The sequence below is a fragment of the Eublepharis macularius genome, chromosome 2 (genome assembly GCF_028583425.1).
Source record: "Eublepharis macularius isolate TG4126 chromosome 2, MPM_Emac_v1.0, whole genome shotgun sequence".
NCBI classification, from domain to species: domain Eukaryota; kingdom Metazoa; phylum Chordata; class Lepidosauria; order Squamata; family Eublepharidae; genus Eublepharis; species Eublepharis macularius.
In genome coordinates this window covers 30,636,782-30,925,139 of record NC_072791.1, presented here as the reverse complement: position 1 = coordinate 30,925,139, position 288,358 = coordinate 30,636,782, and the positions used below count along the sequence as shown (strand labels likewise).

The 288,358-nt window shown below is 42.7% G+C and overlaps 4 protein-coding genes and 1 pseudogene across 6 annotated transcripts in view; 1 reads left to right on the top strand and 4 right to left on the bottom strand.

Annotated features, from left to right (window-relative positions):
- DDX24 (DEAD-box helicase 24) overlaps nucleotides 1-11,814 on the bottom strand; it is a 21,734-nt gene extending 9,920 nt beyond the window's left edge. Inside the window, exons 1-4 of the mRNA XM_054972316.1 lie at nucleotides 11,730-11,814; nucleotides 7,912-8,597; nucleotides 5,437-5,817; nucleotides 3,252-3,405 (exon numbers count right to left, since the gene is read on the bottom strand). Coding sequence (XP_054828291.1) covers nucleotides 3,252-3,405; nucleotides 5,437-5,817; nucleotides 7,912-8,590 — 1,214 coding nt within the window. The 5' untranslated portion in view covers nucleotides 8,591-8,597; nucleotides 11,730-11,814. The remainder of the gene's footprint in view (nucleotides 1-3,251; nucleotides 3,406-5,436; nucleotides 5,818-7,911; nucleotides 8,598-11,729) is intronic.
- A 47,295-nt stretch (nucleotides 11,815-59,109) lies between these two features.
- PPP4R4 (protein phosphatase 4 regulatory subunit 4) lies at nucleotides 59,110-205,082 on the top strand. Of its 2 annotated transcripts, none has more exons than XM_054972491.1 (25): nucleotides 59,110-59,359; nucleotides 60,329-60,402; nucleotides 125,160-125,262; nucleotides 140,788-140,935; nucleotides 141,776-141,849; nucleotides 148,226-148,332; nucleotides 157,904-158,011; nucleotides 161,762-161,883; nucleotides 162,044-162,166; nucleotides 164,169-164,338; nucleotides 166,573-166,692; nucleotides 172,207-172,284; nucleotides 173,901-173,984; nucleotides 175,517-175,699; nucleotides 178,448-178,553; nucleotides 181,078-181,225; nucleotides 183,703-183,847; nucleotides 185,992-186,033; nucleotides 186,121-186,195; nucleotides 189,043-189,118; nucleotides 191,995-192,075; nucleotides 193,069-193,162; nucleotides 195,616-195,683; nucleotides 198,557-198,699; nucleotides 203,925-205,082. In XM_054972491.1, the coding sequence occupies exons 1-25, from the start codon at nucleotides 59,240-59,242 to the stop codon at nucleotides 204,000-204,002; spliced, it is 2,670 nt and encodes an 889-aa protein (XP_054828466.1). In that variant the 5' UTR covers nucleotides 59,110-59,239; the 3' UTR covers nucleotides 204,003-205,082. The 2 variants fall into 2 exon arrangements, with proteins under 2 accessions (XP_054828466.1, XP_054828467.1); XM_054972492.1 differs by having other exon boundaries at nucleotides 198,557-198,707.
- A 2,697-nt stretch (nucleotides 205,083-207,779) lies between these two features.
- On the bottom strand, nucleotides 207,780-222,577 carry SERPINA10 (serpin family A member 10). Its single transcript, XM_054972493.1, is given in 6 exon segments — nucleotides 207,780-210,410; nucleotides 212,584-212,731; nucleotides 214,585-214,697; nucleotides 214,700-214,857; nucleotides 219,086-219,814; nucleotides 222,520-222,577. Coding segments are annotated over 5 exon segments (1,314 nt in total). The 5' UTR covers nucleotides 219,789-219,814; nucleotides 222,520-222,577; the 3' UTR covers nucleotides 207,780-210,218.
- A 19,698-nt stretch (nucleotides 222,578-242,275) lies between these two features.
- LOC129324498 (alpha-1-antitrypsin-like) lies at nucleotides 242,276-251,053 on the bottom strand (annotated as a pseudogene).
- A 23,706-nt stretch (nucleotides 251,054-274,759) lies between these two features.
- LOC129324497 (alpha-1-antitrypsin-like) lies at nucleotides 274,760-285,670 on the bottom strand. 2 transcript variants are annotated; one of them, XM_054971783.1, is made up of 5 exons: nucleotides 285,595-285,670; nucleotides 283,948-284,631; nucleotides 282,183-282,453; nucleotides 278,221-278,368; nucleotides 274,760-275,302 (listed from the first exon to the last, which is right to left on the bottom strand). In XM_054971783.1, exons 2-5 carry the CDS (start codon nucleotides 284,612-284,614, stop codon nucleotides 275,105-275,107), a joined length of 1,284 nt encoding a protein of 427 aa, XP_054827758.1. In that variant the 5' UTR covers nucleotides 284,615-284,631; nucleotides 285,595-285,670; the 3' UTR covers nucleotides 274,760-275,104. The 2 variants fall into 2 exon arrangements, with proteins under 2 accessions (XP_054827758.1, XP_054827759.1); XM_054971784.1 differs by having other exon boundaries at nucleotides 285,591-285,655.
- Between the last annotated feature and the right edge of the window lie 2,688 nt (nucleotides 285,671-288,358).

Sequence of the window (288,358 nt, the reverse complement as noted above, 5' to 3'; positions counted from 1 at the left end):
AGAAATACACGTGCTGTTCAAGTGCCATTCGTCATGTGTAGCTTGGCCCTGAGACTCAAGGCGTATTACATAGTGCGAGATTAGTACAGTCAATATCAAAGGCACTTCAATAAACAATGCTATAGGATACCCAAAATAAATATGCTCTAGATCACATTTGATGCACATGTCCCTCTAAGACGCTCTGAAGTGCCACAATGCTTTTGATTTGAGATGTGTAACTTTTCTATTCAAGTATCCATACCCAAGGACAAAACATTGCAAGTGAGAATTGCCCTATTGGCTGATTCATACATTCAGCTGGAAGGTGAAGGACAACTTTTTTGGCATGACTGTGAACGAGGCAAGGAATAGGACTGCAGGTCACCTCTCCCTTGAACTTCCTTTTAAACAAGAGCCGAGCCAGGAGGTGGCAGGCACTGAAATGGCACTGCTTGTTCATGACAACTCAAAGCAATTATGCCAAGAGTCACTATACCAAAAACAAACTGCCCTGTGGTCACTTTGCTACCTCAATTGTTCAGCGGAATGAGACAGGAGAGAGTATGGATAACTACAGGGGACCTATTTGGTGCTACCTAAAACTGCAAAAGCTGACACCCAGCATGATTTCACAGTCCTTGCCATTTCCCCGTGTTCCACAAACAAAAAGATTTAACAGGGAAAAGTATAACATTTAAGCAAACACAACCCTTTCCTACAAAGTAGCCCAGTATGTTTTATTCTGAGCTAGATTTGCTGATTTTTTTGCACAAAATGTCTTCTAATGCTGAGCTATAAAACAGCAAGCTATGTGGTTGTCCTAAAGAAATGACCTCCAACTGACCAGGCAGGGAAGTTCTACATAATTATGTTCTGTTGTGCTATGAATGGCTAAACTACAGGCATGTAAAACATTTCTGAGAGAGTCACGTCTGTATTGACTGACAAGACAGGTAAGAGTTCCAGCTCTGGCCTGGTTAATGGGGGTTCAGCTTTCACCACAAGCCGTGAAAGTAGAGTATCCTCAGGCAAGCCACTTTCTCCCAGCCTCTAGTCCTCATGAAGAAAACAGGAAAGTGGATGAAGAGACCCAACACTGTATCCCATTAATACTAAATCTCAGTGCAATTGATGACAATGGGGTCAGGACAGACATTAGGAAGTTGTGCTCCCAGGATGGCAACATGCAAGGCAGGTAAAATGTAGCATACCAGTCCTGCCAGGCCATGACTCTGCTTACCTACAATGAGCCCTGCTGGATCAAAGCAATGGCGCATCTAGTCCAACATCCCGTCTCACACAATGGCCAACCATTATTCTGGGGGCCAACAACAAGGCATAGGCCGAGGCCTTCCCCCCATGTCGCCTCCTTGCACTGGTATTCAGAGGTTTACTGCCTCTGAATGTAGACGTTCCCTTTAGCCACCCTGGCTAGTAGCCACGTATCCTCCGTGAATCTGTCTAATCCCCTTTTAAAGCCATTTATGCCTGTGGCCAGTCACTACATCCTCTGATAGTGAATGTCACATCTTAATCACTCATTGTGTAAAGAAGTATTTCCTTTTGTCTGTTCCGATTCTACGGGCCATCAATGTCATTAGACATCTCTGAGTTCCAGGATCTTCAAAGAAAAGGTTCTCTATTCACTCTCTCTACCCTGAGCATGATCTTATAAATCTCTATCATCTCTTATTATTCATTTTTAATTGTTTTGATATGATGTTTTAATGTTTTTATAATGTTTTTACTGTTTTAAGCTGTTGTTAAACCGCCCTGAGCCCGTCTGACAGGGAGGGCGGTCTAGAAATGTGATTAAATATATAAATAAATAAATTTCATTTCTGAACCGAAAAGTCCCAGACTCTTCAGCCTTTCCTCACAGGACACCTTGGTTGCCCTCTTCTGTACTTTTTCCAGCTCTGCAATGTCCTTTTTGAGATACAGTGACCAGAACGGCACAAAGTATTCCATCCAAAGGAGGCTGCATCATAGAACTATACAGGGATCTGTGGTGTGACCTCATACGGAATACTGTGTACAGTTCTGGCTGCTGTATCTCAAAAAGGCCATTTCAGAGCTGGAAAAGGTACAGAAGAGGGCATCAAAGACGCTTGAACTAGCAGAGTGACACATCCCCTGTGAGGTTTGCAAGTCTTGGGAACGCAGCATCCGTGCACCCGAAATGGGGTAGAGTTCTGAAGGGAAACCTGGGTTCAAATTCTCACTCTGTGATGAAGTTCTCTGGATGGTCTTGGACCAGTCACCGTGTCTTAGCTTAACCTACCTCACAGATTTCTGGGAGGATAAAATGGGGGAAAGGAAAGCCACGTATGCCATCCTTGGAATGACCTGGAGGACTAAGGTGTTGCATGAAGACCTGTCCTATTTTATCTCACTCCTTACTGCTTGCCCATTCTTTCTTTATTCTGCTATAAGTAGGCCCAATCTGTAAGTGTGCCAGTGCGGGAAAGGGCTGTGCTGGAATCTCAGAGACTCAGGTTCCAATCCCTACTGTGTTATGAAGCTTGCTTTGTTACCTTGGACTAGCCATTCCTCCTACCTTACAGGGTTGCCAGTAGGATAAAATGGGGGAAGGGAGATGGATGCATGCCGCTCTGAACTCCATGGAGGAAGGGCAGGATGAAACTGTACAAAATGAAATCTATAAGACAGGGAACCCAACAGGAGGTGAGAAGCAACAGGCAGGTCACCTTACAGTTAGGAAATGGGAAGCACATTTTAAAAGAATAAATTATACACACACCCAATTCCTGAAGCCCTCGAATGTGCTACTGGATCATTTTCACACCTTCACAATCAAAATGAGGAAGAAATGAAGGTTTGTCTGTAGCAGACAACTAGATTCCAAACTCAGTGTGCAGAAAGTTGCAGAAGAGGAACTTGGCCAATGAGATCCGCCATGATGAAGTGGCTCATGTTGGACTAGGAGCTGGGGCACTCGTATTTGAATCTTTGCTCTGCCAGGGAGCTCTCAGAACAATTACTCTTAACCTACCTCATAGGGTTGTTGTGAAAATAAAATGTCCTGGCACATGTAATCTAAGTACCACGATCAACTTTTTTGTTATGATGTTCATTGCTAGACCAGATCCTCAACGCAGATGAACTTTGAGCAAAGATGCCAATAGCCCTGCTCCATCCAGTACCTCCTACAGTGAGCACCACAGCACAAGCGAGGTTCTGCAGTACGAAAACACAGCACTGGCTTTGTTAGAGAAGTCTACCATTTTTGAAAAGCCTCTGAATACCTGAGCTGCCGGAGGCTGGACAGATGCGGATGCCTCTCCTGAACCAACTCCCACAGGCGCCCTGGGGTCGCGACAATTATTTCTGGCTTCCTTTTCAAGACTCGCTGCTGTTTCTGAGAAGCCATTCCACCGACAAGAAGAGCTGTCTTAACACCTGGAACGCACAGTTTGGCGCAACATTAAAATCCCAAAGCATTGTCTTAAGGTACACTACATCCTAAAATGTGTAATATTTCTCAGCATAAAAGCAAACCAATGACATGCTTCACCACCCCAGAGAGAAATCAATGAACCAGTTCCTCAGGGAACGTGCCTGCAAGCTCCATCGTGCCGTGAAGCATTCCTCTAATTCAAAGAAAGCCTTAAAGCAAGATGATTCTCGGAATTATGAACGCAGAAAGTGATCTGTTTTGTTCTACGTTCACCAGAAGGAACAGTACAACTACAAATAATTCTGGAATGGAGAGTCATTCTTCACCCAGAAATGCTCAGGGAGCCTGACAACTGCTGCTCCAGAGCCGCCAATAACTCTAAAGAGCCTCACGTTGAAACTGGAAGTTCTAGAATCTCTTCCAAATAGGCGTCAAGCATCAGTTTGACACTGAAATTGAAGCCAGAATTCACAGAACACACTATTCTATAAAAATCTACTCAGGAGGTGAACTCTATGGGAGCTTTCTAAGGAAATGTACATGGGATCAGGTTGCATGCTGACACAATTCAGACTACAGAAGAGACATTCATTGGACAGCATTAATTTAAAAGCTTTTTCTCTTGTATGGTAGGTATTTATAGACTGGGGCCCCCCATCTGGTTGAGCCTGTGGACCCTTTTGGAATTTTGAGAGCAAGGAATGGGTGCCACCAGAAAAAGGCTGCCATGGAGGGTTGGGGAGCGTCAGAAAATGGCTGCTATGGGGTACTGAGGCTGGTCACGAAATATTGCGAAGTTTCAAGCCAAGCGTCCTACTACTAGAGACGCAGTTGTTTCTGGGTTCACCTGCTGCAAAGAAGTGGAGGAAAGCCAGGACTGGATCTATATTTGGGGGAAACATGCTTTCGAAAGAAGCAAATGAGAAACCCCTTGGCTGGCACCGTGGTACCCATAGTCACCACATTGGGGAACACCGTTCTAAGTCAACAAAAAGCTTCCAAAAAATGAAGCCCACACCTGGTCCTCCACTTTGTTCCCCTTCTATTTGCTTATTTGCCTACCCTGTTTCTTCTGCTACTGAAGAACAACTCTTGTGGATTAGGTGAAGGTGACCGAGTTGGAAAATGTTGGTGATTCTTTCCCTCCCATGAGACAGAGGATATTCTTTATGTTAAACTATCCCCAAGCCCAATTTTAAAAAGCTACAATGTTATAAAACGGTGACAAAAACACCATTTTTACAGTATGTTTGTAGCCTGAAAACAGTTGTTCAATTTAAGCTGATTAATGACATGTTTTGCTGGGATTTTACTTAACAACTTTTTAATGTTTTTTGTTTTTATGATGTTTTATTTTGTAAGCCTCTGGCTTCTCGTCTGGAAAGCTTCTGTTCACCAAGCAGAATATTCTCCAGATGCATTAATGCTCAAATCTACCCAAAATAAAAACAAAATGAAACAAAAATTACCCACCACCAACACCGCCCCCAGGAAGGTGGCATACATAAATAACAGAAATTTAAACCTCCTTTAAATGGACACAAAAATATGCCACACCAACATTTATCCCATATTCAGCGCTCAAAAAATTCTGTTCCCAAGCATTCCTGCAGATAGCCCAGCAGAACTTTGAGACCTGCATAAATTATGCAAACGTACAGCATTGCTCTCACTTTGCATAATTTATTCTGACTCGGCTGGCCCTGGGAAGTGGCAAGGAACTACACTGCACAGTCCCAACTACTAAAAATGTTATGTACTTTGGCTTCTGAGAGTTCAATATGCTTCATGGGTGCACCTTTAAGCATATCTTCACTGCTGTATCACATAGAAAACTCTTTTTTCTAAAACGAAAACCCAGATTCTGAGGAAGCTAAATCAGTGACCACACTCGGCCCTTTCTCCGTGGCAACCCACAGCTCTGCCCATGCTATGCTATAAAAACTGAAGCCTGCACTGAAACAGAGCCAAAGTTAACAATTTCATATGCAGCTTGCAAATTAGGCAAAATGCAATGCCAAGAATAGACATACCTGTGTACTTGGCTACTGCATCAATATGATGTTTCACTTGGACTGCCAATTCCCTTGTAGGAGTGAGGACCAATCCCAGAAGAGGATTGCTTTCCTTTGCATCATGTTTCTTGGCATCCAAATCCAATTCTACGTCCTCCAACACCTTCACGCAGCCTGTTGCCGGAGATTCGTCATCCTCAGCAACAGGGCCACTAGCTTTCTTCCCATCAGGGTTCAGGCCTTCTGCTTCCTCAGTCACTTCCCAGCTTGGCACAGCATCCTCTCTACCTGCTGCTTCTTCAAGGGTACCATCACTTCCACTTGGCAAATTTTTCGATACTCGCCACTGAAGAATGGAGTGGATCATTGGAATTGCAAAAGCGAGAGTCTTTCCACTTCCTAAAACACACACACACACGTCAGCATCACGAGAGGCATGCTTTACCAGACTATTTGCAGAAAAACAAAAAGATACAAAAAAAAAAAGACGCACAACCACAGAGGGTGTCAAAAGGAAAGCATCCCACTGCACGCTCTCTCTCAGGATGCTGGGTCCTCAGGACCACCAAGCAGGTCTGGGAACTATATCTGATTCTCAGGACCTACTTCCAGTTTTTTCCCCAAAAAGAGCAGCCATTTCAATCTGCTGAACACAGCAGTCATCTTCTAGCATCTTTGATAGTTTTTTTTAAAAAAAAATAGCATCAAATTTTTAAAAGCCCAGGTACATGCAATTTTTTTCTTTTATTCCTCCCCATAAGATACAAAGAAAACTTATAAATTACAGCAGTCAGGAATATCATTTTTTTCCTGTTTTTAAAGGAGGTCATCTACTATCTTACGAGAAAAACTGTATCTTAACTTTCTCCTTTGTATAAAGATACTGCAAACCAGGCCAAGGAGATACTGCATTCTATTCATCTCACCTCTTGTGAAGCAATTTCTCTTCTTGTCCTTAACACTCATTCCACATATTTAACTCCTTGACTTGAGCACAGAATTAGATGTTAAAAGAAAATGGGATTTCTCCACCCCCCACCCCCCCAGGGTTGCCAGCTCTGGGTTGGGAAATCCCTGGAGATTTGGGGGGTGCTGCCAAGGGAGGGACAGTGTTTGGGATGGGGAGTGGGCTAATGGCATCAATCCTCATTTCCACCTATTTGTTGATCCTTCTACTTCAAATCCCTGTTATCTTGCCAATTAAAATTGAGAAAACAGGGTGTGGTGGTGGTAGAAGATTCTGATCAGCAAGTCCCAAGTCTCCAAACAGAACACATTGTCCGCTAGAAAACATCAAGACAACTAGGCATACAGCATTATTCTCTACAAAATTACAAGATTAACATAATGATGATGATATAGCTTAGAGCCAATCAGACTTTTAGTTCTTCAGGTTTTGTATTGACTGGAAGAACTCCTCAGGGTTTCAAGCAGTAGCTACTTTCCGTATCTCCTGCCACCTGGAAGACGCCAGGGACCGAACAGGGAACCTTCAACACACAAAGCTCTAGCAGCCAAGTCCTGTTCTGTTTTTACTACCCAAGGCAGAGGGAGAAAGCTATGCAGAATACCTGAGCCCTTGCCACTGAGGGCCTACTCAGTTGATTTCACCAGGCCCTGATTAAACATTTATAATAATATTCTATTTATATACCACCCTTCAGGACAACTTAACGCCTACTCAAAGTGGTTTACAAAGTATGTCATTATTATTCCCACAACAAAACACCCTGTGAGGTGGTTGGGGCTGAAAGAGCTCTGCAGAGCTGTGACTGACCCAAGGTCACCCAGCTGGCTTCAAGTGGAGGAGTGGGGAATCAAACCCGGCTCTCCAGATTAGAGTCTTGCCACTCTCAACCACTACACCAAACTGGCTCTCAAACTTATTTCCACACTCACTTCATTACAAACAACCCTGACCTTCTCAGTGTGGTCCAATTCTGTACCTGTTGGAGCCCACTTTTTAGGGTGTGCTTGTAAAAGGTAGGAATAATTTTGTAAGTAAGTTACCAATCTCCAGGTGGGGCCTGGAGGTCGCCCAGAATTACAACTGATCTCCAGGCAACACAGCTCAGTTCCCTGGAGAACACGGTTACTTTGGAACGTGGGCTTTATGGCATTATACCCTGCTGAAGTCCCTCCCCTTCTCAAACCCTGCCCTCCCCAGTTTCCATCTGCCAAATCCCCAGGAATTTCCCAAGCCACAAAACTTACAGCAAGCCTAGTTGTAAGTTTTGTGTTGTATTGCTCAGATGCGACTGTCTCTTTAAGGTATAAACAAGTGGCACTCTGGGAAAAGAGAGGGAAGAGGCAGATGCCATTACTGAAGTTCTGAAGATGTTGCCATTTGTGTTTGGTGTGTTTTTACGAAATAAAAGTTGATATATACTACATTGTCATGCCTTCCCCCTAGTTGGAGTGTAACATGCATATGGATGGGTGGAATAGATGTGTGCAGTTTGTAAGAGACAGGGTAACATCATGAGGTTGTACCTGTTTCTGCAGCACCAAGGACATCCATGCTATCTCGAATGGCAGAAGGCAGAGCCAGAGCCTGAATAGGAGTTGGAGCACTGAACCCTAATTCACCCAGTGCCTGAAGAACGGGCTCAGGAACAAAGAGTTCTTTCCATGCCGACATGTCTACCTGGAGGTCTGACGAGGCAGACAGAACTTCTGCTGTCCAGTTTTTTGCTTTTTTAGACGATGTGGTGGGTGCATCTTGGGCAGCACATGCTTTCTTCTTCCGTTTTCTCTTTTTCTGTTTTCTTTTCAAGCTCGTTGCAACTCCTGCATTGCTCTCAACTTGGCTAAGAACAGTGCCTTCCCACTCGGTTGCCTGATCGTCTGTTTTCAGTTCATCATGTCCGTGGGCTTCCTGTCCTACATTTTTCTCTTTCTTCCTCTTCTTTTTGGGAACGGTGCTCTCTGTCTCCACAGGCGCTTCCTCCTGCTGGCTATCGGCTTTTCTCTTCTTGGCTTCTTCTCCCGCTTTAGATGAAGTCACCAGTTTATAATCTGTAAGTTCTTCAAAACATACTAACCCTCCAAGTTGCTCATCAGCAAAGAGATTTGGGTCAATCTCAATAGGTTTCCATTTCCCTGTTACCTGGATGCCTTTCTGCTTCAATTTCGATGGGATCTTAAACTTGTTTCCTCTTTTCAGCTTCATGGTTGACCTTTCAAAAAAAAAGAACCAAAGATACTGGTGTAAATATGGTATTAATCAGATGCCTGCAGGCTAGGAATCAACAACCTTTTATAATCAGAAAGACAAACAAGATCCAAATTCAGAGCAAGAGGCCAAACAAAAACTCAGTCTAAGAAAGCCCATTTGCATAGCTAAAAATATGTAATTTAACATTACTGATAATCAACATATTGATAAACAATCCATAAAGTTTCTGCAGCCCAAACACTAGTGGTTGTGAGTCCTTTATTAGGAAGAGACACGCAAGAAGTCTCAAAATAAGTACAAATGGATGCACCCATGCAATTGTTTTAGGCATTAAAGTTTTGAACAGTGCAGCCAAAGCTTTGCGTGGCTATTTCAGATCAAAACAGAATCCTCATTGCATTTCCCTGCCTCATATACCTGCCCAATCCCATTCTGCTTCCCTTTCTCCTTTTATTCCATGTCCAGACATCCCAACAATGTGGGATTTGTTTAAAAACACAATTTATACATCACACTCTGCCTAACCTACCAAAGTAACAAATCCTGGTTTGTGTCTAAACTCCTGGTTGTCTACTGCTTGCCTCTCTCCTAACTTTCCAGGAAGAGGCCCAAAACCTCACACTACTATTAGGCAGCACTCAACAAGGCGCAGCTCATGAATTCAGAAGCCATTCAGGACACAATGTGGTCAATAAATCAGTTCCAAGCCCCACCTGGAAATGCAACTTTGGTATCAATCGACAAATCCTATTCTACTGGATGGTCTGAATCTGGATATCATAATCAGTCAGGGTTTGAGGAAACTGTGATTTATAAATGGTGGTTTGTTGTGACATCTGAATGCACTACTACAGTTCAATCCTAACCAGAGTTACACCTTTCTAAGTCCACTGAAGTCCTCGTGCAGTAGAAAAGAGCAAGAGTCCAATAGCACCTATAAGACTAACAAAATTTGTGGTAGGGTATGAGCTTTCATGAGCTACAGCTCACTACTTCTTTTGCTATTCTTTTCCCTTCCTCTGGAACTGAATGATGGTGCAGACAGACCTATCAGCAAAGCAATTCTAATGAGAAACAATAAAGCACCATGCTCTTAACGGACAGGAGGGGGGAGTGAGTGAGTAAGATCTCCAACCGCAGCTGAATTCCATCTGGGTTGTGTCTGATGCCTTCTTTTTGCAGGTGCCAGAAAGCTTAGGCATGGCACCTCACCAAGAGTACTTGGGGCAGAACCAGTGATTGACTGCTGATCCGGTATTCACATTTTCCTAATATTTTGTTTGTGGTTCATCTACATTGTCTTTGTCTGTTGCTGTAGTGACTTGTACTTGAAAATGTGCTGCTGTTCAAATTCTTCCAGGGTCTGCTGGGAGAATTACATTTGTGATCTCAGTGGTACACAAGTCCAGAAGGAAGTGCCTGTCAACTGCGAATTTATTTTCTCTTGGGTAGTCTTTTTCAGCCTGCTCAATCCTTCTTTATTTTTGAAGGTGATAATAGCTGCTAGGACATTGCCTAGGCCAAACCACTTTTTTCCTGAATAAAAAAAATCACTCCTGTGAGCAACTCCCACTTCAAGTTGCCGCAATATGGCCTTCATATCCTTGTGTTCTCTTACTAGCTCTGAACATTTGGTTCCACACAATTTGTTCCGAACAGCCATCCTCTCAAATTTGCTATTAATTGTAATATTTTCCCTCTTTCAGCAAGCCTGTACAACTTATGTTACAATTGGCAACCGCTCTGTATGAATCTACGGTTTCCAAAGTTGCTGTTCAACCCTGAATGATTTTTAAATTGGTGAAACCATTAAAGAAAAATAATTTCAGAGTTTAATTGTGAAATTTGTGAGCAGAAGAAGATAGGGAAAATTTTACTGTTACTTGCACTTTTCAAAGGGATCCTCCTAAACTGGAGAACCTGCTACTATATACAGAAAAAAATCCTCTCCAGTTTTAAACAGACAAGGGTGTAAATAAAATTTGCTTTTGTCTTAAGCATAAAGGACAAAAGAGCTGCTTCCACACACGTTGGATAATCCACTTTCAATATGCTTTAGTGAACATTTATAACTGATTTTCCATGTGTGGAACAAAATACCCACTTCTAAAGGATAACTAAAGTGCACTGAAAGTGCATTATTCAACGTGTGTGGAAACGGTCTAGCTGAACAAATGCATCTCCTCTGCCAAATGGGTACAGCCATGGGGATTTAGCAACTGCTGAATCTGTCTGTTGAGCATGTGTGTGTGTGTGTGTTACGTGCCGTCAAGTTGCCTCCGACCTATGGCGACCCAATGATTGAAAGACTCCAAAACGTCCACTCATTAACTGACTTGCTCAGAACTTGCAAACTGGAGGATGTCGCTTCTTTTATTGAGACAAGCCATCTCGTTTTAGCACTTGGCAAGGGTAAATGAACTCTGTGGGGTGTGGGCTCAGCTCCCGTTCAATGACTCCCAACGTGCAGGAAGATTAGAGGCTAGCAAACACAGGAAAGAAGTGCAAAGACATCTTTAACAAAAAATAGTGGTGGGGAGGGAAGGGCTGCATCTCAAATGTAACACGCTGCAGACTAAAAACAAAAGGTAGGCTTAGTGCCACCTTAAAGATAACAAATTTATCGCCGCGAAAACTTTCGTGAACTGTTTGCCCGTTTCATCCGAAGTTTCCTGCTCGTTTGTGCAGCTTGACAAACCAACGCTCCCCTAATATGTGAGCAACTCAGCAAACCTGCACCACACTCAAATAGAGAAGTACCAGTATCAACATCGAATCGGGTGTTCCACTAGGCGTCCGACGACACGAGTAAGCCGTTCGTTCCATCGCCTAATAACTCGACCAGCTCAGACGGAGGCGTGATTGGTTTCAATGGGGGGGGGGGCTCCTATCAAGTCAGTAACTTAAGACTGCAACCTTAGAAGTGACTGGAGGGAAAAAATATTAAGAGAGGGAAGTACCTAGTAAGATTGGGGGGGGGGGGGGTGTCTGCCGACTCCTTCCTCTTCCCAGCCACCCCACTGCAGCTTAACGGCCGCTCGAACCACCGCCCCATGGCTCCCTTTCCCCAGATCGGAGGCTACTTTTGCCTACTTCAGAATCAAACAAGCGAGCAAGCCTCGCCGTCACCCACCTAGATCCCACTGCGAAGACGCCAGCCAACCTCGTCTCTTCCCCGACACTTCCTGGAGAACCCAACCACGTGGCAGCATCACGGGAGCAGCCATGACAGGTCGACGTCACTCTTCTGCGCCCAAACAAAACTTTAGGCCGAGTTGCTGTCTGTAAACGAATCAGCCAGAGCTGCGCCTGTGGGCTTCGCTTTTTAGTGGCGGCTGAAAACGGGCAGGGGGGAAGTCGGGAGGGGGCGGCGGCGTAGTTGCGGTAAAAATATAAAAGGAGTCTTGTAGTATTTTAATAATAATCACTGTAGCAAATAAGTTTTTGTAGGAAGTGTACAGGAGAGAACTGAACTGATCGACTCGCGCGCACAAATGTGCTTATTATATTCGCTGTCTTTATCTGTCATATATATACACACATGCATATACACACACATATACATACATGTACATATATACATATGGATATACCTATACACATACAGACAAATATGTACACGTATATATATATATATATATATGCACACACATACATGATGCATATAACATACATATGTGTATACAGTCATATACATGTATATAACACACACACATATATTGCTGTGGGAATAATCAAGAGTTGAGTAGCATTTTAAAGACTTAGCAAAATTTTATTGTTAAGTTTTTTGTGGATTAGAGGCCAGTTCTTCAGATGCCCTGGGTGTGAATATTATGCAGACGTTTTCTGTGAATCTCATTTTACTCGCTAGGGCTAATGACTAGTGTTACCAGGTGGTCTCCAAAACAAATTTGAAGGGGGTCCTGGCAGTAAGCACACGCATTCCCGAGTTCAGCATGATGGCATTACTTCTGCGAGTGACATTGCTGGCGCTTCTTGGCACATGGACTACTGGGAGAGGGGGCCAGAAACATGGGAGGAAGTGGAGGCAGCACAGAAATGCCTGCTGCCGCTGCCACCAGCTCCTGCATGCCAGCAGCCAGATTCATGCACAAAAACTGGACATTTAGATATCCGGTATTTTAAATGTGTTTCCCCAGGACAGTCCACTAAAAAAACATACTGTCTGGAGGAAGATTTGGCAGCTGGCAACTTATGCTCAAGTAAGTCTTTTGGCACTATAGCCTCAATATAGAAATGAGGTATAGAAAGAAAACAAACAGCAGGGTCAGATGAACCATGAAATGCAGGAAGTATGGCATGAAATTATGTACTACTCTGTTCTAAACAAGAAAAATACACAGATCATGGCCTTGGTCCCTCATTTCTGCAGGACTGCCTCTTCCACTATGCGCCACCATGACAGCTTCATTCATCTTAGCAGGGTCTTCTGCAGGCGCAACTTGCAAATGGGCAAGTCGATAAGTGCCTGTACACATGCCTTCTCTGGTTTGGCCCTCGCTGTATGGAAGGGCCTGCCTGATGAGGTCAGGAAGGCTCCAATGGGGGTTTTACTATCAAGTCAGTAACTTAAGGTTACAACCTTAGAAGTGGCATTCTGTAACCATGCAGAATTATTACATTGTTAATAGGGCTATATTATAACGGAATGATTCAGAAAGATGCATTAATGATGGGAAACGGACTGTGGACTATACTATTGTGTAGTATGTACTACCTGCTGCTGTATCCTACTATGTAATTTCTGCATTGTTTAGCATGTCATCTCAATACATGCTTTGTTTCAACTTTGTCTCAGATTTCTGCAATCCAAATCTTACTGTCTTATTTATTGGGTGCCCCGTCCTGTTAATAGCATTGACTTATGCTGTGTCGACTCCTTGAGTCTCAGTGAGAAACACAGGCTATAAATGTAAATAATGAATAAAAACTGACCATAACCCTTCTTAGAAAAAAGTTTAGAGGACCAGCTTATGCATGTTTACTCAGAAATAAATCTCACTGAGTTCAATATAAGTCTGCATTGGATTGTAGCCTTAAATCTTGCAGCTTATAAAACAGCTTCAAGGTCAAATCAGTTCAACAACATTTTCTAATTGGATGGTGATGCTGGAGTCTGCTTTCAAGTCATAGCTGATTTATGGTGATCCCTGGTGGGATTTTCATGGCTAGAGACTAACTGAGGTGGTTTGCCATTGCCTGCCTCTGCAACCCCGGTCTTCATTGGAGATCTCCCAATCAATTACTAACCAAGGCCAAACCTGCTTAAGCTTCTAAGATCTGACAAGATCGGGCTCCCCCAGGCTATCCAGATCAGGGTAATGGGTGGTGAGGAACAGAGAAAACATGTTGTCATTTTGGATCTGGGAGTAGATATTTGCATGTCTGCACTGGATTCTGTTCCCATTTAGACATTAACATGTAGAGATTAAGGGAGTGGGGATCTCTGAAACCTGAGGAACTCTTGTGCACCCATTTAAAAGGCACCCATAATATCTTCCCAAAAGGTAAAAGAGGGGCAATACTTCCCCCAGACCAGTGCTAGAGACAAGGGTCTGACCCTGGAAAACAGAGATACTTGCAGAGTGTGAAGATAACATTTTTTAACCAATCTTGGCTCTCATTGGCATATGCATGTTGAAAGAGAGCATTTAAAACTGCTTGTTAATGTTTCTTTTAACAATGAACAACAAATAGATGTGCTTATTCAAGTTTAAAAACAAGTATCCAGAAAAGCATTTTTCTGTCTTTAAAAGGTTCCTGCAATTGGTGACTGGGCATTTCTTCCTGGCCTCCATCTCACACCTTCATTATCTTTCATTTTTGCTTTTTGTGTGCATCTATAACTTTTTCACTCTCAGTTTACTGTTTTCTGCTAATCTTCTGACAACTGAATCATAGTCCCACATCAAGCCCCCTTTCTCTGGGATGTATATGTACAAGGTTAACTTTTATTAATGAGAAATAAATAACCAATAAAAGCTCAACTGCCACGATTGCCTGTGCCGAGGTAGGACTACCTGTTGAATTTCTGTCTCTCTTGCAGCAGAGGCAAAGAGGCCCTTTCCAGGAAAAAAATTGGGGGGCGGGAAGGGGGGAATCTAACCACCAAACTCAACTGATGGCTTCCTAAGTTATCTTCTGTCAACTACGGGATGAATGGGAGGTTGGGTAATGTTTTGGAAAACGTGGGCTGCTCTTGAGACAGATGGAACAGACTGGTAAGTGGGGGAAATCTTATAGTAAGCAAAATGACAAAAACTGATTGAACAGTTGTAAATTCCCCTGAGGATACACAGCAATTAGTTGTTTGTGGGTGATGATAAACTGATTAGAATGTACATATTCTTGAGAGCTGGTGTGGCGTAGTAGTTAGAGTGTCAGATTAGGATCTGGGGAAAGCCAGGTTTGAATCCCATTCTGCATAGAAGTTTGGTGGCCTTGGGCCACTCACAGCCTAACCTACCTCACAGGGTTGCTGTGAGGATAAAGTGGAGGAGAGGAGAATGATGTAAGTCAGTTTGGATTCCTCTTGGGGAAACAAATGAGTTATAAATGAAGTAAATAAGGATATATTTATTATTATTTAAATAATAAATATATCCTTATATAGTTTTAGGTGGGTAGCCATATAGTAGAAAAGCAAAGTTTGGGTCCAGTAGCACCTTAAAGACCAACTGGATTTCTAGGGTTGTGAGCTTTCCGGAGTCAAAGCTCTCATCTGGGAATTGTCTAGCATTAGGGCATCCAAATGTAATGAAGGACAGGGAAGTTGTACTGTGAATAAAGAAAACCTTCACTGAAAAACAGTGTATAAATCTACAGAAGGGAGAAATCTGGCAGTGCAGCGTTCTTCATCTCTGCAGTCCAGTCACAGGACAAGCTGCACTTTTTGACATTTTCTGCAGAGCTAGGATAAAGAATCCCACCTTCCATTGCATCCGGTTACTCTGGAATACATCCTGTGGTTGAGAATGTCACACTGTCAGAGTTAATAAATAAGGATCCGAAGTTGCTCCTTTTTGCACAATGTGAGCTCAAGACCATTTCTTCATAAGTGTCTACTTTTCTGACCCAGTAAGGCTGTTAATGTTCTTGGTACAATAGCAGTGGGGATTTAAATGTCATTTCACACTTCACCTCCATACAAACCATGTTATTTCCTCTTACTTTCCGCTTGTTCTGCTCCTCTCGCCCCCTCTCCCTTGTGTTGTGTGTGCCCCCCTCCCCCCCCTCATTGAGAGAAGTAGCATGTGCAGAGTAACTTGATTACGGGAAAGAAAGTTCCAAGAAGCTGTAGGTGGAAAATGCACCACGAGAAGACGCAGCATGCTATTTTTCTCCCGTGTGATCAAGAGCTCTTTGCAGGTTGATCTTGGCAAAGGAAAAGTGCTGTTTAAATTATACGTTAGGATAACGGAGGATTTTTAGAGTTATGCATTAAGACGGACAGATGGCCAGAACAGCTTCTCTTACAATGGGACACATGGGCAGAGACAGCAAACTGGAGGTTCTGGAAGAAAGAGGTTGAGGGCCAGACAGTGAAATGCAATTATTGCAATAACGAGTGTGATTTCATCTTTATATGGTCTGCAATTGTTTCTCAGCCATGTTGAATAGACATGGGTGCCAGGGAACAGTTTCTTCTTTTGCAAAGAGACCAAAACCCAGCATTTAGAAGCTGTTCTGAGCCATAGCAAATCAGTATTGTATGTCACTAAAGATCCAGAGGTATCATTTATCAGTGTCCAGACTTTCTCCAGATGTGGTGGTGGCAGCTGAGGGGTATAGCCACATTATTCTGTTGCAGTAAAGACGGTTAAAAACTTTGTGGCACCTTTAAAAACCAACACATTCATTGTGGCTCAGGCTTTCAAAGGGCTAGAACCTACTTCTTCTGGTGGTATTCCTCCCACAACTCTGATATACTGTAATGTTGTACATGTCTCCCTGTAGCTGTGGCTTGAATAGCTACGTGGTCAGCAGAGATGTAGCAGGTACATCTCTCCCTGCTACATTCTCTCTGTACTAATTCCTGCAGATTAAAACTTGGTTAAGGGCACATTTGTAGATCTGAGTTGAAAACTGGCAAAGAGGTCTAAAGAACTAAACCACTGAAGGTTCGGATGTATTATTTGTTTTGAAACCTGACACTCTGCCAGGGCAATCATGCAAGGCAGTTTGCAGTGAGTGCAATTTTTTTAAGAATCAAAAACATAGTTAAAACAAATACTCTAAAAACAACAGTAAAAAGAATAGCAGCCACAATAACAATCCATGTGCCTTTTATTTTTTTTTGCTGCTGCTGCTGCCGCCAGTTACAGGCAACTGTAGCTTTATAGATCCAGAGGAGTTAGCCGCGTTAGTCTGTAGTAGCAAAATAGTAAAGAGTCCAGTAGCACCTTTAAGACTAACCAACTTTACTTTAGCGTAAACTTTCGAGAACCACAGCTCTCTTCGTCAGATGCATCTGACGAAGAGAACTGTAGCTTATAGTCCACTTAACCTAATAAAAGGATGTATTTCTTTCAGGAAAGCATTCAGTGACCATGTAGAAATGACAGAAGCGAGTCTTGCCCGCACTCCTGAAGAGGCTACATTTCAGATCTGACTGGTGCAGAGAAACAAAACATTGTTGGATACTGTGAGTGTCAGATTAAGATCTGAGACCTCTGGGTTCAAGTCCTCTGCTCAGCCACAAATGTCATAAGAACATAAGAACATAAGCAAAGCCATGTTGGATCAGGCCAGTGGCCCATCCAGTCCAACATTCTGTCACACACAGTGGCTAGAAATCCAGTGCCATCTAAAGGACTGTCAGTGAGGCCAGGACACCAGAAGCCCTCCCACTGCCTTCCTTCCAGCACCAAGACAACAGAGCACCACCTCCCCACAAAGAGAATACCATCTATCTCCTGTGGCTAATAGCCACTGATGGACCTCTGCTCCATATATTTGTCCAGTCCCCTCTTGAAGCTGGCAATGCTTGTAGCTGCCACCACCTCCTGTGGCAACGAATTCCATGTGTTTATCACCCTTTGTGTAAAGTAGTATTTTCTTCTATCTGTTCTAACCCGACTGCTCAATAATTTCATAGAGTGCCCACGAGTTCTTGTATTGTGAGAAAGGGAGAAAAACACATCTTTCTCGACCTTCTCTAACCCGTGCATTATCTTGTAAACCTCTATCATGTCTCCCCTCAGTCGTCTTTTCTCCAGGCTAAAGAGCCCCAAGCGCCTCAATCTTTCCTCATAGGGAAAGTGTTCCAACCCTTTAATCATTTTAGTTGCCCTTCTCTGTACTTTTTCCAGTGCTATGATATCTTTTTTAAGGTGTGGCGACCAGAACTGTACACAGTACTCCAAATGAGGCCTCACCATCGATTTATACAGAGGCATGTCATGGAATTTTGGGCAAGTCTCTCTCTCTCTCTCTCTGGCCAACCTATCTCACAGATCACTGATAGATAGACTATCCAGTAGGTGAAGAATCACAACAGTGCAATATCTAATGATGTGTCAAAACAACCTAAGAGACCTAAAGGGCTTGAAGGTGGTGGGGAGGCTCTAACAAAGAACACCACATGTTTCTCCTTGTCCCCTTAGAGTGGGAAATGCTGCATCCTTAGGAAGAAACACACACAGCAGAACCTTTTCTGTGGTGGTACTCATTCTACGGAAGACCCTGCCTAGGGAGATAATCTGCTGTTAATCCAGAGAGATCTCAGGGATTAGTATTAGACCCTCTACTCTTTGTATTCTCAGTTCCAATATCATTTATTCTTCAATTCCACATTTCTTCTTATCCAGCAAATGTCTGTTGCTTTCTCTGTTATCTCTTACTGAATGAACACCCATTTTCTTAAGCTTAGTTCTGCCAAAGCGGAGCTGCTGCTGTTTTTCTCCTACTTCTTGGCCTTTTTTCAGCATCACTTTCTCCAGTTCTGGATAATATTGCAGTTTCTTCTTCTCTGCAGGTTCAAAATCCTGGAGTGAGTCTGATTCTTTTCTTTCTTTGTCTCCTTGCCCTGTCTTATTATTTTTCAGTTGATCAATATGCTTAGAATCCTCTTTGCACTTCCTACAAAATTATAGTCATTTTTCTTATCGGGGTTAGATCCAGCAATGCCTGAGAGGAAAGGACAATGTATTGGGTGCCGTTCCCCATGTTCAAGGAAGGTATGATCAATGGCTGCAGCAGCAGAGAGAGCTTTAATATAATTTTTAACAAAATAACAATGTGCATATGGAGCAATATAGAACAGATGGGTTCACATGATTTCATTTCACTTACTTTGAAATTATATCAGGAAAAAAACACCTTGGCTTGGATCCAACAATTTGTGTGAGCAAGAACATAAGCAGACTTAGCACTTGTGTAACACTTTGCTTTTTTTAATGGCAAGGATCTGTATACACCCCAAGCCTTGTGTGTACCCAATGGAATGATTACCTTTTCCCTTTGTACGGCAGCCTCCCATCTCATATCACAAACTGCTTATAAAACTCTCCACCATTATAAAAGAAACTTACCACATGGCATAGGGAACACAGATCAAAGCTATGATGGAGGCGGGGCAGCCTTTTGGCTTTGAGGCTAAGCATTCTCTACCAAGTTATCTGTTCTTATCAGTTCAATAGGGTGGCATGTCTCCCCTTGGCTGGTGGTTCAGGTCTCACATATGATCTTGTTGTATATACTTTCTCACATTTGTGCTAACTGCTGAGAAGAGGCGATGCTAAACATTAGCTATCCAAGTTTATCTGTTCTGTGTTTCATAGTCCTTTCATAGCTACTGGGAATGCAGGGGCATGCACATTGGCATAAAGCTTCTACATGTGATTTCTATGTGCATTTTCCTCTGTCAGCCCCTCGTGGTCACCATTTTCCCTGAATTTTTCTCCATCACACTACTGGAGGACTTTTGAAGGGCTTTTAAGAAAATGGAGATTGTCAAAGGCTTTCACGGCTGGAGAACAATGGTTGTTGTGGGTTTTCCGGGCTGTATTGCCGTGGTCTTGGCATTGTAGTTCCTGACGTTTCGCCAGCAGCTGTGGCTGGCATCTTCAGAGGTGTAGCACCAAAAGACAGAGATCTCTCAGTGTCACAGTGTGGGAAAGATGTTGGCAGGTCATTTGTATCTACTCAGGAGGGGTGGGGTTGAGCTGAGTCATCCTGTAAGAGTTTCCCAGGGTGTGGAACGCTAATGGCGGGAGGCTTCACTGTATCCTGAGGAGGTTCTTTTGCATATGGATTGGTGCTTGATGTGCTAATCTTCTCTGCAGGGCTATTGTCGAGTATAGAGTGTTTTGTTAGCCTGGTGTTTTTCAGAACTGGGCACAGTATCTTATTCCAGGACACCAAAATACTGGACAACACTTCCAACTACTTTGTCAGACTGCACAGGGAAGCCATTGAAATTCACAAGCATAAGCAAAACTTCAACAGGAAAGAAGAAACCTTAAGAATGAACAGAGCATGGTTTCCAGTTCTGAAAAACACCAGGCTAACAAAACACTCTATACTCGACAATAGCCCTGCAGAGAAGATTAGCACATCAAGTAGATACAAATGACCTGCCAACATCTTTTCCACACTGTGACACTGAGAGATCTCTGTCTTTTGGTGCTACATCTCTGAAGATGCCAGCCACAGCTGCTGGCGAAACGTCAGGAACTACAATGCCAAGACCACGGCAATACAGCCCGGAAAACCCACAACAACCAAAATGGAGATTGTTGTAATATTGCCATTTGAAAGCTTCAGCTGGTACAGAATACTGAGGCTAGAACACTGATTGGAGTTGGTTATAGGCACCACATCTCCACTCTTGTTCTTACTGGTTCCCACTTAGCTTCCAGGCCCAATGCAAGATGTTGTTATTGATCTTCAAAGCCTTATATGGCTTGAGGTTAGTATATCATAAGGACTGCCTCCTCCTGTATGAACTTACCCAACCACTGCAGTCATCTTCAAGGGTCCTACTTTGTGTGCTCTTGCCATCTGATGCTAAAAGGGTGGCAAACTTAAAAAGGGCCTTATCGGTTGTGGCACCAAACTATGGAATTCTCCTCCTGGGCAGATCCATCTGTCTTCCTCTATTGTTGTTTTCTATCAGCAAGTGAAGACTTGTTTCATCTTCAAGGTTGCCAGGCCCCTGTCAGGCATGGAGATCCCTGGCTTCCGTAAGCAGCAGTGGGAGAAAAATTTACAAATGGCTATCAGGTGGATGGCATGATGTCACTTCCATGAAAACCTGGAAGTGACATCAGTCCTCTCTAGGAATTACTCCAAACTATAATTTTACCATAGAGTTTCTGGCAATTCCTAGAGAGGAGTGATATCACTCCCAGGTTTTCCCATAAATGGCATCACACCATCGCTGATGGCCACCTCAGATTTCCCTGCTAGTTGCCAGGCCAAGCAACCCTATTCTGGTGTTTCCTGACAGGTTTTTTTCTTGTGTATGTGTTTTAATTATGTATTTTAAAGCTTATTTTTGTTCTTGATTGTTCTCCACTCTGAGGACCCTAAGCTGGCTGAAAATGTGGCACAAAAATGTTTTAAACAAATAAATAGTGTTTTACAATTATAGCAATTAAAGATTTTTTTTAAAAGGTGGCTCAGTGGAAAAGATGACGGCTGTGAGGAGCATTGGCAGGTAAATGGTGCAATGTGGGTGGCAAGAAAATGTACACCCTTCCATCCTGATGATGTGATAATGCTCATGAACTGTGCTCTGAAAAGACTGGAACAAAGCAGGCTTGGAACATTAAGGATATGGAAAGGATTATTAGAGCATGATCTTGTGTGGATGCTTCATAAAAAAAGAGTGCTCCAGTTTCAAAGCCAAAGAAGAGAAAAGCTTCCGTGTGGATGCAGCCTGAGATGAGGAGCGTGTTCCTGTGATGAGTGCACAGTTACTTCCTTGGCACTGCTGTTTTTCTATTTTGGGGGAAGTTTTTATCCCAGGGGAGCATTTCAAAACATGCAGTTCCATGTGGCACAGTCTGTTCTGCCAGGTCAGCTTTCAGCCCCCTGATTCCCACCTCATTCTCCTGCATGTGTCAGTCAGGCCACAGACTCCATTCCCCCCAGCTTGGTTCTGTTTTCGGAAGAGCAGCAGACTGTGGGGAGATGGGGTGAGGCTTTAGTTCCCCTCAGTGACGTGCCCTTTTGGATATTAAATCAGAGAACTCCAACCTCTGTTTTACATTGGATTCAGGTAGACAAAAAAAGTTTGTTGCCATCACATCTATTTGACCCACAGACAGCAATTGTTGACAAGACTCTACATACACATGCATTTTAGGTGTCTTGGAGATAACCTTTTGGAATGTGAAAGGGATTGCAAGAAATGGCAAGGTCTTTCAGCAATTAACATATTTAAATGCAGATGTTTGTATTCAGATCATTTTAAAGATAACTACATCTTTCTAAATCTACAGATCATTCAAACAAAGCTAACACACAGCCATTTTGTTTGTGGGGATCCTTCCGGATCTCCACAAATGAAGTGAATGGGCCACACTGTAGAAAATGAAGTTCAGTATAGGCAAGTATAAGGTGATATACAGTTTGGTGTAGTGGTTAAGAGTGGTGTGACTCTTAATTTGGAAAACAGGGTTTGATTCCCCACTCCTCTGCTTGAAGCCAGCTGGGTGACCTTGAGTCAGTCACAGCTTCTAGCTCTCTCAGCCCCGCCCCCTCACAGGGTGATTGTTGTGGGGATAATAATAGTGGGTGGGTGTTAAATTGTTCTGAAGGGCAATATATAAATTGAATATTATTATAATGATAATTATCATCATTATTACATTGAAACAAAAAATCCCAATTTCATGTTTATGCTCATGGGGGTATCAACTTGCTAAGGCTGAGAGGGAAAGAGACCTTGGGGTTGTAGTGGATAGCTCAGTTAAAGTGTCAGCTCAGTGTGCCGCAGCAGTGAAAAAAGGCAAACTCTATGCTGGGAATTATTGCGAAAGGGATTGAAAATAAAACAAACAATATTATAATGCCCTTGTATAGGTCTATGGTGTGACCTCATTTGGGTTTTCAGCATGGGGTTTTTTTTGCATCAGCTTTGGCTCCATACTGCTTTGATTTATCTCCTGATTTCCACAACACATTTTTTTTTGGCCTACAGGTTTTGCTTTGGGTTGTTGTTTTTTTCCTGGTGCTTTTGAGACCACTTTTACTCTCATCTTTTTCTGGAAGCTGATTTTGAGTCGAATTTTTCCCTTGTGCATAATGTTTCTTACAGCTTTGTTTGTCCTGTCTACTCCTACCCACCACCAACCCCTTTTTTGATGATTGGGTGTTCATCATCATTGAACTACTTCTCCCGGCCACCTTCCTTCCTCCCCTTGCTGATTTTGTTTTCTTCTTTTAATCATCATTTTCATAGCATTATATCCACCTACTGTGGTAACAATACATACAGCAAATTCTCTGAATTCCCAGTTTTTATTTTAAATAAATAAAGTAAGTCTCAAGCCTGTTCCATTGAAGAGATATACCTTTTCCTTTATATCTCTGCAACGGAAAGGGCTAGAGACATACTTTTGTAAAAAATGAAAGCTAGGAATTCAGACAATTTGCTGCATGTATTGTTACAATGGTAGGTTGATATAACACCATGAAAATCATGATTTTTTAAAAAAAAAAATAGCAAAAGCCCTGGGAGTTCACGGAGGGGAGGTGGCCACTTCTGTTGCCAGAAAAAAGCAGCATGATTTGAAAATCACATAGCGAGTACTGCTCCTGGCTCCATCCCAACAAAGGTCAGTTTGCACTGCTGGTGCCAGCCTCTGCCTCTCAGTCTGGGTCAGCCCAGACTGGACTGCAGAGGCAGGGGGAGGCAGGGCCGGATCGATGGGGGGGGTAAGGGGGGTAGTCTGCCCCTGGTGCTGCCAAAGAGGGGGTGCTGGGCGCAGCTGCCAACCGCCGAGAGCCCACTGGTGGCAGCGCGGGCAGCTGAGCGGAGGGGGAGAGGCCACCCGACCATTCGCCTGCCCCGCAGGACAGGAAGCGCGTGGCAAGCCGGCCGCCCCCTCAGCAGGGCAGGCAAATGGCATGGGCGGCCTCCCAGCCACCCACACTACTGCTGCCAGCTCCGCAGTGCACCGTGTGCTGGGGCAGCTGGCTTGCTGCGCTGGCGGCATGCTCCGCCCTGTGTGATGATGTCACAGAAATGATGTCATCGCGCAGCACCGGGAGCGCACGCGCTGTGCACACACAGGGGAAGCCAGACTTGGGTTGCCCTGGGCGCTGGCAATCCTAGATCCGGCCCTGGGGGGAGGGCTTAGGTATAGGCGCCAGAGCTGCTCCTCTTTAGGCTTCCCTGTGCAAAGACTTCCTCATGTTCCTTTTCAATCATTGCCAAAGGAACTAGTGCTGGCCACAGGCACAGATAGCTTTAAAAGGGGATTAGATGGAGTAAGGGAGGCTAGGTCTATTAGTGGCCAGCAGCCAGGGTGAATAAAAGGAACCTCCACATTCAGTGGCAATAAGCCTTGGAAGACCAGTGCCAGGAAGTAACTTCAAAGGAAGGCCTTGGCCTCTATGCCCTGTTGTTGGCCCTCTAGAGTAACTTGTTGGCCACTGTGTGAGAGAGAATGCGGGACTAGAAGGACTACTAGTCCAATCCAGCCAAGCTCCTCTTATGTTCATTAAAAGGAATACGGATAAAATTTTCATGAACTTCATCCTACGCTACCGTCAATTCAAATCCTTAACGGAGGAGACAAAATCCATGCCAGTTCTTTTCTTTGCAAGTCATGCTGAAAGCAACTTATCGGATTGAGGACGCTTTATGATGAGGAACGGCCTTTTAACAGAAACCTAGCCCTGTCAATTAGTTTTGAACTTCCTGAAACAAGCCAGGCATCATCTTTACTAAAAGCAATAACCTGGCCGGCTCCTTTGAATGCATGATTTTAATTTATGGATAATGGATATTTTGTTTGTCCATCGTTTCAAGTTTTGCAGGCTTCCTTGATACCAGTCTTTAGAGAGAAGTGTGGTTGAAAATAGAGATGTAAAATTTCCAGAAGTTTTGAAATCTTTTAAAGCTATCTGTGCTTGGATTGACATTCAGTTTAATATCCAAAGTGCTTTGGGGCTCTGATAGCTGCCTTTAACAGAAAAGCAGGATTTTGGTTTCTCTTTAATTTCCCTTTTCCATTTTGAACTCAGGCTTTGTTTCCAACCCCTTAAGACTTCTGAAACCAAACCAAAACATAAATGGTATAAAGAACATTTATCCTTAAGAGCAATTTTTTTAAAAAGTGAGGTGAGTGGTGGCTGTTGTGGGTTTTCCGGGCTGTATTGCCGTGGTCTTGGCATTGTAGTTCCTGACGTTTCGCCAGCAGCTGTGGCTGGCATCTTCAGAGGTGTAGCACCAAAAGACAGAGATCTCTCAGTGTGGTGAGGTGAGTGGGTTACCAACATTGAACTACATAACTTTTTGTGTGTGTTATATCTGCACTCTGTATAATGTATAATATGGAGCACTCATTCAGATTGCTGTAATCCCAGTCCTAACACATTGCTAATTGGATGTCTCTTTGTATTGTGCCAATTTACACTGTTTGATAAGTGTCTAAATGGAAAAGGTGGACTATAAATGTTTTAAATCGATTGAAATAAAAGGCTCTGTCGCTCAGTATGTGGCAGGCATAACTTCTTAGAAAACAAAGCCAGGGGCCTGACTGCTGGCCACTAGCTTCAGGGTGATTGTGGAAGCTTCAGTGTCAAAAACCAATGGAACGGGAACATCCTGACCTACACAATCAGCAGAAATCTCCATCCAACCTGCTTTTTGCCTTTGGAAGTCATTATTGCCTGTGAAAGGCACAACTCATCATAAAATAAAGCTATGCTATACCCTGTGAGGTAGTTTAGGTTGTAGGTATGTGACTGGCCCAAGGTCACCCAGCAACATTCAATGACAAATTGGGAATTGAAACCTTGACCTATTAGGTCCTACTCAGAGCCAAACTACAAGTGATGCCTGATACTAGTTGGACACTAGTCAGCTTCCCTCAAGTTTTGATGGGAAATGTAGGCGTCCTGGTCTTGCAGCTTGGCTCTCCGACGGCTGTCCAATGGACTTTTCAACTGTCACTTGTCCAACATTCCGCCAGGCTGCCTACATTTCCCATCCAAACTTGAGGGAAGCTGACAAGTGTCCAACCTGTGTCAGGCGTAGTTTGGCTCTCAGGCACTGTATTATACTGGTTCTGCTAGTTCAGGGAGGTTCTTAAACCCTCTTGTGTTTTTTCAGAAGGGATATCTTTCACCCTTGCTTTCTATTCTGCGGGCACTCTCCTTGCTTCTCATGATTAAACATTTGTTTGTGTTGCAAATCGCAGAAGGATGCTTTGGATCTAATCTGAGCCAGGATGTTCCAATTCTCTTCATTTTTGGCACTGCAAGTTTCACCATCATCTTGAAGCTGGTGGCCAATTTTGAAGGCTTATGCTTGCCACAGATGGCCAGTATCAGAAGGGGGAGGGGCAAAGTCCTAATTTGCCTACCATGCCAACATGCTTGGGCCAGGATAGTAAAGGAGAGGGAGGCGTGGCTCAGTGGCTGAATATATGGATTGCACTCAGAAGAGCTTAGGTTGACTCTGGCTTCCTCTGAGGATTGTATGGAAGGAGATGCCGGGTAGGACCTTTCACAGCCTAAGACATGTTTCCTCCTGCAGAACCACGGTCAATCAGAGCAGACCATGCATCACTGGAGGGACCAGCGGCCTGATGTCTGTAAATCTAGCTCCGATTTGGCACCAGTGAGCCATGCAGAACCAGTAAGGAATACAGACAAAATCATTTAACTGAAAACAATGACAGTTTATTGAATCTCAATGCTCAGTTCTCCTTAGCACCATGAACGCTACTACACAAGCAGCAGGAGCAGCAAAAAAGAAAAAAAGGTTAATAAAATGGAGCTTTCAAGGCTTTTGCTTTCAAGGCTAAAAAACAATAGAGAGTAAAGGAGAAAACACATTGTAAATAATGGGCAATAAGGAATAGCTCCATACGGTTCTCCTTATAGCATTCTACCCACCTCATCCATAGCCTGCTAACCCATTTAGTTATAAACTAGGCCCCCTATGCTTTACCATAGAGTCTAAGAGACATGGGAATCCTAGAGTGGCAAGAGGGTGGATGTTCTAAGACTTTAGTTTATCCTCTGGCAGTAACATCCCTGCTGATCTCCCTCCCAGGCACTGTCCCCAAATTTCCAGGGATATCGAGTCCAGTAGCACCTTTAAGACTAACCAACTTTATTGTAGCATCCAGAGTTAGCATTGCAACCCTGTCAGTCATCTGCAGTAGACTGTGTTGGTCAATCACATCGTTGAATCAGTCTTATCTGCCCCTTACTGAAGCCAAGCCAGCGACCCACAACTGCTGTTCTGCTGTGTTATGAACCAAGATCCCGAAGGCCTTGTAGCCCATCAAGAACTGGTTCTAGTTACAATACTGTTTGATAATAGAAATTTTGGCCTTCTCATTTTAAGTCAACACTTAAATCAAAGCTGACCAGATTTATGTTACTATGATGCCGTCACATGTACAGCAGCTCACCAGGGAACATGTCAGGTGCAGAGAGCTACATACGGTTCTCTCTGAAATTCATAATGTTTATCTTTCCCTGGGCTACTTATTCTACATTTAATAATTCTTACATCTCATTTTGATTCATTTTTCTTTTAGTTTAACATCAATAGTATTCTATGATACTATCTTTGTTCCCTGTTTCTATATTTTATTGTTGTTATTAACTTAATTTATACCTCCTCTTGCTCACTGAGAATCAAGGAAGTTTTCAAAACATGAAAAACGATGCAAAGACTTTCAATAAATGATGCAATAGGACTAGACTACAGAACTGGAAATGCAATGCAAACCCAAAACTGACTAAAGCAACAGAAAACTGTCCAGAGCACATCACAACACAACAAAGAAAAGGAGTTACAAAGGCAGAGGTCGTTCCAGTAAATAAGAGGAGTGATATGGACTGTAAGCACTGCAGTAGGCTCTATCCTGTTCCCACATGGAAGGGATGCCCTGAGCTGTTCCTTTATACAACAGTTCTAATCCCTTTATTAAAATGTCCTCCTGAACATTTCTGTTTTGCACATTTTGTGAAAAGGTAGAAATTTGGGGGTCTTCTTGATCTCCTTGGGCAGAACATTCCACAAGGCAGGAGTCACCACAAATACACATGAACAGGCAGCTGCCAATCTTACTCATCTGCAGGATGGCATCTTTACAGTGTTTTGCTTGAGTGAGTGAAGCAGGCACAGTGGAGCTTAGCAGCACTGTGAGTCCAAGGCCATTCAAGGCTTTGTATATGAAAAGCAGTACCTTAAATTGAACCTGGTAACTGATCAGAAACCAATGGACTGTTTACAGAATGGGTGTGACCTGCTTGTTTTCAGAAAACACCATGGCAGATAACACAAACACTGATTCCATCCAAACAATTTTTTATAGCTTCCCCCAAATGACTTGCTTTGCATGGAATACAGTTGCAACTCAAATTTATAGCACGGACTGGAAACACTTAAAAAATTAAAATCAGATAAAACTTTGAAGTGTCAGCTACTGTGCAGTTTACCCTACATAATATAATGGTTTTAGGATTAACTAAAAAACCCAGTTCAAATATACAATTTTGTATTTTTACACTGTTCCTTTTGAATGCTAAGTAATGAAAGGTGCATACTCGAACTATCATATTTTTCTATGTTGAATGTGGGGGAGGGCAAAATTAGAGTTAATCCCTTTAATTTGGGGGTCTGTTTTTGGCTCATGGGCCATGCTGAACCAGTAAGCAACTCTGACTCAGTAACTGAACTGAAACTAAGTATACAGTTTATTGAAGTGCAGCACTCAGTTCTCCTTGTAATATAGTGAACAAAAGAGACAAGAATACTCAGATTAGAATCAATACACACAATGAAAGCTGAATCCACAGTAACCAGGCAGCTGGACAACTGTAATGCACTTGAAGTCAGAATCTCCAGTTGGGACAAAATGCTGAAATTTGATTACTATTCAGAGTGTGACTGAGAATGCATATGACACATGTCTGAGTCACTCTTTCATGGACTGCTTAGTTTTCAGGTTCATTTCAAGATGCTGGCTAATACCAATTTAGTTTTCCAAGGCATATGTCCTACAGATCTCCAGAACTACCTCTCTCAATATCAATTGCTTTGTTCATCTTAGCAAAGATAAAGCATGAGATCAACAGCAGCACGTAGACAAGTATTCTCTTGTGTGGCTCCCACTTGTAGAATGGCCTATCCTACGAGGTCATGAAGGATCCTACAATGAGAGTATTTTTATGAAGGGAATAAGATTGCAGAGTTAATTATGGAAATTTACTACATTGTGTTGTATGTATTATGATGTTTTATTGCATTGCTTTCTAATTTCCTAATCCAATTTACTTTGATGTAATATCTTTTCACATTCTAGACAATTCTACAGCTTCTTCCCTGTGTGAATTTTTTCATGGTAAATTAGTTTATCCTTCCATCCAAACGGTTTTCCACACTCCATGGTTTATATTTTTTCTGCCCTGTGTGTATTCTTTGATGGGCAGCAAGGTTTCCACTGCATTTGAAGCTCTTTCCACACTCAAGGCATTTATACGGTTTCTCTCCTATGTGAATTCTTTGATGGGAAGTAAGTTGTCCACTGTTAATGAAGTTTTTCTCACACTCCAGGCATTTATATGGTTTCTCCTCTATATGATACGTTTTTGATGGACATAAAGATTTCCAGTGTAGGCAAAACGCTTTCCACACTCAAGGCATTTATACGGTTTCTCTCCTATGTGAATTCTTTGATGGGCTATAAGGCTTCCTCTCTGACTGAAGCTTTTTCCACACTCCAAGCATTTATTCGGTTTGTCCCTTAGTGAATTCTTTGATGAGAAAGTAGTTTTCCACTCTCACTGAAGCTCTTCCCACACTTCAGGCATTTGTATGGGTTCTCCCCTGTGCACATTCTTTTATGGGAAGTTAGCTTATCTTTCCTTGTAGCTTTTCCCACACACTAGGCATTTATATGGTTTCTCCTCTGTGTAAATTCTTTCATGGTAACTTAGGTGTTCCTTATAAATAACTGAAGCTTTCCCCACACACTAGGCATTTATATGGCTTTTCCCCTTTGTGAATTTTTTCATGGTAAGTCAGGTGATTTCTCCATCTGAAGATCTTTCCACATTCCAAGCATTTATATGACTTCTCCCCATTCTTTGATGGGAAGTTAGGTGCCCACTATAACTGAAACTTTTTCCACACTAAAGGCATTTATATAGTTTTTCTGTTGTAGGAATTCTTTGATGGGAAGTTAGGGGTTCACTATAATTGAAGTCTTTTCCACATTTCAGGCATTTATATTTCTTCTCCCCGCATGAATACTTCAATGGTAACTTAGGCTTCCACTGTGACTGAAGCGTTCTCCACACTCCAGGCATTTATATGGTTTCTCTCCTGTATGGACAGTTTCTACCCTTTGATGGACAGTAAGGCTTCCACTGCACTTGAAGCTCTTCCCATACTCCAGGTATTTATATTTTTTGTCCTCTCTGTGAATTCTTTGCATGCCTCCTGCTGAAAGATAAACAAACCTGGCACAAACATTGTGAAAGAATGGAGCACAACATTACGGGAGGAACTAAATTAACTCCTGTAGAAAGCTGGTGTCTGGACATGCTTTCAAAAGTCTTCGTTAGAGAACCTGGTCCTGTGAAACCCTATATTGTATAGAAAGATCAGTAGTTTGGAGTAAGTAAACAGAAAGAGCATTTCACTGGGATAGTTATTGGCAGAGAGTTGCTTCCCTGACACAAATTGCATGTCAGAGAAGCTGCCCACAAAGGAAGCCACAAACCAGTGAAGTTCTCCTCAGGCAGTGATGCAGGTCATGGATTACTTGATTATTTTATCTTCCTGGGTGAATCAGAAATGACAGAATGGGGGCAATGTTCAAAAGGCAGAGCTGATGTTTTGTCTGTGGTGTTTGACCCATAAAGTCCCCACATGTGGAACAACCTCTCTTGCTATGCTCAGAAAGTCACCTAGCAACGTGAGAACGTAACAGACATTCTCATTCCACCCTCCCAGTAGGATAAAAGTGGAGTAGTCCCCCCAATGGATTCAGCTCCAGTATCTTGGATATGCTACATCTGCTTCTGCTCCAGCCAGACTGGCTGTCCCTCCAAGTTGACCAGGGATTGCTGTGTGTGCTAATCTCCTGGTATGCTGCGATATCTGCTATGCAGCCCACCCCCATTGCTTTTAGTACCACAAGAAACATCCGCTTCTGGATGTTTCTTGGGGTACTAAATCAGATTCCTGAGTGGCTGCTCCAGACGTGAGATCAGCTGTTAATGGAAGGACATGAATCCTCATTAAAGGTTATTTATGTCAGGAAAGCAGGGATTGCCTCTGGGAGATGCTGAATTTTAAATTGGCATGCTCTACTGTTGCAAATATTTATCAGGCAGGTCCTTCAGAATTACTGGGCAACCCCCACCCGAAGAAAAATTCCAGGCCGGACCACTGTACTTCTTTTTTTTGCTCCATCTTTGAGTTGGCTGTCTGCTCCTGCATTCAGGACTGTTGACAACCTTGCTCTGTGCTGGGGGCAGGAAGATAAAATGTCTTCATTTGAGAACTATCTGGAACTGCTTTCGGTCTTCTCTTCTCATGCACAAGGGCCCCGGTTCAGTGCATCGCGTCTCCAATGCCTGGAAACATGGGAGGGAAATGTCCTTGCTAGCGAGCCCCTGATGCTCAGAGTGGACAATACTTGGCTGGACTTAGAAAAAGGGATACACACATGGACTCATGAAGCTGCCTTATACTTAATCAGACCATCGGTTCTTCAAAGTCAGTATTCTCTACTCAGACTAGCAAGGGCTCTCCAGAGTCACAGTAACAGGATTTTCACATCACCTGCTACTTGATCCTTTTAACAGGAGATTGAACCTGGGACGTCCTGCATGCCAAGCACAGGTTCTACCACTATGCTATGGTTCCTCCCCTAATGGGACTGAATAGAAGGAGGTTTCTCATTTTCGAAATTGACAGGCACCATTTCTGCATTCACAGCTCATCCCAGCTCTTTCGGGGAGAAGCTCAACCTGTGAGGATAAAGAAGGCCACAGAAACCCAGCAGCCCTTGAGAGGAAATACAAACAGCCCATGGTCCCACGACAGACCTGCCAATCCCTCCTTTTCCTCAGAAAACAGGAGAAACCGCTCTTCTTCTTCTTCTTCCAGCCACGTATGAGGTCAGGTTTGGCATTCAGAGGTCCTTTTATAGTCACACCCTGGAGAAAAATCCACCCTGGAGAAAAAGTGGGGCTGCAGGCTTCTTTTTCGGATGGGATGATGTTCTGAACAGAGGGAACAGATGGGCCATGGGAGAATGAAGAGGGGAACAACATTTGCTTCTCTTTGTGCATCTGCCTCTCTACTGGTACTCAGTTCTGTTGAATTTCAGGTTGGCCCTGGAAGACAACAACCAGCCAAGAGCCCAATCCCTCCTTAGCAGTTTTTCTGAAGAGATGGTGGACTAATCAAACCAATCAATCAAGATAACTCGGCATTAATACCAGACCTGCTTAGTGGTGCTTTGGGGCAGCATTTCTTGGACTGAAGGTACTGGATGAAGCCTTTGCTTTCTTTTGATGAGGCCCTGCTGAAGTCTCCAGCATGCTTGGGAGCCACACTGACCTCCAGCCACTCTAGAGCCTTCATGGTGGCTGCCCCAATGGACCCTACATTCCCAACAAAGCGCATGTTTGACATTGTAGCTCATAGTACTGACGCTTTGGGGAGGAGGGGCAAATGTGGAGGGTTGTTGCTTTTCTCCAGAAAAACAGAACCCCCAAACTGTGCCTGCATGAAAACTGCGAATAGGGGGTCATACTCGGAATGAGTACCTGGAGATTGGTAACCACTTTTGTTTTATTGTCCCTGCTGGGGCTTCTCTGCACAGGTAATCCAAGACAGGCTGTGACCAGAACCAAGAGCAAGGAGCCCGATCTTCTGAGCCTTGCAACAGAGAAGGAACAATTATTGCCCTCTGCTATGCCCCAGTGATGCCCCACTTTACCTGAGCTGGCTTCATGGTGGATCTTTTCACTCCAACACATGAAGGAGAAGGTGGAGAAGGCACCAAGGGAGTTTTTCCATTATTGCCTGGGATGGTGAGAAAGAGAAATGGTGGGAAATCCTATTTGCTACATACACGTTGCTAAGCCAGCACAATTTCTTTGGCCCCATTTATCTCCTCCCTCTCAGTCATTCTTTATGGGGGAAGGCCCCACCTCCTCTTCCGGCCATGTTTCCTCCCAGCCTTGCCAAATCCACTTCTGGGTGGTGAGAGTCCCTGATGCTGCCAGAATCCTCCCCGCTGAGGGATGCCAAGATCCACTAGGCTGTTCCACCCACTGAGGAGAGGCCAGGAGGTGGAAGGCCCTGAGGTGCTAGAATGCGACATCCTGGCTCAAGGCACCAGGGGGGAGATTCCAGCCCTAAACTTGGCAACTATAAATATTGCATTGCAAAATGGAAAAACTCCCCACACATAGAAAACTATCACTGCAAGGAGAAAGTTTCTCCCCACCATCTCTGCTTGAGTGAATCAGGGTAGAGATTCATATCTTCAAGGTATGCCAGTTGGGGGGGGGGCGCTTTTCTCTTTTTTTTATATCCAGCATCTGGTATTGCTGGCCCTAACAAGATCTTAACAAACTCCAACGAGGGCATAAGCCCTAGGAACCCAATAAATCTATGGTTATTATATCAAAATATTTTGTTATTTGCATCTTACTAACCATGTAAATACAAAAAATGTACAATCAATCAAATTTTTACAATATAAATACAACAAGTACGTACATCTGTCCCATAATTACTGTAAGGAGTCCAGAACAATTCTATAATCTGGATGTGCTGGAGTAATAATATTCCATGGAATAATTCTTCCTCTTGTCCTCGTATCAGGATGGTCAATATAAAGGTAAGTGTCCAAAACAGCAATATCAGAAGAGTCTAATAGGATCCCTCTGGATCTCCAGGTAGGTGGCAACGAGCCCGCCAGCTTAAAGTTGCTCGTTTCGGTTTCCCTTCATCCTGGCCTCCTCTCTAACATAAAGGTATTAATAATTATAAACCATCCTTACTAGACATGGTATAATATTCTCTATATCCATTGTATATTGTGTAGCATACTTACATACACATAATAGTCCCAGTCACACTCTCCAAATAGATATTTTCCGTTTCCAATCAACGCTAATTCACAGCAGGTGCTTGACTGCAGTAACGAACTCTTTTAAACAAGTCTGCATACATGCATTCACCTCTCTTAAAGGTAAAATACCACAATCATTCTATAAATTACAAAAATACTGCAAAATTGATCTCACTATTTACAATATAGGATCACATATTTAGAAACAGCTCTGGTAGGTTGTTCTAATGGAGTGGGCCCACCACAGAAAAATCCCTGTCTCTGACTTCACCATCACTGTATGGACAATCCTAAGGGAAGACACCTTGGCAGAGGCTGTCTCCAGAAAATAACTAGCCCCAAAATGTGTCTGGAAGGTAGAGAAGTCATTTTGTGATCTTGGTTGCCATTTTAGATTACAAAAGCAACCGTTTCCCAAGCAGCAAGATATCTGTCTTGTACTGACCAATACTTAATTGGCATACAGTTTAGTGCTCGCTGACATGTGGCCATCTTGTCCTCCCCCTTGGGCACATGAGAGGGCAGCAAGTGGTGGTGAAGGGAATGGGTGTGGGGCTTGCTCTCCCTGGTGGTTTCCTGGGCAAATTTAACATTTTTTAACAAGCCAATTTATTCTACTGGAACTTTTATTTATATATGTACTCTGTTTAAGGTCTGTCTTTTTCACTGAAACTAGAAGAAGACTCCACTACGTATATATATATAAACCATATGAAGCCATCAAATAAGCAAGATTCAAGTCCAGTAGCAGCTTAGAGACCAACTGGATTTCTAGGTTATGTGTTTTTGAGAGTCAGAACTCATACCCTGGAAATTTAGTTGGTCGCTAAGGTGTTCTTCTAGTGCAGACCAACATGGTAACTGTCAAATAAACAATTTATTGGGATGAGGTCTGAGGATAATAGAAATCTGAATAAGCAGAGCTTATTAGACATGACAGAGTGCAGATATAAGGGGCAGAAAAATGTTACCCAGTTCACTTTGGGTGCACCCCCCAATTGTTTTTAAAATTTGCTTTTAAGGATTCTTTCTTTTCAAAGCAATGATTTAGTATTTGGTATCAGAAGTCCTGTCTGCCCTTTGAAAGGAAAGGCCTGCATTCAAAGTGAAAGGATGGGGGTGCGGGGTGGAGGAGAAAGAGAGAGAGAGAAAGCAGAGTCCTGCCCTTCTGTTAAAGTAGTCCTGAAGGCATCTTATACATTCCAAACATCAAGACCTGTAAAGAGTAAAGCAAAATACATTTACAGGGAGACAAAGCACCCAAGGATTATCAGATATTTAAAAAAAATATTTCTAATATCCCACCATCCCACTACATTGTCTGACCCTTGGAAGTGGGATATCATATTTTAATCCATTGGATGTCACACGACATTTCTTGGATGCATACTTTTTTCTCTCCTGGGCCAGTTTTTACCTGGTGAGATCCTCTCCAGGGGTTGACGTGAGAGAGTCACCAGTCCTAGAGAGGCCCATGAGGAGAGGGGGAACCATTTCCTGCTCCCCCCTCCGGGAGCTGCTTCTTTGTTTCCTGGGCTGCTGCTTCTAGGGCTGGGACTGGGTGGGAAGTGGTGAGTTCCAAGGGGCTTGGAGAGGGGGCCGGTGGGAAGGGGGTGCAATGGAAGACCCAAAGCACAGAGCAAGGGGAGAGTAGTTAATTGGGGGCACAACCCCTTCCCCCAGTTCATCTGCTCCCCTCTCCTGCATCAGAAAGAGCCGCTTTGTTGAAAGGCAAAGAAATTCCGGAAGAACAGCAGGGGAATAAAGACCCGCAGGAGGAAGGACGAGGAAAGGACACTTCCTTTCTCTACATTAACTCGTCTGTGTAGCCTTGGGATCAGTTGTCATTCCAGGGGATCTCCAGGCCCCACTTGGAGATTGGCAACTGATCCCAAGTCCACACAGACGAGTTAATGTATAGAAACTGGCTGTTTTGGGTGATGGACTCTAGGGCATTATTTCCCACTGATGGATTATGTCTGAGGAGGAACAGAAGATAAGTGGGAGAGGGGAGCCTCCACACTCCTGCCCCCCACTCTAGCCTTGCCTCAGCAGCCTTCAAACAGTGCAGCTGTGTCCTTTGCTTTTTGGAAAACTGAGGCAGGGGTGTTAGAGTGCCCCCCACTACCTTTTTTGTTTCCCTTTTTCTATTTTGAAATCCTGGTCCTCTAAGTTGTAAGCTGCTTTTCTTCTGCTCTGGCTGTTTGGGGAGGTGAGGGGATCCCACCAGGCTCCCAGGATCTCTTCAGGGCTACCAGTGGTAGGTGCTGGGTAGAAAAAAAGAGAGATTAGGCCCCCATCTGAAACTCCTTGAAGATACGAGTCTCTGGAATCTCCCCCTGCTGCCTTAATCCAGGCTGTCTAATACCAGCACCTCCGGGCCTTCCCACCTCCTGACGTCTCCTCAATGTGTGGAGCAGGCTGCAGGGGCTCAGCGGCATCTCTCAGAAGGGAGGATTCTGAAAGAACAACTATCCAAAGAAGGTGGCCGGTTAAGAGAGAAAACAGTGTTTGAACAACTAATCACTAGAGATTCAGAAATACCTATTAGGAAAATATATAAAATCTTACTGCAATATGCCACAGAGTCAGAACAAATAAAAATCTGTATGATAAAACGGACGCAAACCTTTGGAAAAAACATATCTATGAGCCAGTGTATGGACTAAAGAAATCAAATTTACAGTCAAATATTGGGGGAGAATTGGTATAAAATGTTCTTTAGATGGTATATTGCACCTAAGGACACTGCAAAATCTAATAAAGATTTCAAAGTGATGAAAATGTCAACATATGGATGCAACATTCTATCATGTAGTGGATATGTGAGAAAGTGAGGAAATATTAGATAGAAATACATGAAGAGATGCAAAAGATATTAATGTTTCGCTTTGTGTTGAACCCTAAAAGTATGTTATTAAATATAAAGTAATATTATAACATACATAGCAAACTAAATATATGGTGACAGTGGCAAGAGTAGTATGTGCAACAAAATGGAAGGCAGAATCCTGTCCAGATTTGACAGAATAAACAATATAAATATGCGTCAGTGGCAAAATTAAGAACTTATATACATAACAGGCCAATTTTAGAATTTCAGAAAAAAATGGAAAGCTTTTTAAAAATTATGTAGCTGAAAATTAAGAAAAATTAAGATCAATTAACAATAAAATGGACTAGTTATCAAATTAGTAATTTAAAATGATGAATGTAAAAGCTTGAATATAATGTATTTTAATCCAAGTAAGCAAGGGGATGGAGGGGAGAAATATTTTGTCGTTTAAATATTCTGTTATATATGGTTATCTTTGATTTATACATCTATGTTATAGAATTCTTTTTTTTCTTTTTGTATCATTTCTTATGATCATTTTTCAAAATAAAATACACTATTTTTAAAAAGAGATGATTCTGGCAAGGTCAGGGGCTCAGCACCCAGATATGGATTTGGCAAGGCTGGGAGGAAGCATGGCCAGAAAAGGATTGATGGATAAAGCAGGTGGGACCCATAACGAATGGCTGGGTGGTGGGAGGGGGGGAGATAAACCGGGCCAAAGACTACAGGGCACCGGCATAAAAAATGTGCGTGTTGCAAATAAGGTTCCCCAACATTTTCTTTCTTAGCCTCTCAGGCAACAGCAGAAAAACACCCTTGATGCTTTCTCCGCTATCTCCTCTGTGTGTTGGAGTGAAAAGAGCTGCCATGAAGCCAGCTCAGGTAAAGAGGGGCATCACCAGAGTGCAGTGGAAGGCAAGAACTGTTTTCTTCTCTGTTGCAAGGCTCAGAAAATTGGGCTCCTTGCCCTTGGGGTTCTGGTTCCTGTGCAGAGAAGCCCCAACAGGAACAATAAAACAAAAGTGGTTACCAATCTCCTGGTGGCGCCTGGAGTTCTCCTGGAATCAGAACTGATCTTCAGATTATGGATCGGGGCAGAGTCTTTGGCATCACATCCCTTTCCAAATTCTGCCCTTCTCAGGCTCCATCCCCAAATCTCTGGGAACTTTCCAAACTGGAATTGGCAAGCCTAGTGGAGGGCTAGATTTTAAGATATACAAGAAGTGTCTTGACCAAACCATAAAGGTGTGGGGGGGGCCATGGAGGTTCTTCTTAGAAGGCCTGGCAGAAGCCCAGTTGGCAGTACTAGGCAATCTAAAGATGATCATTGAGGAGACTGTTTGCAAAAGGTTTGCTTGTGCCATAGTAAAAAAAGATCTGGGGTTGTACCACGACATGGTGGGACGAAGAGGCATGGCTGCTCTGTCCTGGAAATAGAAAGACCATAAGATCCAGAAATTAGTGTGAGAAGAACCAAATAGTACTTCTGTCATCCTCTAACAAGCTAGTTCTTAGTAGAGAGGCAAGCGGTCAGAAATTCAAATTCTGCGGGAAATCTGGGAAACAATATCGGGATATGATATTTCTTGACAATGTTTCCCCTAAGAATTGGAAACCAGCTGGTGCTAGCCCAGAAGTGCTCTGGGGGAGGGGGGATCAAAATGACCAATGATCTTTATTCAGTACTTTGGATATAAGTCTGTTTTGAACGTTCCTGAATATTAGTACAACTATCCTTTTTGGGTCACATTAAAGGTAATTTTATGATTCAAAAATCCATTGAGGTGGTACAAACCAAAAAGGGAGTAAAAAGGAGGCAGGAGCACACAGAATTCAGGGAGCAGAGGTTCTGCTAACTCCAGGCAGGTGGGAGGATCGTCCCCAAAGGCTTGGCTGTATATTCATTGGAAAGCTGAATGAAAAATGGGCAGTTGGTAAAAAGGAAAAGTTTGCGAGTCTAGAATGGTGGCACTCATTCCAAGTTAGAGCCACAATCACTGTTTTCATACAGGCACAGACTTTTGGCCTGTTCTTTTTCTGGAGAAAAGCTACAACCCCTGACATTTGCCTTTCCCCCAAATCAGCATGGCTACCACATGCTATAATGTTGAACATGCACTTGGTTGGGAATGTACAATGTGTTGGGTTAACCACCATAAAGGCTCTACTGGGGATGGATACCAGTTTGGACTCCAAGCTTGCTGGAGTCCTCAGCAGAGCCTCATCAAAAGAAAGCAGATACTTCCTCGGGTACCTTGAGTCCAAGAAATGCTGTCCCAAACCATCGCCAATCAGGTCTGGGTATCAACGCCACGTTATTTTGATGGACTTGTTGATCAGTCCATCATCTCTTTAGAACAACTCAGGAGAAGTTTGGCTCTTGGCTGATCGTTGTCTTCTGGGAGACCAACTTGGCATTAATCAGAACTGAGCACCAGGACAACCAGATGGCCAAGGATCCCCAATTCAGAAGACGGTCTCTGGAAGATGCAAATGTTGTTCTCTTCTTCTTCCAGTGTCCAGTATCCTTTGAAGAGGTGGCTGTGTATTTCTCTGAGGCAGAGTGGACCCTGCTGAGCTCAGATCGAAGAGGTCTGTACAAGGAGGTCATGCTGGAGAATTTTAGGACTGTGGATTCTCTGGGTAAGGGCCCCTTTCTCTTTGTCTGTCTCCCTGATCCTGTGAGGTGTGACTATAACTCCTGTGTACAGCATAAGGAAGTCACAGTTGACTTGATTAGGTCCTGTGGCTAAGCTCTGCCATCTTTTATACAGATCTGGCAAGGGTTCAGGGCTCTTGCACAGAGGGGAGGCCCTGCCTGGTAGTCCTTGCTCTATTTGAGAGTTAATTAGAAGAGGTGCTAAATGATGATAAGTTTGGAGAAGATGGGAGGGTCTAAGCAAGGGTTTCTTTCTAGGATGTGCCTTGCCTTATCTGTGCTAAGATTTGACTGTGGAGGAAACTTGGCTGGCTTCTTTTTTAGTTGTCAGCTTGCAAGCATTGTGCTAAAGACTCCTAGACCTATTGTTCTGGAGGTCTTCCAACATCCATGGCAAGGATTCCTTACTTCAAACTACTGTTGCCCCCTCATTTTCTAAGGTGACTGCTGTGTTGAGTCACACTTTTAACCTTAAGACCCGGCATTTCAAGGGAAGTATAACCCCATTCAAGACAGGAGTTCTTGATCGGCCTTTCTACTTGACCCAAAGGACCTCTGTCTTGTCACGATTCAGTTTCTGCTTGTTAACTCTCAACCAGCTCATTACTGACTTCAAGCACCAGTTTAAACATCAACAACATCCTTAGTATTAGGTGAAAAAGAAAGATGAAACTGGGTATCATCTTCAATTTGATGTCACTGCAGCTCAGACTTCATGAAGACCTCTCATAGTGGCTTCATATAGATATTAAATAGCATGGGCGATAAGATCAAATCTTGTGGAACCCCATAGGCCAACGGCCAAGGAGCAGAGCAGGAATCCGCCAGCAGCACCTTCTGAGACCAGCCTCCCAGATTGGACTCCAACCACTGTTATGCAGTGCCATTTAGTCCAAGTGTTGAGAGGTGGCTCAGCAGGATACTGTGGTCAATACTATCAAAGTGGCAGGCAGCAACACCTGACTTTTAATTTTTAATTTTAGTATAACTATTATTGGTTTTATTTACTCCTGGATGTGTGTGGCTTATCACAATAATACATTGACCACTGAGGAAGGCCTTTTAGGGGCTGGAACACATATGGTCTATTTGTTTTTAGGTAGTCCATCAAGTGTCTATGAGATACTATTTATTTGGATGTAATTGTTATTGGTCATTGGGCAATCCATCCTTGTGTACGAAATATTACAACTGTGTATGTACTTACTACGCGGTCTGATATTCAGACTTTTGTCTTTTTAATTTTTTTTTGTTTTTGTGTATAAATAATAAATATATGTAATAAATTTATGTATATAATATATACATATATGTATATAATATATACATAATAAATATATGTCTATAATAAATATATGTAATTTTTTTACACTTTTGTAGAGCTAGCTTGACCCTCTCACCCTACTCACTTTTTTGGGTTGAGTCCCCCCCCCCTTTTTTTCTTCGTTTTCAATAGTATCAAAGGCTACTGAGAGATCCAGTGGGATTTAGTCAAGCTGGATTAAAATTGGATTTATGTGCTCAGAGAATAATTATAATTTTGCAATTTTTTTCTGATAAAAAGGATCTCTGACTGCCAAACCTGACCTCATACTGTGGCTGGAAAAAGAAGAAGAGCGGTTTCTCCTGTTCTCTGAGGAAGAGGAGGGATTGGCAGGTCTGCCATGGGACCGTGGGCTGTTTGTATTTCCTCCCAAGGGCTACTAGGTTTCTTATTTTATTTATTTATTTGCCTTCAATTTCTATTCTGCCCTCCCCAAACTGGCAGGCTCAGGGCAGATTACATTCTATAAAACAGCACATTAATAACAATGATTTAAAATTTTTAAAATTAAACGACAATATAAAAACAGTACAATAGAAGTATTTAAAAGTACAAGGAAGGCAGCGCAGGAGTAATCTATCAATTTCAGTCTGCCACCAATCTACTATATTAAGATTCCTTGCATAGTTGGTTAAAAGAAAGGTCGTTGGTGGATGCCTCTAGCAGGGAGGGCGTTCACCTCTATTTGGCCGGTAGGGGCCCAGCTCAGCCACCACCATACGCCTGGCGGAACAGCTCTGTCTCACAGGCCCAGTGGAAGGATAACAAATCTGTGACCTTCTTTATCCTCACAGGTTGAGCTTCTCCCCGAAAGAGCTGGGATGAGCTGTGAATGCAGAAACGGTGCCTGTCGATCTCGAAAATGAAAAACCTCCTTCTATTCAGTCCCATTAGGGGAGGGAACCATAGCATAGTGGTAGAGCCTGTGCTTGGCATGCAGGACGTCCCAGGTTCAATCTCCTGTTAAAAGGATCAAGTAGCAGGTGATGTGAAAATCCTGTTACTGTGACTCTGGAGAGCCCTTGCTAGTCTGAGAATACTGACTTTGAAGAACCGATGGTCTGATTCCATATAAGGCACCTTCATGAGTCCATGTGTGTATCCCTTTTTCTAAGTCCAGCCAAGTATTGTCCACTCTGAGCATCAGGGGCTCGCTAGCAAGGACATTTCCCTCCCATGTTTCCAGGCATTGGAGATGCGATGCACTGAACCGGGGCCCTTGTGCATGAGAAGAGAAGACCGAAAGCAGTTCCAGATAGTTCTCAAATGAAGACATTTTATCTTCCCGCCCCCAGCACAGAGCAGGGTTGCCAATGATCCTGAATGCAGGAGCAGACAGCCAACTCAAAGATGGAGCACAAACAAATGATGCTGTGGGGAAAATAATGATTTTATTCAGTTGTATTTGCTCCTATGTCTTTTGTCTTTAGCGGAGTCCATAAGAATATGAATAAAAACAAGATAAACAGAGTTACTACAGAGTTACTAAGCAGAGTTACTCCAGTCTAGGCCCATTGAAAATATATTTTCATTTTAAAAAACAGAAATAAGAAAACTGGTAAAACATAGTAAAGACTGAGCACATGAAAAGTGTATAAATATATCTAGAGCCACAATCCACAAGAATGTTACACATATTATACATATGTATAATATGTATACATATTATACATATGTATAATATGTATACATATTATACATATGTATACATATGTAGAATATAGGTCTTAAAACAAAATTTGTACATAACACTGCAAATTATAAAAATATAGAGAGCTAACCTGTATAATTGTGTCAAGCAGTTCCCACAACAATAGAATTTCAGAGAGAGAGCTCAATGGTCTGTCTTGGCTTTTTATTTCATATACTCCCCCACCAGAGCTACATGTAAATTTATTGAGAGTGCATTGTTTCTTTTCATGAGGATTATTTAAAAAATTTGTGCTGCTTGTGAGCTTTCATAGTGAGCAGTTTCTACAAGGAAAATGTCCCATAGGAGGGCTGGATCCCAGTATAATTTGTTTTGAATCTAGAGGTAGATCTGCATTGCTAGGTGTCTACTGACCTTTCAAATTCCAAGTTCTGTATTTAGGTAGAAAAAATCGAGGGCATAATTATAAAATGGGGAAGATTTGTTTTGACAATAGAATATGTGAGAAATATAGTGTCCAGATAATGCAAACTGATATCACTTTACTCTACTCTGATTAGACCTGACTTGGAGTACTGTGTTCAATTTTGGGCCCCACAGTTTAAGAATGATGTTGACAAGCTAGAATGCATCCAAAGGAGGGCAACAAAGATGGTGAGGAGTCTGGAGACCAAGTTCTATGAGGAAAGTTGTTGTGGGTTTTCCGGGCTGTATTGCCGTGGTCTTTCCACGGCAATACAGCCCGGAAAACCCACAACAACCATCGTTCTCCGGCCGTGAAAGCCTTCGACAATACATCTATGAGGAAAGCTTGAAGGATCTGAATATGTTTAGCGTGGAGAGGAGGTGACTGAGAGGTAATATGATAGCCCTCTTCAAGTATTTGAAGGGCTGTCACATAGAGTAGAACAGAGTTGTTTTCTGATGCCCTAGAGAGTTGGACCAGAAACAGCAGGTTAAATTTAAAGCAAAAGGGGTTTTGGCTACACAATAGGAAGAACTTTCTGGCAGAGTGGTTCCTCAGTGGAACAGGCTTCCTCAGAAGGTGGCAGGCTATCCTTCCTTGAAGATATTTAAGAAGAGGCTAGATGGTCACCTGGCAGCAATGATGATACTCTGACTCAATATGAATGTATGCAAATTGGGAGATGGAGGGCGTGAAGGGATGAACTGGTGCTAGCCTCCGTAGACCCTTTCATACTCACCCAGGGTAATACTGATCGCCACTTTGGGGACAGGAAGGAATTTTCCATCAGGCCAGATTTGCAGGGGATCCTGGAGGTTTTTTGCCTTTCTCTGGGCATAGAGCAGGGAGTCATTGGGGTGGGGGTGGGGGTAGCTGAGAATTTCCTGCACTGTGCAGGGGGTTAGACTAGATGACCCCTGGAGTCCCTTCCAGCTCTTTTTTTTATTTGAAAATTTAGAGAAATTCTATGTGAACCCTATGTAGTGTACCTGTGTAATAGCTGCAAAACTATCATAAATTGTGGTTCTTGATACATTTATGCACTTTTCATGTGCTTAAAGTTTACTATCTTTTACCACGATTCTTAATTCTGTTTTTTTAATGAAAATACATTTTATCTTGGTTTTATTTATATTTTCATAGAAAGATAGATGACACATGTAAGGGCAATACAATTGAATAAAATAATTCTTTTCCCCACTGCACTTTTTAAAATTTTCTGCCCACTGTTTCTGAAGGGCCTCCCACATAAATATTTGGCAACAGTACAGCATACCAATATAAAATACAGCATCCTGCAAGGGAAATCCAAGTTTTCCTTGTGTAATTTAAACTTTAGCCAGGATTCATGTCCTTCCAGTAACATTTGATCTCACGTTGTCTAGCACAGCCATTCAAGAATCTGATAGTACCTCAAGAAACATTCGGAAGCAGTATAAGCAGTAGGGGTGGGCTGCACAGTAGATACTGCAGCATACCAGGGGAGAAGCACACAGAGAAATCGCCAGTCAAATTTAAGGGGCAGCCAGGGTGGATAGAGCAGAGACAGATGTAGCACATCTGAGGTGCTGGAGCTGAATCCTACTGGGAGGGTGGAGTGAGGATGTCTGCTATGTTCTCACATTGCAGGATACCCTTCTGAGGATTAAGGATAGGTAGTTCCACATCTGGTGGGTAGACTTTGTGTGTCAAATACCACCGGCAAAAAATTGGCTCTGCCTTTTTAGCATTACCCGAATTCTGTCATTTCTCATTGACCAGGGAAGAGAAACTAATCAAGCAATCCATGACCTGCATCACTGCTTGAGGAGAGCATCATTGGCTTGAGGCTTCATTTGCAGGCAGCTCCTTTGATGTGCAATTTATGTCAGGGAAGCATCTCTCTGCCACTAACTATCCCAGTGAAATGCTCTTTCTGTTTACTTGCCCCAAACTACTTATCCATCAGTATAATATAGGGTGTCACTGGATCAAATTCCCAGCAAAGACTTTTGAAAACATGTCCAGAAACCAGCCCTTTGAATTCTTACGCTGTTTAAAGAAGTTAATTTATTCTCTCCTAATGTTTGTGTTCCATTCTTTCACAATGTTCATGCCAGGTTTTTCTGTATTTCAACAGGAGGTGTGTAAAGATTTCACAAAGGCGAGAAAAAATATAAATACCTGGAGTATGGGAAGAGCTTCAAGTGCAGTGGAAGCCTTACTGTCCATCAAAGGGCAGAAACTGTCCATACAGGGGAGAAACCATATAAATGCTTGGAGTGTGGAGAATGCTTCAATCACAGTGGAAGTCTTAGCTACCATTGAAGAAGTCACACAGAGGAGAAACTGTATAAATGCCTTCAGTGTGGAAAGAGCATCATGCACTGTGGAAACCTTACTGTCCATCAAAGAATTCACACAGGGGAAAAACCATATGAATTCTCAGAGTGTGGGAAAAGCTTCACTCAGAGAATAAGACTTATTGCCCATCAAATAATCCAAACAGGAGAGAAACCATATAAATGCCTGGTATGTGGGAAAAGCTTCTGTCAAAGGGGACAACTAAGTTCTCATGAACGAAGTCACACGGGAGAAAAACTATATGAATGTGGGAAAAGCTTCAATCAGAAAGCAAGCCTTATTGCCCATCAAAAAATCCACAAAGGAGAAAAACCACATGAATGCCCAGAGTGTGGAAAAAGCTTCAGCCAGAGAGCTATCCTTATTTCCCACCAAAGAATCCACACAGGAGAAAAACCATATAAATGCCTAGTGTGTGTAAAAAGCTTCAGACAGAAAGGAAGCCGTATTTGTCATCAAAGAATGCACTCAGGGGAGAAACCATATAAATGCTTGGAGTGTGGAAAGAGTTTCACCCACAGTGGAAACCTTAATGTCCATCGAAAAATGCATACAGGGGAGAAACCATATAAATGACTGTAGTCTGGGAAAAGCCTCATTAACAGTGGACAACATACTTATATCAAAGAATTAAAACAGGAGAGAAACCATATAAATACTTGGATTGCGGAAAGGGCTTAAATCACAGTGGACACCTTGCTGTCCATTGAAAATCATGGAAGAAACCATATAAATGCATAGAGTGTTAAAAGAGCTTCAATCACAGTGGAAACCTTACTGGATGCACACAGGGCAAAAAATTTAAAAATGCCTAGAGTGTGGAAGAAGTTTGGATGGAAGGATAAACTAATTTCCTATGAAAGAATTCACACAGGGAAGAAATCAAAGAAACTTATGGAGGATGGAAAGGCATTACATCAAAGCAAATTGAATTAGGAAATTAGAAAGCAATGCAATAAAACAGTGTGATACAGACAATATGTAATGTAGTAAATTTTCATGGTTAAGTACACTACCTTGTTCCCTTCATAAAAATGCCCTCATAAACTATTCTGTTTATACATTCTGTGGAATTCTAAAACTATGGGAGCCTTCATGGCCTCATAGGATAGGCCATTCTATCAAGTGGAAGCCACATGAGAGAATTCTTGTCTACGTGCTGCTGTTGATCTCATGCTTTATCTTTGCTACGATGAGCAAAGCAATTAATAGAAGACCGTATTGAGAGAGGCAATCCTGGAGGTCTGTAGGACCTATGCCTCGGAAAACTTTATTGGTATTAGCCAGCATCTTGAAATGAACCTGAAAACTAAGCAGTCCATGAAGGAGTGACTCAGATATGTGTCATATGCATTCTCAGTCACACCCTGAATAGTAATCAAATTTCAGCATTCTGTGCCAGCTGAAGATTCTGACTTCAAGGGCAGACCCATGTAGAGTGCATTATAGTAGTCTGGCTGCCTGGTTACCGTCACATCGGTTGCATGGCCCCACCAAGCCAAACCTGGATGCGGTCTGGCGGTGCTATTTTTTTCAAAGAGACATATTCCTAAGTATTTCAAATTTGATCATATTGGTGGCCCTGCTGGGGTAAAGTTCTGGCCCTGCTGTGTCAGTTCTGACCTCCAGTTATGCCACACCTGGGGCTGGGCTGGCACATGGAGGGGAGGGACTTCTGACCCATCCATCCAGGGTGGATAAAAATCAATGATTTTTTTTAAAAAATCAAAAAAATCAGTTTTTTTTTAAATTTAAATCGGATTTTTTAATTTAAACTGGATTTTTTTATTTAAATTGGATTTTTTTAAATAAAATGCTTTATTACCATCCAAAGGTTATTCCATCATGAAATAAAGATTAGTTTTTAATTATGTAGAATAAGGCTGTATATGTTTAATGTTTTTGGTAAATAAATTCCATTAATCCATTCACAATGTCATGCTCTTCCAGAGGTTTTTGTAAGATTATTGGGCAGTTTCTCTGCCTACAAGATATTATCACAGATGCTTGGTTTTGCAGTTCTCAAAACTGAATTTGTGTCAGCTCAGCAGAGATCACATGCCTCTTCTTCACAGCAAAAATGTTATAACATGAACAGAGTTGAGAAAAAGACCTTAATCCTATTGTTCTACAAACCTATGAAGACAGAATCAACCCCTCCAGTGCTAAGTTTCAAGAAGTTCAGTGAATAGAAACAATATTTTTCTGATTGTTTGGAGTGGAATAGATCTGCACAAGAAGAAACTAAGTGTGAGGAGGGAGGGGCAAGCAGTACAAAATGAAAGTGAAACTTTTTGAGCACAATACTGCACAAGTCTTTGGATCTTTTGTGTGTATGACCTGAGGTTTATCACATTCTTTCCTTGGAGGAAAAAACCTATAATGGCAGCAGGCCATAAAAGAGGCCCAGTTTGGGAATACTTTAATGAAGTTCCTTTACCTATCGGTAAGGCAGGCATCTACTTGCATATTAAAGTTATACCAGCAAGAATTAGTCTTTATGTAGAAAACTATGATTTAAATCAAGCCTTAATGACTAGTGATTTAAATCGTGATTTAAATCGTGATTTAAATCAGTTTGATTTAAATCAAATCCACCCTGCATCCATCATCCATGAAAGGGGCAGGGCATAGCAATTTTGACAGGAAGTGGTTATCCAAAGCTATACTTGCACTGTTTATGACATATAATGCTTGATACTTGTCTTTTTTCACTTTATTTTTGTGCACTGTTGGATGTCTCATGCTATTTGATGACATTGAATCCACCTTGAGTGTCAGTGAGAAAGACGGACTATAAATAAAGTAAATAAAATTTAAAAATTAACTAAAACAAATCACTAAGGGTGTGCATTTTGAAAATGGCTGTTCCGTTTTCGAATCCACGGGTGAATGAAATGTCTATTATGATTGGGTAGTTTTCTGGTGGGGCAGTGCTGGGTCAGACTAGGAATTCATTAGTTTTCTTTTGTGCTCATGATTTTCATGGCCATTCTTTTCAATGGGGAAGAGGGGCAATTGGAGGCTCTGGGACAGCTGTTTTTGTACTTGTGGCACCAAAAACGCAGAGAATACAGTCTTCCCTCTGAACCACTGGCTCACCGAGTTTCCAGAACACACAGACAAGGAAGTCACTGTTAACAGACTTTGAAGTAGGTGAGTGGCAAGCAGCGGTATATGATCATAATTTCACTGACTTCTGAGTTTGGTAAGTGCAAGCTAATCATTAGTGGTGGGCTGGTACCCAAGCTGGAGAGCAGCACCACTGCCTTGTGCAGAATTTGCATACCATGATTCTTAATATCTGGCTATCATCAATCAGGCGTACACAAACCAAAATCCACCTCTCCCCCCATTGTTTGCGGCAGACAGAGAAATGTTTGTGTGATAGTCTGAGATTGGGGAGCTCGATGGATTGCTCGCCACCTTTTTTCCATATTCTTGACCAATAAATCTGGGGGACAACAGGCCCAGTACCCCGATCTGATTTTTAAAAAATAACAAAAAATTGAAAGAAAAATAGAAAGTCAAAGTGAACTTGGAGACAGTCTCTGCCTTACTGGTCATTTCCTGTAACCAGATTGGTCATCCACGTGGAAAACTGATCTGGGAAGACAGTGACCTGACCAGCTAGAGACATATTCTCCAGCATTCAAAATGGGATTAACATTGTCAGTCAGAGAGAACCCAGAAACACAGCAGTCTCTTATGGGATATACAGCTCTTCTCAATGCTACTCCAGCTTACTTCTACAGGACTTCTTCATAGTTGCCAGTTGGAAAAATCCCAAGTGGGCATACCAGCAAAAGGCCGCTGAATGGCACACTTAGCCCAATGCCTTGGGCCATCACTGTAGCTTTCTGCATTTTAAAAAACAGTCATTGTTTTCCAAATTTACCCTAATTTGCATAACATTATCATTTGCTGTCTTGCAGGGACAGACCCCTCCCTCCCCACCCCCTGGCCAATGCCTCTCCAATGGAGAAACAGCAACCAAGCATCTGCTTTGCTGCAGCAGCAGCATTCATCTCTGGATACCAGTTACTGTGGTTCCGATTAAGTGTATCTGAAGGGCATGCTATATTGATTGGCTCAGGGAGGCACAATCCCCTGGCTTCCCTGTCTACCCTGGATGATTTTGATAAAACATCTTATTTTCACTGCTCTCACCAGCCTCCCCCAAATCTGCATGCAGCCATGAGCCTTTACAGCAGCAACCCCATCCCACCACCAAGTCAAGACAGAATGCAGGTGCATACAGCTACCACACCACCACCACTACCAGCAATGTGCTTATATATCACCCTTCTGGATGGATTAGTGCCCACTCAGAGTAGTGAATAAAGTCAGGGGTGGCGCGCCTATTGAGGCCAGGTAGGCGGTGGCCGCAGGCGCGGGGTGCCGGAGGGAGCGCTGGAAGAGGCGCGGGGGGGCGAGAGCGTGCCCCCCAAAGCAGAAGCCTCCTATTCCTCCCACTCCGCACCGCCGCCGCCGCCAGCACAAGCCCCCGGCCAGGCGCAGCCACCACGGGCAGGCATCTGCTGCAGTGGAGGCAACCGAGCGGGAGAGCTCGGAGGCCGCCCGCCGCAGCAATCGGGCCGGCGGCGGTGCGTGCGCTCCCGTGATGACGTCACGCATGATGTCATCACACAGGCAGGTGCGCGCGTGCTCGTGCGCATGAGGGGGGCGCTTGGCCGGGCCAGCCGCGAGCGCGGCAAACCCTAGCACCGCCCCTGAATAAAGTCAGTGTTACTATCATACCCACAGCACAAAAGAGCAAGAGTCCAGTAGCACCTATCAGATTAACAAAAGTTGTGGTAAGGTATGAGCTTGAGTCACAGCTCAGTTTCCCACAATATAGGTGGAAAGTTGGGGCTGAGAGGAGTGGCTTACCCAAGACCACCTGCTGAGCTCACAGCAGTAGTGGGATTCAAACTAGGAGAGTGCTGATTCACAACCCAAGCACTTAACCGCTACGCTACAGCAGCACTGACTGCATTCCCTCTTACCATGTCTCACTGAAACTCATACACTTTGGGGAAGAAGTATGCTATGCGCTTGTGCATTCAACTGTGCAATCCCCCTTTCCGCTGCCCCTCAGTGCCAAGTTATAAGTTTGCAAGCAAGCGGTCCATTACAAAGACTTCCTCTTGCCTCAATGGACTTTTGCTGAAGTTAAAAATGGGTGGGGTGGCATGATGTGCCTGGCACCAAGCTTCCTTGTGCTCTGAACACAGTCTGTCCCCCAACCCAACAGCCCGCCTTGTTTCAAGCACCTTGGGGCTTCAGCAATTGGCTGGGAGGGGGCAGCTAGAGCTCCATGCTCTATTATCATAATGGAAGGAATAAATGTGGGTAGCTGTCTGGGGGGGAAAACTGGAGAAAAAAACCCCTGTGAAAACTAAGAAGTGCCTGTACACTGCTGTGCGGTGGTACAGACAAAAAAACCTGAAAAATATCAGGGGATGTTTAAGAGATGAGGTCCCATGACTACCAGGCATCCCTGGACCAGCGTCTCCATTCTGGATAGTCAGAGGTAAGGCTTGAAAACAGCGTTTTCCAGGATTTACAAAACACACACCTCTATTAATCACACACTTTATGGAGGTGCAACACTCCATTCTCTAGGGAATATAAGAGTCATAAATGCTCAGATTATGAACCAATACAGGCAAAGCCACTTATTGCAGAAACAGCAGCAAAAATAGTGAATAAAATGGAGCCTTTCAGAACGAATACAGTGGAAGAAAAAGACGAATCACATTGTGAATTATTTCATAAGGCCCAATAGCAAATAGATAACTAAAAATAATTCTTCCTGTACGAATGCCTCCACCACTCTGGCCCACCAAATTAAAAGCCGACTTTTAGCTTACAATCTCTCCTATCACAGCGTTGCTGTGCAATTTTGTGCATTTTTTCTTCTATTTTAAAATTCTTTGGAAGCATTGTGCACACATTTAATTTACAGTGCAATAAATCTGATGCTGAATTACTCCGATCTAAACCCACTGGGATTGCATTGTCAGTATCCCAATTCAGCACTTGCCTAGTCATCTGTGGTAAATAACAATTGCTCCCAGGCGATCAAACATCCCTACTGCTGTGAAAGGCCTTTCTCTCTCATTCAATGAAAAGGCTTTTTTCCCAGACAGGCTAGATGTACAAGAAATTACTTATGTGAAGAAGCTGTCAAACATTTAACTCTCCTGACATGACACACGCCTGCAGCCTTGTCCACCTACCAATACTTCCCACAAGGTTGCTGGTTTAGCTATCAGAGATACTAGAAGCTGTAGGGATAGTACAGGCCATACTCTATAGTACAATTTACTGATTTATTTGCAGAGCTTTTTTTCAGCTAGAACGCGGTGGAACAGAGTTCCGGCACCTCTTGAAAATGGTCACATGGCCAGTGGCCCCGCCCCCTGATCTCCAGATAGAGGGGAGTTTGGATCGCCCTCCATGCCATGGCGCAGAGGGCAATCTAAACTCCCCTGTCTGGAGATCAGGGGGCGGGGCCACTGGCCATGTGACCATTTTTGCCTAGGGCAATTTAAACTTTTAAAAACTCCCCATGTTCCAGCTGACCCAAGGTGACATCATTGTGTGGTCCTGAGTTCCACCACCTCTTTTCCCAGAAAAAAAGCCCTGTTTATTTGTATCTTGCTTTTGTCTCCAGTGGAGACCCAAAGCAGCTTACAATATAAAAGGGAAAATACAGAAGAAATACATCAGAAAAGGGGCAAGGGCTTCTGAGTACAAAGACAGTCTTCCCGTTCCTACAGCTAAAAGGCTTAAGTCAACAGCCCTTCAGCTGGTACCTCTGGGCACCCAGGCCTTAAATACCTGTGGAACAGGGAGAGAACAAAGTCAGCTAAATGTCATGCAGCTGCTGCTAGCCAGCTAGCAGGTTCTTGCCCATTTCCTCTCCTGCCAACACACAATGGATCCACACATTGTCGAGTATTGAACTATTGTCCTCATTCACCGTCTGGACAGAAAAATCTAGGAAGTGAATGGATTACAAGAGTGCAATATGACATGTTGGTACAGTTTTCATTTCCTGCCAGTTTCAGATTTTTTGATGAAGAGAGAAGATAAGTGGGGTCAGAAGTAATAGAAACTGCTATGGCAGGGGGAAGAAGGAATGGTATAATAGAACAGGTTGTATAGATCACCTCTTGAAAGAGATACAGCAAATGCTAATCTGGTCAGTTTTGTTTTTAAGGCAGGAAAATAGGTGGGGTATTGTAGCGATGAAAGTGAACCTATAGAACCATGCAGGGGCTAAAATACCATTCAGGTGGGTAGCTGTGCTGTTCTGCAGTAAGATCTGAGTCCAGTAGCACCTTAAAGACCAACAAGATTTTCAAAGTATAAAAGTATAAGCTTTTGAGAGTTAAAACTCTTTTCTTCAGATACTGAAGAAGCAAGCTTTGACTCTTGAAAGCTTATACCTTGAAAAACTGTTTGCTCTTCTCTACTGAACTCAAACCTTGCTAAAATAGCATCGCCTCCAATATTTCACAAATGAATATACACAGATACAGTACTTGTAACATTTCTAAGTTTTATTGCCCAGGGTAGCACCATTACCTTTGGATATTACTGGAGGCTCTACTATATTTATTTACTCTGCAAGAGCCTGTAATCTCTGCTGATTTAAAAGCCAAGGGGTATGTTTGTTGTTTGAGGTAAAGTGGGACTATGACAACATGCTTTTCCTAAACACGTTATCGACTGTTCAAAATATAACTCAGCAGCTGCAGCATGTGAAATAGCAGGCTGTGCTGTCACATGGTGCCTTCATAGGATTGCCAACTCCAGGTTGAGAAGTTCCTGGAGATTTGGGAGTAGAGCCTGAGGAGGGTGGGACTTGGAGACGGGAGAGACCTCAGTGGAGTGTAACGCCACAGAGTCCACCCTCTAATGCTGCCATTATCTCCAGGGAAACTGTTCACTGTAGTCTGCAGATCAGCTGTAATTCTGGGAGATCTCCAGGCCCCACCTGGAGATTGGCAAAACTATGCCTTTGTATAGTTTACAGGTGACGAGAGGGGTGACCCCCACCCTCCTGTTCAGAGATTTCACTTCTAGAACCCTGAAGAAAAATAACAATGCTTATAGATCACACTAATCAAATTTTACCAAAACATCCCTCCCTCTCCCCACCGAGAGCAAAACTAGGGGTAAATTAAAGCCAGTGTTTGAGGCGGGGGCAGGTACCAGAATATAAGCACTGTTCCCTGCTAAATAGGGACAGAGGGTGTGCATCAGATGGAGGAGGGATACCCTCTCCCTCAGTGTTTGTAAAAGCTCCGCGTAGTGTTGTGCTAATGGAACACTGATTGTCACTCCTCACGTAAATGGAGTTGGGGCCACAGCCCAAGGCTATGCGCTTCAAACCATTCTGCTGTGTCTGAAAGGCCTATTGAAATTATTTCAAGAGGTTTATGCCAATGCAGCCGCTTGTGATGAAAGCAATGCCTTTCCTGTACATTTTCCCCTCCTCCATGTTGGGTTGGAAGACTCAGCTATAGAACAGGAAATGGCAGCTGGCCCAACCCCACAAGGCTTTGTTGAGATGAAGGGGGGGGGGGAGACATTAAAATGTGTGGCCCATGATTTGACTTCATGAACATTCTAATTATACTTCTTACACAGAGCAGACACTAAGAGATAAGGGAACAACCAGAAATGTTTCTGTAAATGGCAATAATGAAAGTATGAAGCAGCAGTTTCTTAGCAACAAACGGCAAGCTGTGTTAGGTACTGTTCTTATTTTTATCAGGGCTTGTATGTAATGGCATCTCTATTCCAAGCATTTATATAGATACTTATATAGATATTTCACTATTTTCTACCCCTTACTTTATAACTATTATTTTATAGAAGGTGTTATTATGACAACCAAGGTAGCTTCGTATTATTCTTTTAATTTTTCTGAACAAAGGGAGGGGGTCTATAACAGAGATTTTGCCCCAGTTTGGGTGCTGAAGTGCAGTTTTCTTTTTTAAAAAACCAGAGCTTCCTCATATCATTGTCCATGTGTGGTCTTTCCATGGTTTCCTCATTGTTTCTCATGTTTAATCCGATGATGGACAATGAGGAACACTCAATAAATGGACAATAATGTTGTGAGAAAACTTAGAAAAGCAGTCACAGTGGTTCAGTCCAATAAGAGAGAAAGAAGACTTTTGCAGCAGTAGGAGGAATGTTTGATTGCCTAAGAGCAATTGCTATTCACCACAGATGACTAGGCAAGTGCTGAATTAGGAGACTGGCAGTACAATCCCAATGGGTTTAGACTGGAGTCATTCAGCATCAAATTATTGCATTGTAAATTAAATATAATTTAAATTTTAAACCCAATGCAGTTGGGTTTGGCACTTCTGATATTAAACTGAACATAGGTCATAGTTCATATTACCCAAACCAGGCAAATTGGGATTGGACTATAAAGATGCAAGAGTACAGGAACTCCCACATGTGCCCGCAGAGGCATGGCCAATGGCAGTTTCCCATGAAATTCTGGGAATCAAGAATGTGTCACTCAAATCTTTATGGGATAACCTTGTCTTTATTCACTTTTTTTTTCAAACAGTCAATAAACAATTCCTATTTAGAATGGGGATCAGGTAAGTACCACTACACCATACTGGCTCAAACACATGTTTTCCCAGAACTGAATTAGGAAAATTTGAATTTCTCTTCAAGTGTGAAAGCATCTCAAGCCATAGCGAGTTACAAGAAGAAAAGGTACAACAGAGGGACTGGAAAATGCATGCATTTCTGTGCTAATGTCACAGTGGGATGGGGGTTTCTTGCCTTCTGCACAACGGAAGATACTCAAATAATTGCTTGAGGCAACATTATTTATAAAAGTACCAGTCAGGCCTGGCATCAGAGGATGGTATCTTTGGATAACTGCCAAGGCCCTAGAGCCCCAGAAGACCCATTGCCAGTCTTCCTCATTGCTGCTGGTTCGCTTGCTTGCCCTTTGGTTATCTGGGATGATAAATGAGCAGCAGCAATGACATCTAGGAGGAGCTTGCTTGCAGCTTTCTCAGCAACAGAGATCGCTGTGAGAAGATGTAAAGTTAGACTTGGTACCATTGAAGCACCATATTATCTAAGAGATGTGCTCCTTGCAGAAGACACTGAAGTACAATACTTGCCATGTGTGCCCCCTGTGTGCATCATCTGAATAATATACCTCTAGCATTCTCAGATATTCTAAGGGGTCCTGGGGCACAGGGGGTGGCTTCTCCCTCCCTGGAAGTCTTGAGGCATTGGATTTCGTGCACTGAGCTGGGTATTAGACTAGATGGTCTATAAAGCCCCTCCAACTCTAGGAATCTTTGATTTGCTGTGGGGAGGGGCAGGGGGGAGCAAGCATCCTTGGCAGCCAGCAGTGGTAGCACTATAGAAATGAGAACAACAACAACAGTAGTTAATACAGTGGTTTCTGTAAGGGCAGTGCTGATTTATGAGGGCTATATTTAAATGTATTAACTGTGTGACCTAGAGTGGTCTCACTTTAGAGGATTTTTCTCCCTCCAGTAATTCGTTAAATAACTGTATAGATAACCTCAGTTATTAATCAAAGACTGTAAGAGGAGCCTTGCTTGCTGGAACAGACCGATGGTCCACGTGGTCCAACTTCTTGTTTTACACAGTTGGCCCTCCAACTGGTTGCCTTAGAGGGCCAACAAACAAGGTCTTTCTCTAATGTTGGTTCCTAGCACTGGTATTCACATGTTTACTGCCCTCGGCTACGAAGGTTCCTTTTAGCCATTGTGGCTAATAGTCATTGATGGGCCTATCTTCTGTAAATATGTCTAATCCCCTTTTAAAGTCATCTTTAGTAGTGGCCACCACTACATCCACTGAGTGATTTTGGACATCTTGGATCATATGGACATAAGAAGCTGGCTTATACTAAGTCTGACTATTGGTCCATCTTGCTCAATAATATCTGTTCTGATTGGCCGTGGCTTTCTGGGGTCTCAGGCAGAGAAGAGGGCTTCTCAGGGCCTGCTACTTGAGACTCTTCTAGATATTCCAAGGAAGGAATGAATCTGGGGATCTTCTGCATGCTGTGCAGGTGAACGCTGAGCCCAGCCCTTCTCTGATCCTCAGCACTAATGCTGCAAGAATATTTTTCCAGTTGTGGCCGGAGGAGCCCCGGCTGGCAGCCTTACAAGATCATCAGAGGTTATTTAATAAAAACGTGGGAAAGGTGAGATTACCTTCTCTGAAAGTACAACACTACAAACCTTATTCTGTAAGAGAGAATTTGTTGATGCTCCAGGCCTCACTAACAGTTGCCAAGGTGACAAGGCAGCCCAATGTGAGCAGAGCACTCTATTTATTTATCTGCATTATTTATAGTCCTCCTTTCTCACCGAGATGTAAAGCGGATTACACACTGTAAGACAATACAATCAATGGCTGGGGCATTCAAACAGTAATACAATAGGGTATGGATTGCAGAAACTTGTAAAACTAGGAGCATACTTGCAACAACAAATGACACACAGTAGTATAGTCTACAGTTGCTATCTTTTACCAAAGTATCTCTCTGAAACCATTTCCTTACAACACAGCCCCCTTACCTGTGTAAAAAAGCCATCCTGAATTATTCAGTTTTGCAGTTTACAGAAAGCCAGGAGAGTGAGAGCTTTCCTGATCTCTTCAGGCAGGCCATTCCATTAGGTGAGGGACACAACAGAGAATGGGTGCAAATGGTCAGTTGTTGACTTCCTTAAAGCACAGCCCCCTTCCTTGTGTAAAAAATCCTCTCCTGAATAATTCAGTTGTATGTGGTTTGTGGAAAGCCAGGAGAGAACATGCCCAGCATCATCTGTAGCACATAAAAGGGTTTTATGGCAGAGTAGGGGTTGCTCAGCACACAGGTAACCATTTTCAAGATGGCTGAGATGGTCATATAGTAAATATTAATAGGGATAGCAGCTGTGGCAATGGCATAGGGTTGCCAACCCCTCCAGACGGGGTCTTAGAGATTTCCTGTAACTGCAACTGACAATCCAGATTATGCGGATCAGTTCCCCTGGAGGAAATCATCTCTTTGGAGGGTAGATATTATAGCATTATATCCCATTGAGGTCCCCCCCAACCAAACCGTCCTCCCTAGCCCCCACACCCAAATCTCTAAGAATTTCCCCAGCCCTGAGTTGGCCAGCCCTGAGAGATGATTTCTGTCACCCATTTCTGCTCTTTCCCCCTGCAGTGTTACAAAGAAGGATCTTGGGCTCCAGTTTGGAAGTGGGTCTTTAAAAAGAGATCTCAGAGGGGAGATCCTGTTAATCTATCAGAGCCAAATGTACAGGAATCTAGTGGCACTTTATAAACACTAATTAAAATCCTTTCCCTGAATTGAGCTTCGGTGAGTCACATAGCTCACTTCATCAGACTGTCATTCCTTTCAAGCTTTTGGAGCTGCCTCAGGCTGCAGCATTGGTAGAATGGAGGGGTACAAAATGCTCTAAATATGTACATAAATAAAAATTTTAACTTTACGCTGGAAGCTTGAGGGCAGGGCCTGGTTTAAGTAGAGATTACCAGACAGTCAATAGGAATTATTGCCTGCCTGAGGAACCAACAGGCATGATGGTTCCGTGGCCCAAGGATGGGGGCGAGGGGGGGGGAGTTTATGGCATGCACGGCCTGACCAACAGCCCCTATTACCTCCCCCCACCAATCTTTCTTGGCGCGTTCTGAAATTGGTTCGCTCGGGCAGCCCTTTTTGCCCCGCAGAGGCCGCTGTAGCGGCTGGTTGCCCTGGCGACGGGCTCGGCGCTGCTAATACCGGCGGAGGCTAAGGCGGGTCCTGCTCCCCTCGTTGGCCTGAAAGGCGTCTTGGGGCGGAGGAGAGTGCAGTCCGCCTAGGCCCATGAAGCCGAATCCCTCGGAGGGGCCCTAAGAGGCCCCGGTCGCCAAGGCTGCTTCGTCGTCCCAGGCCAGCCAAGTGGGGGCAGCTTGGCTCAAAGGAGCCACCCTTCTTCGCCCCCTTCTCCTCGTCATCCTCTCGAGGTTAGGGAAAGCGAGAGGTCTTTGGAGAGTTGCTCTCAAGGGGGCTAGAACCCAAACTATTCTATTTTTTTGGTTTTGTACCAGCTGCTCCCTTACAGCCCTCCTATTTTACCATTTCCCCCTACAAGGCGCTTCTTTGCCGTCTCCCAAGGAATCAGTTCCCCCATTCTCAAAGCATCTACTAAGAGCGCCCGCCCCACTTTCCCCTCCTTTAGGTTAAATTATCCCGCATCTTGTAATCTGCTGCAAAGTGATTTGTCCCCCCCCCCCCAACCAATAGCTCCCTTTGTCTTCAAGAACGAAAACTTGGACCCCCACCCCAAGTCGGCCTTCCTTTCCTGCCTCGATGCTTGCTTTCCCGAGGGATCCGCTCGCCCCCACGTGTGAGACCCTCCCGTGAGTTGCTGCCTGTGGGGAAGGATTCACCCCCCCCCCCCTCGCCCCGAACACTTTCGCCTTCTCTTTGATCCCTGGCCGAAGCAGGAGACCCGCAAGCCGAAGAAAAGTTGCCCTCCGCTGCACCTCCGAGCCAGGGGAAGGAGGGCGTGTTGTGTGTGTGTCTCTGCGGAAGGGAGGAGGAGAAATGTTGCTGTTCTCCTTCTCCTTGGAAACGCTGGAGGGGCCGCGGACAAAGTGAAGCTGCGGGCGAGAAAGTTTCCTCGCCCGAGCCTGGGCTGAGTGGCCAGTGATGCTCCAAGCGAAGCAGCAGCAACGGCGGCGGACTGTGCTGGTGCCGCATTGTGCTTGCTGAAGCTCCTCCTGGGTGGTGGGGGCTCAGCGACGTCCTAGGAGGAGGAGGAGGAGGAGGCGGTAGCAGCGGCAGCAGCAGCCTCCACTCGCCCACCTCCACCAGTGCATCCCCAGACGAGAGAGTGCTGGTGCGTACTCTCGCTTTCTCTCCTCTCTGGCCTCAGTGCCATGTGAAGAAGCGCAATTGCACTCCCCCTGGTTTGCCAAGGACTGCAGCCTCAAGCTAGTACATGCATCCGATAATCATCTTCTCCTACAAAATGGATTTTAGCCAGAACAATCTGTTTGGTTACATAGAAGATCTGCAGGAACTTACTATTATAGAAAGGCCCGTACGCAGGAGCCTGAAGGTATGTGATGTGTGGGGTATCTCTCAATGTCTTTAGCTCGGAAAAGGGAGGTTATGTAAAATTCTTTCAGATCAAGTGACATTTCAGATTGGGAATATGCTATGATGGCTCAGCTTGTTTTAATTTGAGTAGATGGTTTGCATAGATATTGATAAGAAGAGATCCAGTGTTTGCCCATAATGGTCTCCAAAATAGAATTTTACATAGGAGAGAGAGAAGCAGTGCTTTAACTTGAATAAGATTTTATGCTTATATAATTTTGGATCTTTTGTGTCCCAGTGTGTAAACCTGAAGTTTATTAGAGAAATTCTAATTCTCAGTTAAAGTGAACTGCCTGATTTTTTGAAATGTTATCAGAAATTCCAAGGATTAAAACCAAAGGCCTCCAAACAATCCTGCCTTTAAACAGTTTTATAGACTTCCAGGAGATGGTTCCAGAGAAAGTGACTTATGAATTACAGCCTGTCAGTCTGATTGAGGAAATGGGTAGGGGACATAGCTTAGTAGACTTGTATGTACAAAGTCCTAGGATAAATCCAAACATTGTTATTTGAAGGATCATAGCTGAGAGAGATCTTTGTTACCAGTTGGAGACAGGAAGACTGGACTAGTTGGGTTGCTGGTTCTGTCCAAGGCAGCTTCATAACCAAGCGTTTGGATTTTCTATGGGCATTCACTTAATTGCAATTGCAAACACTCCAGTCTTTCAAGCTGAAAAGCATATTTAATACTATCATCCAAGGCATGCTTACTTTAGAATAGGTCACACCAACCTCTTGAGATCAAAGGAGCAAGCCTAAACCTATATGCTTAGAGAAATCCCATTTTGTTCAGTGGGGCTTACTCCCAGGAAAGTGTAATTGGGATTGCAACCTAAATATGTTTAGATTAGGTCAAGAACTAGAGTGTAAGAGATTATAACATGGATTTAAGAAGTTAAGAATGTTAATTTGTGTTTTGACTTGACAGACACCAGAAGAAATAGAAAGATTGACAGTTGATGAAGAACTCAATGATATTGAAAGGGCTGTTTATCTACTCAGGTATTTCTTCAGCTGTTGTTTTGGATTCTTTTTCACATTGCCTTTTCAAAATTTAAACACTGCCCTAGTCATGCTACCTATATTTTTTATTTTTGTCTCGATCTAATAAGTAGATTTTTAAAATAACAGTTAAATCCACTGAATTTAGAGTGAGCAGTTGGGTAAAGATGCTTTTTGCACAAAGTGCAGATGCTTTACTAACTATTGGCTTTTTCTTTGCCTCTCCCCTCTAGTCATCTGTCCTGTTGTGTACTGAACAAAGTGGCGATACTGACAGGGCTAATAACTTCATATTCACAGTACAGTTTTGCTTCAGAGACTGTAAAGAAAGGAACTTTTTAAGAGATCTGCAAGGCATCAGATAACAGTCAGTGCCATTCTGGGCAGCATGACACACCTCTACAGCCACTGCTTTGAAAGTGTGACTTTGTTTAGGATTGCACTAATGAACAATTATATGGTATTTTGTCCCTCACCATCCTTCTCATCTTCTTGAAACTCTTACTTAACTGGTTTGAGCATTAATTGTTGGCAATTTACTTTCTTTTGCCTTGCTGTGTGTGTCATCTTTAAAGGAGGTGCTGTGGTGAACGATTTTGATTAAACCACATTTTTATACAATGCCCGGTAATTGAAGCGCCAGCTGTAAGCTTCTTTTCGGTCCGATCAGCTATTTTTAGAGCTCTCCAGAGCCACATTTGCCTCAATCTTTGAAATGTAGTTTGTGCTCTGCTAATATCATTGGTTTGTCACTCTTTTAACTCAGACATTTTAAGCAGCTAGTTATATACTGGGTAATATTTGTGGAGGGGCTGTGGCTCAGTGATAGAGCATCTGCTTGGCATGCAGAAAGAGCCAAGTTTAATCTGTGGTAGCTCCAGTTTTTTAAAAAAAGATCAGGAAAGAGGTAATGTGAATTCCCTCTGCCAGTATGAGTAGACAATTCTGACCTTCAGGGACCAATGGTTTGAGTCAGTATGAGGGAGCTTCATGTGTACATCAGTCTAGAATAATCACTTTGCCCTGTCCCTCCATGTTTCTCATCACCCATGTATTATTTGGAAGAATTTCTTGTTCGAGTTCATTGTATTGTCAGATCTCAGAAGCTAAGGAGGGTCAGCCTTGGTTAGTAATTGGATGGGAGACCTCCAACAAAGACCAGGGTTGCAGAGGCAGGCAATGGCAAACCACTTCTGTTAGTCTCTTGCCATGAAAACCCCGCCAGGGGTCGCTGTAAGTCAGATATGACTTGAGGGCACTTCTCCTGTCAATACAATATTTATTCAAATATCTGAATATTCATACATTCTGGATATGCTCCCATGTTGTTAATTTTTGCAAATGTAAATGGCTTCTCCTGCTCCTTCAAAATGTTAATTCTGTGAATTAAAAAAAGGATAATTAATGGTTAATTTTAACAAGTCAAAGAATGCAGTTTCCTGTAATGTGTTCTTCCATGTGTTAGGGCCAGGGTTCTGTGACTTCATCCAGGCACATTATGAACTGAAGCTTGGAAGCAGCCGAATAAGATGCCATGTGCAATGCTGCCTTATGTCTAGGGCTTTTTCATGCACAGATGGGAATATGGGTGTGAAACATCAGTCCCTGTGATTGGCAGCTATATGAAAAGTCTGGATTGGGTGGGCCTGGAATAAAGACTAGGAGCTTAATCTTCTGCCTGTGTCTAGTCATCAAATTGGTATCTTCTGAATGCTGCACTTCAGCTGCTAACTTTAGGTACCCTGAGCTGGAGAGCTTTCTGAGTGAAGATTTGCATACAGATACCTGTAGATGCTGGGTCCTCCTGACATCATATTACTTGTCATTTTTCATAGGGATAAATGCCTTCTTTTCTTTCCTGGTTAGCAATCACATTACTTGGGCTTTGTCTTGCTCCATGCCATTTTCAGAGTGGGAGCTGTTAGCACAGAGACACAGTCATTAGGTTCCCTTTCTGACCCCTCAGAACCCAAATTCTGTGTGTATCAATCGCGTGGGCATAGATTGAAATAATGTCTGCTGTCCAATCAGTGCAAAAGAATGAACTCTGGAGGCAGTCGTTAGTGACTCAGTAGAACTCCTCCCTTACTGTTGAAGTAATCTGTGGATACAAGACAAAGTTTTTCTCCCCTTCTCCGAGGAGTAAATACAAGTGGCAGTCTGCCTGTGATAGAGAGGAAGATTAATGTTGTTCCACCGGCAGCATAGATATGTGTGTTTGTGAGTGTATGGAGGTTGAAAGAGTCTCAGTTTAACAAGAGTTAGTAACTGCCTGTGTAGCAAATAAACTACTAATATACTATCACATAGCTCTTAAACATTTCCTTTTCTGTTGATTTTGTATTCTTCTTGATTTAAATTTCCCTCTGCCCTATCATACAATTAGTTCAGAGAATGAGTTGCATCCTACCTAAAATTTCTCTCTGTGGTGTGTGTGTGTGTGTGTGGGGGGGTCACTGATTTCTACCTCCCTTGGTAGACTGCATTGATTCCCTCCAAGCTATTCCTGGGAGGTCTCCCAAAGGCAGCATTGGGGGGCATTTTGGGCTGCAGTGGAAGGGGGAGACGGGGACCTTGTGCTTCTATGGAAACAGTCCTGTCCTGTCTGGAAATTTTAGGGAGGATCCAACTTGATACTGGTGGTGTCGGCATGCAATTTGATGTATTGGTAGTATGTTCGTTCATTTGATTGTTCTTTTTACAGGATACACTCTTTCTTCGGAAGTATATGTTTGATGTATATTTAATATTTTTTTAAAACGTTTTCCTTTTGAGGCAAATAATATAGTGTAGTGCTGTGTGGGACCCAGTTGTCCCAGTGTAGTAGCATTATGCTTTTATCTGTTTTGTTTGGGAAGTATAATGACTTGGATCCAGTGGACGATTTTTGTGAATGGAAGCAGAGGGCAGGGCAGTTTTCACCCATTCCCTTGATCTAGTGCAGATTGGCAACTCCCCCTTCATTCTGTGCCTCTGCTTCCCCCTCTTGGGGCAGCATTTTGGGAACATTTGAGACTGCAATGAGAAGGAGGAGGTGAGGAAGTCCTTCTCTGGTTACAGAAGGCCATTCAGTCAATGAAAATTACTGCTGGATCCAAGTCATCTACTCCTCAGCATGTTGTCTTTTTACTCTCAAGTGACACTGGCCTTGTCTTCCAATTTGTTAGTTTATCCTGTAAACTCTTTGTGTAGCCCACCTTTTGTAGGTTGACCAAATTTTCGAGATCAGCTTTTTCAGGAACCACCTAAGCACAGCCTTCCTTTTTGAAATACAAACGTAACATATTCACCTATACACAAAAGAAAAATATTAAATCCTTGTAGAGTTTCTAATCAAGCGCTGTGTCAAAGGGAAGACAAAATCAATTGACATGCTGGTGTTATTCTAGTTTAAATAATAATGTTCAGAGTTGTAGCAGTTCTTCTGTTGAGTATCACTTATTTTTATCTATGAACTATGCTGTCATTCTTAATTGACCTATGTTTCTCCTAAAGACTACATTATTTTAAAAATTGTTTTCTGCCGGTTTTCTGATGCCCAATTAAATATCTGTTGGCACATTTCTGGCAGAGTATCACTATTGGCTTGACAGAGTGATGTACAATTTTTTTTGCTATAAAATCCTTTCCCTACTGTATCTCCAGTGTTTTTACATACTTTCTTATAGTTGCTGTGGGATGGTTTACACTGTACTTCTGCATATAGGCTGTACATGTGGTAGATGCACTGGTGGACCTGTAAATATTCTGTGGGTGTGTGTGAGTTCTCACATGTATTTTATGTGTATAATGCCTTGAGTCCTACCTATTGAACACAAGTAGATCCTGCCTTCATGATTCATCTCCCCCCTACCCTGATGCCCTTTTTGTGGTAGATGAACAATGTGAATGAGGCTTGCTTGCATAAAATGTTCTGTGTATTGTCAGGAATGTGGAAGTCTAAGGCTTGTTCTTTAGTTCAATTGTACTTAGATCCTAAACTACTACAGTGTTAATTGGCTCAAAGGGAACAGGTTGCTGTTGTATACTAAATTGATACCAAATGCTCGATTTCAACTGTATTTATTTGGCAAGAGAGAGCCTGACTTGTTTGGAAAGTAAACCTCCAGTCTTTGCTTATGCAAATTCCATTTTGAAATAATGCACCTTTACGTATGCATTCCTAAGTAGAGCTGCATCCCTCTGAGTTTGCTGAAGTCAATGTGTTTAGCATGGTTTTCACTCTCCCAAGAATGAATTGCTAGATATGACGGGTGTGGAGATGAATATGGTTTCTTGATTGTAGGGACACCTATATTTTGAGGGTAAAATAGAAGTGATGGTTTTCTTTGATATGGTGTAGATTGCCAACCTCCGTGTGGTGACTGGAAATCTCCCAGAATTACAACTGATCTCCAGGGAATAGTGATCAGTTCAGCTGGAGAAAATGCCTGCTTTGGAGGGTGGACTCTATGATATTATGCCCTGCTGAGGCCCCTCCCCTCATAAACCACACCCTTCTCAGGCGCCACCTTCAAAATCTCCGGGAATTTCTTAGCCTAGATCTGGCAGCCCTAACACAGTGTCATACCATGGTTCTTTCTGAATATTATATTACTCTTCCTTGATACTGTGTTTTGTAAGAAATAAATAGGAATAGAATTGGGTTAGACAATTTGTTCAGTCTCATATATCTTTGGCAATTGCCACATGTTAACATTTCAACAACATGGGGATCATTCTGTTCTTATAAAACCTCTGATCTTTCATGAACTCATCCATCATTTTTCAAGAACTTTGGTATACCAACCTTGTTGATTTTATAAATACTGCCTTTGCTCCATATCACAAGGCAAAATGAGCATAGCGTTTGTCAAACAATTGCCTCAGGAAGAGTGTCGGTTTTCCAAGGCATGTGACTAATTTCAGCGATGGGTTGGACTCAGACCAAGGTGAAAACATGACCCAAACTAGTACTTCAAATTTAAAAATTCAAAATACTCTATTAAATAGTATTTCACTGATATAATGAAAATGCTGTAACTGAGAAACACTTTAAAGATGAAATATAACATTCATGTAAATCCATAGTATACTTCCAAAATGAAATGCTAAATACATTCATTCAAATATTGTGCCTGAACATGTTTAATATTTATTTTTGGTATTCTCATTTGCTTATATTTCTTCCCCTTCCAGGATCCCTAGAGTGGTTTACAACATAACTTAAAAACAATGCAAAACAATAAACCAGCCAGAAAATAAGTACTGAATCAGGAGAATAAGTTATATCAACCAGAAACTTCAAAATAATCACCATTCACAAGCCAAGTAGCCTGCAATGTAACCATCAAAGGGCCCACCAATGAAGAAGGACCGCTTAGCATTGTCAAAACATGAGTAGAGAGGGAGGTAGGAGGACATTTTTGCATCTCCAGAAAGTTCTCTCACTCCCCAGCCAAGGGAGATCCCTTGGCAGGTCATTAAAGACTTAAGGCATTTCTGTTGAGAAGGCCTTTTCTCTTGTGGCCACCCACCGTATCTCCAATGATGACAGTATCCAAACTGTTGAAGACGACCCCATTGTCTGAGTAAGTGCATATGGGAGAAGGTAGTTGTGGTGAGAGACGCCGCCGACACCTGGCCAAACAGCTTCTGAGGCAGAGGCAGGTGGAAGTTCTCTTGGCAGAGGCCCTCTGCGAAGGGCCCCAGGGAAAGAAAAAGGTGATACTGATCATAAGGGTCTGGCCATGAGCAGGGTGCCTGGACAGGGGTGGCTAGATTGGGGGGGGGTACCTTCTGGAATGTAGGAACGTATCCTTGGCCAGAAGAGAGAGTTGGTAAGGGCCGTAGGGGTGAGGAACCTACAAACCAACCAATGATGCATGCCCAGATAGGACCATAACAGGGAAGGCTGGGTGTGAGCTGGAGCTGGAGCACGTGGGGTGCTGGAACTTCCTCTAGAGCATTGGCTGGGGAGTGAGGGGACTTCCTGGGGATGCAGAAATGTTATTTTGTACCAATTTGCAGTGTATAAACTTTCAGTGATTCTGCCGTGCATCAGTGTCTCCTTTCCTTTCTGAGGCCCCTGAAGCCAATACCACAGAGAGAAAGCCACTGCCTCGTTCGTTGTGGTCTGCCATCCTGAATCGCTCCACACCAGTCCCAATCACAGTGGTGCTGAAGATACTCTATTCTCAGCCCTTTAAGGCTTGTATACATACAATTTAAATTGTCTTTGGGGATCATCTGGTCACTTACGTTGAGTAAAAATGGTTTCCAAGCAGCAAAGCAACACAAATTCCCCCTCCTTTAGATTGCAAATGGCTAACAAAGAGCGTGGATAGTAGACTCGAAAGAAGTTTGTGGGCTAATGACTGTGCTGAGCAATTTGGAATAAATAAAGCATGTATAAACATATGGAAATTGTAGGGAATGTAATGTATTGACCCCATCCTGGCAAAACAACAGTGGACCAACAGGTCTAATTTCTCATTTGTAATGTTTGATTAAGAAGGCTGTGGCTTTCAGAAGCTTATGTTACCAGAAACGTGTTTGTTTTCTAAGTGCCGCAGATGAGCATGGCTACTTTGTATTTTCTTAAAGAGACAGTCACCAGGAAGCTGAGATACTGTTTGGTGTAATGGTTGCAGTGTTTAACTCCCCACTTTCCCATGAGGTTCGCTTGGTGATCGTGGGCCAATCTCTGTTTACTTGATAGGATTATTGAGGTGAAAAAATAACGAGGCAAGGACCATGTATTCTGCCCTGAGCTCCTTGAAGGAACATAAGAGCCCTACTGGATCAGACCAGTGGTCCTTCTAGTCCAGCAGTCCAAGTTACTCTAGAGGGTCAACAGCAGGGCATAGAGGTCAAGGCCTTCCTTTGAAGTTGCCTCTGGGCATTGGTATTCAGAGGGTTACTGCCTCTGAATGTGGGGGTTTCCTTTAGTCACCATGGCTAGTAGCCACTGATAGACCTATTCTCTATGACACTGTCCAATCCCCTTTAAAAGCTCTCTATGCCTGTGGCCAATCACTACATCCTCTGGCAGGACCTACTATCTTTTTGCCAGGCCTGCAAGACAGAGTTGTTCTGCCAGGCATATGGCTGAGGCTGGGCCTCCGCTGGCCTGGAAAAAAGGGGTGTATAAATCTTAAGTTCCCTGTGAAGGCTTTCCACCATCCTGTTTTAAATGTGTTGTTTTTAATGAACATGAATTTTTAATTGTATTTTTAATATGTTGTTATCCGCCCTGAGCCCGCTCGTGGGGAGGGCAGAATACACATTTGAAATCAATCAATCCTTTGGCAGTGAATTCCACATCTTAATCACTTGTTGTATAAAGAAGTATTTCTTTTTGCCTATCCTGAATTAGCTTCACTGTATGCCCTTGAATTGATGTATTATGCGAAAGGAAGAAAAAGTTATCTCTGTCCACCCTCTCTACCCCATGCATAATATTATAAACCTCTTTTATGTCTCCCCTTAATCATCTCTTTTCTAAACTGAAAAGTCCCAGACTCTTCAGCTTTTCCTCATCAGAAAGGCGTTTCAATCCTCTAACCATCTTGGTTTTCCTCTTCTGTAGTTTTTCCAGCTCTGCAATGTCCTTTTGGAGATAACAGTGACCAGACCTGCTCATAGTAATACAAATGAGGCCACACCATAGATCTATACAGGGACATTATAATATTAGCTGTTTTATTTTCAGTCCCTGTCCTAGTAATTCCCAGCGTAGAGCTTGCCTTTTTTCACTGCTGCAACTCACTGAGTTGCCACTTTCAGATCCCAAGGTCTCTTTTCTTCTCCGTCTCAGCAAATTCAGACCCTTTAGCATATACTTGAAATTAGGAATTTTTTTTGTTCCACTGTTTATCAACTCACCCTTGTTTACATTGAACTTTATTTACCACATAGTTGTCCACTCCTTCAATTTGTGGAGATCCTCCTGGAGCTCTTCTCAGTCTGCTTTGGTTTTCACCATGCTAAGTAATCTTTGTACTATGTTGTACAAACTCAGCAGTCCACAGATATTGTTTCACTACAGTCATTTGGGTATTTCTGCAACCACCACTTATCCTTACTTATCCTTCCTGATAATGATTTTTCTGTTTAGGTGTTCTTATAAGGACAGCACTTGGGCTAGAGGATTTCCTTGTTCTTTTGATATGACCTTCATTTCTAATGCTTTTGCCCTATTCTAAGCCAAATTTTCCACATGTATTCTGAAGAGCCACTTGCGCCTCTCAGACAACATAATTGGAATAAGCCTTAATAAGACTTGGGATTCGGCTTTCAGAAGAGCCTCAAGAGATCTCTCTTTGATGATCTCAATACTTTTCTCCCCATTTTACAACTTATTCCCCCCCCCCCCAGTCAACCAAGGAAGGTCTCTTAGAAAAGACCCTCTAAGTTTTGAAAAAAGTCTCTTGGGAAATTGTGTGGTCTTATTAAAGAGGTATGGGGAGGGGGAGCTGTTTACTGCTGATTATTCATTTATTCTTGCAAAGTCTCATTAGAGGTGTCACTCAAGATAACAAAGGAGAGTTTAAGTGACTATGCCTGTGTTCATACATTTTACTAACCCAGAATGTGCCAACAGCATCATGCATTAAATAAACCAGATACTAGGAGCAGGAAAACCAAATTTCTTCTCTCAACACTTGTAATAGTAATGGATTGTGTTTCTTTATTAAAAAGAACTTAAGCACTTTCATTTGGGCTCTTGAAAAGAAAAGTGATGAAGTGCGGAAGGTAGGAAACATAAATGGAGTGCAGAGAGTGAATTGAACAGCATTGAGCAACCAATCTTTTTCAAACATAAAATGTCTTCTGCAACAGGTAGGGAGATTTAAGGCAAGCAAAAGGGAGTACTTTTTCACACTCAGTGTGTAATTAATCTTGGAAACTCATGGCCACACATGGCTGTATAGGGTTGGGATTTTGACTGATGCTAAAAGTTTCGGTCAGTTGAATCGTTATCTATTAGTCATATATTGTCATATGTGCTTCATTGTTTTTAGCATTCACATTATTTAGGACAATACAAAAATACTCTAAAGATCAATAGCTTTCAAACTTGAGCAAAAAAACACATCAAATCCTTAAGATCCCTCAGACAAAGTTTGCTCACTCTTCTGTCTTTAATGAGGTGAAATTTATGATTGCTAGGGTGAGAATGTTTTTTCTATGGTCCTTGTGGAATGGGCTGTCATTTGAAGTTAGGGCTGTGTCTTATCCTGTTCAGGCATCAATAAAAGGCTGTATTGTTTAGACTGACCTTTTCCTGAATGGTTCTAATGGTGTTTAACAGTGAAATCCTAAGGCTGTTTCCCCCATTGAATAGACCTGAGTAGGACTTTGAGTAGACAGTTTAGGATTGCTCTCTAATTAAGTGATTGTTTTAGTTTTAATTCACTTCTTTTATTGTAAACTGCTTTAAACAGTGAAGAAAAGTGGTATAGAAATAAGCAAGAAAGTAAAATAAATATCGGATTGCATCCAACCTGCTTTTCCTTTGGTGAAAGGGAGAAGTGTGTTTTTTTTGACTACCTAAAAAGGCTATACTGGATAACATGGGACCTGTATGAGCAAAAGCCATAGGCAATGGGGGCTGTAAGAAGAAGGTGAATTGGGTACCTCTGGTTTAAAAAGGGGGCTGGATCAAAGCCATAGATGGTTATTGTGAAACTATTACATTAATTTAAAAATAATTGCAATGAATTATTATAACTTTCAGCATCATTAGATATAGCTTGTGAACTGATCAGTTGTTGGCTTTGTCTTTTATTCTGGAACATTAGGTTCAGCTTATAGTCACATTTTTAAAAAGCTAGAACAGAAGCAAATTAAAGTAATAGCAGCGATTAAAAATGTCTTTTTGGAAATGCCAGCAGTTATAGCAGGTGGCCACTACCTACTTGTGGGCTGAGGGAAGCAGATCTCTCTCTTCCCCTTGCTAACAAATGATACCATAAAGAAATGTTTAAAATGATAAGCTGCTACTTATATAGTGGCATTCTTGGTTTCATGGACTGTTTTACAATGTTTGACTGTGGTCAGGTTGACTGATTAATTGACCAGTCACTTGAACAGCAGGCCAACCACATGGTTTTGAAAGCCTGGTCTACATATATCTGAGATAGCAGGAGGGGGTGTTGCTATCATATCTGCCTGTGAATGTCCCAAAGCCACCTGGTTGGTAGACAGAATGGTCTGAGCCTGCAAAGATTTGTATAAGTAAAAAGGTTCAAAGTCTATTAAAAAAATTAAGAGTAAAACAATTACTGAACAATACTACAGTGACTAAAAACAGTTGAAAATCAAGAAAAAATCAAGTAAGATCAGCATTAAAAGTCTTGGAAAATGAAGTTTTAGGGAGCAATCCTAACAGGTCTACCTAGAAGTAAGTGTTATTATATTCAGTAGGGCTTACTACCAGGAAAATGTTCTTGTTCCTGAGTAACATAACAGCATGTGGACAGGGATATGATTCCAGTTAAATACGAAGTATCCAGATAGGTGTAATTTCATTGCTGAATCAAATGTGTCAAAGGTAGAACCACTTGTCAGTATTTTTGAAACATTTTGATCATCACCTAAAACTCATAAGTCAGCTTATATAAATTAAAACAACAATATAACAAGACACAGAAAATAAAAAAATAGCCAGTACAAAGCTGTTTACATCAATAATCCTATTATGAAAGGAAAGCATAAACATTGTAGTATGGGAGATCACAGCATAAAACACAGTGACTAAAATGTAACAGATTTGGTGCCAAGTAGATTGCTACAGCGAGGGGATTCCAGAGATGAAGCACAATAAAAGAAGAGGCTGTGCCATGTGAAGGAGTGGGGCCTTTAAAGATAACTTTGACCATTGAGCAGCTTCATAAGGAAACAGGTGGTTCCAAACTGTTTGTAGTGTTAAAGGTGAGAACCAGCCCTTTGAATTGTGGACGGAAAGAGAGAGGGAAACAGTGGCCTTTTCCTACTGTGAGATTTGTCCCTTGTACTTGACATCAGCTAACAAACTTGCTGGAGCGTTTTGAAGTAATTGTTGTTGCCAGACAATCTTCAAACACAGCCCTATGTAGAGCGCATTACCTAGATGTGACCTAGATGTGATTAGGTCATGAAAGACTACTGCCACATCATACTTCTCAAACTGTAGATGGTCCATGAGCCATCTACATTGAATGAACAATCTATACTGAATGGTCTGTGATCTATTGGTTAAAGATGCTACATGCAATGGAGGAAATGCAAGCCTACATCTGCAGGCAAGGATCTAATAGCACCTCCAAGCCACTTCTTTATAGGGAATATAACCCTATATTGAACAGGCAGGGTACTTGGTCCCTGATAAACTATATTATTGATTTGCAGCATCTCAGCCTTGTCTGGGTTGAGATATAGCTTCACATGCTATTTAGAAAGTACACTGATGGCAGAAATATGTTGTAAACCCCTCACAGGCATGCCACAGAAGTAACAACTCTGGCTATTGTCTGCCAAGGTCTATGTGCCTTGAATTTCCTCCTTTCAAATGAGGGCTATATTCTCCCAGATCCTTGGACCACAATTGGTCCTGAACAGCCTTACATTTTGAATAACTGTGTGGTTGTCAGTTTAAATGTAGTGTGGTAGCATAAGAAATGAAATATTGTATGCTTGTTATAATTGTCACCTTTCACATTGAAGAGAAATTAATTAAAGGGAAGGAAAGAGCAAAGAACTTGTACGTATGCAGTGTACAAATACTGAAAGTATTAGTTATGTTGTCATGCAGGCATGAAGATGAAACAGTTGGCTTTAAGTAGAAGGCAAAGAAAATGCTTGCTAGTGCTGATGTTGCTGGGTTTTTTAGATAGTGCTTTGAACTAATATAAAGCAATGGATGAGTCACTTGCACACTGTTGCTTGTCCTGAAATCCTACTGATAATTGTAAACAGTGAAATCCTTTTTTGTTTTGTTTTTTCTCAAGGGGGTGGAAGTGAGACTTTTCCACTTCTCAGTTTGAGACAAGTGTTTTGTTTTAGAATTTTTTGTATTTTATTTTTTTGTATGAAGTAGGGAGAAAGAATATGTGGATGAATGTGAAAGGAATTCTGTCTTGCTTTACATAGGCTTATTCTGATTCTTCCTTGATTCAAAGGTTGATATTTAATATCTCTGTAAGCAGCATATTAAGAACCTTCTTGAATGCCACCTTAGTACCTTTTGTCAATCTTTTGAAAAATGACATTTCTTTTAAGAGATCATGTACTACATTTCCATGCACGATCACAGTTTGATTTCATTTTTAGTGTAAAAACTTCCCTCTTTATGGTAATCAGGGCAACACATTGACATACTTTGGATTTACCTAAATGCTAATCTACTTGAGGGTTAAAAGCCATAGACTCTTCAATATGGAAGGGGACTTGTGAGGCATCTAATCCAATCTCCTGTTCAGTGTAGGAAATCCAAAGCTAGAGCATCCCAGGCAGATGGCTGTCTAGCCTCTATCAATGTCCATGAGCAATGGGATAACCTACTAGCCTCTTAGGTAATAGATTCCACTGTTTAACTGCTCTCACTCTTAGGAAGTTTTTCCTAATGTTCAGGTTCAGTCAGGTGTCTTCCTGTAACCTAAGCATATTGGATCTCCTCTTGCCCTCTGAAGTAGGAGATAACAAGTTTCCCCCTTTTTCTCTATTACCTCTCCCCACCCCCGTCTCATTTTTGACATGAAATATACTGACCTTTTTCAACCTGTCTTTGTAGAATTTGTTTCAATGCCCTCTGCAATCTTTGTTGCCCTCCTCTGAACCTGTTTCAGTTTGTCTATGTCCTTCTTAAAGTGCAGCACCAGGAACAGGCCATGGTACTCCAGCTGAGGTATGATTAACATGGATTAGAGAGGAACTGTTAGGACTTGGATACTCTGCTTCTGTTAATGCAGCCTAAAATTGCATTAGCCTTTTGGCAATGGCATCTCACTGCTTGTGATCAGCTGCAATCTTGAGATCCCTTTCACATGCCCTACGGCCAAGTCAGGAGTCCCCCATCCTATACCTGTGTGCTTTGCATTTGCCTCTGGTGACTTTCATCAAAACCATTTTGAATTTTATTTGTGTTAGCTATCCCACCCAGTTTTGAGCTACCTGCAAATGCAGTGATTCCTTCCACTTCTTCATCGAAGTCATTGATAAAAATGTTGACTAACACATTGAAATGAATTAATAGGACAGTCTAGTGCCTTGAGCCATTATACATCATTGGTCTGACCTAACAATACTGTTCACTATTAATATCTTTCTGAATGTGTATTTTAACTCTTGGGCATTCTTTAATGCCTCCCCTCTGAAGCTGTTCTACTGCAGATATTATTGTACTGCAGATTTTTCTCCAGCTGTGGAAGGATGTTAATTCACTTATTGGTATTATAGGCATAATCAGTTTTTACCAGATGGGACCTAGCCCTATGTATACAAACAAGATGCATATGAAGGAAGATTAATTTCCTTTAATAAAACATTGCAATCTAATTTTAGTAAATGGTATGTTAGAGTAAAATGAAATAAAACTGACAATAACTCTGGTCACTGAATCAGTTTTATTGGTTGACATCAGAACTCTGTGAACATAAAGGAGGACTGTAACCCAGAGGAAATAAGACGAAGAATGTATGATTGAGAATTTAATTTTCATGTAGATATGGGCCCAGTCTAGCTTTTACTGCAGTGTTCTTCATTGGGTAAATATAACCACTTGCCATCTTGTTTTCATCCCATGGTGCTAATGTGTGTAAAGCATAATGCACTCATAACAACAACAAAACCCCAAACCACAAGTATGGATCGCCTATACTGAGAAAGCAAAGCCACTCTGTAGTAAGTAGTGGAGGCTGCTCAAAACTCTGGGATAATGGAGACAAAAAGAGTCTAGAACACAGCTAGCGATTCCCATTATTCACCCAAGAAGCCACGTTGAGAGTTGACAAGATGACAGAAAACGGAACTGTTTGTTTATTGGTCCTTTGGGAGAAGGGCAGGAAGGGTTTTTATTATAACTTTATTAGAAAATTAAAAGGAAGTATCAATGCAATACGATAAAATAAAAATGTAAAGAAAATACATGCCTGAAGTAGACTCAGAGTATTCAAAAGTTTCCACATAGCTGACAATAACTGCCAAAACTGCTTCCCCTCTCTGGAAAGATGTTCCAGTCTTTCTCTAGATTTGGATGTTGAGGTTTGCAAAACTCTTTCTTTTACCTGTATGTTGCATCACTGTATTTTAAGATTTAAAATGGTAGTTCCCTGTTATTTCTCTTTAAAGAAAATTCTCAAAGCGCTTGTGCCAGCAAGTGCCCCTTCAGACTTAACGTTATTGACATAATGCTTTCAGCGTTGGAGTCTTGGAGCTGATTTGCTTGACTAGACTGACAGGCTGAGAATGTGGCTTGCATGGGTTTGTGCAAGGATTGGCACAGGGTAAAGCCAGCATACAACTATTTTTACTGTGTGACCAGCTACATTCAGTCCACTGTAAACATGTTACAGCACAGTCCATTTTTTGCAGGTTGTCTGATAAATGTCTGAGCTGGTAAAGCAATCTCACGATAGCTTAACCTCCTGCCAAAATCTGCTTAGATCTATTTAGTACACTGTCACGATGTCAGATAGGCCTTTGTCAGCTTTGCCACTTTAGAATTCAGTGCCATTAGATCCAAACATTGCAGTTTGGTTTAGGCAACTAATAGAATTTTTGTGAATCTAGTTCAAGGACAGGAAGTAGAGTTTATGTAACAGTGGTCGAATCCACATTACTCATTCTAAGTCGCATGTTCCCCGCATTCCCCACGCAATCCCAAGTGCCGGTCACATTACCTCATTAAACAGACGCATTTCATTCGCATTTCTCCCGAATATGTGGTCACAGGTTTTCAACGGGAGTTTCACGGTGGCTGTGAACGGGCCAATGCGCAATTTATGCGTTTTTTTTAAAAACCACCCCCCTTCCTGTCTCTCCGGCCGTTCCGAGAGTTCCTATTGGCTGATTCAACTTGCAAGTGCTCCGTAGTCTGCAAAAGACTGTTTTTGACTTCGTAGCATTGGATTTATTGATTATGCTGTTTCTGAATCAAATCTGGTAGTTTGAAAAATCATTTTGGGGTGAAGCCATCCTCAGAACGGACTTGCAAAACTTCCTTTTTAACTGTTTTTTATTTTTTTTATTTTATAGTACTGTAATATCGAAATTATGAAATATTGAAATAATGACACTCCAAGGAAGTGAAACGTCAGTAAAATTCAGGCACTGAACTGTCCTGCATAGGAAATGCCCACGAAAGCTTCCCACATGCTTCCAAATTTCCAAAAAAGAAACGGGAGAGAGCCATCAGTGCTGTCAGTGGGGGAAAGAGAGGCATCATTATCTTCAATGGTGTTTCTTTATAAGGCAAGATCGAAATAACGGAAAAGTGCGCTCAAAAAAATAAAAAAAAATGGGCGGGAAAAAAAGGTCCCGCCCCAAAAAAGCAGTTTTCGAGCGGCCGTGTGACTGGAGGGACGTGCGAGAAAGACGGATTGGAAGCAGGAATGTGAACGAAGAGGAAAAAATCACGGATTGGAGGCAAACGGAAAATATCCGATAAACATGCGGGTAATGGGTGAATGTGGATTCGACCAGTATCAAAGACTTACTGCTGATCTCAAATTACAGATATCATTACTAGTAATAGTGTTAGCAAGAAAGCAGAGTCTCAGTACCTCAGTTGGTGTGCTCCATCCTTGCCATCTTGGCAGATGGCTGTTGGTTCCTTCAGAGCGCCTGAACATTTTGTGTTTTCACAATTCAGAGCAGTGGTACTCACTCCACTGCTCACAGTTACCATCAGCTAAAAGAGCTACATGATTACTGTATATGCTGTGCACCACCCTGAACAGTCACACATAGCATTAAGAAATATAACTATTAAATATGAGTATAACCTTTTAAATTGCCAGAATACCTCTGATCATGTAGGATGGTCTCTCCTTATCCCCTTGAACCATAACCAGCCCTAGAGTTTCTGGAGTGATGGGAAAGCTTCCCTTTTGGTAGTGTTGCTTTCTTCTCAACATGAGGCGCAGTAACTGAGGTGAGAGAGTGAGATTTGGCCATTGGACTCAGGCAGTGAGACCAAATCATGCTTTCTAAAAAGTGGCAAAGGGGACCAATCATAAGAGGTCCACTCACCCCTATAATTTGAGCAGTGGAGAACATGCAATCCCCGTGACTGCAAACCCTTAGCTGTGGTGAAGCTTCAGAAGCCCTGGACATTAGTGGGTTGCAGGCTGTTGTTGTCCTGTCTCCTTTCTCTTAAGCCATTTTTATCAATTTAGTGCACAAATTATCACTCTTATATTTAGTCATAGTCAATGATGTAAATTTTAAGCAAAACCTAGGTGCTAAGGTGGATTTTTTAGGAGGTAGTCGGAAGGAAGCAATGATGGAGATATGAGTCCACATCTGGTTCTTGCTGGTGGTGTTCTGGTCTCTTGCCTTTTTTCTTCCAGGCTGTGTTTTATTGAAGTTTCGCTGCTACATAGGTCCAGTGCTTTAAATCTGCATACCTACATGTTCTTTGCCATCTCCATCTCTAACATGTTTAAGTCAAGTTCATGGTGGTGTAGGACTGTCAGTTACAGTTTCCTCCACTTGGCTTTCTGTGCTTGTACCCTCTCCCCCAAATCATTTGGGATGAGACACCTAATTTTCTAGATGGATCATTATGATGTAATTTATTAAAATATAAGAAATAGAAGAAATGGAAAAGATAATAGTGCTAGGAAAAGTGAAGGCAGTAGGAAAAGAGGGGTGGGGTTGTACCTGGTGAAGAGCTGGTGTTGGGTCATTTATTAACTACAGATGCTCACTCATAGGTAGGGAAGAATGATGGTGATGATAGGGCCATGAAACTGTGTTTGTGGAAACATTATTATGTAATTGTCTCACTACAAGCACCAACAACTTCAGCCTATACTTAGGCTCAGACTGTGTGTGATGGTACTGGATCCATTAGCCTAAACCCAGATCTACTGCAATCATATGTCATGCCAGGTGTGGGAGATCCAAGTTCTGAAGAACAAGAAAGATCCCTGAGTAAGAGGTTGATCCAGAGGAGTTAGCAGTGTTAGTCTGTAGTTGCAAAATAGTAAAGAGTCCAGTAGTGCCTTTAAGACTAAGCAACATTAATGTAGCACTAGCAACAAAACCCGTTGTGGGAAAAAATACAATGGGCTCTAGAAAGGGGAGGGTGAGCATGCAGGCATTGCCTCCTCCTCCGTGACTGATCTCAGCCGAGTGAAGGAGGGATGGGCATTACTACCTGCTCTGTGCCTGATCCTGGCTGGGTGAAGGTGCGGGGTAGGGCGGGCATTGCTACCTGTTCTGTGCCTGATCCCAGCTGGGTGAAGGGGGGTGGGTGGGCATTGCTACCGGCTCAGCTCCTAATCCTGGACGATTGAAGGGGGAGCAGGCATTGCCACCTGTTCTGCTCATTATCCCAGCTGGATGAAGGGGAGGCGGCCGTTGCTACCTGCTCTGTTCCTGATCCTGGCTGGGTAAAGGGAGGAGCGGACATTGCCTCCTGCTCTGTGCCTGATCCCAGCCGGGTGAAGAGGGGCGGGCATTGCCCCCTACTCTGCTCCTTATCCCATCTGGGTAAAGGTGGGAGGCGGGCATTGCCACCTGCTCCTGGCCTGGGCTTCCTGCCACAGCGTGCTCTCTGGAGGGACAGGCTGCCTCGCCTGGGCTTCCCTCCACGGCAGTGTCCTCTGGCAGTGCACCAGGAGAAGTGAGTTTTCAGGAACACGGCTTGCCTTTTATATAATAGGATAAGTTTTTGGGAACTATAGCTCTGCATCTGATGAAGAGAGCTGTGGTTCTCGAAAGCTTATGCTGCAATAAAGTTGGTTAGTCTTAAAGGTGCTACTGGACTCTTTACTGTTGAGTAAGAGGGTGTCCTGTTCAGGCCTGCTCTTTTTCTTCCTGTAGTCTCTCTCTTCAAGCACAATCCTCAAAGCCTCTACTGCCGTAATATGTAGTTAGAACCTTACTGTGCCCCTACAGAACTGGCCTACATTATTTGAATATGCTGTACTAATGGTGAACATTATACTAAACTGCATTTGTTCTATTTATTTATTTATTCATTTATTTATTTCAATTTTCTATTCTGCCCTCCCCGCGAGCAGGCTCAGGGCGGGTAACAACATATTAAAATACAAAATACAATAAAAATCCATACACATTTAAAACAGGATGATGGATAGCCTTCACAGGCAGGGTTAAGGTTTTATACACCTTTCCCTCCCCCCCAGCCCAGGCCGGTGGAGGCCCAGCCTCAGCCATATGCCTGGCGGAAGGATAGTAGGTCCTGCCAGGCCCTGATTTCAGCAGACAGAGTGTTCCACCAGGTGGGAGCCAGGACTAAAAAAGGCCCTGGCTCTAGTCGAGGCTAGGCGGGCCTCCTTGGGGCCAGGGCCACCAACAGCTGTTTGTCCCCTGATTGGAGAGTCTTCTGGGGAATATATGGGGAGAGACAGCCCCGTAGATACACTGGTCCCAGTCCGCACAGGGCCTTATAGGTCAATACCAGAACCTTGAATCTAATCCGGTACTCCACTGGCAACCAATGCAGCTCGCGTAAAGCAATTGACCTTTATCACAAGCTTAAGCTTAGTTCAAGCCACATGTAGTTTGGACCATAATCCTTTTCAGACATGGACTGTAGGGAGACTGAGTATAGAAAGCTCTGCCCTCAACCTGTATGTTGGAATGGTAAGCTATGTGCATACATGTCCTGCCTGCAGTCACGGACACCAGGAAACATCAGATGACCTTCCGCGGAAGAAATGGACAATTGGCTAATGCATTGAAATTTAAAGTGTACCATGCAAAATACAGTATTCAATAGTATTTATCAATTAAACTCCAACAAAGTGCAAGGTGCTGTATCATCAATAAATAGGGTATTTGACCAAGCATGAGACCCGTAAAGAAAGTATGACTGAAGAGCTGTGAGTATGATTTACGTTTTTCTGAACTCTTAACCTGGAAGTTGTACAGATTGAATGAGACTATATAGATAACATTTATAGTTATGTAACTAATTATTGTTGCTGTGACATGCTCTTGAAAAAGATCACCTCGAAACAGGAAATTAGCCAGCAGCCTGTTGAGCGTTTTTGGACAGCCTTTGAATGGTTTGGACTGCAATTATAGACGTGGCAAGCTGCTTCCAGGAGGCTCCTCTTGTGTGATTCCTTTGGGTCACTCACAGAACGTTGGACTTTTCCTCTGGAATAGAAAAAGAAGCAAGGTTAATATCGAAGAACACAAGCATTTACTTACAGAGACTTACCAGTTTTTCCAGAGCCACCTGTAAATGTTGTAAGCATGTCCAGCCAGCAGTCTTTGAATACAGTGGAAGTGGATAATTAATATTCTTGGGGAAGCACAACCTTCAGCTTACAATAGTGGACTGGATAAGTGATTTTGGATGTGAACATCTTGGATTGGATCTTGGGAAACTGTCAGAATATAATATTTATTGCCTATTTATTACTGTATTTGATGATATAGCAGCTTGCACTTTGTTGGAGTTTAATTGATAAATAGTGATTGAATACTGTATTTTGCACGGTGATTCACTTTAAATTTCAATACATTAGCCAATTGTCTATTTCTTCCGCAAAAGGTCCTTTGATCTTTCCTGGTGGCAATATCCTGCGTTTCCCCTCTTTTGCTTTTTTAGATGTGCAGTCATGGGTAGTCAGAAGTTCTTACAAGTAGACAACCAAGGGAGGAAGGCAGGCAGGCGAGAATAGCAAGTCAAAGCTGAACTGAGGTTATTTATATGAGTCTGTGCCTGCAGCTGTAACAGTGGCTTGAAGCCTCAAGGTGAAGCTTGGTTCTCAAATGCCTTATGGCCAGAGGAGAGGCCCTGGGTGGCCAGACTGAGCTGAGTGTCTGTTCAAACTTTCTGTCTTCTCTGATCCTATGGTTCTATGGGTGACTGCAGGGTCTCTGCAAAAGGTGAGTCTTCTCAGTGGGTCCTTCAGCACTTCCAGTCTCTGAGTCTGGCTTCTGTTCATGAACCACTTGGATTTCTGGCCCAGCAGCCATGATTGGTCGTGTATTCCCTGGTGGCCCCTGAGAGCCAGAACCTTGGGGTCTGCCAGGGTTCTGACTTCTGTTTGATCAGCTGTCCACGTGTCTTCCCCCTCCAAGGAGGATCCAGCTCTGGCAATACAAGTGTGTATACATAGTGCTCTCTTTGGGTTCATAGTTTCAGGTGGCTAGCTGTGTTGGTTAGCAGAGGAGCAAGATTTGGGTCCAGTTGCACCTTAAAGAACAACTATATTTCCTGGATATGAGCTCATACCCTGGATATCTAGTTGGTCTTTAAGGTGCTACTGGGCCTAAATCTTGCTCTCTTGGATCACAAACCCTGGAAAAAGTAAGAATGCTAATGGCACGGAGAGATAGATAGAACCTTATGAGTGTGCACTTTCAGGCATGCAAGTTCCAAGGGACGTGTGTAGGTTTGCCTCTTTGTTCCCGCTCCACCCCTTATACGTTCATTCTACCTCCACTGAGTCCCTGAAAGGAGCTGCTGTCATCTTCTCAGTTTGATGTGATTTGATCTCCAAACTGCTCCATCGGTTAAAATTCTTTCTACTCCAGGGGACGTTTGCTGGCACAAAGCATAGATCAAATTGCTTGACAGAAGATGAAAACTGGTTCAGAAAAGGTTAGGCACAAAAACATTTTGATGAAATATCTAACCTAATTGTACTGAGATCAAAATTAATTGAGCAGCAGGAGAATATAGGGCAGTTTGAAAACAACTGGGAGCAAGAGGGACTCCAGGCAAGACACCCATTCATAGCACATTTTAAATTGCCAAATAGTGGCTGAAGGGGAAGGCAGTTTGGATTGGGGCAGGGGACTGGGGAGGGGTGGGTTAACTCCTGACTTCAAGTGGTGCCACCTTAAGAACTGTGATTCACTCTGACAATCTGTATGGTTTTCTCCAGCAGTACAAATAGTTTGGAGAGTGGTGGCATTAAGAGTTGGGAAAATAGCATTTGGAAAAAAGTGCCTCTCCCACCATACACAATGACCCCAGATCTGAATTGGAGCCCCAATGTGGCAACTATTTAGCAATAAACATTAATTGGTGACCAAGTCTCAGATCTTCCAGCATCCTGTATAGTTTGATCTTAATTTTAGGGTGAGGACAGTATATATGAACATAAATGCTAAACCACATGGAAGGTTATTTGAATTTATTTCATGACCTATTGATTCTGCTGGAGAAGAGGGCCATATAGGGCACCAAAGATAGAACAAAAAATGATGGTGCAGTGTAAAAGGGAGTTGTTTTATTCAAATATACTTTCCCTACATGTTTCATTGACACTTCTTGGGGGGGGGGCTTTTTAATGTAGGGTTGCCAACCCCAGGTAGGGAAATTCCTGGAGATTTGGGAGGTGGAGCCTGGAGAGGGTGAACTTTGGGGAGGGAAGGGACCTCAGAAGGTTATTGTCCGGGGTCTGAGGCACAGCCCCTGGACTTGCTGGAAGGAGGGGATGGGAGACAGCCGGGAGACAGCTGCCCAGCTGTCCCAGCAGACACCCAGGGCCAGAACCTGCCTACACAGGAGGGAGGGAAAGAATCACCCATGCCTCAGAGGGTTAGAAGGGGCAGGTGGAGGCCAGCTAGTCCCACCCTCCAGTGGGAGTCTAGGAGGCCAGGCAGGGAGAGTGGGGTCAACCCAGAGGGGACCAGAACAGAGGGAGAGGGCAAAGGCAGCGGGGACAGGCACCCAGCAGCTACCCAAACAGAAACCTTACCAAACAGGGAGGAGAAGCAGCCATAGCAGCTCAGAGCCATGCCCCAGCCTACAGCCGAGCTAGAAGGCAATAACCTGGGCCAGGGGGTGCCAGGAACAAAGCAACTCCAGGTGGAGCTGCCTAAGGCACTCTGTAGGACAAGCTGGGCAGCCAACCAAGGAGACACAGCTGTGCCTGCCTCCAGCAATCAGCTCAGCCAGAGGCTGGGCAGCCAGCCAGTGAGACACAGGTGGGCCGGCCTAGTGCTTCCGGCCAAACGAGCACAGGTGCAGCTGCCTAGGCCAGCCAGAGCCATGGTTAGAAGGCAGGAGGAGGGCGTGGTTGACAGGTGGAGCAGGGAAAGGCTGAAGGGATAAAAGGGAAGTCCACCCACAGGACAGGGTGGGTTGTGTTAGTGTTGGAGGTTGGATAGAGAAAATGAGCAAGGAAGGAAGGAAGGAAGGTGGCAAAGGAGGAAGATGGACACAGGAGCAGAGCTAGGTTAAGCGGGCTTGCTGGTGGCTTGAGAGGGTGCGTGGGTGATGTGTACCTCTCCTCCTCTCACAAAGTGGGACCCTGCATGATCCCTAGCAGTGTCCTGGTGCCAAAGCCAGGTACCCCGGCGCTCAACGCTGCAGCGCCCGGGAGAAAACCTGACAGTTATAATGCCATAGAGTCCACCCTCTAAAGCAGCCATTTTCTGCAGGGGAACTGATCTCTGTCACCTGGAGATCATTTGAAATTCCGAGAGATCTCCAGCCATCACCTGGAGGCTGGCAACCCTAGTATAATGTATCAGGCAATTCCCACAGCAATGACATGGCAGCTTCAATCATCTGAACAGGGCCTTCTTCAAATGGGCAAAATCAACAGCTGCCCATGCACTTGCATTCTCTTGGGTGGTCCCCACATTATAAAATGGCCTGCCTGAAGAGGTCAGGAAAGCTCCCACTCTCCAGGCAAAACTGGATTATTCAAGAGGGCTTTTTTACACAAGTCACAGGGAAGTATAGGAAATTGTTTCAGAGAGATGATTTGGTAAAAAGGATAGAGACTGTAAACTATACTACTATGTACTATCATGTTGCAAGTACGATCCTGAAGGGTAGTTTCTGCATCGTTTAATATATCCTATTAAATTGCTTATATTTTATTTCAGCATAGTTTCATTTCTGTACCACATTTCTGCTTGTTTTCAGTGTTCTCCAATCCATATTCTATCATATTGTTTATTGAATGTTTCAGCCATTGATTGTATTGCTTACACTGTGTAATCTACCTTGAGTCTCAGTGAGAAAGGTGAACTATAAATAATGTAAATAAACAAATAGTGATGGTGTCATGGATTAAGGATAAATCCCTACTTTTCCATTGCCATGACTCCAATCTGATTTGTTAACCACCCCCCCCCCCCAAAAAAACCATGGGCAATCTGATCATGGATCTTCCATAGTTGCACCTGATTTGGCCCCTCTTACCTTTTACTTAGAATGAAAGTCACACATAAGCATATATGTGGTTTCTTCTGCATTAAACCTACTAGCCAGTTTGGTGTAGTGGTTAAGAGTGCAGGACTCTAATCTGAAGAGCTGGGTTTGATTTCCCACTCCTCCACTTGAAGCCAGCTGGGTGACCTTGGGCTAGTCACAGTTCTCTGGAGCTCTCTCAGCCCACCCACATCACAGGGTGATTATTGTTGTGGGGATAATAATGGCATACTTTGTAAACCGCTCTGAGTGGGCATTAAGTTGTCTGGAAGGGTGGTATATAAATTGAATGTTGTTGTTAGGTTGTCATTACAAAAACAGATTCTGTTAGTACTACTATAGTAGTTTAATTTTAAGAACCAAAGAGATTTTGCTTGTTTTTGTAGCATTTTCTTTAATATTCGCATTGTTTTATCTGTTACAAAAAGGCATTAATGTTTAAACTTTGTTGGAGTGAACTTTGAAAAAGGAGAAGGAGGTTACAGTAGTACACTTGGTTTGGCAACATCTCAAAATAGCCATTTGTCTGAATTACTCTATTCTTGCTGGCAGTTCCTCAGTAGAAAAACAAAGGAGTATGAAACTTGGATTAAGCAAGCTGATCTTGGTAAATAAGGTTACTATGATACATAGCTACAGTAGCATGCAGCCAATTCTTGTTTTTATTTAATCATAGTTAAACTACAGTGGGCTAATCATGTTGACTATCTGGTGGCAAATTAAACAAAACATTGAAATGTAAGGACTCCTGTCTTCAAAACAGAAGTAGGTGAAAACCTGTGTAGAACTAGCCCATTAAATAATGCAGAAACCTGGTTTGTGGAAGGAAAAGGCCGGTTTGTAATGCGATACCTTAATGAGAACAGTTGCAAATTACATTCAGTCTAGAGTACTGTTGTTTGGTATGAAGGAACTGAGAGAGACAATGTAAGAAAAGTGATACCTTCTGTTTGAAAGTTCTTTTAGTTCTCTAAGTGGGAGGCAGGTTTTCCTAGGGAGGTGTGGAGAGTTGCCAGAAAGGCCTCCACTTCTTCTTCATCTGGCTTAAACAATTGTCTTATGGCTATTTCAAACATAAAGAAATCATACTCAAGCTCCTTCCTGGAAGTTACCACCATGCTATGATAATAGTTTGGGTGGTTTTAGTCATTTTAATTGTATTGCTGTTGTATAGTAACCCTCCTTGGACGTCACGTTTGGAGAGGAAGTAAGTAAATATTCCTCAGGCAGGTGGAGTGTCCTTTCCTAAAGAAACCTACTCTGCACCCAGGAGACTTGAAAACTACCATCCAGTTTCAAATGTACCATTCTTGAGCAAGGTGATTGAATTAGTGTGGCTGGCCAGCTCCAGGGATTTCTGAATGAAGTGGATTGTTTGGATCCATCCAGTCTGGTTTCAGGCCTGGTTATGGGACAGAAGTAGTCTTAGTCGCCCAAGGATGACCTGTGCTGAGAGTAGGTTTCCGAGTGTGTTGCTGGGGGATTGCTGCTTTGCCTGTTGGTCTCTGGCCTCTGGGGTACTATCTTGTCCCCCATACTTTTCAACATCTACATAAAACTACTGAGAGAGGTCATCTGGAGATTTGGACTGAGTTGCCCCCAATATGCAGATGACACTAAAAACTATCCTGCACTTCCAGAAGATTGCAGGGAGGCTGTAGAAACCATGAACAGGTGGCTGGAGGCAATTTTGGAGCAGATGAGGGCTAACAAGCTGTCAAAATGGAGGAGCTACTGGTGGGGGAAGGTCTGTCCCAGGAAATGGGATATCTCCTGTTCTGGATGAGGTTGCGCTTCTCCTAAAGCAGCCAGTTCATAGCGTGGAGGTGCTCCTAGATCTGGACCTGCTGTTGGATAAACAGGTGGTATCGATGGCCAAGAGTGCCTTTCACAAGCTTCACCTCATGATTCAGTTGCCACCCTTCCTGTGCAAGAAAGATCTTGCCATTGTGGTGCATACCCTGGAAACATTACTGCAATACACTGTATGTGGGGTTGCCCTTGAAGTCTGTCTAGAAACTTCAATTAGTGCAGAATGCTTGGGCCAGGATATTGACTGGAGTGGGTCATAGGGACCATAGCACTCCTGTTTTGGCCCATCTAGACTGGCTCCCAATTTGCTTCTGGGCCCAATTCAAGGTGTTAATGCTGACCTTTAAACCTCTATAAGGCTTGGGGGCCAGCATTCCTCAGTGATTGCCTTCTCCTGTGTGAACCTACCCATCTTCTCCAGTCATCTTCAGATGCCCTGCTTCGGGTGCCCCTGCCATGCGTTGCATCCTGAGAAAGGGTCATTTTGCTCATGGTGCAAAAACTTTGGAACTCCCTTCTTGGGGAAAGTCATCTCCCTCTATTGTTGTCTTTCACCAGCGAGTGAAGACTTTTTTTGTTTTGTTTGGCATACCCTCAATAACTGTTATTGGCCATACCTCGTTTTTGGTCTTATGTGTGTTTGTGGATGTATCTGTTTTTACTTAACTGTTTTATATGTACTTTATTTTAAATGTTTTATTGTTGAATTTTTTAATGTTTTGATGTTTGCTGCCTTGGAGACCCTAATTTGGTGGAAAAGCGCCATAGAAATGTTCTAAATTAAAAAATGAAATTAAATAAATCAAGCCTACTGTGTGGTTCTTTCAAGCCTATAATCACCTCATAAGAGGCCAAATGAATGCTAGGTGGCACCCTGAAGTCCATATATTGCCCTCATTGAGGACCAGAAGCATAAGCAGTCCCCGAAACCTCAATTAGAGAGCCAGCTTGGTGTACTGGTTAAGAGTGCAGGACTCTAATCTGGAGAACTGGGTTTGATTCCCCACTCTTCTGCTTGAAGCCAGCTGGGTGACCTTGGGTGAGTCACAGATTCTAGGAGCTCTCTCAGCCCCACCCACCTCACAGGGTGTTTGTTGTGGGGATGATAATAATAACATACTTTGTAAACTGCTCTGAGTGGGTGTTAAGTTGTCCTGAAGGGCGGTATATAAGTTGAATGTTGTTGTTGCTGTTGTTGTTATTATTATGATCATCAATTATAAAAATAAAAGTATAAAGAAAAAAGTTTGTAAGGTATGAAAAGTAAGTCCCTAGTTGGAGTGTCTGGAGATAAGGTGTCATTACATTGAGTCACACTAGGAGGGTGGAAGCTGCAGGGAGAGGGGACATCCATTGCCTCCTGGGCTCATTCTCTGTGCCTTTTCCCCTGCCAACCAGGTGAGTGGTATTGGGGGCAGAGGCTGGGAGCAGGGGATCCCCGCCTCCCCTGGGGGACTGGTGGTTAGGGGTGTGCAGTTCGGGAATCCGAATCCCGAAAAAATCCTGAATCACCCTGATTCGGGGTGATTCGGGGAATCCCGAATCGATTCGGGAATCCCGAATCGGCATGCCCCGAATCGATTCGGGGCGATTCGCGAAAGCTTTTTCAATGGGAAAAAGCCTCCCCCAGGCTTCTCTGAAGCCTGGGGGAGGCATTTTCCCACCGAATCAACCCAAAATTGGCGGAGGCCTTCCTCTAACTCCCCTCTAACAACCCCCCAAGTTTCAGACAGATTGGACTTTGGGGGGCCATGTTATGGCCCCCCAAACCAGGTCCCCCTATCCTTGCCTATAAAAGGGCATAGCTTTAGGTTGCTGCTGCTAATATCCAATTTTGTGCTTGCTGCTGCTGATCTCCATTATTTCCTATGGGGAAAAATGAAGAGGCAGGCTTCCTTTGCCAGGGGTGGCATTTTGCATGCAAAATGCCCCCCAACCCTCAGGGGCCCTTCTCCCACCTTTCCTCCCACCCCCACCAAGGCTCAGCCTGCTCCCACTTGGGGGGGCATTTCATGGCCTCCCTAAGTAGGTGCTCTTTTCTCTACTACTTACAGCTGGGGGAGGCTTGTCTTGCCAGGGGTGGCATTTTGCATGCAAAATGCCCCCCAACCCTCAGGGGCCCTTCTCCCACCTTTCCTCCCACCCCCACCAAGGCTCAGCCAGCTCCCACTTGGGGGGGGCATTTCATGGCCTCCCCAAGTAGGTGCTCTCAGCCCCCAAAGTCCACCCCCTGCAGCCCCACACAAACCCAATTCCCCCCCAGCTGCCACACACAGACCCAAATCCCCACATTAGCCCTTCACAGACCTAAATCCACCCCCAGAAGCCCTACACCCATAACCCCAGGAACAGGCTGGCCAGCCCTCCCCTTTTGTTCCCTATGCTGGGAATTTCAGGGCAATTCCGCACAGCCCAGGGGTGCCACAATGGTGGGCAAACTTCTGAGTGCCAACTTGTCCCTGGGAAAGAGCACCTGACCTGACACACAGACAACCACCCCCTGACACCCCCAACACCTACAGAGATGGCTGGCCAGCCTCCCCATTGTTCCCTATGATGGGAACCAACTGCACAACGAAGAATAAAACATGAACAACACAAAATACAGTTTTTAATAATTTTCTCCCTTTCAGAGTACAAGTAGGCAAAGCATTATGACACATTACACCAGCAGTCCCCCACACAGAAAAATAACACAACTCTCACTTAACATCAGAGAATCACAAAAACACAATTCTTGTCAAAAACACTTTATTTCTTTAACTGCTTTAGGTTACACAGTAGGAGGGCATAACAGGGCATGATAGCAGTGTACTACACAAAATAATACAACCCACTTCACCGTTTTTGACAGCAATTTTTTGGGTTATTCTTTAATGTGAAGTGAGTTGTGTTATTTTTGTGTAAGATACTGCTGCCATGCCCTTTGGTGTGCCCCCCTGCTGTGTAACCTAAAGCTGTTCAAGAAATAAAGTGTTTTTGACAGGAATTGTTTTTGTGATTCTCTGATGTTAAGTGAGTTGTGTTAATTTTTCTGTGTGGGGGACTGCTGGTGTAATGTGTCATAATGCTTTGCCTACTTGTACTTTGAAAGGGAGAAAATATTTTTTAAAAAACTTTATTTTGTGTTGTTCGTGTTTTATTCTTTGTTGTGCAGTTGGTTCCCATCATAGGGAACAATGGGGCTGGCTGGCCAGCCATCTCTGTAGGTGGTGGGGGAATTTGAGGGAGGGTGTCTGTGGTTCAGGTGCTCTTTCCCAGGGACAAGCTGGCACTCAGAAGTATGCCCACCATTGTGGCACCCCTGGGCTGTGCAGAATTGCCCTGGGAAAGAGAGTTTAGAAGTTCCCAGCATAGGGAAAAAAGGGAGAGGGCTGGCCAGCCTGTTCCTGGGGTTATGGGTGTAGGGCTACTGGGGGTGGATTTGGGTCTGTGAGGAGCTAATGTGGGAATTTGGGTCTGTGTGGCAGCTGGGGGGGTATTGGGTATGTGTGGGGCTGTAGGGGGTGGACTTTGGGGGCTGAGAGCACCTACTTTGGGAGGCCATGAAATGCCCCCCCCAAGTGGGAGCTGGCTGCGCCTTGGTGGGGGGTGGGAGGAAAGGTGGGAGAATGGCCCCTGAGGGTTGGGGGGCATTTTGCATGCAAAATGCCACCCCTGGCAAGACAAGCCTCCCCCAGCTGTAGGTTGTAGAGAAAAGGTCACCTACTTGGGGAGGCCATGAAATGCCCCCCCAAGTGGGAGCAGGCTGAGCCTTGGTAGGGGGGTGGGAGGAAAGGTGGGAGAATGGCCCCTGAGGGTTGGGGGGCATTTTGCATGCAAAATGCCACCCCTGGCAAAGGAAGCCTGCCTCTTCATTTTTCCCCATAGGAAATAATGGAGATCAGCAGCAGCAAGCACAAAATTGGAGATTAGCAGCAGCAACCTAAAGCTATGCCCTTTTATAGGCGAGGATAGGGGGTACCTGGTTTGGGGGGCCATAACATGGCCCCCCAAAGTCCAATCGGTCTGAAACTTGGAGGGTTGTTAGAGGGGCGTTAGCGGAAGGCCCCCACCAATTTTGGGTTGATTCGGTGGGAAAATGCCTCCCCCAGGCTTCAGAGAAGCCTGGGGAGGCTTTTTCCCATTGAAAAAGCTGTTCCGAATCATCCCGAATCGCCATTCCCGAATTGGCTTGGCGATTCGGGATTCAGCTATTCCCGAATCGGCTTCTCGATTCGGGTATACCCGAATCGGGAAAGCCGAATCGAGGTGCCTTTGCTCACCCCTACTGGTGGTCCTATTTGAAGGGCTTAAATTCTTCTTTGGAAGCAGAGAAGCTCAGATTTTTCACCTCCCAGATACTGACTGGCTTATTTCATATAGAATATCATTGTTTGCCTTGGCAGCCAAGAAAACACAGGCTGAAGTGGCATCTGAAGGGTGAAAAGTTTTTATTTGATAAGCACTTTCAGATCTGGTTATTTTAATCATGTTATGTTTCATCTCCTTTGCGACTGATTATGATGGCCTTTGGCTATATACAATAAAGGCTATTAACAAACTTTATAATAATAATTTAAAAAACCTTTCTACAATGCTGGTGATTGATATTTTTAACTCTCCCCCCACTCAAAGTTGCAAATAGACCTGAATAAAATGTCCTGTTTATTTATTCAGAGCATTTTAATGCAGCTTTTCCAGGAACCTGCCCAGGGTGGCATACAAAATAAAATTAAAATCAGCATTAAAATTCCATTCCACTGTAAAAACAGCTTATAAAAGCAGACCACAGACAGTTAAAAACAACACTTTCCAGGCTAAAATAGTGTTAAAAAGTCAATCCCTTAATTAAAAGCTTGGTAGCACAGAAACAGTTTGGCCTGGTTCCTTAAAAGAAAGCATCATAGGTGCCAGGTTAGCCTCAAAGGGAAGGGCATTCCACAAGCGAAGTACCACTACTGAAAAAGCCTGGTCTCAGGTTGCCACCTGCTTCACTTCTGAAGGTGTGTGTACTAAGAACAGGGCTTGTGAGGAAGAGGTTACATGGTAAGCGGGACAGTATGGGAGGAGGTGGTCCTTCAGGTACCTTGGCCTTAAGCCATTAGGGCTTTAAAGGAACTAGCACTTTGAATTGTGTCCAGGAACAAATGGGTAGCCAATGCAGATCTGTATCCTAGCCCTGACAAGAGCTTGGCTGCTGCATTGGATGTTTCCACACTATTCTCAAAGACAACTCCAAATGAAGCTCATTACAGCAGTCTCATGTGGATGTAATCAAAGCATGGATCGCCATGGTCAGATCACGCTTTTTGATGAATGGCCATAGTGTCATGGGGTATCAGCTGAAGCTGATAAAAGGTACTACCTGTCACAGAGATCTGGGCCTTCAGCTGTAGGCCAGGATCCAGCAGTACTCACAAATTATGATCCTGTTTGTTCAGGGAAGTGCAGTCCCCTCCAGGACAGGTTGATTTCTCAGGCTCCAAGAAGCTTTGCCATTAATCAACAGCAAGTCAGTCTTGTTTGGCCTGAGCTTCAGTTTATTGGACCCCATCCATCCATTACCATCTCTAGTCACCTGTTCATAACTTCCATAGACCCACTTGACTCAGCTGTTAAGGAGAAGTAGAGCTGGATTTCATCTTTGTATTGGTGACACCTTACTCCAAAACCCCTGATGATCTCTCTCAATGGTTTCATGTAGATGTTGAAAAGCATGGGGGATAAGATGAAACCTGGTGGGTCCCCATAGCATACATGTCATGGGACTGAGCAGTAGTTCCCCAGCACCACCTTCTGGACTGGCCGGTCAAGCAAGCGTGGAACCACCAAAGCACAGCACCCCCCCCCCCCATTTCCAGCAAAATCAGCCTCTCCGTGGTCCTGTCCATTAATAGAGGTATAAGGTATAGAAATGGGCAGCGGAAGCTTTTCATGCCATGGAGATAAATAACATCAGTTCACCTGGTAAATTACATCCCATTAAACCTCTATTAAAAGGATACTCTGTTATTTTTCTTCAGTCTGTTAGCATTCCTGCCCCTTCCCCCCTTTCTCAATTATCACAAACTAAAATATGCTTAGGTACCTAAGGCTACAGCTTGCTGTTCCATGTCTAACACTGGGCATATTTGTAATTATTCTTTAAATAAAACAAATACTTTAAAATTTCATAAATACCCCCAAACAATAGTTTATGCTTGCAAAATAATTATATAGTGAGTTACATAATTTATTTTCAATTCTTACAGTTGTAAATTTAGATATGATAAAAATAAGAATTGAATATTTTTCATTTGTTCCCAAGTACAGTTAAAGCTTTGTAATCTGGCATTTGGTTATCCAAAATGCTCAATTAATCTGCACTGGCCAAAATCCAAGCTCTTCCCCATCAGCCACCATATACCTGTGTTTTCAGGCATGTGCATGCATGCCCCACTCCAGCTGGTCAGCTTGATGCCTCCTGCCATTCTTGGGCTTCTGACAGCCGGCACTGCCAGCTGGCATCATCCTTGGGTGTCTCCTTCCACCTCAGCCTGCCTGAAATTTAGGGAGCCAACAGTGCTGGACGTCCCCTGGCCAGCCATTCATCTCTTTTGCCTGCTGCATAGGATGGCAAAAAAGTGGAGGAAGGGTTCTGCCATGCATGGCATTCCCAGTGGGGTGGATTATGGTGGCTATGGATTCTTCTAGGAGCGGGGAGGGGCAAAGCAATAAGCTTGAGTATCTGGCACATTTAATAACTAGCAAACTCCACTCCTCATGGGTACCAGATAACAAAGCCTTTAGTATACTGTACCCTGCTTTCCCCATTTTTTAAAATGCACGTTTCCGTCTGGGGCAATCATCCCCAATGTCCCGCCTCTCCTCTCTAATCCTCTAATCACTAATCCTTGTGATTTTAGCCTCAAGCAAATCCAAATGGTTGTCAGCCAATCAGAGCCCATGGAACTCCACTGGAGGGGAGGAGGGTGGTGAGCCAGCTTCTGTTTAAGAAAGGGAAGGAGAAGGTTTTCCCCTCAGACAAGAATTTGTGGCTCTGGATAATGTCAATTTAGTCAGGTTTTCATTGGGCTTCTTAGGTAGGATTTCAGGTCAGTTTAGGAAAGAAAGCTTGTTTTAGTGAGACATAAGCATCCTGTTAAGAGCCAGCCATACCAATCTTACCTATATGGGTTCTGTGGACAGGCTATCTGTGTTAAAGAGGGCAACCTTGAACCTGAGAAGTAATCCTGTCGGTTGTGGTAAGGTTCCAGTTAAATCTAGTAGGTTGAAGTAACTCTCCTCAGTGTTTATTTGCATTAACTAAGGCTCAGTTACAACATACTATCTCTCATTGGAAAACTTGTAATCTCTAGGGGTGAAGCTGAGAGCCAGTTTTACTTTATAGATTGAAACATTCTATACAAAACATTTAACCTGTTACATAATTTCTATTATATTATGTAAAAATTTGTTTATCTCCATCTGTTTCTTGTTTGCTCAGTCAAATATCTATGAAATGGGGATTTTATACTAGCCTCATAAATAAATACAACAATATTCTCTAGCAGGGTCCCAAATAAGAGACCTTTAGTGTACGTAGCTTATACCCTACCAACTCTTTAATTTAAGCTTGTGTATCCCTTTTACCTAGGGATGCCAGTCCCCTGCCAGGGGCAGAGGACCCCCGCTCCCGCCTTCTACCCCTGCCCCTGCTTATCTGGCTGGTGGTGGGGGGCATGCCTCCCGGGCCATGCTCCCAGGTGGCATGGTGTGCTTGTGTGTGCTGCAGCAGCCCTATTTGAGCTTGATTTGGCCAGATTCAGGCTGCTGTGGAGTGCAGCAGCACTCCCGCACTCTGCAGCGGCTCGATTTGGGCCAATTCAGGCCCAATTTGCCCCCCTGGGGAGTGCTCCTGCGCTCCAAGGACGGCATGTGACCCGTGCAATGATGTCACTTCCTGGACATCATATTATACTGCTTATAATATTGGTCTTCCTTGTGAAAGTGCCTCTCCTTTTTTTTTTACTTCCTGGAAGTGACATCATCACGAGTGTGCACACAACAGGGAAAGCAATAAGGTAAGTGCTGGTCCTCTGACCTCCCACCCAGGGGTTGGTTTTACCTAATTGTAGGTAGTTGGAGTTTAAAAAAAGAAAAAAGGAGAGGCCACAAGGTAGGATTGGACCTTTTAAGAAAAGAATTCCTACAATTGTCCTAGAGTCCTCCTTCTCTTCTTTCCCCCGTAGCTGCTGCATCTCCCCCCTCCACAATTTGACATCTCTACTTGAGCTGTATTTCAATATCCATAAGGAAGGGTTTTTTAAAAAAGTTTTTGAGTTCTGATGGTATTATGGTTTAAAGAGGCAGCACTCTCTCATGATGGTGTTTGGCTCCATCCCTCTTCATCCAGTATAAGATGAGCAATTGAGGTTTGCAGGAATATTGTAGGATAAATTGTAGCTGGAACATACTTTGATCATGCAGAAGGCTTTAAGGGTGCTTTTAGCCAGAAAACGTTTTGAAAATTAGGTGTGTTATTCAGCATGCCTTGGCACTCAGAAGACCCCATGTTGATACAGTAATGCAGGCAGAAAAAGTGGTTACAAAAATACCCATGGTAGTTGAAACATCTTTTTTCTAGTGGCTTCCCACAGGTCCCAGTTGCAGTTCCTGACATCTCTAGTTAAAGGAACAAGGAAAGAGCTCTGCCTGACAGTCACTCTACATGTTACTTCCTGTAGAAGTTACTTCATGCTTGCCGACCGGAGAAGTTTTTATCACTTCCATAACGCTCCACTAGGGGGCTGCTTCTCCTAGTTCATTGACCTCAATGAAGGTCAAGGAACTGCCCTAAAAACATGAAATAAAGGTAACTCTTGCAGAAAACAATAAGGAGGTAGCCAGAGATCTGGGAAAGCAAACCCCCAGATGAAGGGGAGCCTTGAGCAGTATGTTGGTATGCCAACTGGATGATAGACATCACATATCTATCAATGGGCTGTGCTGATGTCCATTCACCCTTGATTGGGCTCAACAAATGCACAAACCAATGCAGATCTGAATTAAAAACTCCTTTATCATAATTAAAACAAAAATGATAAATGATGGAGTCCTGGGTGGGACCAAGATGCCATCGTCCTCAGATTGTTGCTCTTTGAATAGAATCTGATACTCCTGACTCCGACCAAATTTAGATGAATGCTTCACCTTCTTTGCTTTCTTAGTAGGCGGTTCTGAGAAAGGTCTTAGTTCAGGGGAGGACTGTGGAGCTAAAGATTTTGAAGCTACTGGATCCGATCTCGGAGTCAACTTCACCGTGGCCATGAATCCCACCCTAGATGGGCGATCTGGAGTAGCTGTCTTGTCAGCTTTCTTTATAGAAACAGCTGAGTGCCCAGTAGAGCCCAATTTCCTCAATGACGCCAAATCGACCCCGGTGAACACTTTATTCCACAGCATGGCCTTGAGTCTCTGTGCTCTCATTTCTGGCCTTCTGGGTAAATTGTTGTCCGAAGGTACAAGAGCCAGCCTTGTGTCCCTCACCCAGGCACAGAAGACACAGGTCATGTTGGTTGGACCTGGTCACTTTGGTACCACACTGGGTACATTGTTTAAAAAGGGATTTTTCCAACAATGTGGTCAGACTCACCTCTCTGTACCCATTCAAGAACTTAGACCAAGACGCCAAAGGCAAATTGAAAGGCCAAATAACGGAATCCAAGTCCAGTCCAAATGTTCACACTGAGAAATCACACAGTCCAAGTGACAAGCTGAATTGGTAAAACAACTACGAAGTCCAAGTCCAATCCAAGTCAGAAAAAAACATAGAATCAACATGAAATAAAGTAATGACGAATGAGCACTGAAGCAAAGTTCTTGTCTTTGCAGTGGCTCAGAGAGAACAGAGGGAGAGGGGGGTTGCTCCTCCTAGGTCACGTTCACGTTTTAGGCGGGAAAAACGGTTAAGCTATGGACCGAGGAGAAGCAGCCCCTAACAGAGCTCTAACGAAACTAGTAAGTTTCTCCATCGGCAGGCCTGCACATGCGCAGTCCCAATGCAGGGATGCACAGAAGAACTCGATGAACAATGGTTACTGGTAGGTACAACCCTGTTTTCCTTCATTTATGAGTTCTCCACGGAGCCAACATGTGTTCTGCGCAGACACACATCACCTTGGGGATTGGCCTCTATAATATTTTTTTTTTTTAAACAGCATGCAGATGGGCTTAGAAAGCTGCCACCAGGGGAGGGAAAGTTCCTGCCTTTTGCCCAAGTTTTTCCCCCTGTGCAAAAACAGTGCCGGGAAGGACAGTTTTCCCCTTTCTGCTGCTGCATACGCACACAATACCTCTATGTGGAGTTGTAGAAACGGGGAATTGTGTTCCCTCTGCACTGTTTTTGCACAGGGAAAAAAAGCTTGGGAGAAAAGCAGGAGCTTTTCCTCCCCTGGTGGCAGCTTTCTGAGCCCATCTGCATGTTGTTGTATTTTTAACAGAAGCCAGTCCCTGAGGTGATGTGCGTCTGTGCAGAGCATGGGGTGGCTCTGTGGAGAACTCATAAAAGAAGTAACATGTAGACTGTGAGATTTACTTGCTAGGACAAACAGTTCTAGTTTAGATAGACAGTGGCCTATTTCCATATATCTATATGGGCAGCTTTATATGTTCATATTGCTGGAAGACACACTTTCCTGTTTCAGAAAATACTTCTTTGTCACATAAAAAAGGACCCTATTAGTGACTTTTCCCCCTTACAGGCACATCTTCCTCTTTTAAAAAAAGAAAACTTAGCTGTTTTGTGTGTGTAAGATCACAATGTCAAATAACAGTATTTAGGTGCCTTTTCAAATAAAATTATCTGATAGTTCACATTGTTTGAAATTGATGTTCTAACTCCATACAATCAATATTAAAATTAAGTGGTTGAGTGTTAACAAGTGAAATATAGATTCTTAGAATATAACCCTTGCCACATATTAGCATCTTTAACGGTGCAGTTGCTATTGTGTTGGTAATGATATTTCACTGCAGTTCTTATTTACATTGGCATCTAGTGCACTTTGATGGAAGAATTGAAAATCTGGAAAGGAAGTTAATGTTGACAATGAATCACTGATGCTTAAATGTGAAGTATGCTGATACAACTTCTTTCTGTATGGATTCTATGGGGCTCAATTAGAAACCAAACTTGCAAGACACTTTTAAGTTAAGAAATTTCTTATAACCCAACACTTTGGTGCAACAAAGAACAGAAACTTGTAGCAAATAATGTCATTTGGATTCAGCTAAGTGATTGGTTGTCTCTTAACAACACTTTGGGATGAAAAAAATCCAATTTTTCAGGTCCGCAAAGTGCCAGAGCCTCTTGATAAAGGAAGAAGCTAGAACCCAGTCTTCAGTTTTCAAGTTAGAAACTACAGCCATACAATAATAACACGATTCCTATATCAATATCAAATTAAAGCTCCCCCTTTTTACTCATTAGTTTTCTCATACAATATTTTTTCAGCTACCTTATTCAAGGTGATAAGAGCTCATAACATTTTATCAAGTTCCCCAGCAGCCAGTCTTCTCTGCTGCTCAGCTTCAGATACTGACTCTGCCCTACTGGGCTAAACTAACTAACTCATGGGGTTACACTGAGTCCTGTCATGGTATGGGTGAATGAAAATTAGGAATGTCATGTCTTGCAGAACTGGGTACTTTTTGCACTAGGGTTTTAAAGCGTGTCCGTACCTGCTCCGCATCCCTTGTTTGCTGGGGTTTCACACTTGCAAGCTAGTCATGGCACGTGGTGCTGCTCTTTTCCCCCATTACCCCGATTTTTCTCCCTCTGGACATACCCCGATGTTAATTTTTAATCAGCTGCCCAGTTGGGGCAGACTCGATTAATGCCAATGTGAACATTTTGCAGCGTTTCCCCCCTCTCCTTTTCCCTGGGAGCTGAATGGTTTGTGTGGAATTAACCACACCCACCGAACTCAGCTCTCTGAACTCCTTTTTTCTGCCATTTTTTTTGCCCGCTTTGCATAGCATGTTTTTTAAAAAAAACTCTGAGCATATGCTGTAACATTCCTGCGTTACACCTTCGGACAGACAAGCCTTCCCCTATGCTGCCCCTTCAACCACCCACCCCCACCCCACCCTTCCCAGGGTAAGGCAAGACTTGCCTCCCCAGGGGTAAGGCACTGTGGGGGTGAGCAGACTCATACCCACCCCTGGCTCAGCTGAGATGCACTGAGCCGGGGCTTGGCTTGGCCAGTTGATCTTGTGCTCCATAGCCAGGCTGCGGAGCACGGGAACCGCCTCGTCTGAGCCCTGGCTGACTATGCGCTCAGCTGAGCATGCAGTGAACCGGGGCTTGGCTGAGACTGCTGCTCTCATGCTCCTCAGCCAGGCTGTGGAGCACAAGAGCTGCCTCATCTGAGCTGCCTCGTCCGAGCCCCGGCTCACTGCATGCTCAGTTAAGCACGCAGCGAGCTGGGGCTGGGACAAGGTGGCTCTCGTGCTCTGCAGCTTGGCGTCTCAGCTGAGCCAGGGGTGGGTATGAGTCTGCTCCCCCCACCTCGTGCCTTACCCTGGGAAGAGTGGGGTGGGGGTGGGTGATTGAAGGGGCGGCATGGTGGGGAGGCTTGTCTGTCGGAAGATGTAATGCAGGAATGTTACAGCATATGCTCAGAGTTTTTTTTAAAAAAAAATGTGCTGTGCAAATTGTAGTCCTGCCTTACTCCTTTGGAAGAGCGGGGTGGGATGTGTGTGGTTGAAGGGTGGGCATGGTGGGGTCTTGTCAGTAGATGTAGAAACATTACCATGCATGCTCAAAGTTAAAAAAAAAAAAAGGTGACATGCACTGCAGTGTCCCGAAAGCCCGAAACAGAGGCTTCAAGGCAGGAATCACAAGAGGCCAAATCGGAATTTCTGGGAAGTGTGAAAGGATCGGTGCCAAGCTGAAGCCACTGCTGCTGCTCAAAAACGGTGCTTTAAACCATGAGTGCGAAAAACACCCTGGATTCCTGAGATCTAAGGCATGAAACGAAGCAGATAGCAGCAAGGATTATTAATAAGACATACGGTCAAAGTAGCAGATCTCCCCCGTTCTTGCATACCATTATTGGTCTTCTGAGCTTTAGTGATTCTGAATATAGAAATTCTGTTTAGTCATCATGGCTAAATCCTCTATGAAGGGGATTTGTTTAATCTGTTTGGTGGTGGACGTATGACAACCCCATAGGGTTTTCAAGGCAAGAGATGTTTAGAGGCGGTTTGCCATTGCCTGCCTCTGTGTAGCAACCCTGGACTTCATTGCTGGCCTCCCATACAAGTATTAACAGGGCCAACTTTGCTTAGCTTCCAAAATCTGAGGAGATTCAGCTAGCCTTGGCCATCCAATTCAGGGCAGTCCTCTTTTAAAACTAAATTGGTGGCCATCTCTATATCTTGTGATGCTAAATTCCACAAGTACTCACTGTATGAATAAACACTTCATTTGGCTTCTGCTGAATCTGCTGCCTGTCAACATTGTTGTGTGTTCCCAAGTCTGAGTGTTATGGGGAAAATGAGTAAATTATACATGACATTCTAAATGAAGCAGCACCATAGATCTATACAAGGGCTTTGCTGCCAGTTCCTTTCCTAATAATCCCTTGCATAGAGTAGAGAAATTAAAATAAACCCCAACCCTTCCCAATACAGTTGTTGTGATTGCTTTTTAGTTTAAACATATTGGATGGGTATCTTTCCCACTGGTTATTGCAGTTTTCACATTGTAAGACGCTTATTATTTTGTTTCCAACATGCATTCAGCTTCCAAGGTACTGGAACTAGCAGAAATTAGGTAGGGTGTTTGAACAGTGGAAATGTGGATACTGTATAGTAAATTAACCCCTAAAAAAAGGATAGGGGAAGAAAAAGGGGGTGTTTTTAAATGCTTTTTGAAGCTCTTTTGAGTGCAAGGGAGAAATATTTCAAACAATAAATAAATAAATAAATGTGTCATTCAAGGGTATCATGGGCATTTCAAATCACCTGTGCTGCTTTTCTGTTTCATCCTCATAAGAATAGCATGATCACTCAGACTGAAGGATCATGTAGTCCAGCATTGTGTTTACCACAGAGCCTAGCCAGATGGCCCCAGGAGGCCCTTCTTAGCTGAAAGTTCTGTTGCTTTCTCCTGAAAACATTAGTTCCATGCTCATGATGGACTGAGGAACACCTCTAATCTATGTGTGATCTTGAATCCCACAATGAGAGTTTTTCCCCCTCCAACTAATAATTAAAAAATTAATCATTTTCAGATCTGACAGGATTCAGCTTTGTTCAGCTGACCAATATTTAGCCTACCACAGGGCAGAGTGTAAGCTTTGAAAATTCAGATAAAACAAGGTGGATGTTGTTGCTATAATCTTAGATTCAACTGCAACTTCATACATATATTAAAAAGCATAGAAAATGTGTTGGACTCTTCTAGGAAGCCACTGGGAATTTATTTATGTAACATATACTGCTTTTCGTAAGATAAGTTCAAAGCAGTTGTTATAGAGACGTTCAGGATATAAGATTAAAATGAACATCCTGAGTCCACTAAAGGGCCAATATAAACTATATTCAACTAAAAGCTTTCTAAATCACTCTGCCTTGCCTTTCTTTCTAAACTGCAGAAGGGAAGATTCAGCCCCCTCATCCTTTGGCATCCCGTTCCATATGGATGGGTCTGCCATAATATCCTTGCATAGGCTGTAGCCATCCTAGAATTTCTTAGAGAGGGAATAGAAAGCAGACCCTGGAGTGAGTCTTGTTGGGTCCTTCAGATATCATTCTCACCTTCCAAGAATAAGCTTAATAATTCAAACACAGTCTTAAAACCTTCTACCAGGCCAGGCCCCATAGTAATGACACTAACTCCATGTGATTAATATCACATGCTCATACAGCTTGTACTCAGATCAATAGCATCTAGTTTTAATTAATATGGAGTTTGCTGATGATGTAGGTGAAAAGTATAGTCTATGTTCCAGATTTAGTTTAAAGCCACATTAATTGGCTAAATGAACACCCATTTTAGTGCCTTTGTTTTCAGAACAAAGGTTAAAGATTGAATGATAACTAGCCAAATCAGTAATGCCAAGTTTTAGTGCATTTCTCAGGAGACAGTTGGTAATGGTTTTAAGGCCTCCTACTAAGGGAGGAGTTAATAGCTCCAGGTAGCTAAGGGCCTAAGTTTTATAACTTGTCTGAATGTATTACTTATGTAATATCCTGTTTGACCTCTTTTGCATATCAAAATTAGTAGAGCTGAACCAAAAGATGAGATGGTTTTTGCAAACATTTGCAAAAAGTATTGCTGAACGAGCGCCAATTTAGGAGACATTGTAATGAATAGATTTTGCTTGCCCTCACATTTCTGACTGGCTATGATCATCTATATGATGACCAGTATAGAAAGCATTGCCTGCACTTAAAAATCAGCTTTGCTTGCTATCAGCGATGAGTATCAGCCAGCAGCTAAATACGATTAGCCTATGTAGTGCTATGGACTCATCACATTGTCCACATGTTCTCTGACTGGTTGGGATTGCTCTGTAAAGGAGAGAGTAGCTACGGGAATCTGGTTCCAAAATAGAGGCAGATGGGGAAAATGATGTTAGTGATAGGTGTGAAAAAGACATTTGTAGCACTAGAGGGTTTGTGGGGGGGGAGATTTATTGGACTTCCACAAAAACTCCGATTTCATCTTGAAAAATAAAATAAGGTGAACATATGGAGTAACCCTAGAGAGACTTCTCACTTATAGAAGAGAGAAATTCTTTCTCAGGAAGAGCTCACTGTAGTAATTTTAAGCTGTTTCCTCAAAAGAAATCTCAGTCCATTCATGAGCTCCCCAATGCTTGCCCTGCAGTCCAGCTGGTGGTCTTCATATACTTGTGATTTAGCTTTTACTTTTATCCTTATTATTTTAGTCTCTGCTTTTTAATGCTGATTTATTATTCTGGTTTGGGGATTCTGTAGTAGGCCATTTCTTCTCTTAGAAATGTTTTTGCTGCTACTAATTGTTTTAATTCATTTTGTACTAACCAATACGGGCACCACCGGAAATGAACTGTAACAGAGAAACCAAAAAGGTCTCCAGTGGTATAAATACCATTAATTGAATATTATCTGATTTTTAATTTTTATGAAGTTTCTAATTCTTAAAGTGCTAAGTGCTAATTATGTGCAATAATAATAACCATTCATAAAGTTAATAAATATGCCACTAAATATTCAGAGATATAAAATTATGATATAAAACATTCAGTGAGTATAAATACATCATAACATGTCCAATCACAGTCCAACTGGTGAGCAGTTCATGAAATATACTGTTTCACTTCACTTTAAAGAATGTTGTTTTCCATTGTAGCTCAATTATGAATTAGACCTTCCGGGATCCGCTGTTTAGCAGAAGAGCACCGATGCTGAACGTTACATTCAGTATACAGCCGATGAGTAAATTGCCAGCATCATTCTCAATTCCCGTTTCGTATTTCCACTTCCTCATAGGCATATTTTAAAGGTCACGCATAGTGCAATAGCATATCACCAAGTCGGTGACCTCACGGCATTGTTCCATCTTTCTTTACCGACTTGGTTATTATTATTGGGCATAATTAGCCCATAGCACTTTAATAATAGAAACTTCATAAAAATTAAAAAATTAAAAATTAAAAATCAGATAATATTCAATTAATGGTATTTATACCACTGGAGACCTTTTAATTCATTTTGTAAACTGCTTCAAGAGTTTTATAAAACAACCAGTTTACTGGATGTATTCTACTGCTTTTATTTCATTGTTCTCTAATTGTGTGATCCCATTTTATTGCATTGCACACATTATACTGCTTTTTATTGCAATGTTTTATAATGATGTAATCCACCTTATATCTGAATAAGAATGGAGGATGATTAATGAAATAATAAATAATAATGTTTAATACAAGTAAATGACTACTGGCAGTAATCAAGAACATAAGAAGTAGAACAGTAGACCATCTAGTGCAGCATCCTCACACAGTGACCAGTCAGTTAGTATAGAGAGCCAAGAAACAGGACATAGAGGCATAGGCCTTTCCCTGAAGTTACTTCCAGGTACTGGTATTCAGAGGCTTGCTGCCTTTGAATGTGAAAGTCCCTTTAGTCTCCATGGCTTAAGAACATAGTCCTTAACCCTGGAGGCTGTTTAAGTTACTGATAAGCTACAGCTACCTTTGGTTTTTACTTTTTTTCACTTTTATGATGGCAAAAGATCGGTCCCAGTCATAGTTGCTGTGTTGCTTGCATGAGGATCCAAAGTATCTGTGACTGCTTTGTCCTCCTCCACTTCAGTGGTTCCAGCTGACACCCCAGGCCCTGCAAAGGTTTCAGATGCAGAAAGGGGAAGAGGTTAACTGCGCCTTACTTCTCCTTCTCTCTTTCCAAGTCTCACCTCCACAGCCTGATGAAAACCTGAAGCATCTCCCTGACCTGCTGTTTAGCCCTTTCTCTGGGTCAGGCTTAATTGCTCATGTGCCCAACAACAACCCATCCTGATCTCCCTAACCTCTTCCTCTTTGCCTGATAGCTTGGCTGGTCTGCTCCTGCCAGCAGCTTCTTAAAGGGGCCACTTGGTAATGTGGAGGAGCGATGTGCTCACCGATCAGGCAGTGTTGGCCCTTGTGCAGTTTGGAGCAGACATAGGAATTGTTGGTAGCCCAAAGGTCAGGGCCACAGCACGGCCCTGGGAGAAGATCCGATCTCGGACACTGGAAATGAGTTAGAATAAATGTACTGTGGAAAAATCCATGGTACAAATCAGTGTGAGGCTCTTATAAATTGACACCTTGCTACACATTGAGTTGAATAAATAAAATATCAATATGTAACTGTATTTGTCAGCTGCATTTTGCAGTCATGAAAGATTGACTTGGCAGTTAGGAATTACATTACATTTAATACGTTGTTCATAGCAATGTGTATGCAATATACTAGATACGAAATAAAGAACGTTAGGATTCAAGGACATCATCATCCGAAAATGATGCTTTCATAGTATCTGCTAAATCACCATTTGGAAGCTACAGCATCTGTGCATTGGAGTTCCTGGTTGCAGGAAGTTTGCTAATATAAAGAGTAACCACAAGTTTTCATCAGTATCAAATGTCCAAAACAAAGTAATGCCTGATTTTTTTAAAGCTGTGACATCCTTCTTTGTACCTTTTTTTAATGAAATAAAAATATACATACTGAGGGCTGCTTCTCATGTTGCATAGAAAGCTAGCAAAGGAAGAGCCTGATGCTGTTGAGTGAGTTGCAGGACCCCGAGCAACATATGGAGCTATTAAAAATGTTCTTGCAAGCCCTGTTCCTGTGTCTCCAGGAGTTTGGAGGAGTCTTGCTGCTTTCCTGGGTCTCCATCCAGCAAGACATTGATTTTGCTTACTCCCAGGCATACCAACTTCTCTCTGTGTAGTAACCACTGCCACTAGAGTTGCCAGCCTCCAGGTGGTGGCTGGAGATCTCCCAGAATTACAACTGACCTCCAGGCCGCAGAGATCTGTTCACCTGGAGAAAATGGCTTCTTTGGAGGGTGGACTCTATGGAAATATACCTTGCTGAGATCCTTTCTCTCCACAAACCCTGCCATCCCCAGGTTTCACCCCCCAAATCTCCAGAAGTTTCCCAACTTGGAGATGGCAACACTATCACTAACAAATCTGGAAGGTTTGTATAAAAGGATTTGTACTTCTAGTACTCTACTGCATTGCTGTTTAAAGGCACTGCCTAGTTGCCATGTGTCCCACTTTGCTTGTAGTAGCATGGGAGTGACCTTTCACACTGTAGGGATAGTGAATTCCATTACTGCCCCTTCCCTTTACTTTTCTTTAGAAAGCGGGATCAAATTAGGTGTGGTGCATATACAGAGATCAGGCTTTGGGCACTTAATGTATAAGAAAGTTTAATAAACAACAAAAAAAAGAGAGAACATGGTCTGTACATGCATCAGGCAAGGATCAATAGAAACAGTGAAACTATGCAGTCTTCTAAACTGTGATTCTATACATCCTAGACAATGTTAAATCAGTATAGGTTAGTAGCTCTTAAAGTTGCAGCAATGAAAACCCTCCGTTACCTTACTTCTCATAGTTCAAAACTTCTTCCCATTGTCCCTAAACACATGGTCAAGATGGAGTCCCATTGTAAAAGCTTAGTCATTCATGGCTTGGGCACAGAAGAACCCAAGAGGTAAGAGTAGGAACAAGACACCTTCTTTCATGTCCAGAGATTTTATAATCTGTCTTCTAGGGTCAGTCCTGATTTTCCTGCCCTAAGAGGATGAAATACAACCTTTTGGGTTTTTTCCCCCAGTTTCTGTCCTTTAGGTGTGGTCCAATAACCTAGATGTTAGATGGTAAACCTCTTATCTCATTCTAACCGGAGCTATTTGCTGAAGTACTTGGCCCTTGGGGCATTGATGATGTATCCCCAGCACCATTCTTCTTTACCAGCTATGAACTTTCAGCCAGGTTCCTGTACGTAGACAAAATGTAGTCCAAATTGTTGTAACACAAATGTGCTTTTTAGCACAGAAGGAATTTCTCTACAGGGGTGGTGTTGGGGAGTGGGTGGTCTCTGAACCTTTCCATATCCTCATCTAGCCCTCCAGTATTGGTGTTATGCAAACACAAAAGGTGGCAAAATTCCTTTTGTAACTCATCTTGTTGGCAGATGAGTTGAATCTAAACTTGAGGTTAATAAAGGTGGTATAGAGAGCAAGCTTGGTGTAGTGGTTAAGAGCGTGGAACTCTAATCTGGAGAGCCAAGTTTGATTCCCCAGTCCTCCACTTGAAGCCAGCTGGGTGGCCTTGGGCTAGTCACAGGTCTCTGGAGCTCTCTCAGCCCCACCCACCTCACAGGGTGTTTTGTTGTGGGGATAATAATAGCACACTCTGAGTGGGCATTTAGTTGTCCTGAAGGGTGGTATATAAATCGAATGTTATTTTTATTATTATAGTTTATTTTTAATGCTAGTCTAAAAGTTCAGCTTTCATCGTCATTATCATCATTTTTATATTCTAATAGCCAAGTGTGACCTTATCTGTGGTTACTTGAATCCATGGATTGAGGCCATGTGGCCAGAAGGGAGATTTGCTGGCAAACTTGGGGGACCCCCTAGGTTTGAAGAAAAATCTAAAAACTTACCAAAATGGAGGAAGAGAGGTCACCCACCCACCCCCGGAACTTTTCTCTCTCGCTTTTACAGAACAGGAGCTGCCTGCACAATTGTAGGGCTGATAAAGCAAGTGACTGCAGCCAGTAAGCTGACAGCTCCTGTCGCCAGAGCAGTGGTGAAAAACGTGGTTGCCTGTGGGTCCCTGCAAAGTCTGGGTAGCGTTAGTGCATTCCTGGTAGCCCAGCTGGAAGAAAAGATGTCTGGGCCAGGGGAAGCACTAGGCCACTAGTGGAGGATCGGGGCCTGCTCTGGCCACTTGGACTGACCAAAAATGGCTGTGAGCCAGTGGGTGGAGAGATGTTGGAGTTGAAGCACATGGCTGGAGGGAGGTTACACTTCTCCAATGTGACATGGCTGCTGCAGAATGGTAGTAAGCCAGGCCAGTACAATCTGGCCTTGGGAAGGCTGAGCAGGATGGCTCCCAACCAAGGAAATGACAAGGGAAGAGATACCCCCAGGGGAAGACAGACTGTGGGGAATAAAAGACGACCATCCTCCAAGTCCCCTCCTACCACCATCCTGAGTTGGAGGTGGATGAGTAGGCAGGAAGAGGGAGCTTCTGCTTCTGCCTGCCACATGCCACAAACCCACCTACCTTCTCGGCCACAGCATCAGATGGTGGTCAAGGAGGGGCAGGAATCTCCACTGTGCCTCCTTGAAGTCCCCCTTCTGCCGATTCCTTAGCAGCTGCCACCACCATGTCAACTGTGGATAGTTAAATCCACAGATCAGGGCCATGTCAACAGAAGATAGATCTGGAGAAATCTGCCAGGTAGGAAGAGTCTCCCAGGAGACAAGTGTAAGTGCAGATAATTGCTCTCCCCCCTTTAAAGTCACAGAATTTTCTGAAGGTTTGCAGCAAAGTCTGAAACATTTTTTATTGGAACCTTTATCTCTTCTGCCCCTCCCCTCACTTTTCAGAATTTCCCTCAAGGGGGGTGGGCAACAATGCTATTTCCCAGTCTTGACAGCTGCAGGCTACCCTGGATTGGGTGAGGCCTCCTCCTTTGGGTACCTTTTAGCACTTCCTTTCCTTCTCAGGTGTTGATAATGGGCTGGTACACTCAGAGCCAAACTAGACGAGACAAATTACATGAGGTCATGCAAGTGTCTAGAATCATGTCTGTTCCTACCTGCCCGTGTCCATTTTACCCCTGATAACACGTGTCCTGTAGCCCTAGTCGGTGCATGTGTTGGATAACTGGTGTAGTCGTGGTTGCGAGTGTCCGTAGTCATAATCAGTGAGTCGCCATTGCAGAGCCTTGATTTTTAGTGGCTTCCGTTTCCCTCTCCCCTCTTTTTGCTCTTAGATCCGGCTTACACTCAAACTGTTTTGCTTTTAATCTGGCAAGTTTTAAATTCTCTCATTTTCTAGTTGACACCGCTGCCTCCGTACTCCTCCTTCCCTCTTAGTTTCCTCCTCCTTCAGGCAGCATCTTCGGTCGGGATAAGGAGCAGGTGGGAAGAAAGATTGCAGCAACAGAATTAAGCATCTGAGCAAGCCATCTTTAATCTCCATTATTCTTTGTAGGGAAAACTAGGGGAGCTATCTAGAGCGATAGGGGTGGTATTTTGCAAGCAAAATCCACCAAATTTGCATGGGAGCTAGTCTTAGCTGTCCCCTAAAGATCCCCCAAGATCCAGGGAGAATTGACCCTGGGAAAGGCATGATCCATGGGTTTCCCCAGTTCCTGTCATTTCCTCTGCACAATAGTAAAAAACGGGGCAGCTGATGGCACCTACTTTGAGGGGCTTCAAAATGACCTCTCCAAGGTCCAAAATCCACCAAATTTGTAGGAGACCTACTCCTCATTGTCCTCTAAAGTCCCCCAAGTTTCAAGGAGATTGAACCCCGGGAAAGACACGATCAATGGGTTTCCCCAATTCCTGTCATTTTCTCTTCACAATAGTAAAAAATGGGGTGACTGATGGCACCTTCTTTGGGGAGGCCTAAAATGGCTCCCCAAGGTCCAGTCTCCCTGAAATGTGTGTGTGTGTGTGTGTCTTAGAGGACAGTTAGCAGTTGGTCCCCTGAAAATTTTGTAGATTTATTTTGCAAAATATCATCCCCATCCTCCTGGATAGCCCCCATAGTTTCCCCCATAGATAATAATGGAGATCGGAGGTGGCTGAGGACAAACAGGCAGAAAAGAGTTGATTCTGACTGACAGCAAGAAACGCTGCTGTGACTTCTAACATGGGGATTGCCCACCCCCTTTTGCATAGATGCCACCCCTTTCTGGCAGGCCGAGCTGCAAGATCTCAGCAGAGATGTGGAACCCCCGTTTTCAGCCCCGCCCCGGAAACCCAGCGGTTTCCCCCCCCCCCCCGATACGTCTACTTGAGTGAACTGGTCTCCCTCTCAGAAAAGCTGCAGAGGAAAGTCTGAGCATACGCAAAGAGAAAGTGCATTATGGGATACTGTCTCTCATCTGGGGGGAATGGGGAGGAAACACATGCCAATCCGAGCATAGGATCAAATGCAGTGTAGCTGTCAGGTCTGTTGCCCACTGTCCCTCCATACTGTTACCCAGCCTACTATATGTTGCAATAGCCTCTTGCACCTGTTCCCTTGTTGCTTTCCAGATTCCAGGACGTGGCTTGCCGCAGCGGCCTTGGGACAGCTCCTTCCGTCCCGCTACTGATTATGTTCTACTGGAAGGGCTGGAGGGGTGGGGGACATGTGGAAGGGTTGATATAATGTATCCTGTACTCAGTGCGTCATTCTTAACAGAGACCTGTGTACAGCCAGACGCCTTTAATTGCTTCTGTGTAACCTATGGACATATGTATGGCAAAGCCTATGATATCTCAGTAAAGACCCATTTACTCAAGAGAACTTGGATTTCTTACTGCAAAGGTTGGGAGTAACCTTCAACCTATCCTGTCTTCCATAGACTGACAGTAGCTGCATTGTGCCAGTGAACAGGAAAGCAACGGGGAAACACGTGTAAGTGCGTTCATGTGTCACACATGTGTCATTCTCTCGTGTAGTTTGTCTTTCATAGGGCTCTGGATCAAGGACATAGAACACAGTTCTGTCCTGCAATCCCAGCCACTTTGTCTGATGGCTGGCTGTTTGCCCTCTACTCTGGGGTGCCTCTGCTGGAGGGCTGGCCCAGGCACCTCTTCAGATAGATTGTGGGCAGTAGCACTCCTTCAGCAATCCGGCACCGATGGGTGCCTGGCTAGGTGATATCTTCATTCGCTAGCACGGCTGGGACTTCTCTCCCTCATACTGTCCGGAAACGCATTGTAAGTGCCTCTGGAGGTAGAGGAAAGCCAGGACTCATTCTTTGTTTTAGAGAAAAGATACTTTTAGGGAAAAAGACAATGTTTGCCAAGAAACACACCTGTGGGTGCCATGGTGTCCATGGGTGCCAGTTTTGAAAAACAATATATCTATTAGCTCTAATAATCTCCTCTGTTCTTTTACTAAGCAAGAAAGCGATACAGAGAGTTAGCATCTGCAAAATAGACTGAGAGAAAGTAAGAAAGAATAAGGCCCAAAAGAATGGATCACCACCACAAAAACCTTATTGCAATGTGTAAATAAATAAAATCTGTTCTTTAATAATCGTGACCCTTTTCCTTTAACTTTAACTTTTCTTACCTAATGAACAATTATTATTCTATGCATTTTAAAAGCAAGCCAATGATGTTTGGTTTTGATCAGGGTCACGTGGGGCAACCCAGATGGCGTCTTTGTCCAGGAGCCCATGTTGGCTCTTGGCTCTCCTGCTCCCTGGATTTTGGGTGTTTAACTTTTCGAGGTGCCTCTATTTTGGAGGTGTTTTGCCTCCTCTGCTATTTCTAGTTAGAAGAGGATTTGGTGGGGATAGTGAAAGTGGACATACTGTTTTTAAAAGGTTAATTGTGTAGAGGCATGTGATGTTTGTATTAGAATAGTGTGTTTTATATTTTTTAGCCCTTGAGTGTTCCTTGAATAGAAAGCCAGGAAATAAATAAATAAAATGTTGGGGTGGGTGGGTTGGTGAGGAGGAGGGGAAGCCTCTGCTGCCCCCCCATCCTCTCTCCAGCTCCTGAAACAGCTGCTGAGGCAGCAGTGTGGGAAGTTGGTGGATACCCCCCTGCCATGCCCCCTTCACTGCCAGATGAAGTGAGGGGGATGGGAGAGTGAAATTGCCCCCTTCATGCAAGTCTCTTGTGGACCAGGGGGCAGAGGGGTGTGAGGGGAGACAAAGAGGACATGAGCGACATAGAAGCCCAGAAAGAGAGGGGAGCATGAGTGACACAGAAGGGGTAGGTGAGAATGGGGGAAGGAAAGGCAGGGGGAATGGAATGCAGGGTCCCCACTTGTCATTTTAGAATATCCATCTATTATCTATCTCTCCCTCCTCTAGCAACTACTTATAAAGACAGTTATGTTCTTGTAATTAAAAATATGTTTTTAAAGTGATTATTGGGCTAGGTTGGACATGTGCTCTGACTATGTCAGAAATATATCTTGAGCTGCAGGGCCAGAGCTAATATGAATGCACGAAATACATAATTTGCATATCTTTCTCATGAATATGCAAGTTCCTATTCTGTGAACATCTTGTACTTATTCTATCATACTTTAAAAATGCTAACCTTTGATTATGAAAAGCTTGCTGCAACTCTTAGAAACTCTTACTATATGGATCAGAAATCTTGAGAGCTGATAATTATGGGGAGCATGGGCTATATTTTGTCTTCAGCCTTGTTTCTGATTTTTTTGCAAAATCCTTTGAGCCATTTTTGCTTTGAGCAACAAAAGTTTAAGATCTTGGCTCAAGACCCCCTCCCCAATTAAAATTACATTGTCCATGATCTTAACAAGCTGTTGAAAGCAGCTTGGTAGGCTGTAAAGATTTTATATTTGCTTATTCCTTAGAGGGCTTTTTGATAAAGCATCACATCTTGTTAATTGGACAGAAACCCCCACCCCCGATCTTTTATACCCAGGGTTTCAAAATGTGCAGAATCTGGTTAATGTTTGTTCAGAAGCAAAGCCCCTGCATTCAAGAGGAATTCATAAGAAAGATATGCAAATTATATATTTCAAGCGAGGAGCATTCCAGGGCCTGACACGCCACCCTGGCAGTGCTCCGCAGTGGGCCGATTTTGGCCCCAAATGGGCCCAAGTTGGCCTGCCGTGGAGTGCAGGAACACTGTCGGGAGGGCCCTGGAGAGCTTCTGCGCTTCACAGCAAGCCAATTTAGGCCCCAAACGGGACCAATTTTGCCCATTTGGGGCCCAAACCAGCTCACTGTGGTGTGTGAGAGTTCACTGCACCAGCCATGAGCATGCCTGAGGATGCGTCTTCCCCCAGGTAAGGGGGGGCATGGGGTGGAGGCTAGGAGTAGGGGATCCCCTGCCTCAGCGGGGGAATGGGATCCCTAGTGTGGAAAGTTGCACTGGATAATATTTTTTAATTTACTTTTTTATTTACATTATTTATAGTCCACCTTTCTTACTGAGACTCAGGACAGATTACGCAGAGGAAGTCAATATTATCAATGGCTGGGACATTCAATAAATAATATGATATAGGTTTAGGATTGCTAGCTACAACTTGGGAAATTCCTGGAGATCTGGGGAGTGAAACCTGGAGAAAGTGGGGTTTGGGGAGGGAAAGGACCTTGGCATGACATCATTCCATACAGTCCACCCCCAAAGTAGCCATTTTTTCCAGGTGAACTAACCTCTTTGGCCTGGTGACCAGTTGTAATTCTAGGAGATCTCCAGCCACTACCTGGAGGCTGGTAACCCTATATAGGTGGCAGAAATGTTAAAACAAGCAAAAATCCAATACAGAGCTGAAACAATGGTGGAATGCAACATAAATAATTTACCATAACATATTAAACAATGCAGAAACTACCCAGTAGGAGGATACTCACAGTAACATACTGTACGAAGTAATATAGTCTACAATACCTATCCCTTTACCTAAGTATCAGTTTGAACCATTTCCTCAGCATGTAGTGTACTCATGGATGCTAGATTTTGCTGCCTAAATAGTTATGCTGCACTTGCTCCTGATTTCTCACTGTGAAAATGACTGTAGGTGAGTTTGTACAGGTGTGCATACCACTCCTTTAGAACTAGGATTCGTAGACATAGTCTGCAAGTCTGCTGAAAAGTAAGTCTCATGTTATTCAGTAGTCATTACTCCCAACAAAGTGTTCTCAATTGCTTCTTTTTGGTTCCTTAATTTTATAACATGCTTTGATTCTGCATTTACTAGAGAGAGAGAAGTTTTTATGACTCAATCTGAACTGGGACTCATAGTCATAGAAATTTATACCTAATTTGATATATGCCTTTTTATAATGTATAGAGCAGTTTTTATGTAGTTTTTAAATCCTGCCTGTATAGCTCCATATAACCCTCCAAGAGATTTACATTCTGGGTGTGTGTGAGAGAGTGTGTTTGTAACTAAAGAGACTAAAATTTGGCTCAAGGTTTATTCTTCTCACTGTCATATTGCACCAAGGGAATTTTATGCGTGGAGAGTTTGAAGACCATGCATATGGCTTGGGTAATTGGAAGAAAAACTATGGTCAGGCGAACATACATACATATGGTGGAATTTCAAAATCAGATTGTTTCGGAAGGAAGTGTTAACAGTTATTCCTAGAGAACCCAGAATCTATTTTCTCCCTTTACGAAGTTATCAGAAAAGGATATCATAAATTTGTTCAGTATTTTCTGGCAGCAACAAGATCTTGTACAGCAAAACTGTAGCAGAATTATAGGATCCCTGATGTACAGTCTTAGTTGAATAAGGTTTTGGGAGCCAACATAGTTATAAAAAATAACCTTGTTGGTTCAGCTAAGACATGCTAGAATTAGAACTGCCATATCTAGATCTAAGTGGAGAAATGTCGTAATCTTTTCATGCCCCTGCTTAGAATTTTATAGATTCAGAAGTATGTACGAATAGTCATACTGGATCAGACCTATGGCCCATCTAGTCCAGCATCCTGTTTCCAACAGTGGCCAGTCAATTGCCACAGAGGTATGTTCATGAACAGGACTGGCAGACGACAACCCCGACCTGCTTTCTGCTCCCCTCTATCTGCCATTAGAGGCATTCTGACTCTGAGCCTGGAGTCCCTGTTCAGCTGACATGGCTAATAGCCAGTGATAGACATCCTCCATAAATCTATCCAGCCCCCTTTTAAACCTAAGCTGCTTTCCTGTGTTAAAACTGCCACAGCCATCAACACATCTCAAGTCAGTGAGCTCCACAAGTCAACTACCCATTGTGTGAAGTAGTACTTCTTTTTGTTGCCAATCAGTTTCATAGGGTCACCCTGATTTCTAGTATTATGTGAGAAGAAAAGTTTTTCTTCCATTTTCTCTGTACTTTGTATAGTTTTGTAGATCTCCATCATGTCACTCCTCAATTATCCTTTTTCTAAACTAAAAAGCTTCATAGGCAAGCGCTTGAACCCATGATTATTTTGATTGTCCTTTTCTGTACTTTTCCCAGCTCTTCAATGTCCTTTTTGAGATGCAGTGACCAGAACTGCACACAGTATTTCAAAATGAGGCTGGACCATGATCTTGTATATTGCAGTTTTATTCTCAGTAGAAAAGAGCAAGAGTCCAGTAGCACCTATAAGACTAACAAAATTTGTAGTAGGGTATGAGCTTTCGCGAGACAGCTCATTTCTTTTTTGTATTATGTATTTTCCCTAATTAGGAAAATATCAAATAAAAACAAAATTTTCTTAAGCATCAAAATAAAGATCACATCCATAGTTCAGTATAAGATTTACTTTCAGTGTGACATTTGGGCTTGTTTATTTTTGTACAGCTGTTGAATTATTGGCCAATTTCTTGCGGAATCCCTGACGATATTGTGCAGAACCCCAGGATTCTGCGGAACCCTGACTGGGAAGCACTGCTCTAATCTCTGCACCATGCTGGATTGTGTTAATTAGCCTTTTAAAAAATATCTGCATGCTGAGTTGACATTTTCAGTGTTATTCTCCACAATCCCAAAGTCTTTGGGGTGGGTGGGTGGGTAGTGGTGGTTATCTGTCATTGCCAGCTCAGTCCCCATTGTTGTATATGTGAAATTAGGATTTTCTGCCCTCATGTTGAATTTTTTTGAACTCACATTGAATTTTGTTTCCCATTTGGAGAGGTCATTTGGAGCGTCTTTCCCCTTGCATTTTCACCATCCCAAATGATTTGGTGTCTTCCACAACTTTGCTACCTCACTGTTCATCTCCAGTTGCAGGTCATTTATGAGTAAGTTAAATAGCACCTATCCCAGTCCAAATCTTTGTGGGGCCTGAGCGCTCATCTTCCTCCACTGTGAAAACTGTTCATTTATTCCTACCCTCTGCTTCCTCTTTTCTATTTTCTTTTTAAAGTTGCCAGTCCATGGAAGCGCACATCCTCTTATCCCATGATTGTTAAGCTGACAGAGCTTTGATGAGGCATTTGGTTACAACATACACTTTGTCAAAGTATATATTGCTTACCAGATGCCTCCTGTCTATATGTGTGGTGAGAAGCAGCCGGCAGGGTCGGATGGCTCCATGACAAGAACAGCCTATCTAGGTGTAAACAGAACTGGGCCGGATGTGATCAGTGGTCAGTCCCATCCCATTCCTCTGCTGCATCAAAGGAGCATCAGGAGGGCAAGAGGGCAAGAGTGAGTGGGGAATGTGTGTGTGTGAGATTCATTGTCACCTCCTTGCCCAGAAAAAGCTGTGGTTGCAGTGATGGAGCCTGATTCTTTTTTAAAAAATTGATGAGACGTTGGCTGTTTCCCAATCTGACCTGGAGATGATGTTAATGACAAATTTGATATTTTTGTATTGTCGAAGGCTTTCACGGCCGGAGAACGATGGTTGTTGGGGGTTTTCCGGGCTGTATTGCCGTGGTCTTGGCATTGTAGTTCCTGACGTTTCGCCAGCAGCTGTGGCTGGCATCTTCAGAGGTGTAGCACCAAAAGATAGAGATATTTGATATTTTTGTTAGAAGATCAGCAATATCAGTTATTAATGCTTTAAGAACTCTCATTTGTATATTGTCCAAACTCAATGATTTGTTAATTTTTAGTTTGTCAGTTAACCTTAGAACTTTCTTTTTGAACACCTCCATTTGACTCAATCCTTCATATATCCTTCCCCAGAAATTCAGTTCAGGGATAATTATCTGACCAACATCTTTCACAGTGAAGACAGATGCAAAAAATTTGTTCAGCTCATCTGCAGTTCCCCATCCCCTTTCAGTAATCCTTTCACACCTTTACCATTGACCTTTACCACTGAATGGTGGTTCAAACAGCTCCTTTCCTGGGTCGAATCCACATTACTCAATCTAAGTCGCATGTTCCCCGCATTCTCCACGCAATCCCGAGTGCTGGTCACATTACCTCATTAAACAGACGCATTTCATTCGCATTTCTCCTGAATATATGGTCACAGGTTTTCAACGGGAGTTTCACGGTGGCCGTGAACGGTCCAATGCGCAATTTACGCGGTTTTTTTAAAAACCACCCCCCTTCCTGTCTCTCCGGGCGTTCCGAGAGTTCCTATTGGCTGATTCAACTTGCAAGTGCTCCGTAGTCTGCAAAAGACTGTTTTTGACTTCATAGCATTGGATTTATTGATTATGCTGTTTCTGAATCAAATCTGGTAGTTTGAAAAATCATTTTGGGGTGAATCCATCCTCAGAACGGACTCGCGAAACTTCCTTTTTACCTGTTTTTTATTTTTTTTATTTTATATTACTGTAATATCGAAATTATGAAATATCAAAATAATGACACTCCAAGGAAGTGAAACTTCAGTAAAATTCAGGCACTTAACTGTCCTGCATAGGAAATGCCCACGAAAGCTTCCCACATGCTTCCAAATTTCCAAAAAAGAAACGGGAGAGAGGCATCAGAGCTGTCAGTGGGGGAAGGAGAGGCATCATTATCTTCAATAATGTTTCTTTATAAGGCAAGATGGAAATAACGGAAAAGTGCACTCAAAAAAATAAAAAAAATGGCTGGGAAAAAAAGGTCCCGCCCAAAAAATCAGTTTTTGAGGGGCCGTGTGACTGGAGGGACGCGCGAGAAAGACGGATTGGAAGCAGGAATGTGAACGAAGAGGAAAAAATCGCGGATTGGAGGGAAACGGAAGATATCCAATAAACATGCGGGTAATGGGTGAATGTGGATTCGACCCTGCTTCTGACATATTCTCATTTCTTGATATTTCTCCTAATGCTTCTGATGACAAACTCCTCAAATTCTAGGGGCATAAAAGCAACATAAATCAGCAGCCAAAAATGATATTCATAAAATAGTTCTACTGCTAGAAACAATCACTAAAAGAGAGGGAAACCTTCAGGTAATAGCATGGCTCAAAAAGATACGTTTTTGGTTTGATGCTATGACATTCTCTCCGCCTCCTTCCCTGTTCTTAGTCCTTAAACAGCAGAAATGGCACCAGAGGCATTTTTAAAATTTAAAAATAACGAAACATTTTATTTCTGTTAGAGGGGAAAAGTCAGGTGAAATCAAGGGTTGAACGTTTCTGAGGTAATTCAACATCTCTCTCTGAGGTAAAATCAGTACACGCACACACTTGAGTTCTTAAGTTTTTCACAGATAAATTCTTAAGTTTAGAGGCTATGTTCCCGTTTTTTCTACAAACACACTAGTACACCTTTTTTAAGGATTTTCTTTCTCTTTTGGGTTTAAGAAGTCTGGTGAACATTTTCTAGTATCCCAAACCCGTTCTCTTCGAACACCAGTGCTTTCCTTCAGATTTTGACTGAATCCAAAAGGCAGTTTCCTCTCACACCTGACCAGGGATCTTTCTACTCTCCAAAGCTACCTTCCTGTTTGTCTGGATAGAGAAAGTCTCCTCTTCTTAGAAGATCTACTCTTTGGCCCAAATTGGAGTCTGCACCTACTTCTCAAACTTGCTTGTCAACTCCCCCCCCGGCCCCCCATTCTCCTGTCAGTGTTAAACTGCTTTCAGTTAGGTCTCCCAGCTCTTCACACTGGATTCCTCTCAGCTAGGGCTGCAAACAAACCCTCCTCTTTCCAGTTCTTGCTACCCAATCAGATTTCTTGGAGTAGCCTGTCACTCAAAGCTCTCTGTGTTTGTGAGAGATTGATCCTTGACAGTCCTTCAGCTGTTTGTACAGCACTTCCAGACTTTTAAAAAGTGCAATCCGTCACAGATGTCTGACGGACAGTAAGATAGGTGCCAGGCAAGACTCAAGTGGATGAAATTTCAAAGACAAGGAGCCTCCACTGAAAAAGCTCTGTCTCTGGTTGCCGCCTGCTTTAACTGCAGTGGGCAGGGGGCATAGTGCTTGGGAAGATGATCTTCCCATGTGGCAGTGTTTTCTTTGATGTTTTCTGGTTGTTGAGAAAATCTATTTTTCCCATAGCTGCTAATATTAGTTGATTTGTCTTCTAAAGAATATCACCAATCCAATATATGGTATCCAAAATAGAAAAGTTGGAAGAAAGCAGAATGAATTAAAAAAAATATATTTCCCCATGAACATTGACATTGTGAACTATGTTCATACAATGGTAGAACAATTAAAGTGAATATAAATACAGGTATTTGGAAGTGCTTTCTTGTAAGGGCTGTTAATAAAGGGAATGTTTCTCAGTGACACTGAACTTGTCGTGAATCCTGAACTTGTCGTGAATCTTGGGTGCGTTTTGGTGTGCCTGTCACTGTTAAAACTGCCAGAGCCTGACCGAAAAGTGATAAATAATTTCAGTCCTCCTGAATAGTTAAAGAGTCAGAGGATCACCAATTCTGCTATTTCAGTGGAAATAAAAGAAAAATCTTCCACACTTGGAAAATTACAGCTTGTGTAGGTGTTGAAAAGCCTCTGCTTCACATTTTAAATTGGCAGCAAGCCAATTTCTTGGAGGTATTTTTTTTTAAAGACCTCTGGTTTCTTTAGAATTGTAGTGCTCCATATTGTTTCACCACTTTTTGCTTCAACATGCCGCTTCACAAGTGTCTCCCCCCTCCATGGGCCAATATAAATGATCCCCCCCCTTCCCCGTCCCCACCAATTTACTAGATAAGTACTAGGAGTATTCTCAGAATTTATAGTGCATTACAGTGTGACATACTAAGATATGGTTGAGCAAATGTATATGAAGATGAAGATGTGTATTATACAGAAATAAAATCTTCCTGTTAAGGACTAGTTTTGGAAGCTGTTCAGCAATGCGATAGTTTGAGGGACAGACATTGTGTACTTAACGTTTCCATCTGGCCTCTCTGGCAAATTTGCTTGTATGTGAATGTATTAATGGTGCAATCCTAAAAAGAGTTACTCCAGTCTAAGCCCATTGAAATCAATGGGTTTAGACTAGAGTAACTCTTCTTAAAATTGCCCTGTAAAAGGCATATAAACACATGAAGCTGCTTTGTACTGACTCAGACTGTAGATTCATCTAGATAAACACTACCTATCTCTGGGTCTGGTAGAAATCTTTCAAAGCTCTATTACCTGAAATCTTTTTATTTGGAGATTGAACCTGGACCATGTGCAGGCTTGTTCGGTGGCAGGGCAATTTTTGCTAATTTCCTTTTCTGGCTGCAGCCCTCTTCATTGTACTCCATGCTGCTTCCATGGATCCCCTGATGTTCTGAAAAGTCTCTTGAGTGCTGCAATGGAAGGAGGTGAATTGGCTAAAATCCCTTTTGCAAACTAACTCTGTTCACAGTTCTTTAGAACCCCATCCACTATTCTACAGAAATCTGTATGAGTCAGGAAGTAAGCTGACATTTTTAATAGAACTAATTTAATTGAATCTTGATTTTTATTTCAAATTGGGTAAATTATGAGTAGTTGGTAGTGGTACTCTTTTAAAGAGATCCAGACATTTTCCCTCTAGGAAGCACTTCTGATACGGAGCTAATATATTACCTTGACACTCAAATTATGATATTTTGTCATAGAGGAACACAAGATTTTCCCCTAGTGTGTCAATACTGAGTGTAGTTTGGAATGTGGAAGCATAAATTCCTTGATGCATATTATTTAGTGCCTGTGATCTTACTAGTTACAAACGGCATAACTTACCTCATGCCATGTTTGATATTTAAATTTATTTGTTTAGGTTAAACAAAAATAAAACAAGTTTCTTCTGAGGCCACGTCTTCCTCCTAATATGACAGACAATAAGTAAGCATAAATGATTTAGCGGATAGTGAAAGCTGTCATTTTAGGCCTGCAGGACAGCCAGATTTATTTGTTTGTTTATCTGTTATTTATTTAAGCATTTTAGGCAGCTTTTGCTCCAGAGAGCTCCAAAGTGGCTTAAATAAAGAGAAAGATATTCCAAATTACAAAAAATAAATAGATAAAAGTGGACAAAGAAAACAAATACATCTGTGGTTGGGTTGGATCTGCCAAGCTCACAATCTTAGGTCCTGAGTGGCAAGCCAAGAGCCCTTTGGTTTTGCCTCTTTTACAGTTAAGAAAGGGGGGAAATGGCTTTCCTTGCTAGGAACAAGCTCGTTCCAAGATTCCCTGGAAAGCATCCTGGTAGTTACTTGCTACCACTCAGGGATCTCCTGAGAACATCTAGACTGATCCGCTGGGAAGCTGCCTTGCCTGCTCAGTCCTAGCAAAATAATCAAGTAACGGGGTGGAAACCCTGAAATAATATCTTATAGTAAACTAGGTTATACCCAAATGGTCTAGCATGTAGGAAAGAGTGAGAGAAATAGTCCAGAGAAATGTATTGCACTAAGGAAGCCAAAAATGCCTTTATAGAAAGAAGCGGCAAATCCACACTCACTCATCTTCTGCTTATCTTGCGCTGTCGTGGCAATCACCTTTATTCCGCTACCAGGCTGTGCATCCTCACATCCACCCTTCTGGTGTGTCTTCATGGCGCAATCAGTTCTCCACACGCCACCGAGTATAGCATTACTGTGGGTGGTTCCATCCTCTGCCGTCAGAATTGATGGCGCACGTCACTTCCCTTTTTTTTTTTAAAAAAAGGGGTCAGTTATCCGGTATACTGATACCTTGAATTTGTTTCCCGCACCTGCCGTTCACTGGAGACAACCATTGTTGGAAATACAGGATTGCTCACCTTAGTACCTCGCACTCTTGAAAATTGGGGAACTCAATAGGGAAACGGTCCCCATGCGACATGCACATGCTCCAGTGACCATTTCTTTTCCCGTGCAAACCGCTGCTCACTAGGGTTGGTTTACAGGTATACTGACCATTATGCACTGTTTAAAAAAAAGGGAAGAAAACGGATTTCTGCAAATATCACGTGGTTTGGAGGGAAGGCGCAATAGTGGCGCGGTGATGGCGGGGAACACGCGGAATGGGAAAGCGTGTGAGTATCTGCATGAAAAGCGCGCCGCTTGCGAAAAAGCCGCGGAATCAAATAGGTAGTGTGGATTCGGCCAAGGTTTATTATAGAAAAAAGGGCAGGAAAGAGTGAGTGGATTCAACAGGGGTAGGAAGGAAGACAAAATACAAAACAGGGAAAAACACAGTACCATGCAGCGCACACAGTCCCTCAAATGAAACTAAAACTCAGCTAAGTACACTTTACTTAAGTTGTAGAAGGTTCCTCAGAGCATGTACAGAGTTTCTGGCAGTACCAAGATAGTGATGGAGTTTTTAATCGCTGGCCCACTGGTCTTGGTATTTCTAGATGTCCCTGCTCTTCCTCTTACACACTCAGTCAAACGTTTTCTGTGTTATTGCAAATTATTATTTCCAGACAGGCAAATTATTTATTTATTTACATTATTTATAGTTTGCCTTTCTCACTGAGACTCAAGGTGGATTACACCATGTAGCACAGTGGTTAAGTGGTTTGGCTGCGAATCAGCATTCTACTAGTTTGAATCCCACTACTGCCTTGAGTTGCCATTCCTCTCAGCCCCAGCTCCCTAGTTGTATTGTGGGATAATAATAACAATAACTTGTTCACCGCTCTGGGTGAGGCACTAATCTGTCTAGAAGAATGGTATATAAACGCAGTTGTTGTTATTGTTATTATTATTAAGTCAATGTGAACAGTCAAAAGTAATGCCATAGGGTTTGGATAACAGAAATCTGAATACAAGCAGAATCTGATACAGAGCTGAAAACAATGCATAAGCAATTTAACATGATATATTAAATGATGTAGAAACTACTCATAGTTATGCAGTGGTATAGGCCACAGTTCCTGCTCCTCTACCAAGCATCTTTCTGCACCGTTTCCTTACAGCACAGCCCTCACACCTATGCAGAAAAATCCTTGGAATAATACAGTTTTGCAGTTTGCAGAAAGCTAGGAGAATGAGTGTGTATGGCAGTCATTGATTTTGCCTAGCTGAAGGGTGAGCTATACTTGGCATGCAATCCAATATAATAAACCATGGGTTGGGGTTAGAGGTCCTCGTCTGCAGAACAAACCTTTTTTGTCTATTTAGATGTCATGATAAATTATGGTTTGTGCTGAAGCAGAAATCACATATTGGCTTGGATCTAGCAATGCACATGTGGAAACAAATGAACATTGTGTAATTCCCCTTGGGCAACATGTAGCACTTCCCCCCCTATATATTATAATAGAGAGAGAGAGCCCCCACTCTCCTGGCTTTCCGTAAACGATGCAAACCCAAACTATTCAAAAAGGCCTTTTACTCAAATGGGAGGGCTGCATTGTAGGGATGGGGTCTCAGGCACTTCACTAACAAGTTGGGGATCATAGACTTCATCACCATTTTTGCCTCATGTATTATCTGCTGCTTTAAATATGTACTCCTATGTACAACCGTTGCTCCATGCTGTCTAATGTTAGTCCTAGAATTGATTATGTTTTGCTGCAGTATCTCTACTATGTCTTGGATCCTTGCTAATGCTATGTCTTTAAACTTGTATATGTTTACCTTATGGTATTGTATTAAAATGTCCTTACTTGAAATTGATTGTGTTAACCTCATACCATGTAATCTGCCTTGCGTCTCAATGAGAAAGGCGGACCATAAATGACATAAATAAAAAAAATGACATAAATAAATATCAAGAAACTGGTTGTACAAGATCTACACAAGAAGAAATGCAAGTGGAGATGCAAGAAGCCTGACTTAGTGCAAGCACCTTAGTGCAAGTCTTTTCCTTGTGTTTCTGCTTGCTCAAGAGCTCTAGTGCAAGTGGAAATTTGTGCAGGATCCAGCCCATTGAATTCAAATGTGAGGCAGAAGAGCTTGTTCACATAGTGTGACATTAAGGGCTGGCATTGCATCGGAGCAAGTCATTTCAGGCCTGTGTCCTTTTGTAGTTTGAGAGGGAAAACACAGAAAAACAAGACCTGCTAGGGGCATATACTGCTTGGTTCTCTAGTACTTCCTGGCATATTCTTGGCACATGGAAAAATGAGAGGGGGCAGAGATTTAACAGCAAAGAGCTTACCTTCCCACACTGGTCTTGTACTATCAGTTTGAAGTAAAATGGGCTAATGTGGATTCATACCTTCCTCATTAGGTTGCTCTTAGGAAAAATATCAGTATTAAGAAAATAACTTGAAAGAACTTTTCAATCTTAAATGCAACAATAGTTTCTTTAGGTTGAATTATGTCACTTGACAATATATTCTGTGCCCTTTGAACATGCTACAGTATATAATTTCAAACTGTATATTTCTGATTCTGGAGACAAGCAGGGGAAAGGTGGCTTGAGAGTGCCCAGATTGGTCTGACTACCACTGTAAAGAGAATGCTGGACTAAAGGGAGTCTTATAGTCAAGGCACTTTTATGAGATTTGCCTGAGTCCTGGTTTTGGAATACCTTTAATTGATAACTCCATGTAAAGAGAACAAACTTTTCTAGTTTTATTCATTTTCCTAAGCATTTATCTTCTGCAATATTTAGAAAGTGACTGGTAAGCAGGTAGCTTACAGAAGTAGCGGGTAAAGGTGTATAATTTCTGATATGGAGCTAAATTGACTTTGGGGAGAGAGCATTCTCTTCAGTATAAACGGTTATCAGAGATTGCAGTGGTTAACTTGGCAGAGTACTAGTTGCAGGCCACTGCTTGGGGGAAGAGATGTAATTCTCCCTTCAGTTACTTAATTCACAAATGAAAATAAATTGGGTTGAGTTCTGCAATCTGGTCATGCAAAGCTTGCAGATCTTTTCCCAGCAGTCTCTTCTGACCCTGGGAAAGATTATGCCCAGAGTTGTGGGGCCTGACTGGAGTAAAAGCCACATGGTTTAATGGGTTGTAGTGAAGGGTGGGAAAAGGAAGAGGATTAAATTTCTCCTCCATCAGCTGAGCTTCATTGACAGAAGAGGCGCACAAAGCAATTTTGCTTCCTTCGCTGCCTGACTGCAGCCCATCAACCCTCATTTGGGTTGCCAAGTCTCCCTACTCCCCAGGTGGTAGGTAGGAGTTCTGGCCCTTACTATTGTGGTCTCCCCGTGACATCATCACTTGGGGTATGTGCCACCCTGGGAGCACTCCTGTGCTCCGGAAGGAGCCAATCCAAGCCCGATTAGGCCCAGATTGGGCTGGTGCGGAGTGCCCGATTAGGCCCAGATTGGGCTGGTGCGGAGTGCAGGAACGCTGCTGCAGGAACGCTGCTGTGCTCTGCAGTAGCTCAGTTTGGCCCTGATTCAGGCCTGAACAGGCCGGATCGGGCCCATATTGGCCCCCTGTGGAGTGGCCTGATTCAGGCCCGATCTGGGCCGATTTGGGCCAATTCGGCCCACATTGGGCTACTGCAGAGCATGGGAGTACTGCCAGATCGGGCCACTGTAGAGTGCGGGAGCGCTGATGCACTCCACAGTGGCCTAACCTTCATGCTTATTACTCCACATGAGTGGCCTGATTTGGCCAGTGTGGCCTAACCCTCATGCCTATTACTCCATGAGTCCCATGTACATTTGCCAACCTCCAAATGTAGCCTGAAGTTCTTTCACAATTATAACTGATCTGCAGACTACAGTGATTAAATCCCCTGGAGAAAATGGCCACTTTGGAGGTGTACTCTGTGGCATTATGACCTGCTGAGATTCTTCCCTAAATATGGTTGCAAGCTCCAAGTTAACAAATTCTTTGACAATTGGGGGCTGAAGCCTGGAAAGAACGCGATTTGTGGAGAGACCTCAGCAGGTTATAATGCTGCAGAGTCCATCCTTCAAAGTAGCCAATTTTTCCAGATGAAATGATCTTTGTGACTTGGATCAGTTATAATTTCAGGAGATCTCCCGCCACCACTTGGAGGTTGGTATCCCTATCCTCCCTAAATCCAGGCTTCCTTCCCAAATCTCCAGGAATTTCCCAACCCAGAGTTGACAACCCTAGAATCAATGTTCCCAGGGTTCAGAATGGCTGTTGAGGGCGGGCGGGCGGGAGGGTGGGGAATGCCAGGGAAGATCTGTAGTGATCCACTCTTGCTGATGAATTGCTGCATCTGTCCTGCTGTCTTTTTGCATGTTATGCTGGACCCCTCTTCACTCTTCCACTGTGAGGTAGATTTTCCCGCCAAAATCCACTTTGTCTGCTTTGGCTGAGCAACCTCAAGTAGCGTGTTCATCTTTGTGGTTTGACAACCTGTTTGTCCCACCGTAACAGTCAGATAAAATTTTTGCTTTTTAGCTCAGCTCAGGAATTTGATGAGGAGAAGCAGGAGCCCTCTAGCTTTTCGTTGCAAATGGAACTGGAGATGACTAAACTGATGTCGTTGATCAGGGAAAACACATTAGATAAATATTTGCTACTTGGAAGCCTCGTATAGACTTTTTTGCGAGAAACAGAAAGAAATGAATTAATAATTTGTGCTTTTGAAGATTAGAGAGAGGGAAAGAATGTCCAGATGCAAAGGAGAAGTATTAATTTATGGTATCTTTATAGTTAGTATATAATATGTAACATTTGTATATGTCTTCAAAGGGAAAGTTGGTATGTATTCTTATTTAATCTTTATTTTTTATGTTCTTTTTTCTGTATCTTAGAATTGTGTCCTTTTTTCTTATATATGTTTTAAAATCAGTCTTAAAATTTTAATAAAACTGTATTTAAAAAGAAAAAACAACCCTGTCAGAGCCTTATGATTCTGGGTGAATTGTTTTACATTATGCTCAGTTTACCACTTTCCTCCATTACTGCCTCATTCCTGTCTTACTTTTTCCCCTGCATAGGAATGTATCCCTATCACATTGGAAGTATAATGTTTTAATTGTTTTGCTATACCATTGCTTGTTAATTTATAATCCAAATTTCTCTTGTGGGTACTTTTACTTTCAAAGCAACAGATTAGTATGATTTCTAATCTCTTAATGTTGTAAATATGTGCGGTAGCTGTTCATCTCTTTTAACACTGGTCTTACTATAAAGTGTTAAAACAACTGTGTTGTTTTTTGTTTGGTAAGTTCTGGTCAGGACATCCAGGGAACAAGTGTGGTTGCAAATCTTCCAGTCTTGATGCGACAGAATCCTTCAGAGACCCTACGGAGAGTTCTTCCAAAAGTGAGAGTAAGTTCAGTATGACTTCCTTTGAATTATTTATTTTGTCTTGATTTAAGAATGTCGAACACAGCCTACATCACAGTCATGTCAGTGATGAAACTCCTAATGGTCTTAATAGCTCTGTATCGATCTTTCAGTAATGAAGGGAACCAAAGAAAAAGTGTCCTTCAGACTATATATTTATTCAGAATTCTGTGAATTCCCAGGGTCTCTCTAGACGTGCAAGTTTTTAAAGAGTTGGGTCCCAACTTGGCTTCCCAATAGCCACACAGCAGCTGTTAAAAAAATAAAGGAGAACCCAAATGGCCCTAAAATGCCTCCACAGGTGGGGGAAGGGCTCCGTCCCCCCTCCTCCTCCCTCAAGCTGTTTCCCCATGTCAGAATAGCATGGGAGGAGGGTAATTCCCTGTTTTTACTGCTCTATGAGCACAGAATACTCCATGTGGAGCAGCAAAAACAGAGGCACCCCTAGCAATTTTGGAAAACAGTTGGAAGAGGGAAAGCAGAAGCCCTTCCTCTCCCCCCATGGTGGCATTCTGAAGTAGTTTGGGCTCTCCTTTATTTTTAACAACCATTTCCCACAGCCATACAGCAGCTGTGGGTACCTGAGTTGGGTCTGGGGAACATCTAGAGATATGTGGCAAAATAAGAGGTTGGATCCAAAGGTGCCTTTAGGTTAGCAGAAGGGCATATGATTTCAATGAATGCTCGTGTGTGTGTGTTACGTGCCATCAAGTCACCTCCAACCTATGGCAACCTTACATATTAACAAACATGCCTTATACAGAATCAGACTATTGGTCTGTCAAGCTCAATACTGTCTACTCTGAATGGCAAAGGTTCTCCAGGGATTCAGGAAGAAGTCTTTCATATCCCCTACTACTTGATCCTTTTAACTGCAGATTCCAGGGGATTGAACTTGGGAGTTTCTGTATGCAAAGGAGATGTTCTACTATTAGTATTTATTATTGTTTTATATAGTATATTTTTATCTCTCTTTTTTCCAAGGAGCTCTGGGTGGTGTATGTTGTTTCCCCTCTCCTCTATTTTATTCTCACAATTACCCTGTAGGCTAGGGTTAAGCTAGGCTGAGAGGGAATGACTGGCCCAAAGTCACCCAGTAAGCTTCATAGCACAACAGGGATTTCATGCCAGGTTTCCCATTTCCTAGTCCTTCACTCTAACTACTATACCACACTGGCTCTCTGCTGCTAAGCTATGGCCTCTGGTTTTTGCAGTTGAGATGGAGCCCTTAATGCTGCCTCCCATGCTGTTCCTGAGCATCCACTGATCCTCAGGAACAACTTTTTGGGTGGTGCAAAAGGCTGCAGAATATGGGAGTGGGAAAATCAATTTCATGAGCAGAGTAGAGTTCCCAGTCTCAGTTCCTTAGATCCAACCCAAGGTTTCATATACTTTCTAATCAGGTGAGATTTGTGTGTTTGATGCATGATCCAGAACCAAGAATATCAATGCAATCTGTTTCTGATGTGTTTTTTCCAATCAAGCCTCACCAGTATAATCTTCTGGCTTTGAACTGAACCTCAGCTTAACTTCGCCACAGTTTTTCATATATTTTGTGTTAAAACACTCCATTTTAATTGAATATTGGATCCAGTATTGGACATTACTTTTTAAGTCATGAATTCATCCTCTGCCAATGAGGTATTGATAAATTCATGCAGTGAAAATTGCAGGAGAGACATGATGATAAAATAAGTGCTGAAAATACTCAGTGACACAGTGAAATCTCTAAGTGCTATGATGATGTGGTGCTTGGGGTTTGTCAAGCACTGACTTACGGACAGACCAGACAAGATGATAGGATTTCTGTGTAGTGGTGCTCAGAATGATTTCTTTTTCCCTTTTAAATTGCAGGTGTGTGGGGCTCCCCCTATACATTTTTTCCTGATACGAAACAACCCTGCGGGTCTGCTACTTTCCCTTTTGGGACAAATGTTAATGTCATACCAGGTCACTTTAGGATTTTCATTTGCTTTCATAATGTAATTAATTCTCAGGGCCAAAGAAGCTATTCTAAGAAAAACATGGAGCACTATCTTTTATAGATTTTATATTGCTTTTCCTCCAAAGAGTACAGAGTGACATATATGTTGGCTCTTCCATTTTATCCTCGTAGTGACCATCTGAGATAGATTAATTTGGGAGATGATCTTTCTGGTCTTTGTCTGATGCTCTAATCATCGCACCAGATTGGGTCCCAACACTTTTGCAGGAAGAAGCATTTGAAGGAGAGGACCAGTGGGTGGATGAGTATTACTTATCCTTTCTCCTGCCTCTCAGTTCTCCCTTGCGAGTTCCCTTGGTTGGGTTTTTACTATTTTTCCTCAGCCAGGCTCCAAACCTGGCAATGAAGTCTGCATTCAGACATGCTATTTAACTGCAGTTAAATAAAAAATCTTCATGAACCTGACTCATGCCAGCCTTGCCTGTGTTCCTGATTCTTTCTTTTGCCCATCCCTTCTTTCACAAAACATGATGAAACAATAGTGTTTTAAGACTAAATCCAATTACCTATGATGAACAGGTGTAAGTGCTCAGTTTAACCAGAGTTAGTCATCCGTCCACTAACTGGGCTTTTTAGCCAAGGATTAAACCCTGGTTGACAATCCCATCTTGCTGGGGAAAGCTAACTTCCAATGAACCATGCCTTACATTTGCTCTTCACACAAGTAACTGCAGTTAGTTTTGAACCACCATTCCTTTATACATGTAAGAAGGGAGGTGGAAGAGGTAGGAGTGAGGCACATTCAAGAGGCTGGTATGAGCTGGATTTGTGAACATTTTATTTAAGTGCAGTTGAAAAGGATGTCTGAATGGGGCTGTAGTCAGCTGGGGTAATAACATCAGGTGTATTTGCAGGTATTAAACTTCCTTCCCATCTGTTATTCTTTCCTATTCCCAGTTTCTAAAGAGCTGTATTCCACTAAACATTGAATAAAGCAGGAAGTATGGATACTTAGGAAGCAAGTTACAAAAAAGTGTAGCAAAATTGGTTAGAAAAAACAAACATAGAAAGTGTTGCTAGTCTTAATTTATACTCTGCTGAACAGCCCCACCCTTCTTGTTTGAGAAGTGGGTTTAACGGATCTGCCCACCTCTGTTTTGATGATCCAGGATTTGGCTAGGCTGATGTAGACTAGACCAGGCTGGACTAGGCAAAGATTAGACAAAGGGTGCATGGCTGCACACCTTCACATCTTGGATTGCAGACTGGAAGTTTCCTCTTTGAACCAGTGACTAGTGGAGGGGCTTAATCAATTTACCAGTAATATTCCTAGTTACAGATGGCTCTATGTCCTCATTTTGGGGTTGGGGCAGTTTGTCTCTTGGTTCCTTAGAAGTGGAAGCAGGATCTTTCATCAGAGGATAAGTGATAGCTAAAGGATTTGTTTATATCATTTGTACCCCATTTTTCTCCCCATTAAGGACCCCGAGTGGCTTATAATGTTGTCTTCTTCTCTGTTTTATACCAACAACAACCCTGTGAGGTAGATTAAGCTGAGAGGATATGGCTGACACTATGTCGCCCAGCAAGTTTCCAGGGCAGAGAGGGGATTCAAACCTGGATCTCCCAGATTTTAGTCTGCCACTCTAATGTGGCTCCCAGGATGCTTTGCTGCCTGCTTTGCTCCTCCTCCCACATGCAGGTCATGTATCAGTACATCTGGGGATCTGATTTTCCATTCCAGTAAATAAACTTGTATCATTTTAGTATCAGAGCGACTTCTCCACATCTCATTCCTTCCTTAATCAAATTTGAATCCTGGATATTCCTTCCTGACCCAGCAGGAAGTGTTTAGATTTTGTTTTTAATCAAAGAAATGCATCTTCTTTCAGCTTTCTGCTGTGTGCCTGTAATCCAACAAAAGGCTTTGATCAGCTGTTGTTAGTGCCTAGGTATGTGGCCTTCTAGTAAGGAAGCAGTGGGAGTTCTAATGATAATTTGCTCCTCTTTAATTGGTTGAGGATGTGTGTGGCATTTGCAATCCTCCTGACTGAAGTCTGGGAACACATTCAGAACATTTGTTTGTTACTTCTTCTTTGATTCAGTTTTTGAATAAAGTGGCAATTTTCTAATTTAGTCTAAGGCCTCTTTAAGACTGATATTTCCAACACATTTCCATCCGCCTCTTTCTTCCTGCATTTCCCTGAATTATTTGATAGATTTTAAAGGTCAACCATAATAGTGACTGAGGAGCCTTTGGGGGAAGATAAAACCAAGTGAAAAGGAGTAATAATTGTAAGTGCTTGAAAGAACCTCTGACCATCATTGCTAATAATTTGGGCTAATCTTGTGCCCAAAATAATGACTCTGTTATTCTTATGTAGTGCAATAGTTGCAAATTATGTGGTTTATTTTTCTCTTTGAAATGGCAGTATGTGTAGAGAAATCTGTTGTGTTCATAAATGACAGCTCACTTACAGACAATTTTTGGGGGGTAAGATATTCTCTTGGACTAAAAGCTAAACCGCAGATGAATGTAAATCTTCCTATCCTTTGGGTTCAAATTCACCCTTCCTCTCTCCCATTTCCCTTAATAACTAGAAAGATCTTGCAGTATGACTGAAAGATTCACAGGCTTTAGGAAGAGAATTTCGTTGTCCTTTGAAAAAGAAAGAGGGTGAAGAATTGAGCTGAAGGATCATTTCAGTACAACATTTGCTGCCACCCATTTAATATTTAAAAAATGGAAATGACACCTGTGCAGGGGCCCAATGCAGATTAGGACCACAATGGAAATGGAGAGGGGGCTTATTAACAACAACAACAACCATCAACATCATCATCATCATCATCATCATCAACAACAATTTGCTTATATACTGACCTTCTGGACAGATTAGTGCTACAGTCAGAGTGGTGAACAAAGTCAGCATTATTATTATCCCCAAAATACAACTGGGGAGCTGGGGCTGAGAGGAATGGCTTTCCTAAGGTCACCTGCAGAGTACATGGCAGTAGTGGGAGTTGAACTGAACAGTGCTGATTCACAGCCCAGCCACTTAACCACTATTCTTCAGCAGCTTCCTCCCCATAGTTTCTCTGACCAAAACTGACCCTGCCCCAGCTGTTATTAGATCTGGAAGGAGGGAGAAGTCAGACATAGAAAAGGTTTGTGTGTTATGTCCCATCAAGTTGCTTCCATTTTGGCAACCCTATGAATTAACCATTTCCAAAATGTTATATTGTTGACAGCTGTACTCAGATCTTGCAAACTCAAGGCTGTGTGTCAAGCTATCTCATTTTTGACTTCCTCTTTTCCTACTGCCTTCTAGTTTTTCTAGCATTATTGTCTTTTCCAGCGAGTCTTCTCATGATGTGACCAAAGTGCAATAGCTTCAGTTTAGTCTTTTTAGCTTCTAGGGCAAATTTGGGCTTGATTTGATCTAGAACTCACTTATTTGTCTTTTTAGCTTTCCGTGGTGTCTGTGAAAGTCTCCTCCTGCACCGTATTTTGAGTAAATCAGCCTTCTTCTGTCATATTTCTTTATTGTCTAACTTTCACAATAGAAATAGTACTTGTTTTCCATTCCAGGACATCCCCTCCTCCCCCCCCCCACACACATACACCATTGCCCCACTATAAAGTGAGCTTCCATTTAAGAAAATACTGGATAGTGTGCCATCTGTGGGAGTCTCAGCAGGATGCTTGGGAGCTACTCTGCAGCAACCAGAGATGGATCGGCCCATGCTCGAAGGACTGTCGGTATACCACAGAAGAACAGCAGACCAAAGTGCCTATATAAAGGAGGAGCAAAGCAACATAGGGAGGTGGAGATTTGTTTTGGCTGCAGTTAAGAACTATATACCCTCTCTCCACACACACACACTGCTGCCTCGCCCATGCTGGGCTGTGAGGAGGCAGTGGAAAGGGCAGAGCCGTAAACAAGACAAGGTGTCCCACAGGAGAACAGCCCTGGTACAGGATGAACTAGTAGGAACTGAGGTGAGAAGCATCTTTCCCTTTCTGTTGTGTCCAAGAAGTCAGTGACAGAACTGGCCTATGATGAAGTAAGGACATGCTTCTTCATGGATGTAGGCCTTGACAGGTTTGGTGCCTAGGGTTGGGGCTAGGGTTACCAGCTCCAAGTTGGGAAATTCCTGGAGATCTGGGGGGTGAAACCTGGAGAAACCTGGAGAAAGTGGGGTTTGGGGAGGGAAAGGACCTTGGCATGGCATAATTCCATAGAGTCCACCCTCAAAAGTAGCCATTTTCTCCAGGTGAACTGATCTCTGTGGCCTGGAGACCAGTTGTAATTCCAGGAGATCTCCAGCCACTACCTGGAGGCTGGCAACCCTAGTTGGGGCTGTGATCTCTTAGGCCCCAGAGCATCCCATGGGTGCCATGCTAGAAAGTTCTGTGCATATGTTTCCCAGTGTCCCATGCTTTTGCCCTCAAAATGAGTAGATAGCAAAGGATTGAGACATGGCTGCTCCAGGCAAGAATAACAATATTCATGGTCCTTCCTTCCACATGATCAGACCAAAGGAAGGAGTAAGTCTTGTGGGCTGAAGTTAAGAATGATGTTCCACGAGACTGTTTGCTGGCGTAGAAATATAAATTTATCCATACATACCTAATTAAAGTTTTGAACTTCTCAGCTTGCAAAATTTATTTACTAAAACTGGACAGCATCAAAACCTTCAAAGACTTCTTTTAGAGTTTAATTCTAAACTCTAAACTCTAATTCTAAACTATAGAGTTTATTCTTTATTGAAATGAACCCTAATCTTTTTATTTAAGCATGATATTAAAATATAAATGCTGATTAAACTTAATCCAATTTATGATGAACATATGCATGCAATGAGAATTAAATGTCTTAAGGTATCTCAACTATAACTAAATATAAATTATTTAAAATCAAATTATACTTAATCTGCATTGTAATATCCATAAACACATATCTATCTCATGTAAAATCTTCTGTATGAGATTTTCTTCAACAAATTTCGTATCTTGGTGACATCCTTTTATGCTTAATAACATATACTGTCTATAATTCAATCTCTATGATCTTTAAAATATGTCCGTAATATAGAAATGTGATTGGTCTTTGATTTAGCAGATTCCTCATATTTTTCATCATGTGATGTTTTTACTAAAGCTAATTTATGATATCATTACACACCTGTGTGGATTAATTTTTTTTAATAAAGCTTTAAAACTACTAAAGATTAACTAATTATGTCTAGTTTTTTCTAACAATTAAAAATAATTTATCTGTTCTTTCCCAACTACTTTTAATTGGTTGTCAAAGATAAAAATTAATGAACTGCACTAAAGGTCATGCAAAGTTTACAAAAATGCATGTGTATAAATATGATTAAAGTCAAATATTTATAACAGAAAGACTTTGCATGGGAGTTGTAACTTAATTAAAGGCAGATTTCCACCACTTTTGTTATTCCTGTTGGTTGGTGCCAGTATTGAAGGTGATTCATTCATTTTAGGAGAAGCAGCCAGTCTAACACCATCCTCATGGCAAGCAGTTGACTGGTCAAGTGGCAGTTCCTGCACATCCCAGCTAGGTTGGGGATTTCAAAGCCTTAACTAGAACAACTTGGGTAAAAGATCTTTATTTATCAACACCTTTTCTTTCTTTTTTAAATTGATCATCTCTCTTCCCTATATAGTGTAGCTCTGTGTTCTTTCTCTCACTTGCTTTCTCTGCTGCTTCCTCAGAAATTGTAAGAAAATCCCAACTGCAGGAAGGGAGCAATTTCATTCCAACCCTCCACCTGACTTTTTAATGACAGGAAACAGAGGAAATAGCTAAACCTTAGGACTTGCCTACTGTTACTGGCAGTAGCAGTAGAGGTACCCTGTAACTGTTTGGCACTTTCCTCCTGTGTTAGTACCTGTGACAATGTCTTATAATATCTAATAGGCAAGACAACCTTTATTCTGGTTTCCTTCATGTTGCCTGCTATCCAGCTGGTATGTGGGAGAAGACTGGAAGGACAAGTGTAATGTGCATTGAACCTGGCACACAAACTGCTCCTGCAATCTTGGAATTAATGCAAATACCTACAAGCTTCTTGTATTCTGACAAGATGGTTTCAGAGGCTTGTGGAAGTGCTCCAGAGTCTTTAAACTGTCATATTGTATGTGATCGTCATAGCTTGTTTATCCAGAGACTGCAGTGCTATGATGAACGCAAGTTGGAAATCTTGGGTTTAGAAGTGTGTGGCTTTGTTCTGTTAACAGACACAGTAAATATATTCAAGAGCTAAATGCCATTTTTTTGTGCAAGTGAAGCCTGAATTAAATTCTTAGCTTTGTTGAATTTTCAAAGTCTGGTTTATTGATTTATTAGAGCCCCGACTCTGCTTGCCAATCCTGTTGCACAGTTCACTTGCAGTATTATTTTAGAAGTGCTCTAGCCCTGTGTGCCTATGACAAAAATGGAATTTGGCCCTGTCTTTCTCCTGTAATGGCTAGTATTTTCAATACATTTTGTTCGACAACAAATACCTATTGTTTTAAAGTAATCTGTTAGAACACCTAAATGTAAAAATGTACAGCATGTGGATTTTAATTAGTTTTAAAAAGCCACAAGTTGTATCTCCATACTTCCATTCAAGCACTGTATTGTACATTATTTTTAATGTATGATCATTTGATGCAGTCCTGCAACTCATAAGCTTTATTTCGTTGTGGAATAACAGGAAATGTTTGTTGGTAGTCCCTGCTAATACAAAGGTGACTCCTATCATAGTTATTTGGTTGCAAATCCTGCAATGTGCAGCCTAAACTTTCTAATTTATTTATTTATTTATTTTTATTTATTTTTATTTATTTTTATTTATTTTTATTTATTTATTTATTTATTTATTTATTTATTTATTTATTTATTTATTTATTTATTTATTTATTTATTTATTTATTTATAGTTTGCCTTTTTTGCAGCATTGTGAGATTTGGTACACGCATCCAGTACTATGAGTCTGCCCTTCTGTAACATTTTAGCTTTTAGTGTTCCTCTAACAAAACTGCAAGTTGGTTGATCAGCAGTTGACATATTTATCTGTAGTTTACTAACCATTAAACAACCTATCTTCTCTGCTTGTACAGCTATAGCTGAGGCTCCAATTCAGCTTGTAAGAAGACTTTAATCTCAGCAGAAGTCTATGAAAGTGAATGCCTGGAAGACTTTCAGTGGTGGCTAGAAAAGAGCAAGAGTCCAGTATGCTTATAAGACTAACAAAGATTGTGGTAGGGTATGGTGGCTAGAACAACTATTTATTAAGAGTCACAGAGAAAGGGCTGCTTTTAAAGCACAGTTCAGAGAAGTTATTAATTAAACTATGTTTGTTTTGTAAAGGAGGGGATATTCTACCCTTCTTTTTGTTAGGGTTACCAATTGGCTACTTCCAGTGAGGAAACCCCTGTCAGCATTCTCTGTCCCCTCACTGGTGCTGAAAGGGCTGGGGAGATGCCATGATGTCATTTCTGGCTGGACAACCAGAAGTAATTTTACTGTGTTGTGCAACACTCTAGGAATCTTCTCGATCTCTGTGATAAAAACTGTGGTGGTGGTGGGGGGGGGGTCTAGAACTCTACATGAAGTGATACTGACACTTCTGGTACTTTGGCAGGAGGAAGACATAGTGCAATGCCAGTCCTACCTATCTCTGGTCCCCAATTCTTCCATCTTTCTGACTTCTAGCAAGCAAATTGCTGCTTTAGTTGCGAAAGTCACAGGGGGATATTCTGAAGACAATCTGGGCCAGGATGTTGAGCTTCTCTTCATTTTGTGCCTTGGTGACTAATTTTGAAATTCCTGGCTGTATTTTCAGATGAGTTATGTGTGTCAGGAACAGACAATTGTTGCTTTCATTGTAAATTGCATGGGGTAGTGGTAGTTCACGAGATAAACTGGGCCGAAATGTTCTGATTCCCTTCATTTTTGGCACTGCAGCTCTCATTATCATCCTAAAGCTGGTGGCCAATTTTAAGACTGTTGTCTTTATTTTCTGATGAGTTATGCTTGCCACAAATGTATGGATGGACACACAAATCCTTTTATTATTATAGATTTAGCTATTTATAGTCTGGTTTCCTCTCCAGTGGGGATCCGAACTGGCTTTCAACAGCATTTTCCTGTCCTTCACTTTATCTTTACAACAATAACCCCGTAGGGTAGGTTAGATTGACAAAGAGTGACTGGCCCACAGTCACCCAGCAAGCTTCCATGAAAGTGGGGAATTGAACCTGGATCACCATCAAGCGTGTAGCAAATGTGTAAAAATAAAGATGGCACATTTTCTTATTTATTTTCTTATTTTCAAGTAGGATGAGAAGAACTGCTTTGTAAATCCTTCCCACTGATTTAAATGAGAACCTCTTGAACTGGCTTTAGAAATCAAGGATACTGTGGATGTCAGTACTGAGTTATTGTTATTGTTGTGTTCTTTTAATGAGATAAACAATAAGATTTTATTTGAAAGGGTGGTGGGAATTAAAACAAACTAAGAATCCATAATGGGAGAGCATAATTATTTTAATTAGGAGTTTAATCTAGAATAAGCAGTCACAAGCGAATGAAAGGGACTCTTGTGGCATTTTAGAGACTAACAGAATGGATTGTAGTGTAAGTTTTGGTGCACTGGTGTAGTAATTTCTCAGAATTCCCAGCTTTCACGTTTTAGAAAAAGTAAGTCTCTTGTTCTTTCCCTTGAAGAGATACAAGGAAAAAATTATATCTTTGCAAGAGAAGGGATACAGACAGGGAATTCAGAGAAGCTACCACACCTATAATTGCAATGGTATATCAGTAACAATATAATGATATTCTAGTGCTATTTTTTTTTTATTGCAAAACCCTTGGTGGCCCAGGGGATGATGGGGATGGCTACTTCTGGGGGATTGGGACAGGGAAACTGTGAAGAAATGTGCCATATGGAAGCTCCATTGCTGCTGCGCCTTATCTGGGGAGCGGGGAAACTAAAAATCCCATCCTCATGTTGGAAGACATCTAGTTCTCTAGAGTGTGGGTTCATTCTCAGATTGTAATTCTAAGAGTAACATTTCCCAGTATATTGCAAACGCACATAATACTCAGTCTTCTTTTGGGTCATGAAGAGTATGCACCGACAAAAACCTTTGGGAAATTTGGTGTAAGTCCAGATGGACTAGGACAAGGTCTTGCCCTGAAGGCTCGCCAAAACATGAGTTTTGGCTTTTTTAACCTCACACATGTTATCCACAGTTCTAAGGCTATCAGTGTGTTTTATGGGGGAATGAAAACAGAGCAGAGTTTTCAGACTGACTGTAAAGCCCATCTGTTTCCCCTTGTACGTGGCAGCCACTCTTTTCCTGCTTCTGTCTCCCACTGAATTTCTCACTACCTCCACCTTTATGAATCCCATTTGATCTGAGCAACAAAACAATATCATAGCTTCAGCTTATTTTCTCTGTTTGTGGGTAGAGCTGCTCTTTTTTTGCATTTGTCTGTTATATTTGAATCTTGAGTAAAAAAAAAAGTGCAGCATTTCCAGAAAATTAACTCAGTGGCTGATTTACCAAATGGAGTCTCCACATTCCTCATTTTAGCCTCTGAGGCCTACAGAGTGAGGAATTCATGGATATGACCCCAAAAGAAAAGAGGGGCATGTCTTTACCTTAATTTGGGATGGGCAGATTAATTTGACTGTTCTGCATACAGCCCCTAATTTCCATTTCCCTACCCCTTTTCTAAGACCTTGGTCACTGTTGCCTCTCCCACTGCTCAGGACAGGCATGTAAAGTGGCAATAAAAGAGATTCTTTCATTTAAAAACTGATTTTGAAAAAGAAAAGAAGTATTGGGGACTGGAGAAAGGAGAGGAAAGATGGATGGGCAGGAATTGCAGAGGGGCAAAACACTCAATCCAAACAAAAATCGGGACTGGCAGTTGCCATAGCCATTCTGAATGGTATGGGAAACATGGAGGCCTCAAGAGAAACATCTTGAAAAGTTGTTAATATGCCCTGACCTTAGGATCTGCTAGTCCCGCTACAAAGTCTGCTGATCCTCCACAGATAACTATGAAGATATATATATATTTATGGAGCCCTATGGGGCTCTCCTTCTCAGCAGGCTCTGATAACTTAAAAGGGATCCCACTGATTGGCAGTGCCTTTTCCCCATCCACCTCAGTGTTCTCAGTGTCATTCTCAGTTTGTTTTCCAGTTAGTGAGTACCGTGCATTTGCTTTATGGCATGAAGGGCTGCCACATAGAGGATGGCGCAGAGTTGCTTTCTGCTGCCCCAGAAAGTCGGATCAGAACTGATGGGTTGAAATTAAATCAAAAGAGTTTTCGGCTAAACATTAGGAACTACTTCCTGACAGAGCAGTCCCTCAGTGGAACAGGCTTCCTTGGGAGGTGATGGGCTCTCCTTCTTTGGAGGTTTTTAAGCAGAGGCTAGATGACCACCTGACAGTAATGCTTATTCTGTGAACCTAGGCAGATCATGAGAGGGAAGGGAGGAAGGCTTACATCAGTGCTTAGTTCTCAAGGCCCCTTCTTACATGCCCAGGGTAAGGCCAATCCCAAACTTGGGGTCAGGTAGCAATTTTCCCAAGGCCAGTTTGACTAGGGATTGTGATGGTGTTTTGCCATCTTCTGGTCATGCAGTAAGGGTCACTGGGTGTGTGTGTGTGTGTGGGGGAGGTAACTGAATTTCCTCCATTGTGCAGGGGGTTGGACTAGATGACCCTAGAGGTCCCTTCCAACCCTATGATTCTATAATTCTATGAAGCCTAGGTATTTTAGTGGAAATGAAAAGCAAAGCCCTTGTATGCATCCTTTAGTGACAACCAAAGGAAGCATGAATTGTAAAATTGTTATTGGATAAGAAGCTCATGGATAAGTTACTAAAATGTATCTGAGCATTCGGGCATCATGATGAATACACCCAAACCTACTTCCTTAAAAGTGAATAATTGTTTTTTACTTATAACTATATATTCATATATATAATTCTGGGTTGACATTTCCCTATTGAGCTGACATGGCTGTTTGTGTTGAATGGAGGAAATAACAAACATGATTTCTGTTAGTACAACAGCTGTCAGCAAAATCTATAAGCCATGTTCATTCTCTGGGACATTAAACATTTTAATTTTGTTCAATAAAATTCCTCCTAGGCACAGATCTGTCTAAATATCAGTTATCAAAGGAAGTTGAGATGCAAAACCTATTTGGTTTTATGTGATAGATTTTTGTACATTTGAAGGAGCCTGCCAGATACGTTGTCTTTCTTTCTGAAAATATTCTAGAACTTAATGCTTGCTTAAAATTTCATTTACTTTTTTGTTATGCATTTCAGCAGATTGTCTTTACTGTCTGAAAAGCCTGGATGCCTCAATAAAACTAGATCTGGTTATAAAAATGATGTTTTCTACTATAAATACTTTTTCTGTATCTGTAATATACAGAGGAAAGTTACAAATTGCCTGTAATTTTAGAACTGCTTTGCAGGTCTATAGGACATTTATATTTTTAACTCTGACATAATACCGATATGTTGAAATGAGTTCTACTTAAATAATAGTGACAGATTCATACTGTACAAAGAAAAAGATGAAAAATTTCAAGGCTAACAAAATAATTAAGGCTGCAGTTAATGATCAGCACACAATATTGTATTTCATTTCAATCTGTTTTGTACTGATTTTAATGCACTTGAATTTGTGTTGGTACTCTAATGACTAGCCTGGGGAATGCTAAAGCATGATATAGTATTGTGGTTAGAGAGCTGAACTGGACCAGGGAGATGTAGGTTCAAATTTCTACTGAGGCATGAAACATCTTGAGTAAACCTGGGCGAGTCACTCTCGCTCAACAGAACCAATCTTCCAGTGTTATTGTGAGGATAAAATGGAGGAGAGAAAAGAACTCTGTGTATATGCTGATCTGAGCTCCTTGGAGGAAGGGGTTATTTATTATTTATTTGAAAACATTTTGGATAAAAATATGACAATGCACTTCTGTGTTGTATATCCCTTAGGCCATGTTCCAGAGTTTCTTACTGTGCAGAGATGAGGGTTGTCAACTCTAGGTTGGGAAATTCCTGGAGGGTGTGTGTGTGTGTGTGAGAGAGAGAGAGAGAGAGAGAGAGAGAGAGAGAGGGAGAGGGAGGGAGAGAGAGAGAGCCTTGGGAAGGTGGGGTTTGGGGAGGAGAGGGACTTTAGTGGAGTATACTACCATAGAGTCCAACTCCAATGGAGCCATTTTCTCTAGGAGAGCTGATCTCTGTAGTGGAGATCAGTTATAATTCCAAGAGGTCTCCAGGCCCCAGAGACACATTGCCTCTCATCCACTAAATCCCTTTTAGTGGATTAGTGGTGGTGGTGGGGGCCACCCACTGTTAGGAAGCAGGATAGACACTGCAACATTGCCTTGAGCCATTTCCCCCCATAAGAGTGAGAGGCAACCGTTAATTTATATTGCAGAAAATAAAGGTGGGGACTGAAGGCCACCATTCAGAAAAGTTAGATAGCATCCTTGCTTCGATTAATCCAATGTTTGTGGATAGGGGCAGCCCCCAGCCTCACTGTTTCCCTGACTGCAGGTTATACACTTATAGGTTTCCCTGACTGCAGGTCATAGAATTTTCTGTGAGCCGCTGAGAAATGAGTCAGGCAATACCTTTATAACTCACCACCCTTTTTTAAAAAAGTGAGAACCCTAAAGTGTGATTGCTTTTGGGCTTTTAAATGTGTGACAGATGATGTGATCTGGCTATTTTGTATATAAATGAGATAAAAGAACCAAAGCAATAGAAATCTAGATACAGGCCTGGATCTTGACTAGATTTCCACAGGTGCTGGGTGTGTGTGTGATTTTGGCTGATTCCCCCCTTCCCATGGAGGACCCCCAAGTTATTCTTGAGGGAGTCTCCTGTCCCTCTTGAATAGCAGTTCAAGATGCACTTTGGGCTGCAGCAGGAGGGAGGAATTGGTGAAAATCCCCACCATTTGCTCCCATGAAAATCTAGGTAGGATCCAAGCCTATCAGTCAGATAATCTGTGGCTTTTAAGACTGGGCAGACATTATGAGGGCACTTTTACAACATAGTAGTGGAAGTAAGGCCCCCTGAATTCTCAGTATTTCTGACTGGTTTGACTGGCTTGTCAACGAGTGGTGGCTTGTCAGTTGTCTTGAATTTCATATACAAAAAGAGACACCTCAAACAGGTGTCCTAATCCAGTATAGCCAAATCTGTAATCTGCATGCCTGTGGTCCAGTCTGAAATGGTGGCACTGGTGGATCCTATGTGACAGGATATTTGCAAAAAAAATCTGGGCATATTTTTTTTGGCAAGAAACTCCTTAGAACTAGAGAGGCAATTTACATTTGGGGAATGAACAGCGCTGTTTTTCTTCTTCCTCCCATGTAATTTATCTGTCACAGGATTTTTGGCCTGGCCATGCCCTTACTTTCTGGAAAGGTTGAATTTGCCTTTGGTATCTGTGAATCTCATCCTTTTCTTCAATCTCTTTCTGATTACACAGGAGGTCCTGCCTGTTGCAGGGGTGGAAATGCAGTTAACAGCTGCTGTTTCACTTTTGACTATTCTACAAGAGGAGTCAATATCCATCCATACTTACACCCACTCCCTCCTACACATCATTCTACAGAATCTGGAGCACAGAGATGCAGGTCAGGGGCATGACAAGCTGCTGATTTCTTAGCTTGCTATGCTTTTTGTTTGCTCAGCGACATACTATTTAAAGCAGTGCATGCACCGAGAAATTTAAAAAAAATAAAAAAGTGGTGCTACAGTGTGGGCTTGCCAGCCGATTGTGCTTTATGAAACCCATATTATGCAGTATGCTGTAATTTTCCTTCACCTTGATTTAAATACATTAGAGCAGGAAGGGCCTTAGTTTAAACTCAATGTCTGTACTCCCATTTAGTCCCCTATTGTTGGTGTTTAGGCTCCAGAGACCAATGGATTGAATCTGCAGATTTAGAGCAGATCTCATGCCATCATTGCAGGACTGCCTGCTGCCCTGATTTTATTAGAATAATGCAAAAGAAAAATTGTGCCCTAGATCAAGAGACATCCATGCAAAGGTGAGGAACTGTCCCAAATTAAACAATCATAGCAGAACCTCATTCTTCTGGGAAGTTTACTAAAGGAGAAGAGGGCAGGAAGTTACAAAATAATCAGTAAAATGTGTATTATTTAAGCAAAGCTATATATGAATCTAATGTGTCGTAATGGAGTAGAGGGGGCATATACGAACAGTTAGGATGATCAGGAGATTTAGATCATAGTCTGATAAGATTACAATTAAAGCTCCTGTCTGCTGAAATCTCTCCAGCCCCTTTCCAATCAAAACATGTAATAGTAAAATCTTTTTTAAAGCATTGTAGTTGTGTCATTTAAAAACTGTGAAATGAGGCTGTAACTGAAAGGAGCCTCATGAAACAGCTATATGTTATAACGTGTGCATGTAAACATATATATATATGTAATCCATTTGTGCCTTACAGGTGTCAGTAATGCATGGCTGGAAACCCTTCTTGCTGCAATAGAAGCTTTACCAAAAGAAACCATAAGACATGAGGTATTGCTACTGTTTTCCTTTGATAGCCATAATCCAGCAGTGTTCTTAGGGGAGGATGTATCGTATAGTTTTCTGAACATTAGTTCAAAGTGTTTTCATTTAACACGGAGCAAAACAAAACTATTTGTAAAAATCTATTTATGTAGTGGTAATAGCATACAATGAGTACATGTATGGATTGTTTCTAGTTTATTTGGTTATTGTACAATCACATTATTATAATATTTATTTTATTTACAAAGGTGGTTAATCTGAATATTGTATGGTTGTCTTAATACATTGTCTTCTTAAAATAGCATGTTACTAAAGTTCAAATGTTTTTCTAGTACATTTTAGTTCAAGAAGTCAAAAAGTGCTTTATATATTAATAAAATACACACACACACATATGTACAAGTATGTGATTGTAGCAGAGTTTTGATGGCATCAGTAGAAACAGTAAATGATAAACATGCATTGCGCTGCACCAGGAGTGTGGGCTTCGAAGAGGAGAGTGCCAGGTCCCCCTCTCCTGCCAGGAGGGTGAAGGATCTGGTAACCCTAGCTGGAGCATTTTCCTAGTGACACAGGAGTTTTTCATGGTTAAGTGACACACACACACTCCCATGGATGGAAGACCATGTAAAGAACACCAGAAGGGAGTGCCCATCTGTTCATAGGTCAACATATGAAGTAAGTTTAATCTACACATCTTGGGGACCCATAAACCAGAATGGTAGAGATGAGTGGAATTGCTCTGTTCCTTTCTCATTCTTTAGGTTTGTTTTGCCCTGTGTCTCACTGCTTCTGAACTTGAGTTTAGCTAGAAGAATTTCTACAACTAATTCTGGAACTGGAGCATGCATAGAATGCTGCAAATTTCCAAATTTGTATACATTTCCACCCTTTTATATTGCTAATGTAAATGTGTTGATAAAATAATGCAGAAAAGCAACCTTGATGTAACTGAACACATTATTGCTTAAGATTCTTTTGTTCAGCATTTTACTGATGTACATGCACACTCCTGCACATCGGTGCGTGTGTGCATTGTTAATATAGGAGGGAAAAAAGAGGTGAATGAACCAAAAGCTGTAGCAAATAGTGGATGTATAACATTCTCTAGAGCATTCTGAAATTTTTAAAAAAGCAACAATGGAGGATTTCTAATTAATCAGTTCCATTCCAGAAGATGAGCTAATTCAAAATTTTACATTCTGGATGAGGAGATGTATCCTGATAGGAAAGGATGCAGTTTCCCTGTCCTGACACAGGTATATCAGTCCACTAGATATTAAACATCTTCCAAATTTCAGCAGCTTCAGTAATGCTGCAAATAGGGAGGGTTTATGGGTGGCCTGGTGATTTGGAGAGCTGAATTTGTTCAGCTTGCTAATTTGCAAGTTGTGCAGATCTGTTAATAATGTATGCAAAGTGCTTTGAACACTCAAATAGTACAATATATATGGCAAGTGTTATTGTTATTGTTGTTATTGTCATACATTTCAGTGGGATTTGCAAATGTGTAGGTCTCAGTGTGTTCTAGTCATCCAGCTGTAAATTCTTTGAGGCAGAATAACCACCTTACCAAAGGAAAGCTGTATGAACAGGGGGGTTTTGAACAACAAACACATTAATTACTAGAATCCATAATCTTCTTTTAAAAATTGCACTTAATGGGCACAAAGCTAAAAACGGTTTGGGGAAGGCACAAAGCATTTCAGTCTAGTTTCCTCTAATGTAATTCCACTTAGAAAAATTAAATTGACTTCCGTTGCATTTCCTCCCTGGAATCATTGTAAAACAAGATAATATTAACTTTAGGAACTTGCTTTGTGAGGATTATAATTGGTAAGATGTTTTTAGCTTCATACTAGAATGGCATGCAGGCCTTTTCATAATCTAATTAATTAGAGTGCAAGAAAGCGCTCTGGAGTTACATTTGCTTGAAATGTCAACTCAAGTCCTTTCTTTTTAGGGTTTGTTTCTGATTTCATACCTTTCAATCACAGGTGCTTCCTCATAAGCCACTTCTGAAAGAAAGATAACAAAACAGCAATGACTTGTATTGCATCCAGACCAGTATAATTTTTCAAGTATTTTTTTTTCGAAAATAGTATCAGATGATGTAGTATGCACTATGTCCCAAGATACATCTGCATTTAGCACTGCTTTCTGGGCTTTCTTTCTCAAAACCTTGTATTTTATTAAAGAGATGCAAACTTTTTGTAACTGATCTGGACTGAAGCCGTGAGCTGTTTTTCTTCCAAACTGTTGTTCTACTTTCCCCCTCTCATTATGAGAGCCTTTGATTTTTCTTTTTAAATGCTGAATTTGTGTCATTGCCTGTTCATTAATGTTTAAACCTAGCTTTGCATAGAGATGTGAAGGCGCTGGTGTGGGGGTGTTGCCACCCCATTTTTTCCTGCACCCCCAGCCAGACATTTTTCTCCAGGTTTTCCCCAGTGGAAAAATCATAAATTTTCAGGAGCACTGAAAAAAGCACCTATAATCTCTTTTCTTTAGGAATGAGAGAAATGCATTTAAGACAACATTTTACTCAACGTGTGCAGTATGAAGATTTTGATGTAACCAATGTACAGCATTAGAAAATGATAATTCCTGTGGATATTGTAAAATATACAACATATTTGCAAAGATCTTTTTATTGTTTAAATGATGATAATACACTGTTGAAGAGTTGCTGTTTTTCAGTGTTGTCAGATTTAGTTTGATACCAAAATGTGTTGCTAATTCTATTATATTTAGTTTCAGATTGGCAGCTGTGCTCATCTGCTGTAGTACAGCTGGATTTGGGTCCAGTAGCACCTTAGAGACCAACAAGATTTTCAAGGTCTAAACTTTCGAGATTCAAAGTTCCCTTCTTCAGATACAATTAAGAGTGGAGATCCCTGAGCCTTTATATCCCAGTCAGGAGGTGAGAGGGGTGAAACAGGATGTAAAGGCACAATGTTACAAGGTACCTTGATTAGGGCAGAAATTCACATCTGTTGTAAGATAAAAATCCTAAATCTCTATTCAGTTTCTGGGGTTCCATTGTTCTGAACTCATGAATGAACTCAAGTTGAGCAATCTCACATGGTAATATGACATTGAAGCTTCTTTGAGGCTTGCCACTTTTAGGTCAGCAATGGAACGTCCTGGAAGATTAAAATGTTCTCCCACTGGTTTGTGAGTGTTGTGATTTTTTATATCAGCTTTATGTCCATTTATTCTTCTGCATAGTGAATGACCTGTTTGTCCACTGTAGAGAGTGGAAGGGCATTGTTGACACTTGATAGCATATATAAAATACTGGAAGATGAACACGTGAATGAACCTGAGATGGTATAACTGGTGTTATTAGGTCTAGTGATTATGTTGTCTGAATGAATATGGGGACAGAGTTGGCATCTTGGTTTGTTGCAGGTTTTGGTCCCAGAGTCCATGTCCATCTCAGGAAGTACAGTATTGTGACTGAGAAGTTGTTAAAGGTTAGGGGGCTGACTTTGAGCAAGAAAAGGTTTGCCTCCCAATGCCTGAGAGAGAAAAGTATCATTATCCAGCATAGGTTGCAAGACATTAATGATGCATTGAACTTGTTTGAGCTGGGAGCTGTATGTAACTACCAGTGGTGTTCTATTGTTGTTTTGTTTGAGCCTATCTTGTAGCAGGTTATCCGTTGGTATCCTTCTGGCTTTGTTGATCTTTTTCCTTACTACATCAGGTGGGTATTGAAATTCCAAAAATGTCTGTTGTAGATCTTGCATGTGAGAATCTCTGTCAGATTGATTGGAACAGATGTGGCTAGAACTTGGCTAAAGTCAGTCGATTGTTTGCTGTGGTTAGGATGGTGACTGGAGGCGTGAAGATATGTTTGCCAATCAGTAGGTTTCCTGTATGAGGTGGTTCTTAAGCTCCTGCTTTGTATTTGTATAGTGGTGTCTAGAAAATGTACTTCCTATGTGGATTGCTTTATGGTCAGGTTGATGATGAGGTGGAAAATGCTGAAGCCTTGGTAAAATTCTTCCATGTCTTCTTTCTCTATATTGGACAAGCAGGTCAGTCCCTACACAAAAGAATAAATGGACATAAATCTGGTATTTGACATAACATCATGTAAAAAACAGTGGGAGAACATTTTAATCTTCTAGGACATGACCTAAAAGTGGCATGCCTCAAAGAAGCTTCAAGGGCAGAGTACAATGTGAAATTGTTAAACTTGAGTTCATTCATGACTTCAAAACAATAGAACCCCTGAGGCTTAATAAAAACATAGGCTTCTTATCTTACTACAGAAGCTAATTTCTGTCCTAATGAAGCTGCACTGTAACACTCTACCTTTACATCCCTGTACCTTTACTTCTTTCTTTTTTTCACCCCTCCCACCTCCTGACTGTGATATAAATGCACAGGGATTGCCACTCCTACTTGTATCTAAAGATGGGAGCTTTGATTCTTGAAAGTTTATACACTGAAAATCTTATTGGTCTCTAAGGTGCCACTGGATTCAAGTCCTGCTTGTCCTATTGTGACTATATTAGACTGTTTCTGTCTAAATAATATACTGCCTTTTTAACACAAAATTTGTGGTTTTTAATTCCAACTTTTATTATTCCTTACGTCTCAGATGGCAGAAACTAACATGTATGTGTTAAGGTAGCAAAGAGTGCAGCAGTTTGCACCTGTCTCTTTTGTATTTTGTTTGAAGAAACTATCCCAAACTTAAAACAGCATAAAAACAGTGCCATGAGACACTTATACTTTTTAAGTTTCATATATATGCTAAATTGTAATTTTTAATATGCTAGGCCATAAATGATGCATCTTATGGTAAAAGAACTTTAGGTTTGTGTATATTCAGTTTTTTTCTAAATATTTCCATGAAGCTGTTTTTTCCATGTCTTAAATGTTTTCAAAAATTTTATATTCTTTACCTATACCACAGTTAAATCCTAAAGGTGTCTCCTATATTTGTTTCGGTTTTGTTTACTATGTCTGGATTGAAATTGATCTAAATAAAGGGAAGCCGTTTCTACAAATGTGGGGGAACACCCAGGTTTGCAGTAAAGTCTCCAAATTATTTTTTAAAAAACAAAGTTAAACACCACCACCACCACCAAGGCCTTCAACGGAAAAGAATTGAACAAGTTCTTGTGATGCTATGTCATGAGATCTCTGCAGCAACCTGGTTGGAGGTGGCTTGGAGTCAAAAGTGTGCAGGATGTGCTTCTACTTCAAGCCCCCCCGAGTACTTTCTTCTCCAAGCCTTCTCCGCCTGCCACCGCTGGCCAGGTGATTGTGGAGGTTTGGAGCAGGAAGTGCACTGGAGCTGCTCCAAGCCTCCTCCCAGCCATGGCCATCCAGTGATGGAACAGGGTGCTTAGAGTGGAAAGCACCTCCCTCACCTGGCTGGTGGGGGGATGCAGAGGAACGTTAGGAGTAGATAGGGTTACCAGCCTCCAGGTAGTAGCTGGAGATCCCCTGGAATTACAACTGGTCTCCAGGCCACAGAGATCAGTTCACCTGGAGAAAATGGCTACTTTGGGGGGTGGACTCCATGGAATTATGCCATGCCAAGGTCCTTTCGCTCCCCAAACCCCTCTTTCTCCAGGTTTCTCCCAGTTTTACACCCTAGATCTCCAGGAATTTCCCAACTTGGAGCTGGCAACCCTAGGAGCAGAAAACATGCCATGTGTGCTTTCCACTCCAAACTGCTGCTTATCACTTCTGCTGTCTCAGGGACCAGCAAGGGTAGGGTAGAATAAGATGTCCTCTTCCATCTGAGTATTCTCAGATTTCTCGCTTGTATCTTTTTGAATTTTGAGAAAGCATCTGCCTTATGCTAATCCCAATTAGTGGAGCATTCAGGAGTAAATGCCTTAGAGCCTGTGAACCTTATTTTGTGCTTTGAGGTGGTCTAGAGCAGAAAGTGCCTGCCAAGTGATAGCTTGAGATCAGATGATATTAACTCACTTGTTCACTGTGTACTGAGAAAAAAAAGTTCACTCTTCCAAACAGGGAATTCTCTTTTCTTCAACACAATTTCAATTTTTCCTGCTCAAGCTGTGATATTTCAAAAAGATGAGGATAGCGACTCCTTTACACTATCCTCTTTTGAACTACTCTTTAAAAATTTTTGTAGTATTACCCCCCCACATGGTTCTTTATGAAGGTAAAAAGAATGTACCCTGTATTATGTGAAGGTGCAGGTGTTTTTTAATGGTGTGGGGGGGAGTGGGTTTGCATATATAAGCTGATGAGGCAGCAGGCATTAGCAGCAATATTAACATGTACAATGATTCCTAATGTATAGTTTTTACTGCTTTGCTTTTTTGACTTATCATCACTAGATTTATTGTTTGATTTTTTCCCCCTTCAATTTTTTCCTTTCCAGATCCTGAATCCTCTTGTTTCCAAGGCACAGCTTTCCCAAACACTTCAGTCTCGCTTGGTTAGTTGTAAAATCTTGGGAAAATTAGCTAACAAGTTTGAAGCTCATATGTGAGTAGCTTGTATGTGTTTCAGATGTCCTAATAATTGAAACATCTGCAGGTCTACTTGGAAGTAAGTTCCATTTCATTCAGTGGGGCTTACTTCCAATAAAGTGTTTCTAGGACTGCAGTCAAAGTAACATGTATCTGTGCTTGGGGAAAATGGACCACTTTCCAACATATCTACAAGCTAACATGGACACAAGCTGCAAAGTACTGCTCCTGTGTATGCATTTTCATCCTCGCCTCCCTCAGATCTTAATGAATGAGAACTTGCTAATTGCAACTGTAATAAAGGTCCCTGCATTTTTTTTACAGTTTGGGTGTGATTTAAAAAATGCTCATAATAATTTTCAAGGGCCATGGAGAAATGACTTAGTTTCATCCTGATTTCCATATTTACCTCCACTGGCTGTAACCACTATATTTTTGAACTTATTAAGCACTTTATTATTCATCTTCGTTCTTCTGTGCCTCCACACATGGGGACTGCGCAGGCGCAGGCCAGCCGCCGGAGAATTTTCTAGAGCTTCCATGGCTCCGAAGGGGCCGTTTGTCGCGCGCCTCAGCGACCGCTTTCCCGCCCAAACGGTCACGTGATCCTCCAGCGACCAACGGCCCCTTCCCTCAGTTCTCTTCTTGCCGCCGCTTGGAGAGAACGTGTGAGCTTCGCTCTGTGCTTGTGCTTCGTGCTTTTCTGACTGATTAATCTTGGCTTTTGGACTTCGGACTTCGGATCTCGACTATTCTATCGGATCTCCCTCTGGACTTTGACGAAACACTCGGTAATTTGACTCGGGCTGTTTTTTGACCCTTCTTTCGGGTGCCCCTGAAGATGGCCTCAACGGCTCTCTTCAAGCATTGCCTCCAATGCCACACCAAGATGGCCAAAACCGATGGCCATGAACTGTGCCTGTTTTGTTTGGGGGAGACCCATAACGTGTCGGCCTGCAAGATCTGCCAGGGCTTCACCAACAAGGCCCGGCAGGATCGGAGGGCCCGACTGAATTCATCTCTGTGGCAGTCGGTCATGTCCGAGGGGACCCCGTTACCTAAGGCCGGCCCTAGCCCCTCTGCTGAAAGGCGCTCAAGAGCTGGCTCTGTGGCCTCCACGAGGTCGGGGTCGAAATCGCGTCCCCCGAGTACCTCGGCGTCGAGAGCGGCCTCCCCAGCGCAGGGACCGGTGCGGCCGCCCCGTAGCGCATCTTCCACCAGGTCGGATCCGAGACCGACATCGGAACCGAGGATCCTGGTACCGAGTCCTTGGTCGGAACCGACGACCGGGTCGATCCCTGTTAAGTCTAAGAGATCGAAACCGAGGTCCCCTTCGAAGGCGAGGAGCGCGTCGGTTCCGAGGTCTTCTTCGGAACCGGCAAAGAAGAAGAAGAAGACCAAACATCATCGGTCGCCGCATCCCGCTCCCCAGGAGGAGGTCATCGTGCTTCCTCACACGCCTTCCCCTCATCTGGGTTCCCCCGAACCAGAGGAACTCTCCGTGCCGGTGCCGGATCCGATGGCCTTCGAGACGGTGCCCGCAGAGTTCTCGTCGGGGCCGGAGCCGAGCCCGCGCCGTAGTACAGCCATCTCCTGCCCTTCGGTCGCCGAGATTGGAACCGAGCCCGTCTCCTCGTCGGGTCCGTCCATCTCCTGCCCGTCCATCTCCACCTGCTGCCGGTCGTGAGCGACGTCGGTCCGGGGACAGTGTCCGGTCTGTCCGGTCCGCTGCGTCCCGACATCGTCAAGCCTCCTTCCTTCCCTCGCCATACCATTGCCAGTGGGAAGGGGCACCTGCCGGTTTCTCTGTGTCTGAACCGAGGCCTTCGACGTCGGAACCGAGGCCTTCGACATCGAAGCAAGCGTGGTTTCCCCCTCCGACCCAGGGTGAGGAATCCCAGCTCGGTTCCGAGGAGGGCGATGTGGAGAGCCTCGGCGACTACCAATCGGAGTCCTGATCCGAGCCATCGCCGGCTGACGATCTGGTACCATCTGCGGGCTCCCCATTCGAGGACCTCCGCATCTACTCCGACCAGATGGCAAGGATGGCTCAGGCCCTCGAGATGGACATCTCTTCAGCAGTCCCCCAGACCAAGGACAAGCTCCTCAAGCGGATCTACGGGGATAATCCGGCGTCTATTGGCTTCCCCATGCTCGAGGGTATTGAGGAGATCGTGGAGAAGGTGTGGAAGGTGCCCTGTGACCAGCCTCCAACATCTAAGAGGATTGAGCAGCTTTACAAGATCAAGCAGGGCACCTGGCCGGCATTGGTGAAGCACCCTCCACCTTCCTCCTTGGTCACGGAGGAATTCAACCCCCGACGGTCGGGTCACTCCTCGGTGCCTGCCGATAAAGAGGGCAAGAAGCTGGATGCCATGGGCAGGCGTCAGTACATTGTCGCTTCGCTGGGTCTGAGGATCGCCAACTACCAGACCATCATGGCTGGTTACCAGCTCTACCTCTGGGAGAAGTTGGCATCCTACACTCGAGACCTCCCACCTGAGCAGAAGGCTGTCGTCTCCCTGTTGCAGACAGATGCTGTCCGGCTGTCTAAACAGCAAATGAATGCTGGGAGCCACGCTGCCGACACTGCTACTCGGGGAATGGCTTCGGCGGTGGTCCTCAGGCGCCACTCCTGGTTGCGGTCTACGGCCCTGTCCCAGGAGGTGCGTTCCAGGGTGGAGAGCATGCCCTTTGAAGGGGAATCGCTGTTCTCCAAATCGACCGACGAGACCCTGAAAAAGAAAAAAGAGGACAGGCAGACGGCGCGGTCCTTGGGGCTGGCTCCTGCGGACAAGCCCTCCTCCAGGCCACGGTACGCTCCCCGGTCCGGCCCTTACCACTACCAGGGCAGATACCAACAGCAGCGGCCGGGCTACCAACAGTATCCTGCCTACCAGCAGCGGCCTTACCCTCCCGCACAACAGCAGAGGAGGCGTCGGCCCTTCAAGCCTCGTCCGGCACAGCAACCGGCCCAGCAGAGAGATCAGCAGGGCGCCGGGAGGCAGTACTGACGGGTCACGCCAGCCGTATCCCCGAACTTTTCGGACAGACTGAGTCCACTCCTCTCTGAGTGGGAGTCAATAACATCTGACTCATGGGTCTTAACAATTGTTGAACTGGGATACGGGCTGGAGTTCGTTGAGCTGCCTAGATGCAGTTCACCCCTGACGGCTGTCAATAACACTATGGCCGAGCTGGATGCGGAGATCGTGTCGCTCTTGGCCAAGGGTGCTGTGGAAGAATTGCCCTATGAGGACTCTGTAAAGGGTTTCTTCTCTAGGTTCTTCCTGGTCCCTAAGAAGGATGGGGGCTTACGTCCCATTTTAGATCTGAGGGACCTTAATGCCTTCCTCAGGGTGACCAAATTCAAAATGGTTACGTTGGCGGCTGTGATCGCCTTGCTGAAACAGGGGGATTGGTTTGCGGTTCTTGACTTAAAGGACGCATATTTTCACGTGGGGATACGGGAGGAGCACAGGAAATACCTGAGCTTTGTTTACCGGCAAAGGGTTTTCCGGTATAAGGTGCTCCCCTTTGGCCTGTCCACTGCCCCACGAGTGTTCACGAAATGTGTGGCCCCTGTGGTTTCCTTCCTGCGGGAAGAAGGCTGTACCATCTTTCCGTACCTCGATGACTGGCTCATCGTGGCTGACTCAGAGTCTAGGCTGGTGCAGGACATTGACTTGGTACTTAGCACTTGCCAACGCCTGGGGCTCCTGGTGAACTTTGAGAAATCCAAACTGGTGCCCAACTGCAAAGTGTCCTACATTGGTGCACTTTTAGACTCTGTGGAGGGTAAGGCTCTGCTCCCTTTGGAGAGGGCTCGGTCCCTAAGAGGTCTAGTGTCCATGTTAAAAAGGAACCGATTCCAGTCTGTGCGCACTATCCAGTGCTTACTAGGGCATATGGCAGCGGCCACCTCTGTGGTGCCTTTTGCTAGGCTGCGTATGCGCCCTCTCCAGAACTGGTTTGTGCGGAGGTACGATGCTCTGCTGCACCCTCCGTCCCTCAAATTCTCTGTCCCAAGGGTCATCCTCTCCTCCTTGGACTGGTGGCTGTCTGATGTCAACTTGTTTAGAGGGACCCCCTTTGGGTATCAGCACCATGACGTCACGGTTACCACTGATGCCTCTCTGTTGGGATGGGGGGCTTACTGTGGTGATGTGTCTGTGCAGGATGTCTGGTCTGAGAGGGAAAAGACCCTCCATATCAATGTGCTTGAACTAAGGGCCATTCGTTTCGCACTTGTATCTCTTACAGCACTGCTGAGAAATCGTCAGGTGTTGGTGCAGACGGACAACACGACTGCCATGTACTACGTGAATCAGCAGGGGGGCACAGTGTCCATGGCCCTGTGCCGGGAAGCCACGCTCACTTGGCAGTGGGCTATCAGGAACGGTGTGTCGCTCCGTGCTATACACGTGGCTGGGTCAGACAATGCCCGGGCAGATGCCCTCAGCAGGGTCCCTTTGCTGGACCACGAGTGGGAACTGAACGTAGAGTGCATTGGGCCGATCTTTCAGATGTGGGGTCATCCAGTGATAGACGTGTTCGCCACTGCGGCAACCACCAAGGCCCACACGTTCTGTTCCAGGGCAGGGAGCGACCCCCTCTCTATTGGGGATGCCTTCCAGTTTACGTGGACGCAGGGCTTGCACTACATGTTTCCTCCGTTCCCCTTGATCCCCAGGGTCCTGTGCAAGATAGAGGAAGACAGGACGGACTGCATCCTGGTGGCCCCCTTTTGGCCACGTCAGGTTTGGTTCCCAAAGCTCCTACAGATCTCCCAACAGACATATGTGAGTCTGCCCCCTCGGCAAGACCTTCTCCTGAACGGGAGCCTAGTCCACCACGATCCCGGGAAGCTGCACCTGACGGCTTGGCGGATCGTTCCTCCCCTGTAGGATTTACTGACGAGGTACAAAGGGTCCTCCTGAACGCTCGTCGGCCATCCACTAGGCGCGCTTATGCAGCCAAGTGGCGCAGATTTGAGCTTTGGGCACTTGCCAGAGGAGTGGTGCCCGAAAGCAGTCCCTTGGGGGTTGTGTTCGAGTATTTGTGCCACTTGCGTGGCCTGGGCTTGAAGGTTTCCTCCCTCAAGGTCCACCTGGCAGCGATATCAGCTACTCACACCGGAATTGAGGGTGCTACGGTGTTTTCTCACCCACAATCCCGCCAGTTCCTTAAAGGCATGTATAATCTTTACCCGCCTGTGTCGGCACCAGTGCCTCAGTGGTCGCTGTCCTTGGTACTCTCACGTCTCATGTTGCCTCCATTTGAGCCTATGGCTACCTGCCCCTTGGATATGCTATCCTACAAGGTAGCAATCTTGGTGGCCGTGACGTCGGCCAGACGGGTCAGTGAGCTGTCTGCACTGCGGTCTGACCCTCCCTTTCTTGTGTTTCATCCCAACAAGGTGGTCCTGCGTCCCTGCCTCGGGTTCCTGCCCAAGGTGGTGTCCGCCTTCCACCTCTCGCAGGATATCTCACTGCCTGCATTCTTTCCTCAACCTTCCTCTAAGGGGGAAAAGGCCCTTCATTCCCTAGACTTGAAGAGGGCCCTAGCCTATTACCTGGATAAGGCGAAGGGATTCCGCTCCTGTCCTCACCTGTTTGTATGTTTTGGGGCCAAGGACAAGGGTAACAGGGCTTCCTCACATACCCTGTCTAGGTGGATTGTGACGGCCATTAGCAAGGCCTATTCCCTGGCAGGGGTGGCTTGCCCGCTTCATGTTAGAGCCCACTCCACGCGGTCCCAAGCATCCTCTTCGGCACTCCTCAGGGGGGTGCCCCTGCTTAACATTTGTAAAGCAGCCACATGGTCCTCTGCAGACACCTTTGTCAGGCATTACGCCGTTGATGTCAATGCGGAGCAGGATGTATCTGTGGCCAAGGCTATCTTACACTCCCTTTTTTCCTGAGGGGGTTTTGGGATGACTTTCTTGGCGTACCTGCTGGGTACCCTTGAGTGAAAGAGTGTATATATGTACCTTGGGGTGTATATATGTAAATATTGAGTATTTATGTGTCCTTACACAGTTTTTTACATAGATGTATATATACATATCTATTTGTTTTTGTTCTTGTTTGTTCAATAAAATTGTGTTGGACTTCACCCCCGCCTTCCTTATTGTGTACACTCCCATGTGTGGAGGCACAGAAGAACGAAGATGAAAACAGGGTTAACATACCTGTAACTTATGTTCATCGAGTTCTTCTGTGCTGACACACAACCCTCCCTCCTACCCCGCTGTGAACTCCAATGCACGTTAATGTGATGGCTGTAACGGAAATTGGTGTTTTTAAGGTGTTATGGCTGAAGTGTGTTGGTCAAGCGGCGGCAAGGGAGAACTGAGGGAAGGGGCCGTTGGTCGCTGGAGGATCACGTGACCGTTTGGGCGGGAAAGCGGTCGCTGAGGTGCGCGACAAACGGCCCCTTCGGAGCCATGGAAGCTCTAGAAAATTCTCTGGCGGCTGGCCTGCGCCTGCGCAGTCCCCATGTGTGTCAGCACAGAAGAACTCGATGAACATAAGTTACAGGTATGTTAACCCTGTTTTACATGTGCTCCCTGTTAAGGACTGCAGGGTTGCATAAAATGGTAGCATTTGGTCCTGCATGAAGGTAATTCTGATACCAGGTTCTCTTTTATCTAAAAGTGCCACTTTGTTCTTCTCACAGTGCCATCCTAAGCACAGCCACACCATTCTCAGTCCATGAAGTCAATGAGCTTAGAACTCTGTTTTGGATGGCAATGTAAGGGTCTTGGAATCCTTTTGCCTGTCTTACATTTCAGAGGATCAAGGCTGGTAATAGAAATACCAAAGCAGGTGTGCTGGGGTTCATAAATGCTCAATCCAGGTTTTTATTTTCTTCTAGTCTTAACACTATAGCTGTCTAAGAATTATGCCTGCTTCTTTATACAACAGTGCAAATGTCCATTATAACCATACAGAAAGCTGGTTTTTAAAGTCCTCTTCAATTGTGGGTGGATACCATCAAGCAACCAATTCTGTATTGCTCTGTCTAACGGAGTGAAGAAGATTCTTTTCTTCACCATTGAATTCAGAATAAAATAAAAACAGACCTGATTTTATTTTGCAGAAAGGTGCAGACAGACTTAAACATTTGTGCTGGCCTATTTTTGTGATCCTATTTTACTTCCAATAGTGTCTTAACAACAGGTTTTATGGTGCTGTATTACTGTAGTTACTTGTATGTCCTATTGTAATAATTTATACGTTGGTACAACAAGAGAGCCATCCGGCTGGAATCCTGAAGCCATTTTCTTCTTCCTAGCTGTAGATACCATGCCTTACAATTTTCTGTCCTAACATGTCCTTCTCAGTTTTATTGATTATTTAGGACAGATATCTGTGTGCTCGATCATTATCTCTTGGAAGCTAACAGATCAAAAAATATAAATGAGTACAGAGTTGAAATGGTTCCTCTCTCCTATAACTTCACCCCCTTATTTGCCATCAGCAAACACCACCCCTTTGGGTGGGGGAATTCTGCGGAATGGAGCTGCAGATTAGGATAACACAATTGCCCATTTTTGTGATCACAGTACTGGCAATAGTCGTGGCAGTTATATTCTCTGCCACTGTGCAATCACGTTTTTTCCCCTTCTCTATGCCAGAGTGTGGGCAGAAAGCATTGGCTTCATTTTGATTTGAGTTTGTGGCAGTACCATATAGGCTATAAGGTTTGCCTATTTGAGGATGTCACAAAGACAATTCAGAATGAGAGCACCAAACGTTCTTCATCTGGTTTGGCATCATAACAACAAATTTAGTTCTGTGATAATATCACAAAGCCCAATCAGAATGCTTTCTGCCCTTTTTCTGGTATAGATGACAGGATAAAAATGGTTCAGAGTAGTTGTTTAGTACATGATCATCGCTACCACTACCAGGACTGTCATCAAGCAGCTGTGAAGAAGATGTCAAGATGAGTGGGTGGCAGAGGGAGATGGCTTTTATGCAACTCCTCCCTTTTTATGAGATGAAAATGTTTATTATAAAACATTTGTCACAGCTTTTGTAAAAATCTTGACCAGTCAGAGCATGTCCTGTGATTAAATGGATACTGGTGAAGAGCTGCTTTTTTTTTTTTTTGAACAAATGCATCTCAAGTTTTATCCATGATATTAACTTGAAGATTATAGGTTTACATTAAACTTTCCCCCTTTTTTGTTTTTGCTGTTAAGCATTTAAGGATGACCAAGTAACTAGTGTTTTCATTTCTATGTATATGAAAATATATTTGTTTTACATTCAACTGAATTTCATTGTTAGGTATTATTAAATATATGATTCTACCTATCTGTTAACATCAGCAAATTAATACAATAGTTTGTTAATATTTGCACTTCCATTTGGTGTTTAAAGCAGCATTTTGCTTTTTTCTGTCAAATTTTGTTTAAAGCAATATAGAAAAGAAATAAAGTTATAGCATAGTGAAAACTACATAAGAACAAACATTCTCCTGAAATTTTTTCCTGAAGTATCACATTCATTCTATAGAGTTTTCAAGTATATGTTAATTGAGATCCGCTATTTTCCAATCAGACATTTAAAGTGCATCATTTTTTTCCCAACGAGCTGGCATACATATTTTAGCTGCCATGAGCAAATTAACAATTGCGAATGAACTGGTGTTTTCAATAATATCTTTCAGATAAAAGAATTATCTTAGAATCTAGAGGGAAAAAGATAGTTCATCATTTAATTTATTAGGTTGAAAATTGTATTGCAAGAATTTTGTATTCATTCATCTAAAACACATGAAAAAGAATCTCATAAAATTTTCTTTTAAGTTAGTAGCTAGTAATCTAGGTACATTTTTCCTAAATTGGTTCCACTCCTTCTTAATTTATCAGAGTTCAACAAAATAGATAATGGTTTGGAACCAAACGGCATTTCTGTTAATGAAAAGGAAGGACCAGTGACCACTAAAAAAGGCTATGCTGGCGTCATGGGATCTACATGTGGGATATTGGATCCCCATGGAGGGCTGCCAACCTCCCAGTGGGACATCATCTTCCAGCATTAGAACTGCTCTCCAGATGACAGAGATCATTTCCCCTGGAGAAAATGGCTTATTTGGAGGTTGAACTCTATAGTATTGTACCCCATTGAGATCCCTCCCTCCTAAACCCTGCCCTCTCCAGGCTCCACCCCCAAATCTGCAGGAATAGACAACCCTTTCCCCATGTAAGATGAGTGCTGTAGTAAAGAGGAAAATAGGGTGAGTTTGAATGAAAAAGCTGGTCTTTAGAATGATGACTTCCAGTAAGCAATTCAGATTGAGCCATGGTTCTTAGTATGGAGAAACTATGTTTTATGAAAATTTTTAGAAATAGGAAAACTCCTAAAGTTTTGTTTTGTCATTTAAATCACTATTATTGTAGCAATAACCCTACATGTGGCTTACTTATGGAAAAACTTGGAAAATTTAGTTAGATATATCAGAAGTGATGTGGCAACAGGTTACTTTGACATTATTGGAATTAGATATGTCTGCTGAATGGAGTTAAGGTTTTTTTGTCCATTAATTTATTTTTTAAAAAACTGTCTTTTCAGCATTAAAAGAGAAATTCTTCCACTGGTAAAATCTCTGTGCCAGGATGTAGAATATGAAGTTCGTTCTTGCATGTGTCGGCAACTGGAGCACATAGCTCAAGGAATAGGGTGAGCACAATTTAGATAAATTACTACATGTTTTATAGCTAGTTCCAGAGGAATGGTAATGTTAATTACAAAAAATATCATTGCACATTATAGTTGGCGAGCACACATGTAGGCATGCTTAAAGTGGTGGTACAGAGTAGCACACTGTATCTATATTGTAGGTCTGGAAGAGGCTGTGACAGGCCGAAACCCCCAAATTCAATCCCCAGCAAAAGGATTTCAGGTAGCAAGTATTGAAAGAAGTCCTAATCACTAAAGATTCTTTCTCCTCCTCACCCAATGAGCCACCCATTACCATTGCTTTAACATCCTTTATATCTACTTTGATATCGTTTCTATATCTCCACTTACAGCTTGCTCCTTTGACATCATTACCTCAACTATCTTCCATCTCTCTCTCTTTCTCTCTCTCTCTCTCATACCTATTATAGGCCAAACTGCGTGTTGTAAGCGCCTATGCTAATTTCCCCCTAACTAAAAGGAAGTCTATAAGTAGAGATGGGCACGAACCGCATTATGAACTTCAAAAACCTATGAAATTGGCGATCACATGATTGCGAACTGGTGGTTCGTGATTGTCCACAGCAAACGAACCAGCATTCGGGAGATGCCTGGCTCGGTGCGTTCGGCCGTGGTTCGGGAAGCCAGACACTCAGGCGCCAGCAATCAATTCCCCTGGCAACGGAGCCGGGGGAATGCCTGAACTCTGTCTGCACTCCTTCTGTCGCCCTGGAAACCCGAATGGAAGCCCAGCTTACCTTGATTGGCAGGTCTTCCTTCCAACAACGGAGCTGCAAAGCGGTTACAAGTTTGGAGAAGACACCCGGGGAGGGAGGGGGAAGGGGGTGTTCTGTAGCCACAGGCACTCCAATCTCATCCCTGCAAACCCTGATAGGCAGCTCTGATGGCCGAACACAGACCTCCTGCGTTGCTTAATGGGACCTGTGCTTATAAATAGCCGTGGGCTGGGTTTCACTTTCAGCGAGCAGTGGAGTGGAACAGAGCTCTTGCTTGCCACTTGCTAGCCTTTGGGGAGAGATACTGAGAGTATAATTCAGCTTGGATTTTTGTGGGAGTTTCCTGGGGGCTTTGGATTGGAGAGGGTATAACTCCAAGATCCCTTTTGCAATCTTGTCCAAACTTTGGTGATAGCTGTAGGAGAGCTTGCAAAACACTCCCCGGGAATATGGGCTCTCTAAGTGCCCTGGGGGCCGTTCCGCGCCCAATGAACCGTGAACCGGTTCGGGAACGGAAAATGTTTGTTGCGGTTCGTGATCTCAGGATTGTCGTCAGCACCAAACCGCAAACCGCTGGTTCGTTAAATTTTTTTGGTTCGTGCCCATGTCTGTCTATAAGCTTTGCATTTTAATGGGGTAATGTCAGTGGCAGTGGAGGGGCTGCTTAATTCATTTACATCTGGTCATTTTTCTGCTCAGTCCCCCTCCCCCAGATATCCCCTGCTCAGTTCCCCCCCCCATACAGATTTCCTGCTGACAACGAGCAGCTTGGAGGTGGAAGAAAATGCCAGAAGGGAAAGTGTTGAGCAGGCCCCCTTAGCCCGCTCCACACCATGCCTTTCCAGAAGTGTACTGCCTGAGAGGTTGTTTGCAGCTGAATACTTTTAACTGAGCAGAACTACAGGAGGCTGTTGTTAGTTTGGACCTCATCCTAAACTCTGTCTCTCCCTGCCTTCTTTTGTCCATTATGTTCAGATCCTCCATTTCTTTAAAACACTCCTTTAGAATCCTCTTTTTCCTGTTAGATTCCTTCTTTCTTCCCTTTCCAGATTCACTCCCCTTTACCCTGAACTTTAAGTCTGGTCTTGATTATTCTTTATTGGGTTTTTTTTTGCCTGTTTTGCCACAGTCATTTTTCAGGCCAAATATATGGATGTCTTTTCAGTCCCTCACTCTTTTAACTTGCCTCCTGTCCACCTCAGACAGCATCATCTTTCTTTCCCTTTTTGAGCTGTCTTCTTCAAACAGGTCACCTACTATTAACCTTCTTTGCTGTTTTCTTCCACTGATTAATGAACATGTATTCAAAAGTAGTGTAAAGGCTGCATGGAATAGCTCAAATTTGTCAGATCTAGGAAGAAAAGCAGGGTTGGTACTTGAATGGGGGACCACCAAAGAAGACTGTGTAGAGGAAAGCAATTGCAAGCCACCTCTGCTTCTCACTTGCCTTGAAAGCCCTTCTCTGGGGTCACACCACCATAAGTCATTTGCACATACATATGTACATATTTGAAAGTCATAGAATGGTTCGTTTGTGTCTTATCCATTGTTTTTATTTAGGGTGCATGTGTGTTTGGATAAACATTTGGGCGATATGGATTGGGTGTGATTGAAGTGCTGAAAGCCATAGGGAGATTGGAAGGGCGATCCTGTTTTCTGTTGTGTGTTGTGTAAGTTATTAGTAAGATTTTTATTAAAAAATGGCAACTGTAAGAGTTTGCCCCATTAAATCCTGCTTTTGGATGCCATATGTTTAATCTTTGTGAAGATATTGCAAGTCACAGGATATGACCTACATACGGGAATGGAGTGGGGATTGCAAGTCTGTTGTATCTTTGTGTTTCTCAGCTTCATCTAAAATACAACGCTGGCATCTCACCACCCTTCATCTTGGAGAAATATGCCAGGTTCCTGGGTGAGGAGACGTGTAGATATTTTTAGAGCAAACTATGTAGAAAGAAAGTGATTAGTGCAGGAAGATATGTTCAGTGAGGATGCAGGTTTTTTTCAGGGACCAAAGATTTATCTGAAGAAGATTTAAAAAGTACCTTGATAAGAAGATGTTTGTTTAAGAATCCCACCAATTTAATTTTGATTTAGCTCTCTTTCCATGTTTAGTCTCCCATATCTTCCTGTGTGTTTATTAGAAGAAGGAACATACTGCCTACTTATGGCTTCCCTTCTTTCCTTCTTTTCCATAGACCTTCTCTCTCAGTTTACATTCCTATTTCCTGAGGGCTCCTAAACATTCAGTGCAGTCCTATGCAGAGTTACCCCACTCTAAGCACATTGATTCAGTCCTCTGCCTAGGACTGTACTGCCAGCTTTGAAAATAGCTCGAAAGCTTCTCATTCTGTTGCATATGTTAAATGATGATTATGCCTATAGCCATTATTGTATGATTTGGGAATACCTATGAAGAGAGGGTTGTACACATTGTAATGAAATCTAATTTCCATTGGAAACTAGTTACCAGTAAAGCAATCTAGTTGATTGAGAGAGGGTGTATTCCATCAGTACATCTTGTGTCAATGGAAGATGTCTTGTGGTGGAGGAACACAACGGCGATGATGTAATGAAACAGTAGGAGATTGGGTTGAATCCAGCAGAATATTTCTATATGCGTAATAGCCCTTATGTAAACAGAAATGTACTAAGACCATGCTGAGAGCTAATACTAAGAAACTTCATGTATCCTGATTTGCATTTCCACTTGGGCAAGACATTGTGTAAGAAATTGTGCAAGTAATTAGCAGCTGTTTCTTCCTGGTTTATACATAAGTATATCCAGAGTTATTGCTGGTGCAAGTGAGTTTGTGTTTCCACTCATGCATTGTTGGATGCAACCCTCTGTTTGTCTAAGTACGCAGAGGTTCTTTCTGAGGAAACACAGGTGGTTGTAAGGAGAAAGACAAACTTTGTCTTTAATCTCCCAATCTGTTTCTGATGTGACTGTGATAGTATAGCATTTTGCTTTGCTCTTTTTAAAATGTTTTTATTTTTTTTGAAATAGGACAGAACTGACTAAAAATGTTGTGCTTCCTGAGCTGGTAGAACTAGCAAGAGATGAAGGCAGCAGCGTACGTCTTGCAGCTTTTGAGACCCTGGTTAATCTACTGGAAATGTTTGATGCAGGTACATTTAGACCCTGAGTTGCTATGATCCCAGGGCTGCAGCACTTCTTCCAATTGCCGCTGTGACATTCAGTTTTAATATGCGTACCCTCCCTCCATTTTGATTAAGCATCCAAGAGAGCAGCATGTTTCACCTTTATAATCTTTTTTTTCTTTTTCAGATGATAGAAGCCAAACTGTCCTTCCATTAGTGAAATCATTCTGTGAAAAATCCTTCAAAGCGGATGAATCCATTCTGGTTTCATTATCTTTCCACTTAGGGAAGCTTTGTAATGGACTATATGGTACGATGGAAAGGTTGTTAACACTGTTTGTTGTTGTTGTTGATGATGATGTTTGGGTTAGAATTCTCTGAATGCTTCAATCCTTAACATGCTTACTTCCTACTGAAGAAACAGACCACTCCAAGTCAACATGATCAGGATGAGAATTGTGGTGGGCTCTCCTTCTTTGGAAGTTTTTAAGCAGAGGTTAGATAGTCATCTGACAGCAATGCTGATTCTGTGAACCTAGGCAGATCAATAGAGAGAGGGCAAGAAGGGTTACATTAGTACTTAGTTCTTGTGACCCCTTCTTACTCACCCAGGGTAATGCTGATTGCCTCTTTGGGGTCAGGAAGCAGTTTTCAACAGACCAGTTTAGCTAGTGATCCTGATGGTATTTTGCCATCTGGGAATGGATCAAACAATCTGCAGGAAATTCCCACAACTGGAGTTGTGAAGCTAGAATGAATTCACAGAAAGTGAATGCACACTAAAAACTGCAGATTTAATATATTATCTGTTCCATACTTGTAAGGATTCATTTTAGTTTTACAACTCCAGTTGTGGGAATTTCCCTCGGGTTGTTTGATTCTTGCATTTCCCTGAGGGGGCCTCTCTTTATTTATCTTCTGGGCATGGAGCCAGGGGGTCACTGTGTGTGTGTGTGTGTGGGGGGGTAGTTGTGAATTTCCTGCAGTGTGCAGGGGGTTGGACTAGATGACCTTGGAGGTACCTTCCAACCCTATGATACTATGAAATGATTGTTTCAGTTATCATTTTATCCATATCCATATCCATATAGAATGCAGGATATTTATTTATTCTAATTTCTAATCCATATTTATTTCCAAACCTCATGGTGCATAATGATGGTATTAGAAAAAGATAGAAAATATCCTTTTAAAATTAATTTAAAACACAGTTAAACAACTTAGAATATATTGAATGGATCTGAAAGTCATAGTATACAAGTTGACCAGGTATAAAAGGAACTCCAAAAGGATTATTGTATCTTGTACTACTTTTGTACTTGCATTACTACTATGCCTCCTGTACCCACCTGCCCCCATTAAGTACATCACCCTGTCATTCACAAATGCTCCCACACAGAAGAGGGAGTGGAGAGTAACTCCACTCATTAGGATCAACTGAAGTCTTGCTAATCACCCTCCATGTTCTATTCTCATGGGGTTCATAGTAGCTTAGCAGTTATCTGCTCTCAGCACATTGTAGAAAAGCCTATCTGCAGGAGTTAAAAACCCGAATATCATCCTACAGCATTTAAAATCCCTGGACTCTGGAGCAGATGAACCCCATGAAGAATCTCTAGAGAAATATGTGACCACACCGATAAGGTGTTTAGCTTTGTATCTTTGGGAATTTATCTTCAGAAGGGAATGGAGGACTGCTTTTTGGAGAGGAAAGCCCTAAAGGCTGCATGTATGTCTAAAGGTGCTTACTGGGTTGCAGCCTTTGTATTGGCAAGGGCAGCGTTACAGAAATCAAGTATATTTGGTGGGAGGCGCCTTCATTCCTTGCAAACTCTGCTGCTGCTTCACAGTGACAGGCAAACTCTTCCTACAGAGCTGTTATGTAAGAATGGATGAGTGAGCTGATCTGCATTCTGGAGCCGGGACTTATCCCATGTTATCCTTATATATGCAGACCTTTGGTCCATCTAACTCGCTAATATTCTCCGCTCTGACTTGGCAGTGGCTTTCCAAGGTCTCAGGCAGAGAAAGTTCTTTTCTGACACCTGCTACAAGGTAAACAGTGAACCTTTTGCACACAAAGCAAGTGCTTTACTACTGAATCATCATCCTATACATAGCCCCATGTGGTAGGCTAGGCCAAAAGGGTGATTTGCCTAAAATGACTCAGTGATCTTCATGGCTGAGTGTGGATTTAAACATCAGTATTGACGGTTCAGGTCTAGCAGCTCTGTCTGCTATATCATATAGGCTACCTTGAAAGAGATTATCTGTGCTGTTGTATGAAAGTAAAATGTCTCTTTTGTTTGAAGGGATTTTTACACCAGAGCAGCACTTGCGATTTTTGGAATTTTATAAGAAGCTTTGCACACTGGGATTAGAACAGGAAAACGGACACAATGACAACCAGGTACAACTCCAAACCTTAGAACAGGAAAAGAAGTACATCTCAGTGAGGAAGAACTGTGCGTACAATTTACCAGTGAGTATATTTCTGTTTTTCTCCTTAAATAAATCCATTTTTAGCCCTTGTGCAATGCAGTCTAGTAAAAAACCTAGGACAGAATAATCACAAAATTTATAGTCTCCCTGAAAACCATAACTGTCTCTCCTGGTTTTAAAGAGATGGATACCCCTAAATCACACTTGAACGAGAATCCTGAAGCTATCAGAGCTGCATCTCTGGCTCTTAAAACTGGTGTTGCAAGTGACAGTAACACAGAATAGTTTTGAAAGGAAGAGCAAGGGCTGTTGCTCCCCTGCTCATGGCTCTAATTGTTATTTGCCTTAGATGTGCTCGCAAGAGCCTGTTACCATGGACCAGACTAAATGTTACATGTAACACATGATCCACTAGCTGCGGGTTCTCTGTGGGAACTTGATTCTGAACCTTGCAGGGGTCCAAAAGACTGGGATTGAAGTGGGGAGGGCCACCTTGCTCCATTTTTCTGATCTTAAACAAACCAGGGGAGTCATTTGCTCTGTGTGTGGTGGGCTGCATATGCAAGTATTTATACTCACTGCACATGTAGCCCCAATGGGACAGATAGCACCTCCCTGGGCCCGTTTCGGGTTGGGAAAAAGGCATGGGGGGTGCTGAAGCTCCTTCTCCTGAACCACAGTCCTGATCCAAGTCCTGAGGCTCTTCAGAATTGTGTTCCTATGGAGGACTTCCTGCTGCTGGCTGAGTCCCTGTGACATTAAATGTAATGTCTAGTTTGGGCCTATTTTGCTAGCAAATGGGAAAAACTACTTGCCTTATACAAATCACTCCATGTATTGATCAAGGAATTCTCCGTGAAACACTTGCTTCCTAAAGTGGTGATATTTCTTCTGTAGTTGCAGGAGTTTATATCATGTGCACTACAGCACTGAGAGTAACCAGACCATGTTGGCTGCATATATATTTTCGTTTCCTTATTGTTTCTTCTTTATGATCATTTTTGATTAGGAAAATGTTCTTCCATGCACTCTAGGGCCCTTTTTGCACTTACGGTTTAAACTGCCATTTATGAGCATTCCCTGTGATTGCAATGGCTTCGGCATGGCACCCTCACGTTTCACACTGTCCGAGGCAGTTTTGATGTGGCGTCTTTTTTTTCATTTTAGATGGGCTTTGAAGCCTTGGTGCAGTTTTGGGCTTTTGGGGCTTTGCAATTCATGTCACACTTTTTAAAAAAATTGAGTAGGCATAGTAATGTTGCAATGTTGGAACCCATCTCCCCCGTATTTGCTGATTGGGCTGTCCTGTGCCCACTGGAGAGGCAATTGGTGGAGGAGTTCTGGTGGAAAGCATGTACTTTTTGTGCTTGTTCCACTCTCTCCTTTTAAAAAAGCTAAGCCAGGAAAGGGTTAAAATGCTGCTGCTTCATCCCCTCCCAGCAGCTTCCTTGCCGCTTAGTTTCCAAAGGGCTGTGCAAAATGCTTGGGTTTTTTCCTCTTTGGCAAAGCCTGAAACATGTCTGGGAGGGAGGGAAAAGCAGACATTTAATTCTTTTCTGGCTTTTAAAGCCAGGAGGAATGTGCTGTAACATTACACTGTTACAACCCATTCTTGCCTTTGGGGGAAAAAAAGAGTGTTTGCATACCCCAAGGGAGGAAAGGAAAAAGCAGCCATTTAACCCTTTCCTAGCTTTTAAAGCCAGCAGGGAATAAGCAGCAACGTTAGGAATCGTTCCTAGCTTTGGAAAAAAAATAAGAGAATGCTTGCATATCTGAAAGGAAGAAAGCCAACAGAGAAGCAGCCTTATGACCCTTACCTTGCTTTACTGATAAAAATGACTGAAAAGGAGTTCAGAGAGCTGAGTTGGGTGGGAGTGGTTAATTTGGCACAGAACAATCAGCTCCTGGGGAAAAGGAAAACCACTTTGATGCTTCAGTGGAATGCTTCCAAAAGTCTCTTGTCATCTGAATTTCTCCCTGGATTTTAGAAGAAAGAATCTTGACACACTCATAGTACAATTACATCAAGGCTGAGATTTTTGGACAGTGGTGGTTTGCATTGTTGTATCAATGCAAAATTTATCAGAAACCTAAAGATGCAAGCAATCGTTTTTTAAAAACACATTCATGAGTGGTGGCAATACAGTCTTGAAATGTTGGCAATTCACTGATCTCTGACTCCAGTTAGTGGCTTAACTAATATTTAAAAAGTTGCCCATATAAAACCTAATTGTGCTAAGCTACATTGAAGGCTGTGCCGCTTCTTGTTCCTAGGCCATGATTGTATTTGTGGATCCAAAAAATTTCAATTTGGAACTCTACTCTACATTCTTCTGTCTCTGTCATGACCCAGAAGTGCCAGTCAGACACACGATGGCTATTGGCTTCTATGAAGTAAGTCCAGGAATTGTATACACCTCTTTGGAGAAATGCTCTTTGGATTAGTTTTAACGAATGTTATATGCACTAAAACTCATGGATATACTTGCCTTCGACACACCTGTAATATTTTTACGTGATTTGCAATTACATATTTCTCATGCAGTAGTGGAAAAAAAGACCCCAGTTCCCCTCTACCCAAAATTTTTTCTGTGCATTTCCAACAATATAATTAAGGTCATTGCTCAGATATTTAATACTGTCTAAACTGGACTTTCCATGAACTGCTAGATAATAACCATTCTCATTAAAGATGGCGATTCATTCCTGCAGAGTTGTTCAGTTAAATAGTTTTAATCCCCATTGATTTTAATATTACTTAACTATATGTAAGTTTGTTCCTTAATGTGCTGTGTACTGGATTACATGTTTCAGTACTAGCTTGTATTATACTTAGCAGACTGGAAGGAATTTGAAAAAAATGCCTTGTGGTGCAGGAGTAAGGAGGGAGAATTGGGCGAAATCGCCGCCCTTGTCCTAGCTCTGTGATTTCCTCTGCTAGAACAGAAGGGAGTAATTTAGTCTGATTTCCCTGAAGTATGGAAGACCTTGGTCCTAAACTGTGCGTAGTTCTGTTCACTGTGGTTCCCTAGCCTTTATCAGAGGCTCTTTGTGAAAAGCATGAGGCACCTGAAGGACGGAGAAAGTGGATGTGCTTTTGTGAACTCTTCTTGCTAGATTAGAGGATCCAACCACACATTTTTCTAAACATAGCCACATTACTTGTTAAAACTGACACTGGGCTCTGTGAAATAAATTTAGGTACTTTTGTGTTACCATAATATTGTGAGAGCAAGTGTCTGATGAACTCTCAGTGAAATCAGTGTGATCTACAAGTGATTACATTTTGCTGGATTATTAGTAGTCTTGAGTGGAACTGATAGTAGTCTTGAGTTACTTCGTACTACCGCAATTCATGTGTATTTGTGTTTTTAATGTGTAATAAATGGACTACATAGTTTTAGGTGGGTAGCCATGTTGGTCTGCAGTAGAGCAGCACGATTTGAATCCAGTGGCACCTTAGAGACCAACAAGATTTTCAGGGTGTAAGCTTTCAAGAGTCAGAGCTCCCTTCTTCTGACTTGAGTCTACTTGGGAGCTATGACTCTTGAAAGCTTACTAGAGAGGGACCTAAAAGGATTCATGGGGGTGAGTAAATGGCACTTCCCTGATCCCTGCTTCCCCGATTCCCCTCTATCTTGCTGCACCTCTGCCTTTTCTTCCGCCCTTCTTCGTTTTTACTTCCTCGCTTTATCATTCTTTTTTCCCCTCCAACCCACCGATCATCCTTCCTATCCATCCCTGAGCCATCCTCCGTTCTGGCTTTTTCTCCTTTCAGGCTGTTTGCCCTACCCACTTGCTCTTTTATTTATTTTTTCAGCCCTCACAATATCTCCGTTCTTTCCCCCATTGTGCCTCTGCTTCTGATTCCCCCAGTAACCTACTACAACACCAGGTATCAGGTGCCATTCTGGGTTGTTCTGGCAACCCAAAATACAAGCCAAAGTTCTCTCCCTCCCTATATCATTTATATGTACAAAATCAAAAAGAGTCCAGTAGCACCTTTAAGACTAACCAACTTTATTGTAGCATAAGCTTTCGAGAATCACAGTTCTCTTCGTCAGATGCATGGAGGGCAAGAAGAAACTGGTCAGATATATAGGTGGAGAGGGGAGGGCGGAGTAGATGCAAACAGTAGCTTCTGATATGGAGATCAGTTTGCTTCTGTTGCTTCTGACTTCCTTAACAGAAGCAAACTGATCTCCATATCAGAAGCTACTGTTTGCATCTACTCCGCCCTCCCCTCTCCACCTATATATCTGACCAGTTTCTTCTTGCCCTCCATGCATCTGACGAAGAGAACTGTGATTCTCGAAAGCTTATGCTACAATAAAGTTGGTTAGTCTTAAAGGTGCTACTGGACTCTTTTTGATTTTGCTACTACAGACTAACACGGCTAACTTCTCCGCATATATGTACAAAGACATTGGAATTACTCATTTTGCTGTTTTTTCTCCCTTACAAGCCTAAGATATTTCTCAGGTTGTAGAATCCTGTTCTATAACCTAGTGTGACCTTGTTACGCAGTTTTTCCCTCCTCTATAAAAGGAGTTTTTACATGGCTATTAGATACACATGCATATGTTATATACATTTATACATAGATAGCATATATACCTATTTTGTGGTAAGGAGTCAGAATTTTTCTCACAGAGCTGTTGTGCTTGTAACAGACCACTCAAGATTTACTACCTGAAAATGTCTTTGTCCTAAGACAGGTCATTGTCCCACCTAGGCCATTTCCACAGTACTCACCTTCAATCAGAACGGCCCTACTCTTGTATTGGCCAGTCTGACTGGCTGGGGCTTTCCAGCAAAGGAAATCTTTTCTAACATCTGTTACTCGACATTCTTTAACTGGAGATACCAGGGATTGAATGTGTGACTTTCTGCATGCTCAGCTACTTGGCTATTTACAGCCTCTCCTGAAGTCTTCACAGATTAAAAGAACAAACAAACCCCTCTCAGTTTTGTTAGTATGAAATTTTCCAGGAGAAGGCACTTGAGTTGACTTGGAAGTAGAAGGTGATAGATTCGAGATGATTGAATAAAAGCAAGTATAATGCAAATTATGGCTAGAAATTTACACTGGACCAGAGGATTCGTCATCTTGTCATCACATAGAAGGCAAGTCCATGACTGGAGACAGAGGGAATCAAATTGGAAGGGAAAAGGGAATTAGACACAGATGTGAAAAGAGGTGGGAATGGAATACTTGGCAATTTCTACATAAGCTACCTAGGGACTGCAGGACCTGGCAATTTAATTGGCAGTTAGCATACAATAATTTTACTCATCTGAACCACTTTCCATATGAGTGAAAAATTACCTGTTTGATCTTTTTAAATACAGATCTCTGGCATATTGACTTAATTGCTGTTTTGTTTTTAATTGCTATCTTAGCCTTATACTGGCTGTTCTATAATGTAGTATAGAATAGAGATGGGCACGAACTGGAAAAAAATTGAACCATGTGGTTCGTGGTTCATCAAATTTCACGAACCACGAACATCTACGAACCTGCCCCTGGTTCACGAACTGGTTCGTTTGGTTTGTGAAAATGGCACATCCAGGTCGGAAAATCATCACTTCTGGGCCAGCAGGAGTTCACTTCCGGGCCAGCAGGAGTTCACTTCCGAGTTAGCAGAAGGTCTGCAGGAAGTTCATCCCCTGTTGCCTAGGAAACTGATTGATTGGCACCAGGCTGTCTGCAGTGACGAACCAAAAAACCAGCCAAAATGAACCAGCCTAAAGTTGGTGGTGGTTTGTCAGAAATGGGATCTGACGAACTGTGGTTCGCGAACCGTGAACCGGTCTGGTTTGTGCTTAATTTTGGTTCGTATTTTGGTTTGTGCCCATCTCTAGTATAGAACTGTTCCATAGTGTAGTAATCTACTAATTTATATACAGTAGTTCATGGAGGAGATTTCTTCCCCTTCCCTCTACAGATTACTATCCCCTCCATAAAAAACTGCTCCTGATGATTAGGGGATCCTTGGGAGCAGAGTAGAATACATTATTGGGGGCTATAGCAAGAAGGAGAAACAGCAGAAGTGGCCTCCCTTCTTTGCATGAACACTCATGGAAGAGCTCACATAGAAGGCGAGGGGGAGTGATTTCTGCCCATTTCTTCTGAAGCAGCAGCCAGCACCCCCTTCCCATTCCTACTGAATCTGAGAGTTCCCTGAAACTCAGGAGCAGCTGCGGAGGGTAGGGGGGTGATGCTACAAGGAGAAGGGTTTGTTCCATAAACTTTTTCTGTTTAGGGTTTATAGGATACAGCATACAAAGACTATGATCCTTAATTTTAAGTTCAAGGCAGCATGCTACAATCCTAGTCTACTATATCCGAGAGTGCTGCTCTAATAGTTAGTGTGAGACCATAGTCATAGTAACATAGGACGTAGTACTAATGGACAAGTACACATAATCTTTAATAATTAATGTTGCACGGTTGCAGGGATGGTCAACCCTTACATTTGAAGAATCCTGTACCTTTCACTATTGAGTGGGAGAAGGAACGTCATTAGGGCCTTTCAAAGCCCTAATACATTACTAAACATTCCTTATCCTGCACTGTAAAGTTACCAGTGTCCTAAGATTTATGTTCACCATCCCTGTGCAATTGAAACCGGTATTCATCCCCGGTATACAAAAGGGAAATGAAAAAATTTAATTTAATTTAATTTAATTTAATTTATTATATTTATATTCCGCCCTCCCCGCTTTCGCAGGCTCAGGGCGGATAACAAATACAAACATGTTTAAAAACATTTAAAAACATTAAATAATATATTTAAAAACATTGTTTAATGCTGCCTGTCTGTCTGTCTGTACAACCCAACTCCCATAAACTTTGGTGTCAGGGTGCAACATTTGCCATATGGGTTATCTTGCTGCTTCCAGGCACATGTTTGATTGTTAATTTGTTTGTTTATTAGGGGTACTTCTGTGCCCCACCTTTCTTCCTATAAAGTCAGGACCCAAGGCTAATAACATTAAACACAGTACAAAGTTATAAGATGTTGAAATCATTACAGCACATCATTAAAACAAGTAATTAGACATGAACTTTAAAGGTAAGCACCAGCACCTGAAATTGAACCCATAACTAAACAGGTAGCCAGCAAAGAAAAATCAAGATAGGCGTAATGTGATCCCAGCAGACACAGCCTGTTAGCAAAGAGGGTATCACACTTTGTACCAACCAAAATATCTGAATTGTCTTTGAGGTCAACACCAGATACAGCACATTACAGATGCACACGGGAACATGCAGAAAATTTCTCTCTTCTCTTTGAAGCTTTCCTTGATTATTAAAGCAATGCTTTTTTTTTTACAGTTATTTTTTAAGACAAGTGTTAACCTGAATCACAATGGGTCAAATTCTGCAAGGAGGCCTAGAGAAGGAGTATCTTTACTAGCAGAAACATGCATGTTCCCCGTCCTGTGTTACATTTGTACACCTTAAGGCATGTATTTGCATACTCATGTCTTCAAAGTAATATTTGAAATGGCCCTCTTTGTGGGAATCCCAAACAGTAAAATCTGGCTATCCAGAATTATCTTTCATATATCTGTCCAACTGTAGAAGCCTGTAAAGTTTCTAAAAGTTCAAAGGGAATTTAAAGTACAGAAATTTGCAAAATGCAGTCCCAGAACTCCAGAACACAATTCAGAGATATGCAGCAGGTAGAATGTTCACTTTCTGTGCTTCTAACAGCACAGTAGCAATATTAGAGGTGTGGAAGGCATGACCACCTCAACAGCTGTGTGGTTGGTTTGTTAGCATTACCAATCCATTTTGAACCTGTGTTTCCTTTGGGCAATTCAAGCCTTGCTAAAAAATAAACATGACTAGTTTTAAAAGGCCTAATGTCCGTGCTTTGTTGGTTTTTTATCTTTCAGGTTGCTAAGCTTTTAAATACCGATGTGTATGTAGTACATAAAGAACTGGTAGCCCTATTACAGGATGAGTCACTAGAGGTAATAGCCTATTGTTCTGTATTTGTTGCTTGTGTTAAGATCATTTACAGTTATTCTAAATGACATTCTAACAATCCAAAATAAGAAAGCCTCGAAGGGATGAATCATTTCTATTTGCTTCATGTTCCGAGTCATAAAGAATGAGGTAGGTGTTTGGTATAGATGTATCTACAAGTGATGACTGAAGGCTTTTGATTTAGCCCCATGTGACACCTTCCCAAGAGATACTGAGAAATGCAGAGCCAAATGAACTACAATGAGGGTAGGATACCAAATAGCTTTAGAAACCACATGCAAAGAGGAGTAATTAGTGGGCTGATATTAAACTGGAGGGGATGGGGGGAGAGGTCAGTCTTGGGTTCAGTGTCATTCAACACCTTTGTTTACAACTTGGGGTTTCCAGAACAGCTAGTATGCCTAAAGATCAGATATAATGTCATTGTACATGAATGAATTACGACATGTACACTGTCACCTCATGTTTTGCACTGACAACCCAAAGCTTATAAAGGAGTGGATGAGACAAAGCTGGAAACTTTTAACAGGACAGGCTGAATACTCATGCTCAAGTTTCCTCAAGGAATAGCTCTGTGCTTAGTGCCAGTCTCATTTGGAGTATTGGGTTTGGCTTTCTGTGTTGCATTTTTGAAATAATGGGACATATATTGAGAGGAAGTTGTAGAAGCAAGTGATAGGAAGAAAATCTGAAAGGACTGGGGGTCTTCATGCTGACAGTTTCCCAAAAATGCTGGAAAGAAATAGAAATATTAAAAGGCAGTAGATTTAGGTTAAGCCTTATACAAAAAACCCCCACCAAAGTGTGCTAGAAGGCTACCCACATTGATCTATTACAACAAAAATGAACAGGAGTCTAGTGGGAAGTTAAAGACTAACAAAATTTTATTCCAGCGCAAGCGTTTGTGGGCTAGATTCTTTAGATGCAATGAAAATGGGCTCTGTTGCAGTGATACTTAGTGGCTCAGGAGCCACAGGTGGCTCTTTGACATTTCAAGCATGGCTCTTCTTAGCACTATTCCCCAGTGTGGCACCTGCCTCATGTTTACAGAAAAGTGGGCGCTTTTTGCCTGATGTGGCTTATGATTTGCAGGTGGTTCCCACCTTGAAAGAGTTACTGCTGGTGGAATGAGTAAATTGCAAGCCTTACAGAGGTACCAGCCTCCTGCCGGTGATGGAAGTAAATGTGACTCCTTCTGGTTAATGGTGATTGTGAAAGAGGCTTTCTACAAGTTGCAGACTGCATACCACTGATCAGTTCCATGAAAGCTTATGCTGTAATAAAATATTGTTGGTTTTTGATAGGAAGGTGCTGCATTTAGCTGTGTGAAGTAGAGGTACAAGTGCAATCACTGAACAGATCAAGTCACTTCGGACAGTAATAGAATCTACCTTTCCAAACAACATAAATAGGAATTGACAGGGCATCCTGCTTGTCAGCATGGATTTAAATCAGGATTCTTTCCTAACTCTGTAGTTCTGTAGAGAAAATTGTGTGTGTGTGTTTTAAACAGCAAAGCTGACAGTGTTACTGTAGCACACTAAGGAGAATATTAAAACAGTTGTTGGAAAAATGAGTGATTCATCATTTCTTTAACCAGGTGTTAGATGCAGTAATAAGTCACCTTCCTGATATTCTTGAACTGTTATCTACTGGAGGCGAAGGTGGTGGATCGGAAAGCAAGGTAAGGCAGATAGATGTGGTAAAAGAACCCTCTTCTGAGTGAGAAAACTATATCTGAACCCCACACTTATTTTTCTTGGCTTTCTGTATATCACCACCTAGTATATTGCCATATGACTACAATCTTCTCAATACGGACCCAAATAAATAGGAAGCAACACTTCTTCTGGTATTCAGATGGCATGGCCCGAGAGTATCAAATCCACACCATATGATCTCTTTCTGGTGATGGCATGTGGTCACAAATTTGGTTGAAATCCAAGGATCCACATGTAATGCCTGGCAGTGCAATCCTATGCAGAATTATTCCAGTCTGAGTTCATTGAAATGAATGGTCTTAGACTAGAGTAACTAAGCATAGTATTGCACCGTAAGACATTTGCACAAGCACACATTTCTATTTTCCTTTCCATCTGTGGCCCTTCATACTGCATTAAATATCACACCACAGATTTTCCAGGTGTGTTGGAGTGAACTTTCAAAGCTGAAGGAAATGTAGTTTGAATGCCCTTCCATGCTTTCTCCCCTCACCTCGCAAAAGCTCCAGTATATGTCAAGAACAGTACACATGGCCCACTGATCTTTCTGTCAGCTGGCATTTCAGTTTTCAGGCCCTTCAGCTAATAGAGTGGAAAGAAACAGCTAATTCATTTTAATAAGAATATGCCAAGTAGCAAGGTGATCAAGAGGAAGAAGTCCTTTCAGAGGGTAGGATGCCAAAGGAAAGAGGCAGGGGATCCAAAACTGGGGTTGTTGGGCTCCTTATCTGTAAAATACCAAGTAACATTTTTCCTACTTCATATGAGTAACAAAACAGGCATAATTTAGATTTATAGAAGCCATCTTCAATTTTGACCAGCCCAAGTGAACTTTCAATATTGAGTTATACTGTGGGTACTGACTGAAAGAGATATCTGTAGGAGGTTTTTTTAAAAGATGGAATAAAGCAAAGTATACAGACATGATACGCATTCAATAAATAAATACCTATTAACAAAAACCTAAGAAAGTATACCTCTGTTCCTTCTGGCTGCATGTGGTCAATGAATAAAGAAATTAGTATAAAGAAATATATATTTTAAAAGTGCAGTAAACAAAAGGAGAAGAGAGGATAAAATGCTTCTTAACCCATGAATCGGCAGGACTGCTACTGAGAAATGTTTCCAAAGTGATGAAGGACCAAACAGTAGAGTTGAGGGTAGGGATGTGGCAAGAGGACTTCTTTTGTAGGCCAGATGTTCTTGCCTATCTGGGAAGCAGAGAGAGGCTTACCACCGTGGCATGTCAGTGGGGGGGGCGGGGGCGGGGGGAATCATTACTTCCAGATCTTTTCTTGAATCCAATCACCTCTAACACCTTTTCCATTCGATCACTGCTTCGGAGAGTTGTGGTTTGGACGGGAAATTTCAGGGCAGAATTTGGGAGAAAGCTCCAGATCTTGCTTGTGCAAGCACAGCTCACTGTACAACAGACCAGCATTGTTGTTTTAAACTCTCCTTAATGATATAATGAGCGTTTATATATATTTTGTAGCTTTTGAATTTCCCAGAGTTGATTCCAGCGCTAACAAGAGCGGAGCAGAGAGCAGCAACGTCTTTGAAATGGAGGACTCATGAGAAATTACTCCAAAAATATGCCTGCCTGCCTCATGTCATCTCAAGTGATCAGATTTATTACCGTTTTTTGCACAGGATGTTGACAATCATTATGACAAATGTGAGCTCCTAGTATGACTCTCCCTCCACTTGTTAATTGATTTGTATTTCTTTCTCAAGCATATCTCATTTTGCTTTGGGATGGCAACTGCAAGGCATAGTTTTCACTGAAGTGGTAATCCCGTGCCTGGGCTGCACCAGTGAATGGGTTAGAATCATAGAATCATATCTTCATTCTTTTCTGTTCAAAGGCCCTTGGTAGTGTACAGTTATGACTGTTTGCTCTCTTGAGTTTGATATATGACAAGAAAGAAGTGAACACTAAAACTATAGAATTTTAACAATCACAAGGGGTACAACCAGATACAACTTTAGCAATTCCATGTGAAGTAGGTGCTAGCATATAGCATTCATTTTGTTTGGTTTCTGAACCAGTTGGCAAAGGCAACATTACCCGTTGAACTGCTTGTTTGCTTGTATCAGTTATAGTCTTCCTTTCTTGGTGAAGCTCAAGACAGATTACATAGACAGTCACAATGCAATAGGGATGGTGTAATATATACAATCAATAATGGAATAAAAACTGGATTTCAGAATTAGAGGATGCAATAGGAATCTGTATAGTACCTACAATAAAGCAGGATTGCAAAATCGGAGAACAGTGCAGCAACAGCAGTATAATGGGTGGGGTCCCACTGGCTTTTTCACTCAGTCTTGGCCTATGCCTCTTCTTACGGAAGTCCCCATCCTACATGGATTTTCTCCATGCAGGTCCTGTGGTGGACAAAGGGGATTCCTGCTTCCCCTTTTCACCAGTGGAAAAACTGGTTGAATCCAACCCAATATATACATAGAGCAAGGCAATGAATACTGCCTACAATTTCACAGACAGTAACTTCAGCCCTGTTCTAATTATTAAAATACCCTCCTGAATAATTCTGTTTTATACATTTAATGGAATGATAGAAGTATGGGAGCCTTCATGACCTCCTGAGGCAGGCTATCCCATGCAGTGTTGCCCAGTTAAAGTAGGCCGCTTGGTTAGATTTTCTGTTCTCCCACTTCTTGCATGCTTGTTGCCTTGGATCTCACTTCTCAGACTAGCACAAATAATAATTGTAATCCCTTCAGAGGGTTTCCTTCCAACGTCTTCTAGACCCCCAACAACCATCTTCTAGAATGGCTTATGCTCTTAAACGTACCATATTTTGGGGGAAAAAAACGTGATGCTGCTGCCTAAAAATATAAAGTGGTTTGTTTGGCCGGCATGATCCACGCTAGTAATTAACGACAACTTACTGCGCAGGGAAGAGGAATTCTGTGCTGAGAGATGAGGAAGGGATTTGAGAGGCCCTGTTTCTTCTGCAGGAACGTCTCCTGTGTTTAAAATGAGCAGGGGAGGGGGTGGGCTTTGACATAAGGACGCTGTAGTCAAAAAGCTTCTCACAGACATGCTGTCAAATTGCTGGCAGTCATATTGATGATTCACAATTACAATTTATCCCAACCTAAGCCAGTATAGGTCTACTTAATCTATTGATTCTCACTTCATAAATAATATAAAAGAATAAAGTATGAATCAGTTTGAAATGCGAGACATGGACCCAGGAGGCCCTCTGGGCAGCAGGTTGCAGAATGGTAATGAGATAAGGCACTCTTTTTCCCAGAACCTGCTCTTTTTCTTTTCCTTGGCAGAAGCAGATCACTGCATTTATTCCTGCAGGAGAAAAAGAAGAGGGCTGGCATTAGCAAGATATCTGCTTGCTCTGAAGTTCAGGTTTCAGTTTCCCTCCTTGTGAGGCTCGCAGCACTGAGGGGCTGGACTAACGCACAAGGAAGGAGAGAACTGGTAGCAAAAGAGGACTTTTTGTTTTAGTACAAAACATATTGAAATAAACTTCCTTCTTCAGAAATGCAGATGTGTGATTCATCGGAAAATATATTTTCCGCTGTGTTGTTTAATAGAAACATCACTGAAATTAAACTGAAATTAAAGAAATGGGTGATCTCTTCTCCTGGGCACAGATATAGTTTAAGCTCCAGTGATTACTTCAGGGCAGCAAAAACAAGTTGCTCTGTTTCATTCATTCATTCATTCATTCATTCATTCATGCCTCACCATTCCACCAAGTGGGAACCCAAGGTGGTTTACAGAATTCACTCCTCCATTTTACCCCACAGCAACCCTATGGGATAGGTTAGGGTGAGAATGTTTGACTGGCCCAGAGTGGGGATTCAGGCCTGATTCTCCCAGTTACTAGTCTGACACTTTTAACCACTACACCACATTGGTTCTCAGAGGATTATACTTTTTTTATCTGAAATCTGCTTATTTCTCTATATTAGGAAACTGTTATGAGTGGCACTGTCCAGTTGCTTCTGGTTTTAGGATTCAGGACTACATGTAGTGAAGCACCTGTAAAGTGTGCTTCAGTTATTTCAACAGATGGGGCATGTCAGCCAGTGCATATTAATACAGCTCCCCACCCCCTTCACCCTTGATCTTTTTTAATTTGTGAAGAAAACAAAAAGTTGCACTGACTTCACAGAACTTTTTCCCCACACCAGTATTCTTTTCACATTTGAAAAATGAGGGATTTTGTTTGTTTTATTTTGGATGTGTGTGTGTATTTGCTGAATCCCATTTGGATTCATGTTTCTGAAGAGACAATATCAAAGTCTCAGTTGCTTTCTGCTTTCCATTAGCTGTACTTTCAATTATTTGTGCACGCTTCATAAGACAACACGCATCCTTGTATCCTTGTAGAGACACCAGTGGGATTAAATATATTTTCTCTCTTTCCTGAAGAATGTCTTGCCTGTGCAAAAAGCTGCTGCTCGAACCCTATGCATTTACTTACGTTACAATCGCAAGCAGGAGCAGAGGCATGAGGTCATTCAGAAACTGATTGAACGTAAGTCATTTTCTGTTTCTTCTGAGAACAGCAACGTACTTAAAGTGAAAAGAAGGGTGATTATGGGTCGAGTTAGGCTTTAAAATATGATGCTGGCAGTCAAGAAGAACTTGTCTATCTGATGTTCCATGTGCCCAGCATCTTAGGAGTGGCTGCCCAGCTGCTACAGCACATCAGAGATCAGTAAGCCGGGCTGGCATTATGCTGCTGTGCTGATATTGAAGACATAGTGGCATTGCATGTGAAGCAGCTCGATATAAACAGAGACAGTGGGCATGTGTAATATTGCACAGTAAATTTTTGCTCCCTGCATTAATTTCAAATTGAGCTTTGTACAAGAAGGGAGAGTGGTGGAGCAAACACTTTTGCATTAATACAGTCCCAACCTCAACCCCTGGTATCTTCTGTTAAAGAATCTCGAATACCTGCGTGGGGAAAGGCCTATCTCATATTTTGTAAAGTCCCATTCTATCAGAGTAGACAATGGGCCAATGAATGGATCAGTGGTCTCCTTCAGTCTAAGGTAGCTTTATAGGTTCCTTTACTTCAATCCACTTAAATTAATCAGAAGACATTATCAGGGCCAAATTCACACCCGGTAAAGGGGGAAATTATACCAGCTTTGAGCAGGTACAGGAAAACCCACCAATATATCCTACTATGTAAAAGGCTAACTGTATTCCTGACAACTCACTTCCTACCCTGGTGCGCCTCCAGAGGGTGCTGCCGTGGAGGGAAGCCCAGATGAGGCAGCCTGTCGCTCCAGAGAGCGCACTGCAGTGGGAAGCCCAGGACGGGATCAGGCGCGGAGCAGATGGCAATGCCTACCCCCCACCTTCACCCAGCTGGGATCAGGAGCGGAGCAGGTGGCAATGCCTGCCAGCCCGCCTTCACCCAGCTAGGATCAGGAGCAGAGCAAGTGGCAATGCCCACTCCCACCTTCAGTCAGCTGGATCAGGAGTGGAGCAGGTGGCAATGCACCCCCCCCACCTTCACCCAGCTGGAATCAGGAGCGGAGCAGGTGGCAACACCCGCCAGCCCACCTTCACCCAGCTGGGATCAGATGTGGAACAGGAGGCAATGCCTGCTTCCCCCGTCACCCACCAGGGATCAGACGCAGAGCAGGCAGCAATGCCCACCCCCCTTCACACGTCTGGGATCAAGCATGGAGCAGGTGGCAGTGCTTGCCCCCGCCTTCACCCAGCCGGGATCAGGAGAGGTGCAAGCAGCAATGTCTGCCCCCCGCCTTCACCCAACCAGGAACAGTCATGGAGGAGGAGGCAATGCCCGCTTTCCAGCCCTCCCCTTTCTAGAGCCAGTTGCATTTTTCCCCACAATGGGATTTGTTACTAGTAACATATATATGCCTCTGTTCTGCAGTGTATTCTTGAAAATGGTTATTTTGTAGGAGACTCATTCTACACCGTGTCACTGGATCTCATATTTTTAGCCCAAGGTTCTTTGTTGCATAATCACAATAGCTATCAAGAAGTAGAACATCAGAGGCTTCAGTTTAAAAGTGCTGAATATTAAACTTCCTGGAAAAAATTATCAATAATGTAGAAAAGATTTTAAAAATGTATTAACAGTTGACTAGCCTGACTTTCTGATCTGTACTTGTAGGTCTACCCAAAAGAGTACAGAAAGGATGAGAGGCGTTTGATGAATCTTAATGTTCACACTTCTAAATTTCCTGGTAAATGGCATGGAATATATGTCAGTTTCCATTCCAGGCATTACCTGTAGTCCTCAAAAGTTGTAATTTTCCAGTGGTCTCTCCAAACTGAGAAAACAAGATGGTCCAGTGTAGATCTAAAGCTGCCAATTTCATAGCCCAGGTTAAGAAATTGGAAGTGGGCTTGCTGGCTCCCGCCCCTTCATCTTCTCAGACATGAGTTGCTTTTTATTTCCTTGTCAGCCTACCACATATAATTCTTAGCAGAGTTACTCCTTTTAAATCCCATTTAGCTGACTTAGAAGGGTGTAACTCTGTTTAGGCTTGCACTTAAGTCTTACATAAGGCATCAACACAAACCATGGTTCTTGCTAACTATGGCTAGTCTTTAGCCAGATTTGAAACCGGTGTTTGAAGCTGGTTTGTAGGATTTCATTAAAATGGACTCTGGGTAGTGTAAATCATGGTTAGTAATGGTGCAAATGTAACATGCAACTAGGGTTAGCCCCCAACATACTGAGAGAATTTACACCAAAGAGGGCAAGAAGGAGGAGCCCAGCGGCCAACTCCTGATTTTATACACTTATTATCCATGCTTGGCAGTGGTAACGTCTGCAGGGGGCCACTTGTCTTGATGGGAATTATGACTATTTTCTTCCACTTCATTGCAAATGATATAAAACACTTTTCAGGATCAGTATGACTGTAATGAGCTCACTCCAGTCCATTACATTAGCTCTCAGATTATTGATTAGTATTCACAGAATAATTACACATGAGATTTTTACACGTCTGAAAAATCTGCAGAGGATGATTATGCATTTCTTTTAAACATCATTCTTTCCCCAGAACTGGGCCAAGGGAAAAGCTATTGGAACAGATTGCGGTTTTTAGATACTTGTGAATTCATCATAGAACTCTTTTCCAAATCTTTTTTCTGCGAATACTTCTTTCTACCGGTGCTTGAACTTACACATGATCCAGTAGCAAACGTGAGGTACTATACCAAGTGACTGAAAAAATACTCTGCATGGCTTGAACTTGTTTTATGAAGATGTCATTTAATGCAGGATTGTTGGGTAGCCTTTGATTTCTCAAGTATAACTATTGTATTAAAATTCCCATGGATTAACAAGCTGTGTTGTATAAGAATGTGTGCATTATCTCTGTCCAGAGTCTCCTTTGTTTTTGGTTTTGCCCTGAACTCAGTTTCTTGGTCCTACTACAGCAGAGGTACTAGAGAGCCACTTTGGTGTAGTGGTTAAAGTGTTGGAGTATGACTTGGGAGACCCGGGTTCAAATCCCCCGCTCTGCCTCGGAAGCTTACTGAGTGATCTTGGGCCAGTCGGTATCTCTCAGCCTCACCCATCTTAGAATGTTTTTGTGAGAATAAAATGGAGGAGGAGAGGAGAATGACGTGTTGCCTGCACTCCTTGGTGGAGAAATGTGATAAAAAAGTAATAAACGTGATTGAATTCAAGAGTTGGCCTATCTGTCTGCTACATTTTATTCCTCTGTTTCTTAAAATAATAACAATAACAACAACCGTTCATTTGTACACCACTCTTCTGGACAGATTAGTGCCCCACACAGAGTGGTGAACAAAGTCATGTTGTTATCCCCACAATACAGCTGGGGAGCTGGGGTTGGAAGGAGTGACTTTCCCAAGCCACCTAGTGAGTTCATGGCAGTAGTGAGATTTGAAACAGCAAAGTTCTGCATTGCAGCCCAACTAATCTCATGAAAGAATGCTTCATTCTGCCTTCCCCAGTTTATCTTTGCAATAGCCCTGTAAGGTAGGTCACACTGAGAGAGTTTGACTGATCCAAAACAGAGTGGTGATTTGAACCTGGGTCTTCTAGGGCCAAGTATTCTAGATCCTAGTCCAACACTCTAACCATTACACCATGAATTTCATCCCTTTGTTACACTCTAGTATGTCCAGGAAACCAGACCCTGTGCAAAGCCAAGGAAGAGGAAGACTCCAACAAGTGTTGCTCCAGCTGGATTGGCTTCCATTACATCCTCTGTGATAAAACAGATCACAGTTGGCCAGAATCTCCACAAGATGGATGAAACCTTTGTCTTGTAACAGAAAGATCCACAAGAATATCTCAAAAGTTTCCCTGAGTACGCTCTTTTAATTCCCCACCCCATGTACTTTGAAGGCTTCAGTTCACTCCGAGAGGAAGAGGAAGTGCTGCTTTTGGAGATGTGACTGGCCCAGAGAGCATTCCAATGGGAGAATACAATTTCTCTGGCATTTCTTTGCCTGCTGCCTAAAATCAGCTCTGATTCTTTTAGCACAGAAACAGCAGCCCCTGGGCCTCACTGCCTGATTGAAATCAAAATGGGATGTAAAAAATGGCCTAGTAGAACAGAAGAAGTAGTCCATTTTATCTGAGTGTGGCCTAGTTGGTGTGAAGTCCACCATCTGAATGACTCCAGAATCGGAAAAATGTGTTTAAACTGCACATTGTTTATAAAAATGGGAACATGATGTTGCCTGGAGGGCGGGGGGGAGGGATGGTATTGAGAGGACAGGGGTCTGACCATTTTCCAGGTGGAACAAAGTAAGGCTTCTGTGTTCCCTTTTAGATGATATAACATGGAAGCATAAACAAACTTCTTGAAATTGAAAGGTGATTAATGGGATGCCATTTAAAAATAGAATTTTTGCTCAATGTATGCATGAAGAGCCTACACTGTTTATTTTCATAGAATGACCCTATTCGTTCACAAATAAGAACTATATAAAAATATGTTCATATGAAAAAGCAAGCAATGATTAGTGTCACAAACCAGTAAATCCCTAATAAAAGTGTATAGGGGCTAGTTAGCACACTCATGCACACACTATCCACAGGACAGCCAGCATGTTAAGGGTGTATATTAAGAGGCATTGTATCTTAAGTGTCATTCTTAAGTGTTTGGCAATGAGGCCTCTCTTGTTTCCTGGAATCCTTGAACAAACTATACAGGTCTTATTGGCACTTGGGCTATTCTTGGCTGTTTTCCTAATGTATACCAATGGATCATTCAGGGGCAGGCCAGGAGAAATTGGTTAATCATAGACTCATAGGGTTGGAAAGTACCTCCAGGGTCATCTAGTCCAACCTGCATATTCACTGGTAGGGCAGGATTGCCTGTTTTGTTATTTTAGCATGTTTTTACTGTATAGTACCTATCATGATATTAAAAGAACACATGAATGGTGTGGCCTCTGTCCCCAGCGGTTTTAAGCTGAAGGAGGTGGCAAAGGAGGAGCACATAGAGAGCTCAAGTTAGAATAGTTTGACCTGGATCATGGTGGTGATGGTTGAAGCTGTGTGCTAAGATGGCAGTGCTTTTTTAAAAAGCCATAAGCTATGCCACACGCACACACAGAGTGATTTAAAAAAAAGTTTTCATGTTATATTTCCTCACATGTTTGATTACATCTTTCTACCCCACTCCTCCTACCTCCTGCAACAGAATGAAGCTTTGCTACCTGTTGCCAAAAGTGAAATCTACTCTCAAGGTTCCAACTGATAAACATTTACTGCAGCAGCTGGAATTGTGTGTCAGGAAACTTCTGTGTGAGGAGAAAGACAAAGATGTCCTGAGCATTGTGAAGAAGGTAGGGGAAAACTGTTTCTGCTTTTCATTCTATCATATGGTTGCCAGCCCCCCTCAACCTCCCAGCGGGGGACAGGGGCCTGGCACCTACCTTTGGGGAGAAGGGAGTGAGTGCGCGCAGTGTGCACACACATGCCCCCATAGGTGTGATGACGTCACTTCAGGAGTGATGTCATTGCACGACCCCTGGGCAGGCCTGTATTTGGGCACTGCGGAGCATTCCTGCGCAGCATTCCTGGAAACGGGCCGTTTTGCCACGGATCGGACCCATTTTTGAGGCACTGCGGAGCGCAGGAGTGCCACAGGGGAGCACACAAGGAAGGTGCGCCCCCCCCCACTGTTCAGGTAAGCGGGGTGGGGAGTGGGGGCGGGGGATCCCCCGCCCCCACCGGGGGTCTGGGATCCCTATTCTGTCATCATTATTTATGTGAGTAATGGGCTTAATTGCTCTTCAGATAAAGAAACAAAGTATAAAGATTTCCATAACCCAAGCAACTAGTACTATAGTGAATTTTTTAGATAGAATGGGTTTTGAGTAAAAATTTGGCATTTTGGAGAAAAAGTCGTTTTCACATAGTGTTGACAAAGTGCAGCGACTTGTAAAATGGATTGGAAAAGAGTGAAAAGAAATCAACCAACTCTTTCTTGTTGGTTAATAACGAGTCCAATGTGGCCAAGCCTCTTGCCACTTCCTTCACCATCTGAGAAATGATGTTATCAGCCAGGCAGGTCAGGAAGATATGTGACCCTGGACATATGGTAGAGTTGGTCTCCCAGCACACATCAGGGAAGTTGAAGTCTCCCATAACTCCAAGGTCATGTTCTTTGGCTTCCCTATTAATTCATTGTCTCCATCTGGACAGCGGCTATACAGGTATAGAAAGTTGTACAATTACATTGGCCTGTAAATAATTCTGACTGACTACATGATCAGCACCCATGTATATGGGTGTGCAATCTAGATCTGGTATTTGGAAAAAAGATGGATTTTTGCTGATCTGAGAAAATTTGGCTTTCCCAGACTACATTAGATAATCCTGGTTCCGATCCGAGTACCCAGATACCTCTGAATAAATCCTGATTAATTTGGGAAATGGAGCTTGGCTCTTTCCCATACTGTTTCCTTACAAAGAAGAACAGCAATTTATGCCTGTTTTGGAGGCAGGGAGGAGGCAGAGAAAGGGGAGTGAGGCAGAGGCAGGAGGGAGGGGGAATGAGACAGGGAAGGGGGAGTGAACGGCCAGTCCATGCAGGAGCTCTCCTTGTCTACCTGTCTTCTGTGAATGTGAGCTAAGTTGCGGCAGCGTACCTTGCTTCATTATGGTTTGAGTGGAATTCTCAGTTTTGACATGGTTCTGTTTTGATGTTGGTTCCCTTGACTCACTTTGGTTCTGGGAAGATCCCATTACCTTGCTTGAGTTTGGTTATTTAGGTCTTTCTTTGAGATGAGCTTTCATTTGGGAGTGTGCCTTGGTCATAGCAGCCTTGCCCCCAGTGTGTTTCTGCAGTGGGAGTCAACTTTGACTTTTTACCCATAGGAAACAATGAAGTGGCTGAGCACACCTTGTTTAGGGGCCCACAGAATTTACCCCAGAGTCTATTTTCCTGAATCTTGTGATGGGGGCCTTTAGAGGACAGTCAAGATTAGTTTCCCTGTGATTTTTGTAAAGTTTCTTGGAAATTATACCCCCATCCCCTCAGATAGCCCTTGGATAGTTTTCCCCATAGGGAATAACAGCCAAATTAACCCGGATTTCTCTGATCTGTCTGAACCAGATCAGAGAATCTTTCTTGGATTTTGAGAATCCCAGGTTTTGTGTGGGGGGGGGGGGTCCCCAAATCCCAGATCTGGATTTTGTGGATTTTTGTGTGTGCGCACACATCCCTACACATGTATCAGCCCTGGTTCTTTCACACAGCACTTCTGCATGAATGCTGCCCAGGTGGGGCACTGTAGGAACTGGCTTATGTTGCCAGCCAGTCCCTCTCTCCTCCTGGACAAGCCTACATGATTAAAAGTTTGTAGCTTGGAAAATGTGTATCTGCTGTTGAGATTTCCTGAATTCATGTTTAAAAATTGCTATAGATTTTTTTTTAAAAAAATGTGTTACAAGTTAAAGGTGATCTTTATATACATTTTTATAGATGGTGCTAGAACTGGACAGAATGGAATCATCTGTGGATGCTGTAAGTATCTATTTATATGATACTGGAAAAGAGCAACCTGAAACCATTGGCAATGCTTTCTGACTGTTTGGTTACATTTTTAAACAGTTTCAGAAGAGATTCTATGAAAATGATTTATTGGACCAGCAAAAAGAAAGGGAGGAGCATCTGCTCTTGGAAATGGTATGTTTATTGAAATATATGCCACTGAATATCATAGAGATTTCTCAGTGGAGCTAGAGTAAAGATGTAAATTAATTTTCACTGAAAGCAGGGTTAAAAATCAGAAATTTGAAATGCTTCTCAGACCTGTTATCTAAGACATAATGGACTGGTATGTGTGTATTTTCTAGTTCTGAAAACATATTTTGAAGGATTAGGAACAAGGCTTCTGTGTACATGCACAGGATCATTGTTTTCTATTACATCTGTACTAGCAAATTATGGTTTTCTTGCCTTCCAAATCAGTATTGGAAACCAGGTTTTGAAGTTGGTTGCCAATCCTGGTTTGTAAAACAAGCACAAATCAGAGGCAGTGGCAACCTGCAGATGCAATGATAACCTACAGTTTGCTGAAAGCAAATGGTAATGAATTTACACCAATTGTGGAAGAAGAAGTAGGAAGAAGGGAAAGATAAAAGAGGGTGTGAATAAGAGCGGGGCTTGTTCCGCATCCTCCCACCTATGACTTAGACAATGAAAGCTGCCCTACTTGTGAACCAGCCCACTGGTTCACAAGAAAGAAAAAACATTTCTAGACGTAGCAAAGCCTGAATTAAAGGGAATTTTATGTGTGGGGTAGAGGCTATAGCTGCTGCAGTCTTCTCTATGCACAGATGTTTGAAAATTACATGCAGGAGAGAATGGAGTGTTGGTATCTTTTGTAATAATATTTAGTGCTTGATCAGAGTCCTAAGCACTTCACTATCATACGATAACTCTGAAAAGGAGGGAGGTATTACTACCTTCAGGTTGCAAGTGTGAGGAATAATGGGCTGGATCCAGACTAGATGTTTCCATGGAGGCAAGGATTTCTGCCCATGGAGTGTGATTTTCTGGCCTCCCCCCTCCTGCAGCAGCCTGAAATAAATTGAAATTGAACCCAAACAAGACTGAAGTGATGCTTGTCGGGAAGTCAGAGACCTTGAAAGACATTGTACTCCCCACTTTCAATGGAGTTCGTCTGACCCTTGCAGACTCGGTTAAGAGCCTAGGGATTATACTGGATCCAGTGCTACTACTAGAAAAACAAGCTAAGGCAGCTGCAAAAAATGCTTTCTACAATCTCACTCTAGCCTAGAAGATGGCTTCTTATCTCGACACAGCCGACCTGGCCACCTGGATCCATGCTATGGTAACATCAAAACTTGACTATTGTAATGCATTACATTAACTAGGAGGCGCCAATTGGTACAAAATACCGTGGCTTGACTATTATCAGGAGTGTGCAGGAGCTTGAACATCACTCCCATCCTACAGTCACTCCATTGGCTACCTATCAGTTACCATGCTCAATTCAAGGTATTGGTTATTACATACAAAGCTCTTCACGGCCTTTGCCTGACATACCTACGGGACCGCGTCCCTCCCTATGTTCCTCTGTGGCAGCTTCGCTCATCTGAACAGGGTCTCTTGCAGGTGTCAGCCTGCACATGGGCAAAATCAACAGCAGCACATACACGGGCTTTCTCTGTGGTGGCCCCTACTCTATGGAACAGCCTGTCTGAGGAGGTTAGGAGAGCTCCCACGCTCTTGGCTTTCCACAAACAATGCAAAATTGAATTATTCAAAAAGGCTTTTTACTCAGATAGGGGGGTGGTATTGTAGGGAGGAGGTCTCAGATGTTTCACTAATGAGATAGGAACCATAGACTTCACCATTATGTTGCCTTACATATTATCTGTTGCTTTAAATATGTACTCCTGTATACTACCTGTGCTCCATGTTGTCTAATGTCAGTCCTAAAATTGATTATGTTCTGTTTCAGCAATTCTTCAGCCCCGTGTTGGATCCTTGCTAATGCTATGTCTTTGTAAACTTGTATTCATTTACCTTATGACATTGTTTATGGAAATGTTCTTGACACCGTGTGGAAATGCCTGCCCTTGTCCTTGCTACTGATTGTACTAACCTCACACTATGTAATCCACCTTAAGTCTCAGTGAGAAAGGCGGAATATAATATAAATAAATACCCCCCCCCCCAAACCTGCGAGAGAGGAAACACCCAGTAACTGTCATGTATGCCAGCATCCATGCCATTGTTGTGTTGGACTGACAGTAACAGAATTGAGGAAGGCATTTCAGGCTGCCTCGGAGGAAAGGCAGGAAAATCAAACTCCTTGGGCAGAGGCAAGAAATCCTTGCCTCCACAGAAACGTCTAGTCTAGATCCAAGCCAGAGATCTGTCTAAGGCCATTCATGGCTGCAGCAACATTTTAATGGGAGCCCTTCATCAGAACTTTCTTGTAACATTTCCAAGCTTTTCACAATATGTGTCTGGATAAAGCTGTTAACTTTAAGTTTAGTTGGACAGGGTAGCTTGGGGGCAGTGTTCACCATCCAGAGATACAGCGCCTAAGTTAGGAGAACCATTGTTAAGTGGCATACTTGTAGTTTAACAAAGTGGAGTGGAGAGTGCTGTCAAGTTATAGCAGACTTATGGCCACCCCTGGGGAAGTTTTCATGGCAAGAGGTGGTTTGCCATTTCCTGCATCTGCAACCCTGGTCTTCAATGGAGGTCTCCCATCCAGGATTGATAGAAGGAAAACTGAAAAGACAATTCTTTAAATGGAGTTACTGGAAGAGTAGCAGTCTTTTTTTTTAAGTGAGGGGGTACACTTTCTGGTGTAATTAGAGTGCTGTTTGAGCAATCCTCTTTTTAATCAGGATTGACATAATAGTTTTCAGTGTTCATCTTCCTCTCTTTTGAAACAATCTGGTAGGAAGCACATTTATCTGTGTGTTTCTGCCAACTGCATTTAGATGTCAGATTTCCATTACCTCTCTTGTTAAATTGTTTCCACAACAGGAACAATTAGAAAAAGAGAAACAGCAAAATGAGACCAGGTCTACCAGTGTGAGCGATAAAATATATGAAAAGAAGCGTAAGTAGGGGCGGCGGGGGGCGGGGTGCTTTCTTTTACACAAAGTTTAATTTCTTTTTATGGAGGACTGATGAATTGGAGGCGTTAAGGGCTATTTCTAAATTGGATCAGCATTGTTATATGAGGAAATAGTATCGATGGCATCAGTTAATGAGAATTTCTGCTATTAATTTAATGTGAAAAGTAAATTTCACAGCACTGTACAACACAGTCCTATGAAATATTTTGGCTTGTGCCAATCGTTTGTGTGTGTTTTTTAAGTGGAGTTGGTTCCTTGGCAAAGACGGCAAACTCAATTCTGAAAATACGTTCCAGACACTATTGTGCAAGCAGGCCTAGAACTGTGGAAGCTGACATATTATAGGGCTGCACCTTAAGTGATTCAGTGCATCCACAGCCAGTAGGGAGTGTCCTTGCCTTCCACAACCACAGTGTCCAACAAACCATGGTTTGCAAATTGGGGCTGAACTCCACACATTTTTTCATTCCCCTTTTCAGTGTGATTTCTCCTCTCTTCAGTTCCTGGCACTGACTGTTGTTTTGTGCTACATAAGCACTAATGCAAATAGTTGTTAATGAAGTACATGGCACTCTCTTATAACAACAACAACAACAACAACAACAACATTTGATTTATAAACTGCCCTTCAGGACAACTTAATACCCACTCAGAGTGGTTTACAAAATATGCTATTATTATCCCCACAACAAACACTCTGTGCAGTGGGTGGGGCTGAGAGAGCTCCAGAGAGCTGTGATTGACCCAAGATCATCCAACTGGCTTCAAGTGGCGGAGTGAGGATTCAAACCCAGTTCTCCAGATTAGAGTCCCACTGCTCTTAACCACTACACCAAACTGGGATTGAAATCATTTTGAAATGGGGTTAACAATCATGGTATGATGGACCCTCTTTCACTCTCCCCATGGTGAGGCAGGTTTTCCTGCCAAAATTCAATTTCCCTGCTGTGACTGAGCTGCCCCAAGTAGCGTGTTAATATTTGTGATTTATAAAGCCTCTTTGTTCCACCCTGATACGCAGATAGAATTTTGGCTTTTAGCTGAGCCCAGGAACTTGATGGGGAAAAGCAGGAGCCCTCTTCCTTTTGTGCTTGTAAATGGCACCAGAGACTTTATAACATTCAAGGAGAAATAATCTTATTTAACAGGCAAGGATTAAGTAAGTGTAGTCAGGGGATGGAAATGCAGAGGCAAAATGTTGTTGATATTTCAGAATACACTTCTTGTAACAGGCAAAATAGTATCCTTGAAACTTATTTTTGTATATCCTTGGTTCTTAATAGAGATGGGCATGAACCAAAATACGAACCAAAATTCATGACGAACTAGGCTTTGTGGTTTGCGAACCAGCGGTTCATCAGATCCCATTTCTGATTAACCGCCACGAACTTTAGGCTGGTTTGTTTGGTTCATTTTTTGGTTCGTCACTGCAGACAGCCTGGTGCCGATCAATCAGTTTCCTAGGCAACAGGGGATGGATTTCCTGCAGACCTTCTGCTGGCCCAGAAGTGACAATTTTCTGACTTGATGTGACATTTTCAAGAACCAAACAAACTGGTTCACAAACCGGGGGGGGGGGCAGGTTCATGAAAGTTCGTGGGTCGTGAAATTTGACGAACCACAAACCACATGGTTCAGGTTTTTTCCCGCTCGTGCCCATCTCTAGGTCTTAACAGTGAGAGATGCTTTACTTAGTAATTTAGTTATAGCAACAATGTTTCTTCAGAAAGTTTCCTTCTGCCATGGAGTTAGTCTAAAACCATTTCCCCTTCACAACAGACCTGGGGTCTTCCTCAGAAGCAACCCTCCCTTAGAAACTGGGCAGGAATTTTCTTCTCCTCAGAAGATATAACCCTTCTTCTTTTTGGCTTGAAAGGGAGTCTCAACTCACTACCTAATCACTCTCGCCAAAACACACTACTAGTTCCCTTGTGTCTGTGTAAAGCGTGCTTCAGTTTATGCTGACACTTATACTCTGAATTATTAGATTGAATTATTCTTCTTCAAGACAGTAATACTACAGTTAAGGCAAAAGTGTCCTCTCCCCTTACTCCAAAGGGGAACCTGTCTGATATTTCCTGTCAGACTCACCTCAAAATCCTGTCATAAATCAACTGTCTTCAGACTGGTTTTAACTGACCAATCAGAAAAGAGGAAGCAGTCTGTCACTCAAGCTCTCCATTCTGGGGAATAATTAACCCTTCCCCTCCCAGCTCTCTGATTTTGCTGCACTGTGGAAACCTGCTGTTAAGTGCAGTCCGTCACACATGGGTGTGAGAGAACATGATTTGCCTTAACTATGATTTGCATTGCTGCACACATAGCACAAAACCATTGTTGAAATCAAGAAGTGGGTGGAGAAATCACTCCAAACAGAGGAGGAGGGAATGTGTTTTCATCAGGATGGTTTTTAATTTGCAAGCCTTGCAATTCAATGAGCTTCAAACATCAATTTAAAGCCAAAACACTAACAGTGCAATCCTAAGCAGAGTCATACCATTTTATATCTATTGAATTCAGAGTGCTTAAAGGGTTGTAACTCTGCTTAGGATTGCACTATTAAGCCAGTTTCTGTGCTGTCACAGATAACCTCACATCTCAAGCACAAATGCTGGCCCTCTCTTCTTCAGTTCCATTGTGTCTGCTATGGTTGAAAGGCCCAAAGACATTCCATGATGAGGTGTCAGGGTTTGTGCTAGGGTCATTTATTAGCCTATCTGACTTATTTTATAGCCTGAAAGTTGTTGTGTAGAACTTAAAATACTAGTACTGTCACTAAGTGCCACAGACTTTTGTGCAGTGCTTTATTTCTTCAGTTACAACTGAGTTGCAGTGCTTAAAATATCCTTTGTTTTAGGTAGAGACAGTAAAACGTCATCAACTTTGTCCAAAAGCATACCAATGTCTGTTTCTGGAAATCCTCCAGGTTCTTCAACAAGTAAGAAACATATCTCTTCCACATATATTTTCCACAGCACAATGAACATAAGGAAACCTGGGTAGAAAAGCACTGAAATGTGCTTGTATTGCCAGTCATATGGTACGTAAGCAGACTCTTGGTCTGCCTAAGCTTAGTGTTGTCTACTCTAACCAGCAGCAGCTCTCCAGAGTCTCAGGCAGAGAAAGGGCTTGCCTATTACATATTACTTGTGTTCCTTTCAAGTGAAAGGGTCAAGGGACTGAACCTGCAACATTCTGCATGCAAGCGGTGGCTCCCAGGTCTCCCTTTCTTCCCCTTTCTCACACAGTATAGAACATCTGGTGATCAATAGGACGGCCCTATATATCCCAGCTCCTATGTATGCCCTTGTAGTCTCCCACTGCTGGGACTAGCTCTTCTTTCAAACACAGCTGCCATATTTCTCATCACAGCCTATCAGGTAGTGATGTCATGGTCTCCACTATCCCTGTCAATCTGCAGTCATTTCAAGTGCCATCTACTTGACCTTCAGCCAGCAGGTCAACGTGGAATTTCAAACATCTCAGCCTGCTGCTTCTGTGTTCCCTCTCCCAGCTGATTGCTCTGGCATTCTGCCCATGTATCTGGTACAGATTGTTTTCCTTGAAGTCCTCCTTGCTCATACTAAGCTCTGTGAATCCTGGTCACCTGTGCTTGCATTAGTATTAGCTTATATCCAACAAAGGCAGCCTGCAACTTTTGCTAAAAATTCCATTCTGTTCTACTTGGACCTCTAAGGTCAGTGATGAAAGTAAAAGGCCAGATCTCCCCAGTGTTCTTCCTGAACGCTACTGCAGTTGTTCCTCTTGTCGCTGTTAGTAAAGTACAGATATAATTGTTACAGTGTTTCAGGCTATATGATGTTATGAGGAGGATACGCAAGGGAAATGAAACTGCCATAATAAAAGAAGTAAAAGGTCAGCTTTAACAAAAAAAGTCATAAACCGTCTATATCTTTTTTTCTCCACTTAGGTAAAGAAGTAAAGAAGTCAAAGCTGGTTCGAAGTCAGTCTTTCAGTAGTCAAGCCTTGCACTCAAAATATGGCAGCATAGATAAATGTTCCAGGTATGTGACATTTAGCTCTGCAATGTGAGAGCCAGTTTGGTGTAGTGGTTAAGAGCGTGGGACTCTAATCTGGAGAGCCGGGTTTGATTCCCCACTCCTCCACTTGAAGCCAGCTGGGTGACCTTGGGGTAGTCACAGTTCTCCGGAGCTCTCTCAGCCCCACCCACCTCACAGGGTGTTTTGTTGTGGGGCTAATAATGACATACTTTGTAAACTGCTCTGAGTGGGCATTAAATTGTCCTGAAGGGTGGTGTATAAATCGAATGTTGTTGTTGTTATTTGTGAAAGAGGTGGCAATCCTGTAGAGCTATTGCAGTTGCTCCATCTCAGAGCTTCAGTGTACTTGTCTAGTATACAGTAACAGCTGCCCAAGCACATGCATTCTCTGTAGTGGTCCCCACATTATGGAACAGCCTGCCCGAAGAGGTCAGGAAAGCCCGTACTGTCCTGGCTTTCCACAAACTGTTTGGTTTAAAACCAAATTATTCAGGAGGTCTTTCATATACAGGCATTAATACAGCTGTGCTGTAAGGAAATTGTTCAAAGAGATGCTTTGATAAAGGGATAGAAACTGTAGACTGTACTACTGTGCATTGGCTATTGCTGTTAGTTTATTATGTTATGTCAAATTACTTATATTTTGTTTCAATATTGTTTTCATATCACTGCAATCTAGATCCTAGTTTATTGTTTATTGAATGTCTCAGCTATTGACCATATTGACATACATTGTGTAAATCTATCTTGAGTCTCTGTGGGAAAGGCAGACTATAAATAATGTAAATAAATACAGAAACATAGGGCAATTATATATGTGAGGGCTGATTTTGAATTTCTCATTCATGAAGTTTTCACTCTAAAATCCAGTTTTAATTTCTCAATTTGATTCTTTATTTTAAATAATTTTCTGTTTTGTTTTTTCCTGCCCTAAATTTTGTTGCCATAAAATGTACACATGTCCCAAATAAACCAGCACTATATGTATGTGACACATATGAACACGATATCTTGAATGTATAAACACCGTATGGATTGGATATAAATCTGTATAGCATGCATATGCAAATGATGTTATAAAACCAACAGATAAAAGAGGCAGCCCCCCAAAGCACTGACAAAAATAAAAACAAATACTACTTATTTTCACCCAACTTCACAGATAATCTAAGCAGCATCCTTTAACTAGAAAGTCCCATGCAGAAAACTGCCAAGTCCAAGATCAGAATGAGAATGAAGGCAACATGGAACCCATATTTTAAAAACAAACTCCAAGGGGGTGGGGAATTTGACTTTCTGGGGAAACCAGCAAGTCCCGCAAGCTTTCCTTTGAGCTAATGGCAATTGTGCCACAGCTTAATGAGCAAGAGAAGAAGTTACAAAAGTGCTCAAAGTCATAGGAAGCTACAGGAAATTTATTTATCTGAGCAAACAGGAAAGGTGCGTCAAACAAATGTTGTATCTTTTAAATATTCTAGTGTTTAAATATTTGAACTTGGGAATCTCATGTTGTGAAATATAAAAATGTTAAAGAAACCTAACCACCTAATTGAGCATACCATTTCAAATACCATAAAATCACTGAGGTTGAGGGGCCCCTGAACCACATAAGAATCTTCAGATGGCTATGAACATTTGCAATAACAGAAGTGATTTTTCTCACCTGTCATAAAATATCATCTTCATAAAATTTCAACCCAGATCATTATGCTGTAGTTGGCTTTCCTTCTTAAGGACATTTTCTTTACTTTCAAGTGACATTCTAGAAGGTAGAATTGTGCAAATAGTGAAGCACTAACTTATGCTTAGTGAGGGTAGAAAAATTCAGAATGACGGGTTTGCAATGCATCACAGTCTGAAGTTCCTGGTCCCAAATTTACAAGCCAAGCCTAAACCCTCTCAGAAGTTTGGACTCAGCTCATAAATCTGTGTGGTACCACCCATCAATGAAGCTGAGTGCCATTTTGCATTAAAATTTACCTGGAAGCAACATCAATGGTAGTGATAAAAGTATGATGTCGATGCCTGTTGTGGCAGAACCCCGAAGAAATAGTGCTTCTCAGGATTCACGTCCTCTGTAATGTCTCATTAAGGACTCGGGAATCCTGTAAAGCCACCTGTCCCTGCAGTTGCGTTACTCGGGATATTGCCATAGTCCTGGCATTCTTGGGCATGATGAAGGTCCTCCTGCCAGCCATCCTCATTGTGTTTTGAGTAAAAGAAAGGATATGGTGGAGGACTCAAGGCTTCAGTGGAGTCTTACCAAGTGGGAGGGGGGGCACTTGGTTATGTTTCCAGTGATATCCTTAAGAATGCCTGAACTTTGGAATTAATTCAGAAATAACACAAATTATGTTTTGATTTTGTTTGTTTGTAAAATAGTTTGCTTTGTCTGAGCTCATTCCAAATCAAACTCGTGATTGTGAAATATAACACAATTGCTATTTTTCTTTTAGCAAAAGTTCCTCAACAGGATATAGTTCTGTGCCAACAGTAGGAAAAAGTTCTTTGTTCTCTTTTACAGGTAAGTAAGATGGTTTTTTCCCCAAGAAATTTACTTCATTTATACCCCATTTTTCCCCCAGTGGGTACCCAGAATGGCTTACAAAATTCTCTCCTTCTCCAGTTTTATGTTTGTCTACAAAAATCAACTTGTGGAGCTTTTCCAAATGGTTTGAGGCCTACTCCAACAAACTCTACGATGGGAGTTGGAGGAGCCTCCAGTAGCTCACTGTGACCATTCTGTATGGCATTTAGCAGATGAAATGCCTTGCATTTGTCCAAAACTTGATACCACATTGACTACAGATAAGAATCTGATTTCCCATCAGGGTTCCACTTGTCCAGTTGTATTGGAAATCTATTTTAGTTTGTTCAAGCTGAAGTTGCAGACAGGATCTTTGGAGGAGTGAGGCCTACCATTTGCATACTCAACACGTGCTCATTCTGAATTATTAGACCTGCCAGAGTGGGACTGAGAAGTTGTCTTGGAGAAGTTAGAAATGGCTGTCTAAGGGAGAATAGGGTTCTCATCATGTTAAGGAAGCACCACTGAGGTCTTTCTTGAAGAAACTTCCCCTTTACTTTGCGATCAGCTCACCAATATTCATTTCTTGGCCAAGGTTCTTGAATGTGTGGTAGCAATGTAGGAGGATATTAATTATCTTGATCCCCCTTAGTTTTGCTTTCTGCCCCTGGTTCTGAAATGGAGACCGTCATGGTCATCCTGCTGAACAATATATACCAGGAGATGGATAGGGTAAGTGAATCCCTGGTTATTCTTCTGGATCTCACCGTCAGTGACATTGATTGTGGATCATGGATCATGCTGTTTTCCTGGATCTCATAACTGGGTTGACTTGGTGGCTCCATTTTATAGTAGCTATGTTCTTTTTTGCCCTGACCTGAATAGCCCAGGTAAGCCAGGTTTCATCAGATCTTGAAAGCTAAGCAGGGTCAGCCCTGGTTAATACATGGATGGGAAGTCCAGGGTTGCTATGCAGAGGCACGCAGAGGTAGGCAATGGCAAACCACCTCTTTCCTTGCAACCCTATGGGGTTTTCATAAGTTGGCTACAACTTGGTGAGAAAAAAATGTTATTTTCTAAAGGTAGGTCTCAGAAGGTGGCGCTGGGGGGCTGCTGTTCTACTGCATGGTTTTTAGCTTGCAAAGTGGTGTAGAGTACTGTCATGTCTCATATTATGTCTAGTGTATACATGAAGCCAGTGCTGGAGTGTTATCTGGAGATTTGGGCATTGATATTACCCAGGGCTCATTTGGAGTCGGAACGCACCGGAATGGTGTTCTGGTAGCTCTGGAAAGAGGTCATGTGGGTTTTGGCCCCGCCCACGTGATTCCTTTTCCTCCTGGCTGTCCTCGTCTTTAGCAGCAGGCTCTGCTTGCTTTATTTTCATTTGTGACTCGAGGGAGAGAGAGAGAGAGAGAGAAAGAAAATGAGTGAATGAGTGCAAGCCGGGTGGGGCTGGGCTCCAAAGGAACATAAGCTGCTTAGAATTCATTCTGCTCTGCTGCTTGCTTTATTTTCATTTGTGACGTGAGGGGGTGGGGGGAGAGAGAGAGAGAGAAAATGAGTGAATGAGTGCAAGCCAAGTGGGGCTGGACTCCAAAGGAGGGTAAGCTGTTTTGAATTCATTCTGCTGCTTTATTTTCATTTGTGACTTGTGAGAGAGAGAGTGTGTGTGTGTGCGTGCGTGTGTGCGTGCAAGCAAGCAGGGCTGGCTCTCCAGAGGAGGGTAAGCTGCTTTGAGTTCATTCTGCTTTAAGGAAATACCTGGAGATTTTTGGGGAAAGGGGCCTGAGGGGTGGATGGTGCCTTCTGACACACTTCTGGTGATGTCAGGGTATGTGGCATATGCTAATGAGATATGCTAATGAGTTCCTGCTGTTCGTTTTCTAGGAAATGACCCCTGATATTACCACTTACACAGTTGACACCCAGCTCTTTTTCATTTTTAGCTAATCCTGAGTGGCAGTAGAAATCCTGAACCAGTATCTGAAATTAGTGATGAAGCAGATAGGGGTGAACAAACTGAAACTTTATTCAGACAAGCATAGATTCTTGTGTTTGAAGACATGCTGATTTGGGGGTGAACTAGGCTACTTTAGCATGCTCGGCACGGAGATGCCTTGGAAGAGAAGTTGGAAACTAACTGCTCCAGAATATGGCTGCCATATTACTGATGGGGCAAGTCACTAGCATGTTTCTTCTATTTCTTTTTCTCTGTGCTTGTAGGCATTTAGTTTCTGGGCCATATTCAAAGTGCTGGTGCTGACTTTTAAAGCCCTGAATGGTCTGGTGTATCTTATCTCCTCCCATATGTACCTGCCTCCCGCTGTGGTCAACTTCAGAGGTCCTTCTTTATGTGCTCCCATCATTAGAAGTATAGCTGGTGGCCTTTTCAATAGGAACACATTGAAATTGGAATGCTATGTCAAGGGAGGTCCACCTTATTTTTTCAATAGCAGCTGGTCCTTTCTAAAGAGTTCTTGGACTGTGACCTGGGGTGGCATGATATTGTCTGATAATTATGTGACCAATGACAGTTTCCTCAACTGACTGATTTTATTCTGCTGGATCATTGTAAGTTACCCTCCTGGAATTATTGTTCCTTTTGCTTTACTATTTTATACCATTTTAAGCTTGATGTTAAGCTGCCATGGGGATACTGTACTGGATGGAAGAGTGGGGCAGAAATATTTTAATTAAGTAAATTCTTTGTATGGGTGGACCCAAAGATATTGAGGGTCTGCTGCAATAAATGAATAAGCAGCCATGCATTGTGATTTGTAATCAATCAATATGTGGAATTACCAGAATCCAGTGGAAATACCCAGTTATTTCAAATTACTGCCTAACTTCTGTCCCTTGTCTTTCAGATGATTCTTTCCGTACTCGTTCCAGCAACTCCAGTGGGACTGCTGCCTTTTCCTCTACTTCCACTTTACCATCTTCCTCTCGTAATTCAAGCAACTCAGTTGATCAAAAAAACAATGGGAGTAAAGAAAGCCATTCGCGGAAGGTTAGCTTGTAAGTGATCATCTAAAGATAGGGCAGAATTTACATGTAATACTATGTAGTTTATAAAATGCAAGGTTAATTTTGTATTCTCAGATTTCTTACATGTTTTCTATTATAAAAGATGAACAGAGAAAATCTTTTTTATTTTTTTTTATTTTTTATATTAACTACATTAACTAACAATACAAAGGGAAGAAAGGGAACAAGGGGAGGAAGGAAAAAAAACACAACAACTACAACATGTAACAACTATGCTACACAAAATGTTTTCCCTTCATACTGCCATTATTCAAAAGTTAAAGCTTTATGTTATATTGATGGAGTGGTTGACCTTACTAAATGCAAATTACAATTTAAATTCAAATTAAGTTTTCCTTCCCCTCCTGGGTCCCGGACGCAATTCTCTCTGAGCAACTGCAGCCGCAGTGCTCGTTTCCTCCCCCCCCCCTCAGACTTCTCCTTTTCGTCTTGCTTGGTGCACTGAAATTCCGGATTTTTATCCTCAAAATCCCTTAGTTGATCTTCTGATAATATCTTGAAAGCTTGATCTTTGTGACTGAACCAGATTCCTTCCAGAAATAACCATTTGTACTTTATTCCACGTTCTCTCAGAAGAGCTGCGAACTTTTTATACTTAAAACGTCTTTTCCGAACTAGAAATGGGACGTCTTTCAATATCTTAACTTTATTACCCCAAAAGTCCAAATCTGCATTGTATGAATTATATAGGATAGTGTCCCGGATCCTCTTAGATGAAAATCAATGATGATCTCGCGAGGCAGCTGACGCTTCATTGCATATTTTGAAGTAGCCCGACGGACTTCCAAAATGGCGCTTTTTACATGCATCTTTTTTACATGCATCTATATTTGTAAACATTCACATATTTACACAATCAGACATCTACAGTCGTTCAATTAATTCATTAACTGGGCCACTGAACTTGCAGAATAAGTAAAAAATCCACCACCACCTCACACGCTGTAAGAGCATTACCTGGGATTTTCAATTGTGGAGCTTGTCCTGTGCCTTCTGTGATCCTTGGAATGGATTCTGAAGATGCTGGAATCATCCTGCTCTACATCATCCTGCTGTAACAAAATTTAGAAATGGGGTAGCCTGGCCAACAGGAATACTAGAATACTGTCTGTAAGGCAGAAGATTTCAGGAATACGATGCTCTAGGTGTATCTACACTGCTAATCTTTCTGTTCCCAGTGGCTAAGAGTATTGGGCTAGGATGAGGAAGACCCAGCTTCAAATCTCCACATTACCACAAAACTCACTGAGTGACTTGGTCCAGGTACTCACTCAACTTAACCTGCCTCACAAGGTTGCTGTAAGGATAAAAGGGAGGAGAGGAGAATCATGTAAAGCAACCTGAGCTCCTTGGAGGAGGGGCAATGTAAAAACATGTTAGATAAATCTTTTCGCATTTCTCATACCTGCTTTTTTCATCCCCCAAATTATCATTTCTGTTTAGCTTCTCCTTTTAGTGCTGACGGAACTCATGATTCTTATTTTCACACCATTTTATGTTGCCTGTAAAATGGGCCCATTTTTCAATATTATTTGTTTGTCAATAAGTCCATATTATTCGTTATAAGTATGCTATAACTATAAATAACATACACTGTACATATAAATACCATAGGTTGGATCAAGCCATCCTTTTTGCTCACTCTTGATTAATTCTCCTACATCTTACAACCTCTTATCCCTCGTCTGGCTTTTTGAAACAGAGTTCTCATTATCCTCCACATAATCTTTTTGATGGTCAAAGGGGACCTCCTATTCCCTTTTCCACTTGCAGAAAAGCTGGTTTGGTCCCACCCCATATGAATTACATATAAAAATGCAACATGCACACACAATGCAAATTAAACTATGAAACCGGTGACAGCAAACAGAGAACTGAATTCTGTTCATGAGAATATATGTGATGATCACAATATAAACAAATACTAATTAGCTTGGATCCTATGAACAAGTTATGTGTGTGCTACATAGTCTCTGCTGTGGAATATACTTCCTCTTCCACTAAAACTCCCATTTACTTAACATTGTTGGTTTTCAATGAGCCCTTGCAGAAACGGAAATTGTAGCAGAAAAGGAAGTGCACTCCATTGCAGAGACTATCTAGAGTGTATGGAATTTGTTCATAGCATCCAAGGCATAATCTCCACCTAGGTACTGTAGTTGATTGGGATCTCCAGCAGAATCCTAATCACCCCCTCACCAACTACAATTTTAAACTGGAGTTCTCAAGAATTCTTGAGAAAAGCTAATAGATGTTTATGGGATAGCTATCCCCTTTGTGTATACACGTGCGATTGGACTGCTGTGCATCTTCCTCACTGAATGCCACTTCTGCCTGAAAATCTGAGTAATGCCACACACATTGGCACCCTGGTGTGGGTTTTAATGCGGCTTAGCTGGCAGTGATGGGAATCCTTGGATATCTAAATCAGCCTTCAGTTATGGAAGGCCTATGGATTTAATTTGCAACGCAATGTAGAATGTGGAAGAATTTCATCCACTAAGCACCTCAACCCACAGGAGACCCTCCCCATGTGAGATTTAATGAAAAAACATGTATAAATCCACTGCTTCCAAACAAACACTGTAAAATGAGTCATCCTAGGAGAAACAGTAGGCATGAATCATAAACATTAGGAATAACAAAAGAATCTGTTCTGCTACTATTATGCTGTTTTATGCTGGGTTTTGTTTTATTATCCTCTACATGCCTGCTCATTGTGAGGTGCTTTTAGAAATTTTCTCTCAGCATAATAGCTTATGCTTAGCCTCCTACATTGCAACAGATTTAAAAGATGTATATGGAGAGGAATCAGGTGTCTTTACTTTCTAAAATGAATCATTGCAATGTGGGTCAGAACAAGTATAACAATTTACTACATTGAGCGTACAGATGATGAAACTACATGGCAATCATGTAATTAATTCCAGGAATTCATCATCAATTCCCAAAAGGCAGATACCTGTAGGTCAAGTCAGGCATCAACCTATAAGCAATCAATAATATTATGTTTTGACACACACGTTTTGGCCTTACAAGAGTCACACCCCCACTTTTCAATCACATGATCTCTGAAGTGGCTTTCAAGAAATACAAACAATACAAGGCACATGGCTGCAGGTAGAAGGTGGCTCCTGGCTTGTCTCTCAGTGGCAGAGCAGCTAACAGAGGCACTGAGGGCACAAGATATTAAAGCCTCTCCACAGTGCTCTGGAATTCTTGCCACTGTCACTGCTTCCATTACAGGCTAAGCATTATGTCAAGAACTGGACAGTCTTGAATTTGTAGCCTAGCTGTCTCTATAGGCCTAAGGTGGCATGCTGCTGGTTTGCTTACAGATATTCTCATTCTTATATAAATGGAAGCAGAACCTGACCCAAAGCCAGGAATAGAGTGTACCTACTTTTGGTCTTACATTTCAAGAAGGTCCACAACTACTGCTGGATGGTTGGATGATCCCACTGGGATGGTTCCACTGTGCAGGATTAGGCTGTTTTCAAGCAGTGTTGGGAGGGGGCGTTAAAATGAATTTAAATAAATTTAGTCATGATCCAAAGCACAAACTTAGTAAACTCAAGGGCTTGGACATGTCCATTGGAATTTTTGACTTTGTAAACCCCTCCCCCACTTTGAAAAATCAACTTTGCATGCCATGAGAATACATGAAACTGCCTTATATCAAGTCTGATCACTGGCCCATTTAACTCAGCATTGTCTAATCCAGTGGTCGTCACCCTCAACCCTTTGGCTGAGCCTCAGCTGCTGGTTGTCAGCCTCCATGGCCTGCACTTTGGAAGGACTTGCTGTTAGTGTCCATGTATAGACAGCAAGGGCTGCTTCTTTTTGCAAGCAGACTGAGAAAAGCAGCAAGATGGCAAGGCCAGACCACTCAGCGACGGAGAGGATTCCTCCATGGATATGACCTTTGGCTTGTTCCACACTATGGTACATCTCTTGGATTATGGCTTGTGCTTTCTGCCTCTGGTTCTCTTGGTCTACTGCCCATGGCACTGACCTTGATACCAGTAAAGCGATCACTGTGATTCCCCTTCCTCCTGTCATATGACCATGATATCATGTGATTACAGCTTCATGGATCCCATGTTCCTAGGGTCTAAAGCTGGGTCCAAGTCCTTCCCACTTTTCAATTCTGACTGGCAGTGGCTTTCCAAAGTTTGGATCTCCAAAGCAGTTTGCCGCATATTGTTGTCACATGTCTAGCTTGCACTTCCAGCAGATCCCAGAGTGGAATGTATGAACAGCTGCCTGGAGGCAGTTTTGGAACAGATGAAAGATAATCCCAACAAAACAGAGCTGCTAGTGGTGGGGGGAAGGTTTGACCAAGAAATGGGCTGTGTCTTGTTCTGGATGTGGTTGCCCTTCCCCTAAAAAGAGTAAATTTGTAGCCTTGGGATGCTTCTGGACCCGGGCCTCTTGTTGGATAAACAGGTGACAGTGATGGCCAAAGATGCCTTTTATCAGCTTTGGCTGGTGAGCCAGCTGTGGCTCTTCTTGGGCGGGAAAGCTCTTGCCCCTGTGGTGCATGCCCTGGTAACATATAGATTAGATTACTGTAATGTGCACTACATGGGGCTGCCCTTGAAGGCTATCTGGAGACTGTAGTTGGCCCAGAATGCTGTGGCCAGAATGTTGACTGGAGTGGGTCATAGGGACCCTATCACTCCACTCTTGTTCCATCTAGATTGGCTCACAATTTACTTTCAGGTCCAATTCAAGGTGCTGTTATTGGCCCTTAAAGCTCTATATGGCTTGAGGCCAGCATACCTTCTCCCATATGAACCTATCCATCTACTCAGATCATGTTTGGACGTGCTGTTTCAGGTTCCCCTGCCATCTGAGGCTAAACAAGTGGCAACCTGAGAAAAGTTTTCTTTGTCACAGTGCCAAAACTTTAAATTCTCCCTCCCATCTATTATTGTTTTCTATCAGCCAGATTTTCAAATTCTGTTCCTGTATTATTAGGGGCATTGTGGTGGTGGTGAGATATTTTGGCTTTTTTATTTGCAACAGATGTATTTTGGATCACTGAAAAGAAGCTTGAATTTGTGATTGAATTGTGTCAATCCTTTTGCATAGTATACCCAAGAGCCATGACCTTTAGCAGTTCTATGTAATGTCACTCCCCATTGGTCTGAGTGTGATTTGAGTCTCTTTGTTTGCCTAAAGGAAAAACAGAAAGTCAAATTCCTAGAGTGGGTAAAAGAAAGGATGCAAACCAAAGACCGCTGGAGGCAACATGGATGAAAGATCAGTGGAAGCTGGAGTGGAACTTAACCATAAGGAGTGGCGAAGAGAGACTTACCTGCATCTTGCATTGTTAACATCCTCCGTCAGTTAAATAAATTCCTATGTTGTAAAATATCTTCATAGAAATAATGTAATATGTGCAGAATTCCAATGTTGTAAGTGAAGTGTTTAATTCAATGTTACTTTAGCAATGTGCTTAAAAACTGCTGCAGCTAAAGAGACAGGGTTTTTTTTTCTTCCTCTCAATTATGCCTTTTTATAGTTCAGGTTATTTGATTTGGAATACAAGTGCCCTCTACTTTAAAGCATACCTATTTTTGAGCTTAAGAATTCCTAACGTGACTTTGCTATGGCAATAGGGCAATATAAGTGAATCGGCTCTGCATACAAGATGAATTGAACAAGTTAGGTTTTTCCTCGCTCAGAAAAGCTGTTGAACATCAGATCGACTCTAGTGTGGAACCTGGACACATGGACAAAGAAGTATTCAGAAGTAGTCCAACATACGATTGTGCTATGATTTTGAACAAGATTGCTTATTTAGTGTACAATACTCGCTGATAGGTTTTCCTTTTACCTTTTAATAAGAACAAATACCTCCAAATAGCATACAAAACAATTTCTTGGGTTTCATATCGCAATTTCATTGTATAAATACTTCGTTTTAACTTCTAGTATTTCAGGTTGTAGTTTTCTCTTTATCCAACACTTTAGAAAATGATGAATCCAGTTTGTAATCCGTTGTTCTTTCAAGCTATCATGCTTTTTAGTGTCATCAACAGCATTTTTGTTTGTATTCATGCTCACATTTCTATCAAAATTTGCCTGCAGATAACATGCAGTTCTATTTAAGAAGTTATATTTATGCCAATACTTGAGAGACTGTATGAAGCTATTGTCAGCTTCTCTATTTCACAAATGCAATCAGCAAAATTATATTGATATCAGAAATCTGTTTTTTAAAATATATTGGTGTATGATAAAGATAATCTACTTTGTGAATGAAAATGTGTGTGGTTACTTCTTACAATGTGAATTAATGACCGCTTTGCGCACAATAAAACGTAGGATGTTAAAGTACTTGCATGTTTTAAGGGGGTGGGGAAATCTAATTTTTATAAGTTTTATATTAGATTAAGAGATAATGGGAAAGCTGATCCTAGGGTGGCTCTGCCAGCAGCTGTTAGTCTAGGTATTACACAGTAATGATCCTCTGCCCAATCAGCAGCAGATCCAGTAGCTGAACAGCAGCTTTATCATCAAAAGCTAACGTAGTATCACCCATGGACACTCCCCATCGAGTCTCTGGAAACAAAAACAGGATAGCGAAAAATGTTCGTTTAAAATGTTTACAACCTACCTTCCAACTCAAGGCAGCTTACAAGCTATTAGCAACAAATGATTCTAAAATGAGTCAACTGTGAAGAAAGAAAAAGCTACAACAAAGATGGATTAATTAATGTACTTTTAACAGGTGCCCCAAGGTCACAAAAGTAGGTTGCCAGGTAGGAAGTGTTCCATAAGTAAGGGGCTACCAGAGAATAGATCCTGACTAGAGATGTGCATGAACCGAAATACGAACAAAAGTTAATCACGAGCCAAGCCTGTTCGTGGTTTGTGAACTGGCAGTTCATCAGAGCCCATTTCTGATGAACCGTGATGAATTTTAGACCGGTTCATTTGGTTTGCTTTTTGGTTTGTTACTAGAGGTGTGCAACCCCTTGAGTTTCTCGCTTTGGGTCTACAGAAGCTCAAAGCAGCACTTTTTTGCCATTTGCAAACAGCAAGAAAAGTGTTGCTTTCAAATGCCAGCCACTCTTCAGCTGATGGGAGGGGGAGGAGGGGTCCCTCCTCCCCCTCCCCTTTGCTGAAAAAAGCGGCCAGCATTTGAAAGCAGATTTTTTTCAGCAGACAGGAGGATCAGCTGAAAAAAGCTGCTTTCCAACGCTGGAGGAGGGGTTCGTGAACCAGTGGTTCATCACTTCCCATTTCTGACGAACCGTGACAAATTTTAGGCTGGTTCTTTTGGTTCATTTTTCAGTTTGTCACTAGAGGTGTGCACCCACTCGGGTTTCCTGCTTTGGGTTTATCAAAGCACAATGCAGCACTTTTCTTGCTGTTTGCAAATGGCAAAAAAAGTATTGCTTTCAAACACCAGCCACTTTGCCCCTGATGGGAGGGGGATCCCCCATCAGCTGAAAAAAGCTGCCAGCGTTTGAAAGCAGCAACACTGTTCTTGTGCAGCAAACACCCCCACCCCACTACTTTCAAACACCCCCACTTTTTTCAGCTGAGGGGTTTGAAAGCAGCTTATTTCTGCTTTTTTCTGAGGGGTTTGAAAGCAGCTTCTGAGGGGTTTGAAAGCAGCTTTTTTCTGCTGAAAAAAGCTCTTCCAAACTCCTTAGCATTCAAGAATAGTGTTGCTGCTTTTGAATGCTGGTAGCTTTTTTCAGCAAATGGGAGCTGTTTTCAAATGCCGGCAACTTTTTACAGCTGTTGGGGGATCCCCCTCTCATTAGCTGAAAAGTGGCTGTCATTTGAAAGCAACATCCAGGCCTCTTTTTTTCACTCAATGGAGGGGGTTCCCTCCTCCCCCTCCCATTGGGTGAAAAAAGCAGCAGGGTGGGAAGTTTGAAACTTTTCTTGCTGGTTGCAAATGCAAACAGAAAAGGGCTGCAGCTGCCCCGAAGTGACAAACCATGAACCAAATGAACCAGTTCGCAAACTGGGCAAATTCATGGTGGTTCGTCACTTTTCATGAACCACAAACCACCATTTTCCCGGTTCATGCTCATCTCTATTCCTGACCTGGATAGCCCAGGTGAGCCGATCTCATCAGATCTCAGAAGCTACGCAGGGTCAGCTTTGGTTAGTAATTGGATGGGAGACCTCCAATGAAAACCTGGGTTGCAGAGACAGACAATGACAAACCATCTCTGTTAGTCTCTTGTCATGAAAACCCAGGAGTCACCTAGGGTCAGCTATGACTTGAGGGCACTCTCCACCACCACAGAATAGACCCTATCCCATTGGGAGCTATTAATCTAACCTTAAGAAGTTGCCTTCAAAGATGTTTTAAAAGTTCCTCAACAACTGAGAGCCACTTTGGTGTACTGGTTAAGAGCAACAGAACTCTAATCTGGAGACCCGAGTCTGATTCCCCACTCCTCCACTTGAAGCCAGCTGGGTGACCTTTGGTCAGTCACAGCTTCTTAGAGCTCTCTCAGCCCCACCCACCTCACAGCGTGATTGTCTTGAGGATTATAATAATAACATACTTTGTATACTGCTCTGAGTGGACATTAAGTTGTCCTGAAGGGCAGTATATTAATCAAATATTACTATTATTAACAGGTCATTTTTTATGAAAACTTTTACAGACAACAGTGAAGAACTGCATTTCATGAAAAGTTGGAATAGCACAGCCTATGCAGAATTAAAGCACATGATGAACTTAAGTCATGGGTTTAATTCTTGCTTATGTTTTCTCCGTTGGGAAGACATGTTCTGCAATTCCCCTCCCCCTATTCAGAATGATGATTTCCAGTGTATTGTGCTAGTTGTCAATTGTTCGTCTTTGTGGCTTCTGTGCGGTCCCACATGGGACTGGGCATGTGTAGGCATATGTGTGCCTGTACAGAAGTCAATGAACAACAGTTACAGGTAAGTGCAACACTGCTTTCCCCCTTCCTTTCTGGCAGTCCAATTATTGCATCTGTTATCACACTGGCAGAAATTTGGGGGTGGGGGTGGGGGTGGAGGAATCTCTTCCCATATAACCTTGTTAGTGCCCCAGCAGCAAGGTCCTGGACCCTCAATCCTCAAGAGTCCACTTTTCATCTTCCCAGAATGTGCGCACTGTTGTGAGAACATCTGAGGTAAGTACCAAGAGGGCAGTGGCCTATCTGCTCTCCATTGTGAGAACAAAAACAACAGTCAAAGCTGTTACTGAAGTCTGTAATGGTTAGGTAACAACACCGTTACAGAGGAATGGAGTTGCCAAGTTCTGTTCATGTGCCTTTTGAAAGTGCCGCAACAGAAGAACTGCAGACTCAGCATGCCATTTCCGTACTGCATTCTGTGAGAAATTCTGGAAAAGTACAGGAGCACTGGTAGAAAAAAAAGTTGGCCTTCATTGGAGGAAATCTATTTGGTCACTCCTGCTATTATTTATTTAATACATTTATAAGCCATCATTCTGTCAAGGCATCCAAGACAGTTTACCAATTAAAATTTGGCAAAGAAAAACAAAGTAATAAAAGTCTCAGGATATTGGCTGTCTTCTTAGGATCTATGAAGAGTGAGAATCCTGCCTTCTTTTTAGGGCTCACAGGTCTTGAAGATAACCCCAGGGAAGGCAGGAGAGGGGCTGCCCCAGCAGCTTTATCTCAGGCCCTTGGTTCATTCAAGAGCCAATGACTGTTGTGAAACTCTAATAGCAATATTGCACTATGTTAATTGTTGAAAGTTACTGTATTTTTGGAAAATTAAAAAAGCTGATGACAAAAGCTCCTTTGCCTGGGCTTGCCTTCTCTTGCCTTCCCTTCAGGGCACAGATCAATTCTTGCCAAATGCCAACCAACTATAAATCTGAAAACACTGTGCCAGATTACAACCTGGAGAGTCCTTCCCTCTCTTATTCTTGGCTGACTAGATAGATGAAGCAGCCATGGTTTCCCCAACCTATTTCTCCACCTTGTTTCATCTGGGTTCTCCCCATTGGTGCCCTCTAAGGCAGCTTTGACTTCTCTGCACATGAAAAATGTCTTTGGCTCTCTGCATGTTGAACTGTTGCCTGGTTTCTGTGGGGAGATGCGAGACATGAAGGTGGTAATAAGTAATAGGTGGCAGCTGCAATACATAGTACATCTGATTAAGCCCTCATTAGGAAGGGTGAAAAATGGTGCCACCCCCTGCCCAGATGCTCTTCAATTCTTTACAACAGTTCTATGTTTCAGCCTTGCTTTCCGCTCTACAATTAACAGTCCTACTGGGGTGAACATTGAGAGGTTCAGCTGTTTGGGCAATGGCTCAATGGTAGAGCATCTGCTTGGCATGCAGAAGGTCCAGGGTTCAATCCCTGGCATCTGCAGTAAAAAGGATCAGGTAGATTAGTGACCTAAGACCCCAGAGAGCCACTGCCAGTCTGAGTAGACCGTACTAGCTGTGAAAGATCAACGGTCCACTGGGCAGTTTCATGTGTTCATGAGGTAGCCGTCAAGATAATATCCATCCACTCTATGAACTAGCATTGCCCCTCTAGCTCCATCCACACACAGACAATTCCCTGTTGCACATGTTTTGCTGCTGTAAATGCAGAGGCATTTGCAGCAATTATGGAAGGTCCACGGAGGAGTCTGTTAGAATTGACTTTTCTCCTACTATAGCCTCTTAATGTTGTTCCCTACCAGCATTTTCAAGCTGGCAGGAGAAAAACTGGGCTGGGCAGGGGGCTGCCAGTGCACAACCTCACTTCCAGGAAAAACCAGAAGTGACATCATAGAGTCAAGGATGACATTCTAGGAACCACTCACTTTTTTTCAAGATATCAGGTGAAATGGGAAGTCTGGTCTAATTTAATGATAGTATACAGAAGCTCGATAGTGTTTAGATCAGATTAATTAACAGGCAGCATAATAGTTAAATTATTGAAATGTGAAATGAAAGTAAGTAAATAGTACGCTTGCTTACTGTTGATTGTTTAGTGTGCATACAGTAAAATAGGTGTGCACATGAAGTTTTCGTGTGTCTGAAGGCCAGATTGGATGAGACGTTGGAGATCTGCTATACGATCTCCCTTACCTTTTCATTTAGAATCGATGTGTGTATGTGTGAGCTGGATCAGGAGGGAGTTTTAATACAACAATCTGGTGCCTTTTGCCTTCTGTATATACAACTCAACTCCAGTGTCTATTTCACTATCCAGAATTCACTATCTGACACTATCCAGTGTCAGATAGTTTTTGGCATGTCAAAGGAAAGGATCATAGGCGGGAAACACCTTTCTGGACAACACAAGCTAACAGGGCAATAAAGTAGAAGATCTGAAGATGAACAAATCCTGCTTGGGGCTCAGTGACATTCTTTGTTCTTGTAATATCTTCATAAATCCTTTTTATTGCTTCAGAACAAATACATCTTTGGATTTCCAAAACAGTGCTTTCCAGCTTTAAATGAATTGTTAGAAGCCCATCGAACAGATGCTTTGGTACCTCAGAATTCCGTAGGGTTGGCAACTCTACCCACAAACAGCAAGGCCTTTGTGAACTCTTCATAGATCATAAAAATGAATGGCCGATTCACATGGATGATGTGAGGCATCGAATAGGCTATGATATCTGATCCCGTGGCAGCTGCAGCTTCGGTTCCTGCCTCATCTACTTCAACACATGCTCTTTGGAGGACCTGAGAAGTTTGAACATGTATGAGGATTCATAGCAATGGGACTGCATTTCTGGTCAAGGATTTCATGTGGTAACATATACTGTCAGCAATTTCTAAGGAAATTCATAGAGATTGGGGTTGGAGCCTGGGGAGGGTGGGATTTGGGGAGGGGAGAGAACACAATGTGGTGTAAGACCAAAGTGTCTGCCCTTGGAAGCAGCCATTTTCTCCAGGGAAACTGATCTCTGTAGTCTCGAGATTGGTTGTAATTCTGAGAGATCGCCAGGCCCCCACCTGAAGGATTGCAACCTGGCAATTTCTGAAACAATTGGCAAGCCCCAGCAGATGTGATGACAGAAGTCAGCGGTATGTTAATTGTGAGCATCTGACTTCTCTGCTCCCAAATGGGTGGTCAGAATTATCTAGAGCTGAGAGTGCCAGCTGTCAGTATAAGAGACTGTATCATGCTGCTGTACATAATAATCTCCAGAATGGGGCCACTGTACCCGCTATATAGGTTGAAGTAGGACAGGATTTTGTAGTGCTGCACAAGCAATATTTTATTTGTTTGTTTGTTTGTTTTACCCTGCCTTTCTCCCCAGCAGGGACTCAAAGCAGCTTATATTGTTCTCTTTCCTTTCATTACATGCTCCCAACAACAACCCCATAAGGCAGGCTAGGCTGAAAGAGAGCCGCTGGCCCAAGGTTACCAAGTGAGCTCCATGCAAAAGTGAAGATTCAAATCTGGGTCTCCCAGATTTTAGTTGGACAGTCTAACTCAGTGTTTCCCAGCCAGGGTTCCAGGTTGCATGAAAAGTTGTTGAATAAATAAATAAATAAATGAAATACCACGAAAAATTCCAAATATCCCTCAAAACATCGGGGATAAAGGTTATGTAAACTGATGTGGGGTGTGTGTGTGTATGAGAGTGAGATGTACAAATACATTAATATATTAGTAATTGAACTGTGGTCCCTGCAACCAACTTTTCTGACCCGGCCTGCAAACATTTTCATAGGTAGGGGTTCCTTGGGATTAGAAAAATTAAGTTAGGGGTTCCTTCATGGAAAAAGAAGGTTGGGAAACACTGCTCTAACCACTGCTGGAGTAAGCAGTGTCTTGTATACAAAGAAGAAAAGGAGAATATCCTGCAGGGAGCAGCAAGCTCTAGGTATACAGGGCTGTAGGGAGGGTACCTTCTTCAAAAGGGGCTTTTCCTTGTCTGTCTGCTGAATGCTATTCTTAGGCCTTTCTTCTACAACTCTGGATAGGCTTACCAGTTACCTGCCAGTGGGAGGCAATCTCCCAGGCATTTGCCCCATTGCTTGCCAATCGCTGGCGATCTGCCCCCTGTCAATCCCCCCCCCACCAGCAGGCAATCGGGAAAAGTGCGCATTGGGCAAGCACCCGGCAGGGTGCGACATCACTTCCAGGAAGTGATGTTATTGCGCCGGCCAGGGGCATGCTCTTGTACTTCACTGGGGCCAATTTTGACCCCAAACAGGTCAGAATTAACCTCATGCAAAGTGCGGGAGCATGTCCATGGCTGGTGCGATGATGTCACATCCCAGAAGTGATATCATTGCACCTCTATCCTTACAAAATCTGTCTTTTGATGTTGCCTGTAACAGAGAAAAGGACAACACCTTAGCAGATTTCCTCTTAAGGTGTCACAATGACGCTGAGTAAAGCTGTGTATGCTGGTTAAGAGCCAAGCTACAAGTGATGCCTTACACAGATTGGACACTTGTCAGCTTCCCTCAAGTTTTGATGGGAAATGTAGGCATCCCATCAAAGACCCACCATGGATGTGAGGGCCACAGAGCTCTGGTCATGAAAATGTAGCAGATCCAGAATAATGAAAACAGTGGTGCAGGCGTGATGACCAAAACTGCCAAAGTCATCATTCCTGCTGATGACTTTGGCAGTTTTTGTTCAATTGTTGATTTTGTTCAGTTGTTGATTTTATGTTTTTGTGATTTTAATGTATGTTTTAATGTTGGTAGCCACCCTGAGCCCATTTGTGTGGAGGACAGGGTATAAATCAAATCAAATCAATAAATAAACAAACAATCACTATGCTACGCTGCTCTCTATCATGTCCTCAGCTATGATTTTGATTTGTACTGGAGCATTTGGAATCTAGTATGTATCAGTGAAAAACGCAACATTTCTGCAATAAATAATATTTACCTGTGACACTTTTACATATGTCTGATCTGTGAGTGGGCTCAAGTCCGCTTTGTTAGAGAAAAGATCTTTAATTCCCAGATCTTGAAGCAATTGATGCATGTTGTATTTTTGGTCTAGTTTGAACTTTGGAAAGTAAATATCCGTTTTTCTGTAACACAAACAATAGGCAAGAATTGAATGAATATTATGTACTAAAACATTTGTTGTGCATGTGCACCATGATAGTTTGGAAACTGTGCACAAATGAACATTACCAACAAGGGATTTGGTATATTATCCTGTATTGATATTTTCCTGATAGTAAAAAACTTTGATCTAGAAGCTGAATTGGGTCTGGAGAAGAATGGGCCTTGGTATAAAATGTACCCCATGCCTGGGAATCTCTGGCCTTCCCATACCATTGTTTGTATTAGGGAGTAGTCTAGTCTTTGTGAAGATACCATTGTATGGACTGAAGCTCTAAATGGTACCATGCAAAATGGAAGGATACTGGAAATAGGGTTGCCAGGTGTTCAGTTTTCATCTGGACAATCTGGAATTTTCTTGGACTGTCTGGGGAAATGGAAGGGAAATACCAGACATAAATTTTCAGTATTTTTGTGCTTGGGTTGGAATGGTTGGCGAAGGCTGCTGCTGCAGCACCTGAGTGTACACAAGCTGGCCAGCAGTACCAGCAGACCCTCACTGAGGAAAGTAGCCCTCCCTGTCTCCTCCCCCCCTTACCCCCTGTGCTTCCAGCACAAGCCAACGAATCAGCTGGAGGCTGCCAATACCGGGCTCCCTGAAGTAGCCCTCATGGCAGGGTGGAGCTGCGGGAGGCCCAGCCAGCTCAGGTGCCCTCTCACTTCTTCTCACCTCTTCCCAGGCCAGGCCTGCCATCTGCTGGCCCCCTCAGAGCCATGCCGTCACAACACGGAGACAAGCCTTGGCAGAGGCTGGCCAGCACTCATCTTACAGTCTCCTGTCTCCAGCAGTGCAATGAGACCGGAGGCCATGGGGAGGCAATGGGATACTCCACTGCCCCACAACCTGGCCGAGGGCTAATGGCTCCTCCTCCCCACAAGTTTGGTTGGGGAACAGTGGTCGTGAGCCGCAACACATCTCTGGAGGGTATTTTGCTTCCCCTGGCGAAGGACGAAGGGACCCACCATGGATGTGAAGGCCACAGAGCTCTGGTCACCAGGCACACTGGGGCCGCTAGTGGCCATCTGCATGAGTGAGTCAGGTCCACCAGGCAGTAGGGAGAAAGGCCTGGGTGAAGTAGCTGGAGAAATTTGTTCTCTCACACACAGTACGACTGTAAGGCTTGAGGGACAAGCGATGGAGGAAGTTGTTGTTAATATTAATAAATTATAATATTAATAACAACAACAAGTTGAGAGAGAGAGAGAGAGCACAAGCCCATGACTGTGGGAGCAATTCTAAGCACATCTACTCTGAAATAAACCCCACTGGGCTTACTACCAGGGAAGTGTTGTGGGAGCAATCCTAAGCATGTCTGCTCTTCCATTCCAGAAGTAATGTCATCGCTCCAGGGCCGGGAGAGTGCTTGTGAAGAACTTCCTCTAGTGAGTAGGGGTGGTGGGGAATTGTGTCCAGTACTTTTTTCTGACATCATCTGGCAACCGTAACTGAAACCATGAGAGAGCTAGCTCCCTCAATTGCCCCTCAATATCACTGGCCCCTGAAATTGATCCTAGTGTTAGGAAAAGGGTTCTCTTGTTCCCAAAACCTGATAAAACCTGAAGAAGAAGCAGATTGCTGAAGCGAAGGGGTATGGATTGAAGGAAGGAAGGAAGGAAGGAAGGAAGAGGCTTATCTTTGAGAAAGAGGTGGCAAAGTTTCAGCTTCTAACCTGCTATGCCCCTTTCCCTCCTTAAGTGCCTTGTTGCTTCCTCCCCCTTCCTATCCCCAGCAACACCTTTAACCCACCATTTTGGTTTGTATCAAAACATTTGGAATCTAGTATCTAAGCAATGAAAAACATGCTCTCAATGGTACCTGGTTCTCATGCTTCTAAGCCAAGACTCCACAAGGGCAGCCGATAAGTGATCTTCCAGGGAAATGAAATCTCCTTCCCGAGGCATGGCAATCAGCATGTGCGCACATCCCTCTGTATGGGAATCTTTAGCACAACACAGTGCAAATCTTATCAAAAGTAGAGGCAATGCTTATTGTCTTGAACATCCATGGGCACTTGGACAGTATTGTAATTGTCTACATAGAAGGTTTCTAGTTCTGTGAACGTAGTAGAAAATGGGTGCAGCCATTTGCCTGAGGATATACAGAAATGAAATCGCTTATTGCATTGTACTGAAGGTTATTCATATTGACTGACAAATATGTTACGCACAACCCAGCTAAAGCTAAGATTTAAAGCTAATAAAGGAGTCTTCACCCATTTATTACAATGTAAACATGTGCTTAGCACTCCCAGTGAAATTAATGGGGCTTAACTTTGGCTGGATAGCATAAAAAAAGGAAAGGATGTGAAATCCTCTGCCCCCAATTCAATAAACTTTGAAATGTGTGCGCTGTGCTTCAGGTTTCTGCCCCAGTCTTAGGGGTTGCCAACTCCAGGTTGGGAAATTTCTGGGGATTTGGGGGCAGTGCCAGGGAGGGTGGCATTTGGGGGAGCAGAGGGAGATCAGCAGGGATGTTATCCTGAACAGCCCACCCTCCAAAGCTGCCCTTTTCTCCATGGTAACTGATCTCTAGCCTGGAGATTCTAATTTGCAGTTCCAGGAGATCTGCAGGCTCCACCTGGAAGTTGGCAACCCTAATGTCCTGTCCAGTTGCTGGATTGCAACCCTGTTAGAAAAGCAGTCGTCAATCATAATGACAGTGTGCTTAATTGTGCCAATTACAGCATAATCCTATACAGACTGAAATCAATGAGTTTAGAGTAGAACAACGTTGCACGGGGTTACACTATTAGTTGTCCAGTGGGGAGGATCTAAATCCAGATTCCCCTTACACATTGCCTCTCAAAGAGAAGACCAGCTCTGCTGCTGATTTTCTGCATCTCCGTACTTCATGGAGCAGCCTCTGCAGAAAACCCCCAGCAATATTTTTGAGGCCACTGTTCTGGTTTACATTAGAATATTTGGAACTGAGCATCTTATCTGTTGTGTGTACACAACACTCTCACGCCAGAGACGCACACTTTTCAAAACAAGGCTAGTTGTGTATCCGTTCCCCATAGAATCACAACTATGCTAGGTGCTCTGCTTTTTGGCAGACCAGAAAAATCTATGCTGTTAGATGGGGATAGTGATCTAAATCTGCACGAAAAATGCTCTTTGATGTCCCTAACTTGGATTTAGCACAAGCACAGAATCTCATTTTACATTAGGAGTCAATTTAGAACTCTTGGAGGAAAAAAGCATTTTTATCATTCTTCAATGATGTGCCTAATTGCTGACTCATTTCCAAATCAAATTGGAGGGAGCTCACCCCATGATGAGTAGCTCCTATATTAACAGTGCAGAGTTACTGAAGTTTCTGATCATGGATTTAGGCTGGAGTTATCCTTTCGTGCATGTTGGATAAAGCAGGAAAACCCAGTTGCAAACAATTGCTCAACTGTGTGGAAAGTGCATTATTCAATACTTGTGAAAGCAGATTGCACTGGAGTGTGGCTCAGGCAGAAGATGATTCACTAGAGAGCAAGAGGTGACAAGACAATCAAAGTATAGCAGTTTGCAAAGTATGTGCTCCTCCCATTGTTGGTTCTGGTCATACAGATTTTCTGTTTGACCAGAAATTACAGGAGAAGCAAGGTGCAACATTTCTGTCTTCATGGCTGTACCAAAAAATCATCAAGTCAGAAACAATTATCACTTTCCAGTTGAATCAACACCATTTCCCTCATGTGGCTCTCTCTCTCTCTCTCTCTCTTTTTGGGCACCACCATCCAATATCTCCCAGGCTTGCTTATTAAAGGCTGCCATACTGCGCACTGCTAGGCTGCTTAGATCTCATCTGATCTCTGCAATGTCTCTCTGTGCTGTGCTGCAGCCACGCTTCCTTTTCCTGAGCACATTTTAACTGCAACTCGACAGTTAGTGAAGGAGTGAAAAATCAGAACCAGAGCTAAAAATATAGAAGATAAATTAGAGGAGATTTAATTGCAATATCTTTGGGTTGCCATGGAGCCTTTTAAAAATATTTCTGACAAGCAAAAGACCAACCCCTGGAAATGCTTCTTTCTACTCCTTTAGGCAGGTTTAGCTGGTATATAAAGTTCAACAATGGCATGGAGCCCCCGATTCCATGGGTGGGGGGAGGAGCTATGGGCTGTCTGTATTTTTTTCATTCTGCAAGCTTGTGCCTTCAGGCAGAATGTAAATGGGCCAGCATGTATATTTTGCTGGATTCAAGTTCATGTAAAAATGATCCCAGTGTAATGTTTTAACATATTTTCTTCGTAGGCTGATTCCACACACGTTGGATAATGCACTTTCAATGCACTTTAGCAATCGTTTAGAAGTGGATTTTTGTTTCACACACGAAAAATTCAGTTCCAAATGATCTCTAAGGAGGATTGGAAGTGCATTATCCAACGTGTGCAGAATCAGCCTTAGTCTCCTCTCTTAGATATATAGGTTTTATTCTTCTTTTTCTCAAAGGATCCCTGGGAATTGTCGTTCTATGTGTGAGAACAGAGACTGGGGATCTTTTGCAAGAAATCTTAGTAACTGCACCTAGGGTTGCCAGGTGTCTGGTATTCACCCCAACAGTCCAGTATTTTTGAGGACTGTCCAGGGAAAATGTTCTCCAAATACCAGACACCTGGCCAGTCTGCCCACAGAGCCTCCTGTGGGGACACAGTGCTGCCTGAGAGTGGCCAACCAGCCCAGATGCCTGGCTTCCTGACATCATCGTGCTGGAGCAGGAGCATGTGCAAGCTCTGCATGCATGTAAATTTTTTTTTAAAAATGTAAGTCCTCCCTTCTCCCCCTCCTGCACCTCCCCAGGATCCGATATTGTTCCAGACGTCATCTTGGAATCCTACCTGCACCATAGCCCAATTTTTTTTTTTGGCAACTGGGGTGGGTGGGAAATTGGTATATGTTTATCAATATGGTGTACAAGCTGTTATACAAATAGTATACATTTATCAATAAAAATTTGAAGACCAAAAAGCAGTAATTAAGGTATAATCATTCTTCCTCTTTTCTGGCCCATTATTTTACTTAGCCCTGTTCTGAAATCAAATGCACCACTAATATGACCAAGCCACCTTGAATCATGCCATGGACTACATGAGAGGACCAACCCACCAATCGAAGTCCAGTTTCTAGGGCAAAAGATCCTTCCTTGAGACCAACTGACTGTTTCTGGGCACTATTGAGATTGGAAGAATGGGGAAGGACAGATCTGGCCCATGGAATCCATTGCACTGGGATTAGGGTTGCCAGATCCCCCAGTGGGGTACTCACCTTCCGTGAGCACCCTTTGTCTGCATGCTTGTAATTTATTTGTTGTAATTTATATATGATTGTAACCCGCCCTGAGCCTGCTTGCAGGGAGGGAGGGCTAAAAATCCAATCAATCAATCAATCAATCAATCGATCAATCAATCAATCAACCAATCAATCAATCAATCAATGCTCCCATGCTCCCCAGTTGTGCCACAAAATGACATCCTCTGGTGTGTTGGGGGGAGCTGTGGGATGCCCAATTGATTAAAAAACAACCATTTGAAGGCAATTTTTAATGAATTGGGCTTCAGCATGACCCGCAGTTTCCCTGTTGTGCCATAAAATGACATCACTTCTCCCCCCATTCCTTCCCCAGGTGAGTGGGCCAGGGGGCAGCATGTGAGGGGCAGGGGGCAGGCCCTGTGTTTCATCAAGACATAGAATCTGACAAAGGGAGCTCTAACTCCCAAAAGCTTATTCCCTGAAAATCTTGTTGGTGTTTAAGGCGGCACCGGATTCAAAGCTTGCTAATTTACAAAATGTCAGGGAGTTAGGTTTGCATAACTTTTCAGCATTCCAGGCAGAGGATCTGTTTAAGCCTTTTAAAATGAACACACTGTCTTATTTTCTTCAATACATACACACAGGTCACTTTCAGTCATGCAGCGAAGTTCCTTGTGCTGCTGCAACATGTGTAGGTACCTGCTGCCGCCAAAGCAACATCATTAAAGATTTGCACATCCAATCAAATCTCCAATGGCCAGTCAAAAGCTCTGATGGACCAAAGCGCTACCTGGCCCTGCCCACTTTCTAAAAATGTTGGGGACCCTGAACTAGAAGATCCAGGGTGAAATCTGCCCATTCGATTGCAAAAATTGGGCCTTAGAGTACCAAACGTGGAAAAAATAAAAATGTGTAGAAAGACTAGAAGCCTGTATCATTGAGACAGTTGGGGTATGGGGAGCAGTAAGGGGACTTGCCTGCAACTCTCCACCCCCTCCTCAAAGAATCCCTGTTATAAAACTGTTAACTCTGATGCCCTAGTCTCTCTCTCCCAGGGTGGTATAAGATGTTACCTTTAAAATGAATGTAATCCACCAGAACGATTTTAGCTTGCTGATCTAATTTATCAAACAATGTGGGGATTTTCCCTCTGGTCTTTAGTTTAATGTGCTGGTTGATGATGTTTTTAGCTAAAGTAGAGTTATGGAAATCAACCTTCAGGAATTCCATGTCAAAGTATTGCTTTGACATGTTATGGAAGATGTCGTTTATCCCGAAGTCTTTCTGGATGAAAGAGGTGGTTTCATGCAAAAGCGTGAATTCCTTGTTCTTGGTGATATTGCTTTTCAGCTGGCGGAAAAAAGCTGGGAGCCGATTTCCTTCAATATCCAACTCATGGAGGTTTAGAGCTTTAACAATTTGATTGTGCGTTTCCCCTCTGGAAGCCTGCGTAAAAACTGCCAAAATGAATGACAGTGACAAAGGAGAGATAAACATATTGTTGTCATGTGTCAGAGATATTTTCCGATAAAGATCAAATCCAAAATCGGCATTCCTCTCAGTGAAGTTGTGCATTGAAAAGGCTGGTGTGGATTCTTCTTCACCAGCTGGATCTGATACGTTTTGATGTGGATATTGTTTATCAGAGTCATTGAAAGGCCAAGAATTGTGTAAGAAACTCTGCTGTTCTTGATCTCTTGAAATCCCACCGTCTGCATTGGATAAAAACATTTTGCCACACAGTTCCAATACGATAAGAAAACTCCCAGCTTTCATGCTGGAATCTGGCAATGAACTTCTTTCTGAGGAACAGAGAAAGAATTATATGTCTATGTCTGAAAAGACTTCATTCTTGTCATTGAAAGACTAGAGAGAGGGGATTTGAGGACCCATAAAATGGCCCATTATAATTCCACATATCATTTACTTACCACTTGGGCAGGGGCTGTGGCTCAGTGGAAGAGTCTCTGCTTTGCATGCAGAAGGTCCCAAGTTCAGTCCCTGGCATCTCCAGTTAAAAGGACTAGGCAGTAGGTGATGTGAAAGACCTCACCTGAGTTCCTCGAGAGCCACTGCCAGTCTGAGTAGACAATGCTGACTTTGATAGTCTCATTCAGTAAAAGGCAGCTTTATTTTCTCTCTCTAATCCTCAGAACAACCTATGGAGGTAAGCTAGCAATTTGCCCACAGCCAAACGGAGACCATCATGAACCACTTGCAGATGTTACATCCACATGTAACAAGTACAGCGACACATAGAGTTCAGGACCCTCAATTTCTTCCACATGGATAGAAAAATAATTGATATTCCCATTAGAAATTCTTCACCTTAATAAGGAAAGGAGCACAATGAGACTGGACATTGAGCATGACTGACAGAAAAACATGGGCTGGACGGATCCCATGGAAAAGTCTCCACTGACAGAAGGGACTTCCCCACCTCCCCCCTCTTCCAGCATCCAAAATGTTCCCCCAAGGCTGCTTCTGAGGAACTAGAATGCCCCCCTCCCCAGAAAAGCATGAACTGGCACAACCAGCCTCTTCTTCCACTAGCAAACATTTCCCCCTGGATCCAACCCTCTGCCTCTTGAAATTGGTTGTAACTACAAAACTATCTATTATCTTACCATTTCGGGAAATGTGTGGGAGAATTCGACAAGCATGTATGTCACAGTGTCTGCACTAACAAGAAATCTTTGTGCAAATAAAAGGAAGTGGGCAAGAAAAAGTGCTCTGTTCCTAACTTCCCATTTGGGCCATTTCCACACGGCTTACCTTCCCTCGGAATGACCCGGAACATCGCGCAAAAAAATGCAGAAGATCGCATTTTCTCGTGTGAGATTTGCACGACGTTGCACAACTTCGCGCAAATCTCACGTGAGAAAACGCGATCGTCCGCATTTTTTTGCATGATGTTCCGGGTTGTTCCGAGGGAAGGTAAGCCATGTGGAAATGGCCTTGTGTAGTCTGGTTAACAGTAGTCTTTCCCCACATAATTATATTTCTGTAGTCATTATTATAGAGAAGAATTTTAGAGTAAGAACCGGCTCAGAAACCTTCTTTCCCTTCCCTGCTTTCCCTTCCCTCTATGGTCTCCTGTCCTTCAAATTTAGATTATAAACATTTTAGGAGAAAGGAGGAGCCTTTTTCTTCTGCTTATGAAGCGCTGTAGAACACCGTTAATTGACTGATGGCCCTGTATAAATAACGACATATTTCAAATTCTATTCCCTGGTTCTTGCACTATTTGGGGAATCTGCAACTATGTAGTTGAGGTAACTTCTTTTTAAAATGCTTAGCAAATTTTCTTTGGCTCAGTATAACACAGCTTCATATGAGGTTGGTAGATATATCTAGAATAAAGAAGAACTTGACTGAAGAGGCTTTATCATCTCTGCAGATAACATATGGATAAGTGAAACACTCCTTCCCCAACAAATGTTATTAGGCTAAATACTCAGGCTAATTCCAACTTCCATTTTTTTTTTTACTAAAGAAAAAAATCTGATGATGACTTGCAGGTGTGTGGAACCCTTTGAGAAATTTCCCTACTTTTATTGAATCTCTTTTGATTTCCTGAAAACCCAATGGCACCTTAAAGACTAATATTTATATCTGAAGAAGTGAGCTGTGACTCATGAACGCTCATACCCTACCATAAATTTTGTTAGACTTATATGCAGGGCTTTTTTTCTGGGAAAAGAGGTGGTGGTACTCAGTGGGTTGCCCTCAGAGAAAATGGTCACATGGCTGGTGGCCCCGCCCCCTGATCTCCAGACAGAGGGGAGTTTAGATTGCCCTCCACGCCGCTCTGTTCCACCGCGTTCCTGCTGAAAAAAAGCCCTGCTTATATGGGTTCCTGGGCTCTTGATCTTTTCTACATTTATTTCAATATGAGCTATTGTGAGTCACAGATCACTTCCTCAGCTATGAAAACATTTGACTTTTTTATTCCCAAAACATCTGTCTTCACAGCCTGGAAAACACTACCATTCCTTGAAAAACTAAGGTCTCTTTAAAAAGACATAAATATTGATGTAAGATATAGCTTTTTGCAACACGAAGAGTCAAATATAGAGATCTTTTTTTAAAAAAAAATCTAACTTCCATGAATCTATTAACATTTTCCTAGTATAGTAAAACACATTTACTTTGTTTATACCCTGCCTATCTTCCCAATAGGGGCCCAAAGGGGCTTATATTGTTCTCCTCTCCTCTACTTTATCCTCACAACAATCCTGTGAGGTAGGTTAGGAGAAGAGTGTTTCACTGGCCCAAGATCTCCCAGGAAGCTTCCATGGCAGAATGGGGATTCGAACCTGGGTCCCAAAGATCCCAGTCCAACACTCTAACCACTACACCATACCAGTTCTCATAATAAATAAGAGAAACATTTTTAAATGCTGCAAAAAAACCTCTCCACATTTCAAACACCATCACATGTTAATCAGTGATCTATCGGAATCTATCTTCTTTCAATATATTCTTTAAACTGGATATCTCTTACCAGGAAGGCTTCTTGTCCCTTATGTAGCTGAATCCTGTATACTAAAACTAAATAAGTGACAATGTTACTAACCAAATGAGTGGGAACCTGAGGCAAATATTTGCTGTTCCAAAGTATAGCTCCAGATTGTTGTCTGTTGTAAATTAACTGAACAACAAATAGGAGGATATGAGCTTTTTCAGACAAGATAAATGCTGCAAAAGCCAGATGCCCACAAGGACCACATTACACTGTAGAAGAGAGAGGTCTTTCAAGACATCTAAGGCAAGTACATCTGAAAGATAACTTAAAGTTGAGATTCCTGCCCATGTTCTTTGAATTACTGTATATTTTTGGTTGACACACAGAGCAGATGTATTTTGCAATGGTCATTAACTCATGGCTGGCTCCATTGCACTGATAAAACTACCCAAATGACTACTTAGAAGCAGCGTGTGATCCTCTAAGTCATGCAGCCCAGATTCCTCAAATGATTATGAATAGAACCTTTGGATCATGCACAACCAGGTCCTAAGAATCTTCTGCTATAGACGGGGGAGGGGGCGGAAACGTGGCCTACAAGCTGCCAGTTGGTCACTAGTCCTGACTATTTAAACTTGTACTTTTATAGTGCTTCTCTCTCATCAATCATGTTAGGTGGATCACCATTATTCCCATTTTACAATCAGGAAACTAAAACTAAAAGATACCAATTTGCTCAAAGACATATGAATAGTAGCCAATTGAATAGTTACAGCTGCAACAGCAGACTGCTGAAAAGCAAATTACTCCATGCAGCATGGAACTGCCACTCGCCTTCGGCCCAGTCCCTTGACTTCAAGAAACCAAGGATGGGAAGGGAAAAAAAAACAGGTGGAAAATGGTCTCCATAGTGATGCTGTAGGAATTCTCTCTATAGACTTTACCATAGAGATTGTGGAAATTCCTAGAGTGTTACCCAGAAATGACGCCACATCCTCCTCAAACTCTACACTCTCCAGGCACCACCCTCAATATCTGTTGGACTTTGCTGAGGGAGTGCTGGCAACTGTAATTCCAAAGTGCAAAAAAGAAGGCTACACCAATGCAGAATCAAAGCAAAGAAGAAGAAAAAAGATGGCACAGTTGGAAATTTTGTAAATTATTGCCTTTTCTGCACACTTGACATATTCCTGATTTTCTTAGCAGTTGATCCTCAGGCTTTGGAATCGGTTTGGGTATGGCTCTTCTATATGCCTGTTCTCCCTTTAACAGGGTAGATGCATTTGTCAAATCAAGTTATTAAACTGCCCAACATTGGGTTACCCTAAATGCACCTTGGAGAATTGCATGAAAGAAGGGATCTTGGTTACAAGGTCCAGGGTCCAGGAACTCTGAGTTTAGGATTGAATCATCTGGCACTTGCATTTGTAAAGGAAATTTCAAGAGCCTTCTTTATTTACCAGCACACCCAGATCTTTGTTTATGGCAAAAGGGTGAAGGCTTGATAGGGATCTACCTCTTCAAGTTCCAGGGCAGCTGCCAGGCTCTGGGCCAAGCTATTATTTATTACTGGTACCTTTCCTGCTGCCTGCTCAGGTAGGGTTTCTGGGAGTGGTGCGGTAGGGATCTTGATGGCTGGAGGAGAGCCTGCTGGCTCCCCCGAACAATGAATAACGAACATGTTCGTGAACAGGTCATGTTCGTCAATGTTCGTTGTTTGTGGGTGGCAATGAACAACGAACACCATGTTCGGGTTTTTTCCCCTGTTCGTGCCCATGTCTAATGTCAGCTAGTGAGAGAGGCCATATACTCCTAAAGCTTTAAGATGAATGCCATTTATAGGTGTGGGGAGAATAATGTTTGGAGAACAGCTGGATATGCCACTTTAAATGCCACTAGTTATGCCTTGTTTTTAAGCTCACCCAGTTTCTACGGAAACTGAACTTCTATAGTTCTTAAAATTGCCCTGAGTTCAATCATATTCTGCAGTTCCTTTCCAAAAGCATGCATTTAAATACCCAGACCACTGCTGTGCTCGCCATATAGATTATTGCACTTTCCTAAAGTTAGCGGACAAAACAAAAATAATCACAGCTTTACATCATCTAAGGAGAGAAGCATCTCCAGAAGCAGTTCAGATATTTAATGCACTCTTAATCACAGGTATAATGTGGTGAAATTGCTTTTCTATACACTGGTACAAAGTTTGGATTTAGGGCTGGCAACAATTAACACAAGAATACAAGAAATCTTGTCTCTCCCTCTCCCTTAGAAAAACATTAATGATGAATGATTAACAATTTGGAATTGTTTCAGGTACTGGAACAGAAAAGCAGAATGCTTTTCCACGTCTAGCGGGAACCTCTAGGTGTCCGGGAAGTCCTCATTTCTCCAGATGAAGGCCACCAGGGCAAAACTAGTTTGCCTGCTTGCTTTTTTTTTTAACAATGCAGCAGACTGTGTGAGTCACAGAGCCTCAAGAAAGTGGCAATCAAGGCACTGAGGTGGCGTACAAATTAATCCTATAAGAAAATGCAGAAGATTGATGCTGGAGACAGATAATAGTGCTGCACTCTTGTGTAAATTCCCATTGATTTCAAAGTGGGAAAGTTAGACATGTTTCACCTGGGCTACATTGGCAGCAAAGATCACTGCATTTTCCTAGAGTGCAACCAAACAATGCGGAATATGTAAGTTATCCTAGTTATTTTAAGAATTTGCATTTGTATTGTTAAAGATTAACTGTATTTTAGTTTTTTATTCTTCTTGAATTCTAGTGCACCATTAACCTTTTCTCCTTCGTACATATAGTTTAGGAGACAGGAGGATGTACATCACAGCGCCTGACTTCCTCAGGCAGGCCATCCCGTAGGGCAAGAGCCACTGGGCCACTACAGAGGACACATGTGGCAGTTGTTGATCTTGCCTGTATGTGGGGTGACACCCGTAGAAGGCCCTGTTCAGATGAGTGAAGTTGTCGTGGTGGAGCATAGGTGGAGAGGTGGTCCTGCAGATATGAGGCTCCAAGGCCATAAATTTGTATTTGAATTGAGCCCAATAAACTGATGGGTAGGCAGTGGAGTGACTGCCGAATGGATGTAATATGTGTGCACTACACATAATAATCAAGCTGCAGCATTCTGCACTAACTGGAGTTCCTAAGTTGATTTTGAGGGGAGATCATTTGTCATGCCTGCACCTCATCCATGCCATTATTTTAAGCTGAGCTGTTACAATGAGCCATTGCTGTTACTGTGAACCATTATTGATGCTGCTCCTTAATGTCATATTGCCAGTGCCATAAATTGCCTTGTTTTCACAGGCCTGCTGAAGCCGCAGCTGCTTTGAAGCTCCCAGAGCTTCTGACCTTGTAAACTGTCCGTTCTCATGAATCACTGTGTTTCAACTTTAATCTTATGCCTTCCTAGTGTCCAGACTGGTTATGTAAACTATGCAAAAAGTACTCAAGACAGCTTCGTGCCAAAAGTTATGTTTTATTGTTGGGAGGGGGGATGAGTAATTGTGCTCTATAAGAAGAATGGTTTTCACACATTTAGGTATTCCTGTCAACTTGCTTGTATGCTTGCTTTTCTTCTGAGCAATCCTATGGACATATCTGTGGATATGACTGGATTCCTGAATAAAGCCTTTCAACCAAGATCGTGGATTTCTTGCTGTGAGGGTACAGGGGTCTATCTGCCATAGCCTGTCATCCATTGACTGACACCTATACAGGGTGCATTACAGTAGTTGGTTAGTTTTTTTTTATGAACTGGGAACCCGAAGCACACACCCCTACTTGCTACATTGTATCACTCAACAATCAGAGTATCAGTCTAGGATCAACACTGAGAACAGAATGCTGTTTCTGATTTAATTTCAAACTATCAATAAGGCCGATGTATTGTCGAAGGCTTTCACGGCCAGAGAACGATGGTTGTTGTGGGTTTTCCGGGCTGTATTGCCGTGGTCTTGGCATTGTTTGGGAAAATACAATGGGCCCTAGCAGCGCTACCCCCCTCTCCCCGTGGCATCAGTCAAAGGGGGGATCGGGGAAGAGAGCAGGGGCTCCCTCCTTCTCCAATGCCTCGGCAGCTCCTTGGCATGTGTGTGGCCCTCCCAAGGCCCTGCAGACGTGGTGGGGAGCCCTGCCCCTGCTGCTGTGAGACCTTGGGAGGGCCCCACCAATGTGACTCGCTTCTTATCCCTGCATACTGCACCTCCATGGGGATGAGTGGTGGGGAACACGGTTTGCTTTTTATATAGTAGGATATGGAATCACACGATCATGCTACTCTACAGTTCGCATATTTATTAAACACTTTTGCATTTAAAACTTTGAGTGGTAAATCAACGGTAGAGAATGGAGTACTGCGCATACTCAGGTTCTACAGAAGTTGAAAGACAGGACAACTGTATAGTGCAATCCCGCATGCGGTCAAAAAAAAAGAAAAAGAAAAAAAGGAAAGTTGAGCAGGAATGCACCAATGTCATTTGTGATGAAGTGCAGATAAAGAACGTGTTTTGGACCTTTTTTCCCTTCAACAAACACCCACAAAACATGCATGAGGACAATGCATGTGGAAGGTGAGTTCTCGAAGTGGATCAGGAAGACACGGCTTTGGGACAGGGAAAACCTGAAAAAATCGGAGCATGTGGAAGTGACCAATGTGTATCTCCTGGCACTGCGGAAATGTGCCAGATACATAGGGAGACGTGGTCTGCAACATCACTACGCAGGGCTTCCCTTGGGCTTGATCCGGAAACTGCAGCTGGTTCAGAATGCAGCTGCATGGGTGGTTGCCAGAGCACCCATCATGGCTCGTATAACACCTATCCTCCGTCAGCTGCACTGGTTACCGGTTGAGTACCAGGTCCGGTTCAAGGTTTTGGTGCTGACCTATAAAACCCTATGCGGACTGGGCCCAGCATACCTTCGGGACTGCCTCTCCCCATATGTTCCCCAGAGGTTGCTTCGATCGGCCACTAAGCACTTGCTGATGGTCCCTGGCCCCAGGGAGGTCCGCCTGGCCTCTTCCAGAGCCAGGGCCTTTTTGGTCCTGGCTCCGACCTGGTGGAACTCTCTGTCTGAGGAAACTAGGGCCCGGCAGGATTTGTTATCTTTCTGCCGGGCCTGCAAGACGGAGATGTTCTGCCAGGCATTTGATGGGGGCTAGGCTGTCCTCTCGCCGGCCATACCACTGAAGACCTTCCACCACCCATGCAGGAAAATGCTGTATTTTAATATTTTATACCTACCAATTTTAATTGTTTTGATATAATGTTTTAATGTTTTTATAATGTTTTTACTGTTTTAAACTGTTGTTAAACCGCCCTGAGCCCATCTGACGGGGAGGGCGGTCTAGAAATGTGATTAAATAAATAAATAAATAAATCTTCCTAGCAAAGATGGTCAAACTTTCCTTAGGTCAAATCATAAATGGCAATTGCAAATGCCAGCCTTAGTAAACACTTTCCAGCCTTAGTAAACACAGTATATTTAATCTTATAACATCACGTTTTAAGTAATGGGTGCAAAATACAGCAAAATTTTACTGTAATATAAACCATTTTGTATACTCAAAAAATCATCCGACATAAAGACAATCAATTTGTCATGTCAGGGAAGCCACACTATAAATGAGAGAAGATCCAGAATGATAAACTGATCCCCTGCCCCCCACCAGTGTTCTTATGTGTTTTAAAAAGAAATATAGTATATGTATATGCGTGTACACACAGACACACCATATCTCTAACAGGAAGACCAACTTTCATTAAATGTATATGTGCATTAATGCAGAAGAATATAGCAACTGAATGAAGTAACTCATTCTGCCATAGGTTACTATGGAAATAGGGAGCAATAACTCTCTAGTACTCATCATCAGCTTCTTGTGTCTGTCCAATAAGCCATTAAAATATAAAATAGCAACCACTACGAAACCTCATGCATCCGATGAAGTAGGTGGTTCCCTTCACTTTTTTTTTTTGCTGTCAAGTCACAGCTAACTCACAACAACCCCACAGGATTTGCAAGGCAAGAGACTAACAGAGGGGGTTTGCCACTGCCTGGCTCCACGTAGCAACCCTAGACTTTGTTGGTGGTCTCCCATCTAAGTACTGACAAGGGCTGACCTTGCTTAGCTTCTGAGTTCAGGTGAGATTGGGATAGTCTGGGCTATCCAGTTCAGGACAACTGGAGGGATACAAAACAACATGTGAGTGGCACTCCCCTTCAAAATATACTACATCTGGGAATGGGCTCCCAAGCAGGCACCCAGTGGCAAGAGAGGAATCGTGATTCCCTCCCCTGCACCCAACATGCTTTTGCAGGCAGAAAAGGGCTGTAGGAGGCAAGCTGTTTGTCTTATTGTCTGTTCCACGTCCAGTCAAGGAGACGTGTGTTTCTCGCAGTAAGACAAACAACCCCCCTAGGGCCCTTTTCTTCCTACAAAAGCACACTGGGTGGAGTGGAGGGGAATCGCTATTGGAAGTAGTAATGTCTGGTATACACAGATAAAGAGAAGAAGACCTTACAGGGGGCAGCAAGGATTAGTCAGATAGGAATGTGAGGACAGCTCCTCTCTTTTTGTTAAATGCCACTTCCTTGTCTTGTCTCCAGATTGGTACTCTTAAAGGCAATATCCTCCTTTTTCTTGCAACTCTCTCTCTTAGTCAACTAGATAGCTAGACAATATCCCTATCTCTCCTCTTCACTATCAAGTATGTAGTTCCTAAATAAACATTTTTACTCTTTAAGCAGTAACACATGGCTATCGTTGTGTAAAAGGTACTCTATCAAAGCCTGTCCTGCCTCCATGCTTGCTCTAAGGAGTCTATGCCCCTCCGCACACACACTATTTTGAAGATGAGTGTTGGTCGCACATTAAATATGAGTTCCCCCAACCTAACTTGTGTTTAACATATCATGTAATCCAGGGCTTTTTTTCAGCAGGAACGCTGTGGAATGGAGTTCCGGAACCTCTTGAAAATGGTCACATGGCTGGTGGCCCCACCCCCTGATCTCCAGATAGAGAGGAGTTTAGATTGCCCTCCGTGCCGCTGGCAATCTCAACTCCCCTCTGTCTGGAGATCAGGGGGCTGGGCCACCAGCCATGTGACCATTTTCTCTGAGGGCAACCCACTGAGTTCCACCACCTCTTTTCCCAGAAAAAGCCCTGATGTAATCAGACCCCTGGTTGCTTCAGAAAATCAGTCTGATAGTAATTTTGAATTGGCTTCCATTGGAGAAAAATTGTCTGATTACGATGAAAGTGTGAGGTAATGTACCCCTCACCCAAAGGATCCTTCCTTCTGAATTTCAAGTAGAGAGGAGAAAATATTCTTCTTCAAGTTATCAGAAATGAAAATTCTCAGTCCAAAAAAGGAACTGCCAGATGTGAACTGGTATGAGACAGCTTTTCATTTCTTTCCTAAGATGGAGTTCAAGTCTTTAGAAAACAAAACTGGACTCTTTTTGATTTTGCTACTATAGACTAACACAGCTAACTCCTCTGGATCTATGTGAATGAGGGGAGCTAAAGAATCTCACACATTTATTGGGCTGATTCAAATGTACTTGAATGGTTCAAATAGGTATTACTGGCCTCATCAGTTTTTGGTTTTATGTGTGTTTATATGTTTTTGTTTTTATTTATTTGTTTTCATAGAATTATTGTTTTATAGAATTACTATGTTGCTTTTATTGAATTATTGTGTGTATTTGGATGGGCATAGAAATGCTTTCAATAAATAAATAAATAAAATAAATGGGTTCTTTTAAACAGAGGGACAAAATCATGCCACAGAACAAAACTTAGATGAACTTAAAAAATTAGGAATGTGAATAACAACAAACATGCTAAACATAATACAGAAATGTGTGCCCTGTTCTAAAGTAACAGAGGCAGTTGCACGATTAATTGGGCATTTCAATCTAGGGAGAATGGAAACACTTAAGGGAGAATAGAGCAGTGCATGTGAAGAGCACCTGTGTAGGCGTTGGCTGTCCAACTGGGAACCCTGGAAAATACAGTGTCCCAAATTATGTATACAGGACATACACATGTACAAATGCACACATAGCTGTCATTCAAAAATTATACTGAATGCACCTAGTACAGGGCCAGGACCTGCAGCATGTTCTGTCTCCTCCCCACACATACTGGCCCTCCCTGAACTGCAGTCCCTCCCTCCCTCCCTCTAAGACTCAAGAGAGATTACAAAACTTAAAAACAATGCAACAGAAACAGCACCAGACACCACAAACAGTACAATGACTTTATTACAAAATTAGAAAACTATGCAATAAAAAACAGTGTAAGACATAAGCAATTCAAAAGCTAGATTAGAGAATTTAGAAACCAATGCAGTAAGAACATGGTAATGCATACATTAAATAGTGCCATAAATGATTGCCCTTGTCTCTTTGCAAGAGTACCCTCCTGAACAATTCCATCTTTCCACAGTTCTTCCGTAAACTAAATTCCAAGACAAGAATTCTGCCTATTACACCAAGAGGCTTTTCATCCTGTGCTACTGACTACCCTCATGTTGATTTCAGGTTGAGGTTTAAATGGTGGCATGCCTTTGTCTTCGTGGGGCTCTGTGCTCCTTCCTGAACAAACCTATGGTGGTAACACATGTGGCAATGTGATGACTAGTGTGTGGGCGGTGCGACAGCAGAGCCAACAGTGGCCACCTTCTGTACAAATGGCTGTGTACTGGGAAGAGAACTGTTACCACGTGGGAGTCAGAGTGGGAGGCTGTGAAGAAGATCTGGTGCGCAGAGGAAATGCAAAGAAGAAATTTGATAGAGAAGTTTGTTCATGTGGAGGGAAATTGTAGCATAGACAGCGGCAGATAGGTGGGAAAGAATAACTTTTACAAAGCACTCACCTAACTGAAATAGGCAGTGTGACTTTGGGCAGGAAATGCACATACGGTGTATCTGTGATTCAATTATGCTCCGTAGAGCTGCTCTCCATTTCAGCACCAATTCTGGGGAAACCATGGATTAGATACCTTGCCATCATTTCACACATGGTTTTCTTTGTCCATTGTGGTAGCTGGTCTTTGCTGCATTCCTCTTATGCTAGGCCCCCTGGAAAACATTGTGCAAGATTTTTGTGCAAGTGGAAGTGCCTAGTGCCAGAAGAAGCTCACTCCATGGCAGAAGACAACCTCCACAATGGCCAGAGAAAATTGCACATGGAACAAAGGCTTAGAATCCAAGCCTAAGAAGAGTGATGCATAGTAGACACCAGGAACAGGAGCTCAGACAAAATCCAGAGATCAAAACCTGGTGGTTTCTGAAAGGTTAGGTTAGGGGGGCTCCCACTCTCCTGGTTTCCCACAAACTATGCAAAACTGAATTATTCAGGAGGGCTTTTTTGCTCAGGTAATAGGGCTGTACTGTAAGGAAATGGTTGAGAGAGATGCTTTGATAAAGAGACAGGGAGTGTAGACTATACTACTGCATACTGTCTGTTACTGTAAGTATGTTCCTACTGGGTAGTTTCTGCATTGTTTAATAAGTCATGTTTAATTGCTTATGCTCTGTTTCAAAATTATTTCAGCTTCTTATCAGATTTCTGGTTCTTCTCAAATCTCTGAAAATTTACATTTGTATACTTTATTGCATTGTTTATTGAATGTCTCAGCTGTTGATTGTATTGACTTACACTGTGTAATCTGAATCATCATAGAATCACAGAGTTGGAAGGGGCCTCACAGACCAACTAGTCCAACCCACTGCCCAATGCAGGAACAGCCTAAAGCATCCTTGACAAATATTCGTCCAGCAAGTCCTTGAAGACAGTCACACCCTTAGGTAGCCAATTCCTCTGCTGAATTACCGGTACCTTCCCTCCTGTAGTGTAAATCCATTGTTTCGAGTCCTATTCTCTGCTGCCAACAGGAACGCCTCCCTTCCCTCCTCTAAGTGACAGTCTTTTAAATACTTAAAAAAGCAATCACATCTCCTCTTAACCTCCTCTTCTCCAAACTGAACATTTCCAGGTCCCTTAGTTTTTCCTCGTAGGATTTGCTCACCAAGCCCCTGATCATCCAGGTTGTTCTTCTCTGCACCTGTTCTAATTTTTCCACATCCTTTTTGAAGTGAGGCCTCCCAAAACTGTACACAATACTCCAAGTGGGGCTTGACCAACATGGTATATAATGAGACAATGACAACCTGTGATTTGGATGTTACGCCTTTGTTAATACATCCCAAGACTGTGTTCGCCTTTTTTGCTGCTATATCACACTGACTGCTCATATTTAGCTTCCTATCCACCCATATCCCAAGATCATGTTCACACATACTGCTGCACAGAAGTGTATCCCTTATCCAGTATGCATGCTTTGCATTTTTGTTACCCAGATGGAGAACCTGGCACTTATCCATGTTAAATCACATCTTATTCAAATCTGACCACTTTTCCAGTGTGTTCAGATCTTGTTGAATTCTAACCCTGTCTTCAAGGATTTTTGCTACTCCTACCAGTTTGGTGTCATCTGCAAATGTAATGAGTGAGTTTGTTCCTCACATATCTGAAGAACATCTTTTTTTGTTGTGGGGAGCCCTCCTGGGCAGTCTCAGCTCATTCTGAGCTTTGGCCTCTCTGAGGGCTGACCTACAGTGCTTAGCTACCTCAATGTCCAGAGATCTCACCATCCAGACTAACTGCTTGGTGTATAAATGGAGATCCTCACTTGGAGGTACAGCAGAGTCCTGAGTAAGAAATTCCAGTGGAGAAGTTTCTGGTGCAAGATCCGAGGCAACATCGGAATTGTTGTCATAGTGCATAGAGTAGTTCAACGTCGGTTCCAGGACAGTGTTGTTTTCTGGAACTGTAGCTGGAACCAGGGCTTTTTTTCTGTAAAAAGAGGTGGTGGAACTCAAGACCAAACAATGATGTCACTTTGGGTCAGCTGGAACAAGGGGGGAGGTTTTTAAAGTTTAAATCATTCTCAGCGAAAATGGTCACATGGCCGGTGGCCCCGCCCCCCCGATCTCCAGACAGAGGGGAGTTGAGATTGCCCTCCATGCAACTCCCTTCTGTCTGGAGATAAGGGGGCGGGGCCACCAGCCATGTGACCATTTTCAAGAGGCGCCGGAACTCCGTTCCACCGCATTCCAGCTGAAAAAAAGTCCTGGCTGGAACCAACGTAGGTTTTGTTTTACCTCTTGGTTCTGAGTGAACTGAAACATAAGGGTCTTCATCATGGAAGAAGTAATGAGAGAGTGAGCTCATGCCCAGTGAACCTTCTAACCCATAAGCATAGTAAAGGTACTGGGAACCGTATGGAGAATAATGGAACCAATGGTGTATATAGTGAAAAGCCAGTTCCAAGCTATTGTCATTTTTAGGTGTACCTGAGAAACGCCTCTGTCTTTCCACAGGCCCTACTGATGATGGCAGCAATGGAAAAATGACTGTAGATGGTTCTATGACTTCAGGAATCTCACCCTCTGAATGGGATGGAACCAAAGCAGAACACCATCTGGGAGTTCGAGATGGAGTTGTCTGGGCAGACTTGGTGCAACAGAAGTGTTCAGAGCGGAAGAAGAGGGTTCTATTCTCTTTTGTGACTTAGAAGTCAAGAGCTTATCAGCACGCTTCGACTTGAGCGTAGCCTTTTTTGTAGGCGGCACTGACTGGCACCGAGGTGAAACTGATGAAGGCATGGCTGGAACTGACTAGTCCCGAGTGGTGATAGGTTCCAAATGTGCTGGGGTTCTGGACACTGCGATCTGTTATGACATTATCATTGGAGTCAGTAGAGCCCTTCAGGGCTGACTCCCCAAGAGCCTCTTTAAGTTACAATGCCCTTTCATGGCACGCTTTGAGCATAAATTGTTTGCAGACCACACGCTGCAAGGTGTCATGGCCCTTACCCAGACAAAGAAGTCATTTGATGTGCCCATCTCATTGGGCCATCTTTGTCTCAAAATTGGAACACTTCTTGAAGAGGACCTTCAATGCGAGGGAATCGAAGGCCCTAACTCACATCTATAGTGATGGAACCAAGGAGCCGAGAGAAGACACGTCTTTCTTCAGTGGCCGGAAAAGAAGGACTGAGGGACAAAGCCCCTTGCCCCACTTTTTATAGCCCTGCTTTGGGGGGGGGGGATGTGCAAAAAGGCTAGGTAAGTGCCTCACACCTCTAGGATCTTTGGAACGTCCATGGTTCACCTGCGCATGCACAGTTCCCGTTTGAGACTGCACAGAAGACATGATGATGAACATGAGCACAAGTTTTTTCCACTTAACTTTAGGGGCAACATAATAAAAGACAAGCATGCCATCATTCAACAGAACAGCCAAGTCATCTAAGCAGCTGTGACTTACATGTAAGTGAGGAGTTCAGTCAAGGTAAGTTTGACTGGCGAGCATACTTGTATCAAAGTCCTGAAGTACGAATCCAAAGTACATGCCATATTTAGGAATGCTATTGTATGTTCAGTCCTGCATTTCCCCATTTCAAATTTGTGAGACTTGAACCATTTTTTGTGCCATTTTCTATTTCCTTGCCCTGAACATTCCCTTAAAAAAAAAATTAAACATTTGCTCATCCATCAATTAATCAGCTTACAAATGATGTTTGATAAATGCTATATAAATTGCATTAAAATAAATTCAAATAAATGTGCAACAATAATAGGTGGAACAAAACAGATCACAACGACAACCTGCAGCCTGGAATTTTTTTTTATAAAGGCCTATTTGTTCCCCCCCAGATGACTTGCCAGCATTTATTTTCATTTTTAATAATGGTCACAAGGTGGCACTGTTGCTTAATCTTAACATACTTTACCCACACTTCAAAAACTTTCAGAATGAGATTCAGAGCCAAAACACACGTTAAGAAAAACCTAGGTTCAGCACGTGTTCTCTTACCTCAAGGTTTGCCGGGATCTGTAGGAGTCCTGGAAGCTTAAAGTAGGCGTCCTGGAAGCTTAAAGATCTGTAGGGGTCCTGGAAGCTTAAAGTCCTGGAAGCTTAAAGGAGCTGCAAGCGTCCTGGAAGCTTAAAGGCGTCCTGGAACCTTAAAGCTTAAAATACAGGCGCCTGTATTTCCCTTTCCCTTTTTGCTGCTCTGTAAATGCTAAACTTTAAGCTTCCAGGACGCCTACAGATCCCAGCAAACCTTGAGGTAAGAGAACACGTGCTGAACCTAGGTTTTTCTTAACGTGTGTTTTGGCTCTAAGAATTAAAACAGGCCAGTCAAATGCACCGAGCTCTAGCAAACAATGTGTTATTTATTAATTATATTACCAAATTCAGAAAAATATTGCTCCCTCCCCTCTTTTTGGTCTTGGAAAGTGAAGAAATTTCTGCTTTTTACTTTTGAACCTCTCGTCCTATTATTAAAGTAAAAAAACCCCTCCCAAATGAATCAAGGAAAGACTGAAGGAACTGAGTATATGTTTAGTATGAAGATGGGGTGGGGGTGAGAGGGACAGGATCACACCGTTCAAGTGCTAAGAGGGCTGTTACTTGCAAGAAGGCAAAGTTCACTGCTATTACAGAAGGCCAAGCTGATTCTAATGGACTTAAGACATAGGGAAAAAAGAGAAGCTTCCTAACAGTATCTATTTCCACACAACAATGAAATTCTGTATAGCTTTCATTGCTGGTGTGGTAATTTCCCAAGTACTTTGATTGCTTGAGGCTTCCATGACTGCCCCCCCACACCCCACACCCCCAAGCACTCGAGGCCATTTTCAGACTTTTAAACAATTGGTATTTGGTATATCTTTATAATGTCCTAACCTGGATAGCCCAAGTGAGCCTGATCTTGTCAGAACTCAGAAGCTAAGCAGCGTCAGACTTGGTTAGTAATTGGATGGGAGACCTCCAACGAAGACCAGGGCTGCAGAAGCAGGCAATGGCAAACCACCTCTGTTAGTCTCTTGCCATGAAAACCCCGCCAGGGGTCGCCATAAGTCAGCTATGACTTGAGGGCACTCTCCACTACCACCATATCCCTATAACATTTAACAATATCGGGATTCAAACCTGAGCCTCCCAAATCTTAGTTTGAAACTCTATGTGGGGTTGCCAGGTCCCCTTACTCTCCTGGTTTGGGGGGGGGGGAGAGCCTGGAACTTACTTTTTGATGTCCTTGTTGATAATGTCACTTCCTGGGGCCCAAATTGGCCCATTGCGAAGCTCAGGAGTGCTCCGGGGGGAGGGAGACAATGACATCACTTCTGGGAGTGACATAGTCACACTGCCCTGGGAACGTGCCCTGGACTCCCCCCCCCCCCACACCAGGTGAGTGGCAGCGGAGGATGGTGGTGCTGGGGATCCCCCACCAGGGGACAGGGCAGCCCTAATGCTGAACAGTGCAGCTTTCATGTGGTGATTGTTTTTGAACAGCAGCCAGGCCTGGGTGGTTCATGCAAGTCAGGTGGCAGCAAGTCACCTGGTGGTTGCGGCTGGGCCTAACCCCAATGAGTTCTCCCTCAAAGGCCACAACAGCTCTGGAAAGGGACCTGCACCTTCCCCCTGCCTTTTACTGACAGCAACAAAGGCTTGAAGGCTGACAATGCTGTTGTGGCTGCCTAGAGCCTAGCAATGGCTACTGAAGGTATTTATTTCTTAAAAACAACAGGCACTGCTTCTAGTATTTGGGGGCTTTTAATCCTCCCGCTTTTTTTTTTTAAGATTTCATATTTTTTTGCAAACCTCTGGTTTTCTCAGATATGTAGAAAGATCAGTCTTGTCTATTCATCCAATTCCAATCTCCAAAGATTTGTTCATGTTGATTATTAGCTATATTGATAACTATTGAAAATTTTCTGTCCTCATGGCAACAAAAGGTGTTGTGACTATAATGGTTTGCAACCATTGAAGCAAAGCAGAGAAAATGCCAACAGTGGACAATTATGTGGTCATGTGGATTTTTTAAAAAAATCCTCAGTCCAGTTTGGATGCTAAACTAGAGCACACACCCCATATAGAAGTTTCCAGTAAAAGCAGTTACACAATGGAGCCAGTTACCTAGGTGGTGAGCTAGGCTTCATCAGAAGTCTTTGCTGGACAACCATCAGTCAGGAATGCTCTGGTCTGGATTTCTTGAATTGAACAAAAGATTGGACTAGTGGGCTGCTATTAATTGATTAATTAACTTTATACCCTGTCATTCTCCTCACTGGGAGGAAACAAAGTGTTCTACTCTACTCATCTTTATCTTCACAGCAACCATGTGAGGTAGGTTAAACTGAGAGCATGTGAATAGCTTAAGGTCACCCAGCAAACTTCCATAGTAGTATGGAGATTCTACCAATTCTAATATGCAATTGTGTATTTATAAAAGCCATATGAATATGAGTATATAATACAAATGAATCTATAAAACCAGAAGGACGGTCATGTAAATGAATATAAAAATACATGCACTTGGGAGGGTTTGTTTATCTAACTCTAAGTACCCCCTATGTGCATTTTAACTGAAATATCTCTAAATGATAGGATTATCTCCAAATGATTTCGAAGTACTACAGTGACAAAGCGCCATCCTTCTCCAGAAATGCAGATGGTTCTCCACCAGATGGCGATACCTTCCCTCTCCACACACAAAAGAAATATAAGCACGTTAAAACAAATGAAAGTTTCACTGACCTGGATGTAACTTCAACTTGTATTGCATACACATCTATTGCCTTTCATGATTGCTTAAAGATTCAGGACAGGGGGCTGTCAGATTGGGTCTAGGAGATGGTAGATGCCTCCCTGAGGCAGGGGAGGTCACCCCTGCCTTGAAGTGGGTAATGGTGTGTCCACTCCTAAAGAGACCTACTCTGGACTCAGGAGGAGAGTTAAATAACTTCTGTCCCGTCTCCAATGTACCTTTCTTGAGAAGGTGACTGAATGAGTGGTGGCTAGGCAACTTCAGGGATTCCTGAATAAAATGGATTGTTTGGATCCCTTTCAATCTGGTTTCAGGCCTGGTCATGGGCCTGAAACAGCCTTGCGCACCCTGGTGGATGACCTGTGCTTGGAGCTGGAGAAGGGGAAAGTAAACCTGTTAGATCTCCTGGACCTTTCTGTGGCTTTTGACACCGTCGATCTTGGTATCCTCCTGGACCTCCTTTCAGGGTTGGGACTGGAAGGCAACGTCCTGCAGTCGTTTCTGTCCTGCCTCAGTGGTAGGTTTCAGAGTTTGGTGCTGGAGGTCTGCTGCTGCAGCTCGTGCCCTTTGCAGTCTCCCAAGGATTCCATTTTGTCTCCCTTGTTTTCCAGCAGCTACGTAACGCCTCTGGGAGGGAGATTTGGGCTGAGATGGCACCAACAGGCAGATGAGACTCAGCTGTATTACATGCTTCCAACAGATCCCAGCGAGGGTGAGGAAACTGAAGAGGTGCCGGGAGGCAGTTCTGGAGTGGATGAAGGCTAACAGACTGAAACATAATCCTGACAAAATGGAGGGGCTACTGGTGGGGGAAAGGTTTGTCCCAGGAATGGGGGTATCTCCTGTACTGGATGGGCTTGCAGGTCTGTAGCTTGGAAGTGCTGCTGGACCTGGGCCTTCTGTTAGATAAACAGGTGACAGTGGTGGCCAGGGGTGCCTTTCACCAGCTTCAGCTGACGAGCCAGCTGTGGCCCTTCTTGGGTGGGAAGGATCTTGCCACTGTCATGCCCTGGTAACGTCTTGATTAGATGACTGCAATGCACTCTGTGGGACTGCCCTTGAAGGCTGTCTTTGAAGGCTGTCGAGAAGCTTATACAGCTGTACAAAATGCTGCAGCCAGAGTGTTGATTGGAGTGGGTCATAGGAACCACATCGCTATAGTAGATAATAATAATAATAATAGGAATAATAGGAATAATAGGAATAATAGGAATAATAGCAAGAGAAAGTCTAGTTTTCACGAGAGGGGGAAGCCTAAACAAATGAAGCGATGCATTTACTGGAAAGAAATAGAAGAAAACATTCCATAGATTTCCACCACCCCCCGCCCAATATTTTAATCAATTGCAAAATGAATGGCAAGAAACCATAAAACAGTTGTCAAGCTAGAGTATATGAATAATCAAAACTACATTTTTGGAAAAATAAATCAGGGAGGGATAAAACAAAACACCTTGAATGCTAAACAACACAGAAAGAACTGGAAGTTTCATGCATCCCTTCATTTAGTACCAAGAATTTTGGGAGTCACCCTCAAAATCTGAGGTTATGGGGCTGTTAGAGGCAGGCTGGTACAAGCAGAAGTGTAATATAGTGTGGGGATATTACCGGGTAAGGCTGTAATCGTATACCTTTGGCTTTTCACTTAATATTCATTTTGCAGCTGGGTGGATAGCTTTTGCCACAAAGTGTATGTGTGTTTCCTATTTAAATAATAAGCATCAAGAAGGGCCTGTTGAATCTGATAACAGGAAGGAATCGATCGGACTGTGGTTCATACTCAACAGCAGTAACTGCTGTTGCTTCAGTGCCTCTCTCATTGACATCCAGCACAGCCTTGTGAACTGCCTACGGGGGGTGGGGGAGAGGTTTTATTCTGTGCCTTTCTATGATTTTCTTCACTTCTTGATGTCAAATATGCTTAGGGTGTTCTAGAACTTACAATATGAATTGGTCCTGCAACTGTGCTTTTTTGTTTCATGAAAATATCAAAGAATGTTAACGCACAATGATTAGGGGTTTCAACTAAGATCATTGGGTGTTTGGAGCACCTTTCCTATGAGGAAAGGTTGAAAAGTCCAGGACATTTCAGTTTAGAGAAGAACCAACAGGGCTGGCACATCCATTGAGGTGGTGCCGGCAGCCACCTCGAGCGCTGACTGGGGCTGGGGTGCGCACCATGGGGCTGGCGGTGGCAACGTTGGTGGCTGAACGGGAGGGCTGGGAAGCCGCTCCCGTGTGCTGCCACAGCCACTTGCTGCATCTGGCCCGCAGGTGCCTGGCCAGGAGCATGTGCTGACAGCAGCAGCGTGGGGCGACTGAGCAGGCAGCCTCCCAGCCCTCCTACTCAGTTGCCCCGTGTTGCTGCCACTGCCGCTGCCAGGTGTGGCAGGTGGCCGGGGTGGTGCGGGGCAACTGAACGGGAGGGTGGGAGGCCACCCGTGTGCCATCCTAGCAGCAGGGCCGGATTGAGGGGGGGGAAGGGGAGGTAGTCTGCCCCTGGCACCGCCAAGGAGGGGGTGCTGGGAGCAGCTGCTAGCTGCCAGAGAGCGCAGGCGGCAGCATGGGCAGCCTCGCAACCCCCTGCGCTGCCTTTCACCTGCCCCACAGGACAGGGGGTGGCTGGCTTGCCACGCACCCCCTGTCCTGCAGGGCAGGCAAAAGGCAGCACAGCCGCCTGCGCTATTCACCTGTCCTGCAGGAGAATGGTGCGGGCAACCTTGCAGCCCCCATGCTGCCTTTTGCCTGCCCTGCAGGACAGGGGGTGCACGGCAAGACGGCCGCCCCCTGTCCTGCGGGGCAGACAAAAGTCAGCGTGGGGGGCTGCAAGACCACCCGCACCATTTGCCTGTGGGGAGGTGAATGGCGTGGGCAGCTTCCTAGCCCCGCATGCTGCCTCTGCCGCTCCGGCCTGCGTGATAATGTCACTGAAATGACGTCATCATGCAGTGCTGGGAGTATGAACATGTCGCATGTGCTGGGGGTGGGCCTGGGCCTGGGGTGTGTGTGTGGGGGTAGGGGGCTGGGGTTTGGGCCTGGGGTGTGGGGGAGGGGGACTGGGGTTTGGGCAATTTAAAGGGACCTGCCCTTGCAAATCCCTTAAAGGGCAAGTTGAAATAGCCATTTCCCTGGGGAAATGGCCATTTTAAACTGTCCCTGTAAATACGACCCAACAAACCAGTGTACAGTTCGTGGAAGTTCTGTGTAAAGGAGCTTCCACAAATGCTGGTTCATGCACCCTGAACTGGCCTGGTTCGTGGGTTTTTTTGGGTCATATTTAGGTTCGTGCCCATCTCTAGCGTAGAGTGGAGGTGAAATAAAATTTAAAAGATTTATAATCTTTCATATTTTCAAAGAATATCATATTGGTTCTGAAGCAAATTTGAATCTGAATGTGGGCACCTTTGTAATTTTGACAAGGTTGGCTTGTCTCCACTCTCTTTTCTACCTGTGGATCAGGTGAGAGGAGCCGGGGTGGGGGGGAGGCGGGGGACCACCGTCCCTACCTCTCTCTGGCCTCATACCTCTCCTCAGCTGTGCAGGACACACCTGACTCTTCCTTAACAGCCTTCCAAGGGTCTAGTCTGCTGAGTCAAGTGATGGGCCCACTTGGCTTTGAGGCTGGTCCTCCTGAGCACACATTAATCTGCCTTATACTGAATCAGGCCATTGGTCCATCACAGCACTGTCTTCTCAGACTGGCAGTGGCTCTCCAGGGTCTCAGGCAGAGGTCTTTCATATCACCTGCTGCAAGATTCTTTAATTGGAGATGCCGGGGATTGAACCTGGGACCTTCTGCATGCTAAGCAGATGCTCTGAACCATGTCCCCTCATATGGCTTCTCTCCTCGTCAGAGCTGGAATCCCAGCAGTGGGTGGGCAATCCTAGTCATTTCTGGAGCCTGTGCTGCTCATCATGGAGTGGGTAAATGCAGGGTCAGCACTCAGCACCTCCCCTCCCCTTCCCCCACCTCCAACACAAAGCTTACTCATGTTCCACAGATTATCTCCATTTGGTCCGAACTTCTACTGCTAAAACATCCTCCAAATCCTTCATTTGACCTTCACAGTTGTATTTGCATCGACAAAGAAATATTGTTTCCTCATCCGTGCAGTCCTGAAAGGCACTTTCCAGGCATCTAAGGAGGAAAAAAATTAGTTATCATGAATTGTGTAAAGCCTAGTTGCCCTGATCTGGATAGTCCAGGCAAGCCTGATCTTGTGAGATCTTGGAAGTTAAGCAGGGTCAGCCTTGGTTAGTAATTGGATAGGAGACCTCCAGAGGAAGGTAATGGTAAACCACTTCTGTTAGTCTCTTGCCTTGAAAACCTCTGCCGGGTTCGCCATAATTCAGCTCAGTAAACTGAAAGAGTCAGAAGGTGACCCATCCCTAGAACATGAAAAGGGGTGTGTGTGTTACAGATTCAGCTACGACTTGATGGTACTTTCCACCACCACCAAATGCTAATTCTCACATGTTCATATTATTGTAGAATAGCCACATGCTTAATCATAAAAAGATGCAAAATGCAAAAGGCTGGGAATAGTATGCTAAAACTCTCAAGTAAAGAGTTAGCAAAACATGGAATGTCATAAATACTAATGGAAGAAGCAGAGGGACACTGGGAGGCATATACAAAACAGAGTGACTCAACTTTCAGTATAAAAGAAAAAGTCTGTATTTTACTAGGCTGCTCAGCAATGTTTGAAGACTAAGTTGCCTTCATCTAATGTAAATATATCTACTTCCAACAACTGAAGAAAACTTTGTAGCCTGGAGGAAGGCTGGAGGAAGAGGTGGTAGGATAGAAGACAAAACCTCACCATACAACTCTCTTAGACATATCCAGGGCCGTATTATCCATAAGGCAGACTAGGATGAAGCATAGGGGCCCCACAAGGACTAGGGGCCCATCAATTTTTACACCCCCACATAAATTACAATTAATTGATTTTCATATAACCTCTATTAATAAGGCAATTAACTGCTTCCTTATTGAAGTTGAACAAATTGTCTCTTATATTAAAACAATTATCCATAAATTATATATTTTAATAAATAATAAACATTTTATTCACTTCAAAATATTACAGTATTGAACAATTATACCCCCAATATGTGCTTTTCTGAAGAGTTCTACTCATGCAATACAAATATTTTTAAAAATGTGAATAGAATTCTTCAGAAGACCCTCAAAATGGATATAGGGCTATACACTGAGGTCTAGTGCCTACTGTACCAGGGCCAGGCTGTTAGCTGTAGTGGGGTGAAAGACTGAAGTGCTGGAGGGGGCCCAAAATACCTGAAAGTCAAGGCGCCCAGTCATGGGTTAATACAGCCCTGATACTTAGCCTATGAAGCTGAAATTTGATAACACTTTTCATCTTTTTACTTGTAACCAATCATCAATTGTTCTGTTTATAAACAGAAGTTGTCACGGGAAGGGCTGGGGGCTGAGAGAGGGAGGGAGAGAGAGAGAGTCCAAGACATGCCGGGGTTGAGAGCCAGGAAATCAGTCCATCAGTGGAAGGAACAAACGAGAGTCCAAAAGCCAAGCTGAGGTCAAGAGCCGAGTTGTCAGTCAGTCAAACACAGAGACGAGCAAGGAGGGGTTGAAGACAAAGCTGAGGTCAGGTGTTTCCCCTTTGCTTGATTGCCCTGCCTCGTCCTCAGCATCCAGCTCCGTCCCCCAGTGCACCTGCAGGCATGTACTCCTTTGCCGTTCCCAAACGACCTCCCTCGCTCGAGCCTTCCACCTTGCTGCCGGCTCGAGTGGCTTGCATCTCCGAGGCGCCGGTTCCTCCCCCTCTCTACGCGACCCCTCGCCCACACTAGCTTGCACAGAGGGACCTGGTTGTTGGTCGCTGGACGGCTCTTCTGGGACCACAGGTGGGTCTTCTACTGGCTCCGCTGGCTCTTCCAACCCCTCATCCTCTGAGGAGGACTCGTCAGCAGGCAGAGAGCCCAGCCAAGGCTGGCCTATGACAGAAGTTCAGAATTCTGTTCATTTTGAAGCTATTAGTAAATATTGAATATTCTTGCTAGCTGAATGTTTTCCACTGTGTAAATATTTTAAAGAAATTACCATTACAAACCTCTGTTAGAAATGTAGAGATGTTGTCCTAATTACTGACTCACAGACTGCAGGCAGGGGAAGCTCCCTAGTTGCGAGAGCAAGACTGTCCCAAGGTTCAAGCACAGATTAGACGTCAATCACAGCTCCTAGTCCAAAGGGGGTATTCCAGAGTCAAGTCCACAATAACAGGCCGAGGTCAGAAACAAGGGAATCAGTTCCAAACACAACAGCAAGGTACCTGCCTGCTGTCTCAGTCCTGCTCCTGCAAACATTCATCATCACTGTTCATGCTGGGTCGATGCTGTGCTGCTAGCCTGGCAGTACACCTTCTGCCTTGGAGGGCTCTCCTTGCCTTCCTCTGACGGCATTCTTGAGGCTCTGGTGATAAGGGGGGAGAGCTGGCTGGTGCCTGGCTCCCTGTTGCCAGCCCAGGCTGGGAAGCTGAGGGACCGATGTGCTGGGACCTGGCTGGGAGTCTATGTCTGATCCTTCAGAGACTGCGTCCTCCAGCAGTGCCTCTGCCACTGGTGGTGGATCTGGGTCAGGTTTGCTGTCAGCCTCTTCCTCAGAAGAGTCCTCTGCATCTCCTTGCTCTACTGGGCTGGTCTGGTCCACAAAAGATATTTACTTTGTATAGAGACAGTACCTTCTTTCTACTTGTTTGGGGATTGGCTGTTTCCTTCTGCCATCAATATTTATTAATAATCACCTTTACTTACCTTTGAAGAAGATATAGTTTAGAACAGTGATGGCAAACCTTTTTGAGCCCGAGTGCCCAAACTGCAACACAAAACCAACTTATTTATTTCAAAGTGCCAACACTGCAATTAAACCTGAATACTGAGGTTTTAGTTAAGAAAAAACAACTCATACAGTCCGAACTAATTAACCTCTCTCTCTCTCTCTCTCTCTCTCTCTCTCTCTCTCTCTCTCTCTCTCTCTCTCTCTCTCTCTCTCTCTCTCTCTCTCTCTCAGGAGCCACGAATGAAAGTAAAGCAAGTTAAATCAAAAGCAGTTTGCCCTTCTTTACACCAGCAGCCCTGCTTGCAAGCATTCTCCCTCCCTCACTCCTGCTGCTAAAGAGATGGGCAGCAGGGAGGAAAAGGAATCATGTGGGCAGGGCCAAAACCCATGTGATCTCTGCTCAAAGCTACTGGAACACTGTTCCAGGCGTTCCCCCTCCAAATGAGCCCTGGATCTAGCAATTGGTGACTTGGCTCGCATGCCCACAGAGAGGGCTCTGTGTGCCAGCTGTGGCACGCGTGCCATAGGTTCACCATCGCTGGTTTAGAAGAACCATTACAGTATCAGGATCTAGTTCCTTGACTGCATGGCTGATTTTCTTATTGGTTTTGTTCTGCATATGACCGTTTATCTCATTTTCAGCTGCTGTGGAGTTCTCGAAGCTAATTGAAAAAAAGCCTTCAGCTTCATACAAGGTTTTGACATCATTCAGAAACTGAGGCAACAATTTCAAAGACTCATTTATGAACCAAGCATTTCCAATATATGTATGTATTACATTATTGGGTTGGTTTAGCATGCCGACTATTAGGTTAAACTGTGCATGGATCCCATTCTCCTGAATGTCTGACAGGTTGAAACCAAGTCCATGGAAAATATGATGGCGACTCACCCATGGCCACCATGGCAAAGGCTGTGGAGATACTGAGGGGAGAGAAGAAAACATTTGGGGGAACTGAATCTGAAGTAATGTGCCTGTACAATCTGAATGCAAATTCCGCATTGCTGTCAACTATCTTTTGATAGCCAGTTGTTTCAGTTCCCTGTCCTTTTGCCAAAGGGTGATGTTGATGTTCAATTCGGTTTTTTATTTCCATTTCTCTCCTGTTCATCATTATGTTCTGGAACGTGATGACAGCAGACTTGAAGGCCAGTTGGTAGTAAGGAGAGGCAGAAGGTCAACTTCATTGGAATTAGTGAATGCTCAGCTAAAAAATGGAAGAAAAGAATAATTCACTATTAACATTTCCCACACAATTGTATTTCCAAGACTAGACTTTGATTAATAGTGCAGTTCATTGGTGTCAAGGAGTTCCAGACCCCTGGGGCCCAGCCCAGCTAAGAGGAAGGGACACAGGCTGCCTGGAAGGTCCTGTTGCAAATAGCAAACCAGATAAGCTGCCACCAGCTCTCCCTAGGCTAAGGAGTTAGGGAGCAAAGCTCCAGAGCCTATTAGGAAATTTAGCCAAAGCAGTCTACCTTGCAAGGGTAAGCTTGCAGGCAGAGTTCACAGCAAAAGAATAGTTGTTTGGTAGGTGGATCTCAAGCACACATAGGGTCAGTTCAACAAAAGTTTTATAACAGTGAGGCTTCAGAGTCTTATTAACCCACACAAGGTAAAATATAAAGATTTATTAAATCAAAGTGCAAGGTTATCACACATAAGACACAAAGTGAGCGCAAACAAACAAAAACCTAGAGCAGTAAGCTCTACATACCACATTAAATTCTTAGGAGGCAAAGCAAGTTGGTTTCTCAGTTGTAGCAAGCAAAAGTCCCACAAAACAGCAAGGCAAAAGATGGAGCTTCAGTCCTCATCAAATAGAGCCAGAAGCAAAGTAAAAGAGCATAGGCAGAGGTCTAAGGTAGACACTCAACATAAGCTTCTCCATGTTGGTTGACAGCCGGTTTATATTGGTTCAAGCTGGAACCAAAGTGAGGCAGGCCTGACCACACCCACTCCCAGCCTGACCACATCACCTGACAAGTGCGAAAAGGGACGTGTGACAAGTCTGCAGCTCTTGGCACACGAGCTACCCCAAACTTCAGGTGTGAAGTTAATTACCAATTAGCCAGCAAGAATGGCTTATCTTGACTCAAGGACAGAAGCACAAGTAATTTATTGCTAGCAAAAGTGAAAAGCCTCTCCAAAAAAGGGGGGAGGGAATTTCTCCAGTCAAGGAAGCCTCCAAACTAGGGCCGTTTCCAGATGGCTTACCTGCACCTGGAACGTCATGCCACGTTGCGGGGAAAATGCGAAATATCGGATTCAGTTTCATTTTCTCAGCCATGCCGGACGCTCCTCTCGGCTGGTCCGGGAGGAAACGACCGGGCACCCTGACCGGGCGGCTGATCCGCAAGGATTAGCCCCCAGGACTCCCAGGGAGGGAGCCAGGGTCCGGGACGCTGCGGGAAGAACTCCCCGAAATTAATGCGGGGGGGGGGGAATTGCCCGTTTGTCCCTATAGAGGCCAGCAGACGTGCGCGGCGCCTCGAGTGCCGCCGGGCAATGAGAAACGGCAAATAAAAGAAACAGGCGGAAGCCCGTAAACAAGCGAATCCCTTCTGTTCTACAAGCGTTCGTGAAGGAGAGGTTGATCTGAAGAAGACTCGTTCTTCCCCTTCGGTGAGTTCCAGAATTTTGTTGGCGCCCCCCCCCCCCCCAAATGGCAGCAAAGAAGGAAAGTCCCGCTCTCGGTAAGTCAATCTCGGCTACCTTGAAGGGAGAGTCGCTCGAAGAGTTGGTGCGCAGGGCGGTGGTGGAAGCCATAAAATCCTTTGTTGACAAGCTGAACGAAACTGATCAAAGGGTGGGCTCAATTGAAAGCGAAGTGAAAACCATTAAGGAAGTAGCGGGGGGGGGGCAGAGAAGTCTGCTCTGGAAAGTGCGTCACTTGTGAAGGCTACAAAAAAGGAGCTGAAGTTGGTTGAGAACCAGCTGATCGGGCTACAGATGGAACGAACGCAGACAATTTTGCGTCTCCAAAACGTGAAAGAGGAGGAAAATGAGGATCTGTGGGAGGTGGTCTCGGAACTATTGGCGATACTCGCGAGGACGACTAAAGAAGAGGTTAAAAGCGCCATTTTGGAGGTCCGTCGGGCTTCTTCAAAATATGCAACAAAGCGACAGTTGCCTCGTGAGATCATTATTGACTTTTCATTTAAAAAGATTCGGGACACCATCCTATATAACTCATACAATGCGGATTTGGACTTTATGGGTTTGAAAGTCAAGATTTTGAAGGACGTTCCATTTCTAGTCCGGAAAAGGCGTTTTAAGTATAAAAAGTTTGCAGCTCTTCAGTATGAGCTTTCGTGAGCCACAGCTCACTTCTTCAGATATCAGAAGGTGCGACTTGATTTTTGCTAAATTTCAATAAATTGTATTCTGCGAAGTAATTTGATATTAGAATGCATCAAAAGTAGTTCTGAGAGTTTTATTTTTTTAATTTTTAAAAAATATTATAAGTATTAGTTTATGTGCTTGGAATAGTTTAGAATTTTTTCAACCTTGCTAGTTTACATTTTTTCTAAAAAAAATAATCTTTTTAAAAGTGTTTTATGTTCATAGTAAGACTCATTTGCAGTGTTACCTTTTGCCCAGAGGCATCTTCAGCATTGTTTTCTTACAGAAGCTAAATATTTAGTAGCAAGATAGCAACGTTTAGAAGAAATTGAAATCTGCCATTGTCTTTAATGCAATTTAAATTGTATCACATATGACAAATTTTCGACACTCAAGCCCTACATTCATATGACGAAATATTCCAGATTCTTAGAAGTCAGGAGTAATTGTTTTGGACAAGAAAATACTGACTCCCTGTGTAGCAAAAAGCAACCCCTTTTTGCCTTTGCAAAATGAATTTACGGTATAGTTTTGGGATGTGCTATTTTGTCATACCTTTTTTAGAACTTCTGATCCTCTAGTTTGGTAATAAAGTGCTGTAATTTAAAGCTTCTAAACTCTGAGACTATCCTGTGTAAACTAAGCTTTACATTTGATTTAGATGGATTAAGTGGTTGTGCTCTAATTGTCAAAGGGAATGGGCAGACATGAAGCCCTTTGCAGAGAGTATAAACAGCGGTAGATCAAAGCAGAGAATAGTGTGCATCATACTCACAGAGCCTTCTGAAGAAACGTAGTGCATTCACCTGGTATAACATACTCCTGCCTTTATTATTTATCTAGCTCGTTTATAGAATGGCCAGTATTCATTAACCATTAAGCAGAGCAAATATTGACTATGGGTCAGGGACAGGTGAGGGTAGGGATATTCCAAACTTAACTTGTCAGATCTTGGAAACTAAGCAGGGTCAGGACTTGAATGGGAGACCACCATGGAGTAATAGAGGGCCCGTTGGCCAAAAGGATGAGCATAGGCATGGATTCTAGAATATGCAACTTGGTGTCTTACAGGTGTGTGTGGAGCACAAAGGCCCATCAGAATCCTAATTGTGGTGGGCCACTCAATTGTCTTTGGGGCAAAAAGGAGGGCTGAAGCCAGCGCTGATGGCTTGCAGCTTGCAAACATCAGATGGTATGGCAAATGGGGGATGTTATGAGGCCAGCTACGGGTATTGAGAGAGGGCAGTCCTCCCAATCTTCAGACTATGTACTTGGGGAAAATGATTTGGTGCAGGCTCCAGGAGCTGCACACATAAATAGGGCTTGGGGGAGTGGGGATTGAGAACAAATTAGACATCTATGCCCTTGATTGCTGCTGGTTTGGACAGAACTCATCCAGAGGAGGATCTGGAGGGGTACGAGCAAACCGGCTAGAACTGAGAACGCCAGAAGGAATGTTGATTTGGCCATTAAAAGGTAGTTGTGGCAAATGGAGGGGCTAGCATTTCTTATCCTTTGATTAGGTTTAATCAGCTGCACCTATATAGAAGTGATGATGTTCACCTTTCTGAGGAGGGTTGTGATCTTTATTTAGCTGATCTTCGTCAGGGCCTGCAGGACATAATTGTTAGCACATGGGGCAAAGGGTGTTAAGCTAGGCTAACCTCCTTGTTTGGCAGGAATAGGGAAAGTTGCTCAGGATAGGTAGGGTGAATCGGTAAACATTTTGATGCATTGCAGTGATGAAGGGGGGAGTCCAGACCAGGTCACATGCTGAGCAGTTGGGTGGTGCTACAAAGGAGCGCCCCAGGTGCTGAGCAGCACCCCCTGATCCTGGTAGATGTCTTATGATCTATCAAGGGAGGTGGATGAAGTTGAACACCTCTCAGCATAGGAGGCTGTGCAGGCTATGATAATCAAGGCAGGTGAAAGCCGCCAGCCAGGTTTGGAGGCAGAGTGGACGTGTCAGGTGGGCAGTGGGCACCCAAGGAGGATGTCTAGTGCAGCCTGCCCTCAAAATAGTCAGCTTATATTATGAGTGCTTGATGGAGATCAGAAGTGTAAAGTTGAAGGATAATGAAGAATCTAGTTGAACTCACATAATTGGTATTTTGCCTTGGGTCATATTTGGGGGTGCTGGGGCAATGAGGAGTAAGTCTGGCAATGAGGAGTAAGTCTGGGATCAAAGAGAGAGACACCCCCCACATACAGATTGGACTGTCATGATGGCATCAGGTAGCCTTTTGACTTTGGACACAGCAACACTGACTAGAAATGAAAAATTAAGGCTCAATCTTACATTAGCTCTTGTGCAAACCAAACTGTGTTAACCTCTTTTCTGCTATTGCATGGTGGGATCCAACCCATTTAACCCCTTTAACAGCAAATACCTAATGTTTATAACAAGTCTGAATACATTTTGTGGAGCAAAGTGCCCAGTTTGTCAAAATCATTATCACTGACTCAGTTGAAATCCCTGGATAGGCAAAGTCACTCTTGTGTTTCTATTGGAGTTTTATGGAATTATAGTTTACTTATGTTAGGGAAAGTAAGTACAGCAAATAGAGATACTAGTATTAATTGTCCTTACCAGATAATATAATGGCTCAAGGTAATTGAGTCACATTATTTGGAAAGCTTGAATCATATTATTTGGAAAGGATTCATTAAGATACCAGTCCAATATCGGACCATCAAAAGAATTTGACTCCCAAAGGCTGAGAGAAAGGATTTCCCTAATTTTTATCCTTCCCTTTTAAGAATATTCTTTCTTTCTTTCTTTCTTTCTTTCTTTCTTTCTTTCTTTCTTTCTTTCTTTCTTTCTTTCTTTCTTTCTTTCTTTCTTTCTTTCTTTCTTTCTTTCTTTCTTTCTTTCTTTCTTCATGGGAGTTAGTCGTTAGAGCCCACAGCTGGGTTTCTTCTCTTAGGGTTTCATACCAAGTGTCCCTTTGTGACCTGCTGTCATATTATTGACCATTCATTAGGTTAAGGGCTCCAAATGGTTGGTTGATGTTTTCTCTAGGGTTGTTAAGTGAAATTCTCTTAATTCCTTGTTGCTGAATTTATCCCTGAAATCCAGCAATCCATTTCTGTTCCTCTTTTTAGGAATCTGAGGCAGTTTAAAATCTGTTCCTCTTTTGTGAAAAGGATGATTTCATTAGATCTCAAATGAGTCATGTATTTATTTACATAATACGAACTGTAGCAGGGTTATTGTGAGAACGATGAAGCTTGCTTTGGGTAGATACACATAGGGGACCCACTATAGATATCTGAGAAGTGAACCTGGAATTCAGTTTCCTTGTAGCAAACCCTTTTTACATATTCTCTAACCACTAAACACTATTGTGCTTCCACAGACAGGAAAAGATAATGGATTTGTAGTTTATCTGTACCTTCCTTTCCACCTTCTGCTAGAGCCTGGCCCTGTGGTGTGGAACAACAAAAAACCCTGAAAGGCTGAAGTTACAAAAGGACTCATAGAGCACCATTGTGAGGTATAAATAGAAACTACACTATCACATGGTTAAAAGACAAAAAAAACCTCACCTATAATGAGAAATCAAAGAGAATTCCTCCTTTGAAAGAGTAAAAGAAAATAATTGGGGCTAATTGCTATATCTAAAGAGGAAAATTTTAGAAAAAGAAATCCCTCCCCACAACAATCCTAGATTTTTCAGTGACCATTAATTGTTCACAGTGAACTCCTAATTCTTAAGTATCTGTGAAAGTTTCTGTTACGGATCTTGCCAGTTCAGACATTCTGCTCACTCTCTTTTTTGTGCCACCACCACTAAACACTAAGAAGAAAAGATCTCTCTCTCTCTCTCTCTCTCTCTCTCTCTCTCTCTCTCTGTGTTCATGTGTACGTGCAGAGAGGAATTTTGTCCTGTGCCTCCTCCCATCCAAACTAGATCAGAATGAGGGTAGCAGCCACCACCATCTGAGAAATTCCAGTAAGGGGGAATTTCCCCCAGTTTAATACTGGGAGAGATGATCTTGAATCCACCTCAGCTGGTATGGCGGGGAGTGTATGTGAGAGAAGAGTGGGCCAACCCTTTCCATTTTCTCAATCCCCTTCCCTCTGAGCTTCCCTCTCAACTTGAGATGGAGCTGACCTCCCATTACTGTCAGTGCCAGTGCATGATTTCTGAGCCTTCTGTGGGCTTCTGTAGGCTGGAGTCATTGATGACAAAGAAGTCCCTCTGCTCCCAAGAATCAAACACTTTGGTTTCTAAAAAGAGCTTTGTTCTACCACAAGTCTAATTTAAAGCAGGAAAGACAGAGAGTTAGGGAGTATTTTACAACAAAGGAAAATGTAGCAAGATTGGCTAGAGAAAAGGGAAACCAAACATTACTAACTAGAGTTTACGCTCTGTAACAGCCCCCCCCCCCTTTCATGTTCTAGGGATGGGCCACCCTCTGACCCTTTCAGTTTACTGAGCTTTCTGAGGCCCCAGAACTGGACAAAAGCCAGAGACTAGAAAGCGAGCGGTCCAACAAAGAGCACAGAGATGAGCGCTCCTTTTCCAGAATTACTAACTGGGGATTCCTTGGGTTTGGACCACTGGTGATTTGAGCTTGCTCTCCCTTTCCTGCCAAAAACCAGTTTTCACAGCGGGTAGTAGTAGTAGTTTATTTTCCACGGTCAGTTACCAGCAATTTACAAAAACACCAAGGTACCACAGAAGAAAATAAAACATCAATAAAACCATTCACAATACCTGGGTAAAATCATTCATGATACATTAGTATAAACTTTAAAATTCTCAGTGGTACAATAAAATCATTCACTTAGACACTAAGGATTTCCTTATCCTTGAAGCAATCTAACCAAATCTGGCCACCTGAAATGTGATCTTAGGATGTCTATCTGAAAAGAGACCCCTCAGAGTGCATATCCTTTGGCTACGGGTAAGGGGCAAAGTTGAAAAAATAGGAAGAGATTTGCAAAGATTGTTATACACCTTGCAATCAAATATAATGTGTTCTAATGATTCTATCCCTTCTTCACAGCAGGGAGAAATCCTTTCCTCATAAGGGATTTTTTAAAACTTCCCTTTGAGGACAGCCAAGGGAAAAACATCCAGTCGCATTAGTGTGAAAATTCGTCTGTACTCCTGATTTGATAGGTGGAGGAGATAAGGCATAGGTATTACCCTATTGGGGGGCTCCAAAAGATCTCGCCATTTCTCTATTCTGATTATATCATGTTGCCTTGCAATATCTAATATCCTCTGTTTTACTATATCTTTAGCTTTTTCGTAACCCATAGAGCACAGGTATTGTTTAGAATGACTGTATGAAAGTAACTTCTTATCCAGCGCCCTGAGCTATGGGGGGGGGGGGGGGCAAAGGGATCCAATATTATTAGACTTGTGAGCCCTTTGGGACAGAAAACTAATTTTAGCCAGTACAGGGTTACTGCAATCCACAACCTTGCCTCTACTGTAATCATGCCAGTTTCAATTCTGATAAGTGCATTTGGGACACCATGGGGCACTTGTAAGATTGTTCTCAGGAATTTAGATTGAACTGTGTCCAGCTTCTTTACATTTGAGGTGACATTTATTGGAGCTCCATAGGTAAGCTGAGAGAGGGATTTAGCCTTGAATAGTCTGAGGGCCGGAGTCAGGCATTTACCTCCTTTATACCAATAGAATTTTTGAATTGCCCCTGAGCTTCTTTTGGGATCTAAGATGACAGAATTTATATTAGCTGTTCTTTGGCTATTAGCCTGGAAAAAGACACCTAAGTACTTGAAATATGAAACTTGTTCAATAGAAATGGAATTTAAAGACCTGTGATAAATTTTTGGGGTCTTGTTTTTTGCAAAGGCCATAACTTTTGTTTTGGAATAGTTGACCTCTAAGTTGTTTTGTTGACAGTACTGGGCAAAAGAGCCCATAGCTCTCTTAAGACCAACTGGAGTCCTTGAGAGCAGAACAGCATTGTCAGCATAAAGAAGCACCCCTATGTGTTTGTCGCCTAACCTAGGGGGATGGAACTCAGGTCTATTTATGTGTGTAGCCAAATCATTGATGTAAAAATTGAAAAGGAGGGGAGCAAGAAGGCATCCTTGTTTGACCCCCCTGTTGGTTCTGATGGAGTCTGTAAGGTGACCTTGGGAGGTGCACTTGACCCTTATGGATGTATGATTGTACAGAGTCTGAATTAGAAACAGTAAACTTTTGTCAATATAGCTCTTGAAACTGAATCAAAAGCTGATTTCAGGTCCAGAAAGGCAGCAAAGAATGACACACTTGAGTTGGAAGAGTATTTTGCAATCAGATGGTCTAGCAACATACACTGATCTAAGGTGGAGCGACCCTCCCTGAAACCAGCCTGTTCTTCTGCTAAATAAGATTCGTCTTCCAGCCAATCTCTAAATTTCCATAAAAGATGTCTTGCATAGAGTTTGCTAACTATACTAAGCAAACTGACTGGCCTATAGTTATTCAGGTCATCTTTGTTACCTTTTTTGTACAAAGGGATTATGACAGCAACCCCCCAGTCCTTAGGGATTTTCCCAGATTGATCAATTTGAGTGAATAGTGAGGCCAAGACAGGAGCTCACCATACTGCATTCTGTTTTATCAGCTCCGGGGGGATTAGATCTATGCCAGGGGCCTTCCTGGACTTCAAAGTACGGATAAGCTGTAGCACCTCCTTGGGCTTTACTGGAGGCCAAGATGGTAGGCTATTCAAATCATCAGAAATAGATTTTTTGGTAATTGTGTCCCCATATAGGCTTTTATAGTAGTTCTCTCAAGTGCCAGGTAAGATGAAGTTATGTATTATAGTTGGAGGACTACCTGGAAGATCTGAGACCAATCTCCAAAATAAGGCTGAGTTCTTCTCCTTTACTGCCTTTCTGAGTTCTTCCCAGGCTGACTGGATCGCTTCCTGTTTCTTCCTCCTAATAAGGGACTTGTACTGGGCTTTTTGCCATTTCAGAGCCAGCAGGGATACTGCCTCTGAATTGGCCCTATATCTGGCGTAATTCATATTGAGGGATTTCTTTGCATTTATGCACTCTTTATCAAACCAAGATCTATGGTTGTCTGGTCCAGGTCCTGGGGGCCCAGCTCTGGAAGATTGCAAAACCCTTTGGAGCTCCTCCAGGATCAGTTCGTATTCTCCAAGGCAGGAATCTATATTATCTGCTGCCACTAGTCTGTAAGAAATGGCTTTTGTTGCCTCTGACTGCAGGGTTTTGGCCAGAGTTTTTTCCAATATAGGTTTCCATCTGGGCCGACAATATTTGACACTTTCTATGGTGCCAGCATAGGGGTCAGTGGGTCTAGCCACACAGAAATCAGCCTTTTGCATGTCTATTTTCAGCACAAGGGGGAGATGATCGTTGTCACAGAATGGAGCCACCTCAAAAGACTCTGTGTATTGGACCATATCTTCAGACACCATAATATAGTCGATAGTGCTCATCCTAACACCTGACCAGTATGTGAACTCAGCGGGGTAGTCATTTGGGAGGGCCCCATTCAGTACAAAGAGATTTGTTCTGCTTATTATTTGACTTAACAGTTGACCTGCAAAATTAACCTTTGAGTCCTTTGAGAGCCTTTTTAAAAGTAGAGCTGTACCATTAACTTTAGGTGGGCCGTAACTGCTCTCATTATGTGAGCTATGATGCTCAGAACCAATCTGAGCATTGAAGTCACCTCCCACAATAACGTTTGCTGCAGGATAAGTCGATATTAAATGCTGTAAATAAGATTCAAACCCAAGCAGAATTGCCTGCGTTTGCTCTTTCGTTCTAGCAGGGGGCGAGTAGACATTAACAATTAGCAAGTACATATCCTGAAACTGAAGTAGCAGAGCCATCATGAACTGCTCATAATGTGGGAGCTCCACTATCCTTGTTTTCAATGAGGTGGAGATTAAAATGCAGAGCCCACCTTTGGCTCTCCCATGTGGGACAGCCTCAGCTGGTAAAACAAATGGTTTATAGCCATTCAGTGAGAGCTCCTCCGTACACCAAGTTTCCTGCCCAAAGAATATATCAGATTTGCGAATAAAATCAATTGCACTGCCCCCCCCTCATTCTACACCTTAGATTCCAAGAGAATAATAAGAGGCCTTGCCTATTGGTAGGCAAACCCTGTACCTTGTAAAGGGCTTTTTTTTATCTACCTGGCTACTAATGGGTGTGCCCTGTACATTGTAGGGGACTGGATAATTTAGTCATGCTACTGGCAATAATGTGTCCAAAACCCCCTCCTTATCCAGAAAGATGCACCCATTGTTTCTGGTCGTCACCATTGGTGGAGAAGCCTTGGGAATCTCAGGCTTGTTGTTCGCTACTGAGGTCTGGTGCTCTCCTAGGTTGGCCTCCTGTTGACTCACAGTTGGTTCTATCTCGAGAGGGATCTCCCTGCCAACTGGTATTTCAGATGTTAAGAAGAAATTGTCCGGTAGAACAGTTGTTACAGAGTTCCTTTTGCCCAATGTGGTTGCCGGAACAACTTGTGATTGCAAGGGAGCTTTTGTTTTCAACAATTTCATTCTCAGGTCCTCCAACCTATTTGTGATCTTCAGTTGGGCCTCTTGAGAGAGGCTTTTAAAGGATCTTATGAGGTCTGTTTCTATTGAATTGTCAAGTTGAGAGGACTCAAGTTGGGAGACCTCTGCTTCAGGCAGAAGCTGTTCTAATACCTCATCCACTGTGGGTTGTTCAGAAGCCTCATCAAAACCTCTTGAGACCTATGTATTGTCGAAGGCTTTCACGGCCGGAGAACGATGATTGTTGTGGGTTTTCCGGACTGTATTGCCGTGGTCTTGGCATTGTAGTTCCTGACGTTTCGCCAGCAGCTGTGGCTGGCATCTTCAGAATGTTATTATTATTCCTATCTAATGGCCTTACTGCCTCTATGGTCATTTTACTATACTTGATATATTTAAAGAAGTAAAATTCACTTTTTTAAATTTTTTTTATTTTCAAGGATATGTTTATTGTTTAAATGTGAATAATTTTGGAAACAATACAATAATATATTTCATAAGAATATATGCTTTAAAAGTACAGTATTTTCAACGTTATAATGTTTAACATGATATCCAGATATGCTAGTATTTCTATCTATTGTGGCTGAACAAGATTGTTTCCATCCAAACAATACACTTTATTTACTATAAAAATTTGTTTTCTGATTTCAACTTTGCCACCATAGCAAATGCAGCTTTTTTTTTAAAATAAGTTTTTATTAAACTTTTGTTGCAACAAGTAACTTACAAACAATAAACATCATTACATATCTGGTTAGAAATCCAATGTACAATACATAGTTAATCTTATATTCTTATTAATTGCCATAGTTATATCCATGTGGTTTCATAATTAGACTATTAGCTTAATAGAAAGAAAGGTATCCATTGTTTGTTATAACTTGTAAAATTTTTGAGTTAGGTTGCAGGTTATTCTTTTTATAATAACATATAATAATAACATACTTTGTAAACCGCTCTGAGTGGGCATTAAGTTGTCCTGAAGGGCGGTATATAAATCGAATGTTATTATTATTATTTTTATGTATTCCAGGAATGGGAGCCATTTTTCAATAAAACCGGTATTTTCTGTGAAGTGTTCTGCATTTTGTAAATTTTTTTCTAAGATAAAGTGATTCCAAACTTTAGAAAACCAAATCTCAAGTGTTGGTGGTCTTTCCGATTTCCATACTGTTGCTATTGTACTCTTAGCTGCTATAAAGAGTGAGGCAATAAGTTCCTTTCTGGGTTTAGGGATGTGTAAATTTTCCCACAGGTCTAAAAAGATCATTTTCGGTTCAAAGGGAAGTTCGTAATTAGTGATGTCTTTAATTTTCACTAGTATCTCCTCCCAGAATTGCCTAATTAATTTGCATTTCCACCAACAGTGGGCAAAGGTTCCCTCCTCACCGCAATTTTTCCAGCATTTTGGGGACGATCTAGCTGATATTAGCGCTAGCTTTTTGGGTGTTAGGTACCATCTGTGAACAACTTTAAATGTTTGCAATTTAGTTACAATAACTTTTGAGGTGAATGTTCCGGATGACCATATTTCCTTCCAAATCTCTGAAGACTGCTCAATTGCACAGTCCTTGCCCCAGCTAGTTTGACAGCTTAGTTGTTTGTTCTCAATGGTATTTAGAAGTAAGTTGTATAGTTGAGCTATCATCCCTTTCTTTTGTTGTAAAGGTGAGTTTAGAATTTGTTCAAATTCTGTCAAGGGTTCTTTCATGATGTTCCTTAACTTTATTTTTTCTGCCATGTGTGAGAGTTGTAAGTATCTGAACCAATGTAATTTCTGTTTCAGTTTATTCTCTATTTCTACTTTCTCTAGGAGACCTAAATTTGTGGCTATGTCTACCAATCTAGTTACTTATGCCTGTTGTATAGTTATGATAAATGATAGATCCCAACCCGGCGTAAACCATTCTTGATTAATAAACGTGGAAAATCTATATATTTTTGGGACGATTTTGGTTTTGATTTGGTCACTCGTCTTTAAGATAGATGATATCAAGAAACTGTTTTTAATACTTTGTGGTCTATTACTTTGTTTATTCCAGACTATGTCATTAATGTTGCATTGTTTTGAAGGGGGCTGTATAATCGTGACCCATTCTGGCTGAGGGAAATTTGAAGTCATTTGCAAGAGATTAACCAGTCTTGCTGCTGATTGATATAGGTATAAATCTGGATAATTGAATCCGCCATTTGCTGATTTCCTCCTCATAGTGGTGAATGCGATTCTTGGATGTTTGTTCTGCCATAGAAATCTATTAAGCATAGTTTGCCATTGAGCTATTTGTGTTCTATTTATAGTAAAAGGGATCGCTCTGAACATAAAGAGAAATTTTGGTAGTACAAATGCTTTTATTAAATGAAATCTGTCATACCACGTGAGTTTTATTTTATTCCAGTTGGTTATGTCTAATTTAATTTGATTTGTCAATTTGAGGTGATTCGATTTTATAAGGTCCTTCAAGTTAGGAGTGATTTTAACGCCTAAATATGTTAGCTGCATTGGAGACCATTGAAAACTATATATTTTACAAATTTGTTGGACGGTTTGACTATGGGTGTTAATGGTAAGGTAGTAAGATTTTGTTTGGTTAATTATTAATCCTGATATTGCACCAAGTTTTGTAAGTAAAGATGAAAGATAGGGTAGTGAACTTAATGGTTTAGTCAAATATATCATCATGTCGTCCGCGAACAAGCTAATTTTAAATTCTGTGGAGTCAACATTTATTCCTTTTATATGGTCGTGTTCTCTAAGTGCGGTTGCAAAGGGTTCCAGGGCTATTGCAAATAAAAGAGGGGATAGGGGACAACCTTGTCTTGTGCCTCTTTTTATGTAGATGTTTTCTGAATACATAGCGTTTACTTTGATGTTTGCTATGGGTTGATGGTAGATAGCTCTAATTGCGTTTAAGAATTTTCCTCCAAATTCCATATGTACCAATGTTTTTAGTAGGTATGATGTTTCTACCGAGTCGAAAGCTTTTTCGACATCTAGAGATAAGAAAATGGCTTCTGTACAGTTTTGGGTGCAGTGATCTATTAGATTTAATGATTTATATATGTTATCTGCAATGTCTCTTTTTGGTATAAATCCTGATTCATCTGTGTGGATATAATTGGATATGAATGTATTTAAACGGTTTACTATGATAGAGGTAAAGATTTTATAATCATGGTTGAGCAATGAAATGGGACGATAGGATGCTGCTTTTAGAGGATCTTTTCCCTGTTTGTGGATTACTATGATGTCAGCTCTCTTCCATGTGGGTGGCATTATACCCTTATCCAGAATTGAGTTGCCTAATTCAGTTAGATGTGCTGCCAATAAATTCATGTACTTTTTATAGAATTCTGCCGGGTATCCGTCCGGCCCTGTAGCTTTATTGTTTTTGGCTGCTTTTATTGCATCCATTGTTTACTGAATAGTGACGGGTTTTTCTAGGAGTGTTCGATGTTCTTCCTCTAATTTCTTAAGATGTTTTAATGAGTTTAGAAATTGGGATATTTTAGTTTGGTCTGGGTTTTTTGAGGAGTATAATTGAGTGTAAAATCTTAAAAGACCTTAAGGATTGACTCTGGTTTGTACTGCATTACATTATTACTGTTATGTATTCTGTTGACATTATTTTGTGTTCTTTTTTGTTTTACTTTATTTGACAGAATGCGTAAAGTTTTGGGTTTATTGGACCAGTGTTTCTGTTTGATAGCTAGCAGATTTTTGTAAACTGTTTCACTTTCCAAGGTTTCTAAAAATTTTCTTTGTGACAAGAGATCTCTCTATATTTTTTTACTGCCTGTTAGTTTATGTTTGTTTTCTAGTGCTTTTATATTACTTGTTAACTCACGTTTTTGTTTCAATTTTTCTTTATTTATTTTAGCAGTAAGGGCTATTATATGACCCCTGGTCACTGTTTTTATTGTGTCCCAGAGTATGTGCGCCTCAATTTCTTTTGATAAGTTGTCTGTAATAGCTGTTTCTATTATTTTTCCAATTTCTTTAGTTGCATAATGATTAAATAATAAGTGTTTTGGTAAACACCATTGAGTACTATTCTGTGTTTTAACACCTAGATTAAGTGTCATAGATACCCATGAATGGTCTGAGATTGTGTTACTTCCTATTTCCGTTTCCTCTACCTTATCAATTATGTTATTAGAGCTTAGAAGATAATCAATTCTCGTGTATGTGTTGTGTCTTTGTGAGAAGTATGTGTAATCCTTTTCTCCTTCGTGGTAATGCCTCCATGTGTCTATTAACTGATATTTCTGTAGTATAGCTACTAGTTTTGTTGTTTTTGTTTTTTGTTGTGTGTATTGTGTTAAAGTTCGATTTGTCTAATTGATGTTTTATTATGTAATTTAGGTCTCCTCCAATTATCAAATATCCTTCCTGAAATGAAATTAATTTTTGCATTGCTTCCTCTATAAAGTCTAGTTGGTTTATGTTGGGAGCATATAATGAGGCTAGCGTGAGCGTTTGCTCCCCTACTTTTCCTTTAACAAAGATATATCTGCCTTTTTTATCCTTAAGTGTTTTTGTTTGTTGAAATTGTGCATCATTTGCAATTAGGATGGCTACTCCCCTTGATTTGGAGTTTCCAGCTGCGTGATATTGGGCTTGCAACCACTTAGCTTTTAGAGAATCTGTATTGTTATAACGTAGATGAGTTTCCTGCAGAAAGATAATCTGTGATCTAGTTTTTGCTAGATTCGAAATCACTCTCCTTCATTTTATTGGGTTGCCTAAACCTCTAACGTTAAAAGTTAAAACTTTGAGTTTAGAACACATTTTCTGTTTTGGTTGTATCAATTGCTTGTGTCTTTCTTTCCACCTCTGTAGGTTTCGGATTCCCTATGCGTCTTATACTATGTTAAATGTAAATTCCTAATACAGATTGAATCCTTTCAACTATATGCAGTTGTATTTCTCGATACCGTTTTTTTTGAGTAAAGAAAATAGTGTCTGGATCTCTTTTCTTTTTGAGTGGTTTGTAAGTTTATAATATCAGTCTTAACAAGCAATCAAATATTCTAATTTTGCAGCTCAACTTTTTGCTCCTTAACTAGATTCTACAATATAACTATTATTATAGTATTTCTAATATCTCAATAATATTTCTTATAATGATTTTTCATGAATTCTATATTTAAACCACACTATTCAAGTCAATATACAAATACTGAAGTTTTAAGCTTTCTCTTATTTCTTGCACAATAAACCTTTTAAGTTTTCTTAAAATTCAATCCAGTCAGATGTTTACGAGTTATACCCCTCCAGCTCCTTGTGTTGTTACAACTTTTCCCTGTGCTTGCACCCTGTATTATTGTTCTTTCTCCCCTTTCTTTCTTTTCCTGCTGTTTTCCTTTCTTTTCCTTTAGCCTTTGTTGCAATATCTAAACTACTCCTATAAGTTCCCTTTTTCCCTCCCCCTCCCTAAGACCTTAACCCTCTTCTCTTTCCCTTACCCTTCCCTCCCCTCTTCTATGCTTATAGATTATAATATTAATATATATATATTTAAACTTTTAATTATTTTATTGATGTTTTTTCTCATTTTCTTTCTTTTTTATTGATTTTTTCTTAAATTTTTATACGTCTATTTTCTTAATTTCTATAACTAACTAACTACCCCTGCAACTTCCCTTTTCCACCCTCCCTCCCTCCCTAAAACCACCTTTATACTTTAATGGACTGTAAATTCCACTTAATTGACTGTATAATTAGTGTTCTGTATTACTGTAAATAATTGTTCAGGTTTAGCTCTCTCAAACTGGTGAGTTACCTTCACTCACCAGTAGAGATGGGCACGGACTGCATAACGGACCTAATTTCGTCACGAACTTACCCAGTTCGTGCTCTGCGAACACGCGGGCCGTGGGCTTGTGTTTTTCTCACGAAAGTGCTGAACATTGGGGCTTTCTGTCTGTGTGTCCGTTGGCCCGTCATGCCAGGATTCCCGCTCAAACAATTTCCTCGGCAGTGGTGTGGAGCCACCTTTCCCGTTTGGAACACACCAATCTTAGCCCAGGAAACCTTGATTGGCAGCTCTGTCAGCCAATCAAGAGATTGTCAGAGATCACAGCCTTTCTGAATAAAAGACAAAGTGTGCGAAGAGCCGCTCCATTTTGCTGGTGCGGGGACGCGAGTTAGCTTAGCAACTGCTTGCTGTGGGGAAGGGGTTTTTTTTTTGGTGAGAGCGCAGCGTGTGCCTTGGGGCTTGGGGCTTCTGCTGCAAGAGAGCTTTCTCTTTTCTCCATTCCTGTTTAATTTTTTTCTCCTCGTTTCTATTCTAGAGCACTTTAAAAAAAAACCTTTTACTTCACTATTGGGTTACTCTGATTTCTTTCTGTGTTTTGAGTCCTTGGGTTCTTCTCGGACTTAATCCCCCCTCCCCCCCAAATCTCTTCCTTTTTTCTGGGTTGCCGGTGGGTTCTATTGTGCTGTGATGCCACCCCACTCACAGACGTACACTGGGTGCAAGGCAGCTTTGGGCGTTGTCTGCTTGAGTTCTTGCCTTCATTCCCCCACTTTTTTTTTGGCTGCTGATGAGATGCAAGGGGAGGAAGACTGCTATTAGGCTCTGTGAAACACCTACTCTCTGATGACCGGCAGCACGTTTTGGGGGGCTCTCTCTGCTTCACTTCTTTCAAAGCCTTTTTAGTGGGTGACTTGGGGGGACATTTCCAGCCTGGCTTTTGAGGTGCAGAGGGAGACTGCTACTGGCCTCTGTAAAACACCTACTCTTTGGTGAATGGCAGCTCACTTTGGGGGGGCTGTCTGCTTCACTCCTTTCAAAGCCTTTCACTCCCTAAATAGTGGGTGACTTGGGGGGATATTTCCAGCCTGGCTTTTGAGGTGCAGGGGGAGGACTGCTACTGGCCTCTGTGAAACACCTACTCTCTGGTGAACGGCAGCTCGCTTTGGGGGGGCTCTCTGCTTCACTCCTTTCTTTTTTTTTTATAAATTTTTTTTATTGGATTAGAAGTCAATATTATGCTCATTACAGTTAATTTCCTTTATATATTCCAATTCTAACCCCCTCCCTTCCCCCCTTTTGTTGACTTCCAACAGTTTTCCAACCCCTTATCCATTTCCCCCTACTCATTTCAAACTTATTTTATTCTGTTAAACATATACTTTTGCTCTCTTCTAAGCTTATCTATTATAACACAGTGTTATCTCTATTCCCTTTCCCACTTAACTTATCCACTAAATATTACATTCCTGGCATATATTCTTTAATAATAATAATCTTTTATCTAATTTTTGTACTCTATACTCTACCTTACGCATTCTAATCTCATCAATGTGGGACAAACAATTTGTCCCTCATTCTACTTAACTTTAAATACTTCTATATACGTTCAATATAAGTCAATCAATTTAACTTATACTCTATATGTTATTCTTTACTTCCTTCTACATATCTTATATTCATTCTATTTGGATTATATAGTTTCTCCGTTATACAGTTATCTGCCAGAAATAAAATTAGTTAATTTCTATCCTTATAATTCTTATAATAACACCTCTAATACTTAATACTATATATAAAATAGTCAAATAAAATAGTTGCTTAGAATTTCTCCTTTAACTTTCCTCCCCCCGGTGAAGTCACTTCCCTCTTCTTTTATTGTGTTTCAGTAATTTACAAACTGCCACAGTTCTCCTCCCACCTCCCATTTTTTCACCAAATATTGTTTCAGCTTCTCCCAATCCATGTTGAACTGTCCTGGATCAAGGTCTCTCAATTTCCTTGTCATTTTGTCCATTTCCGCCATGTACAGCAATTTATAAATCCAGTCCTCGATAGTTGGCACTTCTTGTACTTTCCACTTTTGCGCATACAAAAGTCTAGCCGCTGCTGTCATGTAAAATAACAATGTCCTGTATTGTGCTGGAATATCCTCCATTCCCAAGTTCAGTAGCAGGAGTTCTGGGTTCTTATTAACTTGAAATTGTAAAATCTCACTTATCACTCTTATTATTTCCCCCCAGTACTGCCTAGCTACCTCACAAGTCCACCACATGTGGTACAGAGATCCTTCATGCTTTTTACATTTCCAGCATTTATTAGACGTATTCAAATTCCCTAGCGCAATTTTCTTTGGTGTCAGATACCAACGATAAATCATTTTGTAGACGTTCTCTTTAATGTTAGTGCATGTCGTGATCTTCAACGTGTTTTTCCACAAGTATTCCCACGCTTCCATTGTTATTTCTTTATTAAAGTTTATAGCCCACTTCACCATTTGCACTTTAACTATCTCATCTTCTGTGTACCATTTTAGCAACACTTTATAAGTCTTAGAGATTTCCTTTTTGTCCTCTTGTAGAATTACCTCCTCTAATTCCGAATTCTCCATTCTTACCCCTCCCTTCGCACAGTCCGAATTATAAAGGTCTCTAATCTGTCCATATTGAAACCAATCGTAACTTGGAGACAACTCATCTTGCGTCTTTATTCTTAGTTTAGAACATTCTATTCGTGTTATCTCCTTATACGTTAAGCGCTGTTGTTCATTATCAATGGTTCTCGGATCTATTACTTCATAAGGAACCACCCAGGAGGGAATTCCTTCCTGCAGGTAATCTCTGTACTTCTTCCAAATTGTGAAGAGGCTTCTCCGAATATAATGGTGTAAAAACATAGAATCTGCTTTTACTTTGTCATACCACAGATATGCATGCCATCCAAATATGTTTTTATATCCTTCTAAGGCTAGTAATTTGCGATTTTTCAGCGTCATCCAATCTTTCAACCACACCAAACAAATTGCATCATAGTAGAGTCTTAGATTGGGCAGTTGCATTCCACCTCTCTCTTTTACGTCCTGTAATACTTTCATTTTCACTCGAGGCTTCTTGCCTGCCCAAACAAAGTCCGATATTTTCCTCTGCCATTTTTCAAACTGTTTAGAATCCCGAATAATTGGTATTGTTTGTAACAGAAACATCACTCTTGGCAACACATTCATCTTAACTACTGCAATTCTTCCCAACCATGACAAATTCAGTCTGTTCCATTTAATCAAATCTTGCTCTATCTGAGTCCACAATTTCTCATAATTATTCTTGAATAGATCTATATTCTTTGCAGTCAGTTCAATTCCCAGATATTTCACCTTACTTGTTACTTCACAGTCTGTTATTTCCGTCAGTAGCTGTTGTTTTTTTTTAGTCATATTTTTACATAATATCTTTGACTTTTTTTTGTTTACATAAAATCCTGCCAAATCTCCAAATTCCTTAATTTTCTCCATTACCTTTGGCATGTTCTCAATTGGATCTTCCACAATTAACATTATGTCATCCGCAAATGCTCTGACCTTATAGGAAAAGTCTTTTATTTTTATTCCACGGATTGCATTATCTTCTCGAATCTGTATCATCAATATTTCCAAAACCAAAATAAACAACAGTGGAGACAACGGGCAACCTTGTCTTGTGCCTTTACCTATAATCAGTTTCTTAGTCACCTCGTCATTCACCACAATTGCTGCACTCTGGTCTCTATAGATTTCTCTCACTGCTCTTATGAATCTTTCCCCCATTTGTAGCTGCTCCATAGTGGCAAACATAAAATCCCAGTTCAAATTGTCAAATGCTTTTTCAGCGTCTACAAAGAAGAAACCAACCTCCTTATCACAACGCTTGTCATAGTATTCAATAGCATTTATAACTGTCCTTAAATTGTCTCTGATTTGTCTGTTTGGTAAAAAACCAGCTTGTTCCTCCCCAATAACTTCGGATAGCCATCCCTTTACTCTTTCCGCCAATATCTTTGCAAAAATTTTATAGTCATTATTGAGTAACGAGATAGGTCTATAATTTTTAATGTTAGTCAAATCTTGTCCTTCTTTAAGGATCAATGATATGTTGGCTTCACTCCAAGTATCTGGAATCCTTTGATCTCTCATAACACCATTGATCACTTCTTTTAAGAATGGCACCAGTTCATTGGTCATTACCTTGTAAAATTTAGCTGTAAGTCCATCAGGTCCTGGCGCCTTTCCCAGATTTGTTGACTGTATTGCCTTCCTTATCTCTTCCTCCGTTACTTCACTATTCAGTTTGTCTCTCCATCCTTCCGAAATTACTGGGAGCTTCATTTTCCCCAAATATGTCGCTATTGAGTCTTTATTCACTTCTTTTTTGTTGTACAATTTAGCATAAAATTTGTAAAAGGCTCTACTAATAGCCGCCTGTTCCAGGTATACTTTATTGTCCTCACATATTTTATTTATTGTCTTCTTCTCCTTTCTCTTCTTCAATTGCCACACCAGGTATTTCCCAGGTTTATTTGCACCTTCAAACAACTTTTGATTCATTCTCTTAAGATTCCATTCCAGTTCTTTATTATTCATTGCCGTCAACTGCTCTTGAAGGATTTTAATATCCTGGTATATTTTCTTTTTCCCTGGTCTTTTCTTTAATTGTGTTTCTTTGGCTTTTATTTTCTCCATAATCTCCTGTCTCTTCTCCTCTCTTTTTCTCCTGGCTCTTCCATTTAAGTTCATTAGTATGCCTCTAATTACTGCTTTATAGGTATCCCATACCTTATTGGTTGGTACTTCTCTATTCATGTTATGTTGTATGAAGAACGTAGTTTCCCTTCTCAACTTCTCCATATTTTCTCCCTCTTGTAACAAGTCCTCATTTATTCTCCATCCTTTCCTTTTAGTTCTTTTTCCAAACTTCCACATAATCAGATTATGATCTGAGCCTACCCTAGGCATTATTTCCACATCCTTAGTCCAAAGCGCTAAGTCTTTTGAGGCCCAGATAATATCAATTCGTGATAACATAGAATGTCTCGCGGAGAAAAACGTATATTGTCTGCCTTTGGGATTCTGTCTTCTCCATACATCTTCCAAAGTTTCCTGTTGCATTAATGCAAAAAAAGTCTTTGGTAATAATCCTCTTTTCTTTTGTACAGTTGCTGATTTTTTATCCTGTTCCAAATTTGTAACTCCATTGAAGTCTCCTGCAAGAATTATCTGGTCATAAGAAAGTTCGTCTAATTGCTTCCTCAACTCCTCAAAGAAGCTTTCTTTTGCTCCATCAGGTGCATAAATTCCAATCACCAACACTCTCTTTAAATTCCATGTACATTCCACTGCTAAAAATCTGGCTTCCACATCTCTCATCACTAATTTTGGCTGTAGCTCCTCTTTTATATACAATGCCACTCCCCTTTTTTTCTTTTTTGAGGCCGCTACAAAGTCATTGCCCAATTTATTCAATTTAAGATATTTTACATCCTGCTTTCTAATATGAGTCTCTTGCAAACACACAATATCACATTTTTGTTTTAATAGCCAGTGGAAAATACTTTTTCTCTTATTCGGTGAATTAAGTCCGTTTACATTCCAAGATAAAACTTTACACTCCATATTCATAACCTTGTTGTTGGTAAGTCCTTTTCATTGTCCCTCAAGAACTTTTCCATTTCTAATTCAGATCTGATGCGCTTTTTCACTCCTCCAAATTCAAAGGACATTCCTTCTGGTAATTCCCAACTGTACCTTATTTTCATGTCCTTCAGAATCTGGACTAAGGCTTTATATTTTTTCCGATCTAGCAACACCAATCTGGGTAGCTCCTTCATAATAATAACCGTCTTGCCATCAACCTCCAATGGGTCTTGAAATTGTTTACTCACAATTGTTTCTCTTATGTTTCTAGTCGTGAATTGCACCATCACGTCTCTTGGTAATTTCCTCTGGGTTGCAAATTTTGAATTTATTCGGTACACCACATCTAGGATAGCCACAGTTTCCTCCTCCTCCTTTCCCAGGTATTCAGCTAACACCTCAGTAATCTGTTCTTGGGCCGTCTTTCCTTCCACTTCCGGCAAGCCGCGAAACCTCAGCTGCTTCTCCATATGCTTGCTCTCCGCAACTGCCATTCTTCCCCTCATCGCCCTCATCTCTGTTCGTTGCGTGTCTGCTAGGTTCTCCACCACATTTTCCACTACATTGACTCTTTGCTGTGTCCCCTGCAAGTCTTTTTGTATTGTTTCCATTCCCTTCTTCACTTCTGCCAGTTCATTCTTTACTGTCTCTTTAACCTCTTTCACCAGCTCAGGTTTCATATCCTTGAGTTCCTTAATCGCTTCTGAGAGTTTTTTATCCAAGTTCTCTATCGCCGTTTGCCACTCTTTTTTCGACATCGTGGGGCTTGCTTTACCTCACTCCCACGAGTCCGCTCGCTTCCTTAACTCCGTGGCGCTTGGCTTAATGTCCTTTTTAATTTAAATGTCCCGGTCTTTTTGCAAAAGAGTCGTTTAGAAAGTCCAAAATGTCGGGCGTCTTTTCTCTATGGTTTCTCTATAGTTTTTGTAATCCAATATGGCTTACTTCCTCTTCCGCTGAAGCCGCAGCTCTTCCCCTTTCAAAGATGGCGATTCCCTTCTTCCTGTCATCCGGCAAGGGCCGCTTCTCTCCAGCAACTCTATCACTGTTACGTGCTTCCTGTTTCCCGACTTCCCACAGCAGTTCTCACGATGGTAAAACTTTCTCACAGCCTGATATCTCCTTGTAACCACAGGTATGTAAAACAATAGTCCAATTTCTTTAATAACTCCGTTTAACTTAGTCCTTTTTCTAATATAATTCTTGCCGGATCCTCCCCTCCTTATAATCAATCTGTTGCAGTTTAAAAGTCTACTTTAATGCTTCTTTACTTTAAGTAATCTGTCCCATTTCCAGAGATAGTGATCTTTACCTTCTCAAGCACTTTTCATGGGTTGTAATCGCTGTTTCAATCTCAAATTCCCTTCAGATCTTCTTGTCCCTGTTGAGGCTTGGGCATGTAGGTCTTATGCCAACCGCATTGGCTCCAGGACTGTCGCAGAGATTTTAGCCAACCTGTCTTCGGGTGGAACCTCAAGAGACGGGAGAGAGTCCGTTGCGCAGGACCCCCCCTCGCCTGAGATCAACGCGCCCTGAGGTTCTTAAGCATTCTATGCCTGTTCTCCGCCTGAGAACAGTTGGCCGCGGGCTTTTTTTCCCGCCGGCTGTCAAAACGGCAGCCCGGTCAGCTCAGTACTTAGAGCTGCGTTAGACCTCCATGGATCCCAAACCGGAAGTCTTAGCCCAGGAAACCTTGATTGGCAGCTCTGTCAGCCAATCAAGAGATTGTCAGAGATCACAGCCTTTCTGCATAAAAGACAAAGCGCGCGAAGAGCCACTCCATTTTGCTGGTGCGGGGACGCGAGTTAGCTTAGCAACTGCTTGCTGTGGGGAAGGGTTTTTTTTTTTGGTGAGAGCGCGGCGTGTGCCTTGGGGCTTGGGGCTTCTGCTGCAAGAGAGCTTTCTCTTTTCTCCATTCCTGTTTAATTTTTTTCTCCTCGTTTCTATTCTAGAGCACTTTAAAAAAAAACCTTTTACTTCACTATTGGGTTACTCTGATTTCTTTCTGTGTTTTGAGTCCTTGGGTTCTTCTCGGACTTAATCCCCCCCTCCCCCCCCAAATCTCTTCCTTTTTTCTGGGTTGCCGGTGGGTTCTATTGTGCTGTGATGCCACCCCACTCACAGACGTACACTGGGTGCAAGGCAGCTTTGGGCGTTGTCTGCTTTGGGCTTTTGAGGTGCAGGGGGAAGACTGCTGCTGGCCTCTGTGAAACACCCACCCTAGGACCACTGGCAGCAGGTTTTGGGGGGCTCTGTCTGATTCACTTCTTTCAAAGCCTTTTTCACTCCCTAAATAGTGGGTGACTTGGGGGGATATTTCCAGCCTAGCTTTTGAGGTGCAGGGGGAGGACTGCTACTGGCCTCTGTGAAACACCCACCCTAGGGCCACTGGCAGCACTTTTGGGGGGAGGCTCTCTCTGCTTCACTTCTTTCAAAGCCTTTTCACTCCCTAAATAGTGGGTGACTTGGGGGGATATTTCCAGCCCGGCTTTTGAGGTGCAGGGGGAGGACTGCTACTGGCCTCTGTGAAACACCCACTCTAGGACCACTGGAAGCACATTTGGGGGGCTCTCTCTGATTCACTTCTTTCAAAGCCTTTTCACTCCCTAAATAGTGGTTGACTTGGGGGGATATTTCCGCCTGGCTTTTGAGGTGCAGGGGGAGGACTGCTACTGGCCTCTGTGAAACACCCACCCTAGGACCACTGGCAGCAGGTTTTGGGGGGGCTTTCTCTGCTTCACTTCTTTCAAAGCCTTTTTCACTCCCTAAATAGTGGGTGACTTGGTGGGATATTTCAAGCCTGGCTTTTGAGGTGCAGGGAGAAGACTGCTGCTGGCCTCTGTGAAACACCCACCCTAGGACCACTGGCAGCACGTTTGGGGGGGGGGGCTCTCTCCGCCTCACTCCTTTCAAAGCCTTTCACACTCCCTAAATAGTGGGTGACTTGGGGGGGCTATTCCAGCTTGGCTTATGAGGTGCAGGGGGAAGACTGCTGCTTGCCTCTGTGAAACATCCACCCTAGGACCACTGGCAGCACGTTTCGGGGGGCTCTCTGTCTGCTTCACTCCTTTCAAAGCTGTTTTCACACCCTAAATAGCAGGTGACTTGGGGGGGGCATTTCCAGCCACGTCCTGTCCTTGTTATCCTCCTCCTGATGACACGTCCTGTCCCTGGTATCCTCCTCATGATGGCAAGCCCTGTCCCTGGCATCCTCCTCCTGATGACATGTCCTGTCCTTGGTATCCTTCTGATGACACTTCCTGTCCCAGGTATCCTCCTGATGACAAGCCCTGTCCCTGGTGTCCTCCTCCTGATGACAAGTTCTATCCCTGGTATCCTCCTCCTGATGACAAGCCCTGTCCCTGGTATCCTCCTCCTGACGACAAGCCCTGTCCCTGGTATTCTCCTCTTGATGACAAGCCCTGTCCCTGGTATTCTCCTCTTGATGACAAGTTCTGTCCCTGGTATCCTCCTCCTGATGACACTTCCTGTCCCTGGTGTCCTCCTTATGACGACAAGTTCTATCCCTGGTATCCTCCTCCTAACGACAAGCCCTGTCCCTGGTTTCCTCCTCCTGACGACACGCCCTGTCCCTGGTATCCTCCTCGTGATGACAAGCCCTGTCCCTGGCACCTTCTAAGTACCTCCTCTTAATCTTTATAAACTCTACTACTTCCATTAGAATTTGTATACTTACAAAACAGTCTAAGGCACATGGTGAGCTTCCTTGATTGATTGCATCATGTTTGGTGAAGTGGGTTTCGTCGGCAACCGACCGTCCTGCTCCTGCGAGTGCAAGGGCCCCTCTGAGGGTCAGTCCCCAAAAGTCCGGAGACAAGGAGGACAGTGGCCCAGGTCAGCTTGCTTGATAGCAAGCAAGCTGACACACCACATCACTGAGGTGGGACTTGTCCCCTGCCCAAAAAGGCTCCCTCTGAACAGGGTAGCATGAGCTTCCTTCCCTCAAGGTGTGGGAGACATCCTTTCCCTCCCTCCCGTGCCTTCCATTCCAGCAAGCGGCCTTTGAATTGCTGCATGATCTCCTGTTGCGGAGTTGGCTTTCACTCAAGTCCATCCATTCACTGCCCATCATGGAGAGTTGGTCTCCCCGCCCCTGGGGAGGGCGTCTCTTGTTGATACAGCACCATCAACAGGCGGGTTTTGTGGGTAGGTGGGTTTTGTGGGCAGCCACCTCTGCTGGACAGGAGCACAAGTCTTTCTCCTTCCCCCAAGGGCGGGTAAGGGTCAGTGAGAATAGGGGAGGGGAAGTTGTTGTTTGTCTCTTTGGAAAAGTGATAATGCCAGTCCGTGCCCATCTCTACTCACCAGTTGTGGAAGTCTACCTCACTCCACGTCCACTTATGAGAGCTAAAAAGACCATGTAAGCTATGTTAAAAGCCCTTCCCCCCTTCCCCAAAACCTCTATATTTATAACCCTGTTTACAAGCACTACAACTTTATATACAGCTAAACAAAAGTTTTGTTATCCAATTTTACCAACTTGCTGAGAGACAGAAATAAGAAGATTTAAGTGTCTCTAATGGGGATCTTGCTCCCTTTCTGAGGAGATAATAGATCTGATTATTTCCTTTTCTGATTTTGTTTGTTCATCTCCATTGGTATTTCTAACCCGACTGCATTCAGTAGCTCTAGTCCCGTATCAATATCAGTTGCAATATATCTTTTGCCTTAGTGGAGGACTATAAGTTGCCATTTATATCTCATGTTTGCTTTTTGCAGAGTCTCAGAGATAGGCTTAAGTTCCCTTCTTTTAGAAAGCACTTCCCTTGGGAGATCAGCAAAAAATGTATATGGGTTTGCCTTCACATTTAAACGATCCCCTTGCTCTGGCTTCCTCCATTATCTTCTTTCTTGTCCTTTGGTCGGGTACCTCTATGATTATATCTCTCGGGCGTTCTTTATTTTTATTTTGTTGATAAGGTCCCACCCGGTAGGCTTTTGTAATGTAGGGGAAAACTCCTTCCTCAAGTTTTAGTTGTTTAGCTAGCCAATTAGCAATGAAGCTTATAAGATCTATGTTGTACATATACCGTTCGTCAATCCCCCGTATCTTAACATGATTTTGCCTGGCGTTTATTTCAAGTTTTGTTAGTCTGTCTTGTTGTTCTATAATTATTCTTTGCATGTCGGTAACATCTTGTTGAGCCTTCACACTCACATCCAGAGCTTTGTTGGCTTTATGATTAGCCATTTGTAAGTCACGTTTTATGTCTGCGAGTTGTGTAGTTATAGAATTAGTTAGTTTAGTCATTTGGTCTACAATGTCTTGTCTTAATTTTGCAAGTTGGGGATCTAGATAATTTTCTCAAGGGTTTACCTTTCTCACACCGTCGTTTGCAGCAATTTCCGCCATTTTGTCTTTCTCCGCTCCGCAGCGTTCTGTCCCCGCCAGTCCACCTGAAGCCGCGAAAAACGCTTGTAAGTTACTGCCTGTGGGTCATTTTTCTTTTTCTTAGTAGAGTTTGTGAGCATTATTTTTCTTCAAGTTATTTTCTGTTGTAGTGAGCATAGTCGAGGTTTGGGGTCAGGAGGGCTGGAGCGCTCTCAACATGCGTCCATTCCTCTCCGCCGCGATGCCACGCCCCTGAAAATTCACTTTTTGATTGCCTAATTGTAACTTACACTTTTTTTGTCAGGATTCTTTTGTGCTTCCTTCTGTTCACCTTTCCGGGATAAACTTTCAATTTTTTGTAAATTGGACTTTTTGCCTTTTATGTCTTCCTTGTGGTGTTAACCACACAGATGTTTTTTAAGATTTGATGGTTAATTTACTGACTTGAGATTTGCATTCTGTCTTGGCCAAAATTAGTACGGTTCAAAACAGTTTCTCTTGATTCTCCTGAGTTCCATCTAGGGATTTCACTCTTTTGAGTTTCCCTTTCAGCTTCCTTCTAATTACTCCCCTCAGTTTTATAAAGCTCCCTCATTTGAAATAAAATGTGACTGTTTTTGATTTTTGCAGCAACTTTCCATTGACATGAATGCTGAACTTTAATAGCATCGTGGTCACTGTTCCCAATGGGTGCAATAAGATCTACATCAGATCTCAAGCCCTGATCAGAATCAAGTCCAAGATTGGTTCTGGTTGCCTCTGTAACCAACCATTTCTGATGTCTAAGAACCTCATTTCTACAGCATGACTCTAGCAACCATTTGCCTGGTCAATATGAGGATTGTTTAAATCACCCAATATTACAACATTTTCTGCTTTAGCCACCAATCTTATTTCCATCTCAGTCTTATTTCCTTCTTCATCTAAGTAACATGTAGGGCCTGGTAACTCCACTGATAGCGATTCTCTGGAGGTGTTTATTCACCTAATTTAGTAAAGGGGGACCTATTTTTCATGGCAGAAATATAATGGCAGTGCAAGTGGAGCAAAGGAGATAGAAACTACATAACAGGAAGAGGAAGACTAGGAAGTCTAGACAAGGAAACCTAAACAATAAACATTAATACTAGCCAATTCACATCTAGGCATGAAGAACAAGAAGACAGACTGATTGTAATATGTAGCGTAATTTATTAAAACATAGATGGTAAGAAGACACAGAACAGGCATCAAGCTATTGCAAAAGAATCATTCAAGTTAGACTTTTAGAAAAAGAAATCAGAGAGGGATGGAACAAGGCACCTTGAATGTTAACCTGAAAAGAACTGAACAGTTTATAGGTTTATACATCTAATTCATTTAGTAGCTAAAGGTTTGGCAATCACTCTCAAAACATAAGCTTATGACATTATGAAGGGAAGGCAAATATGAACGTAGGTGCAATACACACAGTGGGAGGGGGTCATCTGGACAGGTTGTAATTATATGTTTCTTGGTTTCCACTTAATATTTATTATGCAGTTGGGTTATGAACTTTTGCCATGAAGACAAAGTGACGGGTTGCCTTATTAGTAATGAACATTAAGAAGGGTTTATTAAATTCAAGGATGGGAGGAGGAGGTAATAGAGCAAAGAATGTAATATCTACGACAGTGACTGCTGCTGCCTCGGTGCCTCCCTCATGAACATCCAGCACAGCCTTGTGAATAGCCTGCAGGGAAAGAGCAAGATGTTATTTCCTATGTATACTATTTTCTTCTTTCTATGACATGAAAGATAATTATGGCAATGGCATGACTCTTTCCTACATTCATGAAGGCATGACGATAGCCTCTCTCTTTCATAGAAACAGCACAGATAGTGAATGGAGGGGGGGCGGTCGGTCAGCTGCGTAGACCCAAAATGAGAGAGGAGATGTTGCTGACTTTAGGGTGACCTAGAGAGTTGAAAAGCCAGAGGGTTTTTTGTGACAGTATTCATTGATAATGAGTACCAATACCATTTTTGGGATTCTCCCAAGATGCTCGAGTGCTGGCCTACCCCACTCTTCCAGAGAAAGGGAGAGGAGGAAGTAGGTTGGGGGAAAACACATACAGAGCCAGTGGGACAGGAATGCAGAGACTCAATCCACTACAGTTGGATGGGCACACAGGCCTGGGCATGCCGTGTCAAGCAGCTGCAGGTGGTGGCCATGTACCAGCTGTGCATGAACCAGCGCACACTCTGAGCTGCCATGCCTGAGAAGGAGCTTGACCACTGACCTCCCGCCCCCCCCAGCAGAGTGGATGGGGAACCGCCTGCTCTCTTCTTTCTGCCTTTTTGGAATGGGGCATGCTGGGTGATGGCAGGCTGGGAAGTGGTCAAGGCATCACAGGCCCAGGCAGGCAAAGAGCTACAATTTCTCTGCTAGTCAGGTGGCAGTGGAGCGTGGCAGCAATGGCGGAGGGGCTTGGAGCAAAGAGGCCAGATTGGGGGGTGGGGAGTCAACGGTGGAGATCTAGCTGTTCCTCCATCCCTTGAGGAGCCTGGGATGAGAAGCCTCACCACTGCTTGGAATTCACAGGTGGCTTTTTTTTTTTTTAGCTTAGGCAAGCCACAGCTTCAGATCATGACGTGCATCCAAACACACCACTGAGAAAAATTAAGTGCCCTTTCCTTAAGCAGGGGAAGCAGCAATCCCTCTCTTGTGCTGCAGCCTACTGAGCCCTCTGAAATGTTGTTCCTGCAGGTTAGTAGATGCTCAGGGACAGCCTAGTTGGGATCTGCAGAGGAAGCGGGGGGGGGGGGGAATTGGCATGTTGGGGACCTGAGGAAACCCAGAGCTCCCGAACTCTCAGGGGATCCGAGGGGCCACACTTGGCATCCACTCAGATGAGTGGATGCCAAGTGTGACCCCTCGGATCCCCTGAAAGCAACAACATACATGGTGCCTTTAAGGCAATGTCTGCTGGAAGCAGCTGGGAAGCAACCAGGCATGGAGAACCAAGGGAATGAACTCCCTGGGAGTTACTCAGATTCTATGGGAGTTCCAAAGAGGTGGAGCTTCCAAAGCACTCCCTCTCTTAAGGCAAAAGAAGATGGGCGAAGGAGGACACGCTTTTCCTCCACAAGTTGAAAGAAGCAAGGCTAGGAGAGAGGCAGAGAACACGGGTGAAAGGAACCTAATCCCCTATTCGTTTGACACTTAAGGGAGGGTACACAGTGCTTCCTCCTGGCAAGTAGTTCAGAGTGCAGGTGGAAGACCAGTTCTTTCATACTCCTCTGAATCAAAATTTCTCTGCAAAGTAGCAAACAAGCACAGCAAGAAGGTGGCACAGTTCATGTCTCCATAATATGTTAGTATTTTTACTCACAGAGAATTTTTCACAAGGGAGAATTCAATAATACCTGCAACACAAAGTACTAACTGTCCAGTCTGCCACCCAGGGACTCTACCAGCTCATTCTACGGTACGTGTAGGCTAATTGTCACTCCCACATCATTAGGGTGACCCGGGAGATCTAAGTGCACCAGATGTAAGAAGCAAATTTTTGTTATCTGCCACAGCTGGCAAACTCTCAGCCCTTTCCTTAGGATGAAAAGCATCCAAAAAGGGCCATGAGTAACTTGACTTGGACTAGCTACTATATTGTAATAATATATAATAATAATATTTGATTTATATACCGCCGTTCAAGAGAACTTAACGCCCACTCAGAGAGGTTTACAAAGTATATTATTATTATCCCCCTGGACTTAAGTTTCTGGAGACACTTTCATGGGCTAACCTACATACTTTAAATGATTCTAATTTAGACGTAACTAGGGGTTCATTTACTTACCTTTCAACTTTATGGGCCAGCACAATTGATTATTTTGCTCTATCACCTTCATTATTGAACCTGGTAGACAGGTTTGAGATTGTGGATACCTCCTTAAGTGACCACTGCCCCTTGACGTTAATATTTAATCTAACCAACAATGTTCTTCTGAACCCAGAAGCAGAACTAGCAGGAGCAGTAACTCTGGGTTTTAGGAGACTCAAGTGGTCGGAGCAGCTAAGTATTAAATTATCTCAATGTTTAGCTGACCCTGAATTGGAGGATTTGAAGCTAGCTCTTTCTCTGTTGGGTAAGGAGGCGATTAAAATTTTTCAAGCAATAATCAACCATTTTAAACCTTTCTTTGTTAATGGCAGGACTACCAATCCTATTATTATCCCCACAACAAAACACCCTGTGAGGTGAGTGGGGCTGAGAGAGCTAGAAGCTGTGACTGAGCCAAGGTCACCCAGCTGGCTTCAAGTGGAGGAGTGAGGAATCAAACCCGGCTCTCCAGATTAGCGTCCCGTGCTCTTAACCACTACACCAAACTGGCTCTTCATGTACACATGAAGCTGCTTTATAGTAAATGAGAGCATTGGTCCATCAATGTTGTGATTGGCTCTCCAGGGTCTCAGGTACACTGGCCTCATCCCTCCTCAATTCTTATTTAATCAATTGCTTCCAGATGTTTAGGGGTAATTTTGTCATTTATTTTAGTCATTTATTTTAGTAAAACCTCTGAACATGCCTATGGAATCTTAAAAATATTATTTGTTTAAAGATAAAAAGAAATGGCAAATTATCTTCAAACAACTCGCATACTTACTTTGGAAACCTTCAGATTGCGTTGTCCAGTAATCCCAGATAGATCAGCATTGTCATTAAAGACATCATTCACACCTTCTCTCTGCAACAAGGCTTTGACATCATAGGATCCAGAAATGGAAAATTTTGGAATACGCAGTTCTATTTTTCTATTTAATATGAGACAAAAGGGAGAAGCAGAAAAAAAACAGCTAAGATTCAACAGGATAAAATATTTCAATTGACTTAGACCCCTTTAAAAAGGGTGATTTAGAACTTTTATTCTGGTGTCTATGTTATGCCCACTGTATTTTGGTTTCTTTGCCTGCTTATTGCTTTATTTTCTGTCTTTTTCTGTGGTATCAAACAATAAGGCACAATGTTGTGTAGCCATACTGATCTACTGTTCACTTCCAGCTGTTTTAACAGCTGTCCATTTATTTTCACTCTCTGTTTCCCATTGTTTTCCTCAGCAAATTGTTTTTTTTCCTATGTGCTTACTAATTATATGTTTAATAATAATTTCTATAAATTTTCCGGGGATGGATATTAGGCTAACTGGTCTATAATTTCCTGGTTCACCAATTCTCCAGTCTTCCTTTACTAGGGATCCCAGGTCCCCCGTTGGAGGAGGGGCTTCCCTGCTCCCACTGTCCACCCCCTCACCTCTGCTCACCTGGCCAGCAGGTAGAAAAGGTGCAAGAACACGCCTCCTGGGCACTCTCCCAGGGCAGTCTGATGATGACATCTCTTCCCAAAGTGATGTCATCGCACTGCCCTGACAGTGCTTCTGGGGTTTGCAGTGGAATAACGCACTCCCACTGAAGCGTGGGAGCACTCCCAGACCTGTGCGATGATGTCACCCAGAAGTGACATCATTGTGCAAGCACGGCAGCACTGGGTCACTGAGAGAGGGCGCCCGTGGGGACAAAATTCACAGGTCCCAGAGTTAGCTTGAGGGCCCTGAGCTGGGGCTCTCCGACAGCTGCCAAAGCACAACTCAGGTTTCTTGGGTTGCCTCTGCTTGCTTCTCCCCTTTGGGCTGCTGCCAGAGCCCCATGACTGCACATACATGCATGTGCACACAAACACGCACTCTCTCTCTTTCTCACCATCCTCAGTCATAATTTAAGTAAACAAGGATGTTATGTATTGGGCTCAGGGCCTCTAATGTATTCTGGCTCACCTTCCCCAGCCTATCTGTGAACAACAGGGTGTTCCAAACTAAGGGGGGAGGGGTGTTGTGTACTGGGCTGAGTAGGCCGAGCAAGGCCTCTAAGGTATTTACTGTATTGATTGCAATGCACTATACTGTGTTGAGCTTAAGGTTCAGTCAAGGCTCCCAATGCCTGCATTCTCATTGGTCCTTAATCCCTGCAATATCACAGGTTACTTTCTCAAGGCAGCAGCCAATCAGTCCTCTATAATAAACACCAATCAGTGACCTGCCTACTTCAAACACTGTATATAGTTTATGCAAATGATGGCATTGTAAAGTATGTATTCTCATTGGCTATCAGTTATTCTGGGGGTGGAGCTGCTGTATATATATTGAGGACTTCTGTTCAGTCTGTCTGAGTGTGTTGTGTTCCTGCTGAATAAAGAGCTGTTGAATTACGTTGTGTCTGAACCCACTATTTAACAAAGGACAAGATCTAACTAACTTGAGCAAGGCCTAAGAACAAGATATGTGCTTGATTTTTTAAAAGTTAGAAACCCACACACTCTAACCAGAAGTAGGGGGTGAGGTAGTCTTTCTCTGCAGTCTCCTCCTTTCTTTTTCTGTTTGAGGAGGCAATATCCAGAAGGGAAGAAGATGGGAAGGGAGAGCTGGAACCAGCTGGATATCACTATCGAGGGATGAGAGCTGTTTTCTAAAGTTAGTGCGGATGTGGGAAAACACCACCATCTGAAGACTCGGCTCACCTAGCTCTTCTGCATGGAGGATAAGGTGGACTTTTTACATGTTCCTATTTTTCTTCTCTTGTTAAGCATCTTTACTTCTGCAACGGGGTTTATTTTCAGTAGTAACTTGTGCTTCATATGCATTTAATTTAGAGTACATGGCAGTGTTCTCGCTAGATCCTGTGGCTGGGGAGTCTTACTGATTCTCCTTGCTCATTTTTTCTTTGAGTACACACTGTAATTTTTTCTTTTGTTCACACTGGGCAGTATGGACGCTCCCAATGAGCACTCCCTGCAGGCACCAAGGAGAAACCTCCTAGGTTGTTTTAAAGCGCCTGCTTCTGGAGATGGGGGAGACGGGGAAAAGCCAGGACTCATTCTTTGTTTTAGAGAAGAGATACTTCTGGAGAAGAAGGAAGTGGTTGCCAAGAAACACACCTGTGGATGCCAGTTGTGAAACACAATGTACCTATTTATACTTATTCACTACATGCATCCTGGAGGGATTTAACTCCCTTGAGTTCCCATTTCAACTTCCTTCTGAATAGTTCCTTGCCGACATGAATGCTGGATTTAACAGCTCTGTGGTCCCTTCTCTAAGCATTTTGCAATATTCTGCCCAAAAGAATCCAATAAGAGTGGGTGGATTTCTATTAAAGATATAGGCAAAATATTGTTCTGGGATTTTTATGCTTTTCCGGTTATCGAAAGAAAATAACGTGGCTGTTACTTTGGAGATTGTTTATTGAAATGCAGGTGACAACATCTTAAAGAGACCAAGTTGGAATTGAACGTCTGTTTGTGTTCTGCTGGAGGGCAGCACTACTGACACCGTTATTTCCCCCAGCAATTTCCAAAGTTAATATTATGAGTTGTTTTCACTAGAAAAAGAAGTCTTATTTTCAATTCTTTTGTGTTTTTTTGTTTCCTTTGAATGTGTGAGGGTTATACTGGGAGACTGTGTGAAGTAAAATTTGCAAGACATTCACATAACTTGTCATATTCACAAAATATTTTATACTGGTTTTGAAGGAAATTAGAAGCTGAATTTCAGATTTAGATCTTAAATATGAATTTTCACCTAAAAGTTAAAACTAGATTGCCTTGGAATTGTTGGTATTTTTTGAGTTCTTACAATTTGAAGACATAAAAATTATTAAGCCTTCAGCCGTGAAAGACTACCCACTTCTGGATACTATTGCATGCAAATAATTAAATATAGTCCATGCTAAATATCACCACCTGTGAACATACAACCAGTATTATATATTACTGCATGCCTGCTATCATAAATAGTGAAATAGGACATTGCATTGCATGTCAAAAATCAAATGCTATAAATTCTCCAAGCTGTCCCTAGTCAAGAGAGATTATTGGTATACTGTATGAACAGAAAGCAGAAGGGAAATTTACCTTGATCACAGTAAATGAATACTAAGTTAATGCATTATATATCATTCAATGAAAGATCACGTGTGGTTTTAAAACAAATGCTTTAACTTATCGTTTAATGCCGTATTAATAATACTGAATTCAGTCCACACTGAAGCAGCTGGTCACAGAAGTGAAGGAGAAGAGCCAGCAACCGCCGGCTGAGCTTCTGAAGTCCATATTTATTGTGCCCATGAAGAAGTATGTTATACGAAACGGGAATTGTATAAATATGCACGCATAATCCCGTCGGCACTTTTGGACTTATTTGCAGTTTGGACTGGAGCTTGCCATCTCATGCCTCCCACACGTCTGCATTGGAGCTCTATCTGAGGAAACCTGCATGCTGCTACATTTTCATCTTAATTAATTCATGGACATTGTTCCTTTGAAAAATATACTTCATAACCATTAGGATCAAATTCTGTATTTTTACCATATTTATTGCATGTTGGGACAGAGAGATCAATATTTTATTGTATTTATTGTATATTTATTATTGTATATATAATCATGCACTATATTTTGCACTTTGCACTATAAAAATATAAAAAACTGTTAGATATATACATATTCCCGGAATTGTTTGTTTGTTTGGTATTAATAATACAGCAGCCTTTTTTCAAATAGCGCAAGATGAAGGCTTACTTGTGTTTCAGAGATGTTCTCCATTTGTTCAGAACGCCTACTACCAAAGCATCCTCCACTTCCTTCAGTTTGCCTTTGTCTGGCAGAATGAACCATGCTGAGAAATCTCCATTGTAAGGCAGTCTGACCACCCAACACAACAAGTCGTCATCATGGAAAAAATCATAATAACCTTCACGGCTCATCATGTGGACCTTCACAGTTGTGTTTGCATCGACAAAGAAATCTGCTTCTCTGGTCAATTCATGGTTAAAAGGGTTTTTCCAGGAGGCTAAGGAGAAAAAGAACAGGTTACACTGAGTAGGATATATGTTAATTCTCACATAGGCACACTATTGCAGAATAGTTGTATGCTTATTTGTAAGAGGACGCTAAATGCAAGAGGCAGGAGTTCTGTGCTAAACCTCATGCCCAAGTAAAGGGATGATGTAAGTTATTTGGACAGCACAGAACATGAGATGGCAAAAGTGCTAGTGGGTAAAGCAGTAGGATGCTTGAGGGCATATGCACAGTAGATTAATGCAGAAAAGCCTGCTTAGTGATATTTGAAGCCTTCCTATAGCCTAAGAAGGCATCATGCAATATAAATGGCTCATCCTCCAGCTGAAAATCTACTTTCAACATTGGAAGGTTTTCCAGGCTGGAAGAAAGTTGGAGAAAGAAGTGGAAGGATACAAGCTAAAGTCTCTTGCCATTCTGAACTATGAAATTTGCAATACATTCCATTTCTTTGCTAAGCAGTCTGCCACCAACTAGACACGGGCATGAATGGGGGGAAAAAACTAAACACCCTGTTGGTCGTTCGTTGCCATCCACGAACAATGAACAATGAACATGGACGAACATGAACTGTTCCTGGACATGTTCGTTGTTCATTGTTTGTGGGGGCCAGAACTCCCCCCAACCCTGCCCACTTAGCCCCCCTCCCCTCAAACCCACTTACCTGACCCTTTAAAGATCCCTTTAAATTATCAGCTGGCAGGTGGCGGGGGGGGGTTCCCCCTGCTGCCTGCCAGCTGATAGTTTAACGGGCCCTGTCCTGGCAAAAACAGCAGTGTCTGCTGGCAGCTAGTTTGAGGGGTTACAAAAGTGATCTTCCCAATGTCCAATACCCACCAAATTTGCAGGGTACATAGTCCTCCCTGTCCTCTGAAGACCCCCCAAGTTTCAGAGAGATTGCACTCGGGAAAGGCATGATCCATGGGTCTCCCCATTGGCTGTCATTTTCTCTTCACAGTGGCAAAAACAGGACTCTCTGCTGGAAGTACTTTGAAGGGTTAAAACCAGAAGGAAAGCCAGAAGGAGTTCAGACAGAGTTCAGTCCCTCCCTGCCTTGGGTTGCCAAGGAGATTGATTGCCGGTGCCAGACTGTCTGGCTTGATGAATGGCTGCCGAAGGCAACGAATGAGGCTTGCAACGACCACCTGTTCATTTAGGATGGGGCCTCACGAACAGCTTGTTTGAGAACAGCAGATTAAGCTGTTTGTGGGTTTTTTCTGTTCGTAATGCTGTTCGTACCCATGTCTACTACCAACTGCTCTAGGTAAAAACATGGGAATTTGGAATGCCACGACAGCTCCCAGTTTCATTCTGCCATATTTGGCTCCAACACAAGTGTACAGGCCACAAGCCCACAACTCCCCCTTCCTTTACTTATTCATAGTTTTCACTACAACTACCAGCCATATTGGCATAGAGAACCATTCTAGTTTGCTGATAGAATCTTTCCTTCTGTCATCATTCATTAGTAAACCCCATTTTTTACCTTTGAAGAAGATATAGTTTAGAAGAACCATTACAGTATGTGGATCTAGGTTGTTGACTGCATGGCTGATTTTTCCATTAGTTTTGTTCTTTACATAATCATTTATCTCATATTCTGCTGCTTTGGAGTTCTTGAAACTAGTTGAAAAGGTTTCAGCTTCATACAAGGTTTTGACATCATTCAGGAATTTAGGAAGTGGTTTCGATGACTCTTCTATGAACAAAGCATTCCCAAGAGTCATCTGTGTTACATTATTGGGTTGGTTAAGCGTGCGGATTATTTGATTAAACCCTGCATGGATCTCATTCTCCTGAATGTCTGAAAGGTTGAAACCAAGTCCATGGAAAATCTGATGATGAGTTTCATCTTTTGCACCCAGAGTCAGCATGGCAAAGCACGTGGAGATACACAGGGGAGAGAAGAAAATGTTTTGGGTTGCTGAATCTGAAGAGATGTGCTTATACAATCGGAACAGAAATTTAGCATTGCTGTCAACTATCTTTTTATAGCTGCTGGGTTCGATTTCTTGTCCTGCTAAAGGGTGATGTTGATGTTCAAGTGGGTGTTCCTCTCCATTTCCCTCCTGTTCATCGCTATGTCCTGGGACATGATGACAGTGGACTTGAAGACCAATTAGTAGTAAGCAGAGGCAGAGGGAGAACTTCATTGGAATGAGAGAATGTCCTGATAAAAGAAAATGAAGATTAGGGAACATCAATCCATTGTTAACGTCTCCCACATAATCCCCTGTAACAGCCTGGTGTATATGGGATTGTGCTTCAAATCTGAAGAATTACTAAATATCCCTTGTGCACTCTTATTGTTGGTGGCACGACAATGACTAAATCTCAGAAAACTGTACACATAAAAGATATTGGATATTAAAAAACCTCTAAAATAATTTTTAGATTTTTTTTTGTAATTACCAAAACTTTTTAAAATATCAAAGTATGTGGTCGGAATAGTTTACCATATACTCGTCGGTTAGTTTTTTGAAACAAAGAAAGTTATAAAATATTTCAAAGATTAAAACTATTTAATAATATCATTGAAACTTATTTGCAGACAGTTAGCTTTTCCCTCCAGGAAACTTCAGCTTTTCTTTCAGAAATTCAAGCTTGATGAACAAAACTTAGAATCCATTTAAATCTCCTCTTGTCTTTAACGCAATTTCAATTGTGCCACATGTGGCAAATTTTAGGCACTTAACTCCTACATTCAGCTAAAGAGATATTCCATATTTTTTGAAGATAGAAATAACTTTTTGGGATAAGAATCTCATGAGTTTCTGTGCAGCAGAAGGAAGCCCCATTCTTTGCCTTGGCTAAATGATAGCATGTTATAGTATTTGGCTTGTCTGTGCTATGTTGTGCCACGTTTTGTACTGCCTCCAGTTTGGTAATAAAGTTCTATATTCCATGCCAACTTTCTCTGAGATTCTACATCCAAACTTTGCTCTGTGCATAATAAAATAGTACATTTAGTCTAAATTAGAAATAAATCAAGCTTTAAATTTAGATGGAGCTAGTCATTTTGTTTTTAATCATCAAAGGGAATAGATGGTGAAGTATTTTTCAGAAAACATGAATACTGGTTGATCAAAGCAGAGAATTAAAAAAAAGAGAGAATAATGCATATCATACTCACAAAGTCTTCTGCGGAAACCTATCACATCTACTCGTTCTACAATACTCCTTCCTTAATTATTTATATAGCATGAAAATAAAATGGTCAATATTCCTCATTAACCATTAAGCTGAGCAAATATTGACTATGTATCAAGGATAGATATCATAGAATTAGTCGCTGGATTTTTAGCTTGTCTCTGCAATTTGTTCAGTGGTGCTGGAAAGTTTTCAACTACATAGGAAGGCTCCTCTGCATGTCAAGAGTGCATGTACAGATGCAAAACTGAATAACTTTTGTAATGGGATCTTTTTGTCTGATGTATATCAGGGTCCCAGATATGAGTATCTGTTAGCATGGAAGGTGAGACTGATCCATTTATTCAACTGGAATCATGAAGAGATGAAAACAGCTGAAGCAGAGCTGGCACTGTGAAATACTTGAGGGAGGAAAAGTGGAGCTAGAGGTTTTCCCATGGCTGAACTCTGTGATACTCTTTAATCTACAGGATCTATAGTTCATAGGGGACTGATTCCCCCTTACCTCCCCAGATCATGCAAATTATAGCTGCTTGCTTGATTCCTATTCTCCGTTGAGACCAAATTAAGAAATAATACAATACAGTGATTTCTCCTTTTGGAGGGCTAAATGTCTCAGCTTCCCTATTAACATACTGACATGATAACATGGCTTCTTGCTACAAACCGTCCCCTCCAGGAAGTAGGAGTGGTGAGGGATTAGGTAGGGGAGATAAACAGTCACTCGACACATTACTTTTCCACAGCCAACCCACGTGCTGCCAGACACACATCACCTCAGTACAGAGGGGGGACATTTCCCCATTTCTGCTGCTCCGCATGGAGGTATTGTGTGCATGTGTGGCAGCAGAAAAGGGAGACCCAGTTTGGTGTAGTAGTTAAGAGTGGCAGGACTCTAATCTGGAGTACCGAGTTTGATTCCCCATTCCTCCACTTGAAGCCAGCTGGGTGACCTTGAGTCAGTCACAGCTCTGTCGGAGCTCTCTCAGCCCCACCCACCTCACAGGAAGATTGTTGTGAGGATAATAATAACAGGCTTTGTAAACAGTTCTGAGTGGGTGTTAAGTCATCCTGAAGGGTGGTATATAAATCAAATGTTATTATTATTGGTTGTTGTGGATTTTCCGGGCTGTATAGCCGTGGTCTTGGCATTGTAGTTTCTGATGTTTCACCAGCAGCTGTGACTGGCAAAAGACAGAGATCTCTCAGTGTCACAGTGTGGAGAAGATGTTGGCAGGTAATTTATATCTACTCAGGAAGGTGGGTTTGGGCTGAGTCATCCTGTAAGAGTTTGGAATGCTAATGAAGGGAGGCTTCACTGTATCCTGAGGAGGTTATTTCGCTTATGGATTGGTGCTTGATATGCTCCAATATCAAGGGAAACTGTTACAGGATGACTCAACCCAAACCCACCTTCCTGAGTAGATATAAATTACATCATCTCCACACTGTGACACTGAGAGATCTCTGTGTTTTGGTGCTACACCTCTGTTGTGCCAGTCACAGCTGCTGGCGAAATGTCAGGAACTACAATGCCAAGACCACGGCTATACAGCCCAGAAAATCCACAACAACCATCGTTCTCTAGCCATGGAAGCCTTCAACAATATATCGTTATTATTATTATTGTTGTTGTTGTTATTTTTAAAAGTTGGGAGAAAGGCAGGAGTTTTCCTTCACCCAATGGCAGCTTTCTGAGCCCATTTGCATGCTGTTTTTTTTTTAAAAAAAATAGAAGCCAATCCCTGAGGGCATGGGTTGGCTCCGTGAAGAACTCATAAAAGAAGTAACATGTAGAGTGACTGAAAGTGTGTTCCCTGCTGGACTGAACTATCAAAGTTTAAGATGCAGTGATGTAAATCTGGTCTCTGGAGGAAGGATTCAATAAACAATACACTAAGGTATAGATTGCAGAAATTTGAAAACAACGTTGAAACAAAACTTAAGCAACTGGACACAACATAATAAACAACAATAAACAGTACACAGTAGTACAGTCTACAGTGCCTATCTCTTTATCGAAGCATCTCTTTGGAACCATTTCCTTACAGTATAAGCCCTATTAACTGTGTATGAAAGCCCTCTCAAATAATTTGGTTTTGTATAGTTTGCAAAGAGAGCCAGGAGGGCGGGACCTTTCCTGACCTTTACAGGCAGGTTATTCCATAAGGTGTAGTGGTTAAGAGTGGCAGGGCTCTAATCTGGAGAACCGAGTTTGATTCCCCCCTCCTCCATTTGAAGCCAGCTGGCTGACCTTGGGTCAGTCACAGCTCTTCCCAAGCTCTTTCAGCCCCATCCACATCACAGGGTGATTAATGAGGGATAATAAAAATATACTTTGTAAACTACTCTGAGTGGGCATTAAGTTGTCCTGAAGAGTAGTATATAAATCAAATGTTGTTGTTGTTGAAGTGGGAGTGACTACAGATTTTGGCCATTTGCAGGTGGTCCCGTAGATATGAGGGACTAAGGCTGTGAAAGGCATTGTATGTGATAGCCCAAACCTTGAATAGAGCCCTGTAACTGATGGGTAGCCAATACAGTAATGCAGAATGGGAGTAATATGCATGATCTGCCTAGCTCTGACTACAAACTGAGTTTTGGCATGCGGCACTAACTGGAGTTTTTGATTTGCCTTCAAGGGTAGACCTATGTAGAGTGCATTACAGTAGTCTAGTCTCAGTGTTACTATGGCATGGATCCAGGTGGCCAGATTGGCTGGGTCAAGGTATGGAGTCATCTTCCAC

Excerpts from the sequence above, each read along its gene's own strand:
- PPP4R4 (XM_054972491.1), top strand. The coding sequence starts at position 59,240 with ATGCATCCGATAATCATCTTCTCCTACAAAATGGATTTTAGCCAGAAC. Across the intron at positions 192,076-193,068 it reads TCCTCCAGGTTCTTCAACAA|GTAAAGAAGTAAAGAAGTCA; the intron begins GTAAGAAACATA and ends TTCTCCACTTAG. Across the intron at positions 193,163-195,615 it reads AGCATAGATAAATGTTCCAG|CAAAAGTTCCTCAACAGGAT; the intron begins GTATGTGACATT and ends TTTTTCTTTTAG.
- LOC129324497 (XM_054971783.1), bottom strand. The coding sequence starts at position 284,614 with ATGAAGTTCTCCCTCTGCCTCTGCTTACTACTAATTGGTCTTCAAGTC. Across the intron at positions 282,454-283,947 it reads AAACTATATCTTCTTCAAAG|CCTCCTGGAAAAACCCTTTT; the intron begins GTAAAAAATGGG and ends TTTTCTCCTTAG. Across the intron at positions 275,303-278,220 it reads GCAATCTGAAGGTTTCCAAA|GCTATTCACAAGGCTGTGCT; the intron begins GTAAGTATGCGA and ends CTTTCCCTGCAG.